The 243,793-nt window shown below is 41.3% G+C and overlaps 7 protein-coding genes and 2 pseudogenes across 24 annotated transcripts; 4 read left to right on the top strand and 5 right to left on the bottom strand.

The window, feature by feature from the left end:
• The first annotated feature begins 1,362 nt into the window (after positions 1-1,362).
• Positions 1,363-103,517, top strand: SNTB2 (syntrophin beta 2). 3 transcript variants are annotated; one of them, XR_004485041.2, is made up of 8 exons: positions 1,366-2,192; positions 45,257-45,470; positions 57,894-58,104; positions 64,337-64,479; positions 82,983-83,179; positions 94,448-94,632; positions 96,409-96,710; positions 99,111-103,517. XR_004485041.2 is itself a non-coding variant. In XM_033434263.2 (7 exons), exons 1-7 carry the CDS (start codon positions 1,526-1,528, stop codon positions 99,120-99,122), a joined length of 1,629 nt encoding a protein of 542 aa, XP_033290154.2. In that variant the 5' UTR covers positions 1,363-1,525; the 3' UTR covers positions 99,123-103,517. The 3 variants fall into 3 exon arrangements, 2 of the variants coding, with proteins under 2 accessions (XP_033290154.2, XP_004273253.2); XM_033434263.2 differs by lacking the exon at positions 96,409-96,710 and having other exon boundaries at positions 1,363-2,192; XM_004273205.3 differs by having other exon boundaries at positions 96,409-103,517.
• Positions 88,964-93,593, bottom strand: LOC105748146 (ferritin heavy chain-like; annotated as a pseudogene). The gene is made up of 2 exons (XR_004485043.2): positions 93,555-93,593; positions 88,964-89,726 (listed from the first exon to the last, which is right to left on the bottom strand). The product of XR_004485043.2 is annotated as a ferritin heavy chain-like (transcript).
• A 4,562-nt stretch (positions 103,518-108,079) lies between the features above and the next one.
• Positions 108,080-118,900, top strand: VPS4A (vacuolar protein sorting 4 homolog A). 5 transcript variants are annotated; one of them, XM_049703997.1, is made up of 12 exons: positions 108,081-108,266; positions 111,733-111,844; positions 111,918-112,092; positions 113,389-113,450; positions 113,548-113,667; positions 114,280-114,436; positions 115,013-115,161; positions 115,524-115,605; positions 115,826-116,045; positions 117,419-117,559; positions 118,045-118,180; positions 118,494-118,900. In XM_049703997.1, the coding sequence occupies exons 1-11, from the start codon at positions 108,246-108,248 to the stop codon at positions 118,144-118,146; spliced, it is 1,341 nt and encodes a 446-aa protein (XP_049559954.1). In that variant the 5' UTR covers positions 108,081-108,245; the 3' UTR covers positions 118,147-118,180; positions 118,494-118,900. The 5 variants fall into 5 exon arrangements, with proteins under 5 accessions (XP_049559955.1, XP_049559954.1, XP_049559953.1 ...); XM_049703998.1 differs by having other exon boundaries at positions 108,080-108,266; positions 113,392-113,450; positions 118,045-118,900; XM_049703996.1 differs by having other exon boundaries at positions 118,045-118,900.
• Positions 118,901-119,767: 867 nt separating this feature from the next.
• COG8 (component of oligomeric golgi complex 8) lies at positions 119,768-131,185 on the bottom strand. 3 transcript variants are annotated; one of them, XM_033434264.2, is made up of 7 exons: positions 130,674-131,185; positions 129,209-129,416; positions 127,598-128,425; positions 125,333-125,501; positions 124,380-124,555; position 122,797; positions 119,768-122,493 (listed from the first exon to the last, which is right to left on the bottom strand). In XM_033434264.2, the coding sequence occupies exons 1-7, from the start codon at positions 131,168-131,170 to the stop codon at positions 122,336-122,338; spliced, it is 2,037 nt and encodes a 678-aa protein (XP_033290155.2). In that variant the 5' UTR covers positions 131,171-131,185; the 3' UTR covers positions 119,768-122,335. The 3 variants fall into 3 exon arrangements, with proteins under 3 accessions (XP_033290155.2, XP_033290156.2, XP_004273255.3); XM_033434265.2 differs by lacking the exons at positions 119,768-122,493; position 122,797 and having other exon boundaries at positions 124,064-124,588; positions 125,327-125,501; XM_004273207.4 differs by lacking the exons at positions 119,768-122,493; position 122,797 and having other exon boundaries at positions 124,064-124,555.
• NIP7 (nucleolar pre-rRNA processing protein NIP7) lies at positions 130,344-213,672 on the top strand. 7 transcript variants are annotated; one of them, XR_007474521.1, is made up of 8 exons: positions 131,196-131,393; positions 131,514-131,600; positions 131,702-131,840; positions 132,627-132,767; positions 167,098-167,206; positions 196,893-196,998; positions 197,868-197,947; positions 213,544-213,672. XR_007474521.1 is itself a non-coding variant. In XM_049704011.1 (6 exons), exons 2-6 carry the CDS (start codon positions 131,338-131,340, stop codon positions 140,723-140,725), a joined length of 657 nt encoding a protein of 218 aa, XP_049559968.1. In that variant the 5' UTR covers positions 130,344-130,581; positions 131,196-131,337; the 3' UTR covers positions 140,726-142,033. The 7 variants fall into 7 exon arrangements, 3 of the variants coding, with proteins under 3 accessions (XP_049559968.1, XP_049559967.1, XP_004273256.1); XR_007474520.1 differs by having other exon boundaries at positions 197,824-197,947; XR_004485045.2 differs by lacking the exon at positions 167,098-167,206.
• On the bottom strand, positions 133,995-140,462 carry TMED6 (transmembrane p24 trafficking protein 6). Its single transcript, XM_004273210.3, has 4 exons — positions 139,575-140,462; positions 138,192-138,318; positions 136,770-136,921; positions 133,995-134,959 (listed from the first exon to the last, which is right to left on the bottom strand). Exons 1-4 carry the CDS (start codon positions 139,908-139,910, stop codon positions 134,726-134,728), a joined length of 849 nt encoding a protein of 282 aa, XP_004273258.2. The 5' UTR covers positions 139,911-140,462; the 3' UTR covers positions 133,995-134,725.
• TERF2 (telomeric repeat binding factor 2) lies at positions 142,167-165,346 on the bottom strand. Of its 3 annotated transcripts, none has more exons than XM_012534290.3 (10): positions 164,930-165,344; positions 164,726-164,821; positions 163,937-164,067; positions 155,156-155,242; positions 153,966-154,112; positions 152,159-152,265; positions 150,435-150,827; positions 145,815-145,900; positions 143,775-143,815; positions 142,167-143,315 (listed from the first exon to the last, which is right to left on the bottom strand). In XM_012534290.3, the coding sequence occupies exons 1-10, from the start codon at positions 165,297-165,299 to the stop codon at positions 143,157-143,159; spliced, it is 1,617 nt and encodes a 538-aa protein (XP_012389744.1). In that variant the 5' UTR covers positions 165,300-165,344; the 3' UTR covers positions 142,167-143,156. The 3 variants fall into 3 exon arrangements, with proteins under 3 accessions (XP_012389744.1, XP_004273259.1, XP_033290157.1); XM_004273211.3 differs by having other exon boundaries at positions 143,775-143,818; positions 164,930-165,343; XM_033434266.2 differs by lacking the exon at positions 145,815-145,900 and having other exon boundaries at positions 143,205-143,315; positions 143,775-143,818; positions 164,930-165,346.
• Positions 198,107-230,549, top strand: LOC101269716 (cytochrome b5 type B). The gene is made up of 5 exons (XM_004273212.4): positions 198,107-198,370; positions 213,544-213,672; positions 214,209-214,238; positions 223,730-223,758; positions 226,707-230,549. The coding sequence occupies exons 1-5, from the start codon at positions 198,209-198,211 to the stop codon at positions 226,795-226,797; spliced, it is 441 nt and encodes a 146-aa protein (XP_004273260.2). The 5' UTR covers positions 198,107-198,208; the 3' UTR covers positions 226,798-230,549.
• LOC117202638 (ER membrane protein complex subunit 3-like) lies at positions 210,774-213,036 on the bottom strand (annotated as a pseudogene).
• Positions 230,550-243,793: the final 13,244 nt, after the last annotated feature.

The following is a 243,793-nucleotide window of genomic DNA, read 5'->3' as shown; positions in this document are numbered from 1 at the left end:
TGCTCCGCTAATTGCAAAGAGGATTCTGCTGTAATGATTTTTTTGGGTAAGATACTTTTCTCATTTTGAATTCTTTCTTCATTTGGGCTCTGGGTGATTTCCAGTCTCTATTTTTATTGTTTTAACTCCTGGTATAGGAGGCTCTTTGAAAGTTTCCGCCCACACATGAATGTGCATTCAGAGTGGTGCATGGACATGGCTTACAAGCTTCAACATGTACTTCATGAGCAAGCAGGTATATAGCCCCTTTTACAGGAACTGGTACTTTCTACCTCTGCTGGCATCCCCCCACACACACACAAATGAAAATATGGGGATTTTGCTTTTCTTTCCAAAAAAAAAAAAAGGAAAGAGGGCTCATTGACTTCACGTTTTTGAGATCTCTCTCAGCAGCGTGATTTCTGGACCCTCATCTTTGAGGTCTGGGGTATGTTTTTTTGTTTGTTTGTTTTTAAAAGCCCTGGACCAGGAGGATGGGAGACTTGAGTTGTCTCTGTTTCTCCACTGAGGCTTCCAGCCAGAGTCTTTGGCTTTCTGGGCCTCAGTTTCCTCAGCTCTTCAAGCCCATGAAACTGGAAGAACCAGGTGGATTGTATCACCCATGTCTTTGTATAAAAGCTGCTTCAGGCCCTGCAGTGTGCAGTTTCTGGGGAGGCTCATATGCACTTGCTCCAACATAAGGCCAAGGCCTCCAGGGTGAGAAAGATCTACAAATTCAAGTCCAAACACTCCAATATTTGGTTATATGAGGCTTTTTACACTCATATTCTGCCATCTCCACTGACCCTGTACTCTGTTCACATTGGAATTCTGGCATCTTCCTAAGTAACTCATTTGACAAATATCTTTGAGGCCTACCTATTGTGGCTGCAGGGCTAAAGAAGATATGGTCTCCTCTGGCATTACAGGCAAGTAAATGGGATTACAAAGCAGAGTGACAAATGCTTGGATTCATGCCTCTGGACCTATTGCCTAGGTGGACTGTTGAGCTTCCACTGTCACCTCTGTGAAGCTGTCCCCAGGCCCAACTAAATGTTTCTTCTACTCTGCTCTCAGGGTGTTTTCTACATGTCACTTAACCGCATAATATCACATCAGGTTGGTTGGTTCTCCATTTTCCTCCCCCACTAGACCGCCAGCTCTGAGCTGTGGCACGTTTTATCCAGCTCCTCTCCAGGCCTCAAAGGGAGCACACTGCGGAGCATCCTGTAAATACGTAACGAACCAGTCAATGCAAGTGAACATGCAACTCGGTCTTGCAGGATTGCAAAGTGCCTCTCGAAGCTGAGTTTGCTTTCCGTGCCCAGGCAGCTCTGGTGAATTGCACAGTAGAGGTCAGGAGTTGGGGGTGGGGAGATCGGAGGCGTACGAGGAAGAAGGTGAGTCCAAGCCCCACTTCGCTAGAGCTGCCCACGTCCGGTAAACTATAACCCACTGGACTGCGGTCAACTCCTTAACCTCCCGGAAGCGGCTCAGCCGGCCTCTCCCCGCCCCTCCGGAAGGTGGGCGTGGCCCCTAATGAATAATGAATCACCGCGGTGGCGGCGCGGGGGGGGCGGCGGGCCCGCCCCCTCGGGCGGGAAGGGGGAAGCGCCGAGGCTGCCTGACTGGAATGAGGGTAGCTGCGGCGACTGCGGCGGCGGGAGCGGGGCCGGCCATGGCGGTGTGGACGCGGGCCACCAAAGCGGGGCTGGTGGAGCTGCTCCTGAGGGAGCGCTGGGTCCGAGTGGTGGCCGAGCTGAGCGGGGAGAGCCTGAGCCTGACGGGCGACGCCGCGGCGGCTGAGCCTGAACCCGCTCTCGGGCCCGCGGCGGCCGCCTTCAACGGCCTCCCGAACGGCGGCAGCGCGGGCGACTCACTGCCTGGGAGCCCGAGCCGCGGCCTGGGCCCCCCGAGCCCACCCGCGCCGCCGCGGGGCCCGGCGGGCGAGGCGGGCGCGTCACCGCCCGTGCGCCGGGTGCGGGTGGTGAAGCAGGAGGCGGGCGGCCTGGGCATCAGCATCAAGGGCGGCCGCGAGAACCGGATGCCGATTCTCATCTCCAAGATCTTCCCGGGACTGGCGGCCGACCAGAGCCGGGCGCTGCGGCTGGGCGACGCCATCCTGTCGGTGAACGGCACCGACCTGCGCCAGGCCACCCACGACCAGGCCGTGCAGGCGCTGAAGCGCGCGGGCAAGGAGGTGCTGCTGGAGGGTGAGCGGGGCCGGCGGGCGGGCGGGCGGTGCTGGGCTGACCGGCGCTCACTTTGTTTCTGCCACCCTACCCGCTTTGCTGGGCCAGACCCTTCCCTCTCCCCCGCCCCCTGGGTCCTCACCTTCCTCTCTACTGGTAGCCCGGCTCTCCCCAAACCCCGTCTGCTGGAGCTTTGAGGATGGAAAAACTGATGCTCCCTACAGGAAAAGTTGGGCAGCCGCCGAAGTGTGGCTTGCAGTCCCCAAGGAAGACTCGGTTGAGATTTAGTAAGAAGCAGCCTTGCTGGAAGCCCCGCCTCTGCACGATAAGCTGACACTAAGAACTAGAGGGGGACGGAACGAAGCTCTGGAGGTCTCCGTTTGCCTCCTGAGAAGTGCCGGGTTGGCGCTTTCTTCGCTCACCTCTGGCTCCCCAGGGCAGGCGGGTCTGTTAGAAAAAAAAAAAAAAAATTCGTCCACACCGGTGCCAGCCGTATGCTTGGGCAAACCACCAAAACGCTGGTTAATTTATGGGAATTTAACCCATCATTGGCTCTCAACAATTACCAAAGGAGATCATAGCACGTCATTGAAGCCAGAAAGCTGAAACAGCAAGTTTGTGTGGTTAATGAGCCTTGTTTAACAGTGGACTCTCGCGTGTTTGAACATTTACTGCCAACTAGAGTTTTGCCCCTTTTGCAGGAGACTCGTGCCAGCTTCCTACCATTCACAGGCCTCAAGGCTTTAAGCTTATTAGAAGCCTGAAATGTTAAACCTCAAGTTATGTTTGAATAGCTAGGATTATTCTTTAAGTATGCATGTGATCTGTTACTTGGGTCATTTGTGATGAATTTATGGATTTACTAAATTTATGATTTACTAAATCTCAAAATTAAATCTCATCTACTTGAAGGACTCATACATGTTGGAGGTAATATTCAGAAATTTTTGAGCAATCGGCCTTCTTTCACTGATGATTTCAGTCATTCAAGAAGCATTTATTGCTGGCTATATAGAACAGAATATAAAAGATGATGTGTCTATTTGGTGTCTAGTTGGGGAAAGGATAGAAAAGTGCAAAACAACTTACAATTTATAGATTACGGAGTGCAAACTATATAAATGCCAAGGGAATGCAAAGTTAGGAAGTAGTTAGTGGAAGTTGTATTGGTCAGCGAGGAATTTTTCAAGGAGCTGAATCTTGAGCCAGGTCTCCAAGGAAGTGATGGACATAGGCAGAGATGAGTCAGGAGGGTATTCCTAGCAGAGGAAGAAGAGAAGGGAAGGGGTGGGGAGTGGAGGTAGGAAGAGGCCGATCATCAAACTGAGAGGCCAGAAGTGCAGCTTGGCAAAGTGATTGTCACTTTTTTCTAAATCTGCTGGTAAATGTTTGGGAAAATGTTAGTTTGCAAGTAAATATTTTAATGTGCTCCAGTTGTGAAATTCCAGTGTCCCACCTTTATAATATCCTATTTATAAATCTCATTTATATCTCACTTAGGTGGGGCTAGACATTGCTCAGAAATTAGTGCTAATAAAAGGAATAAAATTATAGATCATGGCCTGGGTGGTATGTGTGTAAAAAAATTGTTACCATAAATGTGTACTTTGAAATTAGGCTAGCTAAGAATTCGGTTGTAAATTCTTAGAGCCAGAATATTGAATGTAGTACTATTTATGTGGTGCTCAGTGGTGGTGGGCAGACATTTCAACTCTTTACCCCATATTTTTAAAAAAATCCAGTTTTTGTTTAGATATAATTTGAACCTGGTATTCATACCAATTAAGTGAAAATCATCTAGTAAATGCTTCCCAATATTCATTAGACTAAAATAGGCCACTTGTGCTTTTAGAAGGAGGGTTTACAAATGGCAGCATAACATTTATTGAATGCCTATTTACCTAACACACAGGTTCTATTTTATTTTCCCATTTTGTAAAAGACAAGTAGTTTTTGTTCTAATGTGTGGGGGAAAGTATGAAATTGAACTTTCAAGCCAAGGGATATAAAAATAAAATTGCTTAGAATATGTAAAATCACTGAAAACAGTGATTTAATTGAACCAAACATGTAAAATTGAGAGCTAGTGTCCCATCCAGGAAGCCCACTTAAAAAAAAAAAAAAAAATTTATTTATTTATTTATGGCTGCATTGGGTCTTCATTGCTGCGCGTGGGCTTTCTCTTGTTGCAACAAGTGGGGGGGCTACTCTTCATTGCTGTGCATGGGCTTCTCATTGTGGTGGCTTCTCTTGTTGGGGAGCACGGGATCTAGGCGCTCGGGCTTCAGTAGTTGTGGCTTGCGGGCTCTAAAGCACAGGCTCAGTAGTTGTGGCACACGGGCTTAGTTGCTCCGTGGCATGTGGGATCTTCCCGGACTGGGGCTCGAACATGTGTCCCCTGCATTGGCAGGCAGATTCTTAACTACTGCGCCACGTCCCAGGTAGGCTACTTTTTTTTTTTTTTTTTTTTTTTTTGGCTGCGTTGGATCTTAGTTGCTGTGCACAGGCTTTCTCCAGTTGTGGCAAGCGGGGGCTACTCTTCACTGTGGAGCGCGAGCTCTAGGCGTGCGGACTTCAGTAGTTGTGGCTCCCAGGCTCTAGAGCGCAGGTTCAGTCGTTGTGGCTCACGGGCCCAGAACGCAAACTCAGTAGTTGTGGCGCACAGGCTTAGTTGCTCCGTGGCATGTGGGATCTTCCCCAACCAGGGCTCGAACCCGTGTCCCCTGCCTTGGCAGGCGGATTCTTAACCACTGCGCCACCAAGGAAGTCCAAAGCCTACTTTTAAAAGATGGACTTTTATGATTAGCCCTTAAAGTTTTGGAACTGTATGGTCCTTCCATTAGATGTCTCAAAACTTGAAAAACTACCTTAACATTAGCACAGTGATGCTCTTTTGTGGTGTGGGCAGGGAATTTCAGGCATGCCCTTACCACCCCCAAGCAAAGGAAAACTAGTCTCTGGTTGCCTGTGGTTATGGAACTGAGTGAGCTAAGAGTTTTTTTTTTTATCTCATGGATTTGTAGGGATTATTCATTCATACATGAAACATTTATTCAACTCTGCCACGTGCCAGAGGCGCTTGAAGATGGTATCTGATTCCTGCCCTCAAGAAGTTTGGAGTTGAGATAAGAGAGAGTTAAGAAATAGTACAGCAAAGGGTTAAAAGCGATGTGAGAATAGAACTCTGGAGAGGGCGCAGCACAGAGGAAGGAGAGATCTATGGAAGACTGTCGTGGGCATCAGAGGTTGAGGATGCCCGGGAAAAGGCTGATGGAAAAGTTGAAGTTTGAATTGAGCCTTCCCCTAAGGAGAAAGCTGCCACCAGTAAAGACACAAGTGAGAGACAGGAAGAAGTCATTTTGCCCAGTGAGGGTAGAGGACGAATGAGGACTTTGTGGTCAGCTAGACCTGGATATGTTTCTGGCTAGTGGTTTGTAACCCCTAGGCAGGTTACTCACCCTTGCTCCACCTTAGTTTCCTCATCTGTAAAACCAGCATAGTAATAATACCTCCTTACAGGGTTGTTATTCATTTGACAGTTTATGTGCTGGGAGCCTTTTTGGGGACTGGGAATACAGCAGTAAACAACAATAATGAAAACAAAGTCTGAATGAGGAAGGTAGGACTAGGTCATGAAGGTATGCTGTAAGTTAACAGGCACTCTCAGAATAGCCAGGATAACAAGTTGTTAAAATCCAAGGCTCCATTTTACCTGAAAAGACATACATGGTAAGAATAAGTTGTTTTAGGTGAACACTTCAAGAATGAGTTTGCACTTGCATGCAAACACCTTTTTCTAATCTTGTTTTCCTGTCATCTCTTGTATAGGTCAACTTTTTTATCCTTAAGTTTTGCATTTAGTTTTTCATCCCTCTGATTTTTCCTATTCCTTCACACTTGCTGTTCAGAACCTTAAAACTTGCTAATAAACGTGTGCTAGTAGTTTTGACTAATGTCTCTTAGCACTGATATTAAGATATGCTGAAATTCACAGATTCTCAGCATGAAGGGGTGACTACTCTTCTATCATAGTGTATGTTGAATTTACTGTATCCTGTGTGCTGGAAATGGGGTCTATCCAGAAAGCTTCTAGAATTTATATTTGAATTAGACTACACATCAAAAAGTGTTCAGAAGAGGTTAGGAAAGAGCATCGTGTCCAGCTTAAGTTGTTGTTGTTTTAATTTATTTATTTGGCGGTGCCAGTTCTTAAGTTGCTGCGTGTGACATCTTCACTGTGGCATTCAGGATCTTTTTTTTTTTTTTTTTGCAGTACGCGGGCCTCTCACTGTTGTGGCCTCTCCTGTTGCGGAGCCGCGCAGGCTCAGCGGCCATGGCTCACGGGCTAGCCAATCCGCAGCATGTGGGATCTTCCACACGAACCCGTGTCCCCTGCATCGGCAGGCGGACTCTCAACCACTGCGCCACCAGGGAAGCCCCAGGAGCTTTTTAGTTGCAGCATGCGGGCTCTTTTTTTTTTCTAATGTGTATACATATTTTATTGGATCTCATTTTCTTTTTTTTTTAATGTCATTATTGGAGTATAATTGCTTTACAATGTTTTGTTAGTTCCTCCTGTATAACAAAGTGAATCAGCTATATGTATCCATGTATCCCCATATCCCCTCCCTCTTGCATCTACCTCCCACCCTCCCTATCCTGCCTCTCTAGATGGTCACAAAGTACCGAGGTGATCTCCCTCTGCTGTGCAGCTGCTTCCCACAAGCTATCTATTTTACATTTGGTAGTGTATATATGTCAATGCTACTCTCTCACTTCGTCCCAGCTCCCCCCTGCCCACCCCAATCTGTGTCCTCATGTCCATTCTCTACGTCTGTGTCTTTATTCCTGTCCTGCCCCTAGGTTCATCAGAACCTTTTGTTTTTTTTTTTTTAGATTCCATATATATGTGTTAGTATATGGTTATTTGTTTTTCTCTTTCTGACTTACTTCATTCTGTATGACAGACTCTAGGTCCATCCACCTCACTACAAATAACTCAATTTCCTTTCTTTTTATGGCTGAGTAATATATTCCATTGTATATATGTGCCACATCTTCCTTATCCATTCATCTGTCGATGGACATTTAGGTTGCTTCCATGACCTGGCTATTGTAAATAGTGCTGCAGTGAACATTGTGGTACATGTCTCTCTTTGAATTATGGTTTTCTCAGGGTATATGCCCAGTAGTGGGATTGCTGGGTCATATGGTAGTTCTATTTTTAGTTTTTTAAGGAACCTCCATACTGTTCTCCATAGTGGCTGTATCAATTTACGTTCCCACCAACAGTGCAAGAGGGTTCCCTTTTCTCCACACCCTCTACAGCACTTGTTGTTTGTAGACTTTTTGTTGATGGCCAGTCTGACCGTGTGAGGTGATACCTCATCATGGTTTTGATTTGCATTTCTCTAATGATAAGTGATGTTGAGCATCCTTTCATGTGTTTGTTGGCAATCTGTATATCTTCTTTGGAGAAATGTCTGTTTAGGTCTTCCACCCACTTTTGGATTGGGTTGTTTGTTTCTTTGATATTGAGCTGCATGAGCTGCTTGTATATTTTGGAGATTAATCCTTTCTTAATTACTTCGTTTGCAAATATTTTCTCCCATTCTGAGAGTTGTCTTTTCGTCTTGTTTATAGTTTCCTTTGCTGTGCAAAAGCTTTTAAGTTTCATTAGGTCCCATTTATTTATTTTTGTTTTTATTTCCATTACTCTAGGAGGTGGGTCAAAAAGGATCTTGCTGTGATTTATGTCATAGAATGTTCTGCCTATATTTTCCTCTAAGATATTTATAGTGTCTGGGCATGTGGGCTCTCAGTGTGGCATGTGGGATCTAGTTCCCTGACCAGGGATCGAACCCAGGCCCCCTGTATTAGGAGTGGGGAGTCTTAACTACTGGACCACCAGGGAAGTCCCCAGCTTAAGGTTTGATATTTGAGAAAAGATCAATAAATTTTTGAAGCAATTCTCATTGGAATATTGTTGGAAAATCATCTTTTATTGTGTAAATATGATTCTAAAAGTATTGTTATCAAATCTATTGAAAAGAAAATGGTTAGGTGTATAGAGGAAGTTATCTGACATGAAATTTAATTTCAGAGTTGAAAGTAATTTTTTTATCTAGAATAGGTTGAGATTTTGAGTGTCTTATATAATATGACTTGCTCTTTGTGTATGTTAGGGGACGTGTAACGAATACTGCTGACGTTATTAGGCTGCTCATTTGAAGAAGCTAGTTTGGGTTCCTACACTGCCACTTTCTTCACCGTATGTTGGAAAAGTTGAGAGTCTCCTAGAGAAAACATTTTACATTTTCTTTGAGACTTTGCCATGTATATTCATCAGTCTATCTCTTAAATAACCACTAAATTGTTAGGACGTTTTGTGTTTCTCTGTTTTTTCTTTTTAACTAGCCTCTTTGTATTTCACTTGAATGATTAGACATGTTTATATGAGAAACCATGTCTTTGTAACCAGATTATTTCTTATAGAGTCCCCTTCTTGCTAAAATATGCCCTCTAAATTATTAGAAAAATATGAGAAATTTATTGGTTCTAATACAGAGTGGTTACAAAAATTCTAAGAGCATTTTTAGAAACCATAACCAGGCTTTACTTTAGATCTCAATTGATGACTCAGTAACTTCAACTGATGTATTCCCTGCTATGTAGTCCTTACGGGATAAAGATTACTTTACTTTGTGATCAAATGTTTATCTTTGTACCTAAGGGATGAGGTGCAGCCTGTGGCTATGGAACAGTGTTCTGCTGTGCTGAGCAGACTGAGTCATTCAAGGATCCAGTCACTGTCCTTGGCTAAGCTAGCATACTCTCCTACCCAGCTGAACAACAAATGATGCTCATTAATGTTAAGTGAGTTACCGAAGGTCTCAGAATTTCTATTGATTTTTAGGGGGAAAATGTTGTTTCCTTTGGGCAAGAGGAAAAATCTTACCTGGAATTAAAAAAATTGTGAAGTCTCATCTTCCAGATGAGGAATTAATGACCAAAGAGGTTAAGTGGCATGTTTAAGGTCACCTAAGTAATCAGTGGTGGAACTCAGACTGAAACCCTGTTCACTGCTGTCTCCCTTGTACCATGATATCTACAAGCAGTCATTCAGAACTTCTAGCATCTCCTATGCATCATCATGTTGCAGTGTGTTGTGAGAGATCAGTGTGCAAAAGAAGTTGAAGGTGGTCCCTGGCATCAAAGAACTTAGACTGAAATTGGGGAGGGAAAACCACCACATAGAGAGTAATTGCTGAAATGTGTAGTACTCACTCTTCAAGAGTTCTCTGAAGAGGTGATCAGTTGGGGGATGGAAGAGTCAAGTGTGACTTCATTGGGGAAGGGATAGTTTTGTCTGAGGCTTAAAGGACAAGTTGCTTCTCTGTAGATGGAAGGTAGTCCAAGTTGAGGAGGTAAATTGAGCAAAAGCCAAAATGAGCATGACCTACGATAGGAAGTAAGGAGAACAGGAATGGACTTGGGGGAAGAAAATTAAGCTGGGTAGATAAATTGGAGCCAGATTATGCAAGGCCTTGAAAGCAAGCCAGAGGAATTTGGACCTTTTTCATTCTATCAGTCAACCTTAAGTACCTACTGCAAATGAGGTGTTGTGGTAGATGCTGGGAATTCAAAATTGGGAGTAATCCCTGCCCTTTAGGCTAGTAGGGAAACAGTTATAGCCAGCTGTGATAGTGCTTTAAAAGAGATGAGAAGATGATGTCCCGGAAGCAGAGGTAGCAGTGCAAAGGAGACAGCATGTCAGAGGTAAGAAAGTGATGAGTAGCTGGTGTGTTGAGAGAGGTGAAGCGTGGGAAGATGCAGGAAGTGGGTAGCTGGAGAGCAGGCTGGAAAGGTGGGCAGAGCCAGATCATCAAGGGCCTTGTGTGCAGTGCCAACCAGTGGTCACTAGTGGGGTTTATATTTTCAACCTAAAAAAGGAAGAACTTGAGTTTTATTAATATTATATAAATAACCCTGGTTCTGTTCCTCAGTCTTATAAGACAGTGCCATTACACACTCGATACACAAGGTGATGTCTCGAGGGAAGAGTGAAAGAGCTTCACAAAGCACAGGAATTGAATGTGGTGACCTTATTAATTTGTCTGCTATTATCATATTGCAACTTATTGCAGTTTACTTGAGCCTGGTTGAGTGGATTTATAATATATTATCTGCTTTTAACTAAATTAATCTTCACAAAATGAGATTAAAGATTTGCACAGAGAAACCGTTGATTGAAGATAATTCTAACACTATAAATAATAAAAATGTAGGGTTTACATTTCTCCTAGTAGGAGCTCTTTGTCACATTTCAAGGTAAGCCTGTCAAGAAGTCAGCCTAAAAAATGAAATTGTCAAGACTATTTGAAATATGGATTAATACATTATCATGAATAATGAACTATATGAGATTGTATTGTACTTTGAATCATACAGTAGCTAAGATAGTATGACTTCATCAGGGATATATTTAGTGTATTTCATCTTTATCTCATTCATTCTTTTTTTTTTTTTTTTTTTTTCCTGCGGTACGCAGGCCTCTCACTGTTGTGGCCTCTCCCGTTGTGGAGCACAGGCTCCGGACGTGCAGGCTCAGCGGCCATGGCTCACAGGTCCAGCCGCTCTGTGGCATGTGGGATCTTCCTGGACCGGGGCACGAACCCGTGTCCCCTGCATCGGCAGGTGGACTCTCAACTACTGGGCCACCAGGGAAGCCCCCATTCTTGATGTTTACATTTTGTATATATTCTATAATACGTATGCATTAATGAATATTCGTGGGATGAGCGTGTAGACTCACATGTTTACTGATGAGTGTGTACTACCAGAAGTTTTAGGGACTTCCCTGGTGGTGCAGTGGTTAAGAATCTGCCTGCCAATGCAGGGGACATGGACTCAATCCGTGGTCTGGGAAGATCCCACATGCTGCGGAGCAGCTAAGCCCGTGCGCCACAACTACTGAAGCTGCACACCTAGAGCCTGTGCTCCACAACAAGAGAAGCCACTGCAATGAGAAGCCCGCGCACCTCAACAAAGAGTAGCCCCCGCTCACCGCAACTAGACAAAGCCTGCACGCAGCAACAAAGACCCAACATAGCCAAAAATAGATTAATTAATTTAAAAAAATACACTTAAAAAAAAAAAGTTTTAGGCCTGGCAAGCCACCCAGGTTTTAAAATGCTTTAAATGAGCAGTGCTTTAAACAAAGAAGCAATCTCTTAGGAAGAGTGGCAGATGGGGAGTGTAGGAGCTCAAGACATGAGGTAAGGGAAAGCAGTTAGGAGGCTGTTGCGACACCATTAGGATAGTGAGACTGGATAGGACAGTATGAAGCTGAAAGATATTAAGGAGATAGAAACAACAGGTCTAAATGATCAGTTTGGGGACCTAAGGGGAGAGGAAAAGAGAGGGAGGATAACTCCTAGATGTTTGGCTTGGGAAAGTGGATATCTATGAAACCAAAACAAATGGGGGAGGAACTAGTTTTTTGGGTGAAGAGAAGAAGTTTGGTTTGGACATGTTGAATTTGAGTCACCTGTGTGACAACCTGGTGCAAAAGGCTGGTACAGGTCTGTAGTCAAGAGAAATGTCAGAAATGAGTTGAAGATTTATGAGATGTTAGGGTAGAAGTGGTGATTAATGCCATAAGTGTCAATGTAATCATTAACAGAGTGCAAATTAAAAAGAAAAGTAGGGGGCTTCCCTGGTGGTGCAGTGGTTGAGAGTCCGCCTGCTGATGCGGGGGATGCGGGTTCGTGCCCCGGTCCGGGAGGATCCGCGGAGCGGCTGGGCCCGTGGGCCATGGCTGCTGGGCCTGCGCGTCCGGAGCCTGTGCTCCGCAGCGGGAGAGGCCGCGACAGTGAGAGGCCCGCGTACAGCAAAAAAGAAAAAAAAAAAGAGAAGTAGGAACAGGATGGAAGCCTGCAGAACCCCTACATTTAAAATGATAGTGGAGGAAGAGAAATCTGGAAAGAAATGGTCCAGGGAGTGGAAGTCAGGGAGGCAAGAGTTTCACAAAGAAGGGGGTGATCAACATCTTCAGATGCTGGAGAAGTCAAGAAGGAAAAAGAAGTCCGTTGGGTTTGGTGATTAGAGAACAAGATTGTTAGAGTTCTGTTAAGAGCAGTTTCATTAGAGTGACAAGAGCAGAGAGCAGTGAGTAGACCTTACTTTTTTAAAGTTTCTCAGAAAAACAAAAGAAGAAGGAAAGGTGGTAACTAGAGTTGAATAAAGTATCCAAGAAGGATTTTACTTTCGTAGTTGTTTGTTTTTTATTTTGTTTTGTTTTAAGGGAAAGAATTAGGACATATTTATACAGCAAGGAGAAAAGGCTGGCCGAGAAAGGGAGAGGTTGGAGAGATAGAAGGGATGGGGAACTGATGCAATCCATTCTTGAGCCAGGAAGTGACATGATGGGAACAGAATTTTGGGTTGGCAGCAGTGGGTGCGCTTGATGTAATGCAAAGAGGAAAGAGCAAATGTAGGAAAAACTACAGCTGTTGTAGTGAAAAGCAATCCAAAGCAGAGGTGATAACCATTGAAGGGGGTGATGGTGGTGGCCCTGAGAATAGAGAGGAAGATTCAATTCAGGAAACAGTTTAAAGCAGGTGATTTCTTGCCAGGGGACAGCAGATCCACTGGGGACCATTTCCTACCCAGACAGCCTCCTTCTGACTGCCTGGGGCACCCAAAGATTGCATACTTGTAGAGAATCTCTGGCCTCTGTTACTAGCATGGGCATTTGATGCCTCAGAGATGTTGGAGTGGAAAATTGAGAGCCACTGTTTCAAAGGAAGAAATGACAGGATGTGGGGGCAGGTTGGATATAGTGAATTAACCCTGAGATTTCTCTCCAGGGACAGCAGAAGCACTTAGCTTTGTTATAAAGCACTTAGGCAGTGTCAGCTGGCTATGGGGATTGAGAAGAAAAATTTTAGTTTATAAACACTACATAGTCACACAGCATGAGAGCATATTCTTCCTTTAAAGGGTTTTTTCCCTAGGTTAGTGAAAGGAGTTGTTGGCTTCTTCTACAGAAATGATGGTATATTCAGGTGATTTTAATATTTTGTGTCTGGAGAAATACAGTTGATTTAGTTACTAACTGCCATTCTAAGGAATATACACTTGAGTCCTTCATAAAATTTGTGCTTGATTTCAGTGTAAAAACAAAACTTGTGAAATAATTTTGTATGTAAACAAAGCGCCAGTGATTATGGTATCCGTCGATTGACCTTTTAGGAAGAGTAAAGAGTTATAAAACTCAAATTTGTTTTGGTTTCTATGATCCGGCTCCCAAGACATTGCTAGAATGTTTTGACATATAACTAGTTAAGAATATGTGAAGTGTAGCCTTTTTTTTTTTTTTCCCCAGCTGCACCCGGCTTGTGGGATCTTAGTTCCCCAGACTAGGGATTGAACCCGGCCTGTGAGTGACAGTGCAGAGTCCTAACCACTGGACTGCCAGGGAATTCCCAAAGTGCAGCTTTTAAAAAAAATTACTTTGGCTTTTCTGCAACATTCTTTCTTTCTACCACCTTTTACCCTCTTGTTTTTAATTTTGCAAGTTTTTTTTATAAATTTATTTATTTTTATTTATTTTATTTTTGGCTGCGTTGTGTCTTCATTGCTGCGCGTGGGCTTTTCTCTGGTTGCGGTGAGCGGGGACTACTCTTCCTTGCGGTGCGAGGGCTTCTCACTGCAGTGGCTTCTCTTGCTGTGGAGTACAGGCTCTAGGTGCGTGGGCTTCAGCAGTTGTGGCACATGGGCTCAGTAGTTGTGGCTCGCGGGCTCTACAGTGCAGGCTTAGTAGTTGTGGCACACTGGCTTAGTTGCTCCGCAGCATGTAGGATCTTCCTGGGCCAGGGATTGAACCCGTGTCCCCTGCATTGGCAGGCGAATTCTTAACCACTGTGCCAGCAGGGAAGCCCCTGCAAGTTTTTTAGAATGCTTTATGAAAGGAAACTTGATGGGATAGAGAGATGAGAAAGTTAAATCCTTATCTTTCAGTTTACTTAATCTGTCATGTATATAAAATACTACACCTCACATTTGGAAAATGGGAAGCTTTGATTTTTCATTTAAAGAGACTCAGACAAATTAAAGATTTATTTATTTATTTTTAGTAAAATCAGTTGATAACTAATAAATTTTTTTTAAAAGAAATGCATGTGCCTTATTCAAGGCTCTGTTGGTTTCAAAGCACAGAAACCGATTCAAGCTGTTCAAATAAAAGGATGGAGGTATTGTAAAGATACCGACAGGTCTCAGGACTCCAGAAAAAGCTGAGCAGCCAGGCCTCAGAAATGTCACGAACCCAGGCAGTGCTGACACTCTGCTTTCCACTCTTGCTCACGTCTCCTCATCTTAGAGTTTCTCTGTTTCTCTCTGAGAATGTTCTTTTGCAGTAGCTTTGCTCTAGTCCTTTTATGGTTTCATTTTTTATATTTAAGTCTTTAATCTACGTGGAGTTTATTTTAACATAGGTATGCAAGAGATTTAACTTTATATACTTTCCCAAATAGCTGATTATCTCAGCATTTGTCAAATAATCCTCTTGGATGCACTGTCAGATAGATTGGTGGGGCTGCCTGGAGTGCCATGTGGAGAAAGATTCCAAAGTGATATCTGGGTTCAGCAGGAAAGGCTATGCTTAATTAGTGATGTCTGCAATGAGTGTGCCGGGGTGAGGTACAATATGCTACGTATCTGCCACCATAGGAATGACCTGTCCTTTCCTCTCTGATTTTAATTGCACCATTTTGTACATATTTAATTTTTTATATTCTGCAGTCTGATTCTAGATTTTCTGTTTGAGTGTTTCGTAACCACACTGTATGTTGTAACTTTAACATTTAATAATTGATAATTCAAGTGGACTACACCAGTCAAGAAGAATTTGAAAAATAACAATAAACAATTGCAGGCTGGTATAGTTACTTATTTGTCCAGATAAATTTTGGAATGATTTTATCATTCTTTAAAAAACTCCTTTGGGATTTTGACTTAAATTGTATTAAATCCATAAATTAATTTTGAAGAGAACTGAGGTCCTTGTAATATCTGTTTCCCAATCATTTTGCCAGAAATATTGGACCTCTGTCATACACGTTCAAGCATGTGGCAAGAGGTATGGGACGTTCCGATTGGCCAGGCCTAAGTCACGTATTCACCTTGGAGCCAGGGAATAGGGCAACTCCCCCGTCTCCATGTGGACTGAAAGTGGTGGTTTCTCAAAAGATAATCAAGGTGATGTTACCAAAAGAAGGTGGAATGGATGGTAGGCAGGCATAAACAACAGACATCCACTACAATGTTCCAAAAACATCAGAAGATGGTATTAGAGATTAAACAAGAAACTACCATATTAGTTGAGAGATTTAGAAACTTTACAGACAGCTGTAAAAGGAAAGCAAGAATAATATATTTGCTTGGGTATAGGTGAACTAGGTGGAGCTTTTCAAAGACTCTAAACTCTGAAGTAAATAATAAGTTATTCTCAGCATTTCTTTTAGTGGTATTTTGAACATCACTTTTGTATACATTTCAGGCAACTTCTCAAGGTTGCATTATGATTATCATTTTATAACTAGACAAAAAAACTATATAGAGCTTATGACAGGCCCTGAAGTTAGAGATAGATTGGGATGGAGAAAAATCTTCGTCTATCAAAATAGACATACACAGTTTTCTTAGTAAGAATTATTTTGGTTGCAGAAACCCAAACCAAACTGAGCAGAATTGGAAAGTATTGCCTCATATAACTCCTAAGACCTGGGGGTGGATCTAGGTTTAGGTCCAGAGGGATCCAAAGGCTCAAATTATCTTGGCTGCAACATCTGCTGTGGAGAATCTAATTCTGTGTAGTCAGCTAAGATGGCGCCGGCAGTTCTAGGAATATATTGCCCTAACTTAATAACCCCTGTTAAAAAAGGAAAGTTTTTTTTCTAGCACCTTCAGTCTCTGGGAAGGACTCTGATTAACTCTGCTTTGTCTACCCTTTGGACGTATCACTATTTCCAAGATGATGGAGACTATGATCTAGGCCTGCATCATGTACCCATCCTTAGTGTATTGAGATTGGCAGCATCACCAAACTATGAAATGTGGAATGGAGTGGTTGCTAAGCAAACTTATGTCCACTCTTAATAATGCAGACATTGAAGCCATAGTGCTTGAAATATTTTTGTAGCTAAACTGTAAAGTTTTAAAAGTTAAAAACAATAGAAATAAATGACATTACTGAGAGCTTTACTCTGCTAAGCTCTTTACATGCATTGTCACAATTTCTTTTAACAGCCCTGTGAGGCAGGTATCATTATGCCCATCTTAAATATGAAGAAATTGGGGCCTGTAGAGATTAAATAATTTGCCCAAGGTCACAGCACTTGGGTGGCAGAGGCACAGTAGTTACTCAGATTTATCAGACTCTACAGCTCCTGTTATTTACCATTATAATAGATTGCTTCTCCAATGGATCAGTTTAGGTTAAGAAGCTAGCAAGTCTAAAGACCACTATGACTGGCTTAATGTGCAAGAAATCGTGCTCTGGATTTTGTGTTGTTGCATCTGTCTGAAGGTTATTGTTATTGTCTCCCAGTCTTTGTCTCTGATTTTCCATTCTGGGCACAAATAGATAGCTGTATGTGATTATTCAACTCATTGAATACCCACATTCTGCTAGGCACTCTGGGAGAAATGGAAAGAAAACACGAGCCCAACAACCATACTTTTAAGAAGCACCCCAAATGGCTTTATGAATGCTAATAAACTGCACATAAATTAATCCAAATTGTTTCATACATGTCATACAAGTGAAAGACAAATGCTGAGAGAACTTGCGGTGCCGGAGTGACGAATGTTAGGAATGTGTTTCAGGTGAGAGAAGGGCAGGCCACGGAATGGGCGTGGGAGGTCTGGAGGATGGAGGTATTCTATGTGAGGGGAATGGCATATCCAGAGGACGAAGATGGGAACAAGCAGGTGATCAAACTCTAGCAAACACATTGAATGAAATAGCTGATTTTCAAGACTCTGAAACACTGACTTTTTAATAATTTTAATGTATTAGTAAAAATGATAAAACCAACTTCTTAGATATTCTTATAACATTTTTATTCGTTATCTGCTCACTGCTTTGTAATGCAAAAATCAATTTTTCTTTTGTAATTATTCTAGCCAAACTAAGGATAAATATTCTGTATTAGTTTCTTCAAAGATTATTGATTACGTTCTAGAATAAAACTGCTTTATTTTGATTTATTTACTTATTTTTGGCCACACCATGTGGCTTGTGGGATCTTAGTTCCCCAAACAGGGATTGAGCCCAGGCCCCAGTGGGCAGTGAAAGCACAGAGTCCTAATCCTAACCACTGGACCGCCGAGGAATTCCATAACTGCATTTATTTTTACAGTGAACATAAAGTAAAAGTAATTGAAAAAATTAAGCTGACTCTGGGCAATATAAATTCTGCAGAAAAACAACAAAAAAAAGACTAAAGTGAATTTCTAGAAGTCACTGCTCACCACAGAGGTGTTTTATATATTTTTTTTTGTGGTATGCGGGCCTCTCACTGTTGTGGCCTCTCCCGTTGCGGAGCACAGGCTCCGGACGCGCAGGCTCAGCGGCCATAGGTCACCATGGCATGTGGGATCTTTCCGGACCAGGGCATGAACCCGTGTCCCCTGCATCGGCAGGCGGACTCTCAACCACTGCGCCACCAGGGAAGCCCACCACAGAGGTTTTAATATTGATCTGCTTTGTCCATTTACAGTGCAGTAGAACTGATTTTTATAGTCATTAATTTCATCTTAGGATACAGAATAATGGCAGTTCTCACAAGATGAGTGTAAAGCATTTATACTGGATAATAAAGAAGTGAAATAGTTTTAAATGCTACCAAGCTGGATTGTAGCAGCCAGGTCTGGCAGGTATTCTCAGACAGCCATATTTGTATGTATATTTTCACATATATATTTTGACAAGAAACATGTTTTCCTTGCATGTTTTTCTTCTGCTCTCTCTAAGGAGATTGTGGTTGGAGAAAGATCTAATTTGCTCTTATGCTACCACCTACCAGTTTCCTCCCACTATTTTCATTTTATTTCTCGTATTCCTTCCTACTTCCTCTATGCTTGGGACTCAGAAGAAGTCTTTGGGATCTTTAGGTGTCTCCACCCCTCGGGATGTAGTCACAGAAACTGAGTCTTGTGCCAAAAATGCTCTGGTCCCAAACTGAAGCATGAGAGGACAAAATACTTTGGAAAGAAAAAAAAAAGCAAAGTATTTCTGATGGCCATTAGAAAAATGGAAAAAATACTGTTAGCATTAAATAACGTTAGCACTATAAGCCTTACATTTCTTATCTATTAAAAATAAGATACGTTTTAGTTCTCATATTTTATAGTTCTAAATGAGATAGAGAATGAAGAGTTATAGTTACTATAAACTGACTATATAAAAAAATACCTGGGTTGTCAGAGAATTAGAATATAATCAGATTATTTTTTTTTTTTTTTTTTTTTTTTTGCGGTACGCGGGCCTCTCACTGTTGCGGCCTCTCCCGTTGCGGAGCACAGGCTCCGGACGCGGAGGCCCAGCGGCCGTGGCTCACGGGCCCAGCCGCTCCGCGATACGTGGGATTCTCCCGGACCAGGGCACGAACCCGCGTCCCCTGCATCGGCAGGCGGACTCTCAACCACTGTGCCACCAGGGAAGCCCCAGATTAATTTTAATACTAAAGATATTCAAGATATACCAAATCTCTCTTTGATCATTCAGATGGAACCTCAGCATTTGTAATACTTTATTCTGAGCTTTATTTATTTATTTATTGGCCACATCGCGCAGCAGGCAGGCTTTTTTAGTTCCCCAACCAGGGATCGAACCCGTGCCCTCTGCAGTGGATGTGTGGAGCCCTAATCACTGGATCTCCAGGGAATTCCCTGAACTTTATTGTTGTGAGAGAGATACACAGAAGTGCCAGATAAAAGATTTTATGTTGTAGATTTGCAGATAAATCAGCTTTTGCTCTTTTACCTTTCATTATAACTAGTAACTAATCTCCTTTAGACTAACTCAGGCAGCATTTACAAAGCTATCGTTTTCTCCAAGCAGAAGAGAATCACTTAAGGAAGAAGGAATATTGAGCGATCTAGATTGCAATTAATTTTGCCACTGATTACTGTGTAAGTTGAGGTTTGTTCATTGTCCTTTAGTTAACAAGGGCAAGACTCTTTTTTTTCCCTTATCAATAATTATTATTTTTTAACATCTTTATTGGAGTATAATTGCTTTACAATGGCATGTGCTTTATAACAAAGTGAATCAGTTATACATCTACATATGTCCCCATATCTCTTCCCTCTTGCATCTCCCTCCCTCCCACCCTCCTTATCCCACCCGTCTAGGTGGTCACCAAGCACCGAGCTGATCTCCCTGTGCTATGCGGCTGCTTCCCACTAGCTATCTATTTTACGTTTGGTAGTGTATATATGTCCATACCACTGTCTCACTTTGTCCCAGCTTACCCCTCCCCTTCCCCGTATCCTCAAGTCCATTCTCTAGTAGGTCTGCATCTTTATTCCCTTCTTGCCCCTAGGCTCTTCTGACCAATTTTTTTTCTTTTTTTAGATTCCATATATATGTGTTAGCATATGGTATTTGTTTTTCTCTTTCTGACTTACTTCACTCTGTATGACAGTCTCTAGGTCCATCCATCCTACTACAAATAACTCAGTTTCGTTCCTTTTTATGGCTGAGTAATATTCCATTGTATATATGTGCCACATCTTCTTTATCCATTCATCTGTTGATGGACACTTAGGTTGCTTCCATGTCCTGATTATTGTAAATAGAGCTGCAATGAACATTTTGGTACATGACTTTTTTTGAATTATGGTTTTCTCAGGGTGTATGCCCAGTAGATTGCTGGGTCATATGGTAGTTCTATTTTTAGTTTTTTAAGGAACCTCCATACTGTTCTCCATAGTGGCTGTATCAATTTACATTCCCACCAACAGTGCAAGAGGGTTCCCTTTTCTCCACACCCTCTACAGCATTTATTGTTTGTAGATTTTTTGATGATGGCCATTCTGACCGGTGTGAGATGATACCTCATTGTAGTTTTGATTTGCATTTCTCTAATGATTAATGATGTTAAGCATCCTTTCATGTGTTCGTTGGCAATCTGTATATCTTATTTGGAGAAATGCCTATTTAGGTCTTCTGCCCATTTTTGGATTGGGTTGTTTGTTTTTTTGATATTGAGCTGCATGAGGGGCAAGACTCTCTTAATGAATATTGCAAAGAAAAGCCAAAGCCTGGGTCTTTGATGCCAAATAAAGCCTTCCTCTCTGCCCTTTTTAGTGTGCCCTTTTAGAGAAAGGGAAAAATTATTTACACGTGTATTACATTTATTTGTGTTGGCCATTGTTGTCAAGCAAATTTATTCACAATCATTTGGGAATTTAGATGTTGGGAATATTTTGACAAGGTTGGGAATTTTTCTTATCCAAAAATTTTAATATCTTCTCTATTAGCATCTTCACATTGGCATGCAGTTATCTTTATGTAAGCCGTTCTGCTCTTCTAGACTGTGTTCTTGGTACCTAACAAAGTGCCAGTCACATCACTGGTATTATGTATGTCTGTTAAATGAAAAAAGAGCATCAAACCTCAAGTATAAAAAGGTTGTTTAAAATATAGGTGACCTAAAAATGCAAGAAAAATAACAAAATTTTTGTACACCGAATTCAGGATGTGATAAACGCTAGGGCACAAGGAAGATGAATGGAGTCGAGGAGAGAGGTTCATGGGGGCTTTTTGTTAGGAAATAAAACTGAACAAATAGGACAGAATTTTGAGATTAATAAAGTTGAGTTACATGAATGTTCATTGTATTGTACTCTATATTTTTAGTGTATTTTAAATATTTCTCAATTTTAAAAATTCAGATAAAATTTATAAGTTGTCCAATTTTTCTTGATGCTGGATCGCTTAACTATCACTTTGATTGATTCTGACTCTTTAACATTTAAAAACTTGAAGTATAATTAACATGCAATAATGTGTTCTTAGGTGTTCATTTCAATGAATTTTGACAGTTGTATACACCTGTGTAACCACTATATAAGCTATAGAACATTTCCATCACCTCCAGAAGGTTCCCTCATGGCCATTTCCAGTCAATTCCTCTCCCCACCTCTACCCTAGGTAACCATTTTAAAATTTCTGTCACCATAAATTAGTTTTGTCTATTCTTGAAATTTATTGGAATGGAATCAAAAGTGTCTGTTCAAATCTTTTTACCTACATTTTTACTGGGTTTTTTATCTCTTTGTTGTTGGTTTGTAGAACTCTATATATTCTGGACACAGGTCTGTTGTTAGATGTGTGTGTTGTGACTATTTTTTTCATCCTGTAGTTTGTCTGCTCAATTTCTTAACGGTGGATTTAGATGAGCTGAAATTTTTTCTTTCTTGGTAGTATTGTGTTTCCTATCCAGGAAATCTTTGCCTACTTCAAGGGCACAAAGCTCCATGTTTTCTTCCAGAGGCTTTATGGTTGTGTTTCAGGTTTAGACCTACAATCGATTCATCTTGAAATGATTTTTTGTATATTGACTACTTTTCCTTGCTCTATGTAGCCCTCACCTGACTGGTAAGTTTCTTCTACCTTAAAGATTCTCATTATTTCTCTTTGAGGGGTAATGGCAGGAGACTGTAACTTTTACCACACCCTTTACTAAACACTACTCCTGCCTATTTATTTACGTATGTTCCCTCTTCAGTGGTGTGTCATTGGAATCTGAGACAAACTGAGTCATCTCTCTCTGGTTTGTTGTAATTGCCCCCCATTACACCTTCAGGGCCTCCAAGGGCCTGATTTTAAAGCAGAATATTCAGGAAAGCCATATTTTCCATTCAAGAAAACAGCATCCTGGCCTAAAAGTTGCCATTGACATAATGAAGTATTACATGTGAATGTACGATTAGTTAAAGGATTTTGATGCCTTACCATTTTTTTTTGATGCCTTACCTTTTATTTAAGCTTCTTGTACAGTATTAGTATTGTAATGTTATTAATGTCACAGAACTGGAAGGACCACTCATTAACACTAATAAATGGGAGAAAATGCACTGGACCAAAAGTAGCAGTCTTTATAACTTGTAAGACTTTCTTAAATGCAGATCTGTACTTAAAGCTGCAGGCTAACTTATTTTTGTGATGTTGATGTACTGAATGTGGGCGGTGGAGGGGGGGGAGGCAGTGGCAAAATAGAAAGGATTAAGGAGGCAAGGACGTAAAATCCTTTAATACTGCTTAGTAAGGTATTCATTTTATCCATTTGAAGAAATCTGAAATTCTTTATGAAAGGAATGTATTTTTAATTTGGGGGTGGGGAACAGTTGCTGAATTATTGGATATTAACCAGGTTAGGGTACAGATTACAGCTGGAAGGAATGTTAATCCTGTTAGATTGTGTTTATTGTCCACAAGAACACTACCAAAAAAAAAAAAAATACCAACCTGAAATTATTCTCAGATTTTCAGGAAAAAGTTTGAACAGTTATTTTAGGTTTCTTACTTGGAGAGTAATAATCTTGAGTTTGTCTTAAAACATTTTCTTTAAGCAATCAACTCTTAATTATGCATGTGCGATTGATCAATTTTGCTATTTATTTTCCTAAAATATTTCATCTCAAGTCAGGTTTCTCTTGCCCTCTCTGGTTCTGGGTGGAGAGTGAATTGCGATAATCTGCAGCATTTACTGTGAGAAGGAAGATGAGTTTTAACATTTGTTTGAGCACAATGTAATTGGAGATAAAGCTGCTGCTACAAAATAACAAAAACAATCCCATAGATTTAAATTATTTCGGAAATATCCACTATTGTGAACTCTTTCCTTATCCCTAACACTAGTGAGAATAATAGAATTAGAAGTCTTGACCCCCATAGAATTCTGCTTTTACATGTTTTTAACTTGCTGGCTGTTCATGCATGTCTTTTCATGATCCTGTCCCAGCAGTGTCTCCTCAGAAGTAGGAGTAAGCTGTACAGCTGTCATGAGCCAGTATAGGCACAGCCTGGGGGCTATCATCAAGGCAAGAGCTAGGGATCAGTGGCTTATTATGGTCCAGTAGAAAGTAAAAGGTCCAGAAATCTGTGGGTCAACAAAGTAACGTGATCAGAAAGCCAGCATTGCCTCTCTTCCAGGGCAAGAAAAAGTACTGTTGAGCAGAATACACCCGACTGAGTCTATGTGGATAATTGTGTTGTATTGTAGAAATAGCATTGGCTTTGGAACCAAGCAGACCTAGAGTTCTGCATGATGTGGGGAAAATAATTTATACTCTTTAAGCCTCAGTTTCTTTTTCAGTCAAATGATTGTGAAGGTTACATAAAATATATAAACCAGCACATAATAGGTGTTCAAACAATGTTAATCTTCCTTCCCTTCTATGCTTCATACCTGGGTCATTTTAGGATCTCATTCTGCTTGTCTGGAGAAACGGGTGCTTGCTAGTTTGGGAGCAGGTCAACAAAGCAGTAGGAGCTGATAAGGCCCTGATTCATCTCCCTCGTACACACCCAGTGTTTAGGTCATCTGCTCCTATAATTTCGGCTATTACCTGAATATCTATAATGTTTAGCTACATCTTTTTGTTCCCAGTCTTTCTGTGATCCCTTACCAGCATATCAAATTCAACCATGACCTAGGCAAATTTCTTTGCAGTTACTTATTTAAGTGTGTGTAGCTGCTGGCCCTGTCTCCTTCCTCTCTTCTCTCTGGCTTAGAGGCTTTCTTGTTCTTATCCTTCCCAGTTTTCACCTAAGGCTTATGAAGATGGCAGGAGTAAGTCCTCATGTCTCCCTGGTTAGTTGGAATTATTTTGAACAAACAAAAATTCCTACCTTTAAAGAGCTTATAGTAGAAGATAGTGTGATGCTTACTATTCATACTAAATGTAGGTTGTGAATTTGATGCACTATTGGAATTTCTAAAAATGTTAACCTTTGGATTTTTGCATTTTGCATTTAAAACAGTTCCTCAAACCCTTCCCTCCTCCTCCCCCTCCCCCTCCTCCCGCCTCCTCCTCCTTCTTCTTCTCCTCCTCCTCCTCCTTCTTCTTCTTCCTCTCCTCCTCTTCTTCTCCTTCTCCTTCTCCTTCTCCTCCCCTCCCCTCCCCTCCCTCCCCTCCCCCTCCCCCTTCCCCTCCTCCTCCTCCTCCTCCTCCTCCTCCTTCTTTTCCTTCTCTTTCTTCTTCTTCTTTTGCAATAGGAATCTGTTATTTATTGAGAACCTTCTCTTAATGTTGTCTTATAAGCTAGAGAATGGTGAGGACTGTCCTCCTTTGCTCGGAGTATGAGGAAGCAGAAGTAGATAGCATTGCTGCTTGGTCCTTATGCTTCCATAAGGTCACTAGGAGCACCAGAAATCTCCCACCTGGCACCAGATTCATTGGGTTGTATTCATGCCATCAGGTCTTATTCCATATGTGGAATTTTATTGCTCCTCAAAAGAAAAATATGTTGAGACAGTAGTTTCTAAGAAGTCAGACTTTGCCACAATGCCTTTTAGACGTAGCACCTCAGGCCTTTCCTAGCTTAGATTTAAAATTCTTTCAGAAACACAAATTCTTCACAGGGATAGATGATTTACTAATTTTACTCTATGGAAAGGAAGGATCTCAAGTTAAATACATTGCCCACAACCTAAACGAACTGACTACAGATTTAAGCTTTGGGAAACCTAAAACATATTTAAGAACATCCGGTCTTAAACTGAAGCAAGATATTTTCAATGCTCTACCAACATACGGAAATTTGCAACATTGGCCCCTTCAATAATCCGTCTCAATTAAATAGTCTGTGGCTTAAACAAGTATTTTTCTACTCTTCAGTTTACAACATCTTTCTTGGCATCAAATTACCTTTCTACTTAGTTCAAATTGTTAGTTTGACTGTTGGGCTGAATTCACTTATGGAAGTGGAAATGGAAATTATTTGTGATGTTACTGCTGCGTTGTTCACGTATGGTCATGGTATTTATGCAGTTTGTTTCCCTGCAGCTATATTTTTAATTGGCTATTTACAGAGTCAGACCTTTTAGCAAAAGGAGAATCCTCACATGCATGACCTAATTTACTTTCTTAGAGTACAAGGGAAGTAATATGAAATACTTCCTCTTCATTTGCCCTCAGTCCCATCCCAGGGAAGAGGTTGTTACCAGAATTCATATTTCCCAGACCCCTAGTAAGGCAGGGAGAAAGACCTCCAGTTTTCTCTTTCCTCTTTCCTTCCTTCTCTTGCCCACTGATCCTTCTGGGTGGGGGGTGCTTCTGGCATCTTGTCTGTGAGATGCAACATCATGGCTTTTTCTTTTAATTGGATAATATTTTCTTTCCCATTTCCTCTTGTCAGTATCTAGCATTTCCAGCCTACTTCTTTCAGATTTTACCCACATGGCTCCCTAGTGATCCACCCAAAAGAATTTTAAGGTTCTAGTAACTTTAGGTGAATTTAAGGGAGGAAAAGGTGGGATAATGACTTTTCCTCAAATAAAACTGAAGTTTTTAATAATAATGATTCTTAAAAATACTTAAATACAACCATTTAAACTATGGTCGTTAGGGAGTGTTGGGAGTATGGGAAGCCACTCTTGGCTCCTACCTTTTAACTTTTTGCTTAGCAATCATTATTACTCATCTCTCCAGTAAATAATACTATTTGGGCAAAATGTAGGTAATTAATCTCCAATTTCTCTACAGAAAAAAGTCTTCTGTAAGCATTTGTTAATTAGAAAGGGGCTGCACTTTTATTATTTAATTTTTTTTTTTTTTTTTTTTTTTTGCAGTACGCGGGCCTGTCACTGTTGTGGCTTCTCCCGTTGCGGAGCACAGGCTCCGGACGCGCAGGCTCGGCGGCCATGACTCACGGGCCCAGCCGCTCCGCGGCATGTGGGATCTTCCCAGACTGGGGCACGAACCTGTGTCCCCTGCATCGGCAGGCGGACCCTCAACCACTGCGCCACCAGGGAAGCCCTATTTAATTACTTTTAATAGATTTTTATCACAAAATAATCAAATACTTTAAAAACCTAATCAATAGGAAAATATATAAAATTAAAGATTCCACCTTTCCCTAGACATGATTCTGTTTAGGGAGGTTTCACAGAGCCCTCTCATCTACTATGTTATGTGCTTCTATAATATTAAAATATTTACAGAGTACTTTTGTAATAAAAAAATAAAGGTTGGGCTTACCTGGTGGTCCAGTGGTTAAGACTCCGCACTTCCACTGCAGGGGACGTGGGTTCCATCCCTGGTCAGGGAACTAAGATCCCGCATGCTGTGTGGTGCAGCCAAAACAAATAAATAAATAATAAACTAAAATAAAGGTTAAGTTGTTTTAAAGCAATGAAAAGAAGAAGAAGAAAAAAAAGAAATCTTACATTCATTGGACCAGTGCTTAGGAGAATATTCTGGGATACTTTGGAGAGAAACAACTTCTGTTTTCTTAAGTATAAATGTCAACAGTAGTTGTGTGTGTGTATGTGTATTTTTTTAAGGTTGTTTAATTAACCATTTCAAATGTAAAGATCCTAATGCTGTTAAATCATTCTTTAGCTACTCTTCAGTATAAACTTGAAATAAATAAAGAAACAAGTTGCACTGAAAAAGGTTTCCTATGTGGCTTTTGTTATTTTTTTACATAGGTTCGTAGATTAGGCTAGGGCCAAATTTGAGATATCCTGTGCAGGTATCTTTGGAGTGCAAACAGACAGCCCTTTGACCTGATTACATTTTACTACTTGAGGGCAGGAGCTCTGTAGCACACAGCTTATACTAATGTCCTATTCACAACGCAAGTGATGTGTATAGTGCATGAGCGAGATCTATGTTGTATCCTTTCTTTAACTCAATTTTTAAAAAATATACATTTATCCATTATATTATGAAGTTTGTGATCTGTGTTTCAGTAGTGATCTCAAGCCCTGCTTTGAGGGGAAAAGTCTTACAGTTTTTAGAGTACTTCTTTTCTTTTGTATAATTACCTTGGTAGCTCTTTAAGGAGGAATAATCCGTAACAGCCAGGGCTACCTTTCATGGTATCTGATAACCCTTAACTAAATATCAACAACCTTTCGAGAACAGATCACAGCTTTTCACATTGAGCTCTGCACTCTGACCTTTCCTAACTACTTACTTTTCTCTGAATGTTTCGTGTCCTCGACTTTATGCTATAACCCCAGCCAGGCATGCTCACTTCCACCTTGTCTGCCTGGGGCACTTCTGCTATCTTTCAGTGATCAAGTCTCCTATTACTTTGTATAATACATTCTATATATAGTTCTGTAATAGTGCTTAATATACTAAGTTGTAATTATTTATTCATTGGTAAAATAATAGTAGTATTTACATGGTTGGTCTTTCTTTTTGCTATTTAATGGCAGAGTAGCACATGGCAAGATTTTTCTCTTAGACCTCAGTTTCCTCACTTGTAAAATGGGAGTAATAATGTACCTATCTCATAGGGTTATTATGAGGTTAAATGAAATTATACACATAAAACACTTAACTCTGTTTTTGAACATTAAATGAGTAGTGAGGAAGGTGATTGAATATTTGTGTCCTCTAGAGCTTCTTGAAGACATGGGATGTATTTTATTCATCATTCAGGGATGGTGGTGCTGAGAGGAGCCTGTTTCCTAAGACCCCTGGTCTGCTCTGTGAGCTTTATCTCATTAACGCTCATAGTAGTTCTCCACCATGTTTAGGTCAGACTCAGAAAGGCACAGTGGTCATTTTTCTGAATTCCCACCTCATGTAATCCATTACGTTATATGGTAATGCTCCTTGGGAGGAGGTCTTAACCACTTTGTACACTAATTCATTTAACAAACGCTTATTGAGCCCGTGCTTTTTGGCATGTGCTGTGTTAATTTCTGAAACTGGTGAAAATGATTGTTAGGTTCTGTATTAGGTCATAATAGTAATGTTTCAAATTTGTATGGCTTTTGTAATTTCTAAAATCCTTTTCCATACTTTATTTAATCTTCACAATAACCCCCTAAGGATAGGTTTTATGATTTTATATATAAAGAAACAAATGCAAAGAAATGGAATTAAGCCACGAGTATGGATGTAAGTTCTGAATGGATGGACACACGGAAGCACAGTCTCTTCCAAAAAGTAATAACTTTCTTTTGAAAAATAGTATTCTTATCTTAGCTTTATATTTAGTTTTAACTTGGCTGGGGCTACCGTGCCACTTTTCCAACCACCCTGTCCCCATGCCATTGCTGCCATGCCCACGGCAGGGAAGGAAACAATGGTTCTGACTGTTCAGTCTCCTCTGTGCTGCTGAGGGCTCAGAGAGCACCATTTGCTTTCAGTGTGGGCCGGCTAGGGAGTTAAATATTGATCCCTGATTATTAATTTTAAAGTCTTGTGTCTGATATAGAAAAAGTGAATTACCACAGGGTGAAAGGACTCTGACCTGCGTTTTTAAAATATGCTAATGGCAAAGTAATAGTAATAAAATGTACCCTTCTGTGAGATTGTTAGCCAGCATCGTATTTTGCCCTTTTTCTTTTTTCCCATTCTTGAAACGTGAATTGAAGTGCTCACTTGCTCTCACACACATGAGATTATCATGTTAATCTTAGATAAGACCTGATTACTCCATTTTTTAACTATACAGACCCAGTGAGCAAGTTTGAGTGATGACTCATTTGTACTGGCGGCTGAGTAATCTATACAAATAGTGTTTTATGATTTTCCACGATCTCAAAAACCTAACTGAAAGTTAAGGATGTATTCAGGAAAAGATGACATGGGTTTTTAGCCATGGCTTTGCCACAGACTGTGACTTGCAAGAAGTTTTCTGATTTCTTTGAGCCTCATTTTTCATAGGGTTTCAGTTTAGCATCTTTAAAAATGAACAGTTTGTACAAAATTATCACTAAGTTCTCCTCTATCTCTGAAATTTTGTAAGTTAGCTATTTTTAGGTTAGTATTTGTTCACAGGACACTCTGGATGGCTGCGTGTGTGTATAGGGGGCCAAACATAATTTATGCACTTGAAATTGATAGCTATTTCATTAATCTTCTCAAATATGATAATTTTTTTAGGCTATATTGACTCTAGCTCTATGATTCAAATGTACTTACTACACTGGTGAATCTTTCTCCTTTCCTAGAATAGTCTCCAGGAGAGAGGTGAATTTAGCATGTATGAAGATAAATATAATCTCACGATAAGCACTCTTACTGATTATAGGAAGCTAATATTGACACAAATTGGCTGTCAATTGCAAGGGCAAATTTTCACGTATCCAAAGCTGCTCTATAATATTACTTAATATTATTTGACAAGAATATTTGTCTTGGAATTTTGGGATTAAATGTAGATACCTCTAGAATGACACTGTTCTTTGGTTTTGTCATTATTCTGACCTCTCAAATTTACTCTGACTCGTTAAGAATGAAGTAAAAGTAAAAGTGAGCAGGGGAGATGGAAAGGTGTTTGTCAAAGGGTACAAACTTCCGGTTATAAGATGAATAAGTTCTGGGGATCTAATATTCAACCTGGTAACTATAGTTAACAATACTGTATTATATACTTGAAAGTTGCAAAGAGAATAGATCTTAACTGTTCTCACCACACACAAAAAATTGCAATTATATGAAGTGTTGGATGTGTTAACTAACCTTGTTGTGGTAATCGATTTTGAAACATTTGAATCATTTTGAAAAATGTCTATCAATTTGGATTTATCTCTTGGTTTATCATGAATACACAGAGCTTATGTATTTTTTTGAGCAAGAATACTACAGAAGTGATATATCCTTCTCAGTATATATGGGAGGGTAGGGTGCATGACATCAATATGTCTTAATACTAGTGATGTAAACTTGATTACTGTTGAATTTCTCCACATAAAGTTACTATTTTCCCTTTTGTAATTAATAAATATCTTGGGGGAGATTTGTTGAGACTGCAGGTATCCTATTAACTATTTAAACTTTCACCCTTTATTCTTTAAACTTTTCACTAATTTTAGCATTTGTCAGTGGGTCTGGCCTGCAACAGTTATTATTGTAGTGTTCTAATGATGATTTTCTCTTTTTCTCATTCCTTTGATACTTTTTAAAAATTATGTACAGTCAAACATATTATTTTTAAGTTTTTTATTTATTTTTGGCTGCGTTGGGTCTTCGTTGCTGCACACGGGCTTTCTCTAGTTGGGGCGAGCGGGGGCTACTCTTCATTGCAGTGCACGGGCTTCTCTTGTTGTGGAGCATGGGCTCTAGGCACGCGGGCTTCAGTAATTGCAGCACGTGGGCTTAGTAGTTGTGGCACAAGGGCCCTAGAGTGTGCGGGCTTCAGTAGTTATGGCATGTGGGCTCAGTAGTCGTGGCTCGCAGGCTTAGTTGCTCCGCAGCATGTGGGATGTTCCCGGACCAGGGATCGAACCCATGTCCCCTGCATTGGCAGGCGGATTCTTAACCACTGTGCCACCAGGAAAGTCCCATGACACTAATTGGAATACTTCTTTTTGTTTTTTTGGCTGCACCGCATGGCTTGTGGGATTTTAGTTCTCAGACCAGGGATTGAACCTCGGTCCTCCGCAGTGAGAGCGCAAAGTCCTAACCACTGGACCGCCAGGGAATCCCCTAATTGGAATTCTTCTATAAGAGCTGTTCCATCTCTCCCATTTATTTATTTATTCAATAATTTATATCAGTGTGGACTTGTGGATATTTATAATGCCATACCACTATTATTTTTTTGATGTTCAAATTGTTCCAGCTTTTTAAAAATTACCTCTTAATTTTAAAAAGTAATAAAACAAATTATAAGTGAAAACAGTAATTTGTTGTGGGTTGACCAGTGCATTTCATTACACTGTTGCTTAACATTCAGTACAGTAGCTGGTTTCTGTGCACTCTGACAATTCTCATTCCACTACAGCTGAAATCCTTAGTCATGTGTTATATAAGAATGAGGAGGGAAAGAACATGAACACATCTTTGTCTTTTCTCCTCTTCCTGAACTCAGTTAATTCTGCCAATCTGGTCAGAAAATCCCTAGTAACAACAAAAGCTTGGCAGTTACTAATAGCAGTTCTTTTGTACAATAAGAAAAATTACAAAGTGTTTAAAGAGAGGGAAACTTGGATGGTATTCTTGTTCCCCAGTGGTAACTGACTGGATGTTCAGGATGGAGTGCTTGTTGACCCCTTGAACACAGCTATTGTGCTGGGTTAATATTCTGTTTCCGTCTATAGTTTATCACTTGGAGTGGTGATCTAAAACAAACCATCCGGTGTATCCAGCTAGTCCGGGACATCCACTTTGCAACGGATAAGGATTTCCTTGTGCTTAAACTGCTAGAATTTTTTTTTTCTTGGTCTAGTGGAAAAACATTATTAGTGTTTTTATTAAGTATTTTTCATTTATTTCATTTTGTCTGCTGTTGTTACATCCAATTACGTGTAACATTTTATTTATACTTCTTTTATAGCATTTATCACATATTACCTTTTGTCGTTTCTCCTTTATTAATTGGTCTTTTTTTTGGGGGGGAGGGTACATATCTTCCTTTTCCATCTCAACTGAACAACTTGAGGACACAGTCTGTATATTAAACTTTTAAAATATCCTACATGCTTTGCATATAGGAGAGAGTTCTTTGTTATTGAAGAGGGAGAAACATTACAGTTTTTTTTAAGAGTAAAAAATTGTTTCCTATCATTTATGTCAGGAATAGATAAAAGTATATACATTGGATTTGTGAGACAAGGATTTTCTTTACCTATAGAAGAACTGTTTTAATATATTATTGACTCCTTATAATAAGATTAAATTTTTATGTCACTGTAAGAGCAAACTGCTCATCCATAAACCATGTATTTAAGTAGATATAGTTTATTAAATAGAATTTTGTTCTAATGACAGATATGTTCTAATAACAAATTTAGCTGAAGAGAACCTGAACAAAGATCATTCATATACGATGTATGTGATAACCTTCAGTCTATGGTGAGAGTGACCAGGTCCCACATATTATTCAAAAAGCAGATGATGGTGTTGAACACAGACCCTTTATTCAAATATCTGCAAAAATCCTTAATCTAGACCTATTAGCAGCAGTTTTTAACTAGATTTTTTTACCCATGCCATAAATATTTCTCATGATCTCCCCAGGACAGGGAAATTAGGATTACAAAATATGTCTATATTTGTGACAGAATTTTTCATAATTCATCCAACCAATATTTACAGTTCATCTTCTGTATGTTAGTGATTTCTGCTATAAACACTTTATACTGCCAAATTTTGATCAGTGTGTAACATTCATTTGTGCTAAAACTAAGTATACATATTGTTATAGTGATGTCATGTGGAGTGGGATAAAACTTGCTCTGAAAGGTTGGAAGCAAGTGTAATGTCAAGCCAGAGTCATAGAAAGATTGTATGTGAGCTAGAAAAATACAAGAATTTTGCCTCATGAATGTGCAAGAGAATGTATTCAGGACCTTAAATAGCCCTGCACAGACTGCAACACAGTTCTGAGGAGTGACTAGAAAAAGTGAAGAACCATGGATAGATAAGCAGTATAGAAGTGATGTGTTGTAATTATCGTTGACTTTTGTGGTCTTGACTTTTAATCCCTTCAAAGACCCTTGGTCAAATGGAAAAGACGGGCAAAACAGAAACTGTGACATATGAGAAGTGCCTTAATAGTGATATGTGGAATGTTACAGAAATATAAATGAAGAAGGCTATGTGCTGTCAAAAATTGGTCTTTTTGTGAAAGGGGAGACAAAGAACAATTGACTTGCTGTCTTTCTGGAGATAACTACCCTTTGCAGATATTCTTTGATGTTGCATAATGATCCCATTCTGTAGATTATGTATGTTTAATGCCTGCTATCTTCCAGGCTCTCTTAACCAGTTTACTTTTATTTTATCAGTTAATCTTATTTAATCCTCTCAGTTATTCAGGACAGTTGGTATTAGGGTTAGTATTAGAGTTTTGTGGATTAGAAATTGAGATTGAAAAGTTAAATTATTTGTCCAAATCATTAAGTTTATAATTAACAGAACTGAAATTCAAATTTGGTCTATTTAATTTCATATCTTAGCCTCTGTCTACTCTACTATACTTTGTCCAGAGTATATTGTATTAATTGTACACTCAAATACGCACTGATATTCAGTACTTCCAACACTCAAACACAGGCCTAGGCACTTTTCATACATTATCTCATTTAATTCCCACAACAGCCATTTGAAGGTGGTATTCAATGTTTAACAAATGTGGAAACTGAGGCTCAGACAAGTAAATTATGTGCTTCAAACCTCTCAAAAGTTAAATGGTAATATCAAGACTTGAACTGAAATTCATTTGACTTTAAAATTTGTTGCTCTGTATTTACACTTCAGTGATTTTACGAAAATTATCCAAAGGGCATCAACTGTAGGTTAGCAAATGCATTGTAGGGTGTGAGATACAGATATAAGACAATTGCACACTGATACCCCACTGTTCTTTCAGCATTTATTGAATAGTGACTTTTCCCCCATTGTCGTTGTTTCTGCTATTGAATCTTTTTCTGAAATTATGTTCTAATCTGTGTTTTTCTTTGTTATTTGATGGCATATATTTAAAATTAATATTATTATTTAATAGAACATATGCTTATTATTTAAAAGTTCAAACATTGTAGAAATAGTTAACTTCAAAAATAGAAATCACTGTAATTGCAATGTAGATATAACCATTATTAGCGAATTGGCATTTTTTGTTTGTTTACTTTTTTTAACATCTTTATTGGCGTATAATTGCTTTACAATGGTGTGTTAGTTTCTGCTTTATAACAAAGTGAATCAGCCATACATATACATATATCCCCATATCTCCTCCCTCTTGCATCTCCCTCCCACCCTCCCTATCCCACCCCTCTAGGTGGTCACAAAGTACTGAGCCGATCTCCCTGTGCTATGTGGCTGCTTCCCACTAGCTATCTATTTTACATTTGGTAGTGTATATATGTCCATGCCACTCTCTCACTTCATCCCAGCTTACCATTCTCCCTCCCTGTGTCCTCAAGTCCATTCTCTACGTCTGCGTCTTTATTCCTGTCCTGCCCCTAGGTTCTTCTGAACGTTTTTTTTTTTTAGATTCCATATATATGTGTTAGCATATGGTATTTGTTTTTCTCTTTCTGACTTACTTCACTTTGTGTGACAGACTCTAGGTCCATCCACCTCACTACAAATAACTCAATTTTGTTTCTTTTTATGGTTGAGTAATATTCAGTTGTATATATGTGCCACAGCTTCTTTATCAGTTCATCTGTCAATGGACACTTAGGTTGCTTCCATGCCCTGGTGCGAATTGGCATATTTTTCTTAAGTACTTTATGAACATACAAATGTTTATATAATTTTTTAAAACATAAAACTGAGAGCTTACTTTTTTCACTTAGCAACTCTGGTACCCTTAGTTTTACCTTTGGTTTTACAGAGTTTGAGTCATTTTACGATGTTTTTAAGAATCTGATAGGGTTTATTAAAAAAACAACAGAGCAAAACTAGCCTCTGCTTTCATATTTCAGCAGGAGACTAATAAGCAATATAAATTATTCCTAAGCAGCCTTATGCAAATTGCCTTTCTCACTGCCTCTACTCTAGTGAAAATGAAATTAAAGTCTTTATCTTTCTATTTTTTCTAATCCTATAGATGGTCAAGACTTTTCTATTGTTGTCAACAGTTCTCTGCTTTGTATGTTTTGAAGTAAGCAAGAAGGGTATGAAACAGATTGGACCATTGTTTCACATAAAGCAGTACTTCCTTTCAGGGGAGGGAGAAGTACTAAAAGTAGAATTGACTTATAAAAACAGAGATCTGTCATAGGAAATAAATATAAATCTCAACACCAAAAGGAAAAGAAAAATATGTAATTTGAAGTAATTTTTCAAATGCAGTGTCTCCTGTTTATGGGTTAGTTATATAAAGGATTCTAAACACACATACTTACTATTTAGCAGTTTCCACGGGGAAATCTGCCGGTAGCTGTCTTCCTTACAAAAACATTTAAAAATGCAAACCTAAGGTGTTTAAACTATTTTTTAATAAAAAATTGAAAAGCTTGCATATTCTTTTGCAGTTTGAAGAAACATTCCAAAGAAAATCACTTTAAATTCATTTTTTAAATATTTACTTTATAAATGACCCACAACTGGTTTTACCATATAAGATTAGTAGTTGAAGAAGACTACCAAGGAGAAATTACACAGTAAAGAGTCCAAAGACCCAAATTATTTCAATCTAGTTTGTTCTATGTTTGAATACATAAAAGCATGAAAGCTAATACTTTTGAATAAAAGTAATAGATATCCATGTTGGAATTTGATTGAGGCCAAAAAAATATCTTTTTGCCAGTTTGCATAAATTTATTATAAAGGGCCATAATTTTAAAATCCTGAAATTTTAATTGCTGGGGACAAATTTCAGAGATACCTTATTTCTGGTTTGTTTGGATTTATTCCACTGTAGCTAAGAGGTTTAAAGGGAAACTTGAATTCTCCATGTCATCTTGGTAGTAATTTGAGATCCTCAGAAAGAATATATCTCCTATTTTTATTGACTTGGACAGGCCTTGGAGTGATGTGGAGAAGGAAAGATGGGTAATGAAGTGATCTGAAAATCTCAGGACAAGCACAAACTATAGTTATGTTTTTAAAGCAGAACATTGGGGCTTCCCTGGTGGCGCAGTGGTTGAGAGTCCGCCTGCCGATGCAGGGGACACGGCTTCGTGCCCAGGTCCGGGAAGATCCCCCATGCCGCGGAGCGGCTAGGCCCGTGAGCCATGGCCGCTGAGCCTGCGTGTCCAGAGCCTGTGCTCCGCAACGGGAAAGGCCACAACAGTGAGAGGCCCGCGTACCAAAAAAAAAAAAAAAAAAAAAGGCAGAACATTGAAATCACATAAGCACATGTACAGCTTCTGAGGACATGCTTGGTTTCTTTGCTGGGGATTTTTTCCTCCTGATGACTAGCAAGAAAAAAGGAGCTAACTTCACAGAGTTAAATGAGAAGGCAATAATGGGAAATTAAGTATGACTTTGGAAATGCTAGTACAGCAAATCCAAAGAAGTATTGCTCAAATCTGTGTTAGATTTAAGGTTCTGGTGATCGTTCTGTAACTCCTCACTGTCATAACTCACAAATCACTCCTCCCGTGTCTTCAGACAAAAAAATGTAGAGACATGAATTTCCTGCTTTTAAAGAGAAGAAAATAATAACATCCTGTATTTGTTGAAGCAGATTAAGATTGGGTTGCCATATATACATACCATTTTTCACCCATTAAAATAGCGAAGATTGTTTTAAATAAGGTAACTTCCTGTTGACAAGTCTACTGATGTGGACATGCTCATATACTGCTGGTGGGAGTATAAAATGGTATAATCCTTTTGGGGAGAAATTTGCAATATTTATCATGAGTCTTAAATATTCCTTTGACACAGTAATTTCTCTCCTGAAAAATATATTTATTATAGCATTATTTAAAGTAAGTGCCCAATAAATTAGGGAACGCCTAAATAAATTATGGTAAACACAATGGAATGCTCTATAGCTATTTTTGAATGATGCTTATGAAGAGTTTGTTTAACATGGGAAGATGTATGTTACCATGTTAAGTAAAGGACTAAAACATGTGGAAGGAGATGGGGTAGAGTCAGGAATTTTTATATTTGTTTTCATTTTCTTTTCAGTATTTGCCAGTGTAATTATCTGAGGGGAAAGGATAAGGCCAGCAGAAGGTAAAATGGTGGTTGCCAGGGGCTGGGGGAAAGGGAGTGGGGAGTTACTGTTTAAAGGGTACCGAGTTTCAGTATGGGAAGATGAAGAAGTTCTGGAGATGGATGGAGGTGATGGTTGCACAACAGTGTGAAAGTTCTTGATGCCACTGAACTGTACACGTAAAAAACAGTTAAAATGGTAAATTTTATGTTATATGTATTTTACCACAATTACCAAAAAAAGTGGGGCCATTACAGTGGTTTGGGTGATCCAGAGCATGTCGGTAGTGGGAATTGAGGGAAGTAGGTAGATTAGAGAAAAACTGCAGAGGTGGGATGAGATGGTTTGGCACTTGATTGGATGTGGGGGCTAGGGAGAGGGAGGAGTCTACAAAGGTTTAGAGAAGTTGTTCCCAAAGCATCATGGGCATGAGAATCAACCACCTGGGGGAGCTTTAATAAAATTCAGATTATTGGACTTTACACCAGACTTGCTACACTACTGGTTTAGCCACTGTGTGGCTAGGAAGATGGTGCTGCTAATTCTAATAACTAAAGCAATGCACACAGGAGGAGATTAAAGATAATGAAAATCGGTTCACATGGGCATATGTTAAGTTTGAAGGGTTGGGGCAGCACTCTGGTGAAAGAAATCAGGGCCAACAAGTGAAATTGGTTCTCGAGATGTATGTTAAATCTAAAGATCCAGCACTGAAAGTTGCTAGAGAGGGACTTCCCTGGTGGCGCAATGGATAGGACTCCACACTCCCAATGCAGGGGGCCGGGGTTCGATCCCAGGTCAAGGAGCTAGATCCCACATGCATGCCGCAATCAGGAGTTTACATGCCACAACTAAGGAGCCCACATGCCGCAACTAAGGAGACCTGGAGCCGCAATTGAAGAGCCTGCCTGCCACAAATAAGACCCGGTGCAGCCAAATAAATAAATATTAAAAAAAAAAGTTGCTAGAGAGTAGAGGATAAAGTGAGCAGGAAGTGCTAAAATCAGAGCCTTGGGGAACAGATACACTGTATGGCTAGGAGGAGAAAGCAGGCATTAGAAAATAAATGGCCAGAAAGGAGGAGTAAAAACAGTTGATAGAGTGTATTGTCAGATGTTGGAATGGTCAAGAATAGGGATTGAGAAAAAGGGCCTTTAGATTGGGTGAGTAAGAAAACATGAGCTAGTCTTTAGAATGTAGTTTTATTCAGAAGAGATTAAGGAGCAAAAGAAGAAAATAGAAACAGCAGGCATAAAGTTTTTATTTTCAAGGAGTGGTGAAGAGAGGAAGGAACCAAGTCAGGGAGAGTAAGATCAAGACAAGGCATTTTCCAGTTTGGGTAAACTTGGTACTAATTTAGGCTGGTATTTCTATGGAAGACTTGTCTCTCGTGGGTCTCCTGTCCCTTTTGCTCTTCCTTCTCTTCTCCTCAGCCCCCTTATCCACCCTAAGGATAAATCAACCCCCCTTCTCCAGTCTATCAGGGCATCCGAGTAGATCTACCTTCAGTAGAGAATCTGACCCTTCTCACCTCCACTCCTATCACCCTGGTCTAACTACCATAATCTCTCCCCTCTAATAACCTCCCAATTGGTCTTCCTGCTTCTGCCCTTACCCTCTTTCACTCTATTTTCAACAAAGTAGTTAGAATGATTAAAATACAAGTTAGATTATATCGCTGCTCAGCTTAAAACCTCCCAATGGCTTCCCAATTCAGAATAAAAGCCACAGTCCTTACACTGACCTACATGAGCTGCCTCCCATTCCCTCTACCCTTATGCCCCTCTTTTCTCTCTTTCCCCCTCTATTACCCTGTGCTAGTCACACTGGCCTTACTTAATTTAACACTTTTCTCTCATCTGGAATGCTTCTCCCAAATATTCCCTTGACTGACTCCCCACCTTCTTTAAGTCATTGCTCAAATGTCTTCATAAGGCGGCTCACCTAACCACCTTATTTACAGTCGCAAATTGACCCCCTTGCAGCACTCTGATCTGCCTTCCCTTACTGTTTACCCTTTTCCATAACACTTAATTTTTCATAACTTACTATGTAATTTACTTTTTTTTGTTGTTGTTGTTTTGTGGTACGTAGACCTCTCACTGTTGTGGCCTCTCCCGTTGTGGAGCACAGGCTCCGGACGCGCAGGCTCAGGGGACATGGCTCACAGGCCCAGCCGCTCCTCAGCATGTGGGATCTTCCCGGACCGGGGCACGAACCCGTGTCCCCTGCATCAGCAGGCAGACTCTCAACCACTGCGCCACTAGGGAAGCCCCAATAATTTACTTATTTTAATTTTAATTTTTAAATTATGCAGTAAAATTGGCTCCCCTCCCATATGGTATACACTTCTGTGAATTTTAACCCATGTGTAAATTCTTGTGACCATCACCACAATAAGGATATAGGCTAGTTCTACGCTCAAAAAAAACTCATCACACCTTCCCCATGCCTGTCTTCATACACTTTTGTCTTTTCAGTAATAGAATCATGCAGTATGTAACCTTTTGACACTGGCTTCTTTTACTCAGCATAATACCTTTGAGATTCATCCAAGTTGCTCAGTTAATTTTCCTTTTTTTAAAAAAAATTTTTTTTTTATTTTTTAATTTATTTTTGGCTGCGTTGGGTCTTTGTTGCTGTGCATAGGCTTTCTCTAGTTGCGGCAAGCGGGGTCTACTCTTTGTTGCGGTTCGTGAGCTTCACATTACCGTGGCTTCTCTTGTTGAGGAGCATGGGCTCTAGGCACGTGGGCTTCCGTAGTTGTGGCACGTGGGCTAAGTAGTTGTGGCTCTCGGGCTTATCTGCTCCACGGCATGTGGGATCTTCCTGGACCAAGGCTCGAACCCATGTCCCCTGCATTGGCAGGCAGATTCTTAACCACTGCGCCACCAGGGATGCCTCTCATTTTCCTTTTCATTGCCAAGTAATATTCTGTTCCTGGCTGTACTGCAATTTATCCATTCACCCATTAAAGGAAATTTGGGTTGTTTCCAGTTTGGGCACTAGGAATAGAGCTGATAAAAAAACAGTCATATATGTGAACATATATAAACATAAGTTTATGTGAATGTAAGTTTTTGTTTTTCTAGAATATAATTTACTTATTCATTACATTTATCCTTTTTTATTTTTGCATGTCTTGTTCATGGATATATTATTCTAGGTTCCCAAAACAGTTCCTGGCACATAGCAGGAGCTCAATAAGTTAGAGAATGTGCAATGTTATTGATACTTTAAAATGGAAAGGTATAATGAAACCAGAGTCACTCTGAACACGTATAGGGTTTACATCACCAAAACCTAGACTGTGCAGCCTACTCAGACCCTAAATGGCAAGAGACTTGAGCTGAAAGACACCTGCAAGTTGAGAATGTAAAAGGCTTTTTATGAAAAATAAAGTAATTCCTCCCTAATGCTTTTGGTGGCCATCTATCAGATTCTTGATTTGGGGGAGGAGCTTGGGATGAGGTCAAGGAGAAACTTCTTGGGAGAATACTTGAACAGTGATGTCATCGTAACTCACTTGTGAGACAAATGAAAAGCCAGCTCTTCCACCCTAAGGATAGATAGATAGATCAGAAACAAACTTGTTTGCAAAAGCAGGGGAAATATTGGCACAATTCTCCATACATTGTCTGATCCATTTAGTTTCACTTAAACTCATAGTAAAGGTCACTTGAAGAGATAAGAAAACGATAAGCATTAGAAATTAGAGAGGAAAATAATGATTATATGAGAGATTGATGTTTATAAGGGAAGGTGATTGATATACCAGAATACTTGTGTTTATAGCCGTAGGCTACTTCTGCACTGTAAAGTATCTTTTGGATAAGCTTTTAAAAGCCACATAAATGGCATCAGTTTAAAATCAGATGCTGCCTAATGCCCCAAACCAGGATAGCAGTGTACCTTGTTAATATACATGGACCCCTGTAACCTTATTCATTAGAGCATGGAATTCAGTAAGAATCAGTTGAATCTTGGATCCTATCCCGTGCATTATAGTTTTAGAAGGTTCAGCAAGGTTTTAGTTTAAGGTGGTTCCATGTTTAAAGTTTGAGCAAGTTTTCGGAATAAATTTTCTTCCTTTCTTAAATAAGTTTGTTTGTTTTTTGTATAAATGATATGGGCTCATCAAAGGCAGTCCTATGCATATTTCTAGGCACTATTGATGTTTTGCTGAAAATCTTCGCAGATGTCTTTCCAGGTGTGTGTACAGTACATGTATATGTTTGTTGTCACTAAAGAGAAGGGATTATAGTGATGATTTTAGGGTGGGGGAGAACCCCCTTCATTTTCAATAAGAGCGAGCAGTGCGTAAAAGAAAGATTAACTTCAGCAACTAAACACCTAAAATACTATAAACATCAGAGTTTAAGCATTTTGAGGACGATCTTTAACTATCAGGAAAAGTGAAATAACTCTGAAATATATCACAGTTTCTTTTATTTAAATTTATGTAAAGATTTTATTTTTATTTATTTATTTATTTTGGCTGCACTGGGTCTTAGTTGCAGCATGTGGGATCTAGTTCCCCGACCAGGGATCGAACTCGGGCCCCCCGAATTGGGAGCACAGAGTCTTACCCACTGGACTACCAGGGAAGTCCCATATCACGTTTATTATTATTATTATTAATAATTTATTAATTTATATTTCTTTTTGACTGCTTTGGGTCTTCGTTGCTGCGTGCAGGCTTTCTCTAGTTGTGGCGAGTGGGGGCTGCTCTTCACTGTGGTGCACGGGCTTCTTATTGCAGTGGCTTCTCTTGTTGCGGAGCACGGGCTCTAGGTGCGCAGGCTCAGTAGTTGTGGCTTGCGGGCTCTAGAGTGCAGGCTCAGTAGTTGTGGCACACGGGCTTAGTAGCTCCGCGACATGCGGGATCTTCCCGGACCAGGACTCGAACCCGTGTCCCCTGCATTGGCAGGCGGATTCTTAACCACTGCACCACCAGGGAAGTCCCCATATCACGGTTTCTGAGTTGACCTGAATGCCATGTGGTGGTGTAGAGGCTTTGCTTATCCTGCCGGGTATCCAGGTTAATGCACTGTGGCAACAGGGGAGGTCTAAGACCAGGACTCAGACAGAGCACACTTAACTTTTCACCTTTCCTGAATCTCAGGTAAATTAGAAACAGATGTCTATTTATGGTTCTCCAGCCATTATGGATAACCAGTTAGATGGGGGTATGGGTGCCATTGTCATCAACTCAAGTGAAACTCATTGCTCTTTTAATAAGGCCATGCAATAGGCTATGTGTGTATGTCTATTTTATTTAAATATGTGTAGTAATCAACTCACTGATGCTACTCTGTGATCAAACAAGCTTCTGAGTATATCATAAAGCGGGCTTTCTAACCACTGTAGTATTCAGGAGTAGTCATTTAGAATGTCTTTAGTTTCCCCCAGTTGGTAGCCCAAAAGTTAGTATACTGCCATAAATGTTTAAAAAGTAACTCTCTGCCATTGGCAGTGACTAGAAACTGTAAGAATTTCTGCCAAAATTATTGTGATCTAATTCTCTCTTGAAAGCACAAAGCTAAACTAAAGCATGTATTGAAATGCCTGAGTCAGCTGCTCAAAGGATACACTGGTTGCGCCCCTGCTCGTTTTTTCTAGGATGAAAAAAATCTCCTTGGTGACCTGAAGCAGTTAGCTTTTACTCTCTCCACCTAGAAATACACATATTATAACTATACATAGAAAGCACACACACATACAAACACACACAAACTTTTTCTAAATGTTGGCATTAGCATTATTATATTTTCTAGAATTATGCTTAACTTCAGCAGATCTTCTTGAATAACTTATAGGAAAATAATGTTGCCTCTTCTGATTGCTGTTTAAAATTTTTAACTTTTCTAGCTTTTTAAATTAGGGAAGGAGAAGAAAGGCGCCTACTATTTATTGAATGTTTAGCATGTGCCTAGAATTTTTACTTGCTTAGTGTTACTGCCATTTTATATAGATGAGGACTTCAGGACTGTCAAGTGAGGTCACATAGCTCTGAAGTAGCAAGCACAGTTAGTAGTTAGTATTTGAACAAGGTCTGATTCCAAAGGCCTCTCTGTCACCACATCATGTAGAGTGAGTGGTAGGATGCTATGCTTATAAAAGATTATCATCAATATTACTAAGTTAAAAAAGCAAGATGTGGAAACAGTAAGCATAATATACTACCATTGTGTGTATTTATGTATATACACACGTATGTGTGTCTATTTTCATACATGCTTAGCCTGTTGCTGGAAGACCATACAGTAATTGCCTCCAGGGATGGGAATTGGGCTGCTAGAAATACATACTGTTTATCATAAAACCTTTTATACTTTTTGAATTTTGTTTTTTTCTCTCCTTTTAAAAAAATTTATTTATTTTATTTATTTTTGGCTGCATTGGGCCCTTGTTGCTGCGTGCGGGCTTTTTCTAGTTGCAGCGAGCGGGGGCTGCTCTTCATTGCGGTGCACATGCTTCTCATTGCAGTGGCTTCTCTTGTTGCAGAACACAGGCTCTAGGCACATAGGCTTCAGTAGTTGTGGCACACGGGCTCAGTAGTTGTGGCTCGCGGGCTCTAGAGCGCAGGCTCAGTAGTTGTGGCGCACAGGCTTAGTTGCTCCTCGGCATGTGGGATCTTCCCGGACCAGGGCTCGAACCCTTGTCCCCTGCATTGGCAGGTGGATTCTTAACCACTGCGCCACCAGAGAAACCCTGAATTTTGTTTTATATGCATGTATTACCTATTCAAAAAAGAAACAATATTCTAAAGACTTGTTAGCTATGTTTTTAGAAACATAGCTGATTATTTTTTAGATTTAGTAATCTATTTCTTAGTAAAGTTTCATAGGCTTGTAAAGCTTCTAATGCTATAAAATATTAATACTAGCTATTATGACATTGATAAGCATTGATAATGATCATATCTTTCTAGTTTTTCAGTTCCCATGATACTACTCTAATGACCTACCACAGTGGAATTTTAGAGGAGGTAGATTACTGATGTAACATATATTGATGTTAGAAGAGGAAATGGTGACCGATTTATCTACATTCAACGATTTATTGACATTTTAATGCTTTTTAAGATTTTACTAAAAAAGGATTTAATAATCTTCAGTTTATCTAGTTTTTGAAATTAGAGCACAGTGCTTCAAATGATAGTAGTTTCCAGTCATGAATGAGGTAAAAGAAGTATTTTATATGTCTTAAAATTGAACTTAAAAGAAAAACGTTCCACATATATTAAAAGCTGTATCTTAATTTGGGGCTACTGTTAATAGAAATACCTTGTTTTTGACTATGTTTTTGTACTTGTTTTTCAAAGCTATAATGGTTCGTTTCCAAAGCTGTCTCCCTTACTAGACTGGGCATTCTTTGAAGGCAGGGTCCATGCCTAAGTTGCTCTTGTATTCTCAGTGGCTAGCCTAATGCCTGATACTTGGAAGGTAGCTGAAAATGTTGACTGAGTTGAATCGAATTGAAGTAGAGATACATAGCTTAGTCTGGAGAACAGAGAGATCATCTCAGTCTTCAGATATCTGAAGGGTTCTCATGTGGAAGAGATTAAGTTTGTTCTATATGGCTTCTGTAGTCAGCAAACCAATGGGTGGAAGTTTCAAGTTTCTAAATGTTGAGTTGTCTAAAGCTAGATGGGGCTGTCTCAGGAGGTACTGAATCTATCCAGATTCATTCATGATGGCCAACTACTGAGATAATTCAGGTATTTAATTGTTCATTTTTTCCTTCACTCATTTATTCAAACATTTACTGAGTAGCCACTGGTCTGGATTTTAGACACCAAGATTGAATAAATTGTAAACCCTGCCTTTGGGGAACTCGCAGCCAGCAGGGAACTGAAGTATTAACAGAGGATTACAACCCAGGGTGCTTAGAAGTTGCTACAGAAGAGTAATGGTAATACCCTGGAGAGAGTGAACAGGAAAGGCTGCTGAGGAGGTGACTCTTGAGTAGAGTTGGCCAGGCCAACAAAGGGAGAAAGGAGTCCTAAGCAGAAGCAACAATATGCAAAGACTCAGAAGTTAAAGTTTTTAGGATAGAGTAGTGGTATATCATTTGGATTACATGCTCTTAAAGCACCCTCCAATCCTGAGATTCTGTGTGCTGGCTCTTTAACTTCGTGTATTTTTTCACTTCATGCCAGATAGTTCGTGTATGTATATATTTCAGTTGTTATTTTTCATAGGAAGCAAAAATACTAACCTTCTTCTTTGATTTTTGTTCATAGTTAAATTCATCCGAGAAGTGACGCCATATATCAAGAAGCCATCGTTAGTATCAGATCTGCCATGGGAAGGTGCAGCTCCCCAGTCACCAAGCTTTAGTGGCAGTGAGGACTCCGGTTCTCCAAAACACCAGAACAGCACCAAGGACAGGAAGGTCATCCCTCTCAAAATGTGCTTTGCTGCTAGAAACCTAAGCATGCCGGACCTGGAAAACAGGTGAGCTGTACCTAAGGAGAACATCGTACTCACAGCTTTGCAAACTTACAGATATGTTGCAATATTACTTTCTCCCTTTGCATATTTTTATGCAATAATATGACTGTTGACTAAATTATATAGAGGAAAACATCAGTCTGAGATGAATCATTTTTGTACTTCCATATTTAAATTACTTCACACATATATGTACATATATAGATCAATTTTGGATGAACACACAAGAAGCTTAATGATGGTTATGCCTAGGGAATGAAATGGGATTAGAAGGTAGAAGGAAAGAAGAGGCTTCTACTTTTCATTTTAAACCTTTCTGGAGTGTTACTATTAGTTTATTCATTATGAATATTACTTAATAATAGAAAAAGTCTTGTCCAAGAAATTTAAACAAATATCTCCTAGGAGGAAATTCCTTATACTATGGTTAGTGTAAAGAATCAGAGATCTTAAAAAAAAAGAAAAAAGAATCAGAGATCTTCATTATAGGTCAGGCTGCATCAACTAATAACGTGACTGTGGCAAGTTAGCTTCTTTTGACCTCAGTTTCCTCATTTGTGAAATGAGAGCATTGGATTGGATAATTTCTAATGTCCCTCCTAGTTCTATCACCATTTGGGTTCTATGACTTTGTCTTCATTAATGCCATGACGTGGTACTGGTAAACCTAGTGTCTGGTTAGAGATTAGGGGAAAAAAAGAGATAAAGAAAGTAGTCCAAAGACATAGTTAAGGGCCAGCTTTTTATAATATACTTTCGCTTTTATGGTCTCCTCTGATCTGAATGCACAGCCAGGTGCCTAATCAGGATGGGATGGTTCACAGAAGACAGCAAGAAGCTGAATGACCTTGGGCATTTTAGGCCATGGGGACATGGAAGCTCCTGCTCTATAATATATTATGTGTATGCTGGAAAGAGTTGAGCTCTGCAATCACACAGACCTTGGTTTGAATCCAAACTAGGTCACCTGCTCCAAAGAAGGCTCTGAGCAAGTTCCTTCGCCTCTATAAACCTCCATATTCTCAGTGATTAAAAAAAAAGAATAACTCAGTGTGCAGATTAAATGGCATAACACACATGAAGCCCTTTGTATAGAGCCAAACATATAGTAGGTTCTCAAGAAATAGTAGCTTAAAAAGTCTTAATTGGGCTTCCCTGGTGGTGCAGTGGTTGAGAATCCACCTGCTGATGCAGGGGACACGGGTTCGTGCCCCGGTCCAGGAGGATCCCACATGCCGCGGAGCGGCTGGGCCCGTGAGCCATGGCCGCTGAGCCTGCGCGTCCAGAGCCTGTGCTCCGCAACGGGAGAGGCCACAACAGTGAGAGGCCCGTGTACCGCAAAAAAAAAAAAAAAAAGTCTTAACTGCTAACTTTGTATACATACATACTTACATACATATATATATATTTTGGCCACGCCATGCAGCTTGTGGGATCTTAGTTTCCTGACCAGGGATTGAACTCGAGCCCTCAGAGGTGAAAGTGCAGAGTCCTAACCACTGGACCGCCAGGGAATTCCCATGTATACATATTTTGAAAATTACATTCTGATACATTTGTATTGTTTTTATTTGCTTTCTTTTAAAAGTTCAAGACATAGAAATTACTTCTTGTTATATACAGGTTTATTTGTGAAAGATTGTGTGTATATTGAAGCATATATAAATACAGAACAGCTTGATCTTTAAAGAAATGCTTTTTTTTTTCATACAGTAAGAATCTAATTTGTACTTATGCATACCAGGGTCGGGGGGGGATAGATTGGGAGATTGGGATTGACATATAAACACTACTATGTATAAAATAGATAACTAATGAGAATAGACTGTAAAGCACAGGGAACTCTACTCATTGCTTTGTGTTGACCTAAGTGGGAAGGATATCCAAGGAAGAGGGGATATATGTATATGTGTGGCTGATTCACTTTGTTGTACAGCAGAAACTAACAACATTGTAAAGCAACTATGCTCCAATAAAAATAAAGAAAAAAAAATCTAATTTTTAAAGTAAATAATCAACTCTGCCTCTTAAATCCAAGTTAAAATTTTTTTCTCAAATGAGATATATTTATGTAGAGACTTTGATCTGTTAATCATGGACTTAAAAAAATTATGTAGTTAGGACTATAGAGACGGAATTAGAATAGAGTTACAATGTGATAAAGAGAACAAATAGACATTAAATTTGTCAACTGATTGTCAGGCTGAGGAAAGTATTCAGGCTAAGTCCTTTCATAATAAATCATTTCTTTTTTTTAAAATAAATTTATTTATTTATTTTTGGCTGCTTTAGGTCTTGCTGCACGCGGGCTTTCTCTAGTTGCAGCGAGCGGGGCCTACTCTTCGTTGCAATGTGTGGGCTTCTCATTGCAGTGGCTTCTCTTGTTGCGGAGCACAGGCTCTAGGCGTGTGGGCTTCAGTAGTTGTTGCTCGCAGGCTCTAGAGCTCAGGCTCAGTAGTTGTGGCACATGGGCTTAGTAGCTCCGTGGCATGTGGGATCTTCCCGGACCAGGGCTCAAACTCATGTCCCCTGCATTGGCAGGTGGATTCTTAACCACTGTGCCACCAGGGAAGTCCCTATAAGTCATTTCTGAGAATGAGAATAGATTGTTGTCTTAGTCTGTTCAGGTGCTGTAACAAAATACCGTAAACTGCGTGGCTTATAAACAACAGAAATTTACTTTTCACAGTTAGGGAAAAGCCTTGGAAGTCTAAGATCAAGGCACTGGCATATTTAGTGTCTGGCGAAGGCCCACTTCCTGATTCATAGATGGTCATTTTCTTCCTATATTCTCACATGGCAGAGAAATCTAGACAGCTCCCTGGGGTCTCTCTCATGAGAGCACTAATCCCATCTGTGAGGGTTCTGCCCTTACGATCTAATCGCCTCCCAGAGGCCCCATCTTCTAATTTTGTCACATTTGGGGTTAGGATTTTTTTTTTTTTTAATGGTACACGGGCCTCTCACTGTTGTGGCCTCTCCCATTGCGGAGCACAGGCTCCGGACGCGAAGGCTCAGTGGCCATGGCTCACAGGCCTAGCCGATCCACGGCACGTGGGATCTTCCCGGACCAGGGCACGAACCCGTGTCCCGTGCATCAGCAGGCGGACTCTCAACCACTGCGCCACCAGGAAAGCCCCCATATAGTTTTATTTCTGTTTCATTTTTAAAATGTTTCATTCAAGTAAAATTAAAGTTAATATTCTTTTTTTTTAATAATTTAATTTATTTATTTATTTTTGGCTGTGTTGGGTCTTCGTTTCTGTGCGAGGGCTTTCTCTAGTTGCGGTGAGCAGGGGCCACTCTTCATTGTGGTGCGCGGGCCTCTCACTATCGCGGCCTCTCTTGTTGCGGAGCACAGGCTCCAGACACGCAGGCTCAGTAGTTGTGGCTCACGGGCCTAGTTGCTCCGCGGCATGTGGGATCTTCCCAGACCAGGGCTCGAACCCGTGTCCCCTGCATTGGCAGGCGGACTCTCAACCACTGCGCCACCAGGGAAGCCCCGGGGTTAGGATTTTAACATGAATTTGAGGCAGGGACACAAACATTCAGTCTACAGCACCTGTAGTGCTGCTGATATATTTCTATAGCACGCTGGGGTTGTGGGAGGGAGAGAAGGAAGGAGGAAGGTGATATGACTTGGCTGTATTGCTGAAAGTGGTGCTAGTTTATCATCCACTAAGACCTTTTAGAGCTCAATAACCTTGACCTTTATTAAAACTTGGGGCTGCATTCTCTTTAGCGTATATGCTAAAGACATTTGGTGGATGGTCAAGTTTGAAGTAGATTTTCAGAAACAACAGAAGAGGGCAGTTTGGGCTATAAGAGTTGTATCACACCGTGCTCTTCAGTAAGATGATCAGTCTACTTATTACTCTACAAGGATAGGTCTTAGAAGAGTTAGGCTTTTGCAGATTATCAGGCTTAATGCTGCAAAGTAATTCGTTTCCAAAGTTACTTAAAATAGCAAATTTGGGAACTTCCATGGTGGTCGCATGGTTAAGACTCCGTGTGCAGTGCTCTCAGTGCAGGGGGCACGGGTTCGATCCCTGGTTGGGGAACTAAGATCCAGCATGCTGCATGGCGTGGTCAAAAAAAGAAAAAAAAAATACCAAATTTGCAAATGATCTGCTTTTTGTAAAATATAAGTTGGAAGAGATTCAAGGTTATTCTTATGTCACTCTTACTTGCATTCCAGTGTGCTTTCTAGAGAAAAAGAAAAGCAGTAGAATTGCAGGTACCTGGCAAAATTATACTTAACTTTGGTTATACCCACAGGAATGTGAACATCTATCCTAAGTGTCTTGGTAGAAAAAAAATGTTCAGAGGCATTGAGTAATTAGACTGAAGTTAGGGTGATGGACTTTGTAACTTTAGGCAGACTATTTGTTTTCATAAGCCTTGGTTTCCTCCTGTATAAAATGAAAGGTTATATGAGGATTAAATAAGAGAACAATTATAAAATTGGCATAGTATGCTCTCAATATATTATTATTATAGGTGCTGTTGGTGTCCTTCTGACCTTAAATAAGTCCCTTAATTCCTCTGTCCTCCTGTTTTTTTCTTTCTGTAAAATGGACATAATAATGCTTGCTCAACTCTGTTCTTTTACTTCAAGGATAAATAAGATAGTATCTGTAAAGTCACTTGGAGCTCTTTGATCCTTAAATTTATCTCAGCTCTGTCAAAGGAAATGTCATGACAGGTAACACAGCTGCAACATTTAAAGCCATGGAGAAAACCAGTTCATTTAGGAACAACAAAAATAAGTTCATCAGGACATCTGTCACCAAGATATTTATCACATTGCAGCCTTATATAACTGACCATATTTCTATTTGAAAATCTTAATCTTCCACATAGTCTTTGGTAAAACTCTGACAAGGAATAGGCTTAGATGTGCCCTAATCTGGAAAATAATTATTAATCTGGTATTTAAGCCCTACATAGGCAAGTGGATTCCCATCATCATTTTTCCCCTAACAATTTATTATGAAAATCTTCAAACATACAGCAAAGTCGAAATAATTTTATAGTCAACACTCATTTTTCCACGACCTAGATTCTACCATTAACATTTTACTATATATACTTTATCATGGATTGGCCCACCTATCCATCCGTCAATCCATCTTAATTTTCTTTGATGCATTTCAAAGTGAATTGCACACATTAGAATATTTCTCTCTACTCAAGCGTGCATATAGAGTTCAGTGTTTTTGTTGTAGCTTTTTTCTTTTGAGACAATATTTGCATACAATAAAATACACAAATCCTAAATTTTGACAGATGCCTAAAATTATGTAACCCAAGCCTATCAAGATACAGGACATTACTGTTAACCTTGGAAAGTTTTCTTTTTCCCATTCCCAGTCAATTCCCTCTCCCACCTTCCAAGGCTACTACTGTTCTGACTTGCTGTCATAGATCTGTTTCAGCTATTCTAAAACTTCATGTAAATGTAGTCATATCATATGTACTTTTTTGTGATAGAATTATTTAACTCACCATAAGAATTTTGAGATTCATACTTCTTGTTGCATGTAACAATAACTCTTTCTCTTTTATTGCTGAGTAGTGTTATGTTTTATGAATATAGCATAGTTTCTTTATCCATTTTCCTATTCACGGATACCTGAGCTATTTCCAGTTTGGAGCTAATATTAATAAAGTTACTATGAATATTTTTGTACAACTCTTGTGGGCATACATTTTTTTTTTTTCTTTTTTGCGGTACGCGGGCCTCTCACTCCTGTGGCCCCTCCCGTTGCGGAGCACAGGCTCCGGACGCGCAGGCTCAGCGGCCATGGCTCACGGGCCCAGCCGCTCCGCGGCACGTGGGATCTTCCCGGACCGGGGCACGAACCCGTGTCCCCTGCATCGGCAGGCGGACTCCCAACCACTGCGCCACCAGGGAAGCCCCATGGGCATACATTTTTATTTCTCTTGGATAAATTCTTAGGAGTGAAACTGCTGGCTGCAAGAGTAGGTGTATGTTTAGGTTTTTTTTTTTCGTTTTTTTTTTTGTGTGTGTGTTTTTTAAAAAACTGCCAGGCTTTTTTCCAGAGTGGTTGTGCCATTTTACATGCCCACCAGCAGTGTGTGAGAGTTTCCATTGCTTCACATCCTTGCCAGCATTGGTAGTGTCAGTCTTCTTAATATTAACTATTCTGATGGGTGTGCAGTGGAATCTCTTTGTGGTTCATCCTTCATTTTAATGTAAAGACTTCACTTTCTAGATAAAAAACTTATTTGACATGAGAGGAAAGCGTCCTTTTTTTCTGTTTTACTGCATTGATTTAGTTTCGCTATCTAAAGCTGAGAAAAAGTGCTGACCATCAGAATGAATAAGTAAAGAGGCAGGGGAAGTTTATTTGCTTCTTCCACCTCTAGTCCTCAAGACCTCACTAGATGCTTCTGATAGTTATAAGCGGTTCATTGTGGAAAGTGAAAGCTAAATAAATAATGACAAAGTCCAGGGAGAGAACATGAGCCTGTTCCTTAGCAAACAGCATTGTGGGCAGTGCGGAGTTTAGCGAGGACAAGGTGTTCTTAAACGCTGCTTTTCGGAAATGTAAATCTGTTATCATTGAGCCGGTTCACAATGTCTGGGTCATCTTCACTTCGGCTGTTTTCCATGTAAAAGGTAAATTTTGGCTTTATGATGTATAAAACAACATGATTATTACTAAATTGAACATATAAGTTATGTCAAAGACTTTACTAAGCAGAAGAAATAAGCAGGCTAGACTTAAGAATCCTATGCTTCTGTGGACCTAAACATGATCTGATTCATCTGATCAGAATGTAATTGCATTTCTCAGGAAATCCTCAGTGGTTTGACCAGAGGCCAGAACTCTTCACACTGTAGTTGTCTCTTCCTCTCTCCTGTGGGCCCAAACAATGACTGGCAGACTGCCTCCAAACTTTTATTCGTAGAATTTTCATTTGAATTTGTCTTTTAAAACAGCAGTAGACATTAGGAAACACTTTGTCCCCTTTATCAGCTCTAGGGGCTGCTTCTTTAAAGGCAAACAGACTTCTGGATCCTAGAATCATTAGTCCTGTTTTGGAGTTTATTTTCTGTTTCTTCTAATTTAATTTTCTATTTTACAATCACTTTTTAAGAAACACTGCAAAATTTCTCTTCATGAAAAATTGGTGATTCTGTCCTGGGAACTGTTTTATTTCCTGTTTTCATCTTTTTCCAGCCTAGTGGTCCCATGATCTTTTCCTGCTTAATCAGGTTAAGTTTATTTTATATCAGACTTATTTTCCTTTCTTTCAGTTATTAATAAGTAGGATCTTTAACATCGGGATTTTCAGAGTTTAAACTGTGGCAAAGGAGCTGTGTCTGAGAGACTCTCCCAGGAACTGTATGAGGTATAAAGGCTTTTTCAGAAGGTGAATGTTTTGTGTCCGGAGAAGGATGAACTGATTCCTGCCTTTAGCTCTAAGTAGGTCAGTAGGAGGAGTGAAAGAAATTTTTTGTCATAGTTTTGCAACAACTTTTAGCATGCGATTAAGGATGTTAGGCTGGTTACAGTGCCAAAACAACCAGCTGGAAGTAAATAGCCTCTGTAGAAAACAACTAGCCTGGTATAAGGTCTAAATTAAGGACATCACTGGCTCTTGCACTCAGTTTGGTGGAATGAGGGTGGATATGAATCTTCTTCTGGGTTGAGGGTGGGGCAGTCACTGGCCGCTGGGGATGGGGAATGCTGAAACAATCAGCCGGCCTCTTTATTTTAGCTGAGTGCTTTACTCCCACTTCCAGAGGTAACTGGTGCCTCCAGTTCCCCAGCCTCTTCAGGATTCTGCAACATGGATCGGCTTGGATTTGACCCTCCCCACTTTTCTTAGGTCTGCTCTGTCTGTTTGCCAGCTTCCAAAATTTTGTTGTAGTTGCTCTTCTCCTCTTCTCCCCTTCTCCCTGAGCTTGTAGGATTATGCTTTTTAAACATTCTCTTTAAAGTTTGGTGGTGACTTCTCACATACAGCACCAAAAGCACAGTACATAAAAGAAAAAATTGTTAAGTTGAACTTCATTAAAATTAAAAACTTCTACTCTGTAACAGATACTGTGTACTGGAGTTCTCCAGAGAAAGAAGCAACGGGATGGATAGATAGTTAGGTAGATTTATTTATTTATTATAGGAATTAGCTCATGCAGTTGTGGAGACCAAGAAGTCCCATGATCTGTTGTCTGCACGCTGGAGAAACAGGAAAACCAGTCTTATAATTCACCCCGAGTTCAAAGGCCCAAGAACCAGGAACGCCAATGTGTGAGGGCAGGAGAAGAAGATGGTTGTCCCAACTCAAGAAGAGAGCAAACTTGCCTGCCCCCCCACCGCTTTTTTATTCTATTGATGCCCTCGGCGAATTGGATGATGCCCACCTGCATTGTCGAGGGCCATCTTCTTTACTCAGTCTACTGATGATGCTAATCCATTCCAGAAACACCCTCACAGACACACACAGAAATAATGTTTTACCAGCTACCTGGACATCCCTTAGCCCAGTCAAGTTGACACATAAAATTAACCGTCACACACTGTTAAGAGAACGAAAAGATAAGCTAGACTGGGAGAAAATCTTTGTGAAATACATATCAGGTAAAGGACTGATATCCAAAATTTACAAAGAATTCCTAGGACTTCCCTGGTGGTGCAGTGGTTGAGAGTCTGCCTGCTGATGCAGGGGACACGGGTTCGTGCCCCGGTCCGGGAGGATCCCACATGCCGTGGAGCGGCTGGGCCTGTGAGCCATGGCCGCTGAGCCTGCGCGTCCGGAGCCTGTGCTCCGCAACAGGAGAGGCCACAGCAGTGAGAGGCCTGCGTACCGCAAAAAAAAAAAAAGAATTTCTAAAGCTCAACAATAAGAAAACAACCCAATTTTAAAATGGACAATAGATCTGATCTGAACAGACACTTCACCAGAGAAGAACTACAGATGGCAAATAAGCATATGAAAGGTGCTCAGATCGTATGCCATTAGGGAATTGCAAATTAAAACAATGAGTTACCACTATACACATATTAGAATGGCCAAAATCCACCTGACAGTACCACATGCTGGCAAAGATGTATAGTAACAGGAAGGCTTATTCATCGATGGTAGGAACGCAAAATGCTATGGCTACTTTGGAAGACAATTTGGCAGTTTCTTACAAAGCTAAACGTCTTACCCTGTGACCCAGCAGTTGTGCTCCTTGGTATTTACACAGAGGGGTCAAAAACGTATATCCACACAAAAACCTACACACAAATGCTTTAATCGTAATTGCTAAAACTTGAAAACAACCAAGAGATCCTTCAATAAATAGGTGAATGGATAAACAAACTGTGGTTCATCCAGACAGTAGAATATTATTCAATGATAGAAAGAGGTGAGCTGTCAAGCCACAGAAGACATGGAGGAACCTTAAATGCATATTGCTAAGTGAAAGAATCCAGTCTGAAAAACTTATGTACTGTATGATTCCTTGGAAACAGTAAAAGGATCAGCAGCTGCCAGGAGTTCAGAGCCAGGGAGTGAGTGTAATATACTATTTTAAACCGTCCCATAATAAATGTATAACTATTTTTCTTTTAGAAAATATAATTTTTTTTTTTTTTTTTTTTGCGGTACGCAGGCCTCTCACTATTGTGGCCTCTCCCGTTGCGGAGCACAGGCTCCGGACGCGCAGGCTCAGTGGCCATGGCTCACGGGTCCAGCCGCTCTACAGCATGTGGGATCCTCCCAGACCGGGGCAGGAACCCGCGTCCCGTGCATCGGCAGGTGGACCCTCAACCACTGCGCCACCAGGGAAGCCCCTAGAAAATATAATCATTTTTTTAGCCAACAAATATTTATGTTAAGGACCATGACGGCAACAATTGATACAGTGGAAAATAACATTAAAAAGAAAAAAATTATAAAGTAATATAGAGGACTAAACAAAGCTCAACGTGAATGTTAAGCTATTTGTCAGAAATCTCTTTTCTTCTACTTTTGCTGAGCTTTTAGGATGGAGGTGTTCCTCCTGACTAGGAATGTGTCCTGCTGGTGAGCTCTGTGTAGTCTCATCCTTCTTGGGTCCAATTAAACCTTCCTAGGCCATTTCTCTTTTGTAATCCATCTTACATCCCACCATAAAATTATTATTATTATTATTTTGGCCATGCCAAGTAGCTTGTGGGATATCTATCTATCTATCTATCTATCTATCTATATATATCTGTATATCACATTTTGTTTATCCATTCCATCAATGGACATTTGGGTTGTTTCCACCTTTTGGTTATTGTGAATGATGCTGCTGTGAACCTAGGTGTACAGATATCTCATAAAATTATTTTTAATTCATTGTTTTGATCATATCGTTCCCTTGTTGAGAATCCTCAGTGATTCCATGTTGCTTACCAATTAATATTCAGACTTAACCTGCTATTCAAAACCCTCTAAATTTTAATCCCAAGCTACTTCTCACTGTATTTAGCTATAGGATAGGAAATCAAATAAATTCATCAGAACTGTAACTAAAACAGAAAGCAGGATAGCTTATGACACTGTTTAAAGATATTTCAAGTGTGGGCTTTGTGAAGTGTTTTGGCTGGTCACAGATCTTATTTTATGTTTTGACTATTTTCTAGAACTTTCTGGCCTACTTGGCTATTGCCCTAGAACTGTGAAGCCATATAAAACATGGATAGACTGGTGGCTAGACCTTAAGGTAGCTAGAAGGAGGGTAAGTCTAGTGGGAGGGCACGTGAGTGGGTAAGTAGGTAGGTACCAGGTAGATGTGTTTATAAATTGACTCACAGCATGACACCAGCTTGGTAAGTGTGCCCCAGAGGTGTAGAGGCCTCCATTGCAGTCCTGCTTTGCTACTCCCATCTTGGGAGTGCCTTTTTTAGCCAGGAACTTTGTGGTAGTCATCACAGTTCTTTATAGAAGTAGTTTTTGTAACCTGTAATTGTGTATTAGTTAATTATAAATTTTCTGCTTTCCGCATTAGATGATAGTCCCAGTGAGAGTAGAGACTAGTTTTTTTTGCCTATCTTTTTCACTGCTGTATCTCTAACACAGTGTCAAGCATAGTATCTGGCATACAGTAGGTTCTCAATAAATGTTTATTTAAGAAAGGGTGGGGCTTCCCTGGTGGCGCAGTGGTTGGGAGTCCGCCTGCTGATGCAGGAGACACGGGTTTGTGCGCCGGTCCGGGAAGATCCCACATGCCGCGGAGCGGCTAGGCCGGTGAGCCATGGCCGCTGAGCCTGCGCATCTGGAGCACAGCGCTCCGCAATGGGAGAGGCCGCAACAGTGAGAGGCCTGTGTAAAAAAAAAAGAAAGGGTGGACTGACCAGAGTTCAAATGAGAACGAATATTTGCCGTATTAAGTATGGCAAATTAAAATATTTGGAATTGTAAAGGAATTTCTAAACAGGACAAAAGAGAGGGATGCAAGCTTCAAGGCAGAAATGCCTAGTGTACATGTAAACTGGTCATCTTTGACAGGTGATGTGGGATCTGGTGACAGTGCTGCAAGGAAGCAAAGACTATCTTCAGAAAGATGAAAGAATAAAAAGATCTCTCCTTGGTCAGTGGCAGTTTGTCAGTTTCCAGCCTACCACATTATTTTTCCATTTTAAAAGATATGTATGTTCACTGTTAGAATACAGCAGTGTATATATGTTAGTCATTTATTGAATGATTTTTAAAATTCATCTTGGCAAAAACTTTGATCAACACACAAAATATTACCCAACAAATTGCTTTATAAGGAATTTGTTGAGTGTACTTTTTAAAAAATTTATGTAATTCCTAAAGGTTACTTTTGAAGTATAGATTGTTCACAGTTGAGTATTAACAAATAATAGTCATAGAGTTGAAGATCTCTTAACTATTCTTCTACCATGACTCAGCGGATGATTTAATCATATAATGTTACCCAGACCCTCAAAAACAATTTCAAATTTTCGTAAAGAGTCATTCTTCAGCTATTTTCTTTATTTCACACAGTGGAAATTTCAGTTCACTGTTTGGCAGTAGGTTCTATATACCTTGCAATACTGTATACCAGAGTTTTCTAAGTATTTAAAAAATATATTAGTTCTTTCTTTACAATGTGCCTATGAGATTCAACACGCTTTCCATTTCTTTGACATGGAAATTAAGGCAAAGTGCAGTGTTCTACTACAGACTCTACAGTAGGTTCCCTTATCTTAGATCATTACGTTAATATTGAAACAACAGACCCAGCAGTTAGTCTTTCCGATGATGATCTTTCCACATGTGGATCTCTCTGGAATTGGACCCTAAGGAATTAAGAGAAAGTATTTATATTCTGGAATGTAAAAGTAGATTTTCAGTTAAGTATGTTAAACCATGGCAGGTTTGATGGCTTCTGATCTAGCTCACTTTTTTTTTTCTTTTTCCACACAGATTGATAGAGCTACATTCTCCTGATAGCAGGAACACGTTGATCCTACGTTGCAAGGATACAGCCACAGCACACTCCTGGTTCGTAGCTATCCACACCAACATAATGGCTCTCCTCCCACAGGTGTTGGCTGAACTCAATGCCATGCTTGGTGCAACCAGTACAGCAGGAGGCAGCAAGGAGGTTAAGCACATTGCCTGGCTGGCAGAACAGGTAGGCTGGGAGGCAGGGCAGGGTCTCACCAGGTCACTACTCAGAGCCAGGATGCTTCCCCCATTTCGTATGTCTGTAATGTTTATCATGCAGTCAGGCCCTGGATGTCTAGCTTGCAGATCTTTTGTTAGTCTTCTGTTTCTCCTCCCCTAGTGTTTAGTTGTTTGTTGCTAATTATCACCTCTACCAGAAGAATTGACTGTCATGATCATCATCATCATAACATAACTAAAAAGGGGTTCTTAGTAGCATCTGTATCCTTAATGACTAAAGATAATTTTCACGGTTTTAGAATAGGATCAGCAAACTTCTTCTACAAAGGGCTATTAGTGCTACAACTACTTGACTCTGCCATTATAGCAAGAAAACAGTCATAGACAATATGAACATGAATAGATGTGACTGTGTTTCAATAAAACTTTATTTACGAAAAGAGATAAGTGGGCTGTATTTGGCCCACAAGTCATAGTTTCCCAATTCCTGTTCTAGTCTATTGACAGAGTTTCAGGGACAACAGGCTTACTCCCCTGGTCTGGGAAAATTATAAAATATACAAAACACTTTACAAGCCATTAAACACATGTATAGTTGTCTTCTACAACTGAAAAATGAAAAGAAGAGAAACAAGAAAACCTAAGTAGATGTTGGGTGAAGGGAAAGGAAGGATATAATCCAAGTTAGTTTAGATCCAAATTTGGCAAAAGGGAGACTAAAAGTTCTACATGATATTACAATACATCCTTTTTCTTTCTGGTCCTTCACTGTCAGCTGGGCCAGAGGGAGTTGAAAACAGAAGACAGAATAGGGATTCAGAGATGAGTGTTCAAGTGCTAGCTCTGTTTTTCACTGGTTTTAGATCTTTTTAAAAGTGCCTTCATATCTTTGCATCCTAGTTTCTTCGTGTGTGCAAGGGGGCAGGGATTATTGCATCAGTATCAGCCCAGACAGGTTTTGTTCTTTTGCGTTGTTGTTTTGTTTTAAATACAGTTTCCCAGGTCTGGCTCCCCATGTTCCCCATCAAGAGTTCACATTTGGTAGACCGATGGTGGGGCCTGGAAATCTCATTTGGCTCCCTAGGTGATTGTGTAGTGGATTTTGGACTCCACTGATTTAGTTTTTTTTCAGCCGTGAAATTTTACAAACATTCCAAATAATGATTCTAATAAATTATAACACAGAATTCGTACTGTGATGATTTCTAGGAGTCATAATTAGAATAACTAAGCAGAAGAAACTAATGAAAATAATGGTATAAGTATTTACAACTTTGAAAGTTTTAGTCTTTTAGTTGTGTTTATCATTGTTTCTATATTTTTATATGCTGGTTGAAAACCTCGATTGAGTGGTAATTGTTCTGTGCTTTCAGCAATGTTAGAAATCTTCATGATTTTTAAAAGGTGATACATTCACATAGTTCCAAGGTCAGAATAAAAAGTTAATAGGTGATGTCTTACTCTCCTTCTGCTCCCTCATCCGCCTAATTCCTACCCCTTTGTACCCAGGGAGGTAATCACTTTCATTCCTTTCTACTGAGTCTTTTGAGAGTTTCTTTATGCAAATAAAAGCAATTATGAATATATATTCTTCTTTTTCTCTTTTATAAAAGAAGATGGCATATTATTCACACTACTTTATACCTTGCTTGTTTCTTTCATTAGGCAATATATCCTGGAGATCTTTCCATATCAAAGCACAGAGAGCATTCTTTTTCACAACTGTATAGTTTTCCATTGTGTAGCTGTAGTTAAATAAGCACTCCCCCCCAGTTTTGTTGTCATAATCTTTTGCCATTACAAAGAATGCTATAATGAATAACCTTGTAGTTTGTCCTTTCACACATGTGCTTTCCAAACTCTTTGGTTCCTGAGTTCAGATAGATCAGAGAACAAGGGAACACACATTATCTGAATGTATTTGGTTCTTAAGTTTCTAGTAGTGAGCAGTAAAACTTTGGTTAGAAAGGGATTTATCCAAAGTTTTACATCATTTCCTGAGCTTTGATCGTTAGAGTTCATAGAACAGGAGATATTTCTATACCTATAGGATAAATCCCAGAAGCACAGGTTCAAAGGGTATATTAGTAATCTATCTCTATAAAACAAATTACCCCCAAGAGTTAGTGACTTTGAAATAACATTTACCTCCCACAGTTTCTAAGGATCAGGAATCTGGTAGCAGTTTAGCTTCCTGGTTCTGGCCTGGGACGCTTCATGAAGTTGCAGTCAAGCTGTCAGCAAGGGTGGCAGTCATCTGAGGGCTTGACTGGGTTGGCAGGTCCACTTCCAACATGATTCATTTATATAGCTGTTAGCAGGAGATCTCAGTTTCTTACTGCTTGTTGGCAGAAGTCCTCAGTTCCTTGCTACGCAGGCCTTTCCACAAGATTGGCTGAGTGTCCTCGAGACATGGCTGTGGGTTTTTGTCAGAGCAAGTGATCTGACAGAGAGAACAAGATGGAAGCCACAATACATTTTATGACCTAGTCTCTTCTCTATTCTTTTCATTAGAAGTGAGTTACTAAGTCCAGTCTATACCCCAGGGCTCCGGCTCTTAAAGGGAAGAATGGTAAAGAATTTGTGGACATCTTTTTAAACTACCACAAAAGGTATATGCATTTGTAATTTTGATAAATATTGCCAAATTTGCCTTCCATCAAGATTGAACTAATTTAAATTCCCACCAGCAACGTATGAGAGTTGCCAGACCTTTAAAGTGAACTTAATTTGGTTTATGCTACATACAGACAAGTAGAAAGGAGAAAAATAAAGCCACAAATTCATCACAGTCTGCCCTTTATGGACTGTATTTATGTGTGTGTTTCCTCCACTCAGTTGTGAGCTCTTGGAAGATAGGAGCACATTTTTCCCAAATCTTTAGTCCCTAGAGAACTTAGCCTAATGCTTTGTAAATAGTAGATGTTCACTAATTTTTTTCCTTTGTCTACATATATACATGCAAAAAGCAAACAAACAAGTCATTAATTATAAAATACTGTCCAAGAACACAAGCTTAGGGTTGGAAAATAATACCAAGTCGAAAAGTTTCAAATTCTTTAAAAATAGTATCACGGAACTAATCCGAAGTGCTGTTTCTAAACTATTCATGATTTTTACTTTTTCCAAGTAGTTGTTTGGGTTACCCAAATCAAATACACTTAGAATAAGTTGTTCAAGCAAGACTGGATACCATTTCTCAGAGGTATTATTTATAATGAACTTATGTATGTGATAAGAGTTGCCTTTTTTAACGGTAAGATTGTTTAATTCTATGAGTATGAAAATGGTCAGGATAATTTTAGATCATGTAATCTTTTTAAAATAGGTAAACATTTATTTTAGCAATAGATGTGTTTCCTGAAAAGCTTGCATATGAATGAAACTGTTTCAGTTGTAAAGAAAAGATAGTTATCATTTATTTAACTTTAAATGATCTCTCCTTAACTTATCTGTTTGTTATTTCACATTGTCATAAATTGAATTTGCTTAAAATAGGGAAAACCTATGCTACAGATGTTTGGTAACCAATAGATAATCTGTTCTGTGCAAGGCACTTCTATCTTTATTGATACTGATTTTTATGTGACTGATAGTTTACCTTTTAGTTGGTTATATTCTTAAGATGGAATCTTCTCTAAGTCCACCAAATGAGGGGACATACGTTACCTACGAAATAAGTATTTTTAAGCATTTGAGTGTTGGTAGAAAAGCCAAGACAGCCAAAGAAAGCTTTGTTGTCACAGTTCCTACCTTGTCCCTGGTTATTCTCAAACTGTGTAAAGACTCAAATTAGGAACATATACACTAAATCAGGATCAGTGGAACAATTTATTTTTTGCTCTATGTTTTCTATTGTAATAATAAAATACATAAGTAGCAGAAGTACATCACCTCTTAAAAAGATTTGTGGGATGAAGACATTTAGGGAATGAATAATAACTATTATTAATTTTTCATCTTTAGTGCTATTCAACTCTAGTTATTAGAAAATAAAATTTGGAGAAGGCTATTGTTTGGCCAGGTGTATGCATGTGTGGGTATTGAAACACAAGCAAAGCAGCACCCTAACTTTAGTATCCCTTTTTTCTCTGGCCAAAAACTCGATAGTGGGGAAAAAAAACACCTCAGTAGTGGAGTCCCAAGGCTGCTTGTACTGATACCACAACCAAAAACACATACTACATATAGCAGGCAGCATTTTGATTCCAGTGAAAGCAAACAGTATCCTTATAAGTTAAGGCAAATAGGCAAACAGAATGATTTAAACTGAGGTTTCATTTTTCTCCAATGGTAAGTAGAAGAGGGAAAAGATAGTCTCCAAAAACTAAGGACTCAAAAGAGCTAAAGAATTAACACCTCTTTTTTTTTTTTTTTTTTAGTAATTTATTTGGTTGTGCCCTGTCAGTTGCGGCAGACGAGCTCCTTAGTTGTGGCATGCATGTGGGATCTAGCTCCCTGACCAGAGATTGAACCCAGGCCCCCTGCATTGGGAGCATGGAGTCTTAACCACTGCGCCACCAGGGAAGTCCCAAGAATAAACACTTTTTAAAAATTGTTAATTGAAAGAAAAGTTCTCTGTCTTGAAATTGCATATTTGCTTGTATTGGCATTAGCAGTTTTCCTTTCTCTTCTTTGGGAAGAAATACATTTAATTTAGGTTTTCTAAATGCATATACTCTGATCTAGTGTTCAAAATCTCTCTTATAACTTAGCAAAAAAATTAATTTAAAAAATCAGTCATTTTATCCCATTGGGAAGATACATTTTTACATTATTTTCCCTATGAAATATTATGCATAACAATCTCGGAGGCAAAGACTTAGTAGTGCACATAAACTAGAAATCCCTTCGGGGTATCTATGACCCCAAAATTTAAGAATCCAAGAGAACCTCTTTACAGCTGATACTCTCCCTCCAGACATTACTTTAGACTAATATAGAGTCTTAGAAAACTTGGGTTCACTGGTAAGGAAAGTATTAATTATTTCTACCATACTTTGCTTGAATACTCACGGTTGGGTCATGTATTTTGTGCTTTCAGCACAGGGTCGAACATGGGTAACTTCACTGGTTGGAATTCATTTCCCCTTCCTGGAATCAGCTCATGGCTCTAGCTAGGAGAAGAGCATCCCAGTGGTAGATGTTATAGCACAGAACCGAACCACTCAGGTCACTTTTCAGATTATAGATGTATTCTTAAGGGGCTCTGACATGTTCATATTACCTTCAGAAGTCATTAAGGAAGAGAAAATAAAAAGCAGATCTGAAGACAAGTAAGAGACAAGTAATTCATCAATTTAAATTCACCTTGAAGCCATCAGTGATAGTGAGCAGAAAAGATGAGGGTTAAAATACTCTGTTCTTAAGCATTCCCTGCTCAAAGTTCTCATCTTATGAAGGCAAACATTTTGATGATACCAGGGCTTTTCTTGAACATAGTCTTTTGTTTTTTAGTCTTGGATCCTTGACAATTTGTATAAGTAGTGGTTGTTTTCCTACATTTTTAAACCATCATAGAGATAACTGAGTTTTATGCAATTAAATGCAATGGTACACTTGAAACTGAAACATAAACTTCCTGAACTATAATGGGGAACTCTTTGAAAATAGTTTATATCAACGTTTTCCAAAATACAGCATAATTGGTCATATCGGCGTTTAAAAAAGATAAAATAGAAATTAGCGGAGTACGTTGCACGAAGTATAGGAATTGTGTTGTTTTGGAAATTTTTAAATTCAATATTTATATGTATGTGTTGAGTTGCAATGTAAAATGTATTTCTTATTGTAGGTCTTGATCAAAAATATTTGAAAAACAATGATGTTTATATTATACAGACTCATTTGGTAATAGTTTCTATCCTGTACTTAGAAGATGTTACTCCCACATCAGACATATTAAAACTATTATCATTTTGAACAGAGTACTATGTATTTAATTAGAATTGGTGATAATTAGTTATTGTGGAATAGGGATAAAACTGTGTCATATCCTTAGAAAATGTCTGTAACTCACTCAGGGAGAGCTTTCTCAAACTACACAATCCACCTCACACCTCCCAGTGGAGAATCCCTGCCAGTGGGAAGGAACCTGATGGGATGTTTCCTTTTCCTCACATCTGTTAGGAAGGGGAAACAGAATAGAGACCCACTATCTTAGGCCATCACTGAAGGAACTTTTACAGTTACAGATCATTATAGTTAGCTCTACTTTCTGGATTTCACCAATGTAACAGGCAAAACTAGATGGTGGAAGACAACAGTGGAGACCCGTCCTCATGGCTGTGACTGAGAAGGATTTGCTGCTTTATGACTGTATGCCGTGGACAAGGGATGCCTGGGCATCACCGTGTCATAGCTACCCTCTTGTTGCCACAAGGTAAGACTAAAGACAAAAAAAAAAAAATGTCTATCCTCCTCTAAATCTACTAAAGAATTTCAAAATGAATTCTATTATCTTTTAGGTGGCTAAAATAACATTTAAGTAGCTGATGTAGTTGATTTAGACAAAAACTTTTCTTTCACAACCTTATTGATTATTTTGCAGCTCCTAGCTCAAAATAAATGGTTTCTGTCACTAGTATTTTTGTGTGTATATTTTAAGATGTTGAAGCAGCTTTCTAACTGCTCTTTTCGACTTGCTTAGTCATGAAGATAAGTAAATAGTGGGTTTTTTTTCCTTTACTTTATTGACTGTGACTAGAAAACCACTGAAATAGTGGCAGCATTTTGACTGAGTGATGAAATCATTTAAACAAGACTGTGGTACCGTGGATAAACCACACAACTCAGCCAAGATGTTCTTCAACTTCTCTTTCTAGTATAAGAGTACATAATTTTGATTCCATCAAATAAACATTTATTTGACCTGAAGCAACAGGATGTTTCTAGCATGTCCAATGTGCGGAGCTGGAAGGGAAAAGAATAGAGAAATTAGATTTGGGGACCAAGATGTCTTAAGAAATTACTAGAAAGTAGTTATCTAGTGTGAAACTAGAAAACATGTTCACGTTCGGTGTTATTTGGGCTTAAAAAAGAATCAGGTTTTGGGCTTCCCTGGTGGCGCAGTGGTTTAGAGTCCGCCTGCCGATGCAGGGGACATGGGTTCGTGCCCTGGTCCGGGAAGATCCCACATGCCACGGAGCGGCTGGGCCTGTGAGCCATGGCCGCTGAGCCTGTGCGTCCGGAGCCTGTGCTCTGCAACGGGAGAGGCCACAACAGTGAGAGGCCCGCGTACCGCAAAAAAAAAAAAAAAAAGGGAGCCCCAGAGAAAATACTTGGTAGTCAGAAAGGCTAAATGGTGGACCCATCTGGTATGTCCCATGGGCAACAGTATGGGGGCTCCTGCTTTCAGCAGACAGAGAGTCACGTGAAGCAGAGTATTCTTCTATTCCAGGAAGGCTTCTATGTTATGTAGGATTTCCTTCAATTTGCCAAGTTCCCTTACATATATCACTCTTTTTATAAAAATATAATTTCCACATAGCTTTTCAGGAGTTTCTGTGTAATTTAGAGCTGGAGCCCTTAGATCACAGAATAGAGATAAAGGATTTATTGAGCCTCAGAGTCAGGGAAGTGTGCCCTCATTAATTCCTTCAGGACATAATGGTCCTTCAGAAAGACCGAATTTAACCATCAGTTTCTCTGGTTCTATTTATTTTTAAAATTCTCACTAAATTATAACCTCCTTGAGGTCAAGAACTATGACTTAGCTCAGCATTTCCCATAATGCTTTGTGTATAGTAGACCTTCAATAAATCTTAGTTGAAATAAATTCTGTTACTTAAATTACAGTTTCTGTCTTAGTTATATTGGGAACATGACAGGAATTGTAACAAAACATGTAGACATGTCTCAGTAGATATAATTAGAGCAATTAAATTTATATTTTCTAAAGAGTTAGAGCTTATGAATATGACTGTCCAGATCTCTTAAGCTTAAATTTTATGGAAGAGGCTTATGCTCTAGTTATGATCATAGAATGCAAGGAGGGTAGCTATATCCTTAGACATTTCCTTTACTGGGTGTTTTACTGGAGGGATGGAGCAGAAACCTATGACATCCCCTAGATGAGCCTTTGTTCAATATAGAAATTACAATCTCATAAACAAATAATTTCTGGACATTGACTAGACTGGACCTAGACCACCAAGGTACTTTTGTACTAAACAAGGAAATGGGGTGGTTGTGTGGGTACTCTCAGTGTGGTATTAATTTGCAACTAAGGAAAAGATATAAATAAGATTTAAAACTCGTAGAAAAAAAATACAGGAGTAGATCTTAATGGTCTTGGCTTAGGCAGAGCCTTCTTAGATACAACACCAAAGCACAAGCAACAAGAGAATAAATAAATAAATTGGACTTAATCAAAGTTAAAAACTTTTTTGCTTCATATGTCACCATTAAGAAAGTGAAAAAACCCACAGAATGGGAGAAAATATTTGCAAATCATATATCTAATCTGGGACTTGTATCTAGAAAATATAAAGAACTCTTACAACTCAATAATAAAAAGATAAATTACCCAATTAAAAAATGGGAAAAGGATCTGAGTAGACGTTTGTTCAAAGAAGATATGCAAATGACCGATAAGCACATGAAAAGGTGCTCGGCATAATTAGCCATCAGGGACTTGGAAATTGAAACCACAATGAACTATCACTTCCCACCCACTAGGATGGCTATAATTAAAAAGATAGTATGCAAGAGTAGACTAGGATGTAGGAGAAAATAGAACCTCATACACTACTGGTGGGAGTGTAAAATGGTGCAGTTGATGTGGAAAAATCTGAAAGTTCCCGAAAAGGATAAACATAGTCACTGTATGACCCAGCAATTCCACTCCTAGGTTGTATATCCAAGAGAAATGAAAAATGTCCACACAAAAATTTATTCATGAAAGTTCATAACAGCATCATTCATGACACCTAAACAGTGGAAACAATCCAAGTGTCCATCAGCTGATGAACAGATAAACAAAATGTGGCATATCCATACAATGGAATTTTTTTTTTTTTTTTTTTTTTTTGCCGTACACGGGCCTCTCACTGTTGTGGCCTCTCCCGTTGCCGGAGCACAGGCTCCGGACGCGCAGGCTCAGCGGCCATGGCTCACAGGCCCAGCCGCTCTGCGGCATGTGGGATCTTCCCGGACCGGGGCACGAACCCGTGTCCCCTGCATCGGCAGGCAGACTCTCAACCACTGCGCCACCAGGGAAGCCCATACAATGGAATATTATTCAGCAAAAAAATAAAAAATGTTCTGATACACACTGCAGCATGGATGAACCTTGAAAACATTATATTAAGTGAAAGGAGCCAGATGCAAAAGACCACATATTGTATGATTCCATTTATATGAAATGTCCAGAATAGGCAAATCTATACAGACAGAAAGTAGATTTGTTGTTGCCAGGGGTTTTTTTGGCGGGGGAGCGGGGAGGGAGTTGGGAGAAATAGGGAGTGACTGCTAGTGGGTATAGGGATTCTTTTTAGGATAATGAAAATGTGCTAAGATTGTGCTGATGGTTGCAAAACTCTCATTATACTAAAGTCCATTGAACTATGTACACTTTTAAGTGGTAAAGTATATGGTATGTGAATTATATCTCAGTAAAGCTGTTATAAATAAAACAAACCCCAAAAGCCAACAAGATTTAATAGAAGGGAATAAGACCAATCCTTAAACTGAGTTTGAGTTCCTAATAGCTACTTATATTAGGTAATTGGGAGCATTGTTACTTAATCTTTCTATGCCACAGACTTTTCATTTGTTAAGTGGACCCTAATGAGATAGAGGGGGTGTGAGTATTAAAATGAGTCAATACTTTTAAAATGCCTACAGTGGTACCTGACACATTGTAGGCGCTTAAGTAAGTGTTAGCTTCTTTAATTATAATAATTATTTATTATTAAGTGAAAATATGTCAAGGAAGAATTTGTGTAAAAAGTATAATTGGTTTTTTGACATTGTTAAAAGAAGAGCTTAGCTCTAAACCAACAGTTTTTATGAGTAGTGAAAGTTTCATATTAAATGTGAGGAATTCAGATATATATTTGTTTTTGTTTTTGTTTTTTATTATTTATTGGCTGCATTGGGTCTTTGTTGCTGCACGTGGGCTTTCTCTAGCTGCGGCGAGTGGAGGCTACTCTTCATTTCGGTGCGCGGGCTTCTCATTGTGGTGGCTTCTCGTTGCGGAGCACGGGCTCTAGGCACGCGGGCTTTAGTAGTTGTGGCACACGGTCTCAGTAGTTGTGGCTCAAGGGCTCTAGAGCGCAGGCTCAGTAGTTGTAGCGCACTGGGCTTAGTTGCTCTGCGACATGTGGGATCTTCCCAGACCAGGGCTCGAACCGTTGTCCCCTGCATTGGCAGGCAAATTCTTAACCATTGCACCACCAGGGAAGTCCCTCTTAATACGTTTAATTAATTAATGTAACAGCAAGGATTCTTCACTCCTTGCCCAGGAAGTACTGGTGGATTAGGAGCAAAAGTGACAGGCAGATGAGAGGTTTAGTTTTTCCATGTGGCTGTGTTGGCCAAATGGAATTGGTTGAAGTCACTTCTTGATAGAATTAAGGGGGCTTAATCATCCTCTACCTCCTAGAGAGGTTAGAGTATCGCCACTGAAAGAGACCAGAGGAGAAACCCAGACCAGAAGGTATCCAGTAAAGAGAGGCAAAGCCAGAAAGTGGTGTGCTTATGTCTTTTTAGTGTGGAGGAAAGAGGCAGTTTGAGATACATGTGAGTAATGAGAAAGGGCTGAATGTTCACTTTCACTAATTCTAATACTTTGGAACATGTTCTTATGAGTGGATGACATACACACACACACAAGGGTAACAAACATATAGAGAAGGAAAAGATTAAGGACCTTAATGATCCAATAGCAAAGGTAGATAGTCCCTGATAAGAATTAATTGCAGTTAAAAAATCAAAGAAGGGAACTTCCCTGGTGGTGCAGTGGTTAAGAATCCGCCTGCCAGTGCAGGCGACATGGGTTCGAGCCCTGGTCCACGAAGATCCCACATGCTGCAGAGCAACTAAGCCTGTGTGCCACAACTACTGAGCCTGTGCTCTAGAGCCCGTGCTTCACAACAAGAGAAGCCACCGCTCGCTGCAACTAGAGTAAGCCCGCGCGCAGCAACAAAGACCCAGTGCAGCCAAAAGTAAATAAATAAAATAAGTAAATTTAAAAAAAAATCAAAGAAGGGCTTCCCTGGTGATGCACTGGTTAAGAATCCACCTGCCAATGCAGGGGACACGGGTTCGAGCCCTTGTCCAGGAAGATCCCACATGCTGCAGCCAACTAAGCCCGTGCGCCACAACTACTGAGCCTGCTCTCTAGAGCCCATGGGCCACAACTACTGAACCCGCGTGCCACAGCTATTGAAGCCCACGCACATAGAGCCCGTACTCCGCAACAAGAGAAGTCACCGCAATGAGAAGCCTGCGCACCTCAGCGGAGAGTAGCCCCTGCTCGCCACAATTAGAGAAAGCCTGCGCCCAGCAATGAAGACCCAACACAGCCAAAAATAAATAAAATGAATTTTAAAAATCAAAGAACACTGTTAGGGTAATATAAATTAACATGAGTTAACCATTTATATTGGCTTGCACATTTATAGATTCTTGGAAACCAAAAGTGTGTGTGTGTGTTTACTTAATAGCTGATATTTCGGGATGGTTGAGGAATTAAGTAAAAACATGAAAGTGATATATGAAGAGGATTTTTATTTTATTTTTATTTTACACATTTCTTGAGGTTAAAGCCAGGTACAGGATACAGGTAGAAAAATAGATATAGGTGCCGTGGATTTTGCAGGATGTGAATTTTGTAGTCTTTTCCTATAATCTTTCTTTGACTGGAAAAGAAAACGATCCAGAGAAAGTGTGGCTACTTTATGATGTGGAAAATTGAGTGGTGTTGTGCTTATGGGACTTAACAGGGTAAAAGCTGCTGAAACACCTTTGCATGAGCTCATCTGGCCTCCCCACTAAGGGGGCCTTTTGGCAGTGTGTTCTAACCAACTGCTGTGCAGCAAGAGTCCAGCAGCTGGTTTGAATTAGATTCCCTCTGCCAAATATTTCATAATCAAATCTGTAGGAAAAATTCTCCTGGACTTTCTATTTTTTAATGTCTGATTTGGGATTAGCAATCAAACTGAATATGGTAGAATACACCCTGTCACTTTCCTCATACTTTGTCTTACTTGGATCATATGTGGAGTAGTTTTGAAACTTATTTAACTCTTCCAGAGATAGCTAATGTGTAATTGGCATGTTGGTTCTACAGGGATCAGCCCAGGGAGGTGGTTCTCAAATTATACTTTCATGGACCTCTGGGGATTCCTTCTTCAGGGGGTCTGTAAGTTCAAAACTATTTTCACAGTAATACTAAGATGTTGTTTGCTTTTTTCATTGTTGACATTTGCACTGAGGGTTGGTAAAATTGCTGGTACCTTAGCATGAATCAAGGCAGTTGGCACCAAACTGTATGGACTTGCAGGGAGAAAACATACCAGTTTAACCTCAAAATGTCTTTGTTGAAGCAGTAAAAATTACTAGTTTATTTAATCTCAACCCTTGAGTATTCATCTTGTTAATAATCTGTGAGATGAAGTGGGAAGTGCTCAGAGTCCACTTCTGCTGCATACTGAGGTATGAGAGTTGCTGCAGAGGAAAGCATGTGTGGTTGAGCTGCAAGCTGAACCAGCGGGTTTTTTCATGCAACACCATTTTTTCACTTGAAAAAACAACTGGCTGACACACTGTGGCTGGTCAGACTTGGGTATTTGTTAGACATTTTTTTTCCTAAAATAACCAAAATGAATTTGTCATTTAAGGAAAACACTGATGGTATTTGTTAACAATTATAAATTTCTAGCTTTCAAACAAAAATTAGAATTCTGGAAAACTAGTATCTGTCTCTGTGAGTTTGATAGCTTCCCAATACTTAAAGACTTGTCTGATGAGATCATTGGTGATACTAGCAAATGTGACTTTTTGATTTAATAAAATGCTTTTAACATTTGGAAAATGTGCATAATTCAATGAAAAAATATATTCCAAATGACCAATACATGATGCTACAAAATCATGCAAGGGTAAGAAAGATCTATTCAAGCTGCAAGAGAGACCAAAGGATTTTTAATGTAACAGGATATGAAAACTTTATTGATAAGTTTTCAGATACTACATTGCAACTAACCTTTAAGAATCCGCTGTTGAGTTTTGGTTTGGTAGACAGAAAGATAACCACAATTATCTGAAAAGGCTATAAATACTCCTTCCTTGTCCAACTGCCTAGCTGTGTGAGGCTTGGCATACTTAAACTGCATACTGCAGCAGAATGCAGAAGCACATATAAGAATTCAGCTCTCTTTTATTGTGCTGGATATTAAAGAGATTTGCAAAAAATTTAAAACAATGCTACTCTTCACATTAATGTTTTGTTGTTGTTTGGGAAAATATTATTTTAATAAAAATAAGTTATTTATATTAACATCTAACCGGTTTGTTATTTTTTATTTTTAAATGAATTAATATTTTAAAAATTTCTCAGGGCTTCCCTGGTGGCGCAGTGGTTGAGAGTCCGCCTGCCGATGCAGGGGACACGGGTTCGTGCCCTGGTCCGGGAAGATCCCACATGCCGCAGAGCGGCTAGGCCCGTGAGCCATGGCCGCTGAGCCTGCGCGTCCGGAGCCTGTGCTCCGCAACGGGAGAGGCCACAAGAGTGAGAGGCCCGCGTACCGCAAAAAAAAAAAAAAAATTCTCAGTTTTAATTTCTCATTATAGTAAATATCAATAAATATAATCCATATGAAGAAAAGTGTTTTGGAGTACTCAGTAGTTTTTAAACACTTTTTTTAAAAAATAAATTATTTATTTTTATTTTTGGCTGCGTTGGGTCTTTGTTGCTAAGCGTGGGCTCTCTCCAGTTGCAGCGAGCAGGGGCTACTCTTCATTGGGGAGCGAGGGCTTCTCATTGTGGTGGCTTCTCTTGTTGGGAGCATGGGCTCTAGGTGCGCGGGCTTCAGTAGTTGTGGCACATGGGCTCCGCAGTTGTGACTAGCGGGCTCTAGAGCACAGGCTCAGTAGTTGTGGTGCACGGACTTAGTTGCTCCGCGGCATGTGGGATCTTCCCGGACCAGGGCTTGAACCCGTGTCTCCTGTATTGGCAGGAGGATTCCTAACCACTGTGCCACCAGGGAAGCCCCCTCAGTTTTTAAGAGTGTTGAAGTGTCCTCAACAAAGGGTCCTCCTTTGTTGAAGACCAAAAAGTTGGCAAACCATTAGTTTTGTGCTTCTTAACTGTGGCTACACATTTGAATCATCTGGAGAACTTATAGTAAAATAAGGTTGACTGGGCCCCACCCTAGACCAGTTAAATCTGAATGTTTGAGGATGGGAGCCAGACATCAGTAATATTTAAAAGCTGTGCACCAGGTGATTCTAGTGTAGAGCCAGGGTTGAGAACTATAGTAATTAACTTGGCTAAACCAGTTGGTAGATTAGAAGAAACTGCCTTTTCCTTGAGAGACACAGGCTTGTCTTTTATCTGAACCAGTAGTGACTCCCTGGCAATGAAAGGAAATGTGAAGGAGCATCCATTTACTCTTAGATGTCATCTGCTCAGGTTACTGCTAGAGGAGTAAAGGAAGGAACCAGCAAATTTGTAGAAAAATATTACAGGTATACAGCCTACAATGAAGCTAAGAAGAAGCCATTTTATTTATTTATCTTTGGTATACATTTCTCATCCAAGTTTTTAAAAATCCTATGTGGAAAGCATTATCTGCTGAGTGATTCCTTATAGTGAGGTAGTGTGTTCTGTTATACTGATCTACTTCGACTTGTTAAAAATAGGGAAAATATTTTTGGAAGAAGTGAATAAATTAAACTATATTAAGTGGTTGTCATGAAACAAAGTGTTGAATAGTTTAATGACTTTAAAGAGAACTGCTTTCTCCTCTTCTTTCCATATGTATACTTCACTGTTACTTTTTTAGCAGCTTTATTGTGATATAAGTCACATACCATACAGTTCACCCATTTAAAGTAGAAAGTTTAATGGTTTTTAATATGTTCAAAGAGTTACAATCAATATTAGGACACTTTCATCACCCCAAAAAGAAACTCCTTACCCGTTAGTAGTCACTCTTCATTTTCCCCTCCCCCAGGCCTAAGCAACCACAAATCTACTTTCTGGCTCTGTAGATTTGGCCTATTCTGAACATTGCATATATGTGGGATCATGTTACATAGCCCTTTATGTGTGACTTCTTTCACTTTGTGTAATGTTTTCAAGGTTTATCCACGTTGGAGCACGTGTCACAACTTCATTCCTTTTCAAGGCTTAATGATATTCCATTGTATGGATATAGCACATTCATCAGTTGATGGCCATTTGAGTTATTTCCACTTTTTTGACTAGACTGTTATGAATAATGCTGCTATAACACTCAGGTACAACTTTTTGTGTGAAGATATGGTTTTTTTGTTTTTTTGGCTATGTTGGGTCTTCATTGCTGTGCGTGGACTTTCTCTAGTTGTGGTGAGCGGTGCATGGGCTTCTCATTGCGGTGGCTTCTCTTGTAGCGGAGCATGAGCTCTAGGCGAGCAGGCTTCAGTAGTTGTGGCACGTGGACTCAGTAGTTGTGGCACGTAGGCTCAGTAGTTGTGGCTCACGGGCTCTAGAGCGCAGGCTCAGCAGTTGTGGAGCTCGGGCTTAGTTGCTCCGCAGCATGTGGGATCTTCCCGGACCAGGGCTCAAACCCATGTCCCCTGCACTGGCAGGAGGATTTTTAACCACTGCACCACCAGGGAAGTCCCTCTTTTCACTTTCTTGATAGTGTCATCTGAAGCACAGAAGTTTTTAATTTTGATGAAGTCCAATTCATCAGCCTTATATCGCTTGCATTTTTTGTGTTATATCTAAGAAGGCTTTCCCTAATCCAATGTCACAAAGACTTAATCCTATGTTCTCTTCTAAAAGTTTTATAGTTTTAGCTCTACATTTCATTCTTTTATACAAATGAAGTCAGTTTTTGTATATGGTGTGAAGTAGTGGTCAAACTTTATTCTTTTGCATATGAAAATCCAATTATCACAGTACCATTTATTGAAAAGACTTCTTTCTCCATTGAAGTCCCTTGACATCCTTGTCAAAAATCAGTTGATCATAAATGTGAGGGTTTATTTCTGGACTCTCAATTTTATAGTTTAGTGGTAAGTTTTGAAATCAGAAGTGTGAGTCCTCTAACTTTGTTCTTTTTCAAGATTATTTTGGCAATTCAGAATCCCTGGCATTTACCTATGGATTTTAGGGTCAGTTTGTCAATTTCTGCAAACAAACAAACAAAAAAAGATGAAATTCTGATAGGCATTTCATTGACTCTGTAGATCAATCTAGGGAGTATTGCCATCTTAAAAATATTGTCTTCCGATCCATGATACAGGATATCTTTTTATTTATTTAGGTTTTCTTTTATTTCTTTCAGCAATGTTTTTTAGTTTTCAGAATACAAGTTTTATACTTCTTTCACTAAATTTATTCTTAAGTAGTATTAAATTTTAATGCTATTGTAAATGAATTTTCTTAATTTTCTTTTTGGATTGTTCATTGCTAGTGTATTCCATCAATACACTGATTTTTATATCTTGATCTTATATCCTACAATCTTGCTCAACTTGTTTATTATTCTAATAGGTTTTTAGTAGATTCCTTAGGACTTTCTATGTACAAGATCATGTCATCTGCAAACAAGGGATAGTTTTTACCACTTCCTTTCCATTCTAGGTGCCTTTTATTTCATTTTCTTGCCTAATTGCTCTGGCCAGACTCGCCAGTAAAATATTTATTTATTTATTTATGTAGCTTTTTTTTTTTTTTTTTTTTTTTTTTTTTGCGGTACGCGGGCCTCTCACTGTTGTGGCCTCTCCCGTTGTGGAGCACAGGCTCCGGACGCGTAGGCTCAGCGGCCATGGCTCACAGGCTCACCTGCTCCGCAGCATGTGGGATCTTCCCAGACTGGGGCACAAACCCGTGTCCCCTGCATTGGCAGGTGGACTCTCAACCACTGCGTCACCAGGGAAGCCCTGTATGTATCGTTTTGACTGTGCTGTGCAGCTTGCAGGATCTTAGTTCCCCAACCAGGGATTGAACCCAGGCCACAGCAGTGAAAGTGCTGAGTCCTAACCAGTGGACCGCCACAGAATTCCCTCCAGTACAATTTTTTTTTCAATTTATTTTTGGCTGTATTGGGTCTTAGTTGCTGCTCACGGGCTTTCTCTAGTTGCAGCGAGTGGGAGCTACTCTCTGTTGCGATGCGCGTGCTTCTCATTGCAGTGGCTTCTCTTACTGCCGAGCACAGACTTGAGGCGCACAGGCCTCAGTAGTTGTGGCTCGTGGGCTCTAGAGCGCAAGCTCAGTAGTTGTGGCACACAGGCTTAGTTGCTCCGCGGCATGTGGGATCTTCCTGGACCAGGGCTCGAACATGTTTCCCTGCATTGGCAGGCAAATTCTTATCCACTGCACCACCAGGGACGTCCGCAGTACAATTTTTAATAGAAGTAGCGTAAGCAGGCATCCTTGTCTTTTTCCTGTTCTTAGGGGGAAAACATTGAATCTTTTACTATTAAGTATGATGTTAGCTGTGGGGTTTTTTTAATAGATAAACTGATATCCAGGTGAGGAAGTTCCCTTCTATTTTCATCCTGGAAAGGTTTTGGATTTGTTAAAATGTTTTTTCCATGTCTATTACAGTGATCATGTGGGTTCTGTCCTTTAGTCTATTTATATGGTTTTGCTTATCAATTTATCAGTCAATTTAAAAATAATTTTTTAAATCAAATTAATTTGTAAATCAATTACAATATCGATTTTTGGATATTAAACCAACCTTGCACTTCTGAGATAAATCTTATTTGGTCATGCTGGATTCAATTTGCTAATAATTTGATGAGGATTGGCCTCATAGAAAGAGTTGGGAGGTATTCCCACCTCTTCTATTTTTTTGGAAGACTTTATAAAGAATTGGCATTGATTTTTCTTTAAATATTTGGTAGAATTCATTAGCAAAGCCATCTGGGATTAAGATTTTCTTTGTTGCAAGTTTTTCACTGTTAGTTGAAGGGATTTTTAAAATATGTTTTAAACCAGTGGTCCCCAACCTTTTTGGCACCAGGGACTGGTTTTGTGGAAGACATTTTTCCATGGACTGGGTGGGGGTGGGCGGGGTGGGGATGGTTAAGGTGGTAATGCAAGCAATGAGGAATGAGTGGCACATGAAGCTCTGTTCTTTCCCTTTTATCTGAAAATAGTTTTTAGTTCATGAATGTCACATTTCTTAGCTTTGATCTTGAAACCCTGCTCTCATGAACATCTCATGGGGAAGAATATGTATGACATATGATAGAAACTCTAAGGGTCTTTCTTGCTTATGTTTCCCAATGTTTTTTCTCTTCTCTACTTTTTTTCATTGCTGTCCCATACTTGATTTGAATCTTCTCCCTAAAATGCTTAGCTCAATCTCTCATTTTCTTATATCTAAAAGTATTTCAAGGGGCGTTATTACTTATCCCCCCCTAAATGAGTTGGAACTCACTTTTTTTTTGGCCACACTGTGCAGTCTGTGGGATCTTAGTTCCCCAACCAGGGATTGAACCCACGCCACAGCAGTGAAAGTGCTGAGTCCTAACCACTGGATCGCCAGGGGGTTCCTAGACCTCACTTAAAAAAAAAAAAAATTATTTATTTATTTGGTTGCACCGGGTCTTAGTTGTGGCAGGCAGCCTCCTTAGTTGTGGCAGGCAGGCTCCTTAGTTGGGGCAGGCGGGCTCCTTAGTTGCAGCAGGCAGGCTCCTTAGTTACAGCTCACCAGCTCCTTAGTTGCGGCATGAGGGCTCCTTAGTTGTGGCATGCAAACTCTTAGTTGTGGCATGCATGTGGGATCTAGTTCCCTGATCAGGGATTGAACCCAGGCCCCCTGCATTGGGAGTGTGGAGTCTTATCCACTGTGCAACCAGGGAAGTCCCTAGAACTCACTTTTTAAAGTAAAAAGATGGCACATCATTTTTTTTTTTAATGTAGTAGAGTAGTATCATATTTTAAGTGAATGGGAGTCAAGAGTTGTAACCAAGTAGTTCCAAAGTTTTCTTTTTATGGCTGAATAATATTCCATTGTATGGATGTACCACATTTTGTTTATCCACTTATCAGTTGATGGACATTTGGACTATTTCTACTTTTTGGCTATTATGAATAATACTGCTATGAACACTTGTGAACAAATTTTTATACTAATAGATGTTTTTATTTCTCCTGGGTGTATACCTAGGAGTGGGATTGTTGGATCATATGGTAACATTTTTAACTTTTGGAGGAACCAGTCAATTTTTTTAAAAAATCACTGTGAAATTATAAATTTAATATCCATTGTAGTTTGTCCTTGTTGATGCTCAAAAATGGTCCTATCTTTAGCCAGTGGTAGCTCTTCAGGTGGACTTCTCAGCCTTTTTGACAGGACTTTTATATAAAAGTGTTTGAGAATTGCCATATTATCCATTATGATAGAATACTCTGGACTTAACTTGTGTATTTTCTGCTCTAGATCTGACATTTTCCAAGAAGCCTCACTTTTTTTTTTTTTTTTTGAGGGGATGGAGGTTCAATTTGGGCACTAACTACATTTGTTGCTATTGGATTAGTTATTGTTTATAGGCCTTTGTTGATGGACAGAGGTAGGAAGTATGTGTAAGTGTATATATATACATATATATATTTTTTAAACATAAAATACATCGTTGAGTTCACACTGATACTCCATTTCAGGTTTGAGACTACAGTGTAATCACTTAACGTCTTCTATCTTACATCTGGTTTTCCTTTTTCCCATATCCAGAATTGCAGATCTTAAGGACACCAGAGATGATCACATTAGAACATCCCATAATTGCTCATTTGCTTTATCCCACGTTACATATCAGAATAGTGCTACTATTATTACTACTACAACATTATCACCAACAGTATAATTACTGAAAGTAGTTGAAAAAAATTTTTTGCAGCTCCTTTTTTTGTACTTTTTTAGTGGTTTCTCCTGCTTCTGTCAGTTCTCCACTAAACTCCCTGTCCGCACTTTCTTATTCCCCTTTGTTGATCTCTACTTATCTTACAGATTTCTTTTTTCTTTTCTTTTTTTTTTGGCCCGCACCATGCCAAAAGAAAAAAAAGGGATCTTAGTTCCCTGACCAGAGATTGAACCTCGGGCCCCCTGCATTGGAAACGCAGAGTCTTAACCACTGGACCGCCAGGGAAGTCCCCTGGATTTCTAAACATTGGCTTATTTCAGGGCTCAGATCTCTTCTCTATCAACTACCCTGTCCCTCTGGTGATTGTATCTGATACCATAGCTTGAAATATCTCTTTTACACTGACAACTCCCAAATTTATATCTCCAGACAGAATTACAGACTTATATTCTGACTGCCTATTTAACACATCATTTGCATATTTATGATCACTAGGAAGCAAACTCTGTAGCAAAAGTAACATAAAATAATAAAATAGATGTTTTTTTCTTTCTTATGTAAAAGAAAACAGCCATCCTTAGCAAGAGGCTTCTACCCTTCAAGGTTGCCTCATGGCTCAAGATGGTTACTGGAAGCTTTAGCCATAATATCCAAATTGTAGGCAGGAGGAAGAAGAGGAAAAGGACAGAAGGGGCACATACCTGCTGCCTTGTTCTCCAGTTGTGGGGCTTTTCTGGTAATCCTACCCATTAACAGCTTGCAATTCATTGGACGTCTCTTTCTTCAAAGAAGTTTGGGAAATACTCTTTTATCTGTGCATGTTGTCATTCAGGATAAAGGCAGCTTTCTATTTCTAAGGAAGAATGAGAAAACGAATATTGAATAGGCAAGTAGAGTTTTAAGAGTTCTTTGTCGGGACTTCCGTGGTGGTGCAGTGGTGAAGAATCTGCCTGCCAATGCAGGGGACACAGGTTCGATCCCTGGTCTGAGAAGATCCCACATGCTGCGGAGCAACTAAGCGTGTACGCCACAACTACTAAGCCTGCACTCTAGAGCCCACAAGCCACGACTACTGAGCCCTTGTGCCACAACTACTGAAGCCCGTATGCCTAGAGCTTGTGCTGCGCAACAAGAGAAGCCTTCACAATGAGAAGCCCACGCACTGCAACGAAGAGTGGCCCCCACTCACCACAACTAGAGAAAGCCCACGTGCACAGCAACGAAGATCCAATGCAGCCAGAAATATAATTAATTAATTAATTTTTTTTAAAAGTGATCTCTTAAAAAAAAAGTTCTTTGTGTATTTTGGATACAGTCCTTTACCAGGTATATGTTTTCATAAATTTTCTTCTACTTTGTGACTTGTCTTTTCATTCTCTTAACAGTGTTTTTCAAAGAGCAAATGTTTTTAATTAATGAAGTCCAACTTAATCATTTTTTTCCTTTATGGATCATGCTTTTGGTGTTGTATCTTTTTAGATTACTTAGATTTTCTGTTAAAATGTCTTCTTGAAGCTTTACACTATTACATTTTACGTTTAGCTCTAAGATCTATTTTGAGTTAATTTTTGGGAAGAGTGTAAGGTCTTCCAAAACAGAAAGCACCAGACCCAGATGAGTTCACTGGTGAATTCTACCAAACATTTAAGGAAGAAATTCCCTACAGTCTCTTTCAAAGAATTGAAGCAGAGGGAATACTTCCTGACTCATTCTATGAGACTAGCATTATGCTAATACCAAAACCAGCAAAAGACATTATAAGAAAAATACAGACCAATATCTCTCATGAGCATAGATGTAAAAATCCTCAAAACGATACTATCAAATCTAATCCAAAAAAGTATGAAAAGAATTATACATCACAACCAAGTGGGATTTATTTTCGATATGCAAGGCTGGTTCAACATTTGAAAATCAATTTGTGTAGGGACTTCCCTGGTGGTCCAGTGGTTAAGACTCCACACTTCCACTGCAGGGGGCACGGGTTCGATCACTCATCAGGGGAATAAGATCCCACATGCTGCATGGTGTGACCACCCTGCCACAAAAAAAAGAAAAGAAAAGAAAATGAATTTGTGTAACCCATCACGTCAACAAACTGAAGAAGAAAAATCTTGTATCAGGAGATACAGGAAAAGCATTTGACAAAATGCAACACCCATTCATGATTAAAACTTTCAGTAAACTAAGAATAAATGGGAACATTCTCAACTTGATAATGACTACCTACAAAAAATCTACAGCTAACATCATACTTAATGATGAGAAACACAAAGCTTTTCCACTAAGATCAGGCCCAAGGCAAGGATGTTCCCCTCTTGCCACTCCTTTCAACATCATACTGGAAGTCCTTGCTAATCCAGTAAGGCAAGAAAAGGAAGTTAAAGGTATACAGATTGAAAAGGAAGACATAAAACTATCTTTGTTTTCAGAAGACATGATCAGCTATGTAGAAAATTGAAAAGAATTGGTAAAAAACTCCTGGAACTAATAAGCTCTTATAGCATGGTTGCAGGATACAAGATCAGTGGACAAAAGTCAATTGCTTTCCTATATACTAACAATGAGCAAGTGGAATTTGAAATTAAAAACACAATGCCATTTACATTAGCATCCCCCCAAAATGAAATACTTAAATATAAATCTAACAAAATGTGTTCAAGATCTATATGAGGAAAACTCCAAAACTCTGATGAACAAAATCAAAGAAGAACTAAATAAATAGATATTCATTGTTCATGGTTAGGAAGACAATATTTTCAAGACGTCAGTTTTTCCCAAATTGATCTGTAGATTCAATGCAATCACAGTCAGAATTTTAGCAAGTTATTTTATGGATATTGACAAACTGATTCTAAAGTTTATATGGAGAGGCAAAAGACCCAGACACACAAAATTGAAGAACAACACAAAATTGAACAAACACAAAATTGGAGAACAAAGTTGGAGGACTGATGTTACCCAACTTCAAGACTTACTATAAAGCTGCAGTAATCAAGACAGTGTAGTGTTGATGAAAGAACAGACAAATATATAGATCAGTGAAACAGAATAGAGAGCTCAGAAATAGACCTTTGTAAATATCATCAACTGATCTTTGACAAAGGAGCAAAGGCGCTACAATGGAACAAATACAGTCTTTTTCAATGAATCCTGCTGGAACAACTAGATATCCACATGTAAAAAAATTTTGCCCTTCACCAGAATTAACTCAAAATGGATCATAGACCTAAGTGTAAATTGCAAAACTATAAAACTCCTAGATGGTAACAGGAGAAAACTTAGATGACCTTGGGTATTATAATGGCTTTTTTTAGATACAACACCGAAGACATGATTTATGAAAGAAATAATTATAAGCTGGACTTCATTAAAACTACAAATTCCTGTTCTGTGAAAGACAGTGTCAAAGAATTAGAAGAGAAGGCACAGACTAGGAAAAAATATTCACAAAAGACACATCAGATAAATGACTGTTATCCAAAATAATACAAAGAGCTATTGAAGCTCAACAGTAAGAAAACAAACAACTTGGGAATTCCCTGGCCGTCCAGTGGTTAGGACTCCATGTTTCCACTGCAGGGTGCATGGGTTCGATCCCTGGTCGGGGAACTAAGATGCTGCAAGCCACGCGGCACAGGCCAAAGAAAAAAAAAAAGAATGAAACAAACAACTTCATTAAAAAATGGGCCAATGACAACATGAATACACGCCCCACCAAAGAAAATATACAGATCGCAAATAAGAATATGAAAATATGTTTCACATCACATATCATCAGGGAAATGCAAATTAAAACAACGAGATACTACTACACACTTATTAGAATAGCCAGTATCCGGTGCACTGACAACACCAAACACTGGCGAGGATTTGGAGCAACAGGAACTCTCATACAATGCTGGTGGGAATGCAAAATGGTACAGCCAGTTTGACAGAGTTTGGTGGTCTCTTACAAACATTTTCTTACCATACAGCCCAGATATTCCACTCCTTGGTTTACCCAAGGCAGTTGAAAAATTATATTTAAAAAAAACCTATACAAAGATGTTTATAGCCACTTTATTCTTTTTTTTTTTAATTGATGTATAGTTGATTTGCAATGTGTTAGTTTATGATATACTCAGCTTTATTCTTTTTTTTTTTTTTGCGGTACGTGGGCCTCTCACTGTTGTGGCGTCTCTCGTTGCGGAGCACAGGCTCCGGACGCACAGGCTCAGCGGCCATGGCTCACGGGCCCAGCCACTCCGCAGCATGTGGGATCTTCCCGGACCGGGGCACGAACCTGTGTCCCCTGCATCGGCAGGCGGACTCTCAACCACTGCGCCACCAGGGAAGCCCTTAATCAAAATTGAATCTTTTTTTGATACGCATGGCCTCTTGGGAGCATAAAAAAAGCTAATGGGAAACTGGGGCCTTGGGCCATCCAGCCTAGTGTTCTGCCTGTGACACCAGGGGGTCATTTTATGGGAAAACAGAATGATATCTACTTCAAAGACTATAATCTTGTTTTGAAATATACTTATCTAAAAACTGCTGATGGGGCTTCCCTGGTGGAGCAGCGGTTGAGAGTATGCCTGCCGATGCAGGGGACACGGGTTCGTGCCCCGGTCCGGGAAGATCCCACATGCCGCGGAGCGCCTAGGACCGTGAGCCATGGCCGCTGAGCCTGCGCGTCCGGAGCCTGTGCTCCGCAACGGGAGAGGCCACAAGAGTGAGAGGCCCGCGTACCACAAAAAAAAAAAAAAATGCTGATGGCTTTTATAATTTCTGCTTATTAATCAGCATAAATTGCTGACATTTTCCTCTGACAGTGCATTAATTACCTTTGATCTTTGTTTGTGGTTCTAGGTTGGTTCATTCTGGCTCCGGATGTCGATCACCCTCACTTGGATCTGACCTTACATTTGCTACCAGGACAGGCTCTCGGCAGGGCATTGAGATGCATCTCTTCCGGGTGGAGACGCATCGGGATCTATCAACCTGGACCCGGATACTTGTTCAGGGTTGCCATGCTGCTGCTGAGCTGGTCAAGGAAGTCTCTCTAGGTACAGATCCTAGCATTTCATTTCTAATAGTAATTAAATGGAACTGTTATACTTTGTTTTAAAGTAAGAACCATTATCCTGTATGCCAGACTTAAAAATATTCTGAAATAAGGCACCTTAAAGTGATCACGATGGAAAGAAACTGGGTTTCTCTGTTTCGGTTGCAAAGTTTTCATAAGCTTTTTACATGGCTCTGAACACATTTACAACACTCTCTGTACAACATGGTAGTTTTACTGTTCATTATTTAAATCTTTATAGTGTAAGTACTCATTTACTAAATACTAGGTGCATTGACCCTCTAGTTAAGAAGATTTGGAACATGGATAGACACTCTTAAAAATATGAGCATCTGGCAAAGCTTATAGCTGTAGAAAAGTAAAGAGAATTTGGAATAGGAGTCTCTCTTCCAAAGTTTGAAAATGTGTTGCCCAGTAGGTACTGAAATAAGCATCTAAAGGAAATAAGCCTCATGGTCTCTTTCCATTGTTGAAGTGCCCTCTTGTGGCTTGTCTATATGAATTTGGAAGTATGGTTTCATACATGTATATTTGTGTATATGGTTATGTATAGATATTTCCAGATTGCTTTTCATTTTAACAAGAACAGAGAGTAGTCAAAATGAAGACACAGTTACAGTTTCTAATATGGTTTTAGTTACTTTGAATATCTTGATTGCAAGTTGGTTTACTTAGTTTTGCTCCTGTTTTCTACGTATTTTGTTTTATAAACCTAGTTTTACAGAATTTATACAAAAAGAGAAAATGTTTTGAGAGCAGAATGTCTTTTGATTTATATTCCTTTCCATTGCTTTTGGAAAGTTAGGGATCTCCATGGCTTTAGAACTGCCTGGGCAGCATTTCCATGGGTCATCTTCTAACACTGGCACAAGGACAGAAAAAGCACAAGCTTTTTCAATGTTGTTGAATGTTTTTCAATGTTGTCAAAGTAGCACAATTCTTCAACTATTTAGGACGTACTCTATATTTTCCTCACAACCACAATGATGATTCAAGCAATGACACCAATGCCTAGATCCCACCTTGGATTTTGACCAAAGCCACCACATCAGCAGTGTGGTTTCTCACTTTCTCACTTGTCAGTCTCCTACCCATTTTCTCTATGGAGTGGTTGGTCACCACATTAAGGACTGTGAGGCTCTGGTTTTTGTCTTGGCCGCAGAATGTGCTTTCTGGGATGGGGAAGTCCTCAGTTGGAAAGTCTGGATGCTCTGTGTTCCTGTGTGGAGTCCCAGGGGTCAGGCCAGCACACTCATCACTGGCATATGGGGTCACCATAATCTTCTTCAAGGATCCTGAGAGATATGTTTCCCAAAACAAAGAGTGCAACGTGGCTTTTTAACACTTTTTAGTTTCGTGTTGTTTCTTTGGTGTCTGGCAGCTAAACTTCATACTACAGGAAACCAAAATCTATTCAGTCCTTGGCTCACAGTTGTTTAAATACAGATGACTTGATGAGAGGGAGAATAAGGACCAACTGGTTCCTTATATTTTTAGATGGACAAAAGAACATATTTTTTGGTAACTTTGAACTTTTTTGTTCTCATTCACAGCTCTATCTTAATATTACCTTGGTAATACTTTCATTTCCACAATTCAGATCAATTGATGTACTTACGAATCACTTACTGTATATTTAGAGCTGTGCCAGAAATAGTAAACTGGCTGAAAGTAAACTGCTTTGATGAGAACCAGAATTTCTTTAAAATTTGTTTGTGTGTGTGTGTGTGTGCGTGCATGCGTGCATGCATGTACTCATGCGTGTAGGCACGTAGTCTGTTACGTCTTCATGTGATGTATATGCTTAGTGTACACATACATGTATGTACACATACATACATAAGCCAGCATGTCCTTCAGATGCATGTTATCACCCTCTGTTAAACTATTGGGAGATTCAGAAAGGTTTATTTAAAACTATATTTGAGGCACATCGTACTACATATTCAGGTGTTTATGGTCTAAAGAAAGTCAGGAAGTGGACAAAAAGAAATCGGTTGAGCTTTTTTTTCTGTCTCTTATGTGTTTGGTTATAGTTTACGCATTTAGAAGAATTTCAGTGACTACTTGTAAAATTTGACTAGTGAATGCCATACATTATCTTTATAATGTGTGTTTAGTTTTAAGCCTTTATTAGATTATACTTAGAGTAGAATTGATCAGTAATCCTTCTGGTACACAAGGACTTTTTCCTTCTAGCAAATATAACTTTAAGATGACCAGGCAGAGAATGCAGTTAACACCCTCAGTTCCATAAAACCATTTTCCATTTGCCACAGGAATTGAAAATAGGAAAATACATACACTTTAGTGTGTGTAGCTGTTTGAACTTTAATAAGTATGCTTTTAAAAGGTTAATTTCATCATAACAATTATCCAAGCTCTTCAAGTTTTTAAATCATACATGAACTTCATGAAGATACTTTATATTTCTGTAGCTTGGTGATATGAAGACTAAGAAGTAGAAGGTATAGGTAGGAGTTGCATTAAAAATATGCAGAGAATGTGCAAGAGAAGAAAAATGGGCATTTTAAAGTATTTAGAGTGGTGTTAGCATATATGAAAAAAGTTTGCTTTAACCATGTTGTTCTCAATTTCATAGAAATTCTCTTGAACCCCTTTTTGTTCCTTTACTCAACAAATATTGATTGAGTATATACTCTGCTTTTACTGACTATACTAAAATAAATAAGGTAGGTGTAGCCCCTTCCTTTGAAGTAGGAAAGACAGAAACAAAAAGAATAATAAGTACATGTTGGGGTTGTTATAAGTCATAAATGAGATACATGTGTCATCTAACCCTAACACACAACTCTAAGGCAAGTTTTATTACCTACATTTTCAAGATAAAGGAATTTGGGTTACTGTGGCTGGAACGTGAACTGGAATCCTTTCAAAATGCAGTGTCTTAAGCCCCTGCATTTCCTCCTCTAAATGACTTATTCTTACGGGCAGATTAAACTCCTGGAGGACGTATACATTATCAGTTTCTCTTAATTCATTAAATCAACAAATGCTTAGTGTTTAATTGTCTACAAAGTGCTATGCTTTGTGATGAGAGAAATAGAAGCAAATAAGACCTGCTTCATGCCTTTGACCAAATAGCTATAAGAAAGGAACACAGCATCATGTTCTTCTTTTATAACCCTTGAGTGTGATTAGCCCACTAATTATACTTGATGGGCTGGCTTTTCCATGCAGTAACAGAGAATGCTACCTCAGCCTTTCTTTGAGAGCATCCTGGGCAGCCCACTGAAAGCCCACCCTGCAAAACCCACTCTCTTCTGGGTTGTTCTGGAAGGCCCAGAGGAGCCCAGGGTGACACAGCTCTGCAGCCTCTAAAGGGTCTTACTGGAAACATTGGAGCCCCCAAAGCCCCCCTACCAAATAACTGGCCCCAGAGCAGCAGAAACAGGACTTGCAGCATAGACTTACTTTGACATTAGCGTCCTTTTTTAAAAATTAATTAATTAATTAATTCTTAGCTGCATCGGGTCTTAGTTGCAGCATGCAGGATCTTTCATTGCAGCATGCAGGCTTCTCTCTAGTTGTGGCACACAGGCTCCAGAGTGTGTGGGCTCAGTAGTTGTGGCACCGGGGCTTAGTTGCCCCACGGCATGTGGGATCTTAGTTCCCCCACCAGGGATCGAACCTGTGTCCCCTGCATTGGAAGGCGGATTCTTAACCACTGGACCACAAGGAAAGTCCTAACATTAGCGTCTTTGTTCTTCATGATACACTGGTAATCACCAGCAGTCTCTCATTTTAAAAGACACAAAGTAGAAAACATAGATTGTATTTACCAGTATTCATCTTGGTGTAACAATGAGATTTATTATTATTTATTATTAGTTAATGAGCCTTTTCTTCCTCTTAGCTTTATTAAATTTTTTACCATTAGGGAACTACTTAAAGAAAGTTATCTTTAATATACGTAATTACACTCAACAATATCCCCATGGTCTGAAAAAGCCAATGTCCCTGCCACTTAGCAGATTGTGAAGTAGTAGCCAGAGCAGTAGAAGGAAAACCAGCGCAGGTGAGGACAGTAAGTGTCATGGAAGCCTAAGGAAGAGGATTTCAAGGAGAGGAGTAGCCAGTAGGGTTAAATGTATCAGTTGGATGGTTTAGGCTGGAATTAAGAGAAAATGCCCTCTAAAATTAGATTAAACATTTAAGAAATGTATTTTAGATAGAAGAGAGAGAGCAAGCATAAAGGGGTGGGGTGGGTCTTCTCTTCCCAGTCATAGGTTCATATGCACACCCTGGACCAATGGCAGTCACCAGGAGAAAGCTATGCTCTGACTGGCCCAGAGGCTATCTTCCCTTGAAGTTGAGGTCGTCCTTCCCTGAAACACATTAGGAGAGACTAGAAACCTGAATAAAATTGGAGTTTGGCTGTAAAGGAATAATGGAGAAATAAAATCTGGGTAGACAGCCAACAATGAGTCCTACAAGTATCAAGACAAGAGCTAAAGACGTGGGTCAGATTTAGGTACATGGAAATAATTGGTGCCCTTGGAGAGAGACGCTTAGGGATGGCACTGGCAGCTTGCAGAGGGCTGAGGGTTGAATGGACGGTGAACCATGGATAAACTGAGTGTAGACAGCTCTTTTAAGACGTTTTGCTGTGAAGAGGAGGGGAGGGGAGTGGTAGAAAGAAGAAGGTAAAGAGTTGAGTAGTGGCATTTCTTATAATAATGAGAGAGACCTGAACATCTAAAAAAGCTAATGGAAGGGACCTGACTTAGAGGGAAGTGTTGAAAATGCAAAAGGAAGAAGGAATAATCAACCTTGGACAGTTTCTGGGATCCCAGTGGATGGGATCCAAAACACAGGTGGAGGGATTGGTCTTAGCCAGGAAGAGGGACAGAGGGAGGAGAGCAGGAATTGGGTGGAGATGTATACCCATATCTTAGCTGTTGAAGTGGGCATTGCCTTTTAGTCCTGAGTAATTTGTGCCACAGACACCCCCGGCTTTTACTCCATCCCTAACACCAGGTGCAATTGCAGGCTACTTTTATGTTGTTTGAATTATTAAAGTTGTATCATACTTGTATAACCTGAAAAACAATTTTTTATTTTTTTGCCTAATGAACCATTGATTAGTCCCATACACCAAAACCGTCATTATAAAGAATTTTATAATATAATGTTACTGAGAAGCTGGAAAAAATATTAGAATTTTAGTTTGAGGATTTCCTGGGAAGTCTAGGGCTGAAAATAATGGATTGTGCTGGGGCCCAAAGATTGGCCCTCTTTTCCCAATCCCAGTGTCTTATATTTACCCAATTAAATAAGGTCAGCCTAATCATCTAGAATTGTACCCCCCAAACAGGCATTAATGCTCTAGATCAGTAGTTCTCAACCTCAACTGCACTGTGAAATAGCCTGCAGAGTTTTTTAATAATATCAATACCTAAGGTCTACCTCCATAGATTTTATTTTATCTTATTTTTTTTTAACATCTTTGTTGGAATATAATTGCTTTACAATGGTGTGTTAGTTTCTGCTTCCTCCATAGACTTTAATTCAGTAGGCTAGGGCATTAAAACGTCCAAAGGTTTTTTGGAACTTTAATGGGTTGAGAACCACTACTCTAGATTTTCAAATGAAAAACAGAATAGTTTATATTATTATTATTTGGGGGGGTACCAAATTACTTTATTTGAAAGAATGGTACTAAGGAAAGAACTTGTAGATGTTTCGGTACAACTTACAGAAAAGGTAAAGGCAACCCAAACATGCATGCACTACCTTGATGCAGGGAAGTCATCCCCGTGGCTACAGGAAGCCAGCCTAAGGCTTAGCTCTCATTATCACTGTTTCCCAGGGTGTGCTTGTCAAAGGGATACTCTGCCATGCCAGATTCGGGGGCCCCCATCTTGCGCAAGTTGGTTACGTGGTCACCCAATTCTTTAATGGATTTCACCTTCTCATTCAGGTAATGAGTGTCAATGAAGTCACACAAATGGGGATCATTTTTGTCAGTGGCCAGTTTGTGCAGTTCCGGTAGTGACGGATTCACACTTTTTTCCAAGTGTAGCGCACATTCCATTGCATTCAGCCCATTCTCCCAGTCATCACGGTCTGGTTTCTTGATATCCTGAAGGAAGATTCCACCACCCCGTTGGTTCTGCAGCTTCATCAGTTTCTCAGCATGTTCCCTCTCCTCACGAGACTGGTGAAGAAAGTATTTGGCAAAGTTCTTCAAAGCCACATCATCGCGGTCAAAATAGTATGACACGGACAGGTAGACTTAGGAGACGTAGAGCTCCAGGTCGATCTGGCGGCTGATGGCAGCTCCCGAGCCCTGGTGGTAGTTCTGGGGCACCTACGAGGGGGACGCCGTCGTCATGGCGGGCGGCGGAAGAGAGGCTGCGGCGGGGACCTTGGGGCGGCCGGAGGGCGCAGTGAGGTGGTGGTGAGGGCTGGCGCTGAGCGGCCGGCCAGAGCGGGGGGGGTCGAGCGCCGGGTTCCGTCCAAGCACTGTTGAAGCAGGAAACTGCGGCGACTCTCTGCGAAGACTGCGTCCAGAATCGTTTATACGATTAAGGAGTCAAAACTATGTATTAAAAATAAATGAGTGTGTACGACTCTGAATACACTAAAAACCATTGAGTTTTATACTTGAAATGGGTAAATTGTAGGGTATGTGAATTATGTGTCAATAAAGCTTTTTTTAAAAAATACCATGTGACATTCTACATTTTGAGGGAGAAAAGGGAAAAAATTCAGTGAATTCAGTATAATGAACATTTTAAATAGAATAGCTACTCACTACCCTCAAGTTGTCACAGGCTTGTCAGGAAGCAAACAGAGAAATAACTGTCAGGCGTGACAGTGACCGTTGTCATCTGTCCTGGGTTTCGGTGAGGTCCGGGGGGTCACCATGCAGCAGCCCCTTCATTTCTGACAGTCCTCGGGTACGCTGTGAGCTCACCTGTGGTCCTCCTGGGTCTTCTTCCAAGCGAAGTGGAACATAGCCCTCCTCGGGGCTTAACTCCTGCAGTCTCCCTCTGTCTCCTCCTCTTCCTCTTCTGAACCTCCATCCTCTGCCTCCATCTATTTCTAGGGTTCCCCTCAATGCCTCACTCAGTCTTCCTCCCCCATGCTCTCCCAAGAGTCTGTTTATTTTAACTTCAAAAAAATTTATACAATTTTAAAAGTTACTTTCCATTTACAATTATTACAAAATATTGGCTATATTCCCCATGTTGGACAGTAAATCCTTGGGCCCATCTTACACCCAGTAGTTTGTGCCTGCCCCCCCCCCCGACCCCTATGTGGCCCCCCCCCGCACCTCGGTGACCACTAGTTTGTTCTCTGTATCTGTGAGTCTGCTTCTTTTTTTGTTATATTCACTAGTTTGTTGTATGTTTTAGATTCCACATGTAAGTGATACCATACAGTTCAATAAAGCTATTATTTAAAAAATTAATGGGTACAATAATTGAAACCTTAAAGGTGAAGTCAGAATTTTCAAGTGCAGCTTATTCATCATATAAGGTCTCATCAGTGAACTTTGTTTAGAATGCCTGAGCTTGGATGAGTACATGTGGGAAACTCGAGATTCCTGGTTTTATGTGGTTTTATAGGCCTTGTTCCTCTGCTGTCTCCCACCCCACCGCTGATCATCACTTTGTTCCTGACCCCTACCCCAGATTGTGGGTGGGTATTGAAGGTCTTGAGGTGAGAGGAATTAGAGAAGAGATGAGGTTGGCTGTTTTGCATATTACTTGGTAATAAATTTTTCTGAAAAACCCTGAAAGTTTATTATTTTCATTTTTAGATGAGTTAAAATTCATGATAACTAATTATTGTGTACAGTACACACCCAACAAAGTACTTTTTATTAAACCTAACTGAAATAGTACCTCTATTAAGCCTTTTCCAATTCCCCAGAGTTTATCTACTTCCCCCTCCTCTATCCTCCCACAGTATTTTGTCCATTTCTCTATTATAGCACTTACTTCATTCTGCTGTATCCATATTTCCTTTTCTTTCTCACTTGTCTAAACAGGAACCATCTTTTGTTCAGCTCTGTATCTCCCTGCACCTAACACAGTGTCTGACACATAATATGTCCTCAAAACCATTTTTTTTCCAGTATAGATTAGTTGTGATTACCTGTCTGTCTTCTCTGCTGCCTTATGAGAGCAGAGAATTTTTTTTTAATATGAATAATGAATTAATGAACAAACAAACCAAAAAAACTAAAACATAATTCACAATTCCACTGGACAGTTAGTCTTCATGTATGTTTTCAGATTATTCTGAGTCCAGGCTCATGAGGTTGCTTCCCTTATCTTCAGCTCTGCCCACCATCAATCCACGATGTACCTGACACAAAGAGCACAAAGCACCCACTTCTGAGTGCTGACTGTTTATCTCCTTCCCTTGATTACCTCAAAAACTGTAGTTTCTTCCTCTCTTTTAAACTTCAATATTTGATGTCCTATGATTGTCCTTGAATGCTGCTGTTGTGTGTCTTTTAATATTTCTAATAACTACCCTGTCAGTAAAATTAGTATATTAAATTTCTTACCATTGGGAATTCCCTGGTGGTCCAGTGGTTAGGAGTCTGTGCTCCCACTGCAGGGGGCGCGGGTTCGATCCCTGGTCTGGGAACTAATACCGTGCATGACATGAGGTGCAGCCAAAAAAAAAAATTTCTTACCACTTCTTATCTCTAAATTGAGGTGGATAATGGATTTATAGTCCTCCAAAAGGATTTTAGTTGAATCAAGACATCAGGATGGGGACTTCCCTGGTGGCGCAGTGGTTAAGAATCCGCCTGCCAATGCAGGGGACACGGGTTCGATCCCTGGACCAGGAAGATCCCACATGCCGCGGAACAACTAAGCCCGTGTGCCACAACTACTGAGCCTGCGCTCTAGAGCCCACAAGCCACAACTGCTGAGCCCGTGTGCCACAACTACTGAAGCCTGCGTGCCTAGAGCCCGTGCTCTACAACAAGAGAAGCCACCACAATGAGAAGCCCTCACACCACAACAAAGAGTAGCCCCCGCTCACTGCAACTAGTGAAAGCCCGCGCACAGCAACAAAGACCCAACACAGCCAAAAATAATAAATAAATAAATAAATTTATTTTTTAAAAAAAGACATCAGAATGGTTATAATAAGCCACCTGGACCAGCTCAGAGCTTTGTTAATGAGGCCCAGATTCTGTCCCATCAGAATAGGGCCACTTCTCATAGGTGCCTGCCCTTCTCTCTATCTCTCTCTCTCTCTCTCTCTCTCTCTCTCTCTCTCTCTCTCTCTCTCTCTCACACACACACACACACACACACACATTCTCTCTCTCTCTCTCTCTCTCCCCCCCCTCCCTCCCTCCCTCCCTCCCTCCCCCACCGCCCCACCCCCACCGCCCCCATTAAAATCAGAGTCAGAGGCTTATTTCTCTTTGGTTCATTACTCCTGAGACCCTCTGAGGGTGAGGCAATCACATTGCCTCAACTGTTTTATTACTATTCAGGGAGAAGCCATTTAACTAAGACTATTAGGCACAACATTTTTATGGCCAGTTCATATTCTCATTCAAAATTATCTGGTATTATAAGTTTCGACAAACTGAGTTCTAAACCTAAACATACTCAGTATGACCTTTACTTCTCCTTTTCAAGGTTGAGGTAATCTTAAACAGTATTCTGTTTTTTTTAAAGTAACACACACAGACACTGACATTTGCTGTCCTTTCCTTTCCTTTCCTTCCCTCCTGAGGGGAAACAATCCTAAGCAGAACATTTAAGAAATCTCTTATACAAAAAGCTTGTTGAGGATTAATGGCTTGCCTTTGATGGCTGCCTTTGATGGCCAGATCTCGCTCCACTAGGGACACACCTGCAGGCAGAAATCCTCCCCTGCCTGCACTGGACCTTCTCCAGCCAGTGCTGTAAGGACTTGAGTGGACCTCATTCTTTGAGCATTTCTTTTCTAGACTAGAACTGACCCGTCTCTTCTCATCAGACCTCAATACCCTACTAAGTTATAGCTTCAGGGATACTAATAGAACAAAATTCTCTTGAAAACTGTACCCTGGTTGCCTTGATTGGGATCTTTTTGTTCTCCTTCCAAACCCCTCAGCCAGTCATTTAGAGATTATTGCATTAGATTACTTCCACAGGTAGTTAATTTTATCCATGTCCCCCCCGCCCCCGAGCAGGTTCCTTTTCTGAAGGTAATTAATATTCAAAGTTCACTGTTCAAAACTCTCCTATTCGAGTAGTGCTGAAAAGGGACACTGCCAATATTTGTTATTCCTTTGCCTTATTTCTTGAACATGCCAGCTGCCTTGACTAATTGAGTGTTTTTCGTGTCCAGCGCAAGGATACATTGGTCTGAGTATGAGGACTTGCTTGTTTGGGAGCCATTCTTCCTGTTCACAGTGACCAAGCCTCACTCAACTCTGGTCCTTTAGGTGATTGTAAACTCAGCTCTCAGAGGACTATGTTAATTCCCATGTCGCAGAGGGCCTTTCACTTGTAGCCTCTGTACTGACAACAAAACTGCTCAAGTGTTAGTGAAACAGGGACTTCACCAGTCTTGACAGAAGACATTTGCCTGTCTTGATGATCGGTTTTTTTGGTCCCATCAATTCAGATATATCTTCTGAATTTTATCTTTGATAGGACTGACAGTGTGACTTCTCAAATACCAACCAATCCATGTTACTACCCTGAAAGGTGCTGTTTCTCCTTTGGTTGTTCCTCCTTCTTGCCCACTTGAAACCTTATTCTTACTTCTCACTACCTATCAAGTGTGACCGTTTTTTAGGGCCTTTCTCAAGTCCATCTCCAGGAAACCTTTCCTTGACTTTGGCCTTATTCAGTTTGGTGTTCAGTCATGTTCTATACCATCTACCTTAAGCAGTTAGGGATTTCATGTCTATGTCTGTCGTTTGTGAGGTGTTGAGAGCAGGGACCATACCTCTTCTTTTCCAGTACCATATACAGCCTACTGTCAGCACAAGTATTCACTTGGTACTCACTGAATTGAACTGAATCAGATCAGATGTCGAGGAAAGTTATGGAAATTCTTCCTCATCTCAAATAAGATGTTGACTTGAGTGACCAAAACAAGACTCACTTCAGGATGTTCCAAATAGGTTAGGTATCACACATTCTCAAGAAGATTCTTTTCCCTTTTTAGAAGTCAGGAGAAGCCTTTACCACTTTCTAACTGAAGTAGTAACTTTATTAATGATGTTTTTTCTTGTCTTCAATAGGCTGCACATTAAATGGCCAAGAGGTAAGACTCACTGTCCACTATGAAAGTGGGTTCACTATCTCCAGGGAAAATGGAGGTTCCAGCAGCATATTATACCATTACCCCTTCGAAAGGCTGAAAATGTCTGCTGATGATGGCATCAGAAATCTGTATCTGGATTTTGGTGGTCCTGAGGGAGAACTGGTAAGCGTGTTTCTGAAAAACATGTTTATTCTAATAGGTATTCTCTTTCTTCCTATTGCTTCTTACCTCTTCTATAGAAAATTATGGGCTTACAGACTGATATTCCATTTGGAGCCAAGAAATTCTTCAGTTTTCAAAGATGCATGGGTTTGGTTTTGGGGTTTCACTGGTTTTTTTTCCCACATTAGGAAATCATTCCCTTTTTTAAAAGTTTTGTTTGAATTTTAGAAAGAAAAAATAAATAGCCATTTTAAGAAACAGGCTTTTAACAAATATAAGGTACAAAATACTAAACCTGGCAAACTTTAATAAATGAATTCTATCCATTGATATTATCAGCAATTTGTTGGGATAAGAGTTAAAAGTAATAAAGTGACAGTTGCTACAGAAATGCTGCTGATCAGAAAAAAAAGATATGGAGATATGTACATACAGCCATCATCTTTTTTTTTTTTTTTTTTGCGGTACACTGGCCTCTCACTATTGTGGCCTCTCCCGTTGCGCAAAACAGGCTCCGGACGCACAGGCTCAGCGGCCATGGCTCATGGGCCCAGCCGCTCTGCGGCATGTGGGATCTTCCCGGACCGGGGCACGAACCCGTGTCCCCTGCATCGGCAGACGGACTCTCAACCACTGCACCACCAGGGAAGCCCGCCATCATCTTTTTTGACTTCCTTGTCCTTTAAAGGAAATATCAACAGGAATTCATGAGTCCCCTTGGAGAACTAGAGAAGTGTGTCAAGTGTACTTTAGAAATCAGAAATCATGATAAAGAAGTCAAAGTCATGCCTTTTCTCTCTTATCAGTATTGAGCCAGTAGTTCAAGTCTTGTCTTATACGTGAAATCTTATGTCCATTGACACAGTCACAATAGGTGTAAATTTGAAAAACAGAATCTTGAAATTTTAGAACTGAAACAGATCTTAGGGATAATGAAGTTCAAACTCCAAATGAGAAAACTGTGGCTAGAAATCTTATTTTATTTTATTTTTATTTATTTATTTATTTTTTTTGCGGTACGCGGGCCTCTCACTGTTGCGGCCTCTTCCGTTGCGGAGCACAGGCTCCGGACGCGCAGGCTCAGCGGCCATGGCTCACGGTCCTAGGCGCTCCGCAGCATGTGGGATCTTCCCGGACTGGGGCACGAACCCGTGTCCCCTGCATTGGCAGGCAGACTCTCAACCACTGCGCCACCAGGGAAGCCCTAGAAATCTTATTTTAAATGATGAACCTTTAGGAAACTATGGATAGCCATGGACTTCAAAAGCCTGTTCATCTGATGTCAGCTGTCCAAATTAGAGACCTGTGCTTAGAAAGGTATAACTAGCCCTCCCAACTAGCTTCAAGGGTTGTCATTCCCACCACAAACCGATAAGGGGTATCAAAAATCATACACATAGATGGTCACACTTCAGCTGAATTTACTGTGATTCCCCCTGGGAAATATACTTACAGTCAGTGGTTTCCATATAGGATATTCCTCTTTCCTTTACATCTTCCTACGTGGCATGGTGAAATCTAGTACACCACCAATAGTGTCCTAATTGTGGATGTGAAATTTCACACTGGTGTTTAATTTTGACATAGAATAACCTTACTTCAGAGTACACTTCCATTTGCGGCTCTAAGTTCCGAAGAGTTGCCATAAATCTGGCACATCCATTATCCAAGTTCTTTTTAAAAAGTAGAACATCATGTCCAAATTTGTTTATTTTGCATGTTTGTTTATTAAAGCATCTGTATATAGCAGTGATAATTAATGTCCTTTCTCCACAGACCATGGACCTGCACTCCTGTCCGAAGCCGATAGTATTTGTGTTGCACACATTCTTGTCGGCCAAAGTCACTCGCATGGGACTGCTTGTATGAGCAGCAAAAAAAATCAGTAAAGAGCCTTGAATGTCACAAGAAGTATTTCCACCTCAAAAAAAAAAAAAAAAGCACAAAAAGAAAGCTCTTTGCTCTCTCCTCCAGCACAGTGCCTTGACAAGGACCTACAAATCACTGCTGAACTGTAACCATGTTTAAAGAAGAGCTTGCCTTTTTCAAACTACCTTGCCAGAAATTCTAGGACTCTAGTAAGCTGCAAAATAAGGCTGTTGATTTATTGTCTAGTTTCCTAATGTGGTTTCTAAGTAATTAGGTTTATTTCCCTTGATAAGAAGGGTGGCTCATTCTTTTTCTTTTTGGACATAATCAAACATCTAATAGTTTCTTTTTTTTTCTTTTTCTTCTTCTTCCAATAGAATTTGTTTCAGGCTTAGCCTTGATCTTTTGCTTAGGACAGCTATCTCTAACCAGGTGCTAGTTTGCAGCAGCCCGTGCTTCTTGGTCACTCCATATAGTTTATACATTTTGTTGGATTTTACTGTCTTCACTTACTCGTTGTACCCTAGGAAGTCCTTGAATTGCATCACCAAAGGGTTCTTCATCTGTCATGGCTCTCCCTGCATCCCACCCTGGCCATCACTTCCCACTGCATCACAAGCTTTGCCACTCATAAGTGCTAACTTTAAGACTTAGAACTTGCAAGATTTGATTTACCTTGCCTTCCACTCCCTTTCTAGTAGTGACCAACTTGAAAAACAAGTTGGAAACCACTGCTTTGAAAGAAAAGTTTTGCTTGTTTTAGGATTTTCTGATTTTATCTTTTGTAGGAGCCAGGGGATAAGATTTATTTTAAAAGAAAATCCTCGTTTTAGCCTAAGCCATTTTTTATTGCTTACCAAATGTGCCTTTGGTTAGGGTTAGTGGAGCTTTATTAGTTTGAATGACTGGATATCACTGCCATTCCAGGGAGATCATCTATCTAATATTGAAGAATAATTTTTGCGGTGGGTTTCCTTAGTGCGGTATCTTTTTTAGTTGGCAGATCTCTTTAAGGAAGACAAATCCTGGAGAGCCAGCTTGTTGAAAGAGTACACTTTGTCAGTGAAGCCAGCTTGCTCTTTAGCACAAACATCATGGCACATTGCTTTGAGCTGTGTGAGCCCATGCAGGATCCTGGCCCTGGCCCTCTCCCTCTGTGGCAACAGAGTGGCATCCGTCAGCAACTCTAATTCAGTGCTGGCTCAGTGATGCATCCTACAATGGGCAGGGTGATGAGACCATGGAACAGCTACCTGGGCTTTGCTAAGCGTTGTCAGATATCATCATTAGGACATAGCAGCAGTAAGATTGCTGATTTTGTGGTACTGGAGAACTCAGCTGCTTTTTCCTAATTATGAAGGAGTATGTATCTGAAAACATTTAAAATAGTATAATAGCTATATAAAATGTCAAGGTTAGCACAGTCCCCAGATCTGAAAGAAAAGGTAACACTGACTTTGATGTTCTCTCTGCTCTCTGAAGAAAGTTCTAGGAATAGTTCTCATTTACTAGAGTTATCAGGAATGCCATAAGAGGACGTGAGCACTATGGAGGGTGGAGAAGGGTAGCAGTCCAAAGATGAAAAAGAAAAAAAAACCCAAAAACCCACAAATGTACTATTTGCAAAGCAAGAGCTATTTGGTTTGAGTGCAGACTGACCTATAGGTGGAACATATAAAAGAGCAGACTCATGAGCAGAGAGAGTTCTAGTTGGACATTGTAACCTCATTGTCTTCCCTCTGCCCCATAAATGAGTTCTTCCCCCAGCTCCAGTCCCCAAAGTCTGATCTACTTAAAACTGGAAATTGAAATCTAGACTAGAATATATCTTTTAAGAGCTTTTTTATGTTTTGAAAATTCATAAATCTAAGTTTGGTTCCATCTGGCATACGTTTGCAAATCAGAGAAGAAAGAATCTTGAAGATCCAGCTATGGTTTCTGGAAGCAGAATTTCAACACACAATACCCTCAGATAAGGGAGCTTAGACACTTTTGGCAGTGAGAGTATTATTAATCTGAGAAGTCGAACAATGCAGTCACAGACTTTTGCAGCAAAGCCATTTGGTGAGGTTTTCTGTGTTAGTATGAAAGGCTAAGCCACTGAGAATATTTTCTGGGAGAACTTCTGAGCCACGCTGCTCATTCCTTCTATGAAAAAGATCTGTTAAAAGGTATGATTAAAATGTGGGCAGGAGAGGTAAGCATTGTGTGCATTTCGGCTCATTTTGCTCAAGCTTTAGCTGTCATAGCACCAAGATCCATAGGTTTCTAGTATCTTTTGAGTCTTGATGTGAAATGAAAGTGTATGGAGGGTTTCCTTTGACCACTAGCGCCCCAAGAGCAAGAGCCCTTCAGCTGCTTGTTTAACATACTTCAGCAGCTTTCCAATCATGGGTGACCAGGTTGTTCTTTAATTGTGTTTGTGGGATTTTCAAACCACAAATGAAGTGCTTTTTATGAATGGGACAGCCTTGATAAATAGGTATTTTGTATTAAGATGCCAGAATGTGGCAAATTATTTTCAAGTGATAACTGAAGAGGGGCATTTTTGATATTTCACATCTTTTATAGAACAGCTGACTTTTCACTTCTTTTTCATTTTGAAATAGGAAAATTGTTGAGAATGTGGTGGGCTTCCATGTGTAGAGTGGAAAGGAGCTGCATAGTAGTGCCCCCTCATTCCGATGGACACTCCTCGTGCCCTCGGGAACCGGGGCTTAGACGTCTTCTCCACATTCCACACAGAGGCCTACGAGCAGCCAATTGGTGTGTGAAAATTCTTCCTCCTCATTCTCTAAAACGTCTCCGCTCCCTCTCCCCCCGGAAAAAAAAAAAAAAAAAAAAGGAAAGGAAGAAAAGGCTCAATTATACTTTTTCTGGAAAAGGTGAGTCCTTTCCTGAAGTCTTCAAACAAATCTTACCTGGAAATTAGTATCTAATATTTTATATGAAGAAATACTTTAATGTATGTTTATACAGTATTTATTAGGTAGTTGTAACTATAAACTCAGCTACCTAGTAGAGTTTCAGATTAAATATTGGGACATGTACAGGAATCAAAAATACTACTTTAAATGGCATTCATCTATTTTAAAGCCATGTTTTAGCACTTTTTAGGCTAGCTAAAGTCTGATAGTGCTTGTTTTTATCATCTGTACTCTCACAAAGTTTGTTATTGACAATTATTGCATGCAGGAGGGATCAAATTATTTATTATATTTTTATAAGTGGAAAAATCACTCTAACCAACAAATGATTAAAGTTGTTACTGATTATTTTCTTAATTTATCCTCCTAACAGAATGGTAACAAAGCTTTTTTCAGCTGATTAAATGCACTTAGCTAATAAACCAAAATTTACTCTTTAAAAAAAATTTAAACTGTGTGGAATCTGGACAAGACTATGTTTCTCCTAGAAAAAACACATTTCATTGTAAATGGTTTTGATGGATAAAAGTGTGTCCACTTTTGAGAAAAGATTATAATGGATTTTTTTAATTTTGAGAGAACCTCCAGGTCTCCTTGTTTAATTTATATCCATATTTTTAATTCAAATTATCATGTAAGCTGCTATGCAAAATCTATTAAAAGCCCTACTTACTCAAAGAGTTAAACATATTTGAAGCTTTCAGGGAAGACCTGTAGACTTAAGCACTTTCTCTGCTTATTTTGTATCTTAGACACTTATGCTGAATTATGTTCTTATTATTTTCACTGGTTATAAGCTATTGATTGTACATAATATTTAAACCATCCAAATATCTAGCATACATTTTCATGTCGCTGCCATCCACTGTTGACGCCATGAATGAAATGGCTGGTTAGAAAGCCAAAGGTCGTTTTCTTTCAATATCCAATGAAGTAAAATGCTGGATCTCTTTGGTCTCAAAGCATATTGAGATCTGCATATCTGTGTAAGGAAAAGAGACTTCTTTGGGATTCTGCTTAAACTTTAAGTTGAATTTGATTATAGTCATATTCATTTGTTTTATATATCTCTATCAGGTATATTACGTGCCAGGTGGTATTATATTCCTACCTTGAGATTGGAAATCTCTTTCATTTAAATTTGAATTCTTATTGTGGCTTTTTTTTTTTCTCCATTAGATCAAAGTAGAGGACTCTGACATCTGCTACCATTCTCTCTGTGTCCCTATTTTAATTTTTTGATAATCTACAATTATTTTGTTATATATACTGTCTTTAAAAACTGACAGCAGCAGTCCCCCAACCCCTGCCCCCCTTTTTAAGCTATATATTTCACTGTGCTGGGCATAGAGACACTCAATAAATGTGTGATGACAGACAATTCTAAAATAATTATGCTGTATATCAGGATTATGTGTTTTGAGCAATATAGCTATTCCTATGGTATAAGGATATTCAGTGAAATTTATTTTATACTAGTAATAGACTACTTAAGTGGTTGATTTGAAACCCTTTCTCTAAAGCACACACATACACACATCTAGCAGATCAGTGATAATTTCAAGTTAAAGTAAGGTACAATTAATAGACAATAGAACACGTCTCTTTTTGACACTAGTTAAACTGCCAACTGGAAGAATGGTTGTTGTGTATTAACTTGAAAAATATTTTAACAAGATTTCTTCTTTTATAAACTTGATAAACGTGAGCTTAATTTCTTGTCACCTCTATTCTTCCTTTCCATTTTAGGTGACTGAACCAAAGCATATTCTGGTTTTAAAAGTGAATCTACATTTGATATAATGCATAAATATGCTGTTTGTAAATGATTGCTTGCTCTCCAATGAACATTTGATTGTAGTCAACAAAAATCTACCAAATGAACTGTAATCCTTGAATTGCCACAAAATAGATTAGTTGAAACTAAAAGGATATAACAGAGAAATGATACTTCATTTTATTGTAAGATTAGGTATTGTGGTAGATTTCTAACTTCTGAGTCCTGTAAGTACTTTACTCAGTTTTGTAATAATCTTACCTCCCTGCCATTGACACAAATGCGAAAGTTTTTGAGTCCCTCTTTATCCTAGTCACATGTACACCTTTGGAACCTGATTATCACCTCTTCCAAAGTGATAGAAGTCTCTTATGAATAGACAAAAGGTTCTTTGGGACCCTAGAGAAATTTTTGAAACTGCAAACCTAATTAATGATATATTAATTCATGGATTCTTTCATCTAATAAGCATTTATTAATGTACAGTTCTGCACAGGCACTCTGAAAGGTCCAAAAGAAAGTTCCTGCCCTCAAGTAGCACATAATCCATTACTTCTCAATCACACCATGCCATCTATTTATCAGTCAGAGGTTAAGTAATTAACCACCTCATATTTTTACCAAAGCATATCTGCAGTTCTGCTTATCTGGCAAATTGGAAAATATTTAAAAGGATGCTCAGTCTTTGATCCATGCTAGCATGAAAGAACTCCAAGCACATTTTAGTAGGTTGGTCTTTTCATCATGCATCATTTTTTAATTCAAAATCAGGCTTTAGTTTGTGAAGGAGACTAGTGTAGAATATCCTTAGTAAGATAAATCACAACAACGACAAAAAGTTAGCTCTATTGCCCAAAGTGGATCAATGAGAAAGTCTTTTTAAAGAAAAGTTTCTTTTAACTGTAAACAGAAAAGATAAATGTATATTTCATCTACCCACTTTATAGATTGTGCTGACCCAGTCATTTTCACATTTGCAGCCTTTAAACATCTCATTTGCTGAAAGTCCTTACATGTGGTAGATGGACTGTTGCTCCATTTGAGAGATCAAAATAATGAAGATATTTAAAACTTAGCAAAATTCCACTTATTCTAGAACACTCAGACATTCAAACTCAGTAGAAAGGGCACCTAAAAAAAAATAAGAGCAGTTGTGTGAATTTTTCCATATTTTCCTTCAGTAACAGTCCCTTTCCATCTAGCTTGCCTTCCATCTATCACTAGAGGCAGCCTTTCAGGCAACATCCTTTGTCATGCCCAGAAAGGCCCTGAGAGGTCAGTGATTGGAATGGCTTAGGGAACACAGTCTCATGGGCTCCTTCCCCTTGGTTTTCAGCGTCCTGGAGTTGTGCACACAAATTAGGTCATGCCTTCAATGTCTTGGTCTTTACTTTAAACCTGCCCTTTGACAATCAGGTGCTAATGATTGTATACTATTGGAACCAGCACATAAGTATTGTCATGTTAAGTGTCTGTTCCTCCTAGGTTGGAAGAAGTGCTTTCCTTCTATCTCAGTCCTGTTCAGGTGGGTGTCAGTTACATTTTTTCACCTGTTTTGTGAATTAACAGAATTTGGAGGAGGAGAAATGATCTAAACTAAGTTTTGGGTTTGGCACGATCATCAATCTTGATGATACTCTTCACACCTTAAAGCAAACCTGCCCTATCATAAGAACCAATTTCTGATTGTTTTTCTCTAGTTAGGACTCCAGTGTTATGTTTACAGTCTGTTGGATGGATTCAGCGTGATAAGACCTGGGTGCCCAAAGAATCTGTTTCCCTTGTGGTACCAGACCCAAGGTCCTTTACAAAATAATGTGGCAAACCACTACCTATAAAGGCCTGTTTTGGCTAATCTGTGCAAACTTTTATTATACCCTCTTGTATGTATTCTGTCCTACGCAACTCTCATTTTTTCAAGTATTAAGACTTAGAAAGCTAGGATGACACTTCTACAAAGAATTAGAAGTATGTGATATTCTGGTGTTTTCCTTCCTTTTGGAACCCTGTATTTAAACAAGACTTCTTTTTAAGTGTTGTTTAAAATTTAGGTCTCAAGTCTTCTGGCATCACCAGACTACCAAATCAAAACCCATGGCATAAAACAGGGCAGTATTTGTGTTCGTAATAATAAGCTTTATGTGTACTGTGTAAGTATAATGCATAGACAACACTTTCCCTTGAGTTGCACATCAACATAGAGCATTGTACATTACAATGAAATTTGCAACTTAAGGGTATTATATATATAAATACATATATACCTTTGTAACCTTTATACTGTAAATAAAAGAACTGCTTTTAGACTTGTATTTTTTTTTTCATTTTTTAATGTTAAAATAGTTTCAAACTTAAACAGGAAAGGTTTAAGAATAGTACAAAGAACTCCTACATCCGTGTCACCCAAATTTCCCAGTTGTTAACATTTTACCACATTTGTTCCATTACCTTCTCTTGTCTTTTTCTGCCACGATGCTTATCACCCTTAAATTCTCTAGTGTGTACGTTACAAACACAAGGACATTCTCCTGTATTGCCACCCTACAGCCCTCCCAATCAGGAAGTCAACTTTGGTACAACACTACCACCCATCCACAGACCCCATTTAAGTGCTCCAATCGTCCCAACAATGTCTCCTTTTCCCTTATGGCACAGGATCCTATCCAGTATCACATGTGTTTGGTTGTCACATCTTAGCCTCTTCTGGTGCCATTTTTAAACAGATTTAGGACAACTCCAAACTCTTAAAAACTTAGTTTCGGTTGTAGTTCTACCACTGACCATCTGTGTGATGGGAGCTTAATCACTGGATCAATCTGAGCTTTATCAAACTTTGAGTCACACAGAGGAGGGGCAAGTGAGAGATGGTTTCTCAAGAATCATGTTTGGAGATCACTGTTCCATTGATTTCAGTATCAGTCACTTTGTGTGATATCTCAGCAGAATTTTGCCCTGGCCCTACCTCTCCAAAATGTTACTCATCTGAACCTTGTTTTTTATAAATTTATTTATTTTATTTATTTATTTTTGGCTGTGTTGGGTCTTCGTTGCTGCACGCGGGCTTTCTCTAGTTGCAGCGAGCGGGGACTACTCTTCGTTGTGGTGCAGTGGCTTCTCTTGTCCATTCACTTGTTGGAGCATGGACTCTAGGCACGTGGGCTTCCGTAGTTGTGGCTCGCGGGCTCTAGAGCGCAGGCTCGGTAGTTGTGGTGCACGGGCTTAGTTGCTCCGCGGCATGTGGGATCTTCCTGGACCAAGGCTCAAACCCGTGTCTCCTGCATTGGCAGGCGGATTCTTAACCACTGCGCCACCAGGGAAGCCCTGAACCTTGCTTTTATTCCTCCTCCTCCACACTGTTCATGCCCCCAACCAAGAAGCTCCTTAACAAATTGCTCAGAACCTACTGCTTGGCATGAGCCCTAGAATGCTGGAGTTTGTATAGTCTGATTTTATGAGGTTGTATTGGCTAAGGAGAGTTGATTCACTGGTCCAAGCTTGGGTTTACAAGTGCCACATCCTCAGCATCAACAGAACCCAATATAGAAAAGTGCTGTGCAAGAAAGAACAAATGGGCAGCCACTATGGAGAACAGTGTGGAGGTTCCTTAAAAAACTTATAGATAAATTTACCATGAGATCCAGCAATTCCACTCCTGGGCACATATGCGGAAAAACTCTAATTCAAAAAGATACATGCACCCCAGTGTTCATAGCAGCACTATTTACAGTAGCCAAGACATGGAAGCAACCTAAATGTCCATCGACAGAGGAATGGATAAAGATGTGGTACATATATACAACAGAATATTACTCAGCCATAAGAAAGAATGACATAATGCCATTTGCAGTAAAATGGATGGACCTAGAGATTATCATACTAAGCGAAGTAAGTCAGAAAGAGAGACAGATATATGATACCACTTATATGTGGAATCTAAAAATATGATACTAATGAATGTATTTACAAAAGAGAAATAGAGTTAGACATAGAAAACAAACTTGCGGTTACCAAAGGGGAAGGGGGGGCAATACATTAGGAGTTTTGGATTAATAGATACACACTACTATATATAAAATAGATAAACAACAAAGACCTACTGCATAGCACAGGGAACTATATTCAATATCTTGTAATAACCTATAATGGAAAAGAATCTGAAAATATATATATATATCTGAATCACTTTGCTGTACACCTGAAACTATCACAACATTGTAAATCAACTACTTAAAAATAAAAAGAGCAAATGGAATTGGGCATTTGCAAGTCAATGACTTTCTACCTAAAATGTGGGAGCTGAGAATCTGATTTCTGCTCTAGTGAAAAAGAACATGAAGTTATTGATCTGATTCAGAATCAAGCCTAAACGTGCTCCATGTGCCAGCCCACAAATAACTTAGATTTAGTGCCTTTATTCCCCCTTTCCTTCCTCCATTCACACCTCCACCCCAGCAATGGCAACACCACTGCAGAATTGAGGTGTCCTCAGAGCCTGTTTTCAAGCTAGCATCCTAGAAGAAAGTCAACGACCAGTGATCCAGTGGTGATGGGGAGGAGTTCTGGTTTCCCATCGGAAGGACAGAAGTTCCTCTAGGAGGCGGGGCTTCCTCCCGGAAGCTCTGCCTTGTAAAGCAGTCAGCGTCTGGACAGCAGGCTCACGCAAGACAAGCTAAGCAAGAGGTCAGAGCAGAGTAGGCAGAACAAAGGGAAGATGAACACAGCCAGTGGAACTCAACCCCGCCAGCCCTTGCTATGGGCTGAACTGTATCCCACCAAAATTCATACATTGAGCCCTACCCTCAGCGCCTCAGAATGTATTTGGAAATAGAGCCTTTAAAGAGGTGATCCAGTTAAAATGATCCCATTAAGATGGACCCTAATCCAATCTGACTGGTATCCTTATAAGAAGAGGAAATGTGAAAAAGAGATACCATGGCTCATGTGAACAAAGACTCTCTGAGGACACAGCAAAAGCGTGGCCATGTGCAAGCCTAGAAAAGAGGCCTCAGAAGAAACCAACCAACCCTGCTAGCACCTTGATCTTGAACTTCTAGCCTACAGAACTGTGAGAAAATATATTTCTATTGTTTAAGCCACCCTGTGGTATCTTGTTATGGCAGCCTTAGCAGGCTAATACAAACTTCTCTAATTGTAGGGACTTTTCATTTTAATTCTGTCTTCCATCTGGAACAGCCTATCAAGTAACTGGAGTTAATATGTTCTCAGTTTCTCTGTTTCATGCTTATCCACCCGTTAGGTCCCTCTCTTTTGTTTGCTTATTAATTCTTTAGTTAATTATTAGTTCTTCCAGCAGATATTGAGTATCTGTCTTGTGCCAGGCCCCTGGAAAAGCCCCAGCCCTGTGCTCTCAATGATGTAAAAGCATAGTGACTATAACATAACATCATTGGTGCCAGACATCAAATGAAAGCCTCTCCACTCAGCCATCAGTGTCTAAAAGAGCAGTGTTTCAGGGTAGAAGCTGAGAAGCCATGATTTGGAGGGTGTCTGCCTCCTCATCTCACCCAGACTCCTCAAAGGCCTTGTCCTGCCACTCCTGCCATTATCCTGACTCCAGTGTCCACAGGGATGCTCAGCACCGGGCCTTTTGTTTCCTTGAACTCCCCGTGTGTGATGATGGCCCCTTTCGCTCCATGTCACCCATCCTCCAGCTCCCATGGTAGCCCCTCGACTGTGTTATACCTGAAACAGAGCCATTTCCAAAATTAAAAACTGAAGCATCCCTCTCCAGTGTGTTCCCACTGTGACTATCCTTCAATCTTTGGAGTCCTCAATTAGTCCACTGACACTTTTACTTTCTCCCTATTCACTTCCCACCTTACCTGGCTCTGATTCCATTGTAGTACCACACTCACCAAACCTGTGAATTCCCCTGATGCTCTATCTTCAAGGCAGCCTCATGGATGAACCCGCACTCGAGCAGCCGAGTACCGGGGAGAAAAATCCAAAACAAATTGTCATCTCTATACATTTATGGAAGTTGCCACCCTTTACCAGGTTTGCCCTTAACACAGTTCACTTGAAATGATTTCAAACCATCCTTACTCTCCTCACACCCCAGGCCTTCTACCTTCTCTCCCTCTCTCTCAGCAGATTCTCTTTCCTTCTAATTCACCAAGAAAACAGAGTCCATCCAAAGGTACTCTCCTAACTTCTTGTTACCTTCTGGCCAGCCTAGGTAGGCAACTATCTTCTCTGCTTCCACTGTAATGTCTGCAGCCAATCCACCCACCTAGGCTTTGGTCCTATTTCCGTTGGCTAGCTTTCTTTACTAGATCCTTCCTATTGGTTTTTTAAACATGCTGATCTCAATGAATGTGAACAACCAATCTGTTCTGCCTAAGTTCACCTGGGTAGAGCCCCTAGCTTTGGAGGCCTAAGAAAATCACTTTCCTAAGGAGAAAAGTAGTATAAAGCAAAACAGAATGGGCTTCAGACAGCGCCACCGGCCTCATAATAACCCGTTACCAGGGACTGAGCCCCAGTGTGGGGTACACTGTTTACATTAGCTAGCTCATTCATTTTCTCCGAAAGGCAGACAAGGTAGATACTAATTATTATCATACCCTATTAAACATCAGGAACCCAAAGCTCTGGGAAGTCAGGCTTATTGTGCGAGTAAAAACTGCCCTATAGGTGCTGTTTTATTCAAAGTGGGATCCAGGACTTGAGGATTCCATTCTGCTCTGCTTCTGGCCCCGCCCCCTCGGGCCCCCAGTCCCGCCCCACCCCCGACGCGCCCCTTGCCCCGTCCGGACCCTAGTCCCACAGCCACGGCGGGGAGCGGCGCCTGCAGTGCCGGTCGTGACCGCCGGGGGGCAGCCGCGCGGCTCGGACCCGACCGCTCTGCGCCGCGCTACTCGCTCGCCCTCAGACTCCGCTCCCCTACGAGCGGCCACCCTGCCTGTGCCCAGCGCCGTCCCGCCGCGCTCCCCGCGCCGAACCAGCTCCTCGGCTCTCGGGGCCGGACCGAGGCTGCAAGCAGCGCCGCGGGGTGTGGGGCGGACCCAGGAGATGAAATGACAACGTCAACCCTCCAGGTACCTCGGCGCGGCGCGGCGCGGCCCGGCCCGGCTTGAGGAGGCCGAAGGAGGCGCGGCGGGGCCTGCGAGCGGGCAGGCGGGCGGCCTCCTCGGAGCCCCGGCCTCGCGCCCCCGCCCCGTCGCCCTGTCGTCGCCTCCGCCCGTTTCTCTTTTCTCGCGCTCGGAGCCGAGGGTCGCCTCTCGTCCAGAACGCCCGGCTCCCTCGGCCGTGCAGAGCCCCGAGGCCGCTACATGTAGCCGGCGCCCCGGGACTGCCCTGGGGATCAGCCTCACCCGGGCCTCACAAGCGACACCCGGGAAGCTTGGGCCCGCGGTCGGGCCGCTGGCTTCCCCTCCTCCTCCTCCTGCTTCCCTTCGAACAAACCCCCGCTCCTTCCACGGTCTCCGATTTCCTCTTCTCGGCCAAAGACCCTTCATTCATTCCTTATATCGCGTCGGGTGGTGCTGGGGTGGCGCCACCTGGATGCATGACTGACCCATCCTCCAGGTGCTGCCGGCATTTGCTGGGCCGGAAAACAAACTGTTTTGCCTCAGACCTGAGCTTGAATCTCGGCTCTGCCACTCACTAGCATGTGACCTTGGGCGCTCGTTAGCTGATCTTGGAATCTCGGGTTTTCCGTCAGTAAAGTGGGGTAATACCCTGTATGGGGTTGTTGTGATAGTGGTTCTAGATTGAGTAGGTCAGGTAAAGCATTCTTAACACAGTGTCGGTTACATACTAAGTGCTCATTAAGTGATGACAGACACAGTGCTTGGGAGAGTTAGGCAAGAGGTCATGGAAGAAGAGGCATTTGGCTGGGTGGTCAAAGGATGGGGGGGGCATGCAGGTACCTGGAGGTGGAGGAGGGATGGTTACTCCAGGTGGACAAAAAGAGAGGAACAGAGGCGTGGAATACAGTGGGTTACTAAGCCAGGAATTTGCTGGAGTCCAAAGCCAAGCCCCACCATCCACCAGCAGAAGCTGTTATCACACGGGTCGACAGACATGGCCTGCAGATCTCACCTGCCCAGTTTTTATTGGGCTTGTGAGATAAGAATGTTTTTTCCTTTTTTTAGAAGAACAGCTTTATTAAGATATAACTCACATGCCATACAATTCACCTATGTAAAGTGTGCAGTTCAGTCCTTTTAGTATATTCATAGTTGTGCAACCATCACCACAATCACTTTTAGAACACTTTCATCACCCCCCTGATCCCTCTATTCCCCCTAACCCTAGGCAAACACTAATCTACTCTCTGTCCCTATGCATTTCCGTATTCCGGGCATTTCATATAAATGGAATTATATAATATGTGGTCCAGTGTGACTGGCTTCATTCACTTAACATCGTGTCCTAGGTTTTTACGTTTTTTGTTGTTTTTTTTTTTTGCGGTACGCGGGCCTCTCACTGTTGTGGCCTCTCCCGCTGCGGAGCACAGGTTCCGGATGCGCAGGCTCAGCGGCCATGGCTCACGGGCCCAGCTGCTCCGCGGCATGTGGGATCCTCCCGGACCGGGGCACGAACCCACATACCCTGCATCGGCAGGCGGACTCCCAACCACTGCGCCACCAAGGAAACCCGGTTTTTACGTTTTTAAGTGTCTGAAAAAAGGGATATTTCATGATATGTGAAAATCATGAAATTCAAATTTCAGTATCTATAAATAAAGTTTTATTGGAACACATCTCTGCTCATTTGTTTACATATTGTCTGTGGCTGCTTTGGGGCTACAAAGGCAGAGTTGAGTAGTTGCAACAGAGATTGTATGGCAGGAAAGTCTAAAATATTTACATTCTGTTCCTTTACAGAAAGTTTGCCACCTCCTCTGTTAGCACATCTTTGTTACCCTTTTCTTCCATCCTCATCCTTTGGCACACCTGTTACTAGAGATTCAGCAGGGCTGGTAGTTTTATTTGTCACCTTTCCATGCTGTTATGCAAAACTGTTCGTCTCCAAGTTGCAGCTCAGTCCTCTTGTATGTGAAAAACTCTTTATGGTTGCCAGAACAACCGAATATACTCTGAGGTGCAATAATTAATAGAGTATCTAGAAGGAGGGAGGGGATGGGCCTGCCTTGCCATGTGAGAGGCAGAGCATACCTCGAGTATCGTTCTGAACCCCCCTTTCAAAATGACAGACCCAAGCAAAGTGTATAGAGTGGAAAAGTCCAAGGAACTGGGGGGGTGTGTTCTGGAAACTAGAAGCCACTGGTGATGGGGGCACCCCTTTCATGTCTATCTGGAGGAAGGGCCTCGTGGAGGAGAGTAGACACGTGAAGCTTGTGGTTAAACTAATTATGCAGGAAGGTTCAGGGTGCCTAGCCATTATCTATTTCTAAGTATTGTAGGGAGCTGAAGCTTGAAAACAGTAGCCAACACTCACCTTTCCTCATCTCTTCAACCTGGTGAGTTTGTTTTACATCAGCCTGGCGTAATCTATCCCAGTCTGTTTGTTCTGTAGCACTCCCTGTGTCTTTCTGAGACTTCTTATTTTCAGATGAGAAAGGGCTGCACAGATGCCCAGGCCCTGCCAAGAGCTGGTCAGGAGGCTTATTGTTCACTGTGGACGGAACTGTGTGTATACAGTGGGTTCTGCCTGCCTGGTGTGTAGTGCTGTATCAGCCTGCAGAGGATAATTCTGGTAGTGCTTCCCAGGTTGGTAAAGCTGTGGTTTCTAAAACTGGATATGTAGTCGTGGGGCAGCTGCCTGAAAGATCCAGCATGCTTTAAGTTCAGGGCAGAGTACAGGCCTACAGGGTTTAAAGGTTTACAGAGGCTCTCACAGAGTTCTTAGGAGGTTCCAGAGGATCGCTGCCCTCCACTGGCAGCTCATATATGCCTCTGGAGTAAGCACACACTTTTCTTCCTGGATCTACTGGTGTATTGAATCACACGTCTAAGCATCCCTTCCCTAGGTCTCAACTTTAGGGAAACTATCTTCTCTTTTCAGCCTAGAGAAGTGAGTTGGGCCAGTAGAAAGAAGCAGAGATCCCTTTAAGTCCCTCTCATAAAACTCTTGGGTCGATGGAGGACTTTCCTAGCTGGCTGGCTCCTCTCTGGCCCATGAGGTCAAGGACGGTTTCTGGCCTCCATGCTGAACCACACAGCAATCAGTTGGTTCTGAGGTTTGCCCTGTTGCAGGCTCTCAGTCCAGGTCTATTTCTCTTTCCCCCAAAGCTGTGAAATAGAAAGTGAACTCTCCCTTTGAGCCCTAACCTGAGATACATGATCAGGCTTCTGCTTGACTGAGAAGGAGGTTGCTTTTAACTGTATGAGTGTATTGTGAAAAGGAATAGCTGTCTTTTAAAGCTTCCTTTCAGGGCCTTTCTAGTTGATGTTGGACAAGTAGGCCAACATAAAGGTCTGTGACTGACAGAGTCCCGGGCCTGGCAATATCTCTTAACAGTGTATTCCTGCTGCCTGGAACCCAGGGGCTTTCTGGATCTCTTGGGAAGCACTGGGTTATGTTTTGCCTTTCCAGAAAGCCATTGATCTGGTGACAAAAGCCACAGAAGAGGATAAAGCCAAGAACTACGAGGAGGCCCTCCGGCTCTACCAGCATGCCGTGGAGTATTTCCTGCATGCTATCAAATGTGAGTCCCACGTGGGGTCCTCCCCAGCCGCAGAGCCCCTGCGAGAGGAGGGCGGGCACACGGGGGCTCGCAGGGGCCCCTACGTGGTTCCTCTTTGCAGATGAGGCACACAGCGACAAAGCCAAGGAGAGCATTCGAGCCAAGTGCATGCAGTACCTAGACCGGGCAGAGAAGCTGAAGGATTATTTACGAAATAAAGAGAAGCATGGCAAGAAGCCAGTCAAAGAGAACCAGAGCGAGAGCAAGGGGTGAGTACGGAGGAGCGGAAGACCTGGTGGGGACCAGAGCCCCCACGAACAGGTGTCTGTTTCCTGTGTCGCCGTCGTCTTGGTGCTGATGCTACTGTGGACTTTCCTGGCACCTTCCTTTTGGGAAATTCTGTTCATAATAGTGATAATGCCTGCAGCTGCCTTCGTCAGGCACTTTACAGGAAACTTCCACTTATCAATACATCATCTCATTGGATCTGTATGGAAAAGCTGTGGGCAAGGTGGGGAGCCAGACTCTGAGGATCTAGCCCAGCTCTGCCACTTCCTAGCCGTGTGACCTTGGACAAGTGCCATGACCCTCCTGGGCCTGCACGTTCCTCATCTGTAGGAGGAGGAAGGTAGTGGGACTTCCCTCCTAGTGTTGCTCTGAGGAGCAAATGAGACGATGCGGGTAAGGCCCTGAGAAGAGGGCTTGGAGCGCAGTAAGGATCGAATAAATGTCAGCTGCTGTTATTCTCATCTTCATCTGACAGATATGGCAGCAGACTCAGAGAGGTTCAGGGATGGCCACAGAGCTGGTACTTGATGGAGTCTGGACCCACACCCGGGGCCTCTGTTTCTGACTTTAAAGCCATGTTCCCTCTACAGCCTGTCACCTCCCATCTGTGTTTTGAGCACAAAGGCCAGTGGTGTCCTGGAGGTGAGGGGAGGGTGCCCAGCTGGGGAGTAGGAGAGAGGAAGGTGGTGTGTCAGCTGCCTCCCCAGAGTGGGAGGCCCTGCTCCTGGATGGAGAGGACACGCCTGTGCTTAGACTCCTGGACGGAGAGGACACGCCTGTGCCCAGAGTGCGAGACACACTGAGGTAGGGGCAGGAGAGCAAGCACCTTCAGGAGGGCTGGAAGAGTTTTAAGGATGGCAAGTTACTTATGTCCGAATAGGGATTGGCCCTGGAGGCACAGCCACTTGCTGTCCTGTTTTGAGTCCCTATGAAAGGCCAGTAACAGCTCCAAGTGCTTGCCTGGCTGCTCTTGAAGTCCAGCCAAAGTACAGGTCCCTCACCAGCCTGCTAGAGAGGACACATGCCGCGATTCTTATGCCCTTGATGAAGAAGCGAGGGTGGGTTATGAGAGTGTTTCCTGGAGGATCCAGAGGGGAGTGCTGATGATGTGTGGCCCCGACATCCCCGAGGTGCCTGTCTGTGGGTCTCTCACCACTGTTGAGCAGGGAAAGCATCTTTTTAGCACCAGGCTGGCAGCCAGAGCCTGGCCTTGCTCTGAGAGCCCCCTTGCCAACTGCCTCTTGCTCCAGCCTGTCATCTTCTGTCTCCTTTCCCAGCAGCGATAGTGACAGTGAAGGGGATAATCCAGAGAAAAAGAAATTGCAAGAACAGCTGATGGGTAAGAGGCTTGAGGCCTGTGGTGATGGGAGGGGGACGTGGCAAGGAGCCCCTGGTGAGTTGGGCTCCAGGTCGAAGGCTCTGCCCTCATCTTGCAGGTGCTGTCGTGATGGAGAAGCCCAACATTCGGTGGAATGACGTGGCCGGGCTGGAGGGGGCCAAGGAGGCCCTCAAAGAAGCTGTCATTTTGCCAATTAAATTCCCACACTTGTTCACAGGTAAGAGTTGAGCCACTTTAGGCCCAGATGCAAAAATATCAGGCTTCTGGGAATTCCCTGGCGGTCCAGTGGTTAGGACTCTGCGCTGTCACTGCTGTGGTCTCGGGTCAGTCCCTGGTCGGGGAACTAACATCCCGCAAGCCGCGTGGCGTGGCCAAAAAAAAAAAAGAAAAATCAGGCTTCTGAGGCCACCAGCTGAGGGCCCCCATTATGAAGGTGTCCAGGTGGCAGATGGTGACTTGGCTCCCTTTTGCCCTTAGCAGGCAAGGGCCCAGGGCCTGCTCATCACAGTCATCTACTCCTTGGCTTCTCTTCAGTGTCAGAAACACTTCTGTGGCTAGAACTTTGACTTGACCATCTCAGTGGTAGGCAGGGTTAGGAACCAGTGCCAGCCAGTGTCACTTTGCCAGGTCCTGGGGGTCATGAGCCAGGGCTAGGATCAAGCCCTCGGCAGGTGATTTAGTTCCCTTTGCTCCTTTGCTCCTAGAGCAAAGTTGTCATGTAGAACTTTTCATTTCTGCCTGTGTTTACCATGACTGAGGCCCCTCTGCTTTTTTCTGTTCCCTTTCCCCAGTCAGGAAGAAGCTTACTTCAGTTCATTCTTTCTCGTAGGCAAGCGTACCCCTTGGCGGGGAATACTGCTCTTCGGACCCCCTGGCACAGGGAAATCCTACCTGGCCAAAGCAGTGGCAACGGAGGCCAACAACTCTACCTTCTTCTCTGTGTCCTCCTCAGACTTGATGTCTAAGTGGTTGGGGGAGAGTGAGAAGTAAGTCAGCCGCCAGGCTCCACTCTCCTGGCAGCCCTGGCAGCTGCTCATGGTCCAGCTTCCCTGCCCTTGGAATCACCTCCCAGAGGAGCCGCTGTGGATGGCCAGGAAGAGTAGCTGGGAGAGGGGTATCTTGCTAGCTCGTCAGGTGGGACACGGTCCTCACAGAGCCAACGGAGACTGGAAGGGAACTTGGGAGCCATAAGTCCTCATGAAGGGAAGGGAAAGGTGCTCACAGTAACTGGGTTTCAGCTGAGTGTTCTCTGTTGGGGACTTTATACAGTTAACTTATTCCCCACACCGGCTCCCATTTTGCAGATGATCAAACTGAGGCGGAGAGGAAGGGAAGTGACTTGTCCTCAGACCAGAGCTAATGAACGGGGCTGCCAGGATTTGAAGTTGTTGCCAAGGCTTGCTCTTCCTCTCAGTGCAGTGCTGCCAGAGGATCTGTTACCACTATTTTTTCTGTCGTCTCAGCCTCTCCAAGGGAAGGGCAAGAGGAGAGGTGGTGCTTGGGACCCCGGCTGGGCATGTGTGCAGGTGTCTGGATCCCAACCCTGTGTCTCACCCTCACAGGCTAGTCAAGAACCTGTTTGAGCTGGCCAGGCAGCACAAGCCCTCCATCATCTTCATTGACGAGGTGGATTCGCTCTGCGGATCCCGCAACGAAAATGAGAGTGAGGCCGCCCGAAGGATCAAAACGGAGTTCCTGGTCCAGATGCAGGGTGTGTGCCAGTCCCGGGTCCCCTCCCTGGTTCTCGTCCCCCGCTAAAGCCAGCCTAGGGCGTCATTATTTAGCTGTGGCTGGACCTGACTGTCCTTTCAGTGGAGGGGATATCAGAGAAGCAATTCTTAGCTCCTTCTCATTGAGGAGAGGTTACTGCAGCCTTGGCTGGCCACCTCTCCGCCCCTCCCAAGGCAGGCAGGGCTGTAGGGCTCTTCACCCAACTAAAGCCAGCCAGATTCCTGACGGTGGTGTCACAGGGACAGCTCCAGTTCAGGACGCAAATCCCTGAGGTCCTTCCCACAGGTTCTGACTGATCCTTGCAGGTGTTGAGTTGGCGTCTGTGTTTCCCTTTCTCCACAGGGGTGGGGAATAACAATGATGGGACTCTGGTACTTGGTGCCACAAACATCCCGTGGGTTTTGGATTCAGCCATTAGAAGGAGGTGAGTGTTCCCCAGTAGGAGGCAGGGGCCAAGATCTGTCTCCAGCCGTGGTCAACCTGCTGCTGGCAGCAGGGGGTGCAGCCTGACCCCGTTTCTCTGGCGGCTTCTCCGTGTCTGCAGAGCCCTTAGTGAAGCCGGCTTCTGGAGGGCCCCCCGAGCCTCTCCATTGAGACCATCCCGCCATCCACTCTCAAGTCGTGCCATGTGCTTGTCTCTCTAGGTTTGAAAAGCGAATTTATATCCCATTGCCGGAGGAGGCTGCCCGTGCCCAGATGTTCCGGTTGCATCTGGGGAGCACTCCTCACAACCTCACAGACGCCAACATCCACGAGCTGGCCCGGAAGACGGAAGGCTACTCGGGCGCAGACATCAGCATCATCGTGCGGGATTCCCTCATGCAGCCCGTGAGGAAAGTACAGTCAGCGACACACTTCAAAAAGGTGAGTGGGCCAGCAAGGAATTGCTTAGAAAGTGTCACAGGAAAGGGGATATTGGCTTTCTGGCTGCTTGGGTGACACATTTTGGGTCTCCTGGGGAGCCAAGGGTAAGTGCATGGTGCGCTCTCTGACTCCAGGGGCTGGGGTTACACCTGCTTCCACCTCCCCTGCAGTTCTGGCTGGAGGGCGACCATCTCAGATTGTGTGATGCTAGAGGACAGGGCACCGTGACTGTCACCTCTGCCACCCCTGCAGTCAGCACTGTGCTGATGCGCATGGTAGACCCTGCTGCATGTCTGAAAGCAGTGGGTGCAAAATCACACACCATGAAGAAGAACTCCATTCACGCAGCAGATGTTTGTCAGGTGTCGCCGAGGGTCCTACTGTGTGCCTGGCACTGTTCTAGGTGTTGGGGAGACACTTGTGACCACAGCAGACAAAAATCCCTGCCCTAGGGCTTCCCTGGTGGCGCAGTGGTTGAGAATCTGCCTGCTAATGCAGGGGACACGGGTTCGAGCCCTGGTCTGGGAGGATCCCACATGCCGCGGAGCAACTAGGCCTGTGAGCCACAACTACTGAGCCTGCGCGTCTGGAGCCTGTGCTCCGCAACAAGAGAGGAAGCGACAGTGAGAGGCCCGCGCACCGCGATGAAGAGTGGCCCCCGCTCGCCACGACTAGAGAAAGCCCTCGCACAAAGACCCAACACAACAAAAATTAATTAATTAATTAATAAACTCCTACCCCCAACATCTTCTTTAAAAAAAAAAAAAAAAATCCCTGCCCTACAAGAGCCTCGTTTCTAGTGGGGGAGACAGACAACAAACAAAATAAAGACTCATTTCTTAGAGGGTAATGAGGGGAAGACGGAACCAGGGAGGGAGGTCTGGTGTTTCTGAGGTTTGGAGGGGGTGTGGGTAGGTTTCACTTTTAAAGGACATGCCACACTGGGTGACACTGAGTCAAGAGTTGAATGACGGGAGGGATTGAGCCTTGGGGATATTTGGGGAGATGTTGCCAATGGAGCACGCAGCCTTTGGTTGGAAAAACATTTTGATGTCACTGCACTTGTGGTGAGATTTGATGGAGTTGATGAGGAAGAGGAAGCTTTCTAGGCATTTGGGCCACAGATTGAGATTCCAGAGAATAGTAGCTGGAATAGCATGCTGATCACGAACCTCTGAAATCAGACTTGGAGCCACACTGACTGCCCAGCCCAAGGGTTTGAAGGAGCCCATCAGTCAGATCAGACTGATGATCTAGAAACCCAGGCATTTGTTCATACCATGCTCAGGACTCAGAAACCTGAGTCGTCCCGCCCCTTCCCCAAATGCCATGGGGCAACCCCTCCAGCCAGTCAAACTCCTGTTTGGTTTCAGGTCTGTGGCCCTTCCCGCACCAACCCTAGCATTATGATCGACGACCTTCTGACCCCATGCTCACCAGGGGACCCAGGGGCCATGGAAATGACTTGGATGGATGTCCCCGGTGACAAACTCTTAGAGCCTGTGGTTTGCATGGTAAGTGGCCAGCTGGGAGAGAGGACTACACAGAGCTTGTTTTGTACACAGAAGGAACCAGTAAATGTCTGTCAGCACGGTTTGATTTGGTGCAGTTGCATAGGCAGCCTCTCATCTGACTGTTCTTGGCCTCTCCTTATCCTGGTCTTGCCTGTTCTGTGAGGCAAGTGTTTGCCATTGGGCCTGGTGTGGTGGGTGTGCAGTTGGAAAAGAGCTTCTCACATGAGTTAAGAAATAATGGGAACTTAGATTCTCTCAACCGGAAGTAGGCCATCTGGAAATGACATGAGCTGCCTCAGGAGGGGAGCGTCCCTACCCCAGGAGGCCTTCAGGCAGAAACCAGGCAACGGGAGTTCTGCATTAGGGGCTGGGGCGTGACCTCAGCGGCAGGGCTCTTCCCACCCTGGACTGCATGGGGTTGAGACTAAGGCAGGCTGAGGCCCTGGAGCCCAGCCTCCCTCACCCACAAGCACTTGTCTTTGCAGTCGGACATGCTCCGGTCTTTGGCCACCACTCGGCCCACCGTGAATGCAGATGACCTCCTGAAAGTGAAGAAATTCTCAGAGGACTTTGGACAGGAGAGTTAAAACCTTCTTCACATGCGTGATGGTGAAGGTGGGAGTTGATTGGGGTCAATCCATGGTACTCCCCATGGCAGTGGCCAGACAGGGCTCCAGGGCTTGTCCTAAAGTCACTACAGCATCCCCTCTGCTGTCTGGCCATCAGCTGGGGGAGCAGGAAGGAAGGGCCTCCCCGGCCGCGGAGACGCAGAAGCACATTCGGCACCCAGTGGAATTCTGGCTCTTCCTGCTTCCTCCTCCTCCTCTTGTGGATGCTCACCACCTCCTTGTCCTGCTCCTCCATGGTTTTTTTTAAACCATTTTTTGTTCCCCTAAATTAATGCTGCTTGGATTTTCGTCGTTTATAAATAAAGTTAAGATCTGCCTGAAGCGTCAAGGAGCGGAAGCAGCCCGTGCTTCGGGCTTGGTGCGGCAGACCTTCGGAATGGCTGGCCAGAGCCCCGCTGCCCATCCCTTCCAGACCCAAGTTTTGCTCCATGTGAACAGAATGGCTGATGCTCTGGGTCCCCAGCCCCGGCTCTGTCTGTAAAGGCCAAGAGTAAAGCCAAGCCATTCTCTCCCTCCGGGCCCTGTGTCCTCCCTGCAGGAGAAGAGGATGGTTTTTGTGAGCACAAAGCTGTATAGATGAGAACGAGTGAAGGCAGTCAGTCGGGTTTCCCTGCTGCCTTTTCTTCCCTCTGAATGTGAGAACACTGAACCCGGCCACTGCCCCCGGGTCCCTGTCCTGGAAAGGGGCTAATAAATCCTTTTCCTTTCTTGAGCCACCTGAGTGATCTCATCTTTGACTCTTGTCTGAGGCTCTTTGAAGGCCACACTTGCTTCTACTAGAAAGATCCTCTGGGGTCTGCTCCCTTTTCAGTGGAGTAGCAAGTAAACAGGAACGTCACCAGCTGCTGCAGTTTCCGGGCCTGTTCTCCAGTCAGGTTCATGAGGCCTTTCTTCCCCCAAGGCCTCAGAAGTGCGGTGGGGGTGTTTAAGGGACTTGGGCGATTGTTGTTGTTCAGCCTACAGATCAGGGGCTGCAAACTGGGAAGCCTGTGGGCCAGACGTGGCCTGCAGTTGTGCTTTGGTTTGGTCTGCTGCCAACATTTAAAGTCAAGTTGACATAAAAATTTAGATCTCTGGCTTCTGAAACAGTAGTTTAGGAAACGCTGGACCTGAATCCCCATGAGGCAGCCTATCAGCTGCATCTGAGCAGGGCCTTTCTTGTTCATAGGAGGACTGTGTTCTCCAGCTCACGCGTCCCCACCTGGACTGCCTCCTTTGCATTTCCTGTCCAGCCCCTGTGGCCATTTGAACCTGTGACTCCTGATAGTGAGACAGCCAAGGCTCCAGAGCTAGCAGCCCTGGAAGTGCTGTCTGAGGGGCAGCAGAAGCAGCCTGGCATCCGGTTCCTGTAGCTCTCCTCCCCCTCCAAAACCTAGCATTCTTCCTCTGTATCTTCAACCAGAATGGTCCAGAGCTGATTATGTGGCCCCTCTTGATTTTGTTAGCTTTGCACTGTGGTGTTTAACTTTTGCTTGGTTCCTTGAAGGCTTAGGCCCAGTGTTCCTCTCCAGTGCTGGTGGATCAGCAGGCCTGACCTCCAGATGTCACTGTGGCTGGGATCTTTGTCACTCACTCAGGAGCTCCCCTATTATATTCTTGATTAGTTATGTGCCTTCAGCCGCCAATTGCTGGTCTATAAACCACCCCCTCCTTGTACTGCTTCATTTTAGTTAGTTGTGTCTGGTTACCTTTACTTAAATCAGAAGGCTCTTGCCTTTTTTTTTTTTTTCTTAACCTGCTTCCTTATTTCTACTGCTTGAACACCTTGGCAAGTCACAGGGGTTAGCAGAAACTGTAGGACTGCCGTGGTTCATCCTCACAGCTCTAGTCACAGCTTTCACAGCTGCCCTGCCTTTCCATTTATCTCTCTACCACCAGTAACAGGGCAAATGAATGTTCTGTTCACTACTGAGGCTGGCACGGTGGCTATGCTCAATGTGGCTAATATGTGCAGAGGAATTTCCTTCCCTAAGCGCTTGCTCTGAAATTCACTTCCTCCCTACCTGGGAATTCTGTTCTAAACCTTCTGCCTACATTGATTTTCGCTGTGGAAGTTGACTTCTAAAACTTTTATTAGCTCAAGATGCTGATCTGTGTGGTTCTGCAGCTGATAATATCTGGCCAAGGTGGGAGAGATTTTCTTTCTTGTAAATGCAAGAATTTTTTGTCTTTGGGTTGTAGTGTCTTGGGCTAGTTGATCAAATCCTTCCTTGTATGTGGATTTGGTTATAACAGTAAATTTCATATATTGTCAGCAGCGTAGTCTCAGGCTTTCTCCACAGTCCACCCTGGGCAATCATTTACTTTTAGGCCTTGATTCAGGAAGCTTCAGGCAAATACTACTGATGTGCATTACAAAGGCATTACTAAGGACGGTTAACCGCAGAGCCTGTAAGGAATCTTCAGAATGTTTTGATGCCATCCTGCAGGAGCTTCTGAACAGTGTCCAATAGAAAGGAGGCTCACTGAATTCTAACTTTCCTAAGGATACGTGTTTTCAGTATACGTGAGAGCTCACTACAGATTCCCAGGTGGCTGAGTCTCTGTCCTCACCTCAGGGCAGTGCTGGGCCCTGTTTCTCTCTGAAGTGTGATGCACAGAGAGCCAGTTCTCTTTTGCTTGGCCTCACAGGCCCCCAGGCTTGGCTGTTTAGAGAAAGCCATGGGGGAAAATGGGTCTTTCTTGGGGTCATTTAATTAACTACTGTTTAAAACACATTTTCTCTAAACAACTTACTGGACTTCTTACTCTATGGGTACTTGGATTTTGAGGACTTTGGTAAGAGTACCTGCATGGCAAAACTCAACATAAAACTGAGGTAAGACAAGTATCAAAAGAAATGAGTTCCTTAACCTCTTGACAAAGCTGTGACAGAATCTTAAAGCTAAAACACTGGTCACCATGATGCTAATTTATTTTTTTCAGAATAAGTGTGCTGACGAGGAAGCACAAGTTCTGCTTTCTGTTTCTGCCCTAATTGTGACAGGAAGAGGCTCTTTGCTCCTTCTCAACTACAGGCATCCCCCACTTTTTGTAACTTCACTTTACACTGCTTTGCTTTTATGAAAGACCTATATTAGTACCTGTTTTCACTAATGGAAAGAAATTTGAAGAGGATTTTCACTTCTACGAAAAAGGTGAAAGCTGAAATAGCATTTAGCTTTTGTTTTGCAGTGAGCCATTATAGAAGCAGCACGCACTCAGAGCTGCCAGAGTGGCACCGCCAAGCTCCTTACCTGGGAGCTGTGCTCAGCATCAAGCCACCACAGTTTTGAACTGTATCTGTGACAATCTGTGCTTTATCTCCATTTATTTTGTGCATCTGTTAGCAAGATGTGTCCCAAGGTAACTGCTTCTTCAATTTATGCTATTTCAGCTTAGGAAAGGTTTCATCAGAACACTCTTCTTTCAGATCGTGAGGAAACCTATATCACCCCTCCCCCTGCTCCATGGCCTCCATCCAAAGAATGAGCCAAGTACCAGCTGCCTAAGAGATCTCAGCAGAAAAGTCTTCCCCAGGTCTGTTAAAGGTGGAAAGCAAAAGCTGGAGACCTAAACTGTATCTGAACCTGTTAAAATGTATGAATACTCAGTTACGTTAATATTGTCATTGAACTGGGGACATTCTGTCCTGTGTTTTACTTCCACAGGCAAACTGGTATCCAAAACAAATGGAGACTATGCAGGTAACACACTTGAGCCCTTTGTAAACGTAAGAACTTGGTGAAGGCGATCAACCACAGCCTTAATCCGCATTTTAAAACACAGCTTTCAGGTGTTTGGGGACTATATTATCTAATCTTGGCTTTGGGAACAGATGATACAGCTCTTCTGAAATCATGTCTACTGAGAGTGGCTATTTACTTGCCCGCGCCCCATCTTTATCTCCATACAAAATTGCCAGGAAATGTCCACTCCTTCAGGGGAGTTATTTTTCTTCTCAAGTTAAAGGCAATACATTGTCCATAGGTCATTTCAGGGCAAACATTAACATCTTCCTCCAACTCGGGAAGGCATGCTTTGACAGGCCATTGTTTTCTGTCGGAGCAGAGCCAATACCAAGTCGATGCCAGGTAAGACATGCCCAGCTTAAAGCCAAAATGTTTGTGTCTTGGTTTTCAGGGTCCTCAGATGCAGCAGGAAAGCTTTAGTCATTCACCTCCATCCAATGGATGTTTGTAAATGTCTTGCTGTCCATTTTGTCAATGAACAGGCAGCCCTGCAAGTGGTCCATCTCATGCTGGATAATGCGGGCTGCCCACCCACTGGCCTGCCACACCACCTGTTCTCCTCCGGGGTCCATCCCTGAAAAGGAAGGTACAGCCTGGGTGAGGACATGCTGAACTGCATCATTCTCAACCTACTTAGCCTTTCCTTGCCCCTGGCTGTTCCTATTTACAAGAGGCAATATCAGAAGGGGATGCAGACGGCAGCCCCTATGCTTCCTAGAAAAGAAGTCTGAACTCTGCCTCTTACCAAGTATTCAGCCTGGTTCCCAACTCTGACGAGTAGGTTGCTGGGTTCGCTATGGGGCTGAAATGAGAAATGATCTTCCCAAGTGACTTGCTCAAGAGGAACAATCATCCCAACCCCAGCAAAGAATCACACTCTGCAAAACATCCTGTGGTATGACAGGTAATGGCTTATCACTTTGGGTTAGGCAAAGCTGGGTTCTACTTCTCCCATTCCACGTGACAGATCTAATTGGCGCAGGAGAGAGAGAGAGAGAGAGAGAGAGAGAGTGTGTGTGTGTGTGTGTGTGTGTGTGTGAGTGTGTGAGAGAGAGAGAGAGAGAGACAAACAGGCACAAGGTGAGTGACAAGGCAGAGGATGTGGTGTGAGCTAACAGGGGAATCAGGCCACCCTCCCAAACCCCAACCCCCCAACCCTGTGCCCCACTTGAGCTGGCTCTGCCCTCACAGGCGCCTCCTGCCCCATCGCATCGCGTCAGTCCTGAATTTTGTCCACTCCAGGGTCTGCTCGTGGGTAGGTAGGTTCCGCTGATCAGCCATCAACCTGTCTACGCTTTAACTGGAACTTTGCGGAAACCGTTTCGTGGGATCCGAGGCCGCCGCCTCCGCAGGTTAAAGGGGAGCACGCATTTACCTATCCGCCCCAGGGACCCCACCGCCGCGCACCTGAGATCTGCACCGCCTGGAAGCGGGGCACGCAGGCCAGGAAGCCGCTGATGCTCTCGCAGCCCTCGGGGAAGGTGACCAGGCGGCTGTCCAGCACACGCAGGCTGGGGTTCACGAACACGCGCAGGGGGAAGGTTTCCATCCGACGGGCCTCGCGCACGCGCGGCGCGCATGCGTGTAAGAGCGCCTCGGGGAACTCGACCGCCAGCACCTGCAGCGGCACTCCGAGCTGCGGCGCACTCAAGCCCACGCAGCGGCGGCGTCGCATCACCTGCACCAGCCGCTGCACCAGCTGCTGCAGCTCGGGTCCCGCCAGCTGTGCCGGCTCTACCGGGGCCGCCACGGCCCGCAGCGCCGGGTCCCCGACCTGGCACACGCGCGGGTACGGCGGCTCCGGCGCTCCCTGCACCAGACGCCGTACGTAGCGCCAGTAGGAGCGCCGGCGCGCCGGGCCCTCGAGGCCATCCGGGGGGTGCCTGGAGCTGCAGGCCCGGGCACCGCCGCCCGCTACCCGCTCTCCCCACTGCAAGGCCGGCCTCACGCAGCCACGCGCCCGCAGCCACCGCAGCAGCAGCCCAGCCCCCAGCTGACCCATGGCGCGTGGAGCCTAGCCACCCGCCCGCACGCGTCCCTAGCCGGCCCCCGTAGCCGAAGCTCCCGCCCCCAGGGACTCCGGGAAGTGCAGTTCCCGCGGGCCTTCCGGGAACGCCGGCGCCGCTCACGCTTCGCAGCCTGCCTCTGGGTGGCGTCCACCAGCTTTATTACTTAATTCCATTTCTGATAGTTTAATCAAGCATTTACAAGAATATCCAGGAGGTTCTCCCGTTAATTATGCCTTCGCAGCCTCTCCCACGCGCAACTCCCGTTCCCACCGGGCGCTGCAGTAAGTAAGCCCCTCGGGCTCCGGGGCCCCGGTACCCGCCGCACCGGCCCAGGCGCAGGGAGCGCCTGTCAAGTGCCTGCACTAGGCTCGTCGGCTGCCTGCGGCGGTCCCACGGATCCCACCTCCTGTTGCCCCCCGTCAGGGAAAGCCGGGGTGACAGGTTCGAGGACTGGCCCCTCGTCTGGGGGTTCTGGCGCTGGAGCTGTGACCTCGGGGACTAGCTCCTTGTCGTCTAGACAGAAGGCCATCTCTCTCTTCGGCAGGATAAAGGCCAGAGGCTCCTGGACGACGCTGACGTTCACATGCCCCAGGTTTCCGTACTTGGAGAGCTGAGTGGGTGGAATGCCTGGCCCAGATGGTAAAGAACAGAAGTGGAAAAAGCGTTTAATGAATTTAATTATGTGTCACAGGTAAAAGAACAAAAACAAAAAAACACTTATTGGAAGTAACGAACACAGTTACCATATTTCAATACAGTAAAAATCACTTTGTGATATGGGACACGCACCTATGCGGTAAACCCAGACTTTGAAAGTAATGGAAACAGTACAGTGCAGGACGGATGGAGAAAAAAAGCACCAGGAGAGCCTCAGCAGGCACTGGATTCCCTGGACAGGCCCAAGGAAAAGCTGGGGGAGCAGAGAGCAGCCACTCTGCTGGTGGGATCACTGGCCCACTACCCTTTGGGAAATTGTGCCTCCCACACCCCCTTCACAAGCAGAGAGAGAGGGGGCATAGGGAAGGGAAGGTAAATTCTAAAAAATATTTTAAAAACACCATCTGTAAACATTTAATGTCAATGGAATCATACATTATGTGGTTCTTTTGTGACTGGCTTCTTCCACTTAGCTAGATATAAACATAATGTATGATTCTGTTGATAAGAAATGTCCAGAAAGGGCAAATCTACTGCAACAGAAAGGTTAGTGGCTGCCAGGGGCTAAGGGCAAGATTGGGGAATGACGACAAATGAACACCGGGGATCTTTCTAAAACTAGATGGTAGTAACGGTTGCACACCTGTGTACACTTACTAAAAACCTTGAATTTTACAAATAGGTGAATTATTTAGTATGTGAATTATGTCAATAAAATAGTTTTAAGAATCTTTTCCCTTCTTTTACCTAAGGTCTGTGCCATCTGAGCTGGAGGAAAAAGGACTTGGAGACAGCGATTTAAATAAGGAATGAGGTCTTCCAGGAAGACAGTGCAGAACTGGACGAAGAGCTCTTGCTCCCCACTGCTGAAGGCAGCCTCTTCGGCACGATGGAAGGCCAAGATTACTTTTGTTACCTAAGAGACAAGGGCACCATCAATCACTGGGTTAGTCTATCACCATCAGCAGTGTATAAAACTAGGTACAAATGTGCAGCCCTCAAGTTTTCATGAAGAAAGTTGTTCCAAACCGTACATGATATTATTAATCTTGTTTAAATTCACAATTGTGGTCAATCTTCACAATTCTGTCACTTCACTGATGTATTTCTTATCCAACTAGTTTTATTACTAGTGCAGTTTCCAGTTCCAGTGGAGGAGCATCATGAAATTATACACAGAATACATTGCTTTTGGCTCCCATGGGAGATGGACCAGAACTATGGTGGATCCAGGAAGATGAAGCAACACTATAAAAGGCTTCTACTGAGTAAGGCCTCTGAAGTTCCACAATGCTAGAACCACTAGAAAATTGTAAAGGAGGAAAAAATAGAGCTGGAAAAGAAGTTCCACATACAAATAAAAGCCTAGCTGACATTACAGGCAGGGTCACAGTGACAGAGTTAAGAACATAAACTCTGGGGAATTCCCTGGCAGTCCAGTGGTTAGAGCTCTGTGCTTTCACTGCCGAGGGCCCAGGTTCAATCTCTGGTCACAAGCCAAGAGGCACGGCCAAACAAACAAATAAATAACGAACATAGACTCTGGTGCCAGACGTTCTGGGCTCAAACTCCAGCTGTGCCACTCACTGGTTCTATGGCCTCTAAGTGATTACTTAAGCACCCCACGCCCTCTGTGCCTGAGTTCCCTCATCTATAAAGTAGGGCCAGCAACAGGACCTAACCTCACAGGGTTGTGAGAATTAAGTTTTAATATGTGTAAAGTATGATAAATTACGTGGCATGAAGTAAGCTCTAGATGAATATTAGCTAATTACTATTATCTGAATTGGACTGACCCTAAAAAGCTTTGTTGCTCATGCTTCCTTGTTTTTTTTTTTTTTTTTTTTTTGCGGTACGCGGGCCTCTCACTGTTGTGGCCTCTCCCATTGCGCAGCACAGACTCCGGACGCGCAGGCTCAGCGGCCATGGCTCACGGGCCCAGCTGCTCCGTGGCATGTGGGATCTTCCCGGACCGGGGCACGAACCCGTGTCCCCTGTGTTGGCAGGCAGACTCTCAACCACTGCACCACCAGGGAAGCCCTCCTTGCTCTTTCTTACAGGAGGACATCAACAGAAAGATTTTATACAACCACATCACAACTGCCACCTGGCTGACAGCAACTGTAAGATGTCATCAATTATAAGAAACACCCAATATCTAAAGATTTAATGTGTAAAAATGCACCATACTCGGATATTAGCAATGTTGGTAGTATTACTTGTATTAGGCAGAATTCTAATATGGCTCTTGTAATCCCCGCCCCCTGGTATCCACTCCTTTGTGTAATCTCCTTCCCTTGAGTGCAGGCAGAATCTGTGACTTGTTTCTAACCCACAGAATATGGCGAAGGTGAAGGATTTGGCCGTTTTAATTAACGTCCCTAACCGGCTGATTGAATTAATGAAAAGGGAGGTTATCCTGGGTGGGCCTACCCTAATTAGATGAGCCTCTTAAAAGAGGGTTGAGGACTCCTCTAAAGGAGACTTAGCAAGGAGAGATGCTCTCCCATTGGCTCTGAAGAATCAAAAAGCCACACTGAACTGCCTGTGGAGTGGGCTGGTCTCTAGGAGTTGAGGGCCTCAGTCCTACAACTGTAAGGAACAGAAATCTGCCACTGTGAGTGAGCTTGAAAGGAGGGGACCCTGAGCTCCAGATGAGTCCACAGCCTGGCCAACACCTTGATTGCAACCTTGTGAGCAGAGGACCAACCCATTTAGGCTGTGCCTGGACTCCTGACCGACAGAAACAGACATGATAAATGTGTGTTGTTTAAGCTGCTATGTTTGTGTGAGTTATGCAGCAATAGAAAATCAATATATTACTGAACCATTACTACAGGTGAGACACTTCATGAAAGGAGACTAACCAGAGCTTTTCAACCAGAAAAACCTCTAAAACCACACTAAACCGAAGTCAGCAGGCACCACTGTCACACAGACTGGTTTATTACAAAAGTCTGGCCACTTGTTACTAAAGGAGGCCCCAGAAGAGAGCCAACAGTACGTGCTCACCTTGGCAAGGGCGTCTTCCAGGGCCACAGTCACATCCTGCGCCAGGGCCATGGGGCAGCAGAGGCGCAGATCATTGAAGGCGACCAGAATATTGTTGAGGAAGCAGGCAAGGGGTGGGAAGTCTAAGAGCACCATGGGCGGCTGCAGGGTCCCCGGCTGAGTGACTGGAACAGCAGCAGGCAGGTTACTGCTGCTCAGGATGGCTGGAGCTGAGATGAGGGTGTAGGAGTTCATTTCATCCTGGAACTTCTCGACCGTTTCCTGAATTGCTTTCTGGAAAGTGCTGATAGCCACTCGCTGGAAAACAGGAGCTAACTGACCCCGGAAATCAGCCCCTACCCGGCTAAAAGACAGTCCAAAGTACATGCACTGGCCTAGCAGAGAGTCCAGACGGCTGCCTATCCCTCGGTTAAGGTCAGTCTCCAGCACCTGCAGGAATTGTGAGACTTTCTGCAGCACCCAGCCATGGAAGATGGCACTCTCATTGACGGTGTGCTCGCCCATGGCAGGGGGCAGCAACGGGTCCTCGTCTGAGAAGATGGCACGGTACTGGGTGATAATATCGAACAGATGGACACGGCAGGCCTCGATGGTTTTCGTGATGTGGAAATAGGGATCATCACTGGGGATGGCAGTCAGGATAGATCGGAGCCAAGCATCTCGGGCCTGAAGAAACTTGACCCTCAACTCAGCCTCGGTGAAGACATCCATTTGCCGTAAGAAGCCAATGACACGGAGGCAGGCAGGGAGCTGGATGTTCGTCCTCAGTTGTTGGATCAGCTGGCTCAGCATCAGCTGCATGGACTGGCGCACTTCGTTCACAATGCCCTGACGACACAGGGGGTGAGTCACCACGCTGGGAAAGACACTCCCTGGAACCCATTCCACTAACCCTGAATACTGCAGACCAACATTCCCACTGCTGTCCTGACATACAAAGTAGATTTCCTAAAACTGATGCATACAGGTTCACCAGCAAAGGTTTGGTTCACTGTGGCCTACGGGCCCTGCCTGGTTCTTCTGCCCTCACCTGCTTCCTAATGCTCTCCCCTTGCTCACTGCAATCCAGCCAGAATGGCTATCTTTATACTTCAAACACTCCAACTTCTTCCCTCCTTAGCCTGCTATACTTGTTCGTACCACTTTCTGGTTGGCTCTCCCCCCACATCTTCATGTGGCTGGCTCCTTCTCGTCATCTGGGTCTCAGCTTAAATGTTATCTCACCAGAAGAGCCTTTCCTGACCACTCTACCTAGAGTAACCCACCTTAGCCTCCTGCCCCATTCCCTGGTTTATTTTGTTAAGATACTTAACACTATCTGAAAGGATATTATTTATTTATTTGCCAACTAGCAGCTTATGAGAGCCAAGGCCTTGTCTTTGTTCACATTGTACCCCCAGCATCTAGATCAATGCCTGGCACATGATTAATATTTACCAGCTGACTGAATAATGAATGTATGTTTTATGATCAAGCCTGCCTGCCTTGCAGAAACTGATGTGAAAAATGCAAGGAGTTTCCCTAAGGTTTCTGCCTAAAGGGTCAGTGATGACCACAGAATTACTGATCACAAGAACATCAGCTTGAGTCCTCTCTGGGCAAGTTGGCTACCTGGATGACAGGGATGGAGGAGTATTTCCTTTCCAGTCGGCGTACATAGGCTGCAAGCTCCAGGGCCTCTTCATAATAGCTGTTCCGGACACAGGTGTCCATGAGCTGAGGGATCTCCAGGATTTCCAGGATTTCCGTGTGCCGGTTTAGAGTCAGGGTGTTCATTCGGCGATTGGAGCTGATCTCCTCAGCCTCTTTCACAAAATTCCTAGTAACAATCAGGAGTACATTGGTGGTTCACTGCTCTGCATCCAAGTCTTAGCTACAAATTCCAAGCACTTACTATGAACTGAGCACTGGGCTGATTTATCTGATTTAATCTTCACACCAACCCCATTAGATAAGTACTTTTACCCTTGAAATTTTAATCCCAGAGATTTTAAGCAACTTGTCCAAGATCACACAACTAATAAGTGATAAAAAGATTTGAACCCAGATCTGCCACTTAACAAGCTGTAGCAAGGTACTTAGGCTCTCTGAACTGTTTCTTCATTGGTAAAATAGTAACAGGACCCACCTCATAAGGATGTGAGAATTAAATGAGATGATGTGTATAAAGCATTTAACATAGGACCTGATATGGAGTAAATGTTCCTTTAATAACAGCTATTCTTATTATTTTCATAATGCCCTAACTAGCCTAGAACTACAGCCTTACCCCCAAGTTCCCTCAGCCTCTTAATCTCCTATGCTATGGTCCAACCTCAGTTCCTGCTACAGTCTCCATTTCTTCTCGATAACTGCAGACACCTGCTTTGTGAAGCCCTCCATCTATTCTAAGGGATTGGAAGAGTATGAAAGCTATTCTCAAATATGCAAAGACTCAAAAGAAAACTTAAACTTTTATCACGAAAGACTGGAAGGCAGAATTAGGGATAATGGATTGAGGGTCGAGGGAGGGAGAATATGGGTCAAAAAGGAAGATTTTTTTTTTTGGATGATGATTTTTACTGTCCCCAAACGGGAGGATTTCCTTGTCAGCCTCCTATCAATGAACGGTTTAGAGCAGATGACCTCTGGTCCAAGCTGTTGTGTGTACATGTGTGTTGTGTGTTTGTGTTGTGTGTATAGGTTTACATAAATATGCACATATATTAAGCTGACAATTGTAGAGTGTTAATTATGTCGGACCCAATGATAAGTGCTTTGCATGGATTCTCTTTATTTACTGCTCACAACAGCCCTGTGAGAGAGGGACGTGCTGCTGGGTTCCAATTCTGACTTCAAAACTTACTAGCTGTGCCCTGGGACGGTCACTAACCTCTGTGTCTTAACTTCCTCATACGCAAAATGCAAATAACAATACCTACCTCGAAGGCTGCTGTGCAGTTTAAATGGATTAATGAAATGCTCAGAGGAGAACCTGGCATATGGTAAGCGCTATCTAAGTGTTAGCTATTTCTATCGTCGTAAATGATAGCGATTACAGGTATTAAAAGCCCCTTTAGCACCGGACCCGCCGCACCTGCAGCTCTGTTGGAAGCTGGGCAAGCGGTCGAGCAGGCGGCCAAGCGACTCCTCCACGTCGCCAAAGAGGCGGTGGATGCGCTCGGTGCACTCGGCGCCGCGGATGAAGGTCTTGTAGTTGGCGAAGGCCAAGTCGCGCGTCTGCTGCAGCAGCTGCGCTCGCTCCTCGGCCAGGCGGTCGGGCTCGCGCCGCAGCCGTTCCAGCCCCGAGCCGCTCAACTCCCTGAGGTAGCGGCCCACGTCGGGCCGCTCCCGCCACTGGGCCTCCGGGAAGCGGTCCCGGAACAGCGACGCCAGGAGCCCTTCATCCTCCACCTCCCCGAGAGCAGCCGCGGTGGCCGTCGCTGTGGCCGAGGCCGTAGCCGAGAGCGGGAGAGTCGCTGTCGCCGCCATCTTCTCAGTAGCAGCGTCACTTCCTCTCCCGCTCAGCGAGGGCGCTGACTCCGTAGAATCGAAAGCAGCCGGGGCGTACTTCCGGTCTCTATGGTTTCTCATCAGGCCCGCTTTCTTTCCCCGATAGTCGTCCAGGTTACGGGGCGCTAGCGTGGGGCAACGACTGGAAAGCAGCTAGAGAGGCAGGCTTTGAGGTTGCCAAGGAGCGGCTGATCTTCCGTTTCCGGTAGCTGAGGCACGAGGATCCGGCGTTCCAACCCAGCGGGAAAATGCGGCCTCTGACTGAAGAGGAGACGCGAGTAATGTTTGAGAAGATAGCAAAATAGTAAGAGTGCGCGGGGCAGAAGAGGGAGTGTGTGGGTGGCGCGGAGGGGCGTGGGTGGAGCGGGGGGCGCGGTGCCGGGATGAGTCCGGGCGCGGCCTCTAGTCCTCCTTTTGCTCTCAGCATCGGGGAGAATCTGCAGCTGCTGGTCGACAGGCCCGACGGCACCTACTGTTTCAGGCTGCACAACGACCGGGTGTACTACGTGAGGTGAGGCGGCGAGGGGCCGGGTAGGCAGCATGGAGCCGGGTGGGGTCCTGGGTCCCTCCAGCCTCCCTCATCTGACACTGCCTTTTTCTTTATCCCTTCAGTGAGAAGATTTTGAAGTTGGCCGCCAACATCTCCGGTGACAAGCTGGTGTCGCTGGGGACGTGCTTCGGAAAATTCACGAAGACCCACAAGTTTCGGTTGCACATCACGGCTCTGGATTACCTAGCACCGTATGCCAAGGTTTGTGGGGTGGTGTCAGTCCGCCACTAGGGATGGAGGAAGTCTAGGCTGAGGGCCACATCAGAAGGCAGAATTGGGCACCTTTTCTGCGACGGAGTCGCTGACGGTGCTTAGGGTCAGTGCCAGCACCTGGAGATGTGTGTACATCTTAATGCCTGGGCGTGGTCGGGGCTCAGGTGTAGGAGCCCTGTGTGGCCGCGTAGTGGTGGTTATCTCCAGTAGAAACTGAAAAGCCTATGCAGACCCAGCTCAAGACCAAAAAGCAAATAGGTGGCTGTGAAGAGGAGCGTAGTGGGGTACAGAAAAAGAGCTGTTAAACTGCCCATGGGAGAAGTTGATTGTAGAGTCGAGGTAAGAACCTCCTGGCTGGTCTCTTCGTGGGGTGAACATATTAAGGGAAGCATGACTCTTTCTCTCTTTTCTTTAAAATTCATGTTACAAGACAGACGAACCTCACAGGTGACATATATAGCACGGGGCATATGGTCAGTAATATCTTAATAAGCTTGTATGGAGACAGATGACACAGATACTATAACTTTGTATTATTGTGATCCTTTTGTAATGTATAGAAATATCAGATCACTGTTTTGCGCCTTTAACTAACATGGTATTATAGATTACTATACTTCAACTGAAAAGGAAATAAATAAAAGAACCAAAAAAACTTAGTTCATAAGGGATAAAAAGAAAGAAATTAACCATAGATCTAGCAGTTAGCCTATCTGCAGGGGTCTAACTATTTAGCATTTTTATGTCTCTTGGATTTAATTCTCTTTTTTACAGTATAAAGTGTGGATAAAACCTGGAGCAGAGCAATCCTTCCTGTATGGGAACCATGTGCTGAAATCTGGACTTGGTCGAATCACTGAAAATACTTCTCAGTACCAGGGAGTTGTGGTGTACTCCATGGCAGACATCCCTTTGGTGAGTAGAGATGGTTGCTGTTAAAAAGTCAAGTATCTTTTTATTCAAGATGGATGTATTTTCAGTCTGCGCTTGAGAGACTAAATTCTCAGCACCTTTTGAATTCTTCAAAGAAACGTATCTTTTCGTCTTTGTTGTTTCCAGACCTCAATACGTACTTATTGAATGACTTGAGTGAATCAGTGTCTCTTCTTTTGAATCCCAGGGTTTTGGGGTGGCAGCAAAGTCTACACAAGACTGCAGGAAAGTAGACCCCATGGCGATTGTGGTATTTCATCAAGCAGACATTGGGGAATATGTGCGGCATGAAGAGACATTGACTTAAAACGAAATCATCGCGAGGACTTGTGGCTGTGTGGAAGGGCCTAGCTTTGTTTCCTGTGTCTGTGTAGGCTCCACCATCATGTTGAATTTTGTCAACACTGTGACCTCTTCAGGGACTTCTTAGTTTAATATTCTATTATGGACAAATGCAGGCTGGATTCTTATTATGCAGAAATGGCTCAAAAACGGGGTTTTGGATCTTTGTGATTATGACTAACTAGAATGCTGTGTTTTATATTTGAATCAGAGGGCTTCTTGTTTTGAGTAACAGGTTCTAAATTGTTGGAACTGAGGACAAGAATAGCGTATTGTTATCTGTGATAACACTTTTCCAAACACATGATAAGAACGTAATGAATTTTCTTATTTATTAATACTATGAAAGATAGATATTGCCATCAGAATAGTAGGTGGTGTGTGGAATTTTACAAATGAAATTTGGATAAAACAGTAAGAGCAGTTTATTCTGCCGATTTTCTTTACGGTAGGTGCTGTGTAGTGTGGAAAAAAACTTGGATTCAAACACCAGTTCTCACATCTACCAGCTGTATGGCCTTAGATGAGTCATTAAACTTTAATAAGCTTCATTTCCTTCTGTTTCAAAAAGCAGCCTAGCCGTCTTCCTAAGAATAGTTTTTAGAAGTGGAAATCGTGATCGTAAAGCATCTAGCACAGTGCCTGGCAAATGAGAGTGTTGAATAAATGGTAAGAGTTATTTCTGTAACGTTTATACTGAGTATTTCTGTTACTAAGAGTAGGATCTTATGAACATAATTTGATTATATTATCTTGGCTTTTACAAGCGGTTTTCTCACTCTTTTTCTTGAATGGTATGATCCCAGGCTGAATGTTATTTTTATCACCTTGATTTCTAAAACAATTTCTCTTATAAATCTTTTGGGCTTTTTTTTAATTAAAAAATTTTTTTTATTGTAGTATAGTTGACGTACAATATTGAGTTAGTTTCAGGTGTACAGCAAAGTGATTCATTTATACATATATTCTTACAAATCTTTAATTACATGACTGGACTGGACAAAAAGCACTACTCAGAAACCCTGAAATGATAATTTAGCTCCTCCATCCTTCTCCCATGCCTTCCAAAATTATTTTTAGAATTACTAAAATATTTTTTAGTGAAAAACATGTCACAGACAAAAAATTTTTAAGTACCTGTATTGTAAAGCAATTTCTTTAGTGCATATACTGCTTAATTTAAATTCCAAAGGTGACATCTCTAAAAATAAATCATTTTTCAATTACAAAAAAGCACTCTACCAACTCCTGTTTTTGTATGCAACATATAAAACCCAGTTTTATATGTTTTTGTCCCATGTTTTTCAACTTTTCTCCCTTCCAAGGTTCTCTGTTAATTTCTAAATAAACATAGTGAAGGTTAAGGGGCTGCAGTACGATGGACAGTATTTTGATGGTAGCATTTAGTGTGTACTTTAGAAATAGTCAACGTCAAAACTTTACACACTTTTATTTATTGCTATTTTGCCTGTGTAGATGAGAGCAATAGTCTACAACTTTCTAACAAGAAAAATTTATTTTTTCCCAATAACTTTACAAAGATTTGAGAGAGCTTGTGCCCCAGAAGAAAAGAGCCAGGGCACTGTAGTTGTTCGAGCTTAGCATCTTGGCTTCTTTGTGTCTGTGGTCGTTGGGATGTTGAAGAGACGCTTCAAGAAATACAGCTGCAGGATCCCAGAAAGAATAATAACAAGGCTCTGGGCTGTCGACCACCAATTCACATAGTTATAGTTTGACTGGAGTAGGAAAAAGTCAGCCATTTTTCTCATGCGAGCAAAGTTGTAGTATCGCCACATGTGAAAGATATTGTTCTGCAGCTTTCGTGTACTCTTCTGCAGGACAGAAAATGAAATACAGAAAGGGTTCCTCCGTAACCTCATCTAGCCTCCCCTGGGTACCCACCAGCACTAACCTAGTTTATCTGGAAGTTGAGTAACTTACGATTTTATAGTATGTAATAAATTGGCTATTGGAGTTGTTGATAAATGCTAGTTTTGTTGTCTATGAAAAAATGGCTTGGACTTCAGTTATAAAAAAATAATTTTTATAATGAAAAACTTCAGTGCTAAAACTAGAAAGTTCCTCCAGATTATCTCTAGATTTAGACATGTACTCAGCACATCATTGCTATTCTGGGTGATGTCTTCTGTTCTTTGTATATGGTAAAAGATAAGGGCCTGCAAATTTTTATGGAAGGGCCAGACAGTAAATATTCTAGGCTTTGCAGGCCATACAGTCTCTTGCAACTACTAAGCTCTGCCACTGTAGCACAAAAGCAGCCATAGACAATATGTCCAGTTAGCTGTCCCTCATTATCAGTGGGGAGATGGGTTCCAGGACCTGCAGAGGATGCTGAAATCCCATAGTCAGCCCTCCGCATCTGCAGGTTCTGCATCTGCAGATACAGAGGGCCAACTGTAATTGTCAAATGAGCATGGCTGTGTTCTAGTCAAACTTCACTTACAAAAACAGGCAGTGAGCTTTTGTGCATCAAGCAGACTATCAAGAAAGTCAAGAGAGATCCCAGAGAATGAGAGAAAATATTTGCAAATCATATATCTGTTAAGAGACTAGTATCCAGAATATATAAAGAACTCTTAGAACTCAATCATAAAAAGACAAATAACCAGATTTTAAAATGGGCAAAGGATTTGAATAGACATTTCTCCAAAAAAGCATGCAAAGATGCTCAGTGTCAGGGAGACACAACTCAAAAATCACAAGATACCACTTATACCCACTAGGATTGCTATAGCAAAAAAGACTATAACATGTTGGCAGGGATATGGAGAAATTGCAACACTCATACACTGCTGGTGGGAGTGTAAAATGGTTTAGCCACTGTGGAATATAGCAGTTCCTCAGTGAAGGTAAAAAGTTACCATATGTGCCAGCAGCGTATACCGCTTATATGTGTACAGAGATGAAAGCATGTTCACACAAAAATTTGTAGGCAAATGCTCACAGCAGCATTGTTCATGATAGCCAGAAAGTGGAAATAACCCAGATGTCTACCAGCTGATAAGTAGATAAACAAAATGTGTTTTAAATATACAATAGAATACTATTCATCCAGAAAAAGGAATGAAGTATTAATACATGGTATAATGTGGATGAACCTTAAAAACATGCTAAATAAAAGAAGCCAAAGACAAAAGGCCACATTGTATGATTCCACTTATATGAAGTGTACAGAACAGGCAAATCTATATAAACAAAGTAGATTAGTGAGGGATTACCCAGGGCTGAGGGGCATGGGGAACACAGAGTGAATAATAGGTCTGCAGTTTCTTTTTGGGGTGATGAAACTATTCTGGAATTAGATGCTGGTAATGGTTGCAGGACCTTGTAAACCACTAAACTGTACACTTAAAGTGGTGAATTGTATCTAAGTTAAAAAACAAACAGGCAGTGGGCCAGATTTGGCCTGTGAACCGTTGTTTGCCAATTCGTGGTATAAAACAAGTGAGGAATTTCAAGAGCTCCAAGTCACAAAATTAATTAAAGGCTTCAAATCCCTTTGCCTGTTTGTTTTCTACCCAAATGAGCCCTCACTCTGATGATATTACTCCCATAATTCTAATCTTTCCTCCAAATTTAAAGTCAGTTTCCATGGATGTTTCTCTCCCACAAAACAGTTACCTCAATTGCATCCAAAGTATCATTCAGTTGTTTTCTTTCATTCTTCTCTTTGTGGTCCATCTCAGGCCCCTCATAGAAGACTCCAAAATTGAGGTATACTTGCACAGAACCAAAGTGATTTTGCTGATTTTTTAGACAAAGCTGATAAAAACCTGTAGGAATCCCTAGATCATTACCAAATCTTGGTCTCCCACCCTCCCACCCTCTAGATTTCCCTGGAGATAACTCTTCTCCAGTGTTAAGTGTGCTACTATAGCACCTTCTTTTTACTTAGGAAGTACAAAATCCAGTTTTTGATGTGGAAGATACTGATCTTACTTGAAACTTATTTTACTAATTATTTATAATATTGTTTTGCCAAATATTAGTAGCTTTAGCTCTATGTTGGATAGAAAATGTTTTCTTCCTCCTTTTCAACGTATAATTCCCACATCTCTTAAGGAATTTCTGATCAAGAGCATATTAAGAGCATAGGGTTTGCTTCTTGCATACCATGAGAGTTGGGATATCATTTGAATTTGAAAGTAGGGAAAAAATGTATGCTTTGTGAATGAAAGAAGCTATCCTACTGGAGTAACTTCCTGCAAGGTGGTCTGTATGGGGGCTGATGATTGGGGTATGTACTGGTGCTTGTTCTCAACTGGGGTCACCTCCCTGCGTGTGGTGATGGGGGAGGAGTGAGGAGGAGCAGGGTTGGAAAGGTGTGGCAGTGTATTTGATTGTCGAAATGACTGGAAGGCACTACGTAGGGGCCAAAGATGCTGCATAATAATGCTGAATATCCTGTGCCATTCAGTGATTCTCTTACGTCCCTGTTGAGAAATAGTCTTTTTTTGTGCACCTGGCTGGTAGAGAGGACAGTTCAAACTGACTGGTGCCGTCCAGGGTGAGGACAGGCTCGATCTGGCTGTAGGAATTTTCTGGTGACTGGAGAAGTGCTTTGTTGTAGAATGCGGATATTTTTCATGGCCATGCATTTCCTTGTGTTCTGCTTTTTGGTAACCGGCTCAAGTGTTTTGATGACTGAAAAGAAATACTGTCCCATAATAAATTTATTAATTGGAATTCTGTATCATAAGTGGGTCTGCCTGTTTTGATCACTTTCCAATAATCTGGTTCGTTGGAGATGATAAGATAAAATCGAGCTTCTGGACCCTGGAGTTATAATAATTAGTCACCTGGAGACTGCTTCCAAACTGCCAGTGGACCGCTGATTAATGTCCTTGGCCATTGGCAGTCTCCAGGAAATCTGGTTTTTGGTGTTGAAGGCTAAATCTTTTTCTTACTATTTCACCATCCATACGTGAAAAAGCCAGAGCTTTTACATCTCAGGTACTTAATTAAGTTCAATATTTCCTCATTATTTTCCCAATTTCAAAGAAACGTATGATTATTATAATAGCCGTGATGACGAAAACAGACCTGTCTCTTGGGTGGAGAAGTTAATCTGGCCCCGAACATTCTTAGTGGTGTCTATAAGGAAACCCTGTGGGGTATGTGCAGTGGCAGCAACATGCCGGTCATGTGACATTCCCAGTGTCCGCTGAACCTGCCGAGACACATGAAAGAGGGAGAAAAGCTCCTGCTGCATCATCAGGAAGCTAGCTGAATGGTAAGATTGACATCCAGTGACCATCAGCACAGTGGTTCTCAATCAGGGATGGTACTGCCCAACCCCCACTTTGAATTTGGGCTGAGACGTTGCCCTGGTGTTGCGAGTAGGGGTAGCGGGGCGGGGACAGCAATGCTGAATAGCCTGCCGTGTTAGAAATAGTAAGCAGGACAAAGAAATGACCCAAATGCCAATAGCACCCCTGGTAAGAAAACACGTCTCAGACCATGCAGCTGACATGTTGGTGTATGTGAATCTGGCTGTAGAGTTCTTGGCAGAACTCACTTGGTTTTGACCTCCCCAGTGGTATACCAGATTTGGGCTTATTTGATGCTTGACAGTAAATAAATAAGGCATTCAATAGGTACTTGCCTCCAAGCTGCGTCTTGATAAGCCCAGGCTACAGTGACCTGACTAGTAGCTACTATTCTATTATAAATTCAGAGATAAGAAAAATCTCTGATAGGTTAATTTAAAATAAATTGTAAGTTACATTGGAGTAGAATAAGATCAACATAGTCTTTTACTCTGTAAACAAAATTTAGAAAGTTAATAGGTTTCTAAGATAAAGAACAAAGGAAATGAACAGCTTCTAAGTTTACTGTTGAGCAGACCATCCTTGGGCACAGCATGGATTAAAGTACTTGGCCTGTGAACAGGCAACTTGAAAACATTTACCTTCCTAAAAGCAACAGGTCTGACTGCATAGAGAAGCCTTGAGTTACTGATTCTCCAATTTGCTGGAATTACCCCTAAAGGCAAGAGAGTAAATGTTGCTCCCCCAACCTCATAAACTGAAGCGTCTTTGAAATCTCTGGGTTTGTCTCCAAAGTTCATGTGACTTTTCATTCAACTTGGTACCATATCCATATTATTTTAATATTTAAAAAATGGATTCTTTCGCCTCTCATCTCTAAACTCGAGTGTGATGATTACCTCTCCAGGAAGAGGCACCCCGTTTGTCCCATGACTTTGAGCACACTTCCACAGCCCCCAATTTGAGAAGCCAAACCATATGTTTTAGTGATTATTCATCCATCAGGAGTTTCCATTTAACTGCAGGTCTGTTTCATTAACAGGTGGGGAGTCACAGCATAATAAAGACAACTAGAACCTTGTGTTCATTTAAAACCTGACCCCCTTTACAAAAGGAAATGAACAAACAAGAAAAACAAGTCCCCAGTATGACCCACCTCATAACTGAAATAGAAGTATCCAGTCTGGTGGGCAAATTGCCAAAAGCATTCTGTGCCTCCTGGAGGGATCACGATGGCAAAGTAGTATCGATCCGCACCACGGAAGAGGGGCTGGTCCCCAGAGCCACTAAGAGGTTCTGTCTTCTGGCTCCTTGCAGAGCTCACTAGGTTCAGAACCACCAGTCCAGCACCAAAGAGCAAGGGGAACATGCTGCTCTCTGGAGACTGCTCTAACTGCTTGCAGCAGCCCAGTGGAACCAAGCAGTTTAGACAACTGCTGGGATAATCATTAACTCTGCAAGTCACACATAGGCCAGTCTCAGGGCCACACATAGATATTCCAGAATAGAACTGGCATGGTACCCCACGTTTGGCTCACAGGAAAGAATTTTGCTTTCACCTCAAAAACTCAGTGGCTTACCAGACCTACATCACGGGTGCTAGGTAGAATCTATTACTTCAGAAGAGAGATTTCCACCCCTCCTCTGGGCTGTCATTTTTCAGTTCTTGCCTCTTGGGGGTAAACATTAGGCAAATTTATTTACAACCACCTGAATGTACGGACTCATTTCTCGGTACACAGTGGCTGGGGAGATTTTTCTCATTCGTATCAAATTGCTAGATGATACGTGTCCCTCCTATAAGACGTGAGGGGCAACACCTGTTTCAACAGACCTCTTTCTGCCCAGTGCTACAGTTTAGGCGAGCAAAGCACAGCATGGAAGTGTGTGTAAAAATTTAAATGGATGAAGAATGAGCAAGAGACAGTGGTCAAACCCCTCCTCTGATAATCCTCATTCTGCTACCTTCCACCTGACTGATACAGTCATCTAAAGCTATCCAAAATCCACTTAAAGACTATTACAGGGACTTCCCTGGTGACGCCGTGGTTAACAATCTGCCTGCCAATGCAGGGGACACAGGTTCGATCCCTGGTCCGGGAAGATCCCACATGCCGCGGAGCTACCTATGCCCGTGCGCCACAACTACTGAGCCTGCGCTTTAGAGCCTGTGAGCCACAACTACTGAGCCCTCGTGCCACAACTACTGAAGCCCACATGCCTAGAGCCTGTGCTCTGCAACGAGAAGCCACAGCAATGAGAAGCCCGCTCACCACAACGAAGAGTAGCCCCGCTCGCCGCAACTAGAGAAAGCCCGCATGCAGCAACAAAGACCCAGTGCAGCCCCAAAAAATAAATAAATAAACAAATAAATAAATAAAAAGACTATTGTTCAAACCCTTGATCTTTCTTTTATCTGTGGCTTCTTCAGCACCCACAGGGGGAAAAAGGCTGACTTCATGGCGGAGACAGTTACGTGCATCTTATTTTATTCTCACAACAGCCTACAAGGGAAGTACTATTACCTACTACATTAGAGATGAGGAAATGGACATCCAGAGATTCCAGTGGCTAACTCACCATCTCCAAGAACAGCTGGCACAGCTGGGGCCCTGAGTGGGCCTCAGACTCTTACCCATCAGGACAGTGTGTCTGTTAGTCTCTGAGTTCTGACAATGTCTAAATGTTTTTATCTCAGCCATAATCTTAAAAAACAAAACAGCATGAGTACCTTCTAACCAAGTATCGCTTCAGAAGGCATCACAGTGACTCCAAGTGGTAATACTTTAACTGTCACAGCTATGTGTTATGTTATGAAGAACACATTTCATAATTGTGTTCAGTTCCAGCAAAGGCCAGATGACATCACAGCAGTCTGGAGGCACAGAGGCTCTGCAGCAGTCTCACTAAGGTGAAGGTGGGAGAGACTGGGATCATTTCTCAGTACATAGTGGCACAGGCATCCCCACCAGAGTCCCACCACTGCCACAGTCCTAGCACTACTCATGTGGTGAGCAGTGACTTAGATTCAGCAAAACAATCACCAGTTCATAGTAAGTTGTATAGTTCTATAGAAACTGTAGGCAGAGTTTTATGTCTGTATACATTTTATAACATAATAAAGATAGCATTGAAGTTATATTAAAAAATGTTAATGGATCTATGCATTTCTCAAATTTTGAGAAACACGATTAGGATATTTTGCTTCCTTAAATGTATCACAGTGTCATTCTTCTACCTAGAGAGCGCCATCTAACAATGTGAGAGTTGAAGGTAAAAAGCTTCTGGATCCTAAAGCTTGGTTTGGAGGGAGATCACAAGTATCTACAACCAGATCGAGTGGAGATCAAGTTCTTGCCTTCTCACTGTAGTTTCATTTGGGGTTAATTGCTAGAAAAACAGCAGTACCCAACCCCCAAACACGTAGTTAATAGGTAATAAAGCTGTACAAAGTTTCCAAATTTCAACTATAGGATGAATTTTTAAACTTTAGCATTTCTTTACATCTTGCCTTTCCCTCACTCAAAAGTGAGAAAAAAGGAATTATTTTGTCCCCGGAGGTACGTTATATGAAGAAATGGACAAATTAAGAGGAAACTTTCACATCTCTGTATGGCACAGCTTCCAAGGATTAGAACATCCAATACAGTTTGACATCAGCTTCTTAACATGGACAATATGGTTTAGCAAAGCTTGTTCAACATTTTGCTACCTCCATCTTTTCAGCTGCAATAAACAGCTACTTAAATTTGAGAGAAGCAAGACTTTAATGAAGAATGCTACAAGTTATGGACAATAATTCTCATTTTAAAAAAATTACAGAAAACACTTTACTGAAATTCTTTTTTCCTAAAAAGACAGTCTTTAAGGATGTCTGAGAGACAGCAAGCACAACACAGTACAAAAGGAGAAGGGAATGTTGAATTCCAGTGCAAGACACTAACACAGCACAATTAGGGAATCAGGCGGAAGCAACCATTTCACAAAGAATGGAATTAGGCATTTATACTCAATCAGGATTTTTTTAAGCTTTAAAAGTCCAGCATAAAGAAGGGAATTGGGAAGAGAGGATGGGGAGAGGGGCTAAGCTTATCTACAATCACCATTTTACCAAAAAACACACTGGTTCAACCACGTGAGAAGTGGAGGTTAAACCTGCCTACATAGCCCAGCAAATAGAGCAAATGCCAAGGCAGTCACGTCTAGGAGTTGATGTCACAACTGGCTAAACAATTTTTAAAGGGACTCTGATTCCACCAGGACTGGTTTCTCATCAACCTGGGCTCATGACAGATGAAGTTCCTTTGCATGTGCATCAGAAGGCCAAAGCTTTACCTGGAACAAGTTCGCTCCAAGTAATGCTCATGTTGCTGGTTTTAACAGGTCATGGAGTCAAAAGTGACTCCTAACAGACTCCACCATTTCCTAGGAGAAGGTTCTACTGATTACCAGGGATTTAAATTCAAGCAAACCACTAAAGAAGGGAAATACTAATGGTATTCTGGCACTGTACAAGCTATGTGCCTGTCATCTCTGTCAAGGACATGGGGTGGACTTGGCTTTGTTTCTCAGCTCCATGATCTCCAACTGTGATGAAGTGGAACTGGAACCTCCCCCACATGGGAGGAAGATGCCCAAAATTCTCATCCCAGCCCAGCTTCTGAAAGAAACAGCAGACTACCAGGGGCTATTATTAGGAACCATGCTCCTGTGAATTCTGTGGAAATGAAGGCCTGTTTCAGTTCATGCCAAGTCTTTTCATGGTCCGCCAGCGATCCTTAATCATCACAGCTGTTCGGTTAACAAATGGGTAGTTTTTAGAAATGGCGGCCCAGTTTCCTTCCCCGTACTTCTGCACTCCAGCCTTGACCCACTCGCTTTCCTCTACAGTCCACTTCTGCAAAAAAAAACAAAAAAACAAAGGATTTATCACAACCTGTGTTTCCACTTATTTATATTTTCATATAGTAAAGAGGTAAACTCAATCCTAGGAGAATAATCTGAACCCAAAGGAAGGATTTATACTTTTAAAACATGATATAGAATATAAGTTAACACCATGGATTTGGACATTTCCTAATTTTCAGTGTCCTGCCATTTCATCCTCAACTGATAACCATTTCTGGATTCAAAATTTCAAACGTGTGTTGTTCATGGTTAGGAAATGCGTCAGCTTTCTGACCACCTAGATTTTTCTTCCAGAGAGTATTTAACTTAGTTTGGATTATCTGAAAATGACAAATAAAATTTTTTACCAGGTGCATGGGTAGTCTATGCCTGTGAGATGTGGGTACTTATTTTATCTCTCTTCTACCTACACAACCAGAAAAGATCAGAAAAGAGAATTTAAAATTACCTGCTTTCTTGTTATATTGGTTGTACTCTCTTCATCTGGTGCTGCTGGAAAACATTAAAAGTAGACTCATTTCAGAGCTTACCTCCTCGGCACAAACCATAAGAAAAAGACATAGAACGTCTCCAAAGGGAAAACTTGATTCAAATTTTACAAACTTTGAGAAAAGAAAGGACATCACTAAAGGATAATTTGGTTTTGTCCTCTGCTTGCAAGATACCAATCATTTCAGTCCATGAGAATCTGTACAAAGCAAATACTTTACAATCAGGCATTCAATAAATGTTGGTTAATGATGGATTTCAGGCTCTTTAGTAAAAGCACTATCATTTTCTCAACTTACTGAGGAACTGTGGTATTTAAAATCCTAATATATATATATATACACATGCATATATATATATATGCATGTGTATGTAATATATATGTGTATATATATACACATATTTGAGTGTGTGTATGTACATATATAATTTCTGCTTTATAACCCCTTGTTAATTACTGCTTTGAAATAACACAGTTTTACTGTTTTTGAATTTCCAAATCCTTGATTGTTAGATATAAGTAAAATTTGGGGGCTTCCCTGGTGGCGCAGTGGTTGAGAATCCACCTGCCAATGCAGGGGACATGGGTTCGAGCCCTGGTCCGGGAAGATCCCACATGCTGCAGAGCAGCTAAGCCTGTGCGCCACAACTATTGAGCCTGCGCTCTAGAGACCATGAGCCACAAATACTGAGCCCGTGAGCCACAACTACTGAAGCCCGTGTGCCTAGACCCTGTGCTCCGCAACGAGAAGCCACCACAATGAGAAGCCCATGCACTGCAACGAAGAGTAGCCCCCACTCGCCACAACTAGAGAAAACACGCACACAGCAACAAAGACCCAACATAGCCAAAACTAAATAAATAAATACATTTTTTTTTAAATTTGGCTCAATTCTTCAAACATAAAGAACGGGGTAATGATTATTGCTTCCCACTCCAACAGACCATGTGAGATCTGGTCAAACTCTACCCTCTTATCCTATGGAAATAGATCAGGCCTCAAAAACAGGGACCAAGATAATATTTTAAAGGAACAGGGGGCTACAGGATGGTATACAAGTATAATGGACATGGCATCTCAAGCCAACAAGAGCCAGTTAAAAAGCTGCAAGAAAAGGCAAAGTTGCATAAATGTGAAACTTGCTACAGTGTCTGCCTCAGCAGACGCCACTGTCCCAGTAATGCTTCCTGAAGAGTGAAGAAAGGTGACTCAGGAAAAGGGATACTTACAGGAGCACATTATTTATTTTTAAATTATGAAGTATTTCATGATATAGTAGAAGCCGATTTCTGAAACTGACAAATCTGGACTGCATCAGAAGTGGATGTTTTCTAGAACTTTTATATCCTGTTCTTAAAATATTTAATGCCACTTTTATTGTTACTTCTCCCATTTTCTATGTAATCTTGATTTTCCCAACTATGCTTTTGCCAATGAAAGGTCATTTTTAAGGGCAAAACCTTTGAGGTTGGCAAAGGATTACTGTTGCTGCTGTGTTACAGAAGTCTTCAGAATCTCCAAAACTAAGGTTTAGCATGTATATATTTCCATCAGAGAGCAAAATATGTGGTGGGAGAGATCCTAATGCAAATACTATGAAGTTCAATATTAATTAAGGAAAAGTAAAGTTTCTCATCTTAGAAAAAAACACATATATAGAAACGGGTAAGAGATTATTTACTTAAATAAGACATGTAAGGAATGACCACTTCTACCTTTTCTAATTAAAAAACTTTAGGAAGAACATCAACTACAATTAAATATAGGATTTATTAAACCAAACCAGGAGTTTTCTTTAAATATAAAGCGTTGCTTTGATAGTCTCCATTGTTTAATGGGAAAAGACATAAAACTGATTCCTCATGAATCACAATGAGGAACTTTTAAACTTTTTCTAGTTTGGAGACAAGCAATTTCTGGAACATTGATGTGACAGTAACATGCACCTACACTTCAGCAAGTGTCAAGGAGAGACCAATGAGAATCTTCTGGCTTACCCTGAACTTGAAACAGTTCGTCCTCTTCTACCCAAGTCTCTTTTTCTTCAACCCCATTAGAGTTGTTCCACTTGCCTTTGGGTACTCTGAGGGAACATCAGCGAGAGGACAAGGTGTAAAACAAAGTCATCCCAGGTCATCCCATACTCTGTCCTTAGCTCTACTCGTGGCCCTGTATTCCTCCCTGTTCTGCTGTGACCACATTCGAGATTCACCTACGCACAACTCCCAAATCTTGACCTGGCCAGGCCTCTCCATGTCAACATCCCCCAGGTTTCAGGACCATCTCTCAAACTCAGCACTGGATACATCACCATCCCCCTCAATGATCTGTTCATTTTCCTGTTGTTTGGTTGGTTGGTTGGTTGGTTTGGTTTGGACTCTATTACAGATTTCAGCATTCTTCTAACCTAGAGCTGCAAATTCCTTCCCCTCCATCACAGACATGCTCTATTCCTATCTCTGGACTGTTCTCCTTTCCCTCCCCATTCCCCTAGTCCAAGCCCATGGTCCAATACCTTTCACCAGTATTACACTAGCCTCTTAACTGGAGTCTCTCCCCACTAGCCCCTTCCCCTTCCAAAGCCACCTGAACAATCATCCTAAAATTACCACATCCCTCCCCTATTCAGTGATGGCTCCTCACTGCCTAAACAATGAAGCCTAAATGCCCATATGGGGGAATCAAGATCATGCAGTCTGGCCTGTCAGTTTCTCAGCAGTTCCTCCTGTCCCCACCAACACCCACACAGCCCTCTGCTCCTCCTTCCTCCTGTAAGTTCTGTGCTTTCCTGCCTCTCTATTTGCTGTTCTCTCTCCTTGGGATTCCCTTCCCTGCCAAGTGAAGTCCTGCCCATCTTTCAAGGCCATCGTTCTCAATGAAGACTGCCCAACACATACAAAAAGCCCCCGCTCCTCTGCCCTTATGATAGTGCTTCCACTTTATTACACAACCGTATCACGACATACCCTTAACCATAAGCACCTTGACGGCAGGGACCATATCCTCATTTGTCTACTCCAAACACCGGGCACAGTAACACACACCCTCATAGAAGCTGGAGAGATACTAGCTAAACTAATAATGAGATTATCAAAGAACTGTAAAGGACTTATACCATCAAAGATTAGAATAGTAAGCAAACAAGAATCATTCCTGTGAACATGAAATTTTGAGTACTTGGGTGCAACCAAAAACAGTCCCAAACCTGAAAAATAATCCAAAACCCAAGTTATTAAATAAATGAAAATTATAGTCACTCTTACAGAACATAGCACAAATCTGACCTCAGAATTATAACATCCTTTACAAAACAAACATGGAAAGTATCTGAACTAAGTTTTAAAGAATTTATATAGATCAAAGTCACCGAAAAACCTGACCAAGAGAGTAGAAACAAACTGTTGTTTCCTTCCCCGCTATAAAAAAAATTTATTTTTAAGGCTGTCTGGGTATTTTGCAAATGAAAGCAGTTTGCTTAATAAGTGCATAAACATGAAAAAAATTCCTTGAGTTCCATGAGTTTTCTATGCAATTACCTAAGTGGCTGGGACAAATGGTGGACTCTTTACTTTTCTTTATTTTTAAATTGGATCATATCCCCCAAAGGGTTATTTCTAAGAATAACTGATTTGCTTGAGACAAAAAAAAAAATTACACGAGTTTTTTTCTTCTCAGGATATTAGCTGTGTCAATTACTATTCATAAATAAAGGTCAGACAGCATTACAGTTTCAGTTTTCCATCTATTTATCCAAGTCCTGGGATAAAAACTGATTTTAACCTCAGGGTCCATCATTTTCACCTAAGTGGCTATTCACCCTTCCTGCAGACAGTCTTTGCAGATCACTTGGTAACTTTCTGCTCCTCCTCTGAACTCAGCATTTGCTATTACATGTATAAACATTTTGGTATTTCTTAACTTCTCATGTTGTGGAAGGGGCTGAGACCTTGGTCCTCATCTTAACTGTTAGGTGGCCGTGAGGGCAAGCCGGGTCACTTCCTGGCTCATTGCGCTCCTGACTGGCGAAGTTAAAACTTAATGGTCTAGAGGGGTTGGCAAACTACAGCCTGTGGCTGCTGGTTTTGTATAGCCCTTGAACTAAGAATGGTTTTTACATTTTCCAAAGGGTTGTGTAAAAAAAAAAAAAACCAAAACAGAAGAATATGCAACAGAGACACAAAGCCTAAAATGTTTACCCTTTGCTAGCCTTTTATAGAAGTTTTGCATATGGCCCCTTAAATTGCAAGAACCAAGAACTGTTACTTTGTTTGGTTAGTAAACTATCTAGTAAGCACTAGTTCTGTGCTGTGGGGGATATAAAAATATAGTAGTCGTGGCCCTGCCGTCTAGGTGCCTTCCCCTCCTCAGATTCCACTGGCCCAGCTTCCCCTGGGTCCTGACTGCTCACCGGGCAGCAGTCTCCAGCCACCCTCCTCTTCTCCTTTCCCTCAGTGTCTGTTCAAAAGCCCTCAGTGGTGTCTGCTCAGAGGCTTTCTGATTAGGTGTATTAGACTTATCTGGGGCACAGTTAGCAAAGCAGATTAGAGAACACTACCCTGTCCCTTCTAATTCAGTAGACAGGAGCCTGGGAATATTTATTTTTTTAAACACTGCACAGGTAATTGTGATATGAAGCCCCTCTTGAGAACCTCTGCCTGATAGAATATAATAGGAACTCAAAATCTGGCCCATCTACCCATCCAGACTTTTCTCCCTTCATCCTCTCTGTGCCCTATATTCTCCTGCCATACAGACTACATGACATTTTCCGGCTCATACCAGGCTTTCTCATGCTGTAATTCAAGAGGCTCCTGTTTCCTAGAACCGACCTTCCAATATTACTGGATGACCTCCTACTCATTCTTCAAGGCCAGCTCAACACTTGCTCCTCAGCAAGGTTGCTCCACCCACAACTCTGCTGCCCAGGCCCAGCTCTTCTTCCCTGCAGCTCCCAAGGCACCTCACATATGCTTCGTTTAGAGCCGGGGTCATAGGATCCCTTTTTTTTGTAAAGGGCCAGTAGTACCTTCAGCTTTGCAGGCCTTACTGTCTTTGTTGCAACTACTCAACTCAAGGTAGCATCAAAAGCAGCCACAAATACAAAATTCATGGGTGTGGCTGTGTTCCAATAAACTTTATTTACAAAAACAGGCAGCAGGTGGATTTAGCCAAGGGGCCATAATTTGCCCACCTCTGCTTGAGAGTACCCATCATACTTCATACCCTTGACACATGAGAGAGGTATATCTGAAACCTTCACAGAGTCTCCCATTTATAAAACCACTGTAATCATGCACTCTCTCCAGTTTCCTTGTCTGTTCATGGGAGCAATACTTATACTTCATAGAATTGCTGTGAGGGGTAGAGGAGATCAGGTATCAAATGAGAGCAATAGTGTGCTGACTGCATCTGCCTGCCCAGCCAATGACTCACTCACTTCCAGATGCAGGAAGTGGTGCATATAGTGCAGATTTGTGCCCAAGTATAAATCATTTATCAGATGCCACAGCCCTACAGGGCACCCAGCACAAGCATGCCAGGACACAGGTCCCCCAACAGCTGTAACAGAGAGCAGTAGTAGAGATGGCAATAACCGTGGGAGATCAGTGAGGTGATCACTGACAGCAGGGTGACCAGGGGAAATTTATGGAGGAGGCAGAGTTTTAAGAGGCAGCTTGGTGTACGTGGTATACAGGCCACGGGCTTTTGTGTCAAGACTGACTGGGATTAAAAATCTCAAAGCCCAATTTTGCCATTTTTTATCTGTGTGACTTCAGGTTAAGTTAGTAACTTTTCTGAACCTTCCTCACCTATAAAGTGGGGCTAGTAAATCACTCACAGAGTGAGTATAGATATTCAGTAAGATAATATGTGAAAGTGCTTGGCCCGCAGAAAGTATTTAGTCAACATCAGCTTCTCTTCTCTTTGAAAGACAGATGGGATTTTGATAAGCAATGGTGGAGGAATGATAGTCCGAATGTGGGGAATGAGAGGCAGCAAGAAGAGTACAGTAGTAGAAACAGGGTTCCAGGGAGAGCAAGCAGACCAGTTTGCCTAGAGGAAAGATCCACAAGAGGGCACAAATGGTAGCAAAACTGAAAGCCAGGTTGGGGGTCATGATGGGGAGCAAAATGAAAGCATTCTAACCACTGCCCCACAGAACCTAGCAGAATGTGAGAGATTAGTAATTACTGAATTTGCCAAGTCTCAAAATGCTCATAGAACGTGCAAAACTATAAATATTCATAAATCTCTTTTAAGGATCAAAGTATAACGTGGCCCAATTCAAACAAACTTCCTTTAACAAACAAGACTAATATTTAGTAGTCAAGGCACTCAGAAGTTTGCTAAAAATGGAAGCAGCGGTGAGTAGGAGGCTCTGACACCCTTTCACCCTCACTCCTGCCTAGTGCAATGCCTGGAAGCCCACATGCGGGGCATCAGAACTGGCAGGATGGCTACGACGTCACTCCCCACCCTGAGTCACATTCTAGCAGTCTGAGCAAGCCTTGGTGGTGAATAACTTAGCTGAAAGTTACTTCATTCCCGGAAGCAATACCAGGCATAACCAGGACCACCAACCAGCCCCCAAACTTCTACAAAGAAGGTCTTCATACTTGGGATTCTTCTCCCCAGGGAGGGGTTGGTTGAGGATGGTGGGCTTGGATGGTGAAGCAGGAATGACTTCCTGGGAGGAGTCGAGGCCTGCGCTGGGCTCAGTGCTCTGGCTGTCCTCCTCCAAAACCAATCGGCTTATTGTCATGCGCTTGTTCTTGGGCTGCAGTTCAGAGCCACCCTCACCCTCAGCAGGGGCTGAACTTTCGTTTTCATCTTTTCTCGGTCTCTTGTTTTTGAGGGCTGGTGATGGTGGGCACACTTTATTAGGAAATACCATATCTTTCTGGTCCAGTTTTGAGAAGACTGCCTCAGAATCTTGTGCACTGGACAGAGTCTTGAAAGCTGCTTTCAGAGCCGTTATTCCAATGGTGGTTGGAGTGTTCTGTAGCTGCCTACAAATAATGCAAACATAACAGAGATCAGTTTCACCATTGTGGATGCTTGTCCAAGCAGCCACAACTTTTTCAAAGTGGGAAGCTTCAAATTAGAAACTCCTCACGTTGAGAACTCTTCATTAAAAAAAACAAAAACAGAGAGGGTGCGTGATACAAGCTTTATTTATAAAAGCTTCCATTTATAAGTGTTAAACAGAGGCTTCAAATATGATATGTAAGTTGAACTATGGAGCTTAAACTTCAAGTAAGAGAACCCTAAAGGAACTAGGGCCAATGATACTCCCTCCAGAGACCTCTTCAGCCTGTGTGCTGTCTAACCCATTAGTCTGCATGGACTAAAGTGGTGCTTTCCACAATGCAAGAACTCTGTGTAGTGCCTAACAACTACAATCCATCTGGACAACCAACTGATAATCCAGCAATCTCACCTTGAAGTCTAAACTCTTCTTCCAGCTGTCCTAGTCCAACCCTCATGTGAGAGAAGTAAAAGACTGGCCTCCATTCTGCCCTCTTTCTCCTACACTACACTTATAAATGGGATCTTGAGAATTCTCAGAGTGAGAAGAGTGCCACACAGTCTTGGAGAAACTGCCTTTTCAAAATAAAGTTCATCTATCATTTGGATGTTTTAAGTAAAAACTGTTAGGAGAGGGCAAACTGGCAGCCTGCAGGCCAAACCCAGCTGGCAGATGTGTCTTGTCTAAGCTATTCAAGTTTTTTTTTTTTTTTTAATTGGACTAACCGCCAACATTCAAAAATTGGGAAATCTCAAAAAAAAATTTTTGGATGTCTCACATAAAAATTTGAACTGAAGTTTGGACATCTTTGGACAGCTCACGTAGCAACAATCACATGAAGCTGGAAAGCATGCCCTCTCTGTGTCCCAGTCCCGTGCTCTCAACTGTATTATCCTAGACCCACTTTGCTCCTTTACATCTCCTACTGGGCCCCCAAAGACATCTAAACGTGTGACCTCTGCTTTGTTAACTGGTCCTGGGAATCTGATTCACAAGTGTGAGCACTGCATTAAGAGATGAGGTATCAACAGGGAAGTACTGAGTAGATACAGGTGAGGCAAGGAGAGAGAAACAGAAGGAAAGAACCTTTGAGGAATAGCCAGTCAGGAACTTCTGCCAAGGATCTGACGTCCCGTTTTCAATATTCCCATCTTCCCAGGATGTGCTCTGTAAATCCCACAGTGCCTTCCACGAGTAACCCAGTAACATGTTAAGAGGTCATACCACTGATCCTGCTCGAAGATGACGACTATGCTTCCCACACATCACCCCAGTGTTTCAGCCAACATCACAAAAGGGCATCTCTCTCACCTGGCAGGTTCTCTGAGTGGCTTTTCAACAGGCTCTGGTGCTGGCTGTTTATCTTCCTTCACTGTGGTTGAGGTGGAAGACTCAGATTTCAAAGCCTTTTTGGCCATCTGGGAAAGGAAAGATGTCGTCAGGAAAAGGAAGTCACAGAATTTCATTAACTGCTTCTTTCACCATGAACATACTCAATATGCAAGCATGCTCACTTACAAACCCAATTTAGGCATAGACTAGAGGAGGACATAAAAAGGGATCGAACTTACAAGAATTATCTCAAATTTCTTCCTCCCTTCCCTCAAAAAGTGGCTCACAGTTTTCTATACTAAAGGAGAACTCAACCTGAGTGGTGCTAAAAGCATCTTGATGTTCCAAGAATTCTGAAAGGTTATTTTGGACAACAAATACTTAAATGATTTTACTTTGTATCTCCTCTTCTATCCTTCCAATCTCATCCCTAATTTAGTTTCTGAATACCTAATAGACCTTTGGGGTCATATGCAAAAGTCAAATCTTTTTTTTTTTTAACTTCGGGATGACTGATGTCTACATTAATGTCTTTTAGTTTGTGTATAGAATTTTTCATGATTGTTTCCACAAATGTTTTGCCTATTAACAACTCTTTGAAAATCCTTACTTGTACCACATGAAGCCCTCAGTAGGCCAATCTTGCTCTAACTCCAGCTGCTCCTCTGTTACCCTCAGACTGAACTTCTACACATTTCCAGTCAGTCCAGTATCATTCCATTTTAGATTGCATGTCTGTAAGGAGTGGTATCTTAAGAGCTGAGAATTCTGTCCTCAACAGAAAGAGTGACAGGTTATTTTCCAGTTACCTGAATATGAAGGAAGGGTTCCTAGGCCAGGCTCAAGTATCCTGACACTTGCTCCTTGAACACTCCAAACTATCTGCTTTACAAATAATTTTGAGAATTGCCAAATGATTGCTAGGATCACTGACACTATCCTGATATGGGCCTTGCAGATCTACTGTTAGGAACTAGGATAATTTGAACACTCTCAAAATCCTTGTTTTAAAAAAAACCCTCTCGGGCTTCCCTGGTGGCGCAGTGGTTGAGAGTCCGCCTGCCGATGCAGGGGACACGGGTTCGTGCCCCGGTCCGGGAAGATCCCACATGCCATGGAGCGGCTAGGTCCATGAGCCATGGCCGCTGAGCCTATGTGTCCAGAGCCTGTGCTCCGCAACGGGAGAGGCCACAACAGTGAGAAGCCCGCGTACCACAAAAAAAAAAAAAAAAACCTCTCACTCAGTTCATGGTCCACCTTCTATGACAGACTAGGTTCTAATTCTTCCCTGTGCTGTCTTGAGCCTCACTGCATCCATTCTTTGTGCTTATCCCTCTGATCCAGTTAAAGTATGTCTTCATTTGGCCTCTCTTGCTAATCATACTCTAGTCACACTTTTCTCCAGTTATGCCTCCTTCCTGTCAACAACCCCATCATACCACATCTATCAAACCACTCTTCCTCTCCCAAACTTAACTCAGATTTCATCTCCTTTGGGAACCACCATCAGTTGTAATTGAATGTTCTCCTACTTTAACCACACAGATGAATGCCACATAGAGGAAGTAAAAATGGGAGGTGAGGGAAACTAGGAATGTTGCATTTGCCTCTGCCAGGATCTCTGCTTCTGAATATTTAAGGCATTTAATTAAGAAAGATAGCACATATAATTCAGTTTTTTCCACACATTTAGTCTTTTCACTTTAAAAAAGAGCTGTCCTTTTCTAACTGCCTACACATCCTCCAGGCTACATCACAGTTATGGGAAGAGAAGGCCAAGCCCCACCGTGAGGAGGTAGGGCTCTGCATCATCCAGGTGACTCTCCAGGAAGCGCAGCATCTTCTGCTGGAAGGTTTCGTAGGAAAAGTTCTGGATAACAGGGTGGGCCAAGTTCTTTTCACGGATAATGTTCAGGAGATCATTTCTCAGCTTCTACACAAAGGACCAATTTTTGCAATGTGAGAAAGAAAAACTCCAGTAAAAATTAAATGATGATGAGTTAAAACAAAGCTATCAGAACGTTCACAATGCTGTCAATGATTATCACTGGTACACATATAAGAAGGGAAGCCTACCACAATGTAGAACAAGTCAAAAAATTATGATCAGCCACAGTAGGCTACTATGTAGCTATTAAAAAAAAAAGGATGAAGAACTTAACATCTAAAGTACCTTTATACTTTTACATAAAGATCTTTAAACTTCCGAAAAAAGAAAACCAAAAAGGATGAAAAGTTCCCTATGTACTAATATAAAAAGATCTCCAAGATATATTAAGGGAAACAAGCAATTTGCAAAATGCTCAAATTAGTGTGTAGAATATGCTCACATATGTATATGGGAAGAACAGGAAAAATGGATATATGTGTATGTCTGTATATATACACACATGCATACTTATTTGCTTGCATATGCACAGAATATCTCTGTTAAGAATAAAAGAAAAAAACATTGGTTGCCTCTAAGGAGAGGAACGAGATGGCTGAGTCAGACATGAGAGAATTTTCACTAAGCTCTTTTGTTGTACCTTTCGAATGTTGTATTACATATATGTATTACCTTTTCAAAAACTGAAAATTTATATTTATAAAGGAAAAAAAATAAGAGCAGGGTACCAACAGAGCTTTTGACACCAGAAAATAGAAGATAAGTCCTCACCAAGGCAGATTCTCAAGTCTGCAGGATCAATGTTTATGTAAAGTCAGAAGTGTTAATACCAGTGCTGATCACTAAAGTTCTGTCAGAAAGCTGACAGTAATGGGCAAGTAAATGATTTATGTAAAATTTTCAAACAAATTTTTGAAATGCCATTCTAACAGTAAGTTATCCGGGATAAAAGGCAACATGCTCAAGGTGCTGAATATTTAAAGGCGAATATTTAGATAACATTCCTGACAGAGAACCATTTCCCTGTTTCCCCACAAAAGGCAATGAGCTGGATTTAGGTCACGGGAGCAAAAATATATCAAATTTACCTGAGTTGTGGGGTCCTTGGACATATGTTTTTTCAAAATTTTTGAAGCCTTTTCAAATTCTTTGTTTTTGATACAAATAATGACTGCCTACAAAAGGGGGAAAAAGACTTTTTTAAAAACTGTTGTAATAATGAAAGGTATAATTAGAATATCAAATATCAAAATAAGCTCAACTAAAAAGTAAAACTGAGTCTTACATACCCAAGAACTTTTTCACATTCTATCAAATTCCTGTATTTAAAAACTAACAATTATTATTCAAGCGTATGAACAACCATACGCTCTTTCAGTGTGTAAGGTAGTAGATTTTCAACATTACATTGGATTAAAAAAAAATAGCTGATAAAGCAAAATCTGATCTCCTGGATTACAGACATTTACTCAATCTGAATAGGGCTTCCTAAGGAAAGGCAAAATGGACAGGAGTCATCCCAGGTCCCCAGAACAACTGGTTTTGTTCTTTTTGGATGCAAAAGCTTTGATGTAATGGGGGGAATGAGAGGAGGAGATACTGTGGGGGGGGGTGGGGAGGAGGGGAATAATTTGCTGACCACAGAGTTCTGCTAGTTCCATTCAGGAAAGGCCTGAGGCCAGTTCGCTAGGAGAACCAGCACAGCCTCTCATACTGTAAACCCCAGCGGGCCAACTCCAGTTAAAGTGTGCAGGGAATTGCTGAGACAAACCCAGCTCAGCCACAAGCAGCAAAGAAAGGACAAAGTTTCAGGTAGGATGAGAAGGTCTCATCAGCCACAGAGAAAAAGGAGAATCCTTTCGTCAAGACCCCCCAAGAGAACATATGTAGAGGGCAAATAACAGTGATTGAAAATTAAAAAGGATATTTAAAAAACATATGTGCACTTTTTTTAAAAATTAGAAAAGCAAGGAAAAATTGGGACCACCTGGAGTTATCTAACAGGATAAAGTAGCTACCTTAAATCCAGTCTCAAAGAAACCTATCTCACACACGAAAAAGGGAAGAAAAACTGGTCCATAGATATTTTCAGTCTTCACAGGGAAGAATTTAAGGAGAAACATACAGACCAAGAGAAGGAGGACTAGCAAGGGAATTCAGAAAGTACAACTCTCTGGTGCTTCTGTCCTCCACATGCTGAACACAGCCATACAGGGCAAAGGAAAACTGGTGTCAAACGCTTCTGAAGAGCAGGCACAACACTAAGTTCCTACTGCCAGGGAGGGAACAAAGTAAATAAGTCTTTTCATTTTAATCAGATCATCATATTCACTTTTACATCATTTTCAGCAGAAAAACTATACTAAGACTATACTTATTTTCTTGAAGCATACAAAGGTTTTACTTTTTATAAATCATTTAGGTCCTATTACATTGTTTTTTTTTAAAGATTTTTTTTGATGTGGACCATTTTTAAAGTCTTTATTGAATTTGCTACTATATTGCTTCTGTTTTATGTTTTGGTTCTTTGGCCACGAGGCACTGGAATCTTAGGTCCCCAACCAGGGATCGAACCCACACTTCCCGCATTGGAAGGCAGTCTTAACCACTGGACTGCCAGGGAAGTCCCAGGTCCTATTACATTTTAAAATGTTATTTAACTTGCATAAAGTAAAATTAACTTTTTTGGCATACTGTTCTAACACATGTATCAACTTCTGTAACCACCACAATGATACCAAAAACCTTGGATCAAATAAACCTCCCTTGTGCTGCACTCTGTAGTCACCTCCTCCCCATCCCTAACCCCTGATCTTTTCACTGTTTCATCTCTTCAGAATGTCATATAAATGGAATCATACAGTATATATGAAATCACACAGCTTAATTTTTAAAGGATGTAGCCTTGAGTCTAGCTTCTTTCCCTCAGTATAATGTCCTGGAGATCTATCTGTATTGTTGCATTATCAGTAGTTCCTGCTATCTTATTGATGAAGCAGTGTTCTGTTGTATGGATGTACCAGTTTGTTTATCCATTCACTCACTGGAAAAACAGTTGGGTGGTCTGCAATTCTGGTGATTATGAATAGAGGTGTTAAAACATTTATGTACAGGTTTTGGTGTGACCATAACTTCATTTCTCTAAGGTAAATACCCAGGGGTGGGACTGCTGGGTCATTTGGAAAATGCATGTTTATAAGAAATGGCCAAACTGTTTTCTTGAATGGCTATACCATTCTGCACCCCATCAGCAATGTATGAGGGTTCCAGTTGCTCCACATTCACACTAGCACTTGTTAGTGTTAGTAGTTTTTAAAGTTTAGCCACTCTCATAGGTATGTCCCAATATTCTCTGTGGTTTTAATTTGTATTTCCCTATTGACTAAATGATGAGCATCTTTTCATGTGCTTATTTGCTATCTGTGTATTCTCTTTGGTTGTTTTTTTAAAATAGCGGTGTTTGTTTTCTTGTTCGAGAGTTCATTCTCTGAACAGTGTTTTTCTCAGAACAAAAGTTTTAATTTTGATGAAGTCCACTTTATGCTCTTGCAGATCTTGCTTTTAGTGTCATATCTAAAAACTTTTTTGCCTAAGTCCAGGACATGAAGATGTTTTTTTCAAGTTTTCTTCTAAAAGTTTTATAGCTTTACATTTTACATTCAGATTATGATCCACTTTGAATCAATTTTGGTATGAGTTTTAGGTCAAAGTTCATTTATTTTTTGCATAGGGACATCCAATTGTTTTAATTCCAGTTGTTGAAGACTATCCTTCTTCCGTTGAATATCTTTTTCCATTGAAATGCCCTCATGTTTTTTGTTAAAAATTGATCAGTCATATTTGTGTGGGTCTATTTCTGGACTCTCTCTTCTGTTCCACGAATCTATATATCTACAGTCATGAGTACTGTAGCTTTATAGTAATTCTTAAAATTGGGTAGTGAGTCCTCCAGCTTCATTCTTCTTTTACAAAATTGTTTTCGTTATTTTAGTCTTTTTTTTAACCTTACCATATGTCTTTTAGAATCAGTATCGACAGAAAATCCTGCTGAGATTGTGATTAGAATTACATTAAATCCATAGATTAATTGGAGAGAACTGACATCTTAACTATATTAGGTCTTCCAATCCATGAACAGGGTATGTCTTTCCATTTAATAGGTTGTGATTTCTTCATCAGCATTTTGTTGTTTTCCACATACAGATCCTACACATGTTTTGTTAGACTTATACATATTTTCCTTTTCTTTTTTGGAGCTATTGTAAATAACTGTTTTGGTAATTTCATTGCAGATTTTCATTTTCATTTCATTTCACTGCTAGCAATATGAAAATATGGTTGATTTTATGTGTTGATCTTGTATCCTGCAGTCTGGCTAAACTTACTTATTATAGCTTTTTTGGTATATTCCACGGAATTTTCTGTATGGATAGCCATGTCATCTAGAAAAAGGGACAATTTTATTCCTTGTTTTCCAGTCTGTTGCCTTTTATTTCTTTTTCTTGACTTACTGCACTGGCTAGGTCTGCTGGTATGATGTAGAGTGGAAGTGGTGAGAACAGACACCTTTGCCTTATTTTGGATCTTAAGGTCAAAGCATTCCATTCTTCACCATTAACTATGTTACCTGTAGTTTTTTTTGTAGATGCCTTTTATCAGGTTGAGGAAGTTCCCTTCTATTCCTGGTGTGCTGAGTGTTTTTACCATGAACTAATGTTGAATCTTGTCAAACGTTTTTTTGCTTCAATTGATATGACCATATGGTTTTTCCTTTGGACCAACAGGGTAAATTACATTCACTGATTTTCAAATACTGAATCAGCCTTGCATTCCTGGGGCTTTAGTTTCCCTATTCTGCCACACACTAACTGCATCTGCATCCAGGACTAAGCATCAGGATAGACAGTAAAAAAAAAAAGGAATGGAATCCACTTCAAGTTCTGGGAGTCACAGCTCCACTGCTAAAGAGAAGGGCTTCTCTTCCTTTAGGTTTAGGTGCCTGCTCTCCTGCCACTGTCATCACTGGGTCACTGCTGCTACCAGTGTAGTAATGCCTGGGTGCTAGGATAGAGAAGGGAAAAAAGGAAAAAAAAAAAACCAAAAAACGAGATTTCTTCCACCCTCTCTGATCCTTAGCAGATCCCCTTTCCTGCTCTTCAGACCAGAGAGAGCCTCTCTTGGAGTTCTTTCTATTCACACCTGGGGTGCACTTCCAGGTTTCAGGATCCTTCAAGTCCAGGCCTGGTGATACTGGAAAGGGAAAAAATGGTAATCTACTCATCACCAGTTTAGACCTTCATATTCTGGTCTTCTCCATTAGCTTACTACCCTTTACATTTCTGAGTTCTCCATTCATTCTGTCCAGGATTTATACTTGCATTAAGAAAGACAGAAGAAGGGCTTCCCTGGGTCCAATGGTTAAGACTCTGTGCTTCCACTGCAGGGGGCACAGTTTTGATCCCTGGTCAGGGAACTAAGATTACACATGCCATGTGGTGTGGCCAAAAATAAATAAATAAAAGCAAGAAGAATATGCTTATCTATCTTTCCCAGCACTGGAACACAGCTCTCCTACTATGTTTAATTTGTGAAACAAGAAAGGAAATGTGAATGCTTTCAAAATCTTAATTGAAAGTCTGCCTCCGAAGTTTGTACTATGAGCTTTTTTAAAACTATGCATTAATTTCCTGAGAAGTTTTTTCATTTGTTTTTGTTTTTTAAGAGATCAAACTTTGCTTTTTGAAAACTTGAAAGTTTTTGAAATAAGTATAATTTCTTCTCTTATGTTTCTGTTAAGGTTCTTACCATCTAAGCAATAGCAATGGTCTCTGGCTAACTTCAACAAAAGGGAAATTCCAAGCACAGATTTTCAATATAGGTGAGATAGGTTTATGTTAGAGGCAAGGCCAGAAAGGACATAAGAAGAGAAAACCAAACTCACAGAAATGAAGAAAGGCTAAAAAAGCAAACTCACCAAAGAAACCAGGCTGTTATGGGAAGCACAGATGCTCAAAAAGCCTTGACAAAGCTTTTTGTTTCAAGAATTAAAGTTTCAAGACATTGTGTCTGATGCACCAGCCCCTCAAATGTGGTAAGGTCCTCAAAGAAAATCAAGGTGCTATTACCAAAGGTACACAGCAAAAGCACCACCTAAATGCTTCCCAAGAACATGCCATATATGTTACTCTCTCCTGTTCACAGAAATCTGAGGCATCTCTCTTTTAGTTATGAAAAGAAAACCAATGTAGTCTCAATATTATTATCAGCTTACAGAAGCAATTCTCAAACTTTTTGGTCTCAGGATTCTTTCTTTATACTGTAAACTGTTAATGAGGACCCCAAAGAGCTTTTGTTTATGTGGGTTATATCCGTTGTATTCACTGTATTAGAAATATAAAACTGAGAAAAATTTTAAATATTTATTAATTCATTAAAAAATAACAAACTCATTACAGGTTAACATAAATAACATATCTTTATGAAAAATTACTTATTTAATAAAAGTTTAATGAGAAGGGTGGCATTGTTTTACATTTTTCCAAATCTCCTTAATACCTGGTTTAATAGAAGAAAGATGGTATTCTCATATCTGCTTCTGCATTTCTTCTGTTGTGATATGTTGTTTTGGTTGAAATATATTAAAAAATCTGGCCTCACACAGATATAAAGTTGGAAAAGGGAGTAGTATTTTAATAGCTCTTTCAGAAAATGTGGACATTCTTCTTTGACTCTACACCAAACTTTGGCAAGTGAACTCTTCATCGTTATTACATTAAAATCTGTTAGTCTGTCTTGCACTTTTAATGGATCTGTTACCCATGAATGATTTTGCAATACAATTCATCGATCATTTGGAAATTAGTGGTTTACTGAGTCATGATCTTCCAAATGTTGATACATTCATTAAAAATCTTTTTAAAATCACAGTTGTTAATATCACCATCAATCATATCAGAAAACTCTGAATATTGGGAAGCTACCAAGCACATGAATATAAGTTTTCCAAAATTCTGATTTTCACCTGAAAGCTTGAATTTTACCTCTGCCAACAAATACTGTCACTTGTTCTCCTTGAAGTGACTGCCAGATTACCACATCTGAATAACCAAAGTTTGTCAGTTATTTCAAGTAAAAATGGTACTCCATTACAAAAGCAGCTAGATCAGCAGCATGCAACTCAATCACACAAGTACTTATCGGGAAGAAAACCATCATGTTTTTGTATGCAGCAGAAATGCTACAGAAAAACTTCCTATATTGTCAGACTAAATACTGGAAAAACGTCTGCTCAAGACTTAATAAAATTAGTAATTTTTACTGCTTCATCAAAGACATTCTTAATTAAAACTGGCTGTTTTTTATTTTTTAAACTGCAAGCATGTGGCAATGAAGAATACAATGACTACCAGTACAATTTACCACTGCCTTGGTCACGGTCACGCTAAAGCACCAGAAATTTTTACCCGTCACTGTTTTTGCATCATCAGTGTAAATGTCAGTGCACTGAAAACCTCAACTAACATTTTGGCATTATTGTAAAGATAGTTTTGACCCCTGAAAGGGTCCCGAAGACCTGCAAAGATCCCTGGATCATACATTGAGAAGCTCTAACTTAACAAACAACTTATTTGATAAGCTTTTTAAAAAATTTAATAAACTTTAAGATAAATTGCTGTGATACTTTAGAGATCTTAAAAACGCATCAAAAAGCTTCAATGAGCCGAGGTATTCCAAGGTAACAAATTCTATGACTAAATGAGAAATTAAAAAAATAAATCAGAGACGTGATACAGTATCATTTAATAACTTGGATATCAAGGTAACTGTGGTAGCCAGCCTCTAAGATGGCTCCCAATGATACCCACCTCCTGCATAGTGCGATTCCACCCACAAATTCCAGCTGGTCAGGTCTGTGTGGCCAAGAGCATATGGCAGAAGTGGTATGTCACTTCTGAGATTAGTTTATAAAGACTACAGCTTTCTGTCTTGGGCTCTTGTTCTCTGGGATCCTCTAGGGGAAGCAAGCTATCTCGTTGTAAGTAGCCCTAAGGAGAGGCGAGGAGCTGAGGTCTCCAGCCAACAGCCAGCGAGGAAGTGAGTCCTGCTAACATCCATGTGAGGGAGCATGGAAGCAGACCCATCAGTCCTGGTTGAGTCTTGAGATGACTGCAACCCTGGCAGGCAGCTTGACTATCATCTCACGAGAGACCTCGAGTAGGAAACACAGCTAAATCACTACCAGCTTCTTGACTCTTGGAAACTGATAGATAATATTTATTGTTTTAAGCTGTTAAATTTGGGGTTGATGATAATATTTATTGTTTTAAGCTGTTAAATTTGGGGTTAATTTGTTACACAGCAGTCAACAGTAATATAGTAAGTAACAAGAGATCTGGTACCTGGTGGAAAATGAAAAAGCAGAAGGGAGTCAACATAAGAAAATGGTTGACTATTTTAAGGGAATCTGGTTTTCCTTAATAGATTTTTCCTAATGAAGCCCCCAAACAGATCTATGAACTTAAATAATAAATATTCAACTGAAAGATAAAAGCCCATAGACTCTACCAGAAGAGCAGCCAGAAGACAGATCTATACCCCTTGTGTTCTGAAGGAGTTGCATTTCTGAATTAGCTGGCTACTTAACAGTAGTTACATAAAGTACCCTGAACTGGTACCACTTCTTCCCATCCAAAAGATCCTTAGCTATTCTGCAAGTAGCCCTGGATTTCTCCTCCCTTGCTAATATGTCTTTTCTGGCATTTTACCTCCAACACAAACCTGACTTACCTATACTAAAAATCTATTCTTGCAATCGTTCCTCCTTGGAATTGGAATTTCCTAAGCATTCTTTGTAAGTCCAACAGTAGTTCCTGCCCAAGGTCCTTAACTGAATAATCTGCACCCCACACACAGTTTTTTACCTGTTGTTTTTTTAAACAGGGTGTCTGAGTACCCAGCACATAGCCAAGGGACAGAAAGTCTTTGCTAAACAAGGTTTTGTCCCTTACCCCCCCCCACCCCCAAGATCCCATCCTTTTATGAGGTGCTGTTATCTTTTCTTACCAATTTCCTTACTTTTACCGCCAAGGCAATGCTGAGCTGTTGTCCTTCAGTCCCCACCTCTGCATCTGCTTCCACACCCCCAGCCTTGGTTATTGGAGAAGAAAAAGCTTTTTCTGACTGGTTTCCATGGCTGCTTCAATGTTTTAAATATAAATAAGTTCCAGTACTTGAAGCTACCTGAGCCATGACATAGTTCCAGTCCCAAATTCCTAGACACTCTACAAGCTTTTTTCTTATCGAGAACACTGCCTGCGCCAGCCTTCTACCACTACTGTTTTTCAAAATGGCTGGTATCTCAGCACCTCTGATTCTGTCTGTTCAAGGGGAATGTTCCCTAAGCCTCTTTCTGCAATTGCATGGAAGAGCTCAAAGCATTCCCACATTTCCCAAGGCACCAGCTATTCTCCTTGGTCTATAATAAACAAGGGTGACAAGATCCTAGCCCATTTACTTTTAGCCCTTTCACAGTGCTGCTCTGAATGGTAATAACCACCTACAAAATGTCATTCTTCAATGCCAACTCACTTCCTGTGTACTGTGGCCCCTCCTGCCAGGGCCACAAGGGAGACCACCAAAATCACAAAAGCTGAGCCATTAACAGTTCTTTCCAAGTCTGGGCTAGGAAAGGGTCACCTGATTTTCGAAATAACATCTATGTGTGTGAGTTATGTGTTCTGAGTGTGCTCTGCTCACTTGCTCTCTCTCCATCCCTGTTTGTCCTCCACCCCACACAAAAAAGATAAGCAGATTCCTCAAAGACCTCTGATCTTTGGTAAAAGAAAAAAAAATTTTAAATAGAGCCTTACAGCCTCCTTGACCAGTTTTCTACTGGATTCGACCACTGCCTCTGTCAGTGTAAATTCCGTTTTAATCATCTCCAGCACATTGATAGCTGATTCCAGTGGTGTGAGCTCAGCCTCCATATCAAAGGAACAGTCTAGGACAAAGAGCACAATTTTCACTTTAACCTATTTTCTGAAGAGCAGAAGAATTATGTTCATATATATATATATATGTGTGTGTGTATATATATATATATATATATATATAGAAAAGAAACATGCAAATATAGTAAGATTTGCATTTAATTTGCTTACATACTGGCTACAGGCTTACAAACATGTTAAGGGTCCAAATTCAAATCCATGAATTTCAAGTGACTAATTTTCAAGACAGGTAAAAAGTTATTTTTTAACACATGCATCTGTATCTCAAATGGCAGGATCAGATACAAACGGCCAGAAACTAAAGATCATTTTGCTAAACAGCTGTCAAGTTCAATTTAGGAAAAGAAAAAAAAAGTGCTCATAGTTTAAAAAGACTCTACTATGGAGGAAAAATGGCCATCTTCACATAATTCACTTTACAAAGCAACAAAGTTGGGGCGAGCAAGAAACAGGTGGGAGGAAATAAAAACCATAGAAAAGCAGCCAAGAGAATACTAAGTGGAGAAAACTAAGACCAGAGAATAAACACCGTGATTGAAACATAGTAGCCCACCTTAACCCTGAACCCTTCAGTCTAGGATGTAAGTTTGAAAACAACGTAACCCTAAATAAGTGAAGCCCAGAGAAGAACATAAAAAATAGCCATACCTAAATTTTCTCCTTCTTCAATGCGCGACAGACACTGCATAACCCGCAGCAGCCGAGACACGGTATGCTCCTTCCCCAAGGGCCTGACAAGCAAAGCTGGGAGAGAAGACATTGTTGGCTCGGCGACCCCCCAGCCGCTACACTCGGGCCCCACAGATCACCTTCCCAGGAGCCCCAGCCTCCTTCCCCAGGCCCGGCCCTCACCCTGCATGATGTCCCGGATCTGCCTGAAGTCCCCGTACCGGCTACCCCGAAAGGCCCGCAGCGCCTCGTGGAAGTAGAACTTGAGCACCCAGCGGTTGACTGCCTCCTCCAGCCGCGCCTCCCCCGCGCCCCGCTCCGCGGAGCCCCCCAGCCTCGGTGCGTGGCGCCCCCGCCGAGCCCGCCCGCCACTGCGGGACGCCCGCCTGCCTGCAGCCCTCCCGCTGCTGTCGCTGCTCCCGCCTCCTCCCGCCATCGCGTCCGATCGCTGCGCGCCCTCCCTGCCGGGACGCTTCTTCGACTGTGACGCCGCCGGGTCACGCACAACGCCCGGGCCGGAAGCGGAGCCAGCCGTCCCGGCTCCCGCGGCCATGATACGGACGGCGTTCCGAGCCGCCCGCGGGCTTCTGGGAGGGCAAGGACCGGTCGCTCCCAGCTTTCCTCTTGGACCCCGTAGTTCCCGGTGTGCCGGCCGCAATGCCTGCTGGGACTTGAAGTCCATGCTGCTCAGATGGGTAAATCAACGGCGGTAGGAGGTGTCAACGTTGCTCCGAAATTGTGGAACGATATACTAGAGACGCTGGGCTGTGTATAAAATATTGAAAAATAAAATAAATTATTAAACATTTTTAAAATCGTGAAATGTAAAATGCAGAGAGGAAACTTTATTAAACAAGTTTACATTTTAACAAGTAAAGCAAAAGGCCAGTGTTAACCCAGCCGAGGTCAAGAAATAGAATATGGCCGGCACCGCGGGAACCTCTAAGACATATAAGACGTATAATTAGAAAAAAATTGGTTTTCTTTTTCTTAAAATTTTTCCCTTTTTAAATTTTTGTTTTTTCTTTTTTAAATTCTTTTTTCTAAGACATAGTTTTTAAATTACAAAAATAGCACATTTAGAACACTTAGAAAAAATAATCAAAACGTTAACATTTAAATCAGCCATAATCCCACACGAAAAGGTAAGTTGGCATTTAGGTTTCTAGCATTCCAATGTCTTGTATACCTGTTTGTGTGTGTGTGTGTGTGTATGTGTGTGTGTGCGTGCGCGCACGCAAAACTGAGATTATACTATGTATGTTTTATATAACCTTCATTTTGCATTTTTCCATGTCATTAATTTTTTTTCTACAGTATCTTTAGCAGCTACATAGCATTCCAATATAGGGATGAACCAACGTCTTCTTTATCTAAACCACTACTGTAAGACGTTTAGGTTATTTCAAAGTTTTGCAATTCTAGACAGTCTCAATATTAGAAACATCCTTTTAACTGTATCATTGCAGAAATTCATAATTGTTTCCTTAGGATAATTTCCTTAAAGTAGAATTACTGAGTCGAATACACAGTAGAACACGGATCAGAACATTCACTCATCACTCTTCCCTTTTATTTTGAACATTGTGCAGACTCCTTAAAATGACTTATAAAGCTTGAAGAATTCGCCTATTTGCCAACCTCATTTTGGGCTCACGTTTTGTGTGTGTGTGTATACAACTTCTATCATTTCCTTTTCACCTACTACTCAATTTGCCCAGAGGCTTCATCTTGTCCATTCCAGCCTAACTAAATCCTTCCTGTTCTTCAAGCCTCACTTAGAAGACATTTCACCCTTTCTTGACTTTCTGGATTAGGTTAAATCCCCTTGCTGCTCCCTCCTTAGCACCTCCTACTTCACCCTTCCTGAAATACGTTCTTCACAGTTAGCTTCTTTGGGGGCTGGTACTCTGTCTTCCTTTTTACCCTGCATCCCAGAACCTAGCCCAGGGCCTGTCACATTTCTTGAGGTTGGATGGAATTGAGTAGGCACGTAAGGATTTTGATACATGTTGAAAAACTGTACCACCAGCAAATTATATTTACTGAAATTTAATTTCATGTCCACCAACAAACTACATTTACTCAAATAGGAACATTCTTACAGCTGCCTCCCATTTCTTACATGTTTGTGTCATGATTTTCTAGATACAGAACAGCTGACTACATAATCTTATGACTGCACAGGATAATTTCCCTGAGTTCTTTTGTCCCTTTGTATCCTTGTAGATAGGCCTGGAGAGGTCCCTTTCTCCTTTTCAAGTCTGTTCTTGTCCAACCCCAGTTCCAAATCCACTTCCATCCTCCACCTTACTGGACATGTTCCTGAGCCTTTACTTACTTCTTTGCAGTTCTGTGATGGATTTGCCACACTGACCTTGGAGAGCCTGTTCCCCACTTCTTCATTGTGTGTATCACTATCTTCCACATCTGCCATATCTTCCACAGGCAGAAGAGTGGGTGAGTAAGGGGCATTTCCAAAGGACTGGATAGGCCTGCAGTGGTGTAGGAAGGAAGTGGGGATATAGGATGTAAGCCAACTATCGGTATCTCTGATGCTCTTGGAATTCACCACCCAGTATCTGGACTAAATAGAGAAATCCCATTTCTGGTGGGTGGGTGTGCCCCCTCCATGGGAGGCCTAGTAACTGGTCTAGCTTCAAAAGCTGTTCTGCCAACCCCACTGGACTAGAATCAGCAAAGATCAAGTTTGGGGCCACTAAAGGACAACTCAGGAGGGCAAGTGACAGCATCAGTGAGGATGTGAAATGACATGATGGATCCTTGAATGAATTAGACACAGACCTTAATCTGTACAGTATCCTGATCTGACAAAATCTTTGTATGGTGAACATTCCAGAATAGGGGAAGAGGCCTCTCAGTCTGACAGATCTTTGGTGAGTGTGGCTACTTTGTGATCCCAGTCTGCCTGCCTTAACCAGGAGCCAAATTACCTGCCTCAGATCCTGACTGTTCCATTTGCTAGACGTGTAACTTTGAGCAAGTTACTTACTTATGCATCTCTGTGCCCCTGTTTCCTCATGTGTCAAGTACAAATAATAGAGGTACCTCATGGTGATTGTATGAAACTTAAATGAATTACTATTTCCAGTGCCCTTAGTGAAGGGCTTGGCTTGTTGTGAGGACTCAGTAAGTGTGAGCTATTTTTATTAACTCAGCCATTGCCTGCCTGAAAAGTCTTTCCTCCTCTTCTCTATCAAAAATCTTCTCATTTTTCTTTTTTTTTAAGTTAAGGTATAACTCACATAAATTGCATAAATATTAAGTGAAAAGCTTGATGAGTTTTCTCCCCATTTTTCAAAGTCCCACCATTATATGGTTGTCCCAACATCACTCTCTTTCTTATCACAAATACCTAACTCTCATCTAAGGAATCTGATTTGAGGAATTTCAGGGCTTCATGCCCTCTCCATGGGCACCAGCAGGAGGCAGTGTGGTATAGGGGAAAAGCCACAGTCAGCATGTTAAGGACCAAATAGGCTTATCCTGGCCCAACAACTTAACAGGAGTACCTCAGAGATGTTGCAGGTTTGGTTCCAGACCACCGCAATGAAGTGAGTCACACGAATTTTTTGGTTTCCCAGCGCATATAAAAGTTACGTTTACACTATGCTGTGATCTATTAAGTGTGCGTAGCGTTATGCCAAAAAAAAAACCCACCTTAGTTTAATAATACTTTTTTTAATGCATTCTTTTATTAAATTAATTTGTTAATTTATGGCTGCGTTGGGTGTTCGTTGCTGCGCGTGTGCTTTCTCTAGTTGCGGAGAGCGGGGGCTACTCTTCGTTGCGATGCGCCGGCTTCTCATTGCGGTGGCTTCTCTTGTTGCGGAGCACAGACTCTAGGCACGCGGGCTTCAGTAGTTGTGACATGTGGGCTTAGTAATTGTGGCTCAAGGGCTCTAGAGCACAGGCTCAGTAGCTGTGGCACACGGGCTTAGTTGCTCTGTGGCATGTGGGATCTTCCTGGACCAGGGCTCGAACCTGTGTACCCTGCATTGGCAGGCGGATTCTTAACCACTGCACCACCAGGGAGGTCCCCTTTAATTATACTTCATTGCTAAAAAATGCTGTCATTCTGAGCCTTCAGTGAATCATAATCTCTTTGCAATAGTAGCATCAAAGATCACCATAACAAATATAATGCTAATAAAAAATTTTGAAATATTGCAAGAATTACCAAAATGTGACACAGAGAAACAAAGTGAGCAAATGCTCTTGGGAAAATGGTGTCTGTAGCCTTGCTCCACACAGGGTTGCCAGAAACCTTCAATTTGCCAAAAACACAATATCTGTGACCCACAATAAAACGATGTATACCTGTACTGGCTTGGGTAAGAATTTAACCTCTGGAAGCCTTGTTTTCCCAATCAAGGACGAGAGGCTACCAAATGGACCCTTCAGAGGGTTGTGGTGAAGATGAAATAAGGCCTATAAACAATGCCTGATATATTCCAGTTAAATCAGTAAGGTTCTAACAAGTAACTAATACCCAGTGTCAGGGAGGGTGCTGTGAAACAGGCACTTTCAGCCAGTGCTGGTGAGAAGGTAAATCAGTACAACTTTTCTGGAGACCAACTCAGAAAAAAGAAAAAAAAAGCAAGAGCCATAAAAATTCCATTTTTTAGAAACTTATCCTATGGAAAAATCATAAATGAGCACCAAGATTTAAGTACAAGGATTTTTCATCACAGGATTACTTATTATGTACAAAAAATTAGAACTGAAACAATCTGGTAATAAAATTAACTAAGTCATTCATAGTAAGGAATTTTATTCGGTACTAAAAATTATGCCCCCCATAAAATAAATAAATAATTATGGACCCAAAGATTATTTCATGCTCAAGATATAATAAGAAGAGAAAAAGATAGAAACATATAATGTGACAACAAATTTATGGAAATAATAATCATATAAAAATTTTTTTGCACATTCACTATTTATCACTTACTATGCTAGGGTGCCTTACATCTGTCATTTCATTTAATTTTCACCAAAATCCTATAAAAGAGGTCTCATTTTACCGGTGTTAAAGATGAATAAACTGAGACTCCAGGAGGTTAAGTGACTTGTCTAAGATATCATAATGAGTATGTTTGAGTCAGATTTTAGATCCAGATATGTTTGCTATTAACCAAGATAGAATGACAAGAGATTTCAAGTTTTTCTTCCTTAGACTTTTCTATGTTTTCCTAATTTTCTCCAATGAGTAGGGGAAAAGATCTCCGATAATGTTATCTTTTATGAAGCCTTAGTATGGTGCCTGACTCATAGAAGAAGCTCAAGAGAGCTCCAGAGTCTAACTTCCTGTCTAGGACAGCATTTTCTGTCAGACGTTACATGAGATTGTCTTGCATGGTGCACCAACATTAAAAATATTAATAATGATGAATTTTTGAAAACATGCACTTGAAATATGTATATATCAATCAAGCCTGTTACTGTTGGATATTATTGCTCAGGACAAAGCTTGAGTAGGTATTTAGGTTAAAAAAAATGAGTAATATAAAGAAAATGTGATGTGAGTACAGGTGGCCTGTGGAGGTACCAAATATTGTGAAGGTGACATGTGAGTGCTAAAGGTCTGCAAAATACTGTTCTGGCTTCTGTGGGCTGGAGAACAGCAAGAGGGAATGAAGCCCAGTGTGGACTGGAGTTCTTCAGGCCTTTTGATTCAGCACATGGGACGTTTGTGTCAAGCACACACCTAGCTAGTCCCTCCCAACCCCCCCAGGCCAAAGTTCTCTGTGGTCAGCAGTGAGAGTGACAGAAATTCAATAGAGGGGGGCATTGAGGTGGAATTAGAGGCAGTCTAGTTGGGAGGCTAAACGAGGGAATTGTCTTGAAGCCAAGGGCACCAAGCATTGGATGTTAGCTTGGGAAAACACTCTCTGTAACTAAGAATGGAGGAAGGTACTGTGGAAACAATGGGAAGCTTAAACTGCAAAGCCGAGCTACTCATTGGCTTCACCTCTTCAAATCTGGGTCCCTTATCCATGCAGGTCAGAGACTCGAAAATGGTCTTGTTCTCCATGGGCATTTGCTCTATGTTTATTGAGGTCCTATTTTGTGAGTAGAAGCTCTGTAGGTTCTAGGGATACAACTCTGTAGATAAAACAGTAATCTTGCCTTCAAGGAGTTCAAGGTCTGGATGGGGGCAACCAACATGTAAAAATAATGACACTATATTTTAATTCTGAGCAATGGTTATGTATTATTTCTATAGTCCCACCACCACCCCATGCCCTGCAAATAAATTCTTCTGAAATGGTTTTTCAAGCCAAAGTGATAAGGAATAAATTATGATTGTATGGGGCAGGTTGAAAGAATCTAGGCTGGGAGTCAGACATACCTGGGTTAGAATTCCATCTCCATCGCACTCTAAACTGGAGGTTTTCAAACTGGAATTACATGTATCCTTGGGCATGAAGCCTTTTCAAGATGGATCAGCCTTCATGTGTTCTCATTCTTAAAACTAATCTATCTGAGAACACACCAAGGTCAGAGATCCTGAGTGTTTCCCTGTCCCAATCATCTTTCTCTCACTTTGCAAAAGATAAGGCATTACCATCTAAATTTTACTGTGATGTATGATACTAGCTTAGAATCCGAGTTTAGTTGTAAATAAAGGCACAATTCAAAAGACTAACTAAGGTCCCATTAACTACTCTCTTATTCATTAAGAGATGAATTTTCAGTGGGAATAATTTTATGCTGCTTTGATCAATATTATTAATGTATAACTAATAATCATAATGCTAACTTAAGCCCAAAGAAAATTGTTGATATTTAGAGCCTTGTGGGCATAATATATTTTTTAAGGTTAAGTTGTACATTGTTGCAGAATAATAAGGTGATGAATAAGGAACTCTCAAACATAAAAATATATTACCTCAGAGTAGTATTTGGTGGGAGACATAGATTTCAAGGAGAAAAAGAATGATTTAAAATGTATGGGGAAAAAAAACACCTGGAAAGAAAAGGGGAATTTCCTGGCAGTCCAGGGGTTAGGACTCTGCTACAGTGTAGGGGGCATGATATGGTCCCTGGTCCAGGAACTAGGATCCTGCATGCCTCGCGGCAAGGCCAAAACCCCCCCCAAAAAACAGCAAAACAACAACAACAGAAAACCAAATGACTGTTCGATAAGGGCTTGTCCATATCTTTTCATTTATTTATCTGTTTGTTTATTTTTGGCTGCATTGGGTCTTAGTTGCTGCACGCAGGCTTTCTCTAGTTGCATAAGTGGGGGCTACTCTTTGTTGCAGTGTGTGGGCTTCTCATTGCAGTGGCTTCTATGGAGCACGGGCTCTAGGCGCACAGGCTTCAGTAGTTGTGGCACGCGGGCTCAGTAGTTGTGGCTCATGGGCTCTAGAGCGCAGGCTCAGTAGTTGTGGCGCGCAGACTTAGTTGCTCCACGGCATGTGGGATCTTCCGGGACCAGGGCTTGAACCCCCGTCCCCTGCATTGGCAGGCAGATTCTTAACCATTGCACCACCAGGGAAGTCCCTGTCCATATCTTTTTTTTTTTTTTTTTTGCGGTACGCGGGCCTCTCACTGTTGTGGCCTCTCCAGTTGTGGAGCACAGGCTCCGGACGTGCAGGCTCAGCGGCCATGGCTCAGGGGCCTATCCGCCCCGCGGCATGTGGGATCTTCCTGGACTGGGGCAGGAACCTGTGTCCTCTGCGTCGGCAGGCGGACTCTCAACCACTGCGCCACCAGGGAAGCCCCCCTGTCCATATCTTTTTATTTTTAAATGGATGATAGTGGATATCAAGTCACTATGGTATTTATATTTCATTGGATATATTTATGACAGTGCTATAACAATTTTATTTTTAAATGTTAAGACCTGTAATGTGCAGAAATTACATCTTTTGTATCTAGTTAATACATGATGAACCACTCCAGAAAGTTCCGTTATGCCTCTTTCAAGTCAGTCCGCATCCCCAACTGCTCTTTTGGTTTCATACATCTTAGTTTTGTCTGTTCTTGAATTTAATATAAACAGAATCATGTAGAAGGTACTCTGTGTGTCTGACTTCTTTTGCATAACCATGTTTTTGAGATTCATCCCTGTTGTTCCTTTTTATTGCTAAGTAGTGTTTCATTGTATGAAAATACACAATTTATCCATTCTCCATAGATATTTGGGCTGGTTCCACCTTGCGGCACTTACATATACGGCTGCTATGGGCATTCTTTTTTTTTGCGGTATGCGGGCCTCTCACTGTTGTGGCCTCTCCCGTTGCGGAGCATAGGCTCCGGACAAGCAGGCTCAGCGGCCATGGCTCACGGGCCCAGCTGCTCCTCGGCATGTGGGATCTTCCCGGACCAGGGCACAAACCCGTGTCCCCTGCATTGGCAGGCGGACTCTCAACCACTGCGCCACCAGGGAAGCCCTATGGGCATTCTTGTAACAATTAAAAAAAAAAAAAAAAGTAAATAAGATGAAAAACTTTTAGATGTCAACTTTAAAATGTGCAAGGAGATACATATTCTTAGGCAGTAGTTTCTTTTCTTTTTCTTTTTTTTCTTGTAAAATATAATATACATTCAAAGAATGCGAAGCTGCTTTCCAAAGCAGTTCCATTTAACACTGCTGCCCAAGCCTAATACTGCAGCCGTCTGTTGAGCATGTTGTTATATTTGTTGCAAATCTTTTCTCTCACTCTATGGTTTATCTGTTATACTCTTTTTTTTTTTTTTTTGGCTGTGTTGGGTCTAAGTTGCTGTATGCGGGCTTTTCTCTAGTTGCGGCGCGCGGGGGCTACTCTTCGTTGCGGTGCGCAGGCTTCTCATTGCGGTGGCTTCTCTTGTTGTGGAGCACGGGCTCTAGGCGCGAGGGCTTCAGTAGTTGTGGCACGTGGTCTCAGTAGTTGTGGCTCGCGAGCCCTAGAGCGCAGGCTAAGTAGTTGTTCCGCACGGGCTTAGTTGCTCCGCGGCATGTGGGATCTTCCTGGACCAGGGCTTGAACCCGTGTCCCCCGCGTTGGCAGGCGGATTCTTAACCACTGTGCCACCAGGGAAGCCCTGTTATACTCTTTATGTAGTATACTTAAGAACCACTGTGTAATTTTAGTGTAATTGAATTTATCATTCTTTTCCTGTATCATGAGCGCTGTCAGTGGTTTGTTGAAGAAATTCTTTCCTTCATAAGTCATGAATATACTATTTTCTAAAAAGCTGTAGATTTTTGCCTTTCACCTTTAAGTCTTTATCCACCTGGATTTGATATTTGTGTATGGCGTGAAGTAAGGTCCAATTTCATTTTTTTTCCCCAATAGGTATACAGGGATCCCAGCACCATTTTTTTTTTTTTTTTACATCTCTATTGGAGTATAATTGCTTTACAATGGTGTGTTAGTTTCTGCTTTATAACAAAGTGAATCAGTTATACATATACATATGTTCCCATATCTCTTCCCTCTTGCGTCTCCCTCCCTCCCACCCTCCCTATCCCACCCCTCCAGGCGGTCACAAAGCACCGAGCTGATCTCCCTGTGCTGTGCGGCTGCTTCCCACTAGCTATCTACCTTACGTTTGGTAGTGTATATATATCCATGCCTCTCTCGCGCTTTGTCACAGCTTACCCTTCCCCCTCCCCATATCCTCAAGTCCATTCTGTAGTAGGTCTGTGTCTTTATTCCTGTCTTACCCCTAGGTTCTTCATGACATATTTTTTTCTTAAATTCCATATATATGTGTTAGCATACAGTGTTTTTCTTTCTCTTTCTGACTTCACTCTGTATGACAGACTCTAGGTCTATCCACCTCATTACAGATAGCTCAATTTCGTTTCTTTTTATGGCTGAGTAATATTCCATTGTATATATGTGCCACATCTTCTTTATCCATTCATCCGATGATGGACACTTAGGTTGATTCCATGTCCTGGCTATTGTAAATAGAGCTGCAATGAATATTTTGGTACACGACTCTTTTTGAATTATGGTTTTCTCAGGGTATATGCCCAGTAGTGGGATTCCAGCACATTTTTTAAAAAGATCTTTTCCTAGTCTCTATGGTGCCTCCTTTGTTATAAATTACATGGCCATAGAAGTGTGTCTGTTTCTAGGGATACACCATTTTTCAAAATCATTTGATGGCATGTGCAAGCAGAAAAATTATGAAGACCACTCTGTTAAACAAATTGTGTGGCCTTTGTCTAGTCATTTAACTTCCCTGAGTTCCCTGCACTATTGGGAGAATATAATGGGGTCGCCCAGTGAAACAGCTAGAAGTTTTGACATAATAAGCCTCAGGTAGCAGTAGTAGAAGATTTGGGTTTTTTTTTCCTTTTTTCTTTCTGTTGTTATATTTTAAGTGCTATGGAGTACATGGAAACCACACCTGCTTGTGTCAGGAACTGCCAGAGGATGTGACATTTGGGTGGGTCGCGAATTACGGTGGAATCTGTCATCCTTTTTCATGACCGCAATCTGTTGGCTGTCCATGGCGCATTTCCCATGTGTGTTTCATCTGCATTATATTTTATCTGGCTTAGAAGGTCCCAGAGGGAAAGCACTGTGCCCTGCCCCATGTGTTGCTTGTGGGGACCCCCAGTAGCAGTTGCCTAAGAAGACCTAGAATTGGGCTGGCTCCATGTCTGTTAGAGACAGACATGTCACCCAGGGCAGGGCTGGGCCTTTTAAAAATTCCTGCCACTGTAGTGCTGCAGGATTCCTGAGTTTCACCCACACACTGCTCCCTCCCCAAACCCCAGCCAACGGCCAGCACACATACTGCCAAGGAACTCACCCACTCACCCCCAGCGCTACCACCCACCGGAGTGGTGAAATCCATACCACATCCCCTGTACAGTCTTACCTCTGGGAGAGAGAGCATAGGGTCTTGCACACAGTAGACACTCGATAAGCATCAGTTGAATAACAAATGAGTAACCATATTAAGATTAGGATAGAGGAGCACATTTCCATCTGCTGCAGTGTAGCAAGAAGTGGGTAGGTAATGTGCTGTCCCCAGTCCTGAGTGTGCATTGGAATCACGGTGGGGAGGGAAGGGCTGTTAAATATACAGATTCCCTCCCCCCAGCTAATGAATTAGAACAGAGAGGGAATGTGCAGAAAGGAGTTATTTTAAATTAAATTCTCTGGGAGATTCTGGTTTTGATGCCCAGTCAGGGATGGGAATGATAGGATTATTAAACCTCTGGACCCATTCTTCATTAAAAGTACCAATTTGACCATCTATCAAAATTTTAAATTTGCATGCCTTTGAACCTACATTTCTTCCTAGATTTTATCCTATGCCCCAAAATATAGACACAAAGTTATTTGGGGCAGCTTTTTTTTTTTTTTTTGGTCGCGCCAGGTCTTAGTTGCGGCAGATGGGCTCCTTATTTGCAGCACTTGTGCTCCTTAGTTGCAGCCAGAGGGCTCCTTACTTGTGGCTTGCTGGCTCGGGGCAGCATTTTTTTTTTTTTTTTTGCTGTATGCGGGCCTCTCACTGTTGTGGCCTCTCCTGTTGTGGAGCACAGGCTCCGGACGCGCAGGCTCAGCGGCCATGGCTCAGGGGCCTATCCACTCCGCGGCATGTGGGATCTTCCCGGACCGGGGCACGAACCCGTGTCCCCTGCATCGGCAGGCAGACTCTCAACCACTGTGTCACCAGGGAAGCCCTCGGGGCAGCATTTTTGAAACAGAAAAATACTTGAAACTAGGAGAATGTCCATTCATTCATTAAACAAATTTTATTGAGCATTATTCTCATTACAACAGACAGCAGTGACAACAAGAAAAATAATAAAGTCCTTACTTTTATAGAGACTGACATTTTATTCCATCAAAGGAGGACTGAATGAATAATTTATGATACACCCAAGCAATGAAATATAATTCTTCCATTGAAAGAAACAAGGTTGGTCAATATATACTGCTTTGAGAAGATGTTCAAGATATATGTCTTTTTTTTTTTTAAATGAGCGGACTTCCCTGGTGGCTCAGTGGTTAAGAATCCGCCTGCCAATGCTGGGGACATGGGTTTGAGCCCAGGTCCAGGAAGATCCCACATGTCGCAGAGCAACTAAGCCGGTGTGCCACAACTACTGAGCCTGTGCTCTAGAGCCCATGAGCCACAACTACTGAGCCCACATGCCACAACTACTGAAGCCTGCACGCCTAGAGCCTGTGCCCAGCCACAAGAGAAGACATTGTAATGAGAAGCCTGCACACCGCAACAAAGAGAAAGCCCACACGCAGCAACAAAGACCCAACGCAACAATAAATAAATAAATAAAAATAAAGAAAATGAGGTATAATTGAAATAACGTTAGATTAGTTTGAATGTATTACCTATTGAAAATCAGTAAAATAAATCAAGGAAAAAAAGAGAAAAGCATGTTACAAAACAGTGCATATAGTATTGTCCTATTTGTGTATAAAATATATATACTTATGCATAGGTATATACAAATACACATAAGTAGAAAAAATATGGAAGAATATTCCCCAAAAATTGTTAATGACAGTTATCACTGGGAAATACGATTGAAAGGAGGCAGAGTTCATATTTCTCTTTATACCCTTTCATGCTTTTTAAACTTTTTAACCTAAGGAAATATTACTTTTCTAATTTTTTTGACTCAAAGGAAGTCCACATAACCTGGAGATTTTAAATTTCCAGCAGGGGGCAGCAGTGATTCTCAAATATTTCTGATGCCAGCGCAAAACAGCATCAGTGTCCACGGATTTGTAATTCCAGGCTCAAACACTATACTTGCATCACCAGATTATAAAGGAAAACAAAAAGCGATACCACAGAAAACTTAAAATGCTGTAGAAATTGTTGTGACAAAGCAATTCCTATATGGCTCTTTCTTCTTTAACATCTGTACATGCGTCTACACTGCCTTTTCCCTCTCTGCAGCTCACAGTTTTCTCATCTGGTTTTAACAGATTTTAACTGTCTGTTAAAATCGGACAGTTTGACGAGCTAATTTAAAAGATCTCTTTCCAGCTCTAAAGTTCTATGACTTTAAGAATCTAAATCAGCATCAGGAAGAAACAAGCCCCAGTACCCTCTGAAATTAATTGGCTTGTCAAAGAATCTGCTTTACAGCCCTTAGCTGATCAGGATGAATTATTACCGGTTTATCTGTAGTGTAGATCAAAGAATACTTTTTTGGGGGGGAGGGGAGGATGTTGGTATTTATTCACTCCACTGATGGAGAAAAAGGAGAACTCTCCCACTCTATAAATGTTTAGCATGTGTGTAAAGGTCGAAGGTCTGGTGTTTAGAAATTACACACAGGCTTACGAAAGAATCTTCACTGGGTTGGCCAAATTAAACAGCAGGCAGTTGTAGAGAAATAAACACAAGTTAACATTTAACCACTAGTCCCTGTTCTTGCTGCTGAGTCTTTCTCAATAGGAGGGGCCTGAGAGGGTCAGCAGGCCTGCTAACAAGACACTGAACTCTTCTGGGAAACAACGCATCTACCACTTTTGTAAAATACATATTTAATATATATATTTAAGCATCTGAATCATAAACTTTCTCAGCTATTTTTCATGCCCCAACAGCAGTGCTTTTTTTAATGGATAACCCTTAATAAATTGTAACATTTATTTAATTTTTCTTTTAACATTTGCCTAAGATGACACCCCTAAGAAGTGGCTGAGGCAGGATTCAAACCTGTGACTATTGGGTTCCAAGACCCTCACACTTGACCATGGTCCTATATCAATGAAAGGATCCACTTCGTCTACTTGCTAGCTGGAAAGTGAATATCTGCAAGAATTGTTGGGTTTAAGTATACAAGGTGAATGATTATTGTGTCACAAAGCTCTGTCTAGCTCACGTATATTAAGCACTTACTATGTGCTTGCTAGTCTCCATCAGGTGCTGGGGGTAAGGGTGTCAGAAGATGAATTAGACTTGATCATTGCACTTTAAGAAACTTCTAGTTTTTGGAGCTGACAAGTATACAAACATAACATGTGAAAAATAATAGGAAAACACAAATAAGGAAGAAGAAATCAAGGCAGCAAAGCAGGATGGTTAAATCAGTGGGCTGTGGAGTCCAGTTCTTAGCTGTGGGACCTCTAAGCCTCATTTTTCTCATCTGTAATATGGGGATAGCCTTTAGTCTAGGTAATTGCTCTGAAGGTTAAATGATGTAATGTATTATTATTTTTTTAACTGAAAAAGAATTTATTTATTTATAATGTATTATTAAATTGCTTAACATTGAACCTGGCAGATGGAAAGACTTGTTAAAATATATTGTTTGATAAAGCTTAAGCAAAATAAGAATCATGCATGCCACCATGTTTCTGGGGTGTTGATGCCCCTTTCTCAAATTCTTCTGAATTTCCCAGCTCCAGGAGTCCCATTTCCTTGAGATTTATTGTTTTCCCTGGCTTAGGTACCTTTTGATCCTACTAGGATGTCTCCAGGAAGGAATGATGTGGGAAAGGGGCCCCAGCCCCCATACACCAAAAGCTTGAGCTACATCACAGGGGAGGAGAGCTGAGACTGGGAACAGCCCTCAGGACAGGCAAATCGGGAGAATCATCCCCGAGTGGTTGTTATAAGACGTCTAGGACCCACTCCCGAGATTTTCATTCTGTTCCAAATTGATTTTTGATACATACTTTACTAATATTTGAATATAATTGTAATCATAGGAAGGGTTTCACATGATTTTATCCTGCAGTCAGTTCCCTTCCCAGCCCATTTATTTACTGTTTTCTCCCAAACACTGACTCACCTCCTTCATCCTGAGTCAAGGACACTGCTTTGATATGCTACAGTGGCTGCCCCTTTCAGCCTTGGCATGAGTCTTGGCATGAGGACAGATGAGTTCTTTCATCTGAAACCCTCTGCCTCTTGACAGCCATGCATATGCTAACACCTCTCCTCTCAAACCCACTAAAAAACTCACCTCCTTCTGGAAGCCTTTCCTGCTGAGTTCTTTACTTTTGCAGTCCTGTTCCGTGCCACAGGTGCAACTGGGGTTGTTGGGATGTAGCCAGGCAAGTGTTCTTGTGTCTTTGTTGTGTGTGTAAGTTCTGGTTCTTTCCACCAGAGGCAGCATGGATTTGTGGAGAGGGCAGGGCCTCCGGAATCTGGCATGAATTTGTACAGCAGCACCACTCATGAGTTCTCAGATTCATTCTGGCTGTCCTTTGTCACCTTGGGACTGCTGCTTTATTCTCCTGTGAAGTCGTCTTCCATCCTGGCTTCTCCAGACAGCTGTCCCCTCCCTGCTCCACTTTCCTTCTCTCCCAGAGTGGACAGAGGGCCCTCTTCTAACTTCCCCAAGCACAATTAAGACCATACGTATGCCCCACCATTTCCTGTAGTGTCCTCTGTCAAGGAGGGTTGATTTATAGGCCCTTCTTCCCTGAATTCTTGTAAGAAAGAAATGCGATCGGGCATGTTCACGGGACTTGGCATGCAACAGGTCATGGCAGATACTTTAGACTGACTGGTTTGCTCCAAATCCATTCCAGCCCCGTCCTAGCTCACTTCCTGAACTGCAGAGGCTGGAGAGATAAACATGACAACATTTCTCAAACTCCCTTGCGGCTCTGGTTCTGTTTATGACTTAGATTCCATTTGTGTGAGACTTTAGAGCTATGAGCTACGTGGAGGGACAGGCAGGTGTGAAGCATCCGTTTTGCTGAGGCCGATCATGGCAAAGGCAATGTGATCCTAGAAACATCAGCTGTGGTGGCAGCTTAGCAGTTCTGAAGCTTCTGGATGATGACAGAGGCTGTGGCTTGTTTGTCAATGAGTTCTGCAGTATAATTTTAGGAGTCATTCCTGGATGTTTAGCCTAGAGTCTATTTCTTAACTTTCTTACTGATTCTGTGAGCTAGCCATACCCTTTAATAAATCCCTTTGTGCTTAAATTAGCAAGAGTGGAACCTGTTGTCTGCGACCAAGAAAACTGACCGTTATGTAGGTGCTCAATAAATGTTAGCTGTTACTATTATTTAAATACTGTGTTGAAGTCTTGGTAAATTACATTTCAGGGAGGAAATTTTTTTTATTTTATTTTTTAATAAATTTATTTATTTTAATTTATATTTGGCTGTGTTGGGTCTTCGCTACTGCGCGCCGGCTTTCTCTAGTTGTGGCGAGTGGCGGCTACTCTTCGTTGCGGTGCGCGGGATTCTCATTGTGGTGGCTTCTCATTGTGGAGCACGGGCTCTAGGCATGCAGGCTTCAGTAGTTGCAGCACACAGGCTCAGTAGTTGTGGCTCACGGGCTCTAGAGCACAAGCTCAGTAGTTGTGGCGCACGGGCTTAGTTGCTCCGCGGCATGTGGGATCTTCCTGGACCAGGGATCAAACCTGTGTCCCCTGCATTGACAGGCAGATTCTCAACCACTGCGCTGCCAGGGAAGCCCCAGGAAGGAAATTTTAAACTAGCAACTGTATAAGACCGTGTAAAATGATTTCTACAGTAGCACTGTCCCAAAGAGCTTTCTTTGATGATGGAAATGTTCTATGTTTGCACCCAATATGGTAGCCACTGGTTATATGTGGTTATTGAGCCCTTGAAGTGTGGCTACTATGACTGAGGAACTGAATTTTTAATTTGATTTAATTTTAATTCACTTATATTAAAAAATAAATAACACATGAAGTTGGTAGCTACTGTGTTGGACAGCATAGTCCTCGAGTGTCTCAGCCTTACCTTCCAGAAGGGTCTTGACAGCCTTCTCTGTCTCTAGCCAAGAAACTTCTTCATCAGTTCTTCCTCAATCCCCACTCTCAGGCCACATCTTGATAATCTACAGAGGTTCAACATGCCCGCAACAATGACAACTTTGACACAAGTTTAGGGTCTCATTGTCCCCAAACTCCATTCCAGGATTGCAAATTGGCTTTTTATTTGCAAAACCCAAATGTTTATGGAAGTGCTTTTGCTAAAATGCAATCTGTCTTGAAAGGCAAATCTCAGCTTTCACTTAGAGAAAGAAAACCATTTATTGTATTAAAAATACATATACAGGGCTTCCCTGGTGGCGCAGTGGTTGAGAGTCCGCCTGCCGATGCAGGGGACATGGGTTCATGCCCCGGTCCGGGAAGATCCCACATGCCGCGGAGCGGCTGGGCCCGTGAGCCATGGCCTCTGAGCCTGCGCATCCAGAGCCTGTGCTGCGCAATGGGAGAGGCCACAAGAGTGAGAGGCCCGCGTACCAAAAAAAAAAAAAAAAAATTCATATACATATTTCCCATAACATCTAGGTATTGAGTTCCAAAAATATTGGGGTCCTGTGTCAGTTAGACAAGTGGTTCTCATATTTTGCTGTGTATTAGAATCACTATAAGAAAGAAACTACTTGCCAGCCACACTCCAGACCAATTAAATTAGGGTTGTAAGAAATGATTAAAGACAACCAAAACTTTATCTGCAACACTCTAATTTTTTTCAAAAAAAAAAGAATGTATTCCTATATCAACTAGTAATTAAAAGTTAATAATAATATAAGAAAAATAATGGTAGGATTTTAAAAGGGGTAATTTATTGTGAGATAAGATAAATAATTATAGACCTGTTATTCAAAGCCAAACTTTTTTTTTCCATTTTGGTTGACTAGAGGCCACAAGGAGACAGTAATCATAGAGCCATCATCCAACAACTCTGGGAAGCTTCTGGAACACAAACATTCACAAAGAGTACAGATTTCAATCAGGCTTCTCTTCCATATAGCGACTTTCACATGTTATATGAATAAACCCAAACGATAAACCATAAGTGTTTTATAGACCTTCCTTCCCATACAACCCAAGGGAAGCTGAGAAAAAAGATAAGAGGTGTCCAAGTTCAGTGTCAGGTGGTCTTTTTATTATTCTCCCCATCCCTCCACTTCCCTACACATAGATGTTCCCTGTGAAAGAACTTGGCTCTATGCAATTCATTCCCAAATGGGATGGTCCCAAAAAGTTTGACGAGAGGAACTCGCATTTCCTGAGATGATTCTCTCTTGACATTAATTCAAATTTAGGAAAGAGCTGCTTAAGCCTTTTATAAATTCTCAAGATTGATTTTATTTCCTTCTGTCCTCCTGGTGCCTCTTTAATCTTCCCAGAGTGATGCTATGACTTTGGTTCATGACTGCAGTGAGTGACAGATAGGAGCTAGCCCTTTCCTCCTGCCCTGATTAAAAAACAGTAGGGCGTTTCCCACAACTTGAGGGCCCAGGTGCTTGGAAATACTGCCAAATACTTCTTCCAACTTAAAAAAAAATGTAATTATATCCTGGGTTATAATTATGGGTTATATTAATAATAATTATTATTATTAATACCTAACCCATTAATTCTGGGCTAGGTAACATATTCAAAATTTTAAACTTCAGAAGATACAAAGAACATAAAGTGACATTTGTTCCTCTGTCCATGTCCCCCAGCTTCCCAGTTCCCTTCCCCAGTGCTACCAGTTTCTGGAGTATCTTCTCCAAAGTAGAGACTTTATGCATGTTTAAAAGAACACACTGGGAATCCCCTGGAGGTCCAGTGGTTAGGACTCGGCGCTCTCACTGCCAGGGCTCAGGTTCAATCCCTGGTCGAGGAACTAAGATCCCCCAAGCCTTGAGGCACAGCCAAAAAAATAAAATAAAAGAACATATTTATGTTTTCTTCCCCTTTTATTCTTTTATTTTATATTAACGATAACACACCATACAAATATAATTTTCATTTGTTTTTATTCCTTCTACTCTTGCCACTAGAATGGATGCTGCACGAGGGGAGGGATTTTATGTGGTATAATGTTATATCCTCAGCGTGTAGAGTGGTGCCTGGAATATTGTATTGATAGTTTCTCCGTAAATATTTGTTGAATAAGTGAATGAACACACACTGTTCCACTTCTTGCTTTTTTTCCCTTAGGAGATCATCTCATTTCAGTGCATAGGGAACCTCCTTACTTATTTTCATGACTGGATAGTGTTCCATTGTCTGGACTCATTATGATTTATTGAATCAGATTCCTACTGATGGACACTAGTTTGTTTCTAATCCTTGGCTCTGAAAAATAGTCCTGACATTCATGTCCTTGTACAAACATCATGTCACACATGTGTGAGTATATCTATCTGTAAGAGAAACTCTTAAATGCAGAAGAGCTGGGTCAAAGGGCGAGCTGCGAGGTACATTTTGCCGACTTCTTTTTAATCAAAAGCACCTTGCCATGTCTAAATAGCGTTACTGTGGTACTGTGGTGCATGGCAGTCGATGTAAGCCTGTTCTAAGGAAATCTATCATTAGTGAAATTGCTCTGGTTAGGCCTGAATTTACCACTTCCACTTATTCCTGAAAATCCAACAGAAAACCACCACCCAGGTTGGCACTGTTGGAACAACAGATGCATCTCAAAAACACAACATAGAAAGACAGACGTACACCCTGTGTGATTCCAAAATCAAACAAGACAAATCTAGGTGACAGAAATCAGAACAGCGGCTGCCCAGGGTTGCGGGGCCACTGACTGGAAAGGGGTACTAGGCAAATTTCCGAAGAGATGCAAACACTTATATCTTGATTTGGGTGGTAGTTTACACGAGTGTTTGCTATTTTCGAGATTCACTGACCTGCACTAAAATGTTGACATTCGATTTTATGTAAAATAAGGGTTACTCGAACACTGCAATACGATGACAGTCAATCTGAAAACCAGGGTCGGCTACTAAGCGACTAACGAGGTAGCATATAGACAGTGGATACTTGGACAAAGGGATAATTCACGACCCTGGCAGGGTGGAGCAGGATGGCATGAGATTTCATTAAGCTACTCAGAATTGTGCACAATTTAAAATGTATAAATTCCTTATTTCTGGAATTTTCCATGTAATATTTTCGGACCTTGGTTGACTGTGGGTAACTGAAACGGTGGAAAGCAAAACCGTGGATAACGGATGGGGATAACAGAGAAAATGGCTGGAATGATACGCATACTGTTATAACGTGTATGAATTATTTTGCAAAACTCAGGTATAAGAAAATGCACGTTTCTCAATTTTGCGGGAGTCAAACTTAAATACAAGCCTGTCTGTACCTTTCCAGGTGATGGGGGGTGATACAACCTCAATCATTTTTGGCCACACTGCCCACTTGGCCTCATGAGATTAAAGAAGTATCTGGGGTTTAGGAAATTCAGAAAAACTGGAGAAGGGCCTTTGGTCCACATGGTGGTCCGTGAGATGCTCATTGTTCTGTGTGGTTTACTTGAAGGTGAAAGGCTCAGATTCAGTGTCGGGCTCGATCATCAGGATCCTCTTGGAGGGTCCCAAAACCTAAGAGATGTTTAGTGCTCAGTCTTCCTGACGCCACCAGCCACCTCTGTCCTGCCACCTTCGTCCTGCCACGTTCTGGGGCTCTATGTGGGATTGTTACTCTGGAACTTGCCCTCCCTTCATCCCCCAGCGGGTTTGCACTTTAAAAAAACTATCTTACAGAGAATGGGGGCAGCTAGAGAGGATTTGGGGAGACCCATTAAAGCTGGTAAATCCCCAAGTTGGACTCAGCCTCAGCTTTCATTAAATAGCAAATGGGGAAACTGGGAAAGGAGAAAGAAAAAAAAAATTTAATCTTCTAAGGGTTTTGCAAACAATTGGAGTAATTAAAAGTTCTCAGAAGTAGCCGGTGGTGCCCTTTTCACCGAGGGAATGTGGGCCAAGCATGATATATTAAAAGAGAGGGAGCTGCTCTATTGAAGTTAAAAATAATCTTCTGTCACATGGCTAATTTGTTGGAATGCAGCAATTAAAGGGCTCTGGGCTGAGAGAGCTGGAAGCAGCTGGGGAGCTTGCAGGCAGAGTGCACGCCCTGGGGACTGTTTGCAGAGAGAGAAAACACTGTCACAGCTGACTTGGGGCACCTTATCAGAAAGCCCATAAAGGGGGCAGGAAGAAGGAAAAGTGGGGTTGAGTTCAGAGCCGTGACCTGTGGGTTTATCAGACAGTGAAGGGGTAGGTCAGGACTTGTCACCTGTGCTCTGGGATGCTGATTCACTCAGCAAGGATGAAGGCTTTCCAGTTTCCCCTTCACTTTGAAAACGCATGCCTTTGAATCCATTTCAAAGGAACACATAACCCAAAGGAGCCCTTTGATCCTAAATCCATGGGAAAAACCAATCTATACAGTCTTTAGGGGCAAAGCTCAGGCCAAGAATATAAATCCTAGATTGGGGAGTTGGGGTGTTTTAAAAGTTTTTGCAATTTTTGAATTTTTTTTTTGAATTTTTGAGTTGAAAGAGTTTTAAGAAAAAAGTTACCTGGTATAATACCTGAATTTTCCAGGTGAGGCAACAAGCTGAGAGAGGCTGATTTGTCCAAGGTCACTCAACGAGCAAGTGACAGAAGCTAGGTTCTAACTTGGGTCTTTAACTAGAGAGGGAACATGGTGGTTAGGAAGTGCAGGATTCCCATGACCCTGATGTGGAATCCTGCCTCTAGGGGCTGTGGAATGCTCTTACAACCCCTAACCCTCTCATCTCAGTTTTACCTTGTGTAGAGTAGGAATAACAGTAGTACCCACCACCTAGAATTGTTAAAATGCATGTGAAGTGTTTAATGTCTAGCCTAGAGTAAATGCTTAATAAAGTGTGAGGACTTCCCTGGTGGCACAGTGGTTAAGAATCCGCCTGCCAATGCAGGGGACACGGGTTCGAGCCCTGGTCTGGGAAGATCCCACATGCCACGGAGCAACTAAGCCCATGCGCCACTACTGAGCCTGCGCTCTAGAGCCCACGAGCCACAACTACTGAGCCCGCATGCCACAACTACTGAAGCCCACGCGCCACAACTACTGAAGCCTGCGCACCTAGAGCCTGTGCTCCGCAACAAGAGAAGCCACCGCAGTGAGAAGCCCGCACACCACCACAAAGAGTAGCCCTGGCTCGCAGCAACCAGAGAAAGCCCTCATGCAGCAATGAAGGCCCAACACAGCCAAAAATAAATAAATAAATAAAATTTTAAAAATATATAAAAAAATAAAATGTGAGCTGTTGGGCTTCCCTGTGGCGCAGTGGTTAAGAATCTGCCTGCCAATGCAGGGGACACGGGTTCGAGCCCTGGTCCGGGAAGATCTCGCATGCCGAGGAGCAGCTAAGCCCGTGTGCCACAACTACTGAGCCTGTGCTCAAGTGCCCGCAAGCCACAACTACTGAGCCTGCGTGCCACAACTACTGAGACTGTGCGCCTAGGGCCCGCGCTCCACAGCAAGAGAAGCCACCGCAATGAGAAGCCCACGCACCGCAACGAAGAGTAGCCCCCCGCTCGCTGCAACTAGAGAAAGCCCACACGCAGCAACAAAGACCCAATGCAGCCAAAAATTAAAATAAATAAATTTCCAAAAAAAAACCCAAACCATTAACTAATTAAAAAAAAAAAGTGAGCTGTTGTTCTTCCATAGCTTTTTCTACACCACCCTGCATCAATCTTCTATCGCCATTTTGCATGTTAACTTGCCCACACATCCTCTTTGGGTTGGGTGGGATTGTCTTTCTCTTCTTTCTACCTCCAACTCTCATCCGTTACATATAAAGGAAAAGAGGATCAGTCACTTGCTCCTAGCATTTTCTGCATTCCAACACACCCATATTGTTTGTCTTCTCTCAAGCTATAGGCCCTCCAGCCTGTGCTTTTAGTATGGTTTCCAAGTTGCTGGCAAGCAGAAGTGGCGTCAACATGAAGAAACAAGTATTGGTGCCCAAAATGCAGTAGCCAGAGCTATCTGAATCTTTTAGAATAATACTTGATCAATTTTCAAATTTATAAAGGGCACCACTAACAGAAGGGGCTCTGAACATCCAATGGATGTTTGGGCTTCATAGCCTAAGCACCCCTGGAAAGTGGAGGCCAAGTTCTATGTGTGCACATACATTGCAAAGAACAGACATCTGCCTGACACTAGCTTGAGCCAAAAAAGGGAAAATTTAGTGGCTCATGTAACCACAAGACTAGATTTCGTTTCTGACTACATCAAAGGGTCAAAAACATCCCCAGGGCATCTTTCTGCTTTGTTGGGCTCCATTTTTTTTTTTTTTTTTTGTGGTACGCGGGCCTCTCCCGTTGCGGAGCACAGGCTCCGGACGCGCAGGCTCAGCGGCCATGGCTCACGGGCCCAGCCACTCCGCGGCATGTGGGATCTTCCCAGACCGGGGCAGGAACCCGCGTCCCCTGCATCGGCAGGCGGTCTCCCAACCACTACACCACCAGGGAAGCCCTGGGCTCCATTTTTTAGAGTCTTGCCACTTGGCAGACAAAACAGCTGTGGAGAGCTCCAAGCTTTACTTTTTCTCCAGTTCAGTAGTCATATAAAGAAGCAGTCTTCCTGCCCTTAGTCCTGTTCCCTGATTGGCTGCCTTCAATCAAGTGCCCATTCCTAAAACAACAGGGCCAGGGAAATGAGCTTCTCTCACTGGACAGATTGGATCACATGCCCCATCTGTAAGGAGGGGAGGCAGAGCATCTGATTGGCAGCCCCACTAGCTTCACATACACTAGAATAGAAACAATTCCTCGCAGGGAAGATGGGGCACAGAGACCAGAAGAAAGGGAAAGGCAGGCAGATATAAATCATTAATACCAAAGCCCAGCACTTATATGCACTTTTCTGAGGCGGTGGTTTATAACTTGCTTCCTATCCTCAAAATGTTCTATAATCCAAGAAATAGTAAGAACTTCGGGAGAGGAAAATGCTTTTCCCTCACTCCAAATATTTCCTTCCTGTAGAGGGTCATCATGCCCCAGGCTCCTCTTCATGCCTTCCCTCTCCTGCACTTAGGGGAAGGAGAGCGTTAGGAGAAACTGGGCATGAGTCTCCCAGTGTCTTCCTCTTCCTGGTCACTTAGGATTGAGATGCTGGGAAGGAACACAAGTTCTCTTCCTCCACATGGGGAGGGCACCCTGGTCCACTGTTGCCTGGGACTGTGGGAAAGTCTGTTGAACTAGGATTCAGGGAAGCCTGTTGGGCTCACATGCTCAGCTACATTCTGCGATGTATAGCCTTATCAGAAGATAATTCATCTCCTGACCACTCAGACCGCCAATTGATTCAGAGCCTGAGTAGGGAGGAGGCATGCTATTTATTGAGCCCCTTCTCAAAAGTCAACAAGAACCATCCACTTAGGGTATCAGGCACCCACAGATTCATCCTCTCACTCTCCCCTTCCTGGCTGGTCCCCACAGGAGGAGCTTGTCTCTTTGGGAATCCACAGAGATAGTGGAGTGCTGGGAGCAGGCTCAGAGGGAGGCCACAAAAATGATCAAAGGCAAGGAAGCTAGGTTTACCACAGTAGGTGAGAGAAACTGGGATTATTTCACTTGGAGGGGGCAAAAAATAAAGCCAGTGGTGGGGTGATTCAGGCGTGGCCTTGACCAGAACCATGCTGAGGGTGTGGCATCACTGGTATTTTTCCACAGCCTCACCCTGACCCTGAGCATAGTCATATCTGTCCCTTACCTCTTCCGTCCCACTTGTCTCCTTCTATGCCCACCTCTTTGAAAATAAATTGTTCCACTTCCACAGAGGTGTAGGAGGCACACAAATCAACTTAAATAAAATAACACTATAGTATAATTTCTTTTTGATTACAAAAGTGATACACAATCTGTGAGAAGAACTGAAAAGATACAGAAAATTATAAACATGAAAACTAAAATCAATTCGAAACCCTCAACCCTGAGATAGCTATTAGCTTTTTAGTCTATTATTGTCCAGCCTTCTCTCTCTACATAATTTTAAATGTACTCTTTATTTCTTTAAAAATTTATAGAAATATTTTAAATAAAATAGCGGCATGTAGTGTAAAAGATGAAAATGGTATATTATGCTATTTCTCTTACTCTTATGATCTATGTGTACTATAAAGTGAATATTTTTTATTGTTACCACTTCCTTTTGTCTCTCCTGGCCTTAGGAATGGTTGACATTAATGGCACTTATTTGAGAGGAAAGTACTGGTGTCTTGAGACCCATTTTAGAGACAGGGAACTGTGACTACCCATAGCCACACCCAACTCCTGCTTGTGTGGCCAGGATCACAGGGGACAGAAACAATTTCCTAACATAATAGATAACTGTTGAGAAAAGGGAGTGAAAAAGGTGGCTTCCATAAGCCAGGGTTCTTGACCTTCCTTCTCTATCAGAAATACCCATCAAGGGGCTTCCCTGGTGGTGCAGTAGTTAAGAATCCACCTGCCAACGCAGGGGACACGGGTTCGAGCCCTGGCCTGCGAAGATCCCACATGCCGCAGAGCAACTAAGCCCGTGCGCCACAGCTGCTGAGCCTGCGCTCTAGAGCCCGCGAGCCACAACTATGGAGCCTGAGTGCCATAACTACTGAGCCCACGCACCTAGAGCCCGTGCTCCACAACAGGAGAAGCCACCTCAATGAGAAGCCCGCACACCGCGACGAAGAGTAGCCCCCACTCGCCGCAACTAGAGAAAGCCCTTGCGCATCAATGAAGACCCCAGGCAGACAAAAATTAAATACATAAATAAAAAGAAATACCCATCACATCTACCACAGTGGCCTCCCCAGCTCCAAGATTTTGATTCTGGGAGCATATAGCTGCAAATGAACAAAGAGTCAGGGGAAAGTTCTTTATCAGCAGGAGAATTATTTTATTCAATGTGTTTCCTTACATTAGTTGGGACAATAAGGGGAAAGAATGAGAAGAAATAAAAGGCCAGTTACTCAGGCCACTTTTAATGAATCACCCCCCAGTGTCACTACCCATCCCCAGTCAGGAAAAGCTTGAGTTTTTCCATGCCAAGAAAAACAGAGGGCAGGAAGAAACAAATTACGACCTTGTTTGTGTTTTGTGTCTTAACTATTTGATTTATAGGCCCAGATCCAATGATTATGGATGAAAGAAAATATCCCAGTGTCCCAAACCTAACCTGAACTTAACCGGGGTGGGTCTCACGTCCACTGCTCAAAGTTAATGCGAAGTTAAAATGCTTTAAGAATAAAGGTTCAGGGTTTGGGGCTGCCTGAGCAGGCCAGTGGCAAGGCCAAATTCTTTTCTCATCACCCCAATTAGGATGACTACTATGAAAAAATAAAAAAATAATAAGTATTGGTGAGAATGTGAAGAAATTGGAGCCCTTGTGCACTGTTGGTGGGAATGTAAAATGGTACAGCTGCTATGGAAAACAGTATACAGTTCCTCAAAAAATTAAAAATAGAATTACCATAAGATCTAGCAATTTCACTTCCAGGTACTCAAAAGAATTAAAATCAGGGTCTCAAAGAGACCTACACCTAAATATTATTGTTTTTGGTTGGTCTGTTGTTTGCCCAACCATTATTCCTTGTCCTGGGAGGCAGTGGCTAATACATTTGCCTTTAAATCTATTAATGCCCCCCAGGTAGCTGCCTCAGACTTGGGAGAGTTCTGAGTTAGGCAAAATGAGGGCAAGTCTTTTGATCTGGCCCTTCAGGGAGCCACCAGACTGGTTGAAATGAACAACCACAATTCTTTAAGAATGAGGTCACTTCTACTACCTCCAGGACTAAGAACTTCTACTAGGAATGGGGGCTGTTTTTGTCAAAGCTTCTGCCAAACTGAAGAGTAGGGGATGGGACAGGGTAATTTAAAACACCACAAAGCTCTCTGACTGAGAATCAACTGTTTTTACCTTGATTAAGCATTCACCTGCTTGTTATAATCTTTTGCTTTGTTTCCAGAATGCCAATAAAGTTGATTTTGAGAGTAAAAAAGAAAAGAAAAATATCATGTAGCCATGAACTCTCTAGAAAGAAAACAGAATGATGCGTTGGACCAAGTATCCACTTAGGATGTGGTGGCTCACCGAGGCCTCACCCAGGGGTTGACACTTAACCAGAGATTAGAAGGATAAAATCTAAATGTGAAGTTGGGCAGAGAGAATACCCCTAAAGTAAGCTTGTGCTCGGCATGTAGAAATCAAACCATCTCAACTCAAAACAGATTCTTGCCCATTAAGATTATTTTTCAGATTGATCTAGATGGAAGGTTGATAAATTCATTTCTGACTCTAAAGTATAGAAAAAGTTCTTTGACCTCACTCATAAGAGAAATGCAAGTCAGACCTAGAGTGTGATACAGTTTTAAAAATGTCTGATTGTTATATTCCAGAAACTTTGATAACACACTCTGTGGGGCTCTGAGGAAACTGGCACTCATGTGCGTTGCCAGTGAGAATATAAATTTGTACCATTGCTATGAAGGGCAGTGAGAATATAAATTGGGGCAGTTGCTAACAGTACGGATGCATGTGCTTTTGGCTTAGAAGTCCCATTTTTTCTTGTACATGTGTACAGTGATATAAGATCAAAGTTATTAATTACAGCATTATTTGTAATTCCAAAACACTGGAAACCCAAGTCTCCATCAGTAGGAGACTAGTTAAATTATGATACATTCATACCAAACTATGAATACTGAACTATGGGAAACTATGCAACTGTAAAAATAAATGAGGAGGCACTTTATGTATTATTATCTAAACATATCTAAGATGTCATTAAGTAAAAATAGCAAGATGCAGAACTGTGATGTTTAGCACCTTTTATATATGTGAGTAAAACTAAGTATAAATATTTATATTTACTTGCATTTGCATAGAGAAACTCAGGAAGGATACCCAAAAAATTATTAAGTGATTATCTGGGGTGGGTAAGTGGAAGGGAATGGAAAGTATATAGAAAAGGTGGCCAAGAGACTTTTTATTGAGATGTTTAATTTTTTTTCTTTTTAGTTTTGAGCTTTGTGAAGTATTAAGGACTTAAAAAATTAAATTTAAAACTTGTTCCCTCTACTACCCCTTATCTTAATTTATTAATTTATCACTTAATCTGTAACCATTGTTCACTGCCCTCAGACACTCCCCTGAGAAAGTGTCTACTTAAATGAACGTGGATGATGGTTTATAAAAAGTACATTAGTGCATATAAATTATATCTTTAAAAATCTGATTTAGGGACTTTCCTGGTGGTGCAGTGGTTAAGGATCCAGCTGCCGATGCAGGGGACACGGGTTCGAGCCCTGGTCAGGGAAGATCCCACATGCCGCCGAGCAACTAAGCCCATGCACAACAACTACTGAGCCCGCGTGCCACAACTACTGAAGCCCACGCGCCTAGAGCCCGTGCTCCACAACAAGAGAAGCCACCGCAATGAGAAGCCTGCGCACCGCAATGTAGAGTAGCCCCCACTCGCTGCAACTAGAGAAAGCCCGCGCGCAGCAACGAAGAGATTAATACAGTCACGGAGGAGCTTTCTGTGCCTTGCTACTCATCCTCTACAGACTAAAGGTCACTGACCAGAGACAACTGAAGCATCCTGAGGGCAAAACCAGCCTAAAGGAAACTTTGTGTTTATGGAAACATTACAATGTTTCAAAGTGGCCTTTGGCTCAGTAGACTGTAGTAAAAACAATGGCATCATCCAGTCTCTGAACTAGACCATCTTTATCAAAAAGAACCTGTCACAGGATAAAGAACTTATAAGTGTTAACGTCTTTTCACATCCATGTTTTTTGTCGGCCCCACGTCTGGGAAGTATTGTAGCCTTTTTACGTTTTTCAGTCCCCTCCTTATGCCCTTCCCCTAACCACTGAATTAGACTTCTAACACTCTTAAGCTTTGTCTGTTTTTTCCTCGACAGCTTTATTGAGATATAACTCACATACCATGCAAATCACCTATTGAAAGTATACAATTCAGTATCTTTTAGCATAGTTACAGGGTTGTGCAACCATCACTGCAGTCTAATTTTAGAACATTGTCACCGCCCCCCAAAAAGAAACTTCATACCCATTAGTGGTCACTCCCCATTTCTCCCAACCCCCTCGGCCATGTACAACCACTAAATCTACTTTGTCTCTGTAGATGTGCCTTTTCTTGAAATTTCACATAAATGAAATCATACAGTATGTGGTCTATTGTCATTGGCTTCTTTCACTTAGCATGATGCTTTCAAGGTACATCCATGTTTTAGCATGCTGTTTTTACTGCTGAATTATATTTCATTGTAAGGACACACATACACATATACATGTGCATATATAGATATATAGATATACATAAATTTTGTTTTTGAAACATATGAATATTTAGTACATGTTAAAAACAAAAAACATTAAAAGGAAGAAAAGTGGGTGTACTGAAGCCAGGAACCAAAATCCAGGGTAGAAAGCATCCTTATGGATGGCTCTTTGCACAGCTACAGTTTCTTTTGATTCTAGAAACTGGGCTGGGCTGTGGGGATGGAGCCCTACAGTCATAAAACTCAATATGATGCTTCTGGGGGAAGTTTCAGAAGAGGCTGCCCAACAGGCCAGAGAGGTCGGGCTGGCCAGGGGGGTTGGAACAACACTAGGATGCTTGGAATCAAGTAACTCTCCCCGAGGCCACATCTTGGACAATATGGGCTCTTAACTTTGCAGTTTCCTGAAGCTTCCCCGATACTGGATGGCCAGGCCTGGCTCTGGGAAGGGGAGGAGAGTGTTGGACTGTGATGGCTTTAAGAGTTTGTCTTCCCACTGGCAGGGGATGAAAATAGGTTGTCAGGGGACATAATACCTTGAGAAGGGCGAGAACAGATTTGAGGGCTACCTTATTGTATTCTATTCTTGGAACAGGAAAGGGGAACTTCCCCCTCAAAAAGTGTGAGAACCCAGGAAGTGTGTTTGATGTCTGCAAAAAAATGGGACAGAATCCTCGTTCCTTGCTCTATTCTCAAGGAGCATGCACAGTGTCTTTCTTGACAGTTTCCTGTTCCATTTCCACCATTTATACAAAAGCAGTAAAATGAGCTTGCAAGGTAAATAACGAGTACCCTGGAGCAGCATCTCACACACCAGTCTGTTATCTGAGATAAATTTCAGAGCACACAGCTGGACAGCGATGGGGAGAGGATTTTCTAATACATATGTAAAAACAGTGAAAGTAAAATGTTAATGTTGAAATGTTTTATATGGGAGTAAAATGTTAATGTTAAAATGTTTTATATGGTAAATGCCGTCTTCCTCTTAAGAGAGTAAATTTCTTTGAGAACTGTGTCTCATTTATAGCACCTAGAAATTATAACTCCAAACTAGCCAGCATTTACTGAGGACACTGTGGCAGGCACTGTGCTGAGTTTTGTTTAATATATAGACACAGTACTTAGCTGTAGTTACTCAGTATATATTTATCAAAGAGCTTGAAAAAAAACTATCAAAGACAGTCAAGAAGAGAAAACTGGGGACTTCCCTAGTGGTGCAGTGGTTAAGAATCCGCCTGCCAATGCAGGGAACACGGGTTCAAGCCCTGGTCTGGGAAGATCCCACATGCCCCAGAGCAACTAAGCCCGTGTGCCACAACTGCTGAGCCTGCAGTCTAGAGCCTGTGAGCCACAACTACTGAAGCCCCCGCGCCTAGAGCCCGTGCTCCACAACAAGAGAAGACACCGCAGTGAGAAGCCCACGCACCCCAAAGAAGAGTAGCCCCTGCTCATCGCAACTAGAGAAAGCCTGCGTACAGCAACGAAGACCCAACGCAGCCAAAAATAATAAACAAATAAAATAAAATAAAATTTATTTTTAAAAAAAAGAAAACTGCAGAACAACATTCCTCATGAATATAAGCCCAAAGATCCTTAAAAAAATTGTAGAAAATTGAACTTAACAATATATAAAAAAAGACTAACATTGTAACCAAGTGAGGTTTATCCCAGAAATGCAAAGATGGTTAAGTTTTGGAAAACTATTCAAAGTAATTCACCATAGTCACAGAATAAAGGAGAAAAATCAAACGATTATCATCCTAATAGATGCAGAAAAAATGTTCAACAGGCTTCAATCTCCTTTTATGATTTAAAGAGAAAAAAAAAAAAACACTTCAGGAAAGAAGGTAGATAGGAGAATTCTTCCCTCTATCAGATGAAGAGTATCTACTGAAAAATCTAGACATCATACTTAATTGTGAAAGACTGAATGCTTTCCTCCTAAGATTGGGAACAAGCTAGAGTTGCTCATTTCACCATTTTTATTCAGTGTTCTACTAGAAATTCTAGTGTAAAATAGTCCTTGTGATATAAGGGAAAAAAAAAGGCATACAGGGCTTCTCTAGTGGCGCAGTGGTTGAGAGTCTGCCTGCCGATGCCGGGGACATGGGTTCGTGCCCCGGTCCGGGAAGATCCCACATGCTGCGGAGCGGCTGGGCCCATGAGCCATGGCCGCGGAGTCTGTGCTCCACAACAGGAGAGGCCACAACAGTGAGAGGCCCGCGTACCTCAAAAAAAAAAAAAAAGAGGTAGTGGGGAAAGTCAGTATATATGTGATTTCGGTGAAGGGGGAGTACATGCAATCAAGCACATATTTTTTGCAGAAGTTTTCTGCTAGTCTCGTGAAGATTACTGCTAGTCACGAGGAGCAGACGTCACCATGAAGGATTTTAGTGCTTTTCTAGATTTGAGGAGATGCAAGAATTGGGCTCATAAAATTGTCTCCTGAAAATATCTATCTGAAGACCTGTTTTGCCAGTTTTTCCCAGAGCACAGAGTGCCTCATTCCTGATCTCCAGCCTAACTCCTTTCAATGGGTGTTGAAGGTCAGCAGCTGCTGACTTTCATAATTTGATCCTTGTAGAGGTAGATGGCAAATGCCAATTTGTAGGTGACATCTTTAATCCTAGGCTTCTTCACAGCATCATGAAGCGTTCTAAGATGGTTAAGATGGAAATTCAAGGCCTCTTGAAGTCTAGACGTAACTTGCACAGTATCACTTCTGCCACAATCTGTTGGCGAAAGTAAGTAACAAAGCAAGCCAACATTCAAGGTGAGGAAGAGACTCCACGTCTGGGCAGGAGGGAATCTGCATTTTCTTTTTGTTTTTTGGCTGTGCCACGTGGCTTGCAGGATCTTCACGTTCAGGGATCGAACCTGGGCCCCGGAGTGAAAGCGCCAGGTCCTAACCACTGGACCGACAGGGAATTCCCAGGAATCTACATTTTTAACATAGCCTTCTCAGTTGACTCACGCACACCGGGGTTAAGTGTGAATTGTTCATTTCACATATATGTGTACAGAGCTGTGTCCCTTTGTATTTGCTACAAATCTCTATTGCTAGCACTTAAATTTATATATATGTAAATGTTTTGTTTCTTTCAGAAATTTCTGAAATAGTAATGTGCTTAGGTACTATATGGAGATAGAATCACCGGAGCTCATAATGGTAGCAGTTTGTGAAAAAGAAGGAATTTCAGGACCTTGAAAGGTGAGTAGGCACTGGAAGGAAGGGGGGTATCTTAAGTGGGCGGACCTGGCATGATCACAGATGTGGGCTTATACCAGTAGGTTTAGGGGTCAGTGGCTGGTGCACAAGACTTAAAGGGAATGGTGGAAATGGTTGGGGATGGATTATGGGTATGGGAGAGTGACACGATGAAAATGACATCTCGCCATGACCAGTTTGTACGTTGCAATGGCAGTTAAAAATAAATAGCTAACAACACTGCATAGAAACCAAACTCATAATTCGAAAATGCTGGAACCTCTAGCCAGCGACAGTTGAGGCGAATACTATTTTAGAACACAGAGAAACGAAAACAGTGTACATTGTCCTGATCACTGAAGAATTCGCTTAAAAATCAGATCCCCCCCACACACATTCCGCCCTGATCGTTATTAAGATAAAACTGACATACAACAAAATCAGATTCTTAGTAGTGGCACAAACTTGGGATACTACATATCGTACCCCCAATCACTTTCTCTAGGCTTCGGCCCACCGCCTGTTATTTATGTATTGATTACTATGTGCCAAGCGCTCTGCATGTATGTGTATACACTCTCTCTCACTTAATCGGCCAGATTTCTCTACAGGGTAGAGTGTATCATGCCCATTTTACTGGTGAGGAGGAGACTGAGCCTAAAAATGGATTTGCCATATCACAGCCTGGAGGCTGCAAAAATGTAAAGCTGGGGCTGGAACAGAGGCTGCGCCGGAAGTGGGCGGGGAAACGAGTTCCGCGTGATTCAGGAGGGATCCACGGCAGAGGGAAGGGAAACGTGAAAATGGTGATTCGGCCCCATCTTCCAGAATTCTGCAGGCCCCTACGACAAGTGAAGAAACTTCTCTTTCAGACGACGTGTCTCGCTTAGGCGCCTTTCCAAAATCACGGTATCTGATTGGTGAGATTGGAGGAGATGGATGGTCCTGATTGGTAAGTTGGACCTCGAACCAGGCTTACGCCCCTAGGATCGGGCGAGGAGTGGGTGGGATTTGAAATTGAATCCCCTGTTTCATTGGTGAAAAGAAAACGAACCAGGAACTATTAGGAAGCGTAATTGGCTGTTGCCAGGAGCCTCCGCTGGCCTTATGGGCCCGGGTTACGGAAGCCGGGGAGGACTGAGCGTGAGGTCTACCTGCAGGAAGTTGGCAACGGAAACCGGGATAGCGGTAGAGAAGAGGTACCTCAGGCCCGATGGAGACTGTGGAAGCAAGTGGCAGCGATGGGAAAGGGCGAGGGGTCGAGACCTCCGTCACGTATTACCGATTGGAGGAGGTGGCGAAACGCAACTCCCCGAAGGAGATTTGGCTGGCGATCCACGGGCGAGTCTACGATGTCACCCGCTTCCTTAACGAGGTGGGGCCCGGGTGGTGGGCGGCCCCTGGGAGCTGCAGCGGCGAGGGTGGTCGGGCCCGGAAACGCTGCTAGGGTGTGTATAGGAGGGAAGTGAGGCCTGGCTGAGGGCGAAGAGGCGTACGGAAGGGAGCACGACACTCCGAGACGGAGATGGGGGGGCCTTAGGTGTGCATGCATTTCCAGCCGTCACTAAACTCTCGTGCCTTGAGTCACATATTGAGCACTTACGACGTGCTTGGCTAAACTCTGAGTCACCATTATGCCCACTTTACGGAAAGGGAAACTGAGACTCAGGGTCTCTCACCTAACAACCTAGAGCCATTCGAACCCAGGTCTGAAAGCTCCAAACCTCTGCCCTTTACACTATGCCTTCTGAAGTAATATCATTTTTTGCTTTTCATTTTCTCGAGAAGCTGAGATGCCTCCTCCTTTCCCCCCATTATGCTGCCTTTCTTTTTTCTATTTTGAGTTGACCTTGAGTCCAGAGGTTATGAGTTGATTTTTTTTTTTTTTTGGCCATTGACTCAGGTTCTGTCACCCTCTTTTGTAAATCAAGCCTGTTGTATTAGGGTTTTTTTTTTTTTTGTATTAGGTTTTACAAGTTCTCAAGACCCTGATACAACTGAGTGATTGTTTTGTTTTCAAGGAAACAGACTTTCAATTTGTTTAACTCTGCTGAGGTGTAATTTACATACAATAAATTGTGCTTATTTAAAATGTACAGTTTGATGAGTTTTGCCAAATGTATTCACCCATGTAATCACAACTTCAATTAAGAAAGAGTGTTTTCATCACCCTAAAAAGTTCCCTCTTGCTTTTTTGCAGTCATTCCCCTCACTCCCAATCCCTGAGGGTTTAGGATATTTTAAATGCTTATTTATTTATTTATGGTGTGTATTATTTTATTTTGAGTAATAGATTAATAATCTTATGGTTAATTCCTTGTAAATTCTTGCATAATATAATCCTGCTGTAACTGAGAAAAAGTTTCATTTCGCTTCATTCTCTTTCTGGAGCAAATGTACTAGCAAAATTTGTTTTCTACTAATTTGGGGCTTACGGGATAAAGCTCTACATCCTGATTCATAAATCTATAAAAACTTTTAAAACGTAAAATTTCCCAAAAAGAATATTGTTTCATTTTATTATTACTTTTTTAAATAAATTTTTTTAAAAATTTATTTATTTTTGGCTGCGTTGGGCCTTTGTTGCTGTTCGCGGGCTTTCTCTAGTTGAGGAGAGCGGGGGCTACTCTTCCTTGCGGTGCATGGGCTTCTCATTGTGGTGGCTTCTCTTGTTGCGGAGTACAGGCTCTAGGCGCGTGGACTTCAGTAGTTGTGGCTCGCGGCCTCTAGAGAACAGGTTCAGTAGTTGTGGCGCTCGGGCTTAGTTGCTCCACAGCACGTGGGATCTTCCCCGACCAGGGCTCAAACCTTTGTTCCCTGCATTGGCCGGCGGGTTCTTAACCACTGCGCTACCAGGGAAGTCCCTTTTATTTTTGGTCCCCCCCTTTTTTTTTTTTTAAGGACATTGTTTTAAATAAATCTTTCTAGTGGACAATAAGGTAACATCTTAGAATTTAGTAACTTCTTGTATTTGTAGGGCGTATGGCATTTATGCTTTTAAAAGTGCTTTCCCGTTATTTCAGCCTCAAATTAGCTAGTTGAGAGTGAGTTGGATAGTAGTGAACCTTATTTTAACAGGGATATAAGAAACCGGTTCAGAGAGATTTTGGTCAGACAGTTGATTAGTGGCAGGGGGTGCTTTAGATAAATACCTTGGTTTCTCTTGTCTACACAGTATTACTTTGGAATTCTAGACTTAGCTATGTCCTTTGATGTATGCCTCATAATAAGTTTCAAGTGTGGCTTGTAGCATGCCTGGTAAAGCATAGTTCATAATGGGCCAGTAATGTTTTTCATTTGTGGTTTCATTTCCCCCCCAGTTTCTTCTTGATTGATTCAGAATAGATAATGAACTTGGAAGGAACACTTAGTGCGTGTAGTGGACATGAGTTTAATCTTTAATAGTGGTTCCCAGCCTGGTTTACCACATGCTGATGGAGCCAGAGACATCACAGGTGTGCCAGGGGCGGCCCTTCAAGCTTGAGTTGCCAATCTTTACCTGTAGTTAGCCATTCTAACTTACCTGTTCCAGCATCTCTGTCCCTGTGTTCTTCTTCACTCCAAGTCTAGTCATTCATTCACTTACTCATTCAAATATTTATCAAGTGTCTACTAAGTGCCAGATACTGTTCTAGGTGCTGAGGATGCAGCAGCGGAGAGTTAAGCATTTATGCCCTCATGGAGATTACCATCTATGGGAAGCAGAAAATAAGCAGAGTAAATAACTAAAATATATGCTATGTTAAGTGCTAAGGAGAAAAATAAAGCAGGGAAGAGGTCTGTGGACATGTATGGGGTGAGGGCGTGAAGATGAGGCGTTGAAATTTTAGGTATGATGGCCAGAAATAGCTTGATTAAGAAGAGGACTAGAGTAAAGGCTTTCTGTTAAGGGAGCTGGCCATGTGGATATCTGCAGGAAGAGCTTTCCTGGCAGAGGGAGCAAGTTCAAAGGCCTTGAGGTGTAAGTATATCTAGTGTGTTTGACGAACAGTGAGGGAGGTTATGGTAGCTGGAGAGTATTAGATGAGGTCAGTATGATCAAGGAGGGGACAGGTCAAGTATAGCTTTTGTGAACCTCTGTTTAGAAAGAAAATCACATAAAAATGGTTACAATATCTTATGACATTGACTAGAACATATCAAAGTGCATCTCTCTTAGCAAGGGTAAGTATGATTTTGTAAACCTTTGTTCACAAAGCATGTTTTTGTGAACCTTTGTTTCAGTTAATATTCTTGTTTTCTTACTGTATCACAAGTGAGAAAAGTTTGGAAGCCATTGTTTTATGTATAATTAACCATTTCTGAAAAAAGTAACAACACGTAGTGCTGTTTTAAAGCTTTCTATGTATTTTTTAGTGACTGTTGGCATAAGTGGGAATACTAGGTTGGAGGGAAAAACAATACAGAAGGAAAGAAAGTAAAACTCTTTAAACCCCAAGAATTTGTTTGAATCCTTCTACATCGTCCACGCATACACCAATGTATACAGATATGTATAAGTAGAAATGGAATCATAGTATTCCTTAATTGAATTATAGTGTCTATTAATTGATTTGGTTTAATAGTAATAGTATTTCTTGGGTGCTTATTATTCTGGTGGCTTACATGTAATTTCTTTTTTAACCCTTCTAACAACCCATTTTAGAGATTAGAAAGCTGAGGAGCAGAGAAATAACTTTCACAAAGTCATAATGTTAAGTGGTACAGGTGGAGTTTGAACTCAGGCAGTCTGACCAGATAACCTATGCCCACTACATTAGAATTTGCCTCAGTTTTTTTTCATGGCTATAGAGTATGGAATTAGGTCTGTTTTACAACCAGCTTCTTCCACATCTTAGATATAATTTGGAAGGATTGGGAATGTGATAGAGGGAAGTTAGAATTAGTACCTTTTTTCTGGAACCCAGGTAATTTTTTCATTTTTTGAATAGGTCATACGGGTACGTTGTGAAAAGCCTTCCTCCCATCTGCCCAGTTCGACCTCCTCCTAAAGTTAGCTACTGCTGTTTGTGAATCCTTCCAGAGTTTTGTTTTGCATGTACAAGCAAAAGTGAATGTAGTTCCTCCCACTTTTTTTTTTTCACCCATAAGGTAACAGCATACAATACCTGCTGAAATATGCCTTGCTTTTTTCATGTAACTGTATATCTCAGGAGTCTTTCCATATCCATACCTGGAATACTTCTTTATTCTTCATAGAATTTGTTGGACTGATTATAATTTGTTTAAGCAGTCTCATATTTATAAACATTTGGGTTGTTAGTAATATTTTGCCATCTAAGTTTTTCCCCCGCCTAAGTCAACTCTATTGAGATCTAATGTACATATAATAAAATGTATAGATTTTATATGTGGAGTTCAGTGAGCTTTGAAAAATGTCTCATCTGTGTAATCACCATCACAATCACTGTATAGAACATTTCTACCATCTATGTTCCCGTACAACCACTGATTTGATTTCTAACACTGCAGACCCGTATGTGTTCTTATTTGTCTAACATCTTTCGCTTAACATATCTGTGAGATTCATCTATATTTTTTCTGTGTATCTGCAATTTATTCCTATTTAGTGCTTCTAATTTCATTGTAACCATACTAAAATTTAGCTATTTGCCTGTTGATTGACACTTGGGTTGTTTCCAGTTTTTGGCTATTATGAATAAACCTGCTTTGTACTTTCACGTACAAATCTTTTTTTTTTTTTTTGCGGTACGCGGGCCTCACTGCTGTGGCCTCTCCCGTTGTGGAGCACAGGCTCCGGACGCACAGGCTCAGCGGCCATGGCTCATGGGCCCAGCCGCTCCGCGGCATGTGGGATCCTCCCGGACTGGGGCACGAACCCGTGTCCCCTGCATCGGCAGACGGACTCTCAACCACTGCGCCACCAGGGAAGCCCACATACAAATCTTTGTGTGGACATATGTTTTCATTCCTCTTGGGTAAATAGCTAGGAGTGAGATTGCTGGGTCATATTTTTTTGTTTTTGTCTTTGTTTTACTTTTTAAGCAACTGCCAGACCTTTTCCCAGTCGCACCAGCAATACATTAGTTTTCCAGTTTCTCCACATCCTCATTGACACATGTTTTGTCAGTGATTTACTTTTAACCACTCTAATGGATGTGTGCTGATATATAATAATGGTTTTAACTTACATTTGCCTGATGACTAATGATGTTGAGTATCTTCATGGGCTAATTGGCCATTTGCATGTCTTGTAAAGTGTCTGTTCAGTCTTGCTCATTTTTAATTCGTTTGTTTTCTTATTATTGACTTGAAAGCAGTCTTTATATATTTTGGATGCAAGTCCTTTCAGAAATATGCATTGCGAGTATTTTCTCACAGTCTGTATTTTGCCTTTACATTTTCTTAAGTGTCTTTTGAAGAGAATTTTGGTGATACACACACACACACACACATATATATATATATATATACATATACATACATATATACACACACATTTGGCGATATATATATAACACATTTTAATGGCTGGGTGTGGGCTTTGGGGTTCAAGAGTCTTGTTCAGTTTCCTACTTTACCGTAACCTTGGGCAGTTGTGCTCTGTAAAGGCCTTTTTCCATCTCAAGGGAGATAATAGTACCTACTTCACAGGGTTGTTGTTGAGACAATTGATTTAGGTAATTCATATAGACTTATCATGGTACCTGGCATAAAGAGTTCAGTAAGTGTTAGTGGTTATTTTTATTAATAATAAAAAATTATATTGTTTCCTGTAGCATCTTTTGAGTGCTTACTAACTAGCGCATGCTCTGAAGATTTAACGGTGAATTAGATGCTTTGGACTTGCTGGGAAGATGAGATCTGTGTACAAGCAATTGTCGTGTAAGGTAGAGTGGTCTTGCCTTTGGAAAGATGGAGAATGCAGGCTCTGTTTGGTGCCACCCTAGGGTACCCCTTGAAAGCTTCAGTGTCTGACTAATAACAATTCTTACTGGATTTCTCCAAGGCTGGTCAAAAAAAAGTGCAATTTGATCGTTATCTAGCTTGTGGAATTACCAAATCTGTAGAAAGTATGCTTTCTTTCCTTGAACGATCTCAAGTGGTTGGTCCTAGGGAAGGCTAGAAAGAAGATGAGGCAAAATTTAAACTCCAGCACTGTCTAGGTGAGCTGCCCTGATCACAAATCGACTTTGGTTTATTTATTCGTGCAGCATACATGCCAGAGAGGGAGAGAGGGCAGATGGGAGGGAAGGAGGGCAGAGTGAGCGCCCCCTAGATCTCACTATGTTCCAGGTTCTATGCTATGTTCAGGAATACAGCCATGAATAAGACAACCATGGTCCCTGTTCTCAGGGAGCTTATAGTCTAGTGGAGGAAGAAAGACATTAAATAAATAATTGCAATTGTGATAGTACCATGAAGATGCCTAAGGAATTGTGAGAATCTGTAGCAGTGGTACCTAGTACAGTGGGGATAAGGGTATGTAATCTGGTGGGAATAAGTTATGTTCAGATCTGCAGACCTGAAATTCAGACCGTGAGCAATTGTGACTGCCAAGGTTACACCATTTCTGGCAGCCATCAAGTTAACCTCTCCTAGGTGACACCACTGCCTTGCTAGGTTCTTTCTAATCCAAATGCAAATACCTATGGACCTGCACCATTTCCTGCTGTTCACCACCCAGGTCTATTATCTTTTTCTGAGTTGTCAGACCGTTTTTTAGGAAGTAGTTTTTGTCCTCTCCAAAACTTTAACATCCGTATCTTATTTTGATGAGGTATTCTGCTAATCTGTTTGGGTAGGCTGGCCTAATTTTGCAGCTTCTGTAATCTTAATGTTTCTAGATTTCATTTTCCAAGTCAGGTGATCTTTTGCAGTACGCGGGCCTCTCACTGTTGTGGCCTCTCCCGTTGCAGAGCACAGGCTCCGGATGCGCAGGCTCAGCGGCCATGGCTCACGGGCCCAGCCGCTCTGCGGCATGTGGGATCTTCCCAGACCGGGGCACGAACCCGTGTCCCCTGCATCGGCAGGCAGACTCTCAACCACTGCGCCACCAGAGAAGCCCCCTATTGTTACATTTTTATTACATCAGCATGGAATTTCCATTCACAGAGAATTTGTGTAATTTTTTCCCAGTAAGATTTTTATCCTATAACTGTTTGTCATTCTTCACATTCTCCTCTTTTCTGCCCATCTGTCCCCTATCCTTTCCATAGAATTAGTAATCTGGAAGTATTATTTTCTGTTAGCAATTTGTCCTCTTTCTTTTCTATATTAAAACATAAAGTTTCTGTCCTCCTTTCAGTAATACTTAGTAAATGAACTTAAGGAAAAGCCAAAAGGCTTCCCCTGCTCCCTACCACATATTCCGTGGACAGTTGACCCACTAAAAGCCTTCCCAAGAGGACATTACAAAGTTTCCTTTGTATCTAAAGTATTTCACTTGATTATTGCTGGTCTGAGATAGAAATGAATCGATCACAGGCATTGTTTCATCAATTGAAAGTTTATGATCTTGGTTGCCATATAGTTTATTTGAAATATTTGTAGTGTTATATAATTGCTCATGCATTAAAAGCTGAGACAAGATCCATTAGTCTTAAAACACAAAGGCTATCCAGTTCAAAAGAATCGTTTTTACAAATTCATATGAGATTTAAAAGCAAAATAGATCCTAGAAAAAATGGGAAATGTGTACTGCCTTATATTAGGTTTACTTAATAAAAATAGGGAGAAACTTATGATTGTCCAATAGATTTGAATAGCACTGGTAACCAACCAATCTAGCTGACTGAGGATAACCTCCAGACTCTTGGTCTTATTTGTTTTGTTTTGCTGTGATTCAGACAAAAGTAAACTTTTGGGCTTATGTTAATTATAGGTATGTAAACCTAGCTTTGTGTGTGTATGTGGTAAAATATATATAACATAAAAATTTGCCATTTTAACCATTTTTAACTGTACTATTAGGTGGCATTAATCGCATTCACAGTTTGTGCAACCAACATCACTATCTATTTCTAAAACTATTTCATTACCCCAAACAGAAACTCTGTAACCATTAGGCAATAACTACCCTCTCATCACTCTTCCCAAGCCCCTGATACAACCTCTAATTTACTTTGTGTCTCTATGAATTTGCCTATTCTAGCTACCTGATATAAGTAGAATCATACAATATTTGTCCTTTTGTATCTGGCCTCTTTTACTTAGCATGTTTAGGTTTTTAAATTTTTATTTTTATTATGGTAAAATATACATAACATAAAATTTACTATTTTAACCATTTTTAAGTGTACGGTTCAATGGCATTAAGTACATTCACACTGTTGTGTGTCTATCACCATCAGCTGTTTCCAGAAATTTTTCATCATCCCAAATTGAAACTGTGCCCATTAAACAATAACTTCCCATTGCTACCTCCTCCCAGCCACTGGTAATCACTTTTCTACCTTATGTCTCTGTGAATTTTACTGTTCTAGGTACCACATGTAGATGGAATCATACAGTATTTGTCGTTTTTGTCTGACTTATTTCACTTAGAATAATGTCTTCAGGGTTCATCTATGTTGTAGCATGTATCAGGATTTCACTCCTTTTTAAGGCTGAATAGTATTCCATGATATGTGTATACCACGTTTTGTTTGTTCATCCATTCTTCAGTGGACACCTGGGTTGTCTCCACCTGTTGGCTTTTGTGAACAATACTACAGTGAACAATGGCATACAAGTGTCTGTTTGAGTCTTTGTTTCCAGTTCATTTGGATATATACCTAGCAGTGAAATTGCTGGGTCGTATGGTAATTATATTATAATTAGCTTTTTGAAGACACTCCAAACTGTTTTCCACAGCAGCTGTACCATTTTACATTCCCACCAGCAATGGATGAGGGTTCTAACTTCTTCATGGAACACTTGTAATTTTTCTGTTTTTCAGTCATAGCCATCCTAGCAGGTGTAAACTGGTATCTTTTTGTGGTTCAGTTTGCATTTCCCTAATGACTAATGATGTTAAGCATCCTTTCATGTGCTTATTCGTTCTCTGTATCTTCTTGGGAGAAACGACTATTCAAGTTTTTTGCCCATTTTTAAATTGGATTGTTTGTCTTTTTGTTAAGTTAGATTTCTTTATATATTATGGATATTAATCCTTGATTAGATATGTGACTTGCAAATATTTTCTCCCATTCAGTAGATTGTCTTTTCACTTTCTTGATAATGTCCTCTGACATTTTGATGGAGTAAGTCCTTCCATATCAGCAGTTACTTTCAATGTAAATGGATTAAACTCTCCAGTCAAAAGACAGAGATCGGCAGAATGGATAAAAATACGTGGTCTAACTATATGCCATCTGTAGGAGACTCACTTTAGATTCAGAGACACTAATAGGTTGAAAGTGAAAGAATGGAATCATATTCCATGCAAATAGTAACAAAATAAGAGTAGAGGTGGCTATAATAATATTAGATGAAAGAGATATTAAATCAAAAAAAAGCTTTTAATGGGCATAGAGTTGTTTTGTTTTGGCCATACCCTGTGGTTTGCGGGATCTTAGTTCCCTGACCAGGGCTCGAACCCATGCCCCCTGCATTGGGAGCACAGAGGCTTTTTAAAAAATAATTAATTAATTAATTTTTTGGGCTGTGTTGGGTCTCTGTTGCTGTGCGTGGGCTTTCTCTAGTTGTGGCAAGCAGGGGCTACACTTCGTTCGGTACGTGGGCTTTTTATTGCGGTGGCTTCTCTTGTTGCAGAACATGGGCTCTAGGCATGTGGGCTTTAGTAGTTGCAGCATGCAGGCTCAGCAGTTGTGGTGCAGGGGCCTAGTTGCTCTGCGGCACGTGGGATCTTCCCAGACCAGGGATTGAACCCATATCCCCCACACCGGCAGGCAGATTCTTAATCACTGCCCCACCAGGGAAGTCCTGGGAGCAAGGAGTCTTAGTCACTGGACTGCCAGGAAGTCCCCATAGAGTTTTAGTTTTACAAGACAAAAAGTTCTGAAATAGATGGTGCTGGTGGTTGCACTGTTTTACATTCCCAGGGTTATAATTTCTTATGTCCAAATCAACACTTGTTATTTTCTGGTTTTTTGATGATAGATATCCTAATGGGTGGGAGGTGGTATTTCATTGTGGTTTTGATTTGCATTTCCCCAGTGACTACTGATGTTGAGCATCTCTTCATATGCTTGTTGGTCATTTGTGTGTCATCTTCAGAGAAATGTCTATTCAACTCTTCTGCCCATTGTATAATCAGGTTATTTGATTTGTTGTTGAATTTTAGGAGTTCTTCGTATACTCTGGATATTAACCCCTTATGATTTACATATCTTTTGTTCTGTTGGTTGTCTTTTCACTGTTGATTGTGTCCTTTGATGTATAAAACTTTTTAAGTTTGATATAATCCCATTTGTCAACTTTTGCTTTTGTTGCTTTTGCTTTTGATGTCATATCCAAGAAAGTATCACTAAGTCCAATGTCATAAAAGATTTTCCCCTAATTTTATAGTTTTGGGTCTTATGTTTAGGTCTTTAATCCATTAAGAGTTCATTTTTGTATGCGATGTAAGTTAAGGGTCCATCTTCACTCTTTTGCATGTGAATAGTCAGTTTTCCCAGTACTATTTGTTGAAGCGACTGTCCTTTCCCTGTTGAGTGGTCCTGGCACCCTTGTCAAAGATCATTTGACTATACCTAGAGTATACGCAAAGGCAGTTGTGTCTGTGGTATTTTGGAACTTATTTTCCCACTATGTATATATTCCTAAGATTTAGCCATATGGTGTCACTCTAGTAAGTGACCACATTTGGATAACCACCATCTAGGACATTATAACATCCTGGAACTTCTCCTTGTAGACCCTCCCAATCACTGCCTCCTTCCTCATTCCCAGAGGTACTAGCTCTCTTGACTTTAACACTATAGATTCATTTTGCCCTTTTCCTTTCTTTTCTTTTCTTTCTTTTTTTTTTGGCAGCACCGTGTGGCATGCAGGATCTTAGTTCCAACCAGGGATTGAACCTGTGCTCGCTGCATTGGGAGCTCGGAGTCTTAACCACTGGACCACCAGGGAAATCCCTCGTTTTGAACTTTTTACAAATGAGTGTCACAGTATATATTGTTTTGTGTCTGGCATCTTTGGTTCAATATATTATATTCTTTTGTGCATATTGCAGTGCCTCATTCTTTTTCATAGCTGATTAGGATTCTATTGTATGATTATACCTCAGTTTATTCATATTCTCCTTATGGATATTGGGTTGTTTCAGGTTTAGGGTCATAATGAATAATGATGCTATGATCACTTGTGTGTGTGTATAAGTTCATATATGTATACACATTTCTCTAGTATATACTTAGGGAATTGATTTTATTTTTTTAGAATGAAATTTTTATTGAGATAACAAGATTCATATGCAGTTATAAAAGAAATAATAGAGAGATCCTTTGTACTTTTTACCCATTTCCTTGTACTGGTAAAATTTTGCACAACTGTAGTTGTACAAAACAACTCAAGATATTGATACTGATACAATCCACAGATATTATTCTGATTTCCCCAGTTTTGATTACAGTACTCAACATGCAAATTACATTTAACTGTTGGTATAGAATGGCACACTGCCACTTCCCTAGGACATTTAATTCAGACAGAATTATCCCTGGGCAACCGTTATCTTTGTATCTGCCAGCAATTGCTCTATCTTCCTTCTTATAACAATATGTAAACTCTCATATCCAGAATAACTGGGTCTTTAGTTCAACTGAGTGGTTACATACAGTACAGAACCATTGATTTCTTTTTTTTCCCCTGGTGGATTTGATATATTCTGAGATCCAGATCAAGAATCTCCCATATTTAACCTATCTTTGGTCATCCTGAAGGCACTTGAGAATCCAGCAGTATATCAGGGTCATCAGCTTTCCCTGGACAGTATTAAGAGATATAGAAGGTTTGCTAAGTCTGTCCTGGTCCTGAGTATTCACTCTGAAAAAGAGTTTATTTGAATAAAGTTTTGACACATTTGCTCTTTATGTCATTCTGTAGGCTCAAAATGAACAATACAGAGACTTCTTTTGCTCATACATAGTTTCTAAATTTTCAGTAATGAAAATTATTAGTTTTTTAAAGGAAGTTATAAAAATACTAGCACATAAGTTAAGCATAAAAATACAGGGTATTCGGATCCCAAGAAAACGGGAGTTTACTGTGGTCTAGAAGTCAGGCTGATTGCACATGATAATTAGTTATAATTGGCAATGTTTCTTCCAAAGGTTGATTTGCTAAGTTTTTATATATTATCACTAGCTTGAGTTTCCCCCCTTCTCTGCCTTTCATTTCTACAGGCACCAGAAGGAAATTTAAAAACATTTAAAAGATAGCTCTTTCCTTATAAGTCACCCAGCACACAGGCCTCATTTCTTCTAGTTTCAAACATAAAAAAGAACCTGGGTCAGACAAGAATGATCCTTGTTGCATACGCACCAGTTCATGCATTTTCCTTTTTATTCTGTGAGTCTCCAGTGCAAACAAAAGTTAAAAGGTTAAGGACTACTCCAAGTTCCCAACAGCTAATCCCTGGTTGACCTTCAAAAAGAGGTCTTTAGGGCTTCCCTGGTGGCACAGTGGTTGAGAGTCCGCCTGCCGATGCAGGGGACGCGGGTTCGTGCCCCGGTGCAGGAAGATCCCACGTGCCGCGGAGCGGCTGGGCCTGTGAGCCATGGCCGCTGAGCCTGCGCGTCCGGAGCCTGTGCTCTGCAACGGGAGAGGCCACAACAGTGAGAGGCCCGCGTACCGCACACACACACAAAAAAAGAGGTCCGTAATTTATTTTTGAATATGCCTTCCAAGTGGAGGCGTTTGGCCATGTGCTCCTCTTTGCATCACCTGGTGCCCTCTGGTGATCTGTTAGCTCCAAAACTTTTCACTTTGTCTTGAAAGCTTTCTTGGTATCTGTGGTGGGCATGGCCATGGCTGCTGCAGTCATCTGTGTCTCCATCATTCCTGATTGGTCATTGGCATTTATCCCACATTTGGAGAGTGAATGCTCTGAAGCCCAAATACACAGCAGAAGTACCAGGATGCAGCTATTAATAATGGGTAGTTCGATTCCTTTCTGTAGCGTAAGCTTACATAGGGTCATTGGAAATAGCACTTTGTGATAAAGCCTAAGAATGTCATGTTGATCCATCCACCAATAAGAATCACAGTGAGGACATTTGTGACATTCTCTTTCATCACATCTGTGAGCATCGTGGGATCAGTTGTAGGAGAAGGTGGTATTATTTTCCTTTTTTTTTTTTTTTTGAAAACTCCATCCTCTGGGTTGTTGAAGTAATATTTTTATGTCAAGGACTGTTTGGGAATATAATTTCCATTTTCCCTGAGGACTGTGCTTTGAATTAATTAATTAATTTCAGATATTTGCTCCTGGTTGAGCTTCTTGTCACTCTGCAGTAGGATAGACACCTAGTGGTGGATCACACCCCCAGGTGATGATAAAGATGGGTTGGACCACCCAGGCTCATGTTGGAGTTGAGCAGCCCACTGAGAGCCAGTCCGACCAGGGTCACGGGGCTTCTCCCTGGGGCACTGGGGCTCCTCTCGGGATTCTCCTCAGGGACTTCTCCTGTCCTGCAGCCTGGGCATTATCTTGGCTCAGGGCTGGCCTGGGCTCTGCTGTGGCCTCAGGCCTAGTGCATTGCCTCTGGTGCTATTTGATTTTAAATAATGTCTGAAGTTTATAGAGTTCTAAAACAGTAACGAAGGGTTCCCTGAAATATTTTTGCTTGCTCTAAACCATCTGTATTAAGACCACATTTTGGAGTGAGAGTTATTTTACTGAACCCTTTTTTTTGACCACTCTGACCCTCCTTGGCCTCTATGAAAAATAAAAAGCAGGCTATAAAACAGTATATACCATATGAACTCATTTTTATGAAGACACAAAACCTTTCATCACTGCCTAGTACATTAAATTGTAAGTACTCAATAAAAATTGAAGCATAATAATTGAAATGATTGAATGGACAGGAAAAACAGTTGTATGTACCAAAATGTTAACTAACTGTACTTATTTCTGTTATAAAGCTGTAGTTGATTCCTTACTCTTTTTTCCCCCATACAGTAGGAAAAAAAAGTATAAAAGAGTTGCTTATTTATTTCTTTATGATGGGAGATTGGTGAAAATGAAAATACTTTGTAGTTGTAGAAAGAGCTATGTAGGGAGTCATAAACTCAGCCATTCTCTGGAATATCTCAAACCACTAAGACATTTTGTTATCCTTTTACTCTGAAAAGGCAGCATAATAGTTGGGATGTGTCATAAGGAAAAGATGTCGTCCATAGTTTAGGTACATAGAGCAAGTTGGGACGCAGTTCCAAAAATAATAGCTTACCAGGGCTGAGAGGGTTCAGATGTAACAACAGATGAGTGGCAGCTGTCTAACTCTTGCTTCAAAACAGCATGCTTAATGCTGGGGTGGGAGACCCATCACTGGGTGGAGACCTTTTAGGAGCCAAAAATAGAAGTTTCCTTATCCTCACAGAGCTCAGAGGCAAGTGACTGACTGGGAGGTTACACTTAGAGTTTTTGTGCTTCTGTTGAATTCATCTTTAAAATAGGGATGATAATATTATTCCTGCTTAAAAGGTTGTTATAAAAAGTAACTACTTAAAAGCATTACTTGATATTCCAAAAATATAAATCTATATATGTCTAATAGTGTAAATTCTAAACTTGCTAGTTGTAAGTAAATGTTTATTGAGTGTTTAAGTCAGGGACTGTGCTAAATGCAATTTTTAAAAAATTATTTTCTGAGTAGGTAATACTGTACTTGCGAAACCAATTTCGGTAGGGTGTACAGTGAAAAGTCTTCCTTGCACCTGTCTCCCAGCCACCAGGTTCCCTTAAATGTTTCCGGAGAGATTTTATGCATATGCATGCATATGTGTATCTGCTTTTTAAAATGATAGATGGTAGCACATTATACTAACTATACCTTTCTCTTGTTGAGTACAGAGTATTTCCTATCCTTATCTCATATAGTACTCACAATAGTAAAGATAGGTACTCATATTGTCTCCATTTTACAAATAAGGAAACAAAGACATCTCAATTTCTTAATAACTTATCCAAGGTATATAGCATGTAAGTTATAGATAGAATCTACTTTCTAGGTATAGAGGCAATTATGTTGGTATTATTTATTTATTTAGCTTTAAAGTTTGAAACCATTTCAAACTTACAGAAAAGTTGCAGGAATAGAATAATATTCTTTCTTTGGCTTTCCTAACCTTGATATTTTTGGAGGTCACAGCTTGTCGTTTCATAGAATCTCTCTCAATTTGCGATTTTCCTAGGTTTCCTCACAGTTAAACCCACATTATGCATTTTTGGCCAAAAGACACAGGAGTTCCGTGTGTTCTCCCCATTGCATCCTGTCATGGGGTATGCAGTGCTGATTCGTCCCATTGCTGCCATTAAAGGGAGAAAGGGGAAAAGAGGAGAGGCGAGGAGGAAGTAGCTTACATTAGTTAGCTTTTCAGACAGCCCTCTCTTCAGTAAATATCTTTTCCTTGTAGCATCCTGGCGGAGAAGAGGTTCTGCTGGAACAAGCTGGTGGAGATGCAACTGAAAGTTTTGAAGATGTAGGCCACTCCTCTGATGCCAGAGAAATGCTCAAACAGTACTATATTGGTGATGTGCATCCGGTAAGAATTAGCTAAGCTCTAGGAGTGCTTGTAGAGAGAGGAAGCTATCCAACAGCCACAGATCATGATGAGGGAATGAGTTACTAAAATGGAAATTCGTTCAACCCAGCCATTAGGCTAAATTTTCTCCAAAATCATCTAGCCTTACTGTGCTAAGATAGAGCTTCTTGTCTGTAAATCAACACATATAGTGTCTATGAAAAGGAACTGATTTTGGAGGTGGGATTATTTTTGATTGATTTTTTTGTAATGCAGTTAATATCTCTACCTAAAATAGTAGTTTGGTCTTGCAAATTCATTGCTAAAAGTGGTAACTATGGACTTTTAAAACCATACCATTCTAACAAGGGACCCTGATGCGCTCAGAGTCAGGGGTGCAGGGGTGGGGGAGTGGGCAGTACCCTTCTGTAGACCCTGGCATCTCCCAGGGAATTACTACCAGAGTGTAGTCTCATGTTCCAAAGTTAGAAATAAGCAGGTAATGAGAGTTCGTTTAGATGTGTCTTAAAATATTATTTGTTTTCCTCTTTAAACAGAATGACCTTAAACCTAGAAGTGATGGCAAGGTAAGAAGTCCTCTATTTCTCTTGTGTCTTTCAAGTGTTTATATTTCTATTTACTCAAATAAAATTGCTTTTTCTTTTTAAAATGTATTGTAACAAGAGAAGTGTTTACTTTTCCCCCAAACAAAAATCCTGTTTTTCAGGAATTTGGACTCAGTACCATCTCAGGAAAAAAGAATAGCTGAGTCTTGAACAGTAGGAACATTTTGTTCATGCTTCTATTCGCTTTTCTAAAAAACTGAAACTCTAAAGCCATGCCCCATATTGCTTTGAAAGAAATTAGTTTATAGGTTCAGTTGTAGAAAAGTATTTCTTATTCTTACATTTAATAGTATAGATGATAATAATTGCTTCTGTGTTGGAAAAAGAATTGGAAGGTCGGTTTACTCTTGCAAGTCTTAGAATGAGTTGTAGACTGGAACAATTGAGTAATTGACTGGAACAGGCCTTTCTGTCCCTATTCCCCTATGGTGTAGGCTCAAATAGGCCTACACACCCTTCCCATTCACACAGTGATACCACAAAAACAAAAGATTAAATATTTGAAAACCTTAATGTGTACTGCATAATGTACCAGGAAGAAAATATGAAAGCCTTTTTGCTTCCCACAAGCTGGATGGTTCATCTCCCTTATTCCCCCACTTTTTTCTCGCTATTTTCCTTGACTTCCCCTACCCTCTAATTTAAAGGGACAGCAGTTAGTTGTCACCCAGAACATCATGGAGGCAATGCTCCTTCCTTTTTTCCTCCTAGCTTCTTGCTTCCCTTTCCTCATTGAGCTGGTATTACTGAACTCATATGACACAGCAGTTAAAGTTGGCCTATACACAAGAATTCTTTCAGTTCAAGAGATTGCTTGATGGTATCTGCCACCTGTTGCTCTGCCATCCAGAGTGCTTGTGTAAATTAACGCTTCCGTCTTGCTGCACTCTGCTACTCTGAACTGTTGAATTGTTTATGAAGGGGGCATGAAATAGTTCCTTAAATGCTTTGTGAGCACTGTTGGTTTGTTTGTCCTCCCCTCCTAACACATGTACTATCCATTCTTGAATCTTCACTTGTGTAATTAAGGTAAAATTTGAACTAAGCATGGCTTGTTTGGTATATTGAACATGTCCAGAAACCATTGCTTTCAGAGGTCAACATTTGATTCGAGGGATGTTCCCATTTGTACAAGAGATGCACCTTGTATCCAGGAGGCATAACCCACTTCTGCACAGCACTGTGAGAACACCCATTATATTTAAGACAAATAAAATTGTGGGGGAGTTATAATGTCTAGAAGTCTACAAATTGCTTCTTGTTGCTATTTTTCTTCCTTGGTAGTATAGTATGTAGTTAAGACCATTCTTAGGAATGGAGAGCAGTGTTTTTCAAATTCTATTCCTTGTACCACCTGTATTGTAATCTCTTGGCATGTTTTCTGAAATGTGCATATTTCCTGGGCTGCCATTACTACTACTGATTCATGATCTCTGGAGGTGGGAATTTGCACTTAACGTAACCCAGATAGCCAAGCACGAGACTGTGCTGAATGACATGCCCATCTTTTCATTTAAAAACTTAGGGAACTTTAGTTCTCTTCTGTGGAAAGCACTGTCTGCCTTCTATATATAGGCCAAAGAATTAACTAGAGATGTCTCAGATAAATTAAAACTGTTGAGCCTTGGACTTTTTGTAAGAAATAAAGAAAAAGAAATCCTTTTAGCTGGTGAGATTTGGTGAAATTCTCTAAAAATTCAGAAGTCTCCAAATGTAGTTTGGCCCCAGCCTGGCTTAAAGAGTGCTTAAAGGCAGTGTTTTCAAGGCTGTTTTTATCATGTCTGCTATACCCAAAGAATAGTCTCCATTAAATAGAGAGTTTGATTATTGAGTGTTTCCAGTCACACTGCTGTACTTCAGGCAGATCCAAGACCACCTACATAGGTTGTCATAGAGCTATAGTCCAGCCTGATTTTAGTTCCAGGAACAAATTCTTGATCCTCCACATTTATTTCTTACATGGGTTTTAAAGAGGCACTTCTGTGTCTAGGCTGCAGGTGTCTCTTTTCTCAATTTTTTTTTTTTTTTTTTTTTTGCGGTACGCGGACCTCTCACTGTTGTGGCCTCTCCCGTTGCGGAGCACAGGCTCCGGACGCACAGGCTCAGCGGCCATGGCTCACGGGCCCAGCCGCTCTGCGGCATGTGGGATCTTCCCTGACCGGGGCACGAACCCGCGTCCCCTGCATCGGCAGGGGGACTCTCAACCACTGCACCACCAGGGAAGCCCTCAATTTTTTTTTACATTCACCATGAAGAAGTACATGTAAAGTTCATTTCATTAATACTTTCCTTTCTTTCGGTTAAGGTTTCAGAACCTCTGTGAGGAAGTGATTTTTTTTTAATGCCTAATGTCTTCTGCCTTATGAGACAGAGTTTTCATTTTCATTCTTCCTTTATTTTTCTGCTTCTCTCCTCCCTCCACAGCTCCAAGCTCCATGTCTCTTCCCTGCCTGAAACTACCTCTCTACCCCCTCAAAAAAACTTTTTTAAAAAAAGCACCCAAAACATGCTATTCAGAGTGTAAATCAGAAACTTTCCCAGTATTTTGGAAACTACCTTTCATACTGCTTTTGCTATGACATGAGTAAATAAATAATTGATGGTCACCTTGTTTCCTTGTTAGATTGATAATGCCTGGGGTTCAAGACCCTGAAATGTTTGTTACAATACTAAAACTTAAAAGCTTAAAAACTACAGATCTGGCAACAGATCTTTTTCTTACCTGCTTCAGTCAAAGATAACTAACTAGAATTAAAAAACCTTTTTGTCTCTAAATCTCTTCCTGGCTGGATTAGTCCCCATGCTGAGAGCCATCAGCCTTCCATTCATACTTAACACTTTTCTGGTCTGCTTTGAGTTATGGAAACTCACCTTAGAAACAGTGTTTTCTGTGCCAGTTTGCCTGCCTGCCTACTGTGCTAAAGTAACCTAGACACATTTGTGGTCCATGAGGTCTCTCTTTGGATTATGGGTTTACTTCTTGGTTAACATTTTTATCACTCAGTCTACCTTCAGTTCAGGAGATAAGGAACATACAAATGCTAACCTGACTAAAAAAAATGGCACCATTTCATTCATTTATTCAACAGATATTATCTAGGTGACAGTTCAACTGCTTCACTGGTCAAATCTCATTACGGTGCATAGACCCAATAACCTGACCATTTTTCCATTTAACTTTTTTGAATGGGTAGTTTGTGGTGTACATGGTTAAAAATTCAAATAGTACAAAAAAGTGTACTATAAAAATGACTGCCATCGGGCTTCCCTGGTGGCGCAGTGGTTGAGAGTCCGCCTGCCGATGCAGGGGACACGGGTTCATGCCCCGGTCCGGGAGGATCCCACATGCTGCAGAGCGGCTGGGCCCGTGAGCCATGGCCGCGGAGCCTGCGCGTCCGGAGCCTGTGCTCCGCAGCGGCAGAGGCCACAACAGTGAGAGGCCCGGGTAATGCAAAAAAAAACAAAAAAAAACAAAAAAAAAACCAAAACAAACAAAAAAAACAAAACAAAAATGACTGCCATCGCCAACTCTGTCTCCCAGTTCCCCTTCTCCTGAGGTAACCAGCTACCATTTTCTTGTTTACTCTTCCAAAGAGATTCTGTGCATACATAAATATAAATAGTTGGATGGATGGATAGATAGACTGATTGATCAGTAGACAGACCAACCATCCCTTGCTTTAAAAATCTCATAGGTGCTATTCTGCCCCTTCTTTCTAAAAAATTTTATCTTAGTGATTGTTCCTTATCCATTTATAAAGATCTCTCTCATTCTCTTTAATACTTAGTATTCCATAGACAAAAGCTTTGATGAGATGACATTTGCTATAACAGGATTTGATCTGTTTCTTTTTTTTAAGGAAGTAAGATTGTCTCTATAAAGGCTTAACATGGTTTTGTTTGTTTGTTTGTTTGTTTTTTTGGTTGCGTTGGGTCTTCGTTGCTGCACATGGGCTTTCTGTAGTTGTGGCAAACAGGGGCTACTCTTCATTGCGGTGGCTTCTCGTTGAGAAGCACGGGCTCTAGGCATGCAGGCTTCAGCAGTTGTGGCACACAGGCTCAGTAGTTGTGGCTCATGGGCTCTAGAGCGCAGGCTCAGTAGTTGTGGCACACGGGCTTAGTTGCTACGTGGCATGTGGGATCTTCCCGGACCAGGGGTCGAACCCACGTCCCCTGCATTGGCAGGCGGATTCTTAACCACTGCGCCACCAGGGAAGTCCCTTAACATGTTTCTTAAACTTCATTTTTTAACTTAAAAAATTTAACTTTTGAAATTTAGTAAACTCCATCTATGTTAGATTTATAACTTGCATTTATAACTTGCAACTTTATAATTTATAACTTGCATTTAAAGGCAGATACATTTTTTTCTCCCAGATGCTACAGACTTTTGTTATACAGTTTTCTATTACACGTACGTAAAGTATTATACATATATAACATTCAGTTTACCTTCTCTTTTGTGGGAGGGAAACTAAAAAGAATGCATGCTTTATAGTTATGTAATGTAGTTAGTTGGTTGCATCATACTAAAAATTTCCTTTTAAGAATTGTTAAATATTCCTATCATATCTACAACCTAATTTATTAACGTTTAAAATGGGTATGCAGATGCCCTTTAGATGAGTAGTGCTTACTATTTACCAAAGAATTTTGTATGATGGTTTCATTGTTGCCTGTTTTTTTTTCCCCTAACATTTGTATTTTGTAATGTAATCTTTTGAAATAAAGCATAGAATGTAATGGCAGGATCACTCTTGAAAGACAAAATACCCTTTCTGAGGAATCTGAAGGCTTAGTGTCTTCTTGTAATGCTTTATTGAGAAATGATGTGTAGTTTTGGCAAAGCAAGATGTCAGAAGGACAAGGTAACATCTTTTGCAAGTCAGCCCTCCAATGTTATAACAAGTTTTTCACTTCTTAGGTCCCAGTAGAAATTAGTGTCTGAGTGTTTTAATTTTTTTTCTTCAGTGATGTCTTATGTATCTTATAATGGGTTCTTGAGAGAGTCGTATAGAAATTTGTTTTAGCAGGTGTTTTTCATCTTTGAATTTGCCCTTATGTACAGGGAAATATTACTTATATGACTGGGCTGACTCTAGGGATTTATGCTTTACAAGACAGTAATTGTTAAACTGTATTCTCATCTAGAAAGCAATTTTAGTACATTAGAGCGTCATGCGAAGGCTGTCCTCAAGATCCACACCACATGGCCATGAAAATATTGAAATCATATACTTTCAAAACTCAGACTTTTTAGGTTGTATGATGAACCTAAAACTAAAATTTATGTAGTGTTAGCTAATGTTACACAGTCCATTGTATTATGGGGGGAAAGTCCTTTGCAGTAGTGTTTGAAGCCCAAAGTTCCCAAGTTGTTTTTCATAAGTTTCTGGCCACGTAGAAACCAAATTATTCTAAATAAAAAGCTGCAAAAACTACCAGACCACCCAAATACTCATTGAATTTGCTGAAGGTGTCCTATGGTTTAAAATCCACTTTTCCAATTTTAAGTACTTGGAATCCTCTTGGAATGGCTAACATTCAATTTAGGAATTAAAACATAAGCTTCTTATATACCTTATATTTCCCTTTTATTTAAACCTCTGAAAGTCTAAGTATAAACTGTTTAGGCTGAAGATACACGTAACTCTCTGTCTATATGTTTGAATGCATCAGAACTATAATTTTGGCACATTGCTTCCTACGTTTATGTTCTGGTGACAAAGTACACCATTCCTTAAGCATGTGTTCTCCTCCCATGTTTTTTTCATAAACAGGGTTCATAGTGAAATCACCCCCCACTAACCCCCAAATCCCTTCCCATATGTTTGCCAATTATGACATTTCTTTGTCATTCTTTTAACCACATCAGAGAGGGTTGGTACTCACGGCACACTGTCTCGGAAGAGTATCTGGAAGAACACACCTTTATGTACGTGCTGAAACATAGAAACATCTCTGTGTGGTTGTGCTCCTTCAGTCTTCCTTCTTGGATGTGGGAGAATGGTATTAACTTCTCTCTAATCTTTAAAAGTCTGCTCTTGTAGGTTTTGCTAAAATGCCCTTGGGTCGGAAAATTGTGTTGAGTTAATTGAATATGACTTTAGAATTCAGGTTCATCTGATTTGAGCCTTTCAGTTCACAGGTGAGGAAACTGATTGAGGATATTAGACATAATTTCAGTTATAATCAGCTTTAATAAAAAGGTTACTCAAATATTATGAAATATTTCCTCTTGTTCTACAAAGTCCATGTTTAGTATTCGTATGTATATAAATATATTTATTTACTTATTTATTTTATGACGGAATTAAAGGCTTAATGAATCTTGAACTTTAGGAACCACTGTATTTAAACAGTTAATTTCTGTTAATTTTGGACTAAAATCAGAGTAGACTTAAAGCAATCTGGTTGTTTGGAATTGGATTCCAGACTCATTGGAGAATAAAGAAGCATGCATATTAATCACTTGGTAAGGCTTTTGGTAGAATTCTGGATTTGAACTGCTCTCTTATAACTAAAATCATATAGTATTGCAATTACTACTATACATACCAAAGATGGAGAGCAGTCACTTCTCCTGACCAATCTTGCATGTAAATTAAAATGTGGGCAAGAACATAACCAGCCAAGATATGCCTGAACACCCACAGGGGTAAATTAAAGTCAATCATAAACTGTAGGAATTTCACCTAAGCATCTGTTAGATGCAGCACAGAGCTCTGGAGTGGAAATGAGAACGGGGGAGCTGTACACGGAGAGAATGGAAGGGTGAAGATAAAGGAAGGTTTTGTGTTAATAGAACCCTTTTCTTCTTAATTTTGTTAAATTAAAAATAACTTATTTGGCTTCTTTCCAAACTTGGCCAAGACACTTGGCTACAAGAGCAGTGCCTTAAAAAACTTTCATTTATAGCTGATTAAAAGTGGAGTCACTTTGGCATTTATTTGGCTCTTCGTATTCTAAAGAGGATAAGCTTCCTTCTCTTTTCTTTCCTAGATTGCTCTTAAAACAGGGGTTGAGGTACTTAGTTAAAAGAAAGAGAGGGAGGGAGGGAGGCAGGGAGGAAGGAAGGAAGGAAACCATGTATATTTTAAAATTTTTGCTTATTACGAACTATTACAGTTTCAGTATATTATGGTCTTGATTCGTCTGGCCTCTCTCTCCCCCTCTCTTTCTTCTCTCTCTTGCTTACTGCGTTGTCTGAGGCTCACTGTAGTTAGCACACACCAGTGCTTTTGGTTGTAAAAGAGGCTAAAAACTTTGAAATCTAGAGATTCCATTTATATGAACTAACCGATTTAATGTGGTTATAGATTAAACATCACAATACATATATTACTCCGTTTCGCTTTCATGTAAGCCTTTCAGATTACCTCCGCTTTTTTTTTTTAAATACTAAGTCTACATTTTTTTGTTCCATAAATCATTGGTATATGTGTGGATAAAGAAAGCATAAAAGACCGTGGAATTTTCTTGATAGAATTCAATTATTTCTTGGCTACTGTAGTGGAATATTTAAAAAGGCAACGTTGGGCTTCCCTGGTGGCACAGTGGTTGAGAACCCGCCTGCCAATGCAGGGGACACGGGTTCGAGCCCTGGTCCAGGAAGACCCCACATGCCATGGAGCAACTAAGCCCCTGCGCCACAACTACTGAGCCTGTGCTCTAGAGCCTGCATACCACAACTACTGAGCCCGTGTGCATAGCCCATGCTCCACAACAAGAGAAGCCACTGCAATGAGAAGCCTCTGCACTGCAATGAAGAGTAGTCCCCGCTCGCCACAACTAGAGAAAAGCCCGCGTGCAGCAACAAAGACCCAACACAGCCAAAAATAAATTAATTAATTAATTAGTTTTTTTAAAAAAAGCTTTAAAAAGGCAATGTTGTAAAAAAAAAAAAAAAAGGCAACGTTGTAAGTGAGATGCACACACAACCGTCATTACCATCCCAGCCTTCCAAATCTGTAAAACACTTGCTGTATTTCTCAAAGATTGACCGTAACATGTTTTAGCTAGCCTGACTCATTCTATTCAAGGAGAAATGTCCCAGATTGTTAACAACGGGGTCTCAAAGAAGTGTAGTAGTATATTAATAGGATTTATCTAAAACTTTTTATTAGAAGTTTTACTTGCCTGTAGGCGATTTCTTTCAGGTTTGGGGCATGTGTTCATTTGCATGACAATGTTTTGGGTATATGAAATTAAAATTTATCTCATGGTCTGCTCTAAAATATCTAGGCCAGTATGTATGTAGGGTTTTTGGGAATCTTGGAGGTTACTGAAATCTGTAGTTATGTGTGCATACCCTGGCATATTATTGCATATTGGCAAAGATGATCTTTTGGGCAGCAGTAACTTATGCTAATGGGTTATTGTCCTCTGGCAGTAAGTTAGCAGGCTTTTTTGTACTATATAGCTAATTAATGAAATCCATAACTTCATTTGATATTTACATAAAGTGAATTTTAAAATTTAGTATCAGCTTTATTAAGGTATAATTCACATGCCATCCAGTTCACCTATTTAAGATGTATAAGTCAAGGGTTTTTAGTATATTCAGAGCTGTGCAACCATAATCACAAATTAATTTTGGAACAGTTTCATCACTCCAAAAAGAAACCACGTAACCTTTAGCAGTCATTTTCCATTTCCCTCCAGCTCCTCTTCTCCCAGCCCTAGGAAACCACTAATCTACTCTTCTGCCTCTCGGTTTGCCTATTCTGAACATTTCATGTAAATGGACTTTATATAATACATGGTCTTTAGTTTCTTTCAGTTCACGTAACATTTAAGGTTCATCAGTGTTGTCGCATGTATAAGTACCTTGTTATTTGTTACTGCCAGATTTTTGTTTTTAAGTTTATTTTGGTATTTTCTTTCCCCTAACTCCATTCTTGGTGTTTTCATTGTGAAATAAGCCCTAAGGTCTCTAATCGTAACTATTACGATTTCAGAGAGTAAACCAGTTCACTTCTCTAAGCCACAAAACAGTCATCTGCATGCTTTTGAGCATTTCCCAGTTGATCTCTATGTTACAAGACAGGAGTTTTTATTTTTTAACAGTGTTTTCACAAAATGTCATCTTAGCTACAGCCAGTGGCAAGCCACAGTGAACCAGGCTTACCATTGTGACTGCAAATTAGTTCATTGCAATATAGTTTGTACCAGTGGCTTTTTTTGTTTGTTTGTTTGTTTTTTACAAATAAAAAGAGTTTAGGTCATATTTCTCTATGCTTTCATTAGTGGTTCTTTACTAGGGAATACCTGTATATTATCAGAAAAAGAATTCCTAGTCCTCCCATCACATATGGATTTGTAAACATCAAATTGCATGAAAGATGAAGTTCTGTTATTAGCTTCAGAGTTTGCATGACTATTCGAGAAGATTTATATACTCTGTGTTAATCTTGTTTGTTTGTTTGTTTTTGACTATGCATCTTCTTCAGGACCCTCTGAAAAATAATACGTGCAAAAGGTTGGTATTCCCTTAATAGATTTCCTTATGCTCAACATACTGTGTGGCAAAGAGGTTCTTCCATAAATATACATGTGTAGCATAACTTAGAGTACAGTTTGACAGCTCATTCTTTTTTGGTCAAAATTATTACAAATTCAGTAGTTCCTTTGCTTTAGAAAAATTAATTTTTACAGTTTTAGTCATCTGAGTAATCTCAAAAAAGTTCTTGCCTTGAGTAATTTTTAAATCTTGTTGTGACATAAATTAGAATCACATGTAGTAAGAGGTAAGTATGCATGGACAAGTGCTACTGTTAATTCAGGCCCACAGTCTCTGTAGCTCAGCCAAGCTATGCAACTTCCACTAAAAACTTAATCTCATTTAATCCTCACAACCACTCTGCACCTACCTTACATATTATAAATGTAATAATGTAAAAATGTATTATTACATTTTACAGAAGAAAAAAATTGTGTATTGCAGTCATGTTCAGGAATGTGTGCTTCCTCAAAGGTTTACTTATCCCTTGCAGTAATGTTACTAACACAGTAGAATTAGCCCTGAAAGGTATACGTTTGTCATCCCTTAAGTGTCTCTGCTTGAGATAAGTGTAGAATCCTTGGCTTGTAAAAATTTAGAGAGATTATATAGAGCTGTTTTATCTTTCTGAGATCCCACTTAAAGCATTTCATAGAGAGAAAATGTGTCTTTTTTTCCCATAAAAGTACCATGTCTTTTTTGTTTGAGGTGAGGGACAGAATATTTTTAAAAAGTGGAAATTAAAGGAAACTGTTAGTAAATTCAGCTTTCTTAATATTAAGGATTTATGCTCATCCAAAAGCTCCATAAAGAATTTTGAAAATACAGGCCATAAACTTGCAGTAGACTTACACTACACTTAAAACTGACTAAAAATTACTATGTAGAATACATGAATAATTTTTACAAATCAATTAAAAAATAACTTAGTAGAATATGAGAAAAAGACTTAAACAAACACCTTACAGAAGAGGAAGCACAAATATAAGCATATGGGGAAAAAAAGGTTTAATTTCATTTGTCATCAGAGAGATGCAGATTAAAATCATAGGGTATATTTCACACCTGCCAGATTGGTGAAAATTTTTAAAAATTCTAAAAATAAGAGGCGTTGTTTAGGAAGTGTATTACCAATAATCTTAGGCCCTCTTTAGGGTCTTAGGGAGACGTAAATGGGTACAGTCCCTGTGGAAAACAATTTGACATTATCAAGTAAATTTGACAATATAATAACTTCTGACCCAGCAGTTGCATTTCTAGGGATATATACATACTCAAGAGAAATGTGTGTACAAGTATACCAGTGAACACGTACTAGAATGCTCACAGCAACATTATTCAAGATATTAAAATATTGGAAACAACCCAAATAACTATTCATTAGTAAAATGAATGAATTCATTCTGGGATATTCATATAGTGGAATACTTCAAAGCAATAAAAATAACTGAGTCACAACTACGTGCAATAACCTGAATAAATCTGAATGAAGAGAGTTCTGTATTATGGCCAGGAAGTTGTTGAATCTGTATCTCCTTTGGTGCAGTATAGGTGCATTTCCTCTGGTTCTGTTCTCAGTGGCCGTAAAGTTACAAAGGATTATATGAGGATTGGTGGTCAACCATTCTCAGTCTTGTGCACTGAAGACTTTATCTTCCGTGTTTTGAACTCTTTTGTCCCTTGTGGCTGCTCTGGAAGATATCTGAATTCATTACTCTCCTGGGGAGATTACTTTTTAAGTTTCCCTGTGCCATATTGCTGTTGTACATACTGACCAACTTGCTTGTGTCTTTAAACAAAGCTACCTGGCTGACGTTCTAAACTTGTCCAGAACAGCTTTCTGCCATACTTAAATGTACAAAGTGCTAGGCATGTTTAGGCAAAGAGAATCATTTTTATTATTGAACCTCAGCTGGCTTTTTGGGCTTCAAAGCCTTTTAATACCTAGACTGCATATGTCATAAGTGGAGGGGCAGCCAGGTCATTTGGATCATGGAAGAATTATACCTTAAAACTAGCAGAGCTAATAAGCTCTGTTAGAGAAGAAGGATCTTTTCAGCTGTGTGGCTTGCGGGATCTTAGTTCTCCAACCAGGGATTGAACCTGGGCCACCGCAGTGAAAGCACAGAGTCTTAACCGCTGGACTGTCAAGGGAATCCCCAGGAAGGATTATTTTAAGGAGAATAATGACTGTCCTGAAACTCTGAGGAAAGTTTTTTACAGGACTTTTTAAGCCAACTACCATTTATTTAACTTTATTAGAACTATCAGTATGTTGTGTGTGTGCATGTGTGTGTGTCCTTATTAGTGTCTGAACTTAAGTAGGGATTAAGAGGATGGGAATCAGGATAGGAATCAGACTGCTTGACCAACTTCCCTTTGTGATTTTGGGTGCAAAGCTTGTATTTCATATATAAAATGAGAATAATAATACCTATTTCATAGGATTGTTGTGAGGATTAAATTTTAAAAATACATGTGGGGCAGATATAATATTCAACAGTTGTATCATTGGTTCTAAATTTATAATTATATACATAAAATGGTACTTTTTCATGCTCAAAGATGTTAATTGTAGAATATGTGAAAAAGCATAAAGAAAAATTTAAACTCTCCATAATCCTGTAACCCAGAAATAACCACTTTATGTCTTTGTGAAAATATATATACTGAGGTGTGTATGTATATATATTTTTGGTATTACACCATACATTCCATTTTTAATCCTTTTAAAATTATTGTTTAACTTCAATCCAGATCTTTGGATTTTTTTATTTCTCCAAATAAAATTCTTTGCTATAAAAATATTAAAATGTGAAAAATGTTTAAAATATTAAAATGTGAATGTTGAAAGATAGGGTACATTTGATATGAAATGTTCACAATTTTATTGCTTCTCCCCCCTACCCTCCCCCCCAAACGTCTAGCTACTGGTCGTATTGGATCTTCCCCATCGTAGGTGCTATTCTCTTAGGTTTTCTGTATCGTTACTACATGGCGGAGAGCAAGTCCTCCTGAGGAGACCTTGTTGAAGTCTGGAAAGCACATCTACTTGGGAGTGAGAACTGGACACTTGTTTGGAGGCTGCAGCGGTGCCCTCTTCTCGAATCCTGCCAATTGTATTCTTCTCCCTCGGACCCCAGACTGTTGGCCAGACATCCGCTTCAGCCCTGGGGCCAGTGTCCAAGTCATTTCTCAGAGCCTTACTCTCAAAGCACCTGCTCATTGTGTCCCTGCCTTTGTTTCCTCTCTTTACTCTTTTCCACGAGCACCTTTATGTTTCAGAACTTTCTTTTATATTTATAGTCTACGGATTCTAGTGACATTGCCCTTTGGTAAAATTGCCTGCTTCCCAATACTTTGAATGCACATTAGACATACTTAACAGGGCATCACACTCTGGTTTTGAAGCTTTTCTTTTTCCCTTTTTCTTCTAAGTAAATATTATTTTAAAAATTATGACTTAATTATCATAAGAGGTTTAATTCATGAAGTCAGGTTGCACACCTGCGACTTAAAACACAACTGCAGAATGATCTTGTTCCTTGTTTTTATTTGTTAAAACTGAGTGTAGCAGGGAGCCCTTGCCACCTCCTAAGGCCACCAGATGGTGCTGGGCAGAACTCTGCTTCCCATTTGTTTATGGGGAGTGAAGAGAAACGGAGAGGAAGAGATGAATTGGGGTGATAGAGTGAATTCACAGTAATCTTTCTTTTGAAAAATATTGAAAAACACTACTTTTAGGACAGGAGTTTAGAAAAAGCACCAAAAACTTTATCCTTTACTTTGGCACCAGTTCCTAGCCATCTTTTTTCTTTTCTTTTTTTTTTTTAAACCCCTTACCATCTTGTATTGGTAAAATATAAATTTATAAGTATGTGTTTAGAGCTTTACAGTTTTGTTGAAGGATTTTGCTCTCTTTTTGTTTATCAACTGGCAATTTTTTATTCCCCTTTTTACAGAAGAGACTCCAAATTGATCAAAGGTACAGTATTTAATCTTCTGTTTGCCCCAGTAAAATAACTCCCGTGGTAAAGTGGCATTCAGAGGGGGTAGATCGGGACAAGAGAATGTTTTCCATTTCATGTGTATTTTACCTCCATGGCTCCAATTTGTAGTTTTGTTGTTTTTTCCATTGAGAATAAAAAACTGGTAGTTTTTTTTTTTTTTTCTCAGATGACTGTTTCATTGAGGAGAAGGTTATTATTTAGAGTTATGTTACTGTTTCTCCTTGGTTCGGACTTTCTCTGGTGTATCTGACTGCTTTTTTCCCCCCCGTGGAAGCACCTGAGGAGGCCGTCCACTGGGAGTTTTCTGCCGACAGCTGTGGTGATTTTGCTTCCCATCCTTTGAGGATGACCAGTCTACTCTGAGCCATCGTCACATGCAGCAGGAAGCAGCGTGGTCCAGGAGGGACCATGGGCACTGCTCTGTATCCTCCCCTATTCCTGCTTGCCAGGCACTTGACAGGACAGGAAGCTACACAGCACACCAGTGTCTGCCCATGCAAACTATTTAAGAAAAAGTTCAACCCAGGTCTTGTATCCTGTGATTTAGCAGTTGAGTGAATTCACAATTTGTAAAAATCATGTTAACCTGCTAATCGCACACTTGGTTATGACATTATGGAGAAATTTTAGGGGCTTTCTGGCTGACTTTTATATGTCAGGGATATGGGTAAATTTTTTAAACATATCTTTTTTTTTTTTTTTTTGATGTGGCCCATCTTTTAAAGTCTTTATTGAATTTGTTACAATATTGCTTCTGTTTTATGTTTTGGTTTTTTGGCCACAAGGCATGTGGGATCTTGGCTCCCCGACCAGGGATCGAACCTGCACCCCCTGCATTGGAAGGTGAAGCCTCAACCACTGGACCGCCAGGGAAGTCCCTAAAACTTATATCTTTAGAAAATGTTTTGTATGTATTATAAGATGCCAGTGTAAGACAATTTTTTGAAAGAAAAATCTTTGGCTATTGTGTAACAGAGGTGGTGTGACTTGATGCTCCTCCAGGAAGGCAAGGAAGGGTTGCCTTGAATAAGAATTGATATATAATTGCTGTAATCATTAAGTTGCATGATCACATGGGCCCACACTGGGGTAGAAAAGAAGAACAAAGGAGTATTGAGGAGCTGGAAAGGGAACATTCAAGCTAAAACTAAGCCAGAAGATAACTTGGGTCAATTAAAAGTGCGTTGGCAGTCCCCAAAATTGAATGAAAAACATCTGGCTTAGAAGAAATGTTAAAGAACGATATTCTTAAGTAAAATTTGTGTTTTTTTGATATTTTTAGGGTAAAGACCAATGCAAAAGGTATGTTTTTCTATTTCATATTGGTTGTCTTTTCCTGTTTATATCTGGACTTGTTTTTGTTCAGAGCCAGAGGAAAAGATTTTCAGACTTTGTCTCAACCATCCATGAAATCCATCCAATACCCAGGGCTTCTTTTGATCTCCTGCTAATACCATGTCACTTTGTATTATAAAAACCACTTTTGGGTCCATTTACTATTATTCTGCTGCCTACATAAACAACCAGGTAGAGCTTGTGTGAGTTTGCAGAGGTTTTTTTCTAAACAATAAAGTAATATAGTATGTTAACCGAATCCATCAAAAAGCACTTTTGTTTTAAGAAGTAGACAGGAATTCTCGAAACAGTTTCGACATTGGTGGGTCGTGAAAACCCCTCTGGAGAGACAGTGGAGCCAGTCCCTGTTGGCCAGCCGGGCCTCCTAGGATGTCTCTGGGGTGTTTGGTTGTTTATTCCCAAGGAAGGCTCACTGCTGCTGCTCACCATACTGTACACATAATGGCTGGAGAGCACAAGAGGAGGAGATGAGGGGAAATTAGTGCCCCCAAAATAGGGATGTTAGTGCTGGGTCCCAAAATTTCCTGCCCCTGTCTCTCAGGAATTGGTTTTGGTTTCCAAATGACTTACATTTGTAAAGACAGGAACGTGGTATGGATAAAGTTTATACTGTGTTTAGTTCTAATTTGACCACTTAAGCAGCAACAAAAATGCATTGGAACCTATAATTTGAGCCGTAAAGTTCTTTCAACCGTTGTCACAAATCCACATGTTGTGAAATAAGAATATTGTTGAGTATATACTCAGTTCCCAAGTGAAGCAGTGAAAAATGCTTTACAGGCCAGATATATCATTACTTACATAGTATCTCATGCTTAAAATCTTAACTGATGCCTATCTGATTAAATTCCATTTTAGAAATGCAGAACTTTAATGTTCATTACTTCCTTCTCCAGGAGGAATGGATTCAGACATGTCTGAACAGGAGATTGATCTTTTTTTTTTTTCTTTTCTTTTTTTAACCATCTCGTTCTTTTGCCAAATACCACAGAAGTAATGGGAAGTTTAGTCACATTTGATGGTTGTGCCCTGGAAGAGCTTGGGTTTAGAATTTGTGGGGGTGATCTCAAAGGGAAGTCTCAAGAAGCAGAGAGGTATTTGTCAAGTCACCTACCCTACATCTAGCATCCCACTCATGAATTTTAGGAGCTGCTTTGTGCCTACACCTATATTCTACATTTGCTATTTAGGCAAAACATTATTATGATTATTTAATTTTCTTTTGACTTCACCCTCTGAGCAAGTAATATTAACATTCCTTTTGTGTATTCAGTAATGAAGTTTGTTTACCTATTTTATTTCAGCATATTTTGAACAAAGATCTTTGTCTCTTTCTGCTGGAATGTGCACACAGTGAATGTTTGTTAGAACTACACACAATAAAGATACTGTTTTCCTTTTCTCTCCCTGACTACAGTTATTTTTTTTTTTTACATTTATTTAGCTTTGCTCTTATATTTTATTTTTTGGCTGCGTTGGGTCTTCGTTGCTGTGTGCAGGCTTTCTCTAGTTGTGGCGAGTGGGAGCTACTGTTCGTTGCAGTGCACAGGCTTCTCATTGCGGTGGCTTCTTTTGTTGCAGAGCACCGGCTCTAGACGCGCGAGCTTCAGTAGTTGTGACACGTGGGCTCAGTAGTTGTGGCTCGTGGGCTCTATAGTGCAGGCTCCATAGTTGTAGCACACGGGCTTAGTTGCTCCACAGCATGTGGGATAGTCCTGGACCAGGGCTAGAACCCGTGTCCCCTACATTGACAGGCGGATTCTTAACAACTTTGCCACCAGGGAAATCCCTACAGTTATTTAAAAAAAAAAAATTTTTTTTTTTTTTTTTAAGTAGAAATGTTGGTCCTGTAATTCTCAGGTGTTCTGGAAGAAAAGAATTTGAGAAGCATAAAAGTCACCTGTATCTATGCTACTACTGGGTTTAGTGTAACTGGATGGGGGGTTCTGCAGTTTTCAGGATTCTTACTGCTGCTCTTTCCTTGACGTGAGTTGCGCGTTTGATAATCCTGAGAGGCAGAAATCAAGACTTTTGCTGTATTAATGGATGTGAAGTGGCAACCAGGTAGGCAGGTTTGGAGTTCTGTTTTTACTGAAACCATCTGGTAAAGAGAAGCCAGTTCAAGGTAATAATATGTTGTTATCTGTAATGCCAGTCTTCAAATGGTTGTTTTTCTTGGAAACAGCTAAACTGTTGGGGAAAATTAAACATTGAGATCGAAGTTCTAGTGACTATGTTAATAAAACAAGGTAAATAAGCCATTTGTATAATTACCTTTAAAACATACTGATAGCATTCTAACATAACCAATGAGACATCGTTCCTTAGGGCCTGGTTATTTCACTATCACATGAATTGAGGATTACTAACAGGAAAGAAAAGTCCCGTTCTTATTACTAGTGTTTGAATCTAATGTTTAACCTTCAATCATAATAATTCACATCACTCTTCCTGATGCTGAGTATTTAGCAGGTACTTGACAAATCCTGGTTGATTCCTGAAAACTTGAGGTCGAAGATTGTCATTTCAACTATGTAAATTTAAGGTAAGAAACACCTTACCTTAAATTAAGAAACAAATGCAAATACAAATGCTGTTTGTTACAAGTGTGACAAGTGGCATTTTTGATCCATCAGTGCCAGTCTCAGAGCCGTTTCCTATTGTTTGTTCCTGGTTCTAATCTCTGTGACTGAAACACCATGGACCTGGAAAGAGAAAAATTTTTAAACCCAGGTTCCTGAATTTCATTTTTCTTTAGAGAAGCTTACTTTTGGGATCTTTTTTTTTCTAGTTTCCTCATCGAAGTTTTTCAGAAAAGGAGGTGGCATTACTTACAAAACAATAGGATGATGTCCACAATAAAAACGAATCTTCTCACAAACCTGCCCACTCTGATTCATTACCCAAGAAATCTAATAAGGAGCAGCACAGGTAAATGAGCTTTCTAAGACCTCCAATGTGACCTGCTTTTTCTTTTCTGAATCTTTTGTTTTAGGTGTTTTTTGTTTGTTTGTTTTTAGTTTTTGGATTTTTCCTACACTCATTCTGCTCCATCTTGCCCCTTTAAACTGTATACTCTGTCTCATGGTTTACTAATAAGTGACACCTTAGCCACGCTTCTCTTCATTTTTAAGTATTATGGTCCAAAAATGTACCCACTAGCCTGTTGTGGAAAACATTTGGAAGAAATTAAGCTGATTTGTTTTTAAGCCAGACCATGCATGTAAACTAGTGCAGTTCTGTTTGAACATCTTTATTAACCTTCATTTAGGGCTAAAAGTCTACCACTGGACCTTTCATGTATGAGTCAGTAAATTTGCTTTTTGTCTTAAGCTAGTTCAGATTTAGTTTCTAAAACATATCCTAACTACAGTGGCCTCTGCAGCTTACCTGACCTTAAAATGCCTGCCTTGGTAACAAAGGGTTCTGCCTCTCCAAGTATACCTAAGCTCTCTTAGGGCAGAGACTCATTTTTTTATTCTGTGCTAAGTCTCTTTGCAAAGAAGAAATATTCTTTACTTTAAAAAGATACACACTCATTATTTTTGTCATAGAATAAGATACATAAGTAAGGAACCTATTTAAGCTAACAGGTAAAAGGGAACTTAACTTGTTATGAATCAGTTATGAATGAGCATCTGATGGAACTCAGGGTTAGGAAGTACAACTGGACCTCATGAGAACTAGGACCAGGAATCAGAAGACCAATAGGAATCAAGGTGGCTACGTTAGTTTCCAGTCCAAACCTCTTATGGAAATTAATTCTTAGAAGTGAGAATGTAATTGGCTAGACAGTGTCAAGAGTATCCATTTCTGATCCCATCAAGGGCAGGGGGACCCATTCCTCAGCTTTGAATGGCAGGGTGGATCATAGGGGAAGCAGATACCCAAGGCAGATGCTATTATCACATACTTTGTGTATTTTGTTTAAGTGTCTTCATTAATGTACTATACAACCTCTGAAGGAAGCGTCTTTGCATCCCTCAGGATGCCCTGCTTTATGCTGGGCCATAGGAAGGGCTAAGCAGATTCAGTATGGTTTATCATGCTGTGTCTGAACAAACAACCTGGCCAAATTTGTTGAATTATCTGGGACTCCTAAGTAGAATTCTGAGATGAATCCCAATGCTGCCCACATCACTAACAACCGAAAAACCTCATTGACTCCTGCATCCCCACAAACCCATTCTGTTTTCTCTGTAAATAAATTCAGCTGCCAGTGTTTATTGGTTTCATAGAAATATTTTAAATGAACTTTAATTTTTAGAGCAGTTTTAAATTTAGAAAAATTATGACAATAATACAGAGAGTTCCCATAAACTTAGCACCCAGTTTCCCCTATTGCTAGCATCTTAAACATTAGTGTGGTACATTGGTTACAGTTAATGAACCAGTATCAGTACATTATTATCAAAGTCCACAATTTATTCATACTTCCTCAGTCTTTACCTAATGTCTTTTTTTCTGTTCTTCTTTTACACTTAGTCATCATGTTTTCTTTGCCTCCTCTTGACTGTGACAGTTGCTCGGACTCTTGTTTGTGATGACCTTGACTATTTTGAGGAGTATTGGTCAGGTACACCGTAGGATGCCCTCAATTGGAACTTGATATTTTTCTTATAATTAGACTGAGGTTATAGGTTCGGTTGGGGTGGGGGAAGCCTCTAGATATAATTTGTTATTATTGCATCGTATCAAGGGTATATACTATCAATACGATTTATGAGACTGACCTTGATCAAAAGGATGAGGTAGTGTTTATTAGGGGTTTTTTTGCTGTTGACGTATAGTTGATTTACAATATTGTGTTAGTTTGTAGGTGTACAGCAAAATGATTTTATATATATATATATATATATTCTGTTTTCCGATTCTTTTCCATTATAGGTGTTTATTAGGTTTCTTTTCTATAAAGTTACTCTTTGAAAGGAACTTTCCATACTGTTTCGTATTAGGAGGAAGTTACTATGGGCAGCCCACACTTAAGGAGTAGGGAGTTTTGCTCCACCTCCTTGAGGGTGGGGTATCTACATAAACCATTTGGAATTCTTCTGTATGGGAGATTGGTTCATAGAATTTTTTTTTTTTAAGTTCTCATCACAAGAAAAAGTTTTTATAACTGTGTGGTGATAGATGTTAACTAAACTTATTGTGGTAATCATTTCGCAACATATACATATATCAAATCATGATGTTGTACACCTAAAACTAATACAATGTTATATGTCAATTATTAGCTATCTATTTTATACATATTAGTGTGTATATGTCAGTCCCAATCTCCCAATGCATTCCACCACCCACCCACTGCTTTCCCTCCTTGATGTCCATATATTTGTTCTCTATATCTGTGTGTCTATTTCTGAGTTACAAACCGGTTCATCTGTACCATTTTTCGGTTCATAGAATTTTATACTTAATAAATATTGATGGTTTTTGACCACCCCCCAAAAAATAACAGTAAGGGGCTTCAGATTGAACATAGTAGTTTGACAAACTTATCTCTGTTCCCTTCCAAAAGCCACATAAATGATGAGAGTAAGGAATAAACAAAGATACAAAGTGAATAAGAGAGTACACCTCTGTCAATGAAAGATCTCAGGAAATTTTTGGAAGATGGAAGGCCAGTAAACTGAGATGATCTTGATGTGAGATTACAAGGCAAAGCTGAGGGCCATGGTGAGTGGGGATTAAGTGGAATTTCATACTCATTGCTGAGATACCTCCCCACCTGCACCCCCTTGGCTTGTAGAATACTAACAGTCAAGATTATATCCCCAGGCAGCGGTTAGGAAGGTTTCTCTCTGGAGAAACCCACCAGTTCTAGAGAAAAGGTCAACAGCTACTGACACCTGGTGGCTTCCACAAGGTCACCTGGCAGTGAAATCCTTCAATAAGCTCTTCGGATGCAAAGCATGCAAAAAGGTTTTTAGTGCCTTCCTTAACAGTTAAATATAAACAGATAGCCAAGGGCTATCAACCATTTTTGGAAGCTTTAGTACAAAAGATAGAGATCAAAACAAATAGGAAAAAGGGGAAGAAATAATGCAGAAGAAAAGAAAACAAAACTTGCAACTTCAGAGAGATGATATTGTATCCATGAATACAAACCAAGGATGCTATTTAAAAAGGGACAGAGGATAAGAATTCTAGAAATTACAAATTTGAGGCTACTAGTGAATGCTAAAATTAGTAGGCAAAAGCTTAAGAAGAAACGATATTTACATAGAGTATCTCCCCCAAAGCATTTACTAGTTACAAAGAGAAAAGCAGTAATTTTAGTGAAGAAAGCTGGCTGACTTAACCTAGTTGGTCAGGTTTAACATCATCAGTAATAAATAACACATCAACATCATGTACCCTTGAAATGATGCACTGAGAAGAACATATCCTGTCTATTGTATTCCCCAAAATTCGTAACCTCAATCTAATCATGACAAAATATCAGACAGACCCAGATTGATGGACACTCTGCAAAACCCTCAACCAATATTCTCCAAAAGTGTCAAGGGTCATGAAAGACAAGGAAAGACTGAAGAACTGTCACATACTGGAGGAGACTAAGGAGACATGACCACCAAATACAGTGTGGGATCCTGGATTAGATCCAGAAAAAGGACATTAGTGGAATGACTTGTGACATGCAAATGAAGTCTGTACTTCATGGCATTGTTGCAACATTAATTTCTTAGTTTTGATAATTGTACTTTGATTATGTAAGATGTTAACATTAGGGGACTACCTGTGCAAGTCTTTGTAAGCCTAAAATTATTCCAAAATAAAGTCTTTTAATGAGAGCAGAAATAAAAAAAAGAAAGCAGTAGAAGAGATGGAAAATAAAAAAGAGGAAATCTCCCACAAGGTAGAACAAAAATGAAAAGATGGGAAATGAGAGGTTATACAAGGAGATACCCATCTCAATTAAGAGGACATCTAGAAGTGAAAAATGAAGAAACTATTGCAGAAATAATACAAGAAAACATGCCAAGGAATTCCCTGGTGATCCAGTGATTAGGACTCGGCACTTTCACTGCCAGTGGTCCAGGTTCGATCCCTGGTCGGGGAGCTAAGATCCCGCAAGCCAAGAGGTGTGGCCAAAAAATAAATAAAAGTAAAGAAAACATCTCAGAACAAACTATGATTTTTGAGGTTGAAATGACTGAGTGCTCAACACAATAATGAAAAATGACTCTTACCGAGGCATATCATTGTGGAATTTCAGAACAGAAGGGATAAGAAAATCCAAAACCACTGACCATGGCCACATCTTGGATCATCTTGAAATCACCTTGGAACATTAAAGAAATACTAATATCTGACCCTGCCACAGAACAATGAAAACAAAAGCTCTGTTTCAGGGGAACCTGATGCATGGTGAGGGTTGAGAACCATGGTCTTAAAAACTCCCAAAGAGAAAAAGTAGATCACTTTGGAAGAATCAGGAAGTGATATCACAACTTCTCAACAGCAGCATTGTAAATAAGAACCCAGTGGAACAATGCTTTCCGAAAGAAAATGCCTTCTAAGCTAGAATTCTGGATACTTAAGAAATCTCTTGTTCATGAAAATTAAAAATATCACCCATAAGTCTGTTCAGAGGCTTGGGCTTTTTCTAAATGAGATTTTTTTTTTTAAGCAGATGTACCCAGTCATTTTCTGTATCTGCTGTGCATATTCCTTCCAAGTTATTCTTTCTTAAGCACATTCTTTATTCAAGAATTGCCTAGTTTTCAATATCTTCTATGATTTGACCCAATACTACCTCCCTAGACAATCTGCTCTCAGCCGGCCACTCCTCCTACTGTCTTCTGCTTCCACCTTGCCCTTTCCTGTCTCTTGTACCCTTCAGAGTTCTTTTCCATGAGCTGTAATATCCAACTTACACCCCCACCCATCCCAAATGGGTTTTGTCCTGAGTTTTTTTTTTCTTTTTGGTCCTGAGTTTTGATTGCAGTTGACTAGACTGTTTGCTTGTAGCACTGCGTGTTTTTTTTTTTAACATCTTTATTGGAATATAATTGCTTTACAATGTTGTGTTAGTTTCTGCTGTATGACAGAGTGAATCAGGTAAATGTATACATATATCCCCATATCCCCTCCCTCTTGCACCCTCCCAATCCCACCCCTCTAGGTGGTCACAAAGCACCGGGCTGATCTCCCTATGTAGCACCGTGTTTGATCCAAGCTCAGTGGGAAGTGGAGCCACACTGGCAAGCATGAAGAGTGGCAGTGGATAGGCAGCATATTTATCATGGTGGTCTAGCTGAATCATACCTGGACTGCAAAGTCCAACCCAAGTCTCACTTTCTCCATGAAACCTCACTCCAGTTCACTATTCACTATTCCCTTCTCTGAGTGCCTGGCACACACTTATGGCCATTTTCATTCTTTGGCACCAGACGAGTCCCTCTGTTAATCTTCCCAGCTAGAGTGGAGTGTCTTTGAGGACAGAGATTGGGCAGTTACTGGGCATTATTTTGTGTTTCTCCACTGTACCTAGTACAGTGCTCTAACACAGTAGATGCTCAGAATACATTTGACTGGTTGGTGGAGTAATAGTGAAGTGGAAAATGTGCCCTCTGCAGGTATGGAAGGAAAAGAGCATTCCTCTTAAAATCTCTACAACCTTGATATGATTTTTATGGAGCAAATTAACAGAGGCTTTTTCCTAACATTTCATGTCCCCATTAGAAGATCCTTGACTGTATTGGGTCTTGGCATCATGACATATTCAACTTCTTTCAAAATGGCCTAACCTGTACCAAAAAGCAAACTGGGGTAATATTGGATTATAAATAAGATACATTCCCAGTTGACATAAAAGGGAATAGTAAAACAGATTTGCCTCGTGTCATTCTTGAAAAAACTGGAATTCTAACAAGAATGAATGTTCAGACATCCAGGGGATATTGGATGGCTGTTGGAAATCAAAAATGCAACTAAAATGATTGATACTCACAGGATATTATATTTTTACTCTAGTGAAAAGAGTACATTTTCTGGGCTTCCCTGGTGGCGCAGTGGTTGAGAGTCCGCCTGCCGATACAGGGGACGCGGGTTCGTGCCCTGGTCCGGGAAGATCCCACATGCCGCGGAGTGGCTGGGCCCGTGAGCCATGGCCGCTGAGCCTGTGCGTCCGGAGCCTGTGCTGTGCTACGGGAGAGGTCACAACAGTGAGAGGCCCACATACCGAAAAAAAAAGTACATTTTCTGAAACATGAGGATGTGTAGGCGCATTGAGATCTAGTGCGTTATAGTGATGTACTTTCTCATATTAGAACTTTGCATATTAGATAGTTTAATATTTGTGCTGATATGTTGCCTTGTAAAATATAGTAGCAATTAAAATTAGAAACATCATTGAGAAAAATTTCCTCAAGAGTTAGTTTTGTGGCAAATTTTTCTGAAGGATATGCTGGGTTTTTTACTCTTCAGTTGGAATTTCCCTTGTATTCATTGTTTCTTGATGGTGCTAAGAATGTTATCAGTTTTGTATTTATCCACTATAAATGATTATTTGGAGACCTTTTTTTCAAACAATATAAAATTATTAGTACATATACACTTATGTATATAAAATGTATATACATATACAGTGTAATTAATACCTTATCTTTGAAATGTATCTGTCCTATCATCCACAGACATACATGTTTTACCACTTAACATAAAAATATCACTCTTGTATCTCCCATTATTGTGATTGTTTTTCACTGATGTGTATAGCTTACCTACCCAGATCTTCTTTGATGATAGATTTCACCAACAGGTATTCATCTGTGTTGGAATAATATGTGACTAGCACATTGAAAAAAGGGATGTAAATCTGTTACATTCCCAGCTACTGTAACAAGTGAATATTAATATGAGTCTCGTATTTATCATATTTATTCAAAAATTGGTGTTGTAGAGAATATTCAAACATCTAGGGGGACTGAATGGCTGGGGTATCATCGAGGTAACTGAAGGAACTGGAGTGTTCTGAAGAGCCAAGACTCACTTTGTAGCATTTAAATGACGGGGTTGGGCTTCCCTGGTGGCGCAGTGGTTGGGAATCTACCTGCCAATGCAGGGGACAGGGGTTCGAGCCCTGGTCCGGGAAGATCCCACGTGCTGCGGAGCAACTAAGCCTGTGCACCACAACTACTGAGCCTGTATTCTAGAGCCCATAAGCCACAAATACTGAGCCCATGTGCCACAAATACTGAAGCCCGCATGCCTAGAGCCTGTGCTCTGCAACAAGAGAGACCACTGCAATGAGAAGCCTGCGCACCACAACGAAGAGTAGCCCCCCTCTCCACAAGAGAAAAGCCCGCGTGCAGCAACGAAGACCCAGTGCAGCCAAAAATAAATTTAAAAAACTAAACTAAAATAAAATAAATGACAGGCTCCATGTGCCCTGCCTGCCATCATGTGATTTGTAAAGGGGTAGGATTTGTATACTAAGTATACTGAAACATTATGTTCTGTGCTTAACATCACTGGTAACAGACACTATCCCAATAACGTTAAATGTGTTTATGACTCAGTGCCCAAATGGGCAATTCAGAGAGGAAGGATCATTGACGTTCGGGGGAGCGGGGGACAGGAGCGGCTGTGTTTATTTTGCCATGGTCAATTTATTCTCTCCTCCCAGAGAGTTACTTACCTCTAACCTTGAATCTCCAACAGTATGTTCAGCCACAAATCTCCCCTGTTTATGACCCTTGTTACCATTTATCAATATAAAGCATGTTTATACATTAGAGGAGCCAGACGTTTTCCGTTTTTATTCTGTGGCTTTCTGTAGGGAGCACTGGGGTGGGCTTCTCAACATCCATCCTATCCCAGATGATAAGTCTGAGACAGTTGGGACAGTTCTATTTCACATGGTTTCATATGTGACCCAATTCTTACCAGTGGCATGAAACCTCTGGAAGAAATTTCCTCTCCAGAGCCACAGAAATAACTGCTATGGCTGCCCTGCTTCCAGCCTGAAATGAAGTAAACGCGAAAGTGGCTGAGTGGAGAATGAGAGAACATGAGACTTTGTTGCCTCCAGCTGCTGATGCAATGAACTCTGAAGCACACCCTGCAGCAGGCTTCCATTTGTGTGGAGATCATAAATTTCCTTATTGTTTAAGCCATTTGAGTTGGGTTTTCTATTACTTGCAGCTGGAAGCATCCTTGCTGATAAACTATTCTTACCATGCACTTTCTTTCCTTCCTTCCTTCCTTCCTCTTTTCTTTCATTTTGGCTGCATTGGGTCTTTGTTGCTACGTGCGGGCTTTCTCTAGTTGCGGTGAGCAGGGACTACTCTTCGTTGCTGTGTGCAGGCTTCTCATTGCAGTGGCTTCTCGTTGCAGAGCACGGGCTCTAGGCGCGTGGACTTCAGTAGTTGTGGCATGCGGGCTCAGTAGTTGTGGCATACGGGCTTAGTTGCTCCACAGCATGTGGGATCTTCCCGGACCAGGGCTCGAACCCGTGTCCCCTGCATCGGCAGGCGGACTCCCAACCACTACACCACCAGGGAAGCCCTGATAAACTATTCTTAAGAGGAATGACACATAGGGAAACAGTCCTTCCAGCTTCTGATTAACTCTGGCCTCCAGAGATAATTATCTGGGCCATCAGATACACAAAAAATATGCAGGTCATAAGATTAAAATTAGAGTGGTTACATTTAAGGAGAGGGTGAAGATAGTGACTGGGAGGGGGTCTGAGGGGTTTCTGGAATGTTGGTAATTTCTTGATCTGGGTGGTGGTTATATGGGTGTGTTTACTTCAGGGTAAATTCATTGAGCTGTAGACTTACGATTTGTGTACTTTTCTGCATGTAGGTTATACTTCAGTTACAAAAAAAAGTTTACCAAAAGATACTATATTGTAACCAGACCTCCAAACAGACTGTTTATATCTTGACTGGAAGGATATGAATGACATATCCTTGTCATTTTATTCGGCAGCCAAACTCAGCTGTAGGGATGTGCTTTCTTTGATAGACTTACAGAAGCTCATTGTAAAGAACCCGTCACTAGTGTGTGGCCAGCCTTCTCTAATGTCAGCCAAAATGTTTTCCCTTAGGGTTCCGATGGGAGGGCCTCACTGCCTTGCAGATGAAGGACTTCATCATTTTTAGAATTCAGTCACGATGACTATTAAAAACCAAAATGAAGGGACTTCCCTGGTGGTCCAGTGGTAAAGAATCTGCCTTCCAACGCAGGGGACGTGGGTTTGATCCCTGGCGGGGGAAGTAAGATCCCACATGGCGCAGGGCAACTAAGCCCATGCGCCACAGCTAGAGAGAAGCCCGCTCTCCGCAACTAAGACCTGGCACAGCCAAAAATAATTAAATTTAATAAATATATAAAGAAACAAACCAAAATGAAAACTAACAGGCTGGCGTCTGTCCACGTAGGGCTTGGTCAAGCAACATTCTCAGAGAGGCGTTCTAGTTATGGGAGGGTCCACTCCAGGGAAACCACTGGAGTTTGGTAAATGCACCACGGAACCTCAGGCAGCCTAGGTTAAGACCTCTACTTCATGGAGGAAGAGATGGAATATGTTCAGTTAGTTGTTTGTGGAAGAAGAATATATAGGCTTTAGGGACCAAATTATCTGGAAAAAGACTTGGCACCACTAGAGGAAAACCGGGTAAGAAAAGTTACTGTTAGAAAAAAAAAAGAAAAGCAAAGGAAAAAAGAAAAGTTACCGTAAGTCGTAGGTTGGAGAGTGGAATTGGACATGGGATAGCAAGTCGTTGGGAAGGTCAATCCTCATGAGGGAGAGGCTTTGGAGAGTAATCACATCACGATACTAAATGGGGAATCTGGTTGGTGGTCAGACCCATGGAATTCAAATTCCTTAGCACTGCAGAGCCCTGTCCTGATTGAGGGGTCACATTGGTCCACAGAACTGGAAGCTTATCAGAATGTGGAGACATAATTTATTTCTGCTCCCCCTAACTCTTCAGGGCGCTTGCACATTCAGTATATCCTCGCTAAACCTTATGAGGTAGGTAATTTAGATATGATCATGAGAGAGACAGTGACTGAGAAAGAAGCCTTTAGAGTCAGACAGACCTGCATTTGAATCCTGTCTCTGTCTTACCCGTGGAGCGGTGTCGTGAAATTTACTCAGCCTGTGTCGGTGTTTCTCACCTCTGGTGGACATTTGGCAACATATGGAGACATTTTTGATCGTCACAACTGGAGGAGTGCTATTAGCATCCAGTGGGTAGAGGCCAGGGATGCTGCTAAACATCGCACAATGCACAGGATAGCTCCCTACCACGACGAACTGTGCAGGCCAAAATGTCAACAGCGCTGCTGTTGGGAAACCCCTGACTCTAATCTGATTCTTAGTCTCTTCATCCATACATTGGGGGATTTTCACAGTACCTCACTGGGTTGTTATATAGCGTAGATGAAGTAACAGTTGATGTTGGGTTGTCGGTTCTTCCACTCTCCCTGCCGTTCTAGGAGCTGCGATCTTAGGAATATACATCTCTACAGAGTTAAATTTCCATGGGCTGAACTGCCAGCCATCCAAAGTCCCCAGTTTCATGATATTCGTCCCTGGCAGGCTTTTTGCGTGGTATGAGTCTGACCTTTGGCCACAGTTCATTGGATCAGAGCAGAGGCTGGATCCAAACTAAAGCAGTAAGAATTCTTTTCCCAACGAACTTTGTAATTTGTACTGAGAGATGCCAGGCTTAGTCTGGCTGGTGTTTTGAATGCAGAAGATATAAACCTGGGACTTGTGAGTGAGATGCAAAAACAACCAGTTTATAGCAGAAGAGAAGTATGCAACAGTTCCAGAGGGAAAAGCAGCAATAAAAGACAGAGTCCCCAGAGTCTGTTCCCCACTGCACCCTGCCTTTAGGTTCTAGAGGCCATTTCTGCAACCATGTAATACTTCTTGCCTAAGCTGGCTTCAGTTATGTGTTTCTTGTGCTCATGGGATGTATTACTAATAACTGATGACACATGTGAAAACACTTAGCACGGTACCTGGGAACAGTAAGTCCTGAACAAGTGTCAGTTGTTATTATCATTACCATTTTAGAGATAAGAAAGTCGAGGCAGAGAGACAAATAATTTTTCTTCTGTCACACAGCTCTTTGGTGGTAACCCGATCTAGAATCCAGGTGTCCTGACCCCTAGATCTGGGTTCTGTCTCTTCTCTTTTTTTTTTTTTTAATTTATTCATTTATTTTTTGGCTGCGTTGGGTCTTTTTTGCTGCGCACGGGCTTTCTCTAGTTGCGGCGAGCGGGGGCTACTCTTCATTGCGGTGCACAGGCTTCTCATTGCTGTGGCTTCTCTTGTTGTGGAGCATGGACTTTAGGTGCGTGGGCTTCAGTAGTGTGGCACGTGGGCTTAGTAGTTGTGGCTCACGGTATCTAGAGTGCAGGCTCAGTAGTTGTGGCACACGGGCCTAGTTGCTCCGCGGCATGTGGGATCTTCCCGGACCATGGCTTGAACCCGTGTCCCCTGCATTGGCAGGTGGATTCTTATCCACTGCGCCACCAGGGAAGTCCCCTGTCTCTTCTTTGAATTGTGAAATGAAACTTTCAGAACAGTGAGTAAGTAAGTACCTATGTACAGTTAAAAATAATTCAAGGTGAACCCTGGTGTATTCATCACCCAGGACAAGAACTAGAAAATT

This window comes from Orcinus orca, chromosome 20 (assembly GCF_937001465.1).
Source record: "Orcinus orca chromosome 20, mOrcOrc1.1, whole genome shotgun sequence".
Lineage (NCBI taxonomy): Eukaryota > Metazoa > Chordata > Mammalia > Artiodactyla > Delphinidae > Orcinus > Orcinus orca.
The sequence above is the reverse complement of the archived record's forward strand: the minus strand, read 5'-3'. Positions and strand labels throughout refer to the sequence as shown.

What these genes read in the sequence shown, in the direction of transcription:
- COG8 (XM_033434264.2), bottom strand. Translation starts at nt 131,170, where the DNA reads ATGAGAAACCATAGAGACCGGAAGTACGCCCCGGCTGCTTTCGATTCT. An exon ending in AGCTTCCAACAGAGCTGCAG is followed by an intron (nt 129,417 to 130,673) that starts GTGCGGCGGGTC and finishes GATTGTTACTAG; the next exon opens with GAATTTTGTGAAAGAGGCTG. An exon ending in CCTCCATCCCTGTCATCCAG is followed by an intron (nt 128,426 to 129,208) that starts GTAGCCAACTTG and finishes CTGTGTCGTCAG; the next exon opens with GGCATTGTGAACGAAGTGCG.
- NIP7 (XM_049704010.1), top strand. Translation starts at nt 131,338, where the DNA reads ATGCGGCCTCTGACTGAAGAGGAGACGCGAGTAATGTTTGAGAAGATA. An exon ending in GACCGGGTGTACTACGTGAG is followed by an intron (nt 131,601 to 131,701) that starts GTGAGGCGGCGA and finishes TTATCCCTTCAG; the next exon opens with TGAGAAGATTTTGAAGTTGG. An exon ending in TTCCACAGGCAGAAGAGTGG is followed by an intron (nt 167,207 to 192,721) that starts GTGAGTAAGGGG and finishes AATCTGATTTAG; the next exon opens with GGACTTTCCTGGTGGTGCAG.
- LOC101269716 (XM_004273212.4), top strand. Translation starts at nt 198,209, where the DNA reads ATGGAGACTGTGGAAGCAAGTGGCAGCGATGGGAAAGGGCGAGGGGTC. An exon ending in TCACCCGCTTCCTTAACGAG is followed by an intron (nt 198,371 to 213,543) that starts GTGGGGCCCGGG and finishes TTTTCCTTGTAG; the next exon opens with CATCCTGGCGGAGAAGAGGT. An exon ending in AACCTAGAAGTGATGGCAAG is followed by an intron (nt 214,239 to 223,729) that starts GTAAGAAGTCCT and finishes CATCTTCTTCAG; the next exon opens with GACCCTCTGAAAAATAATAC.
- SNTB2 (XM_004273205.3), top strand. Translation starts at nt 1,526, where the DNA reads ATGAATCACCGCGGTGGCGGCGCGGGGGGGGCGGCGGGCCCGCCCCCT. An exon ending in ATGCCGGACCTGGAAAACAG is followed by an intron (nt 45,471 to 57,893) that starts GTGAGCTGTACC and finishes TTTTCCACACAG; the next exon opens with ATTGATAGAGCTACATTCTC. An exon ending in TACCCTCTTGTTGCCACAAG is followed by an intron (nt 64,480 to 82,982) that starts GTAAGACTAAAG and finishes TTGTGGTTCTAG; the next exon opens with GTTGGTTCATTCTGGCTCCG.
- TERF2 (XM_004273211.3), bottom strand. Translation starts at nt 165,299, where the DNA reads ATGGCCGCGGGAGCCGGGACGGCTGGCTCCGCTTCCGGCCCGGGCGTT. An exon ending in GATCCGGGACATCATGCAGG is followed by an intron (nt 164,822 to 164,929) that starts GTGAGGGCCGGG and finishes CTTCTCTCCCAG; the next exon opens with CTTTGCTTGTCAGGCCCTTG. An exon ending in CAGAGCCCTACCTCCTCACG is followed by an intron (nt 152,266 to 153,965) that starts GTGGGGCTTGGC and finishes TTCCTTTCCCAG; the next exon opens with ATGGCCAAAAAGGCTTTGAA.
- VPS4A (XM_049703997.1), top strand. Translation starts at nt 108,246, where the DNA reads ATGACAACGTCAACCCTCCAG. An exon ending in TTTCCTGCATGCTATCAAAT is followed by an intron (nt 111,845 to 111,917) that starts GTGAGTCCCACG and finishes GGGGGCTCGCAG; the next exon opens with GGGCCCCTACGTGGTTCCTC. An exon ending in TAGAGCCTGTGGTTTGCATG is followed by an intron (nt 117,560 to 118,044) that starts GTAAGTGGCCAG and finishes TTGTCTTTGCAG; the next exon opens with TCGGACATGCTCCGGTCTTT.
- TMED6 (XM_004273210.3), bottom strand. Translation starts at nt 139,910, where the DNA reads ATGTGTGGCCCTGAGACTGGCCTATGTGTGACTTGCAGAGTTAATGAT. An exon ending in CTTCTCCACCCAAGAGACAG is followed by an intron (nt 136,922 to 138,191) that starts GTCTGTTTTCGT and finishes GGATTCCTACAG; the next exon opens with GTTTTTATCAGCTTTGTCTA. An exon ending in ATACTTTGGATGCAATTGAG is followed by an intron (nt 134,960 to 136,769) that starts GTAACTGTTTTG and finishes TCTGTCCTGCAG; the next exon opens with AAGAGTACACGAAAGCTGCA.